The 264,055-nt window shown below is 45.1% G+C and overlaps 1 protein-coding gene and 1 long non-coding RNA gene across 4 annotated transcripts; one reads left to right on the top strand and one right to left on the bottom strand.

The window, feature by feature from the left end:
- The first annotated feature begins 24,126 nt into the window (after nt 1–24,126).
- Nucleotides 24,127–207,202, top strand: Zfp704 (zinc finger protein 704). 2 transcript variants are annotated; one of them, NM_133218.2, is made up of 9 exons: nt 24,127–24,942; nt 68,913–69,148; nt 159,610–159,713; nt 163,094–163,320; nt 181,848–181,948; nt 186,670–186,937; nt 188,148–188,252; nt 194,330–194,427; nt 195,314–207,202. In NM_133218.2, the coding sequence occupies exons 1-9, from the start codon at nt 24,493–24,495 to the stop codon at nt 195,423–195,425; spliced, it is 1,701 nt and encodes a 566-aa protein (NP_573481.1). In that variant the 5' UTR covers nt 24,127–24,492; the 3' UTR covers nt 195,426–207,202. The 2 variants fall into 2 exon arrangements, with proteins under 2 accessions (NP_573481.1, XP_006530118.2); XM_006530055.4 differs by lacking the exon at nt 24,127–24,942 and adding an exon at nt 64,365–64,545.
- On the bottom strand, nt 196,979–231,192 carry C030034L19Rik (RIKEN cDNA C030034L19 gene). 2 transcript variants are annotated; one of them, NR_160691.1, is made up of 4 exons: nt 230,973–231,192; nt 229,283–229,394; nt 223,147–223,281; nt 196,979–199,503 (listed from the first exon to the last, which is right to left on the bottom strand). It is a non-coding gene; the product is annotated as an RIKEN cDNA C030034L19 gene (long non-coding RNA). The 2 variants fall into 2 exon arrangements; NR_015499.3 differs by lacking the exons at nt 196,979–199,503; nt 229,283–229,394 and having other exon boundaries at nt 220,309–223,281.
- Between the last annotated feature and the right edge of the window lie 32,863 nt (nt 231,193–264,055).

Here is a 264,055-nt window from a genome sequence, read left to right as displayed (position 1 = left end):
ACACAGAAAGCAAGAATATAACCACAAACTGGATTCTGGAGTTTATGGGTGCATTTTGTTATTGGTAGAATGTTGCAATGGAGTGTGCAAGATACGGAATGGAGAGAGGCAGGGTACGCCTGGTTCAATGAACCATCCTAGCCCTGTTGGGTGGAAATAAGCTCACAGGTTAAGCTGAGGGGAGCTGAATAGAAGCTGTCCAAGGAAAAGAAGCAGGGGTAATACTTACACAGCTCCAATCAATCAATACCCCCACCTCTCACCCTTTCCTATCTCTGTAAATTCTGAGAGTGGTGGAGGGACCCAGTAGCCAGAGAGAGTTGGTCTCAGATGCTCTACACCCAACAGGCCTCTTTAGGGACTACCATAGGGACATCTCAGCACCCAGAACTGTACTCGGCCCCACCCTGGAGCTCAGAAGTCTCTTCTAAACGTGCAGGTGTTTCCTGTCGATCATTCCCAAGACTGCGATAGCTCTTTGAATATGTTTGCTTTGGTTAACTTCCTTTTGAATTATAGAAACACACAGGACAAGAAAATTCTGAGGACTTTAGAGAGTTCCCACCTCAAACCCACAGAACAGTTTGTCAGTCCCCTCTATCATCAGCATCAAGCACAGTCAGTCCCCTCTATCATCAGCATCAACGGCACATAAGACATAAGAGTCTCATCTTCGAGATCCTGGGCTTAGCAAGGCATAAGCAGGCTTCTCTGAGTTAAGAAACCACAGAAAAGATACTGTGTTGAGACCAATACTCCTCTGACCTCCAGGCTGTGTCACCTTCCTCTTCCTCATGTCTGCAGATGCTTTTCCAGAATGATTGACCAGTAGAATAAATTATTACACCGTGGCTAGAGAACAGAGACAGAAATAACCGAATCATCTCCACGTGCACCCTGAACCTCCACTCTTTCTTCTTTCTGGAAAGCCACAACAAAAGCAGCTCCTAGGGCAATGCAAGCAAAGCAGCCGCAGACTAGAGATGTCAGAGACATCACTACCATAGGGCAATGTCCACAATGGACTATTCCTACAAGAGGGTACTTCATTGCATTTGATCTCAATGTTTGCAGCTTTGTCTGTAGGGGGGTTAAGTGCATTTTTCATTGGTATCACAAAATAGCAGAAGCAAGGTTGAAATAGCACATCTAGCTATAGCTACACCCTATGAAAAATAGCAGAAGTGTGTTTTGGAAAAATATCACCTTTAAACACAGGAAGCTAGAAAGCCTTGGCCCAGAAACTCCCTCTTGAGGGAGCATCTCCAAAGACCTAAGGATCGCCTGAACCGACCCTGAGGGCTAAGGCTTGTCACTAGGACATGGGGCTGTTCTCAATCTATCTATCCCTTGTCTCCGCTGGTACATAGGCACTTCAGATGAACTTGACTATGTTAAAATGAATTGCTGTGTAACAAACTACTCCTAACTCCAGTGGTTTCAGTAGCAGACACCTGCCATCTCCAATGAGCTGTGGTCGTAGAACTCAGGCATGGTTCCCGTTAAGTGCCAGTCAGGACTGCAGCTCCCTCAGGGCACAGGTTGGTAGAGAGTCCACTACCCTTCACACTATGGTGGCTGGTGGCAGTCATTCATTCTTTGACAGTCATTTGTCTGCAGGTCCTGGGTCTTTCCTGGGCGCTTGTGGCTGAGGTCACTTTCCAGTTGGTTCTCACCGAAGAGTAGATGGCAGTATCATGGTTCCTAGCTTCCCTCGGCACCATGGAGACACAGCCAACCAGAATGCTCACACATACCTGACGTGTGCTTCGAAACCTGGTTTTAGGAGTTCCCTTCCATTGCTACTATCATGTCCTTATGGTCACACTTTGCTTAAAGCAAAGAGATTACAATCAGGGGCATGAATACCAGAATGCTGCCCGATATATCACATTATGTGACTTTTTATTCCAGATTTGGGGGCAAATTCACCCTTTAAAGTTCTTTAAAGCTGCATTGACCCATATGGTGGCTACCAAAATTATACAAAGCTAAAAAATCAATTTTAGAGCTAGAGAAGTGGCTTGAGAGTTATGGGCAGGCAGTTGCTGCTCTTGCAGAGGAGCAAAGTTTGGTTCCCAGCACCTACATAGGAACTACCAACTGTCTGAGATTCCAGTTCTAAGCAGATCTGAAAGAGTATTCTGACCTTCTCTGGCACCAGCCATGCATGTGGTATACACACACATATATATGTATATGCGCACAAACACACATACACATACATACATACACACACATACATAATACATACATACATGCATACATACAGGCAAAACATACATATACATACTGACCTTCTCTGGCACCAGCCATGCATGTGCTATACACACACACACACACACACACACACATACATAATACATACATACATGCATACATACAGGCAAAACATACATATACATACTGACCTTCTCTGGCACCAGCCATGCATGTGCTATACACACACACACATACATACATACACACACATACATAATACATACATACATGCATACATACAGGCAAAAATATATCTAGTTTGTTTAAGACTGGGTTTCTTAGTCAGGGCATGCCCTGAAACTCACTCTGTAGACCAGGCTGGCCTCGAACTCAGAGACCCCCTGACTCTGCCCCCCACAGTGCTGGGTATCAAAGGCATGAACCATTGCCACCTGCTATCTTTTTCTTTTTCTTTTTTCTTTTTTTTTAAATTCAATTCCTTGGTCATACTGGCCATATTTAATTCAGTTATTTCTAGTAACCCCCATTTCTGAAAATGTACTTTCAGGATAGGAGTAATTAAGCTCAAAACAGAAATATTTGACGCTAAGTTTTCAAAATCGATCTTTTCAGTCTCCTTATTTCTTCAATAGTGTTTTTACTCTAGCAAGACTGCAGGAAGGAAATCCCAGCTGGAGTGATGGTGCAGTCATTAAGGGTATGGGCTGCTCTTGCAGAAGACAGGGGTTTGGTTCCCATCACCCACCTTCCACAGTTCAAAATTCCCTTTAACTCCAGCTCATGGGGAATCTAATGCCTCTCACTTTAGCCACTCACATGTCTATTCACACAGAGACATTGACAGACTTACACATGTACAATTAAATTAAAATGGGGTTGGAGAGATGAGTGTTTAAAAGCACTGGCGGCTCTCCCAGGGGACCTGGATTCAATTCCAGCACCCATTTTCATCTCCCAAACATCTCTTACTCAAAGACTGGGAGATCTGCTGCCCTCTTCTACACACACACACACACACACACACACACACACACAGAGAGAGAGAGAGAGAGAGAGAGAGAGAGAGAGAGAGAGAGAGAGAGCACATATAAAAGAATTAAAGTTTAAAGAATTAAATTTTAACTGCAAGACTTGAGACATCCCCGCTGCTGTTACTTCAAGACTCCAAAAGTCCTTTCTGAAGTGACGAGACTCACTTCTAACCTACCTGGCTTTGGAATTCAACTATGACTTTTCTCCAAGTGGCGTGTGACTGGGTGTAAATGTGTTCCATGCATCCTGGCATTGGAAAATTAAACTAGGGCCTGTGAGGTGGCGCAGCAGGTGCAGCACTTGCTACCAAGATGCATGGGAAAGCAGAGGACAGGCTCTGGCAGGTTGTTTCACATGTGCACAGTACATAAATGCTCTTTTTCTTCCCTAAAAAAATTAAGCCAACAGCAGTGAATCTATTCATAATTAGGGTCTGCAAAGCTGGATGAACTCTTACACTAAATAATGCCAGAATTTCCCTCCTGGAATAAAGAAATCCGTGTTCTAACTTGGTCCAGGTGGAAGGTGGCCTTTGAGTCATGGATGGGAACAACTTTTCCTACTTGGATGACAAGTGTTGAAAACGCCCTAGTTGCCAGCAGCAATGTGCTTTCCACCCACACTAATGCTGTCCTGAGCATCTGTTGCACTCTGCGTTCCTTCTGGCCAGTGTCTGGTGTGGCTGGGACGCACATCCTAGTGCGGTGGCTGGGACATGGTCAGTGCTAAAGGCAGCTCACAGACAGACGCTTGCTGAGGTTCCTTCCTGCCTGCCTGGGCGGGCAGCGCGGGAACAGAGCCAGTCAAACCTTGTTTTTGCTGTGAACAAAAGCCGCACTTCCAGTTGTGGCGCCAAATTCTAGCTTGCCGTACAGAATATCTAGCAGCTCCAGGCTGGGCTGGGAAGCCAGGCTGGCTGGCTGCGCCCCGCTTATTTACTGGCTGCTCCTTGACCCGCAATCACAAGGTGCCCCCAAAACCCGGACACGGAGCGGCTGCCGGGAAAAGCTCCAGCAGAAAAGAGAAAGCAGAAAGAATCCATAATACCACCCCAGCCATCAGCCAGCCAGAAGTTGCCCTGGCAAGAGGCTCCTGACTACTTACCACCAGCTTTGATTGCAGACTGTGTTCCCTTATTTCCAGGCAGGGCCAGAGATGGCCATTAAAGTCCTCAATGCCGTATCAGGTGCTCAGAAGTCACACCAAAGGTGAAAGACATCTCTGTCAGAGGTGCCGATTATTTCCTCCAGATTCTACGAGCCAAATGTCATTAGTGAGGGCTTTTTAAACATAGAATTGTACTTGCTCTGAGTCCCCAGTACCTGAGCATAGCAAGGACAGCCCTCAAGATGCTCCCTGTAAAGTGAAAGATCAAGATGGAGCTTGTGCACACCAGACTACCAGACGCTGGCCTGGCAGAGGCAGGAACATCTAGTCTGGAGAGAGAAATTCAATGGCTTTGAGGCTGCCGGTTTTTGAGCAGGAAGCAAGAAGTCAGAGCTGCTCACCTGAACACTGTCACTGTTCCCGCATACACGGTTGTGTGACACCTCTCCAAAGTGCCCACAAATACAATACATCCAGACTCACTGGGAAGGATTAGTGTGAAAGCCCATGCAAGGTGCCTGACGTTTAGTAAGTACACAATAAACAAATGTGGTATGTCAAAAGTTGGTCAAGAACCTTCTAGAGATAATAGTATGGTGGGGAGAAGCTCAGGCTGGGGAGATAACTTGTCTATCAAGTATAGTGCTTGTCTTACAACATAATGGAATTTGATTCCCGGAACACATCTTACAATACCAGGGCTCAGAGGAAGAGACAGGTGGGAACGAGTCCCTCCAGTAAGAAACCCTCAGGAAGGGGGTGTACAGCGCTTAAGGAATGACACAGTTGGTTATCCTCTGACCGACCTTCCCCCCACCCCAGTGCGTACCTGCACACACCACTCACATGCACATGCGCACCCTGACACCCACAAACACACAGAGAGGCTCCAGGGCAGTTTGCCATGGACAGGGTGAGCATGCAATCTTGGCACTGATTTTTGTCCCTGAACACATCAAATACAGTCTCTGCTGTTTCTAGTGTTTTCTTAAATCTCTTCATGCCTTGCTCTCGTGTAAAACAAACGTCATCACGGCACCCGTCCAAAGGACCATCAAGAGCATCGGCTGTGACAACTCATGCAAAGAGACTGGCATGTGGCAGCACTCAATAAATGTCAACAACTGTTAGTATTGCTTTCAGCATCTGGTTGATGAGCCTTCAAGCATTTATGACTTGGTAAAAGAAGATGTTCTTCTAACAGCATCATTTTGGGCCAGAAGGAAAAGGACTTTCACATAGCACTTTCCTGTGTTCTCTTCTTTTGCGAGAAAGGTGGATCCTGTAAACTTGTGATGCCCTTCCACAGCCATCCAGAACTCTGCAGTCCGCTGGCAACCGGACCTGGCCTCTCTGTCGCACTTCCTTCCAGACGTGTACGTTCACTGTAGACCCTTAGGCACTTGTAAGAACACAGAGAGATCCTATATATTCTTTAGCTTCCAAAGTGCCATCCTGCATAACTCTGGACAGTACTGTAAACAGGACTTTGGCATTCATACAGATTACTTTATTAACACTTCTTCAGCTTAACCTGCAGAGAGGGAAGGGGGTAGTAATTCCACGTGGTTCTCCTGCAACGGCTGATACACGTCATCACCAAGGACACAATTCAGGACAGTGACAGGCCATGGCTTTTTTGCCTGGCATGCTTCTGAACCCATGGGGTTTACTGACATACAGCCCATTTCCTGTAAATCATTTTTCTCTTTGGTTAAAAACTTGCTAAGAACTTGCTTAGTGCATCATAAATAAATTCCAGTGAGCAGCGACTGTAGAATAGGTCAAAGAGATGTTTGCATTCTTGAGGATGGCAGCAATGCTCTCATTTGGGGGCGGGGAGGAGAGGTAACAGAAGACAAGGGGAGGAAACTGGGCTAGAATTGCCACTCCATTTTAAATGTACATAAAAAGTTGGTGTAGCTTGGAAATGATGACACACACTTTTAATACCAGCATTTGAGACATAGACAAGCAGATCTCTGTGGAGACCAGCCTGGTCCACAGAGTGAGTTCCAGGACAACCAGGGATATACAGAGAAACCCTGTCTCAGAAACACAAAAACAAACAAAACAAAAGTTTGTATAAAAAGAAGTCCTTGGCCTTGTCAGGCTTCAATGGGAGAAGAGGTCCTTGGTCCTATGAATACTCTATAGATGCTCCAGTGTAGGGGAATCGAGGGAGGGGAGGAGGGAGTGGGTGGAGGAGCACCCTCATAGAAGCAGGGGGAGGGAGGATGGGATAGGGGATTTTGGGGGGTTGTAGGGAAACCAGGAAAGGGGATAACATTTGAAATGTAAATAAAGAAAATATCCAATAAAAAAGTTATTTAATTGTAGCCCACTGAATATATTTTAGGTAAGTCAATGGACATTATGAAAGAATTCAAAAGTCATATATTGTCTTAAGAAAAAGTTTTTGAGTACTAGAGCCTAATTTCTTCATGCGATGATGACTATTAATGAAGAGAAGTCAGAGTTCACTGATTGGAATAAAGCTGAAGATATTACCAGCTACTGTTAAAAAGTATCTCATTTACTTTCGATAAAAACTAAAAACACCTGTTTTAGTTTTCTTTCTTTCTCTGGCTGTGATAAAGAACAGGATGGAAGGCAATTCAGGAGGAAGAGGTTTATGTCAGCTTCTATGTTACACTTCATCACTCAGGGAAATCAGGACAGGAGTTCCAGTTAGGAACCTGAGGTAGGAAATGAAGCAACAGCCCCGGTGGGTGACGGCTTACTGGCTCTTTCTACTTCTCCACGGCCAGCCCTTATAACAGCCCAGTCCACCTGCCCAGGAGTGGCAGCACCAAGAGTGAGCTAGCCTCTCCTCCGTCTATTCGCAGCAATCAAGTAAAAGCCTGACAGACATGCCTACAGGCCAATCTGATGGAGGCAGCTCCTCAATCGACAGTTCCTTTTCCCAGATGTGTCAAGGTGACACTGAGGTTAGTGTCATTATACCTAAAGGCCAGCAGCTTTAATAATGAAAACCCATCTAACTTTAGTTAGACAAGTGAACATGCATGGATACAGAGATATGGATAAATATTTAAATCTGAGGATTTATATGAATCTACAAATTATTCAAGAAAATATTCCCGAGAGTCTTGTTTTCATTGATTTTAGATGCTCATGAGCAAACCAATTAAGTGTACTTTTATGTGAATAATAGTAACACACTGATAAAGGAGTTAATAAAATATATATTCCAGTAAAAAAAAAAAAGAAAGAAAGTAGTCCTAAAGGAAGTGGAATTCGCTAATAAAATTTATAATGTACACACGGAGGTGCACATGCGTGCACGTGGCTTGGAGATGAGAAACCTTTCAGAACTGTCCTCTCTTCACTCAGCCATGATCCACTGTGGTAAATGAGAAGCCTCCTTTCTGTCACCGGAGCCCTGGATCTTATTTCTTCGCCCTCTAAATAGCCCAGGGCAGAAGTTCAACTTCAGTCAGTGCTCAGGCTCTCAGTTGCTGGGGGAAGCCCTGCTGACTTATCTGTGGTGAACCACAGCCCTCCAGTGAGGATGCCCTGGACATACTTTTTAAACTGCAGAAAGCACAGGCTGGAAGCCTGGCAGAATATGGGGCTATGACGCATTTTCTATACAAACCTTGGCATTATCAATCTGTGTGATATCCCAAACATTTCCCATTTTTTTGGGAGGCCAGTAACTATGGAGTATTGCAGAATGCAGGTGGCTAGAAGGGAGAAGAAACCTTGGCCCTGGATGGCTTTGTAATCATTTCTCCTGTGGGGAGGAACAGAACTAAGACTCAGGACACGGGTTTCCTTTGATGCCACTGGGAACTAGGTAAGGTAAGTCACGGTGAAGAGAGAGAGAGAGAGAGAGAGAGAGAGAGAGAGAGAGAGAAAGAGAGAGAGAGAGAGAGAGAGAGGCACAGAAACAGAAGGTGTCTTCCCTCGATGCTCTTGAGAGTCTGCCCCGGGAAGGCCACTTGTTAGAGTGGAGACTTTGCAATTCCACCCTGCATCTCACAATACAAAACTTCATGTCTATACCATTAACGTGTGTTTTCACAGACTCCCCAAATGGCTCTGATGCACGGTGTAGTCTAAGAACTAGTGGCTCTCCCAACCAAAAGATGCAAAACTTAGACTTCTATTTCAATAACACAATAGCAGTCTGGCCATGTTTTCACAACTCATCTACACCACAGTGGCTTCCTCCTCTCTCCTTTCCCTCCCCTCATGGCCTCTCAGACCCTAAATCCAGGAACCCAGGAACCCAGGAACCTGCCTATCTCTCTTCTGCCCAGATATTGGCTGTAGGCATCTTTATTCAGCAATCAGGGATAACATGGGGGGGCAAAGTTACACAGCGTCACCTGTGGATGTCACCTGAGTACATGCAGAGTCTGATCCCTGGGGGCCACCGGGTCTTGTGGGGCCAGGCAGGTTCAGGTAGAGGGTCCTGGAAGATGACAGATCAAGTTGACGTAGGACACAGGTTGGTGTGATCCTGGGAGATTGGGGTGAGGAGGGCAGCCAGAGGGGGGTGAGGAACACTTTCAGGGGCCTCTAGGCCGGGAAGAAGTTTCCGTTTTCCACGAGTGTGATAGAAAGCTACCGGAGGATCCTGGCCCGCTTTGTTTCAGGTATGCCATACAGTGTGGCCGCTGTGTAGACATTTTCCTGTGAAGGCAAAAGCTACAGCAAGGAGACTAGTGAGAGGCTTGCTGGCATCCTGGAGTCCACAGAGACGGTACAGGAAGTAGCTGTTTAATTAGATTGAAACGGCTTTTGAACAGGCGGGGAAGTAGCTCAGTTGGTAGAGTGCTTGCCAAGAAAGCACGAAACTTCCAATTCCGTCTCCAACGCCATATAAAGAAGACATGGGGGTGCACACCTGAAATCCTAGCACTTGGGAAGTGGAGGCAGGAAGATCAGAGAAGCTGGAGGTCATTTTGCTACATGGTGAGTTCCAGGCCAGTCTGTGACACAAGAAACATTATCTCAAAATAAAAGAAATAAAAACCAGCACTCGGGAGGCAGAGGCAGGCAGATTTCTGAGTTCGAGACCAGCCTGATCTACAGAGTTCCAGGACAGCCAGGGCTACACAGAGAAACCCTGTCTTGAAAAACCGAAAAAAAGAAAGAAAGAAAGAAAGAAAACAAAACAGGTGTGGGAGAAAAATAGGAGGTAGAAGCGGTTGTTAAGTTTCCATCCTCAGCTGCTGAGTTGTGTTGTCATGTGTTACAAGTCACTAAAATTGAGAACAACTCTGATTTTTTTGTTTTTTGTTTTTTTGGGTTTTTTTTTTTTTTTTGGTTTTTGGTTTTTCGAGACAGGGTTTCTCTGTATAGCCCTGGCTGTCCTGGAACTCACTCAGTAGACCAGGGTGGCCTCGAACTCAGAAATCTGCCTGCCTCTGCCTCCCGAGTGCTGGGATGAAAGGCATGTGCCACCACGCCCAGCGAGAACAACTCTGAAGAAGAAACCAATGCTTATGTGAATCCTATTAAGTTCGAGATGCCCACTGACTCTGCAGGTGTGGAATGGCCTGTTCTCAAGCCCCCGGCAGACTGAAACGCACTGTGCTGCCCTACAGGAGGTTCACCCATGTGATGGACTATCCACTAAAGAAGCTGCAGACAAGTCTTTATGAGACCAGTCACGTTTACTTCTTCTCTCCTCTGTCGTGCTCCCGGTCTGCCCAGCTCATCTTTGCGTATGGGCCTCTTCTATCAGGTCTCTTCCGGCATTCGAGTTCCTTCTCCAGGCCCCAAGCCTTCAGCACAATCAATGTTCCTGTTTGTAGCCCTCCTTAGATCTCTGTGCGTTGCCTCAGGATACTTTATCTCAATCACAGGAAATCCGTTTGCGCATGTGAAGTCTGCACCTACATTCTTCACATTTTGGCTTTTGAGATGGATTTTATTTTCTAAGTTATGTGTATGTGTGTCGGTGAGTGGGTATGTAGTCACAAGAAATGGTGCCTTGGGAAGCCAGAGAGGGTGTCAGATCGCCTGGAGCTGGAGTCACAGGCTGTTAACGAACTGCTTGATGTGGATATCTGAACTAAGATCCTCCAGAAGGGCAGGATATTTTCCTAACCACTGAGCCATCTCTCCAAGGTCTGTGTGCTGCTTTGAAAGGTTACATACACAGTCTTATTTCCACTAACATCCCGCCCTGGCTTCTAGATTGAGAGGAGTGACAATGGACTGGTGTCCTGAGGAGCACTGATCTGTGCTTGATTTCCTCTCCCAGGACTGATGATTCCCTGTGACATGCAGTGATGTCATAGTCCCTGCCACCACTGTGACTCTTCTATGGCAGCAGCTGAGCTTCAGTCCCACACAACACAATGAACTCCACAGGAAGTGCCTTAGTTAGTGTTCTATTACTGTGAAGAGACATCACGACCAAGACCACATATTAAAGAAAGCATTTAAGAGAGGGCTTCCTTACAGTTTCAAAAGGTAAGTCCATGGTCACCATGGAAGGAAGAATGGCAGCAGACAGGCATGGGAGCAAAGCAGTAGCTGAGCGCTTACATCCTGATCCACAGGCAGGAGGTGGGGAGGCTGGGGCCTGGCTTGGGTGTTTGAAACTCCAAAGCCCCACCTCCACTTCTCCAACAAGGCCACTCCTCCACATCCTTCCTAAACAGTCCACCAACTTGGAACCAAACATTCAAATACATGAACCTATTGGGCCATCCTCATTCAAGCAACCACACTACAAGTTAGGGCTAATCTTCAGATTGGAAACACCAGAAAGAACTGATATTTTACTGGTTAGTTCCTGGTTTCCACCACTGGGGTAGAGTTCCCAAGCTCTCCCTGACACCCCACACCTTTGCTCTCAAGGCTGCCTCCCCCTGCCATGTACTTCCTTATATCTCATTTTCGGCTACATCTCCAGGACCCCATTAGACAAGCATTCTCTGATTCCCTTTGGCTGTTGACATTCCACTTCTGTGATAAGTATCTTGGGGGAAAAGGAAGTGACTGGAGAGATGCTTCTGCTGGTACAGTGCCCTCTGTGAAAGTGTGGGGACTTGTGTTTGGGACTGTACCCTCTCATGGACTCTGGGCACAGTAGCATGCATTGACCACCCCGGTGCTAGAGGGGCCAGAGGAAACAGGTGGATCCCTGGAGCTTAGTGGCCAGCCAACATCACCAATCACTGAGCACCTGGTTCTGTGAGAGACCCTGTCCTAATAACTGAGGTAGAGAGTGATCAAGAAGATAGGCACTCATCATGCACATGCATGAGCACACATGTGCATGTGCACCCCAAGGACATGTACACCAACCCATATAAATATGTCCATACGTCACATAGACATACATGTGCACAAAATAAGAGAATCAAACCTTACCTGTCCATTTTGAAGCTTGCAGTCTATGGCAGGCTGGTCACACTGCCATGTACTATGGTGAGGCAGGACACCATGGGAGAGGGGTATGGTGGAGCAGAGTTGCTTGCCTCTAGGCAGCCATGAGGGAGGAGAGGGCACTAGAGAGGAAGGGGGTGAGGGAAAGGGAGAAGGAGGAAGAGGAAGAGGAAGGGGGAGAACAGTGGGAAGACTATATATCCTTTAAAGTCAGGTTGATGCCCATGAATCCATCATTGGATTAATCCATTGATTAGGCAGTACCCTCATGATCTAATCAACTGCCCCAAAGTCTTACTCATAAATAGTATCTTGGAGACTCTGATGATAATATGCATTGTCAACTTGATTGCATCTGGAGTCACCTTAGAGATACATCTCTAGACATGTCTCTGAGGGATGTCTGAAGATCTACTCTAAATGTGGGTAGCACCATTTCATGAGATGGGGTCTGGACTTAAAAAAAGGGACCAGTGTCCCAACATTCTCCTCTGTCTCTATCTCTGATTGTCTCTATCTTTCTCTGTCTCTCTCTCTCTGTCCCCTCCTGCCCCCATCTCCTTTCTAACTTTGTGACCAGCAGCTGCCTTGAGTTCCTGCAGTCATGATGCCTTCTCTGCCATGATACACTACTGAACTATTAAATCACCAAACTATGATAAAACCCTCCCTCCCTTAAGTTGCCCTTTGTCAGAGGTTTTGGTGATAGCAACAGAAATGAAGTAAAAACAGGAGCTGGACCTGCAATGAGAGCCTTCTGAGGAAACTCTTTATATCTAGATCCTTGCAGATCAAGGCTGTGTCTGTTGGAGTCTTGTGTAATGTGTTTATCATCTGTGTCTTCTGTTGGACTGGGAGGGTCTGCGCATGCTTCAGGCATCATCAGTAGCATTCTGTGTTAAAAATCACAGTGTGTTCAGAGCCAGCTCTGCAGGGGAGGTGTGCAAGGTATATCAGAATTCTCTCAAGATCTTAGGACACATGGTGGACACTCAATCTTTGCTAAAGTACATACACAGCCAAGTCTGTATTTTGTGCATTTTTAAACATAGTTTTACATTTATATGGTCCTCAAATGAAATTTAGGTTTAAATAAAGGATAAGAGGTATACATACTTAAGCAGTCTCAGCAGATGTATGGTCCATCATTATTAGCATGGCTGCCTCAGTGGATGTATGGTCCCATCATTGTTAGCATGGCTGCTTGGCTCCATTCCGTCCTGTAGGATTTTCTGAGAAGTTGTCAGGACTGTTTTTTTGGGGGAAAGGCAGCATCAGGAGGTCGCTGGTATATAAATGACCTATATACTTTGTTTGAGATCTGTCTCTACCCCTGTGTCAGCTCTCTTGCCTACTCTCATTGTTCAGAGTGTCTGTCTCTTCTTCAACAAACTGCCTCCATTTCTACTACAGTCCATATGTCCCTGGACCAATTCTTTGTTCTGGGACACAAGAATCTGGAAATCTCAGTGGGTGCTCACCAGACTCTGACCATATCTGTAACTCTTGGAGATGAGCTCCCCTATAGACTGATCCAGGCTCCTGGCCCTTTGCTTCTCCCAGCATGAGAGTCCTGGGGAAATTCTAACCCCTTGAGAATCCACTACCTCAGTAGTCTGATAGCCAAAGTCCGATAGTGCCACACCCACTCCAGTAGTGACTCCCGTGACAGGCCCAAAAGCTTGGACGCGGTCCCAAGGCGAAAAGTTCACGGAAACTTAAGTCTCCTGGAACCGTAGCATCCTGTAAAACGAATGCTCCAAATCTGTCCTTGCTTTAGTGAAAGGACGAAAGAGTCCAGTCCGTAGCACGATAGCACAAGTTATCTTCGGGGTATCTTTATTCACTCCCTGCCCTCTGTACACGCTGGAAGCTCTTTCCCCTGAAGAGACAAACAGCATGTTCTATCTGGGCTCTGGACCATGATCTACCACCTACTCCTCTCTGAGGCCTGTTGCTTCACTTAATATTAATTTCTGTTGTATCTTTTAATGATATCCAGTCTCCACAGCAGGTGGATGGAGATCAGAGGAAAATGTGTGGGCATTGTTTCTCTCCTCCCACCTTGTTGGTCCCAGGGATTGAAACTGAACTCCTGTTGTCAGGGTTGGTGGCAAGTGCCTCTCCCTGCGGAACCGTCTAAGCCTCTTACAATCTTAACTATACCAACCCTCATTGCGTGTTCATGATTTCTATGTCAGGCAACATGCGCAGAGCACAAAAACATGCTTAAAGGTATAAGGAGTTTAATCTCCATGGGTGATAGAAGAACAGGGAAACGATCAACTCAGAAACTAGCAAGGACAGGAAGCTGCTTGTCTCCTAGGAAAGATAAAAGAAGAGGTGGGGCTGCCATAGCCAATTGCTCTCCAACATGTGGGAATGAGGCCCTGGTCTAGGTGCAGTGAAGTCTGGGAGGAGATAAGGATGTGGGCGGGTACCCTAAAGCACAAAGGGAATATTTCCTGCTATCTGCATCCTCCCATCCTAGCAGCCACTGAGGAGGACCAGGGAGAAGCAACCTCCTTGGCTTGATGACAACAAGAGGCAGAACCCCATGCAATAGTCAGGGATTGAGCCCAGGGTCTTCTGCATGTTAGGCAAGTGCTCTGCCACTCAGCTGCCCTCAGATTTCTCCTTTACACACTGGAGCTACGACAAGCCTCAGCCTGGATGCTCAAAGGGATCTAGAGCTAACTATGTTCCCCACCAAACCTGCTGCTTCCTCTTTAATGATTGCTTAAACAGTCTGATGAGCTCAAGTCAGACTACTATCCTTGGTTCACTTTTTCTTGTGTTGATGATCAGGTTTATTGCTCAAGAAAGCAATCAAGAGTCTCTTTGGAGCGTCAGTTCAAGCTCTCACTATTGTCGCCTGGGGGAAGGCTGCTTTCCTGATTCTAAGGCCCTGTCTTCCTTGTCTAACTTGCACACAGCTGTCAGAAGGACCATCTAAGTCTTATGTTGAACCACAGACCTTACCTGCTCAAAATTCTAGAGTTCTTTCCACAAAATTCAAAAGCCTCCTGGGACAAGTGGCTTCTGAATCCCTATGGCTGCTGTGTGACAAGAAGCCAAGGTGGCAGCAACAACTGTCACTAGGGAGTAGTTGGAGCTGGCTACTGAAGCTATGAGAATAATGGGGCTCATATGCAGAAGCTGGGGGGACATGCACCTGATTTCAGACAACTAAGAATCATTTGTTAAAAAAAAAAAAAAAAGAATCATTTGTAAGTAACTTTTCCACTCACAGTGAAACATGGAGATCTCTAAGGCTTCTCATCCACCCTGGCACGTATGGGCCAGGAAGACATCCATCTCCCAAGGTTTCTTAAAAGCTGTAAGTGTCCTTTTGTTGTCATGCCTGTATATATGAAGGGGGGTGGGCAAGACTGAGAGGGACCTGTAACTAGTGTAAGTACTCCTCATTGCTCACAGTTCTTGGGAGCACGCGTATCTGCATGTGTACATGCCTTGTTCTCGGGAGCATGTGTATCTGCATGTGTACATGCCTTGTTCTTGGGAGCATGCTTATCTGCATGTGTGCATGCCTTGTTCTTGGGAGCATTTGTATATCTGCATGTGTACATGCCTTGTTCTTGGGAGCATGCGTATCTGCATGTGTGCATGCCTTGTTCTTGGGAGCATTTGTATATCTGCATGTGTGCATGCCTTGTTCTTGGGAGCATGTGTATTTGCATGTGTACATGCCTTGTTCTTGGGAGCATGTGTATCTGCATGTGTACATGCCTTGTTCTTGGGAACATGTGTATTTGCATGTGTACATGCCTTGTTCTTGGGAGCATGTGTATCTGCATGTGTACATGCCTTGTTCTTGGGAGCATGCGTATCTGCATGTGTACATGCCTTGTTCTTGGGAGCATGTGTATCTGCATGTGTACATGCCTTGTTCTATTTCTTGGCTTTTAAGACTCTTGTAATAGGTTACGAGATTTCATTTATGAGATCACCCCACCCCCAGCCCAACATAGCTTGAGAGTAAAGTAACAGGAACTAAGATGATGTAGAAAAAAAGTGCCATTGAGAGCACAGAGCAAAGACTGAGAGTTTCTGATATAGTAGCCATCCTCAAACTGGACAATAGCCTAACTGGGGCCTGGTGCAGGTGATAAGCGGGAATTGTTAAAAATAGGCCAAACATTAAACCAAACCAAACCAAAAACTCAAACAAACAATAACCACCCCCCAAACAAAGAAACCAAAAAAAAAAAAAAATCCTCAAAAACCATAAGCCAACCAACCCACCAACAGCTTTTCAAGAGTAGGTGGTGTGAACACCCAGTGATGGATGTTCAGACTGAGTTGCAGTAAAATACCCCGGGTCAGTCAGTCTGCTCCTTCAGTAGCCCAGCGAGAGTCACCTACAAACGGATCTGGGAAGTCTGTGCTTGCACGGAGGCCCTAGCCCCGTGTAGCTCTCCGGCTTAATGAAAAGGAAATAGATGTAAATTCAGTTGATTATTCATACTGGCCACAGTTCAAGTGCTCTACAACACCATGTGGCTGATGATTGGCCACTGGAATTGTGGGTGGCCCTGATACAGGCTAATTCCATCACTGCAAAAAGAGCTACCAGGTGAGCCATCTCTCCAACGCTTTTAAATATATCAAAGGAGCCATGTTGGAAAGCATTGCTTACTAGAGATATTATGATGATGACTACCAGGTTCTTTTTTGAGGTTTATCTTTATGAGTATGAATGTCTTACCTGTACATATGTCTGGGTACCTTGTACATGCTAACACAAAAACATGGATCCCTTCGAACTGAAGTTGCAGGCAGTTCATGTGGGCGGTGGAAATCAAGTCCGGGTCTTCTGGAAGAACAGTCAGCACGCTTAACTTAGTCCATCTCTCCGGCCCTATACTTGTTGTTATAAAAGTATAAGAATACTATGTTGTGATAGAGGGTTATTTGCTAAAATACACAGGCAGGCACGTAACCAAAAGCTAAGCGAGTAAGACCACACCTGGAACGTGTATGTAATCTGAGCATGCCTCCTGAGTGCCACATCTGGAACGTGTATGTAATCTGAGCATGCCTCCTGAGTGCCACATCTGGAACGTGTATGTAATCTGAGCACGCCTCCTGAGTGCCAGGTGCACTGGGGCACACCTGGGACCACAGTGCTCAGGGGTGGAGAATGGAGTGTGGTGGCTACAAGCCAGCCAGGAGCACTTGGTAAGACCTTGCAGTCCTCACGTAACTGCCCTCTAGGAGACGCTGTTACCCTCTCATCACTGCAACAACACGCCCCACAAACGCAGCCTAAGGGGCAAGGGCTTGCTTTGCCTCAGTTTGTTTCTCTGAATTATACTGTTTTTTTTTTTTTTCTATTTTATTTTTGAAAATGTAACTACATCATTTCTCCCTTCCCTTTCTTCCACACACCCCTCCCTGCTCTTTCAAATTCATGGCTTCTAGCTTTCACTAACTACATCATTATTTGTTACATGGATGTCCTAACTATAACTTGATCATCTGTATAATGGTGCTTGGATGTATGGATGCAGGGCTGACCACTCGGTACTGAAGAACCAACTGGGGTGCTCTCCCCGGGACAGACTCCTCCCACTGTTGGTTGCCTTCCTTCTTTGGTAAGCACCTTCTTGCTACTCCTTAGGGAGGTGGCTGGAAAGAGTCAGAGGCCTTTGGGTCCTGTATCTACTTTTCACTTCTGGGAGTGGGGGTTGGGAGAGGACAGAAGCAACAGCCTGCCTATTGTGGGAGTCTCTGTACAACCAAGGAGTCGAGGAGTCTCAGGCCTAGTGTTGTTTAAGTTTTTGTTGGGTGTTCTTGGACCCTGGGACTGGCCCGGGTTTTGAGGGTGTAGTCCATCATGGTGGAGAGATGAAGGGAGCAGGAGCTTGCGGCAGCTGTCACACTGGATCCAGAGAGGAGTGAGAAGGCTGCTGCCCAGCTCTCATGCTTTTTATGCAGTCCACAGCTCGGTGCTGCCCACCTTCAAGAGGGGCTTTCCTCCTCACTTGATCCTTTCGTGAAAAGTTCTCCCAGACACACCCACAGGTGTTTCCATGGTGATGATAAATCTATCAGGCTGACAAGATTTACCCGTCACACCGAATAACACATTCTTGTATAAGGAAATAATATTAGATCAGAATGATTGAAACATAGACTTTACTTATGAAAAAAAGAAAGAAAGGAAACAATTTAAAAGACAAGTACAGAGGATAAGCTTGCACACCACTATAAACACCGGGGAGTAAGGGCAAGAATTTTGGGGGGCATTCAGCAAAGGAAGGGGGAGGAAGGCTGGGAAGTGAGCCTAAAGACGGGGGAACATGACGACTTTTAAAGACAGGCAGCAAAGCTAGGGAAACACACAGTTAAAACAAAAGGAAAACCGAGCACCGAGCTGAACGTTTAGTGTAGAATGAGCATGCGTGCGCCTGTGGAGAAAAACCTTCACTCTGCTGGCCACGTGGACAGAGGTCAGATGGATCTGTAGACTAGGAAGTAAAAGCCGAACAAAAAAGAACTTCTCCACGGATCCCAGGAATCGGGTGAAACAAGATGGGTCTGATGGGAGTGTGTGGGAGAGTGTGAAGACCTGTGTGACTCACACACATGCAGGCACACCTCCAGTATCAGGCCATGAGTCCAGGCAGCTCTGTCAGGAATCCATGTTGGACAATCCGTGGAGCACATGTGCACACACTCATTCCACTCTGGCACTGACCACAGGAGAATCCCTGAGCAGGGTGCTGCTTCCTCTACGAAGATTGGCAGGGTAGGGTCACATGCAGCCCAACAGTGCACCCTGTGGTGAAAACTCCACTCTAAGGATCTCTGAGCTTATTAAGAACTTATTTAATACGCATGGGTCTTTTGCCTGCATGCATACAGTGCTCATGGAGGGCTGCAGTTACGGTGTGTGAGCCACCATGCAGGTTGGCTCCCCTGGGAGTGGAACCCAGGTCCTCTGAAAGAGAAGCCAATGCTCTTTAACTGCAGAGCCATCTTGCCAGGCCCTTTGTTAAACATTTGACTGGTGCCATCTGGGATAAGGCCCTAAGTTTTTGTGTTTAAGCCTTTTGCTCTGGCTTCCTGTCAGGTTTTACATGGTCATTTCTCAGAGTTTATGAAAATATATGTGTTCTCTTCCTGACAATATTTTCATGACTTTCTTTGTCATGGTACCTCTAGAATTCACTTACAGGTTACATGTCATCTGTGAGAATAAAGCTCCACCATTATAAAGTTGGTTGGAGCAAAAAGATAGTGAACAGAAAATAAAGTCAACCTGGCAAAACAGCTGTGCTGCAGTCAGCTTTGGGAGGGGAGTGACCTTTGTCCTAATTGTATGTTTCACATTATAGATAGAACTATAATGTTCATAAGAGTTAGCGGCTTGGCCTGCTCTTCATGTGCCCAGTAATCAGTACTTTCTTTACCTGGCTTGGTGAAGGGCACCCTACTGTATTCCACACGTGGCCATAAGTGTAGCCTAGGACGACGACGACGACGACGACGACGACAGAACCCATTCACGGCAGCAGACTTCCCGAAGTACTCCAGGAAGTCTGAAACTCCCCACCCCTCATCACAAGACTAAGGGTGTGGTCCCAGTGTCTGTGGACCCTGCTCCAGTGGAGCAGACAAAGGGACCTGTGCAATCTGAGCAAGGCAGCCACTGTGTCTTAGTTATTTTGTGGATTTGATTCAAGAAAGAATTATCAGGGAGGAGGGAAGGAAACTCCTCTATCAGATGGCCTGTAGACAAGTCTGCAGGGCGTTTTCTTGATAAACACTTGGTGAGGGAGGGGGCCCAGCCCACTACAGCCCACCTCCCCTAGGCAGGTGGCCCTACATTATCTCAGAAAGCAGGCTGGTCCTTGGTCCCTGCTTGAATTCCCGCCTCCAGATCCTCCAGTTCCTACCTGACTCCTCTTCATGAGGGACTACAATTTATGGTTGCTTATGGTCCTTGTGTTATCACAGCAAGAGAAAACAAAGCAGAACAGACAGAAATGCAGGGGGGCACAGGCTAGCTCCCCTCCACTTCAAGTTCTCCCCGGCTCAGCTGACCTGTGGCTGATTTCCCTGCTGTCGACCTCCTCCCTGGCCTGCCCAGGCCATGAGCAGCACTCTAGTCGCTGCATTGCACTGGGAACGCTGATGAAAACACTGACAGGACGAGGAAGACAGAAGCTTCAGGACTATGCAAGTCACTGGTAGTAAAGATCTGCCTTGCTAGACTAAGCACTGTGTGTGCGCTCTGCAGATAGGGAGACCAGTATGATCAAATGGACCAATGACTGTGCAAATCCACCAGGCATCTCGGCACTCAGCAACCAGTGAAATAAGACTATAGCCATCAAACCGTAATTGCCTAAATTCTGGGTCCCCAACCAAACAGGGAGGGCCATGAAACGAAAAGTCATTTTCCTAGACACAGAGCTAAGTGGTTGGAGTTAGAGAACACACAACCTCAAGTAAATTGATGAATGTACATTTGTGGCACATATTGGGTTTTATTTGTGACGGCTAATAGTGAAAACTGCTCCATCTGAACATGTGTCATGGTTGATACCATCCACTATGAAAATGGGGAGCACATCTTAGCCACTGCCACCCTAACTTATGAACTCCTCAGAGAAGGGGGCCTTAATGAATATCACATGCAGAGTCCAAGTTAGGTTTCTAGACTCCTGGCCAGATGTTCCTTATACTGCTGTCTAAATGGCAAACAAAGCTGCAAATCACACACACACACACACACACACACACACACACACACACAGAGCAAATGTGGAGTGGAGGGATGGGGAAAGGGAGAGTAATATAGGACTCCGCCCCCAATAACAAGTCTTCAGGGGGCGTTACTTAGAACTCAGGAAAGTACAGTGTTGTTGCAGAGTTGAATCGTTCACAGGAGACCTGTCACATCTTACTTTCATAACCTTTGTAAAGGCCAAAAACATTACTTTTCATTTAAAAATAGTTTTTAGAAGGAGCTACTTCGATCACCAGATCTAACTACTTAAGGTTGCTAAAGACCATGCTATCAGTGGTAGGTGAGGCTGCTGTGTTTCTGCATAGGTTATGCTTAGACTTTATGATTTGGGAACTATGATTTCTATTTTTCTGAATCTTAAAAATATTGAACAAAATGTGAAGTTGAGCCTTGTTTTCTTCAATCATTTTTTAAACACATCTTTTTGCATCTTTGGTACTCAAATGTCAAATGTTTAAGAATCGCTGTAGATCACAAGAAACCAGACAGGAGATGGCAGGCTGGAGTGTCCCTGTACATCGATACCATCATCACCCTGCCCAGAGCAGACTGGAGCACAGTCTATAGGACAGAGACCTGGGCCATGGCATGTTCTGATTTGAGTCTTACGTTGTGTTCCATGCCTTTCTTAAGTTTGTTTTGACATAAACATAAACACACTTCTTTCTTTCGTTGTGTTCATGCTGTGATGTGTAGAATTTTGAAGTCCAGCAGGCTGGCCTTGAACTTGTGATGCTCTGATCTACTGTAGCCTTCATGGACCAGCAAGCTGGGACCAGCATCTCTGTATGTTAAAGCACTGCCACTCTACTCCTTTCTGCCTTCTCTAGCACTCAGGACACCTTTTAGCCATGTTCACTTGTCTTTCCCGATTGTTCTCTACGTCTCTCTCCAACAAGGGCTCAGCAGCTCACCGTGCACGCCAACCTAAGCCTTCCTTCTCCTGGGGCTTGGAGGAGAGGAGCAGGAGGCTGAGTTTGATCCCTGTAGCCCTGAGGGGAAGGGTAGGTGTGGACGAGGGAGTCAGGCTATTAGGTAAAGGTGCTAGCTGAGCAAGCCTGAGCTTCCAAGTTCCATCCCAGGAACCCATGGAATGCACAAAAAAGCAGGATGTGGCTTTCTATTAAACTGATTACATATAAGACTCTAAAGATGACTGTATATATTAACTCATTAGTCTACAAAATAAGAGTTCTTTGAAACTTTCATGCAAGCTATTTTGATAATATTCACCCCCAACTCTTCCCTTGGTCTCCTTCCAGATCTCCCCACCCCAACTTTGTGACCTGTCTAAATTTAATAACCCATCAACTTTAGCTTTTGCTGTTCATAAACTTACTCCTGGGTATGGGGCTATCCATTAATTAGAGTGTGGCTGACCTGGAGTCACACCATTACAGACAACTGCCTTTTCCTCCCTTAGAAGCTATTACCCGTCCATACCTTCTCAGGGCTGCAAACTCAGCCTTTCCTGCTTCTGGAAGAAGCCCTTGCCCATATTCCTGTAAGTGATCCAGTAACACTCATTCACCAAGTTCACCAAGATGGACTTTGATGGCATCCAAACTTTAGTGTGTCATGGCTTCCCTATCTGGGGTAAGTTGATAGGTGTGTTTTCTCTCCCCAGGAGAAGTTTTGTCATGACATAGATGATGAACACAGTCCCACTAAACCCCTTAGGGAGCAGTGACTTTATTGGGCTTACTTCGAAACATGAAGGAGGACTTACAAGAACATGGGTGAGCCCAAAGCAGTTGTGCCACCAGAAAGTCTTACCCAGCATGAATGATTTACCCACAGCTGCAGAGATTGGGGGGGGGGGTGTCTCCCCTTCAGTTAACCTTCCACACTCTGTAATCCAGCATCTCTGCTGGGACAGAGACAAGTGCCACTCGGGCAAAATTCCATACAAGTGGCTGGGGGACAGGCTGAGTCTCATGGAGAGGCTTTGTGCCCACTCCTCCTAAGGACAGCCAATCAGCCCGATGGCATGCAAGGATCACAGCTGTTCTGATGACCATGACAGCTGTGCTGTTAGTTGAAACAGTCGATAAGATCTCTTCTGCACCCCTCGTACAGGTCCTTGAGCCACCTGCCCACCTCTGCCAGAGACCCATATACTTAGCTGCCTCTCTCCAAATCATCTCATGAGATCAACCAAGCCACTATCTTCAATCTGGAGGAGAGCAGCTTCGCTCCTTGCCTGGGGCTACTCTTTCTAGGCTCACGGAAACAATTCACTTGCTTCTGGGAGGGTCTAGCTACATCCAAGACACACCCATAAATTACAATGCTCCAGTTAACAAGGTTTGCTCATTCTAATTTCCTGAACAGGATATTTACAGATGAAAAGTTCACTAGAAACGGTGTGTTTTGAATGCACTTTGAGGGAGATAAATTCTGGGGTGGTATCTGAAGTGGGGCAGGGAGTGCATGTGTGCACACCTGCATGTGTGCACACCTCCTCTTCAGACTGTACGCACTTCCAATTTCACTGTGGGGAGGTGTTAGCAGAGCTTTGGGACTCGAAAGGAAGGGCTGACGGAAAGGCATTTCAGAAAGGACGGACAGGACCTGTGGGCCAGTGCCTCACAGGAAGTGAGAACAAGGTGGCTTTAAAACACACCACTATTTTTGGATGTGATTACTTAAAACAGGCATTTTCTGGACGGGTGATCAGTTTCTGGGAGGACAAAGTTCATTTTAGAATCCTTGTCCTCATCCCTCTTTAGCGGTTGGAAGGTACCCCAAATAAACATTTAATGAGCCCCATCACATGTCTAGCAAGCCACGTGATGTTCAATCTCCAAGAACAATGGGCCATGTGGACACCCTTTTACTCAATTGTTGATGAATAAGGCCCTCCTAGCCCTAGCCAAAACCTATAGAATTTAGGGGCATGATCTGGATGCAGAATGTCTGGTTTACTCCCTCCGAAAGCAGCAGTCATTCATAACATGGCAAACTGGCCTTCTGCTAGCTTACATATATAAAAAGCTGAAATAACAATCTTGACCACTTGGTGTGTTGCTTTCTCTAGACTGGGACAGTGCCAGTAGACCAAACCAAGAGCAGAAAGAACACTTTTGGAATTCGGCCCATATCATATCACCAGGTAAGGACCTCAGGTGGAAACTGGAAGAAACACATAGGAGGGCCAAACCTGCACAGAGCTGAGAACATGAGGCAAGGCCTACAACCTGGTGCTCAAAGGAACCTGGTAGAGAGGGCCAGGGAAATGTTGCAGGAATCTCCATGACTGAGGACTCAGGCTGGGAACTGACCCCAAACCTGGGGTTGGCACACCTGGTCGAACTCCACTTGAGCACCAGTGGTCGCCATCTGAGAACCACTCTTGAGCAAATCTCTTAAGCAAACACCTTCCTGCCGTCTAAACCTACGCTTTTCCCACCAGAGGGAGACATGGGCCCAGGGGCAAGGGTGGCCTCAGTGTCCCAGCCAACTGCTGGGAAGCCGGCAGATTTTCAGAGAGCGCGGGTCTGGGGAAAAAAATCCAGTCCGGGTTTTGTCTGAACGGAGACCAGGAAGGCAGCGAGGACTGGGGAAGAGGGGGAGGCGGTGAAGACACGACACAAACAGCTCGCGCCCAGGACACCGCGGTAGGCCCTGAGCGCGCGGGCGCAGGGCCCGGAGAGGCGCGCGCCGGCCCGGCCGCCGGCCGCATGGAGCGCAGCGCAGCCCGCGGCTCCCGGGAGGCGCAGGCGGAGGTAGCGGCAGCGGGAGCAGCGCGCTCGCTCACACCCACCCCCGCCCGCGGCCGGCGCGCCGCCCCGCCGTAGCCGCCGGCGTCCCCGCGGGCCCGGCCAGCGAAGGCGGCGTCCGCGCGTCTGCCAGCCAGCAGCGGCGGCCAGCCCGGGAGGCGGCCCCGCAAGCCCCGCAGCCGCGCGTCTCCGGGCCCAGCCGCAGCCCGCGAGGAGCCCGGCGCTCCGGCCCGCAAGCCCGGCGCAGGCATGCAGGCCAGGCGCCTGGCCAAGCGCCCCAGCCTGGGCAGCCGCCGCGGGGGCGCTGCGCCCGCTCCCGCCCCCGAGGCCGCCGCTCTGGGGCTCCCGCCCCCCGGCCCCAGCCCGGCCGCCGCACCGGGAAGCTGGAGGCCGCCGCTGCCGCCGCCGCGCGGGACCGGCCCCTCGCGCGCTGCCGCCGCCTCGTCGCCGGTCCTGCTGCTGCTGGGCGAGGAGGACGAGGACGAGGAGGGCGCGGGCCGAAGGCGCAGGACGCGCGGGCGGGTAACGGAGAAGCCCCGAGGGGTCGCGGAGGAGGAGGACGACGACGAGGAAGAGGACGAAGAGGTGGTTGTCGAGGTGGTGGACGGCGACGAGGACGACGAGGACGCTGAGGAGCGCTTCGTGCCCCTCGGACCCGGCCGTGCGCTTCCCAAGGGCCCCGCCCGAGGCGCGGTGAAGGTGCGTGCGAGGTGCCGGGGATCGGTGGGGGGCGCAGCGGGCTCGGCGGGGCGCCGGGGCGCCGGGGAGGCCGAGCGCAGCGGCGCGGGCCGGGAGGGGTGTGTCAGGCGGCGGTGGGCAGCGCGCGGAACTGCGGCTCAGCGGCTCAGCGGCTCAGCGGCGCCCGGCGGCCTGTCGGTGCTCAGAGGCCGGGCGGATGCGTGGTCCCGCGTGCCGGTAGGCAAGGAAGGAGCGCTTCTCTGGGCAGGGTGGGGAACTTGGGAGCTGGACGAGGTCGGAGCCCCGATCGGCCTGGCATTGATATTTTATTCTGCTCTGGGGAGGCAGGAGTCTTCCTTCTCTTGTTCAAGCTTCTGGAAACTAGCCAGCAACCTGCAACACCTCCTTTCACCTGAGAACAGTTGTTGGTCGGTTCCATCACAGGCACTTGTGAAGGAGTTGGGAGCCTGTGCAGCAACAACCTAGACCTTGGTTTCCGCGAGCTTTTTGCCCCTCCCCCATCCCCGTGTTTCTCCTCGCCCTCCTTAAACTGGACATCCTAAGCACTTACCCTCCGCCCCCTTAAGATTACAAAAGAGGAAGGCGGGGAAGGTGTTTGTGTTGTGGGGAGAGAGAGGGGTAGCATTTAAAATGAATGTGACTTTCAGCTGAAAAATTTCACCAGGTCCTCATCCGCGCTACCGCAACGAGCGATCTTTCCGTTTTTTTGTATCTTCAGAAGATAAAGGGTTTATTATTACACAACTGTCTGGCTGAGCTTCTAAGCACGCTATTGGACAAAACAAACTGCGTTGAGGTTCATGCACCGTGTATGTTGCTAAGAAGTTTTGAGGGCAGCGAGTGGCAAGCAATGGAGAGTGTTTGCTTTTTCGCCAGTGTTTTTTTTTTTTTTTTTTTTTTCTGTTTTCTGTTTTTTCGAGACAGGGTTTCTCTGTGTAGCCCTGGCTGTCCTGGAACTCACTTTGTAGCCCAGGCTGGCCTCGAACTCAGCAATCCGCCTGCCTCTGCCTCCTGAGTGCTGGGATTAAAGGCGCAGTGTTTCTTAAGATAGCAGGATAACCAGAAATTCTTGGAGTGTTCAGAAGAAAATATATGTAAACAAGTGAACTTGATAGAGGTGGTTGATGTTGTTGTTTTTGTTTAATATCTCCGTGCCCGCTCTCAAGTGTCTGGAAGCTTGTAATTATATTTACCAAGAAAAGTTAAACAGCAGTTAGCGTTGCCCCGCAGTAGATGTGGGAATGTTTCTTTCCTAGACCACCCTGAAGTATGACTGGCTCTCTCTCGGTGTGAGACTTGAGCAAATGGTCATTTAGGTGATTGTTTTTGACAGCTGCTTGTTGGAATCTGGACTGTGCCCACACTCATTACTGCTGCCTGCTGAAAAGCCCGCTTTGTGTGGCAACAGGATATAGCGGGATTTGAATTAAGTTCCATAGCATCAGTGACACTGAATAAGACAGAGTGCCCCCTGAGCAGTGTTGTTCATACACACTCAAAATGTGTCTGGGGTGATTATACAAGTTGAGACAGAAAGATTAATATGTTATGCTCTGTAATCCAAGTAGGCCCAGTGTAGGAAAGAAATCTGTTCTTTAAACTAGGAATATCTAGGGTGTGATTGTTAGCATTAGCAGAGATTTTTCACATCTCCAAATAAATTCAAATTTTTTCAAATTTCTAACACATTGCTTTGCTCACAAATTTTATAGTACATTGCATACAACTTCTTAGAAGTTACATGCTGAATATACTGTGGTATAATTTATCTTCTTTTTTTTCATCACCTTAGAGATATCCTGACACTGTATCCCAAGAGATTTTTTTTAATGGAACATAACAAATAAATTTACATTTCTATATGTCATGTGTTCGACAGATACTTATTGAGCACCTACTTTGTGCCAGGTGCTAATCTAGAACACAGTAGGGCATGACTTTGGAATTCTTACACATAATTCACTGCGTCACAGCAGCTGACAAATGGATAAAATAAGCATGACACAGGGGCCATGATTTGTGCATCTCTCACCGGCCTTCCTGAGTGGAGCCAGTGACCACACCAGAGTTGTTTAAAGCACAGAGAGTGAAGGGCAGGCTTTAGTGGCTGGTTCAGCAGGTCTCCCTCCTTTGTCCCCTCTTAGCAAGAACTGAGGCTCTTCTGACTCAAAATGGGAAGAGTCCCCCAGATTATCAGTGAGCAGATATCCTTTCTTTAAAAAAATACTAAAATCACTTTGTGTGTGTGTGTGTGTGTGTGTGTGTGTGTGTGTGTGTGTGTGAGAGAGAGAGAGAGAGAGAGAGAGAGAGAGAGAGCGAGCGAGCTCGAGCGCACGCTGGAGCCATGGAACACTTAGGGAAGTCGAAGAACTTTATATAGTGCCTGTTGTACACTCACCTTTCTGCTTTCCAGAGTTCAAACTCAGGTTGCCATGCTTGCATGACAAATGTCCCCACTTTCTGGAACATCTCAGCTGGTCCTATCTATGACCTGCAGGAAAATACCTCCAAGAATTCTGTTTCTTCTTTCCTGCCTTTTCCTGTGTTTGTCTGATGTAGGAGCTGTCACAGAAATTGTCAGGGAGCTGGTGTGTGGGACATGTGCTATGGGTGTATTGCCGTGAGAGTGTCTGAGTGTGGAGGGCAGCCAGGTGTGGAGATGGCAGCCAAGTCCGTTTGAGTCTGCCTGCTTCTTCTGTCCACTGCATCTGTCTTACAGATGTAAATCAAGTGGACTTGGTGCCTGAACTGATCTTGCTGAGGTGCTTGGAGTAAAGGAGTGGGGGATGGGAAAAAGAAAAGACAGGACCGCCTGGCAGGCCTAGGGTAACATCAGGAGGGAAATAGTGCTATTTTAGATTCTAGAAAGAAAAGAGAAGGCTTCTTGGGAGGGACCTTTGATCTTCCAGCCCAGGATCAGAATCAGGCCTGGGCCAGTAAAGGAAACCAGTAAAGGCAGCCCTTAAAGGTGGAGTCTCTGGGAGGTTTTCATCAGGAAAGCCTGCCTGCTCCTTGGTCTTTTTCAAAGCCCATACCGCGGGGGAGAACAGAGGCCAGCAGCGGGAGCTGAGAAAGCAGAGGGGACTGCAGTAGACACAGTTCTCAGGGGTGGGAGAGGTGCTCAGCAGGCAATACAGAGTGGAGCGCCTCAGGGTCCGAGATGCTGGATGACGCAAGGGAAGGGAGAGAGAGATTCAGAGGAGCTACTGGCACAGAGGATGACCTGGTGTGCCATTTGCTGAGGTTAGGGAGATGGCCAAGTTAAGGGCTCTGTTTGAACACACTAGGAATGAGTTGACTGGGCCGGCAGGCTTGGGGTGTGGATCAGAAAGGGGGAACTTGAAAACCACCAGCATGCTGAGGTCAGAGGTCATGCAGTACCAGGCTCTGAGGCACAGTGGGTTCTAGGAGAAGCTGGTGGAGATAGTTGAAGCAGCATCAAATATGTACAGATTGTAAAGGTCAGAAACCGAGAGAAGAAATAACTCCAGCAATTGAGGAATAATGAGCAGGACAAGGACTGCGGCTGTTCATTTAGTAAGAGACATCCATGTGTGCTGGACAGCAGGGGACTTAGTGCTGGTCTTTTTAACATTCATTCCTATTTTAAGTGTATGGGTGCTTTGCTTGCATGCATATGTGTGCATCGTGTGTGCAATGCCATGGAGGCCAGAAGGTGTCAGACCCCAGATGACTGGTGTTACAGGTGGTTGTGAGCTTCTGTGGCTTCTGGGAATTAAACCAGGATTTCTGAAAGAGCAGCCAGTGCTCTTAACCACTGAGCCATCTCTCCACCTCACTCCTATTATTATTGATAGAAGTTTGTGTAGTTAGTTAAGTGGACTGAACAGTGACGTGAAGGTGAGGTTGTTAGGGTCTTCCATTACAGCTCTTTTTGCTAAGTTTTGTTCAAGGGTCTATTTTGTCTTTTCCAGAGGAGATGAAATGAGCTTTGGAATAGTAACCAGCATATGAGGCCTTTTCCAAAAGAGGTCATACCTGTTAGTTTAGTTTTCTATTACTCTGTAACAGATTACCCCTCGGAGAGACAGCAAAGTCTTCTATGAGTTCAGAGTAGGGTTTTAGCCTGGACTTTTGTCTGTTGCTGAGACTCACAAAGCCGAGGGTTAGATGGGTCAATTTCTCATCTGGAGTTTGGCCGAGAAAGAGCTCTCTCCTAGGTTCAGAATGCGTGGGCGGAATTCAGTCTCCCTGGATATGGAAGACCGAGGACCTCAGCTTCTTGCTGACTGTATCTCATGAGTGCTCCAGCATGGCCTCTTGCTTTATCAAACAAACAAGGAGAATCTTGGGGCCACCAGTTGCGTAGGGCTATCTTCCATGGGCAGAAATGGACTCCAATGCCTTAGCCATACTGTCTTGGTCAGAAACAAGATTATGTGTTCCACCCAGTCTGAAAGGCAGCAATTGTACAAGGGTGGACGTGTGTGAGGGTATGAGGATCACCGGGTATTCCTGGGTGGCCTGGGAAGTACGAAAGGAACAGAGAGAAGAAGGGGTTGCCGCAGACTGCAGGTCCCGTCGTGACTGCAGCCCGGGTGGAAGAGGGCTGCTCTTTGAACTCTTTCCAGTGAATTGGCTAAGGTAGAGAAGATGGAGAAAGGGAAGCCAGCTGAGGGCCATTTTCTGTACGTATGATGTCAGGTGACATAGTGCATGCCCAATATCCTCTCTTCTCCCGTGCAGCAGAAGACCAGGCGTGGATGATGGCAGTTTGCAAGCGAGTTGAAGACCTGCCCACAGGTGTGAAGTGATTGATGTATGAGAGAGCAGGAGAGCCAGTGTGCTAGGGAGACAAAGTGGAGTTGCCAGACCATAGAGAGCCCATCTGGGGTTTGTGGTTCTGTGTTTATAGAGCAAGAAGCCTGCTCGGGTATGTGGTTTCCCGGCTTCTTGCTCTTGTCTCCGGCACAGAATGGAATTCATAAAAGGAATCCTAGTTAGTACACATGGACTGATTCCCATGGCCAGTGCAATTGCAAGGTGCACACCTGTTTTAACCTTTCCACGGCCCCCATAGCTAACTGTGACATGTATGTCAGATGTTGCCCTTAGTTTTATAGAAGGGATAAACAGTTAGCTTTTAGGACAAACAGATCATTCAGCGGCAGACCAGGGACTGGAGTTCTGGCCTGTGTCCCTGCGGAGCTCTGCCTGTGGGGAAGCAGGATTAAGCAGGGTTGGATTTCTGTGTGGAAAGGAGAGGGACTGGTTCTAGCTGGTGCTGTCTGGACTCTGGCTGCCAGGAGGGACCAGGAGACCCAGAATAATAAGGGCGGGAGAGGGTGGGGGAGAAGTAGTGAAAAAGTTGTGGAGGAAAGAACTATAAACAATCTATAAAGCCATGACAATTGGATTCCAACATTGAGTGTTCACTGCATTCATTTGAAACAGGAGTTCTAAATATTTCATCTGAAGGAGGACTTTCTGAGAATGTAAGGCTTGAATTAGTGGGGGCCCCATCTCCATCTGTGGAGGAGATCAGCTTAGGCACTGTCCTACCAGGCAAGTGAACCGGAAGCTTGGGGACCCCGAGTCCCTAGACGGGAAGTAAAGCCACACCTTCACCAGCAATGCAGGCAGCAGCAGGACCCCTACCTGCACTGCGCTGCACGTATACCTGACTTCTGATTGGAAGAAACGGACTAGGTCTCGCTCTCTTTAGCAAGTCCTTGGTAATTCCCCTTTCGGGCTTAGTTTCCAGGCAAACATGTCCTAGTATATGTACGGACGTTCTGGGCATAGGGCCCAGTCCAGTTTGAACCAGTCGGACTACATGTACAGCAAGGCAAACTATATCCCCCAAGTTAACTTTTCGGGGGGATCCCCTGTTTTTTCCACCTTATAATGATTAAAAGCAGATGCATTGTGGGAAAGGATATACACACTAAAGAAACACTTAGTATCTCAAGCCTGTTAATCAAAGCAGAAAATCACTACACTCCTCCCCTTAGCAACCTAGAACCCATAAACACTTAGTATCTCAAGCCTGTCATTCAAAACAGAAAATCACTATACTCCTCCCCTTAGCAACCTAGAACCCATAAAAGGAAGCCCAGACAATACCTGCTCTCTTGGCCACTGTGCTGAACGAGCTCCTGACTCCTCGTAGTGGACTTCTCTGTACATTCTCTGGAGTAAAACACCCTGGGAGAGTGAGAGGGCCCAGTGCGAGAAAGCCCAAAGGCCCGAGTGTGATACTCAGGATCAGGGTTTTAAAAAAGAAACAAGGTGGATGTGACATGCTTATTACTTGACAGAAGGCAAAGACTCTCCTATCAGCCAGTAGGCCAGCTAGCCCGGATCTCCTATCAGCCAATAGGCCAGCTAGCCCAGATCTCCTATAGGCCGGCTAGCCCAGATCTCCTATAGGCCAGCTAGCCCAGGTCTCCTATCAGCCAGCTAGCCCAGATCTCCTATAGGCCAGCTAGCCCAGATCTCCTATAGGCCAGCTAGCCCAGATCTCCTATAGGCCAGCTAGCCCAGATCTCCTATAGGCCAGCTAGTCCAGATCTCCTATAGGCCAGCTAGCCCAGGTCTCCTATAGGCCAGCTAGCCCAGGTCTCCTATAGGCCAGCTAGTCCAGATCTCCTATAGGCCAGCTAGCCCAGGTCTCCTATAGGCCAGCTAGCCCAGGTCTCCTATAGGCCAGCTAGTCCAGGTCTCCTATAGGCCAGCTAGCCCAGGTCTCCTATAGGCCAGCTAGCCCAGGTCTCCTATAGGCCAGCTAGCCCAGGTCTCCTATCGGCCAGCTAGCCCAGGTCTCCTATCGGCCAGCTAGCCCAGGTCTCCTATAGGCCAGCTAGCCCAGGTCTCCTATAGGCCAGCTAGCCCAGATCTCCTATAGGCCAGCTAGTCCAGGTCTCCTATAGGCCAGCTAGCCCAGGTCTCCTATAGGCCAGCTAGCCCAGATCTCCTATAGGTCAGCTAGCCCAGATCTCCTATAGGCCAGCTAGCCCAGATCTCCTATAGGCCAGCTAGCCCAGATCTCCTATAGGCCAGCTAGCCCAGAGTACACAGCATGGCGCAGACAAGAAACCTGCCACAACAAAGTGAAGAGGACCAATACCCCAAAGTTCATCTCTGACGTCCACAGGGACGCACAGTAACATGTACCTATGCGTGTGCACGTGCACACAAACACACACACACCAACACCACCACTACACATCATAATACTTTTTAAATAAATGAAGTAAGACTTCTTGCTACTTTACTACCTATGTGCATTTTTTCCAGCTATTTGAATATGATGCTAAGAACCTAGATATAGCAGGTCCAGTCAGACCACAGGGAACAGGTGTGATTAAAAGCCTGGGCTATAGCCGGGCAGTGGTGGCTCACGCCTTTAATCCCAGTACGTGGGAGGCAGAGACAGGCAGATTTCTGAGTTCAAGGCCAGCCTGGTCTACAGAGTGAGTTGCCGGACAGCCAGGGCTACCCAGAGAAACCCTATCTCAAAACAAAACAAAACAAAACAAACAAAAACCCAAAACCAACCAACCAAACAAACAAAAAACGAAAACAACCCCCCCCCCCCCAAGCCTGGGCTAAGGGTGCAAAGCCCTGCCTGCTCCTGTGTTTGCAACCATTCTGGGCCCCCTGCCCAGAACGTCCGTACATATACTAGGACATGTTTGCCTGGAAACTAAGCCCGAAAGGGGAATTACCAAGGACTTGCTAAAGAGAGCGAGACCTAGTCCGTTTCTTCCAATCAGAAGTCAGGTATACGTGCAGCGCAGTGCAGGTAGGGGTCCTGCTGCTGCCTGCATTGCTGGTGAAGGTGTGGCTTTACTTCCCGTCTAGGGACTCGGGGTCCCAAGCTTCCGGTTCACTTGGCTGTTCCAGTTGAAACCTCCTAATGTGCACCTGGACACTACAAGGATATTTTGTGCCGGATTGTTGAGAAGGCAGAGAAACTGGTGCTACTGTGTTGTAGTCCTCTAGTGCTTTAGTGCCCCTCCCCCAGTTCAGTCCTAAATTGAAAGAAGAGAAACTTTGTATGTATTACACAGTGTTTTCAATTTCCCATTGGTCAGATGCCCTTGTATATATGGAACCCTAGCAGTGCTCCTGAGAGTCTGAAAAACTACTAAGTGACACAGTGAGCAAGTCTTCAACTAGTGTTTTACTAACAAGCAGTAAAAGGGCAGTGCCAAACAGAGAAGGCTTTACTAATATCTCCATTTTTAGCAAAGACAGAACAGCTGGGAGCTTAGGTAACAAGGCCCAGGGTGGTGCTTTCTTTTTAATGCTGTGTAGAAGTTTAACCAAGCAGAACCTAGCAACCTAGAAAGATTGACAATCCACTGATTTAATACATTCAAGAGGAGCCTGGACACACAAGATGGCTGCAAGTCCACCAAGACTTTCTGTATTGAATAACTGGGGCGAGACCCGCTTTCAAATGAGGTAATGTGTACCAGCATTGCTGTTCTCAGTGGCCGTGGTGTGACTGGCTGTGGTGTGTGGCTGTGCGCCAGCTCTCCAGGGGTGGTTAGCTCATCTTGCAGCTTATCTCTTGACCTTCAGGTGATGCAAAGGGCCTTTGGCAGGGATCATGTGTCCCACCTTACTGCCTTCTCGTTTTCTAGCAACTGCATGCTTTGCAAATTGTGTTGGCTCACGCAGAAAGTGTGTGCTAAAGATACTACACAAAGTTGTCATTCACAGACTTGTAGATGGCTGGGGTTGGAAGGACATGGAGATTATCTAGTAATCTAACTCCCTGTCTTGTCTCTGGAGGATACAGATCTTGCAAGAAGAAATAGCTGTCCAACTCTGGCTTCTGCTGCAGTCCCTCGGGCTGCCCAGCCCTGCCCATTACCCTCCTTCTGGGATTGTTTCTTATGCCCAGGAATGAGGTTCACACCGCTCTGTTGGAATTGTGGCTAGAAATGTCAGTTTTCCAAAGTGTATCCAAAGTATCTAACAACATCAGACTTTGAAAAGGTCCGTCTTCTGTGCTGCTGCAGGCGGGGCCGCCTGGTTCTCCATTGGTATGAAAGGAGGAGTTCTTTGTGAATCCTGCCCGGGCCTGTCCTTGTCCCCTTAGGAGAATGATGACAAACAGAAAATGCACTGTGACTTTGTACAGTGTATGCATGGGTATGTGGGTGCAGTGTGTTTCCGGTAAGTACTTACTAGCCATGAACTCAGGTCTCTCCTTTGTTAACACTTGACCATGGTTGCAGAGAATGGCCCACAGCTCAAGTATTAACAAAAAAGGGGAAGCAACACAACCCAGGATCTCCTGAACCCACTCACCTTTTAATGGGGAGGGAGTGAGACACAGCCACTGCACGTGCCTGAACTTTTACCCAGCTCAGTCAGATGAGCATGCGCCCTGGGCTCTGAAGGTCACGAGCAGAGCAGGTCTCCCTGCCCTGCTGCTCGTGGAACATAGAACTTCAACTCTGTATGGGACAGTCTTGACCCAGTGACGCAGTACTGTTTGCCTAATTTGGATCTTCAGCTGCCTCTTGCAGCCTCTTCTTGAGACATGGTTTCTGTCTGGCTTTCTGAAGAATTTCACAGTACTTGAAACCTCTCACAACCAGCCTTATTATGGCTTAGCCAAATCTGGTTGTCAATCAGGATGATTGCTGTGCCTCTGCTGTTGATGGTTGTGCTCGTTCTCTAGTTAGGAGATGCTTGGTGTACACATGGAAAGAACAGGGCATCGGCCACCTTTACTCCCAGGGCGCCTGCAGTGCAACACACCGACCAGATGACGTGCAGGGAGGCGTGAAGCCCTCTGCTCTTTTTCTTTTCTTTTCTTTCTTTTTTTTTTTCTTCTTTTTCTTTCTAATAAGATCATGACTAGTTCTTCCAAGCCAACTTACTGAGTCACAACTTGGCATGTAATTTTGATATATACCTTAAAACAATGGCAACCAAACAATTTATGTAAAGAAAATTATATGGTCTGGCCAGGAGGTAATTCCTGGACTGAATTTGGCAAGTAGCCTCAGTTGCTCTTTAGTGGGTAAGAAGGAACAGAATATAACTTTGAGTATGGGGTAGTACAGTTAGAATGATTCACTATTTCCACTTCACCGAAGGTAATGTTTTGGAAAACCATGTTAGAATTTGATCGTAGAAGATGCATTTATGTGTGTGTGCGTATTCATGTATATGCACATGCATGTGTGTTCTGTGTATGGAGGCTAATGGTCAGGTTAGGTGTATTATTCATTATGAAATCAATTAACTTTTAAAAACGAACTTATTTATTGTGTTTTTTTTTAAATTGTGTATATTTTGGGGGAGTGCATGTATGTCTGTGTACCACATACAGGGGTCTTCGATCCCCTCCAGGACTGGAGTGACAAGCCATTATGAGCTGCCTTCTGGGTCCTGGGAAACAAACCCAGGTTGGTTCTCGGCAAGAGCAACAGCCAGTGCTACCTAGCTCCAATCCCAGCACTTTCTTTTTTTGAAACTATGTACGTTACTAAACATTGAGTCAGCTAAACTGACTGGCTGGTGAGCCCTAGAGATCCTGTCTCTGCCTCCTCAGCCCCGAGGTTACACGTATGTACTGTCATGTAGGTGCAGCAGACCTGAGTCCATGAGTGTGAAGAAGGGGCCTTCTGTGCTTGCCCTGTGAGGACTTGGTTCCGTGCGCTTTATTGACCAGGAGACTTCTGGGATGTTCCTGCTTCCCTATGGTCTTGGACAGCACTGGCTCCATTTTAGGAGACTGAGTAGCCAGTCAAAATTATGCGAATGCCAGACTTGACAGCATTTTAAGCTTATTCACCCTTCCTTCCTTCCTCCCCTCCTCCCTCTCTCTCTCTCTCTCTCTCTCTCTTTCTACAGATTGTATATGGTAACATTTTATCTGCTAAATCTTGCAGTTAGGGTAACTGCATCAGTGGCACCTTCATTGTCCTTTTCTTAGACCCTCAGGAGCAGGCTTGAGGCCATGCAGCGCACCCTGCACTACCCCCACTTTGTGGTGTTGCAGCGCACCCTGCAGTACCCCCACTGTGTGGTGTTGCAGTCTTCTGTAGACAGCTAGTGATGTCACTTCCTCTTCTAGTTGTTATGGCTGAGAGTCTCTGGACCTCACTGTCTGTTCTTTCTCTGTAAATCTGGACACAGTGCAGGACAGACTCTGGCTTCAAGTCTTGCCTTTGCTACATGCTGGGGTGTGACCTTGCCCAGTGACATTACTGCTCCGTGCTTGAGTGCTATGGTTGAACATTTGGGGCAATGTTAACGTTGTTATGGGATGTGGCTCATGAGACCTCCCCAAAGTGGGTGTGAATGGAAGTGTTATTTCTTTCATGGTGTTGCAAAGGATCAATTTGCAAGCTGTTTTTAGAGTCCCAAGTCCTGCTCCTCTGTACTGTGCTCCTCAAGGTGGTGAAGCTACTTACCCACCTGAGCAGGGTGTGGCATCTGAGCAGGGTGTGGCAGTGGGCTTGACTTTCCCTTCCAGCCCAGAAAGCAGCCAGCCATTTATCTATGGATCTCTTGTCTGTCTAAATGTATAGCTCTTAAAAAAAAAAAGATTTATTTATTTATTTATTTATTTATGTATATGAGTACACTGTAGCTGTACAGGTGGTTGTGAGCCACTATGTGGTTGCTGGGAATTGAACTCAGGACTTTCACTCACTCAGGCCCTGCTTGCTCCGGTCCAAAGATTTATTATGTGTAAGTTCACTGTACCTGTCTTCAGACACACCAGAAGAGGGAGTCAGATCTCATTACAGATGCTTGTGAGCCACAATGTGGTTGCTGGGATTTGAACTCAGGACCTTTGGAAGAGCAGTCGGTGCTCTTAACCATTGAGCTATCTTTCCAGCCCCAACGTCTAGGTCTTGTACTGCAGCTACCCAGCAGGGTGGGGATCCCCTCTATCACTGTGTGTTCTTGCAGCCTTCTGTAGACGTCAGCAATGTCACTTTCTCTTCTAGTTGTCATGGCTGAGAGTCTCTGGACTGTGGGCTTGCCCTTCCTAGGTTTCTGTGTTGGTGTCTTGGGCTTGGTAAAGGTAAAATTCTGTGTTCATGGAGAAGACAGGGAAAATTAGCCTAAAGTTTACTGGTCCTGTCTCTTTTTTTCTCTTTTGTGGGAGCTGCTCGCAGGGAAGAAAGGACTATGAGTGAATCATTTCTAGAAAATCTAGTAAAAAACAGATAATAGATTTCTTTTCCAGTTACAAAATACTTCAAAAATAATAGTGAATTAGAAGGGCAATTGAAAACTGATATGTAAACACCAATGTGCCTATAAAGGAGAAACTGAACATGTACAGGGCCCTTTTCAGTTTCTGAGGTACATACAAGGTGGGTCATTTTTATATTACACATTTTCTTTAGACTGCTTGCTCCTTCCATTCCCAGAGCACTTTTCCTTTGAATGGGTTTTGGGAAATAACTGATTTATAATTTCCCTTTTCAATTGGAAAGCCAGAAGTAAGTGCTTATTGGCTTTAGATAAAGAGCTAAACACCTGGGCCAGGGAGATGGTTCAGCAGGTAAAAAGGGATGCTGTGTTAAGTCTGATGCTCAGAGTCCAACTCCCAGAGCCCACGTTAAAAACAAAAGTCAGTGTGTTGGTGCGCATCTGTGATCCAGCTCTCTATGACAAGGTAAGAGGTAGACACAGAAAAATCACTCGGAAGCTTATGGAGCAGCTAACCTGGGGTACACACAGTGCAGTGGCAGACGCAAGAGAGACCCTGCTGTAAAACAAACCGGAAGGGGAGAATGACTTCCAGAAATTGTTCTCTGACCTCCACACATTTGCCATGGTGTATGCCTCGTCACGCAGCACTCATGCTTTATGATACACTAAACTTAAAGTTTCTTGCTGTGAGACGAGCTCTCACTATAGAAACCTGGCAGTCCTGGAACTCACTGTGTAGACCACACTTGGCTTTCAACTCACAGACATCTGACTGCCTCTACCTCCCCAGGGCTGAGATTAAAGACAATGTACCACCACACCCTGCAATTGTGTGTGTGTGTGTGTGTGTGTGTGTGTGTGTGTGTATACCACATGAATGAGGGTACCTGCAAAGGCCACAAAAGGATGTCAGATCCCCTGAAACTGGAGTCACCAGTATTTGTAAGTATCCTGACCTGGGTTTTGGAAACTGAACTCAAGTCCTCTGCAAGAGCAGTGCGTGCTTCTAACTAATGAATTCTTTCTCTGGTCCGTTTTAAAAAGAGGATGAAAACTATTATCATCATCATTATTTAGAGGCAAGGTCTCGGTCTCATATATAGCCCTAGCTAGCTAGAAACTCATAGAGATCCGCCTGCCTGTGCCTCCTGAATGGTGGGATTTAAGGTATGTACTCCTGCAACCTGCTTAAACTGTGTTATTAGGAAAATAAATTGTGATCAGGCATGGTGGCACATCTGTATACCTACCTACCCAGGAAGACTGGGGGAGGAGGCTCCCGTGAGCCTTGGCAAATATATTAAGATCCCCCTCACACATACTTAACAAGCACAAAGAAATCATTTGTTCTTAGTGGGCCTGACAGCTGATTCAGTAGAGAGTTTCTGTCTTAGTCAGGGTTTCTATTCCTGCACAAACATGACCAAGAAGCAAATTGGGGAGGAAAGGGTTTATTCAGCTTACACTTCCATCACCAAAGAAGTCAGGACTGGAATTCAAGCAGGTCAGGGAGCAGGAGCTGATGCAGAGGCCATGGAGGGATGTTCCTTACTGGCTTGCTTCCCCTGGCTTGCTCAGCCTGCTCTCTTATAGAACCCAAGACTACCAGCCCAGAGATGGTCCCACCCACAAGGGGCCTTTCCCCCTTGATCACTAATTGAGAAAATGCCTTACAGCTGGATCTCATGGAGGCATTTCCCCAACTGAAGCTCCTTTCTCTGTGATAACTCCAGCTGTGTCAAGTTGACACAAAACTAGCCAGTACAGTTTCTAAGGGAATTTCTTCATCTGGTACTTTTTGACTTTTATAACTATAACCTCCATCCTCATAACTTTCTTGGCCAGATGGGTTCAAAGATGGATCTAGGATTTGAGACAGGGAGGTTTGAAAAGTACAGTTGTAAGGGGATCTAAAATATGGAGAGCAAAACCACAGCCATTTATATCTAGCAAGGTATAATTATTAGTTTGTGTTCATATCACCAAAGAAAATGATTGAAATTCCAGGGCAGCATAAATGAAGGGACTTCTGCTCACTGAGATGCCGATTGACGCCACTCTGTCAGCACTGAGCGCTGAGCACCCTGGGTACAGACTCCTTTCCGCTCTCTGATACTCAATAGTTACAGCTCCTCGTGGCTAGCCTCAGTTGACCCTTTTGATAAATGCAGAGCTTGATAACATTTTTCTTGTTTTATGAATGTGGAAAACAAGAGAAATGGCAGCTTCTGTGGAAAGAAATACATATGAGGTAACTTCATATCAAATGACACAGATATTTGTCAAACATTTCAGAAAACAGTTGGGACCAACAGATTTAAAAAATAATTGGAATCGGTACCTAAGCAACAATGGAAATTTAAGGAGAGAGGAGACTGTTTTGGATCGACTTACAGATTAAAACAATGTGAGCTGCCTTGTTCGTAAGTTGTCAGACGTCATGTAGCAGGTGCTGTGCAAGGCAGCTCCGAGTCACTTCCTGAACACTCAGTTGCCCGTGCTCTATTAATTTGGGTCGAGATCCAAAGTGTAATTAAGAACATGTTCTTCAAATGCATGTTTTGGATAGGTTTTTCAATTAGTAGATTAATGTTCTTCCAACTCAGAGAAAATCTAACAAAATATTAGAAAACTAATAAAAAATGTGAATGACAGTCTTAAAACTTAAAAGACAGTGTGGATTGTGTCTATTAGAAAAGAAAGCAGTCTTGTTTTCCATATAGTGCGTGTCCCTGTCAGGGGCACAGGGGCAGCTATGTTGGTAGGTGCTTGCTATGCAGGTGTGATGACTATCCATCCGCAGAGCTGCTGGTGCTTATGTGGGAATCAGAGACAGGCGGATCCGAGGCTGGCGCTCAGCTGCCTTTGCCTGACCTGTGAGTACCAGGTCCTGGTAAAGAGACCCCACTGTGCCAAAAGTGAGGGGCTGGAGAAGTGAGGTGGTTGCTCACTGAATGAGAGCACCTGCAGTTCTGCTAGAAAACCCAAGTGCAATCCAGCCTTCCACATGGTTTTTTTTTTTTTTTAAAACAGGACTTAGATTTAAAACTGTGTTTGCAGGTTCCTGAGGAGGCCTGAAGAGGGCACCAGATTCACCTAGAGTTGTCCAGTATAGGTGCTGTCAACTGAATTTGAGTCCTCTGCAGTAGAAGCAAGTCTTCTACTTCTGAGCCATCTCTCCCGCACAAAGATGACTTCTGTTTTAATTACATGGACACATACATGGCTATGTAACTCACTTTCGTGCTGGTGCCTATGAAGGGGACAGTGGGTCCTCTGGAGTGGGAATACCGGGGACCTAAGAGAACTGTGGGTCCTCTGGAGTGGGAGTACCAGGGACTTAAGAGAACAGTGGGTCCTCTGGAGTGGGAGTACCAGGGACTTAAGAGAACAGTGGGTCCTCTGGAGTGGGAGTACCGGGGACCTAAGAGAACTGTGGGTCCTCTGGAGTGGGAGTACCGGGGACTTAAGTCCTGTAAAGCAGCAGTGCTTCTTGTTGTTTTGAGACATCTGCCCTGGCACTCCCAGAGATCCACCTGTCTCTGCCTCCCATGTGCTGGTATTAAAGGCATCGCATCACCTTGCCTGGCCTAGCAGTAAGCACTTTAACTGCTGAGCTGTTCGTCCAGCCCTTACATTTTTTGAGATGAAGTGGCTCACTGGGAACTGGGACCTGCAGGTTAGGTTAGGCAAGCTGGCCTTGAGTCCTTGGATCCTCCTGTCTTCCCAGCATTGGGATTGATGAATGCCACCTTGACTCACTGTTTACGTGGGTGCTAGGGATAGATCAAACTCAGGTTCTTAAACTCAATAGTCAGACCTGCACCAACTGAGCCATGTCCTCAGCCCTCAGCTGTCATGAGGATATAGTCCTGGCCTCTTAATCCGAGGTTGCAGCTCTGAAGTGTGTCACTCACTGCGCAGAAACCAGTACCCATCTGCAGTCACACGCAGGGTTCCCTGTAGCCACCATCTAGTGATTCCTTTTGTTTTCAGTGCCACTAAGTCTTTATTTGTTCATTGTGATTTCTTCCGGAGAAAGATGGAGCGAGGAGGAGAGTTAGGGTGTTAGAAAGCTTTAGGGACCAAGGGGAAAGAAGCCTGGGTAACAAAGCAAACCGTTCAGTAAGTGTGCTCAAGAGTTACGTTCACCGTGACTCAAGGGGGTGAGTGTTGAGGACCTGAGAGAAGGGTCCCCATTTTTCTTCTCAACTCAACTCTTCCTTGTAAATTCCAGACCAAGTTTTGGTGTTGAGTGGTAACTGTAGAGGTGACTTACATCAAAGCTGCATTGCTTTCTGATATTACTGTCTAGCTTTAGGCTGGCCTCAAACCCTCACTGCCTGCCTTAGTCACCAGAGTGCTGGGATGGCTTGTAAGCACCATGATGCCTGCCTGGCTTGTTGGATAATCTTGTGGCCATGGGGATATGAATTTCTTCTGTGTGGATCAGGTTTCCATGTGGACGACCGATCCATTCACTCTTCATTTTCCATCCTGGAGGATTTGGGGTAATGAGATCTAACGGACTAATGCCATGGAGACAGTCAAGAATTGACTTTCCCCAGAGGGCAATGGATTGGGAACAAGAGAAGAGAATTCTAACTTCCTGTCGGGTTTTACAGAAGAACTTTGGGCTGTAGATATATATGCAGGAGTTACATATATATGCGTACCTTGTTGCTGTTTTGGCTAAAGGAGAGGCAGGAGCTTTGTGAGGGGTGGGGACAGTCCTTCCCTGGTGAAGAGTGCACCAGCCTTATTTCAGGTGCTTTGCCATACATAGGATTTCCTGACAAAATTGGTTTTTTTTTGTTTTGTTTTTTTTTTTAAATTGGGGCTGGAGAAAAGGCGCAGTGGCTGAGGAGCACTGGAGGGAGCACTGGCTGCTCTGGCAGAGGAGCCTCAGCGTCCACGAAGTGGCTCACAACTGTCTGTAGCTCTGACTCGGGGGAGCTAGTGCATAGTTACATGTGGGCAAAACATTCCTATACACAATAAAAATAAACACATCTTTTAAAATGCTCTTTAGTTCACTGCAAGAAGAGGTTTGTAAAACCAAAGCAAACGCCCTAAAACATGAAAAAGAGCACTGTCACTATGGTACACTGACACCAACTTGACTGCATAGTGGTCACCACATCCCTTTGTGATGTAAAAGGCTCAGTTTAGGCAAATCACAAAACTACAGTACAAAAGGCAAAGTCTGGGGAGGACTGAGGCAAGGTCTGGGAGGACTGAACAATGGGATTAGTACGCAGCCGTGAGTGCATTTGGTAAATGCTTGTCCTATTTCAGCATTTGGATGTGGTCAACAAGGCATGTGTGCACTGATCAAACATAGTCACCTCTTTACTAGCCACCCAGAAAGGGGCCCTGGCATCCCAAGAAAATTGTCATTTACACTTTAAGCCACATGAAACTTAAAATTAGGTTTTGCTTGCAAAAAGAAAGTCCTAAGCAGCATGGGCATAAGGAAATTCCATTCTGAGCCGGGCGTGGTGGTGCACGCCTTTAATTCCAGCATCCCAGCACTTGGGAGGCAGAGGCAGGAGGATTTCTGAATTCCAGGCCAGCCTGGTCTACAGAGTGAGTTCTAGGACAGCCAGGGCTATACAGAGAAACCCTGTCTCGAAACACCCCCCTCCCCCCGCAAAAAAGAAAATTTCATTCTTAGACACTTGCTTTACCCATGGTTCCTTGAGATTTTTATATGAACAAGTTTATATGCATGTATGTGCATATGCTAGACTTAGTGTGACAGTGTCCCACAATTGAACTGTTTAGTAAGGAATCCTTACCATCATCTTTTAAAAACATTGATTGATTGATTGGTGAGTGTAGGCTATTGAAAGGCTTGCAAGTAAAGGTCAGAGGACAGCCTCCAAGAGCCAAGAGGATAAAAACACTAAAGATAGCAGTGAGTAAAATCAAGCTGTGTAAAACATTGCGCTATTTTATGACTGGCTTCTTTTTTTTCTCCTTTAGGAGTGTAAAGTTAGTTAAATATTTAAAAGTCAGTCAGTGAAATTTACAATATTAGCAGATTGAAAGGGAGTATAAGCATTCATCCATGCTATACAAAATACTTGGCAAATGGTAGAAGTTCTCTAAGCTGAAACATGTATTAGAAACCTGTAGCTGCCATAATACATGTGACAAAACACCATTCAGTAAATGTCAAGAGTAACTTAAAGATGTCTTATGTAACCCATTCAGCTAACATTGTCATGGAGGTCTTGAGCCATCGTGATTGATAAGAAGGAAGAAAAGAAAAAGCATGAAGATTGGAGAAGATGAAAACTTTGTTTGCTTGTGGTATATGCACAGAAAATCCTAAGGAAGTAGCAGAAACTGTTAAAATGAGATTTAAAAAAAAAGCTACACTGACAATTGATACTAACAACTTCTTAAAAAAAAAAACAACCTATGGAAACCCACCACCGTAGTAGCTTCTTAAAATACACACGTATAGAAAGTTTAAGTGGAGTTCTACTGTAACAGTGCCAGGAATGGGTTCCCTCTTTTTGAATGTTACCATGGTTCCTGGATACCCTCCAGAATTGACAGTAAGCATCTATTAGTGAAGACAGAGCACACTTCGTCATAAATATGGAGACATCGAGCAGGTCCTGACCTGGGAGGCTCTTCCCTGCTGCCTAGCTCTCACTGTGTTTGATGTGCATATTACCCTGGAGGACAAATGTTATCAGGCTCAGGCTCACCCAACCATGAACCCTAAAAGCTACACTGATGACTGACCTGGCCGGACACATCCACAGGTGCAATATGGCATGACCATTGTGGGCAGTAACTAACCACTTTATTACTGGAGGTACAGCCAACACCACAGATGGAACTTATACCTGGCACTGCTAGAGACCAAGAACTAGTTAGAGCATGGCTAGATACAGCACAGGCCCTGAGGGAGTGCAGGAGTGTTTTGCTAAATGTACAAAGTATTAAAATAACTCCTGATGACTTAACTGCTATACCCAAAGATGAGTACATTTTTCAGTGCTCATCAAGGCTGCTTTATGCAATAGATAGCAGATAACACAGAGGCCTGACACTGGTCAGCGTGCAGAGAACTCACACCCTTCTCCTCAAGTCTTAGGGATATTTAGAGGAGGGAAAAGAGATTGTAAGAGTAACAGTGCTGGGTGACACACCAGGAAACAGTGCTTTGGATAGACAGCAGATGTATGTACAAACCCACAGTGATTGACAGCAATACACACAACCTGGGTAAGCTCAAGCCAAATAAAGTCCAGCAAACAGCGGCTGGGCCTCTGTCCCACCCCTAGCTGAGGAACTCTTGGCATTTGGTTGCCTCTGGGAGAGGGAGGGTCTTTCTTTAATGGCATAATCCTTCGCATGTCAACCGCATTTCACCACTCCAGGCCCTACTCCTGAGAGTAATTGGATGATACAAACTAGACCTGACCTGGGTTGGGGAAGAAAAGAGTAAACGTCAGGTCGGGTGGGTAAGGATGGCGGGGGAGGAGCTGAGGGTGAATATGATAAAAATGTATGATAGCCACAAAAATTCATAAAACGTTTAGAAAATTTACACTCATGAATTTAATAAAGTCCTTTAAAATGTTTTATATTGCTGGACCTTCTTTACCCACTAGGTGCCTAAGTAATGACACGGAGACATTTTATTAATTATGAAAGCTTGGTCTTAGCTGGTTTGTTCCCTACTAGTTTGTATAATCTAAATTATACTCATTTACGTTCAGCTGTGTGTCCCCTTTCCATGTCTCATGCCATGCCTTTATAGATTTTCCCGTTGATATCTTTCAGGATAACTTTTTCCCTTCGTTGTGTGTGCAGTCATGTCTGACACCTATGACACCTTTCCTGGTGACTCCCAGGCCATCCCCTCATGCTGTTGACACTGACTGGTTCCTGCCCAGCAGATGTCCTTGCATAGAGAGGATCCTCACAGAGGTGGGAGGGGCAGCGTGTCCTCGTGCATTGATTGCCATTTATTACCAAGTCCTGCTTTTCTCCAGTGCTTTCCTTCCTTAGCATTTATTCTTAATTCCAGCGGTTTCCTCGGTGCCTCCCTCCCCACAGTCCTCTCCTTATTTAAGGCTGTTCTGCAGCACTGCTAAAATCATCTGGGCTTTATGTAACTTTTTCTTATTATAGAAGCAGTATTTGTAGCACACTCCAAGGTCCTGGTAAGAGTAAAGGAGCTAAGAATAATAATAAGGGATTTCGCTCCTCTTCCAGTCCTGCTCTGTCTTCCGGAGCAGTGACTTCACAGGGAGATCACTTCTTTGCTAGCCACTACTCTGTGACTCATCTTATAGCAAAGAAGGCGAGCTAACAGTAGTGCTTGAGCAACCAAAACAGAAGTCAAAGCCTGGCACTTGCCTAATTCAAATCAGGGTGCTTTTGTTTGTTGCTACGTTATGCAAAACTATAAAAATCTATAAAAAAGTGCACACTATACAGTTGTACTCGTATTTCTTGGCTTGTAGGAATTTGTATTTATTTCTGTTGCTGTGATGAAGTGATCTGACAAAGAACATAAAGGGGGAAAGGGCTTTTGGTTTACAGTTCTATAAGGATGGAGTGCATCATGGTTGAAAAGACATGCCAGCAAGGTAGGGAGGCATGGTGGCAGGAGTTGGTCAGGTTGCGTCTGCATTCCTCGAGTACAGAGACCAGTAGTCAGGCCTGGCTGTACTTCAGAGCCCAACCACTCTCACCTCTTCTAGCAAGGCTCCACCTCCCAGAAATTCATGGTTTTTCCAAACATCACCTCCATGTGTGGACCAAGCATTCAGACGCATGAGCCTACAGACAATAGTTCATATTCAAACCACATAGTAGATCTCAGCCTATTAGAAACACCAGTGCATTCTCCTGGTCTCTTACTGGGAACTCACTTCTAGCATATAATGTATGCTTTTTGGCCCATAACACATGCAAAGTTGGACATTTTCAGGGAGGAAACTAGAGTTCTTTACTTAGGATCAGCATCCTAAGAGTAACAAGCATGAAATGGGTGTTGATGGAAACTGTGCAACACACACACACACACACACACACACACACAGGTCCATTTTATGTAGCTTGCTACTTCGAGGGTTGGAGTGAGACAGGTCTCATGTAGCCATGTTGGCCCTAAACTTGCTGTGTGGCAAGACTGACTTGAACCTCATCCTTTGTCTCCTGAGTGCTGGGATGAGAGGAGGTTATGTGCTATGCTACCATATCTGGCTATGGCATTATTAAAGACTTATTTCTATTTTTATTTACTTGAGCATCATTGACATGGTCTTCTAACAGCAGCCTTAAATGTACGCTGGGCATATAATCTGGAGTACTCTTTTCAGGGGATAGATGCTGCTGGTGATGGGCCCTGCTTTCCATTCTCAATGTTGCTGTCTCTGTACGATTTCTGTCAGTGACTCTGCAAAGTTAAGTCTCACTGCTGTGTGGCTGCTGACACGTAAGATCCTGAATGAGCTCAGCTGTCCTTAGGTGTTTCTCTTGAAAGGGAAGAGGGGTCTGTTTTAGGGTGACTATGGGGGAGGAGGAACTGGTCTAGCTTTTGTTGTTGGCCTACAAGCATGAGTCACAGCTGCCATCTTTGTGAACTCTTATGAAATGTGTGCATGTTGTGCAAATGCTCTGCCATCAGATTAGACTCCGCTCCTTTTAATTCTGTATTTTGAAACAGGACCTCACTAGGTTTCCTGCGTTGGCATTGAGCTTGTCTTCCTTTACCACGGCCTCCTGAGCTGTGGGGTTATAGGTGTGCACCGCCGTGCCTGGCTACGTGTAACATTCCCCTCGGGCAGCATAGCTTCTTTGACTTCTGAGGCTCATTTGTTTATTACTATGATATGGGTATGTCGCAGTCTGTGCCACCATCCCATAAAGGACATCTGGAGTGCTTCCTGTTTGATCTTATAAAGAACTGCCCTGGGCATTCATGTTCTGTGTGAATTTAAGTTTTCATTTCTGTCAAGCAATATCCATGACTGATTGTTAGGCTTTATGGTAAGTGTAAGTGATGTGGTGGTTTGAATGTAGTTGGCCCAGGGAGTGGCACTGTTAGGAGGTGTGGCCTTGTTGGAATAGGCTTAGCCTTCTTGGAGGAAGTGTGTCATTGTGGGGGTGGGCAGTGAGATTTCCTCCTCACCATGTGGGAGCCAGTTCTCTCCTAGCAGCCTTCAGATGAAGATGTAGAACTCTTAGCTCCTCTTGCACCATGCCTGCCTCAACATTGCCATGCTCCGGCCTCGATGATAAAGGACTGAACCTCTGAACCTGTAAGCCAGCCCCAATTAAGTGTTGACCTTTTAAGAGTTGCTTTGGTCATGGTGTCTGCTCACAGCAGTAAAACTCTGACTAAGACAGCAGGTTTACATTTTGTAAGAAATTGCCACAGTTGGTAACATGGTAGCTATACATTTCATCTTCATACCAGCTGTGTGTCTTGGGTTAATTTTTATAAAACGTGTGAGGGTTATGTTCCTGTCTGTTGATGATTAGTAAGCAGTGCCACTTGGTGAACTGATGTTTTACTATCGATGAATCCCCTTCCTACCTTTGACAGAGCTCAGTTGGCTATTGCTGTGTGGCTTTGTTCTGGATCTTCTTCCATTGACCGATTCGGCCCAGGCTTTGGTATGCTCGCTTTGTAGTAAACCTCCTGTAGGGTGGAGTGACTCTGATAGCTTTATTGTCTCAGTTATTTTGCTCTTATACCTCTCCATATACATTTTAGAATAAGCTATTAAAGTGCTACAGAAATCCTTTTATTGCTTTGTTCTCGGAGACAGGGTTTCTCTGTGTAGCCCTGAGTGTCCTGGAGCTCTCTCTCTGTACAACAGGCTGGCCTCAGACTCACAGAGATCCACCTGCTATATTTTTAATCAACCTATTTTTCAATTTTTTTATTAGATATTTTCTTCATTTATATTTCAAATGCTATCCCGAAAGTCCCCTATACCCTCTCCCTGCCCTGCTCCCCTACCCACCCACTCCCACTTCTTGGCCCTGGCGTTCCCCTGTACTGGGGCATATAAAGTTTGCAAGACCAAGGGGCCTCTCTTCCCAGTGATGGCCAACTAGGTCATCTTCTGCTACATATGCAGTTAGAGACACTAGCTCTGGGGTGGGGGTACTGGTTAGTTCATATTGTTGTTTCACCTATAGGGTTGCAGACCCCTTCAGCTCCTTGGGTACTTTCTCTAGCTCCTCCATTGGGGGCCCTGTGTTTCATCCAATAGCTGACTGTGAGCATCCACTTCTGTATTTGCCAGACACTGGCATAGCCTCACAAGAGACAGCTATATCAGGGTCCTTTCAGCAAAATCTTGCTGACATATGCAATAGTGTCTGTGTTTGGTGACTGATTATGGGATGGATCCCCAGGTGGGGCAGTCTCTGCATGGTCCATAGCTCCAAACTTTGTCTCTGTAACTCCTTCCATGGGTATTTTGATCTCTATTCTCAACCTATATTTTTAATACCTGCTCAAGAACTGAATAACCACTCCAGGAAACTGCCTGGGAGATGCAATGCAAATCAGCTGCTGCAGATGGTGGAGGGGCTGGGGATGCAGCTCAGCTGACAGAATGCTTCCCTGACACAAGACCTCAGGGCCGATTTCTCCCCACACCAGTTGGACATGGCGGCCACACCTATCACCCCAGCACTTCAGGTAGAGGCAGGAGAATCACAATTGATCATCCCCGACTTCTTAAGACAATTGGAGAGCAGTGACTAGCCTGTGTAGAAATTCTTCTTAAAACAAAATAAACCCAGAGCCACTGGAAGCAAGCATCTGGAGTCAGTGGTATTTGAGTGGTCAGTATGGCCTGGACTACCTGGACAGAGATGCAGATAGTTGCAAAAGGAGAAGGCTCACATGGCCCCACGTGGCCGATGAGCAACAGTCCCTGGAAAGAAACAAGGTATTGTGCTCAGGTGTGTGGCTCGGCATGAATGAAGTTCTGGCTTTGACACACTATATCCGTAACTACATGGTCCATCATTCAAAAACTTGAACAATATACGTGGCACTCAGTAATATCATGACTAAGAAGTATTTTATTTAGTAAGTCTTGTTTGAAACTTATAAAGTTCAATAGTGATATAGCAGATATTTGGGGCATACCGCTTCTTGTAGCATTTGTACTGGCCAGTGCCGCATGCTTTCCTGACTCCTGGAGGTTAGTGAACACAGTTGCTTAGAGCACCCAATTTCACCATGCTTTAATGTCATTCTGAGCCATTCGCACCTGAATAAACTACTCCACAGAACTTCGATTCTGTTTTTCCTTTGCTTTCTTGGTTTCTAAGTTTTTCCTTTTGGAATTTTAACATTCCTAGCAAGTCTTTCTTCATGGTTCTGTGGATTGCTAGCTCCACTTTACTTATGCTGGGTTCTTCATGAGTTCTGCAGCGCTTCCAGAGCCTTGGTGGTAACTGTGTGTGGTATTCCTACCCTTAGAGGGGGATGCACTGTGCCTGCCCTCCTCTTTATGGGCTCCAAGCCAGGCAAATAGAGGGAGAGGGGAGAGGAGAGCAGAGAGCAGGCCAGAGCATCACCCCTCAGCTGGATGCTGGAGCTCCCTAAGCTGCTGAGACTTAGCAGCAAGGTCAGCTTCTGCCCTGAGAAAATCCAAGTGTGAACACAGGAAGTGGTCTGCATAGAGCTGGCCTTAGCAGAGCCCCACCAATCACCCAGTGCATTCATGAACCACTATAGAGGCAGAGTCTGTCCAGGAGTGGAGTGAGGGAATGTGGCCTAGATTCTGCAGCCTTTGGAATACCTGTTTCTCTGTGTCTTAGTGATGGTTCTATAGGAAAGGCTAACAGTTGTAGAAGGGAACAGAAATAATAAAAGCAGAATAGAATAGGTCCTCTATAATGTGCTCAGGGCTTTTCATAGTAAACATACCAAACCCTGAAGACTTGTGTGTGGTGTGTGTGTGGTGTAGTATATGTGCATTTGTATGTATGCTCTCATCACATGTACTCACAGGGCATCCTGCTAAATCACGTCTTACCTTGACACAGGCCTCACTGAATCTGGAGGAAGGTTGCTGGCCAGTGAGCCTGCAGGGTCCTCCTGCCTTGGGTCTCCCACCACTGGGGTTGCAAGTTGTCTTAGTTGGGGTTACTGTTGCTGTAACACCATGTAACATGTAACACCATGACCAAAAGTAGCTTTGGGGAAGAAAGCTCACTCACAATTCCATGTAACAGCTTATTATTAAAAGCAGAGAGAGAAGGAACTGAAGCAGGGCAGGAGCCTGTAGACAGAAGCTGAGGCCATGGAGGGGGCTGCTTACTGGCTTGCTTCCCATGGCTTGCTCAGTCTGCTTTATCTCAAGCCCACCAGCCCAGGGATGGTCCCACCCACAATGGGCTGGGCCCTAATTAATCTCTAATTTTAAAAAGTGCCCTACCAGCTCTTCTACAGTACAGGGTTTGGAGGCATTTTCCTAATCGAGACTCCCTCCTCTCCAGTGACCTCAGCTTCAAGTTGGCACAAAGCTATTCAGCACACAGGTGCAAGCCCAGTCCTATCGGGCTTTTTGTATGGGCACTACAGGTTTGAAACCAGTCTTTCTGCTTGTTTATAAAGCACCGTGCTCTTAGCCGTCATCTCAGCTGTTTTACACTTTCCAGTTTTATTCCAATTGATTGTCTGCGTGTGCACATTTAATAGCAGATTGTGTATGTATACATGCACATACTTGTGTACATGTGTGTATGCTTGTGTATGGAGGCCAGAAGTCAACCTCTGATGTCATTCCTGCCCACTTTGTTGTTGTAACAAGCACACCTGGCTTTTTACATGTATGCTTGGGATGGAGATCAAGTCTTCATGCCTGTGTGGCAAGTACGTCACTGACCAAGCTGAATCGCCAGCTCTCCATAGCAAACCTTTAAAACGTAAAATCTCCAAAATGAGATATAATGGCTAATTTTATTTGAAAAACGTGTTGGCTCTTGCCTTAGGGTTTTCAATAACGGTTGTATCCTGATACAACAGTAAATTCATTACTATCTCTGCTGGAAAGGGCTATGGGTAAATATTTATAACGCTGACAAGTTTGTATGTTGAAATGGGGGGGTGGGGAGTAGGACTTTTAACCAACACAGAGGGGAGTCTGGCAGGGGGAGAGGAGAGAAAGGGCGAAGAAGAGAGAGAGAGGGAGAAAGGGTGAGCAAAAACAATTTCTCTGAGATTGAAACATTCTATCCTATAGGGAAGCTCCTTCAGCAGGTAGATAAAGAACTCCAAATAGTTTCAGGAAGTTCCTGAAACTGACCATTTTCACTAGACCCTTCCTGCCAGAGTGAGCAATCAAAGCTGAGTCCTTCTCATAAAAGCCAAGCTGCACAGAAGACTCCGGGAAGCCAGCTGAGCTTCCTGCAGGAGGTTAGACCAGACTTATTTGGGAAGGACAGTTCAGTGTGTTGAGCTGCTTGCAGGCTGTGTGGTGTGCTCCAGGTTCCCAGCATTGAGAGCTGGAGTGGGCTTTCAGTGAGCAGCTGTCTGTGAGTTACTGCTGCTCCTGTATGTAACCCCAGTAACGCTCATTGATTCACCTAGGGCTTTGGTGGTATGCATACTTGGTCTGTCACGGGCTGCCTATCTGGAATGGGTAGATGTGTGGTGTTGTATCTCCCCAGGAAAAGTTTTGTTACACTGTTACACAACAACAACCATTATACTCTATTGCCGACAATACCCACTGAAAATACTTATTGAATGGATAACTTTTCAAGTGAACACTTTTTTCAAAGGCTTATAAAAAAATCTTTATTCTTATTATCTCTCGGAAAAGGAAACTGGTGTGTGTGTGGGTTGGAATAAATATTCAAGCTTTAGAACTTTTACCTTCTTTGAAATCTTCTTTATAATTTCATTGATGGAGAATCCATTGAAAATGATCTTTAAATAAGAAAATTGAGGGCCTGGAGAGATGGCTCACCAGGTAAGAGCACTGACTGCTCTTCCAAAGGTCCTGAGTTCAAATCCCAGCAACCACATGGTGGCTCACAACCTTCTGTAGTGAGATATGACCCCCTCTTCTGGGGTGTACACAGCTACAGTGCACTTAGATATAGTAATAAATAAAATCTTTTTAAAAACAAAAGAAAATTGAGAGTTGTTTTAGGTGTGAATGAATGTATTACTGGGAAGTCATGTGTTGCACAAAGACGCAGAAGGTGTTTATGCAGAGTCTGTCACTTGTCTGTTGACCTGGAAGAATGGACATGCTTCCGGCTGTAAATAACTTAGTTGCCTTTGAAGCCAGACAGTAAAGTGTAGCGTATGCATAGTTTACTTCTTCTAGTAGAATATCTTTCAGACAGCTAATGCATTTGTAAAAGGCTTCAACTTGTTTTAAACCAGTTTCATGGCCTTTAACATAAATAAACACATTAATCATTTGCTCTGTAGAGGATATGTGATACATATTAGGCAGGCAGCCAAGTGTCATTGAAATGCTTGCACTATCAAGAGTCCTGTGTTTCTGCTTTTGAGTAGAGTGCTGCTGTAGAAAGTCTGTACAGTTACCCAAGAACTCCCATTTCCAGCAACTTCGGAAGGAACCGGAGCCCTCCTGGACTCTTAGTGCTTTCTGCGCTACTTAGAGATTGCCACAGATGGATCGCGTGCAGTGAAATGAAATGTATTTCTTTTATCTCTGAGAAGCACATGTCTGAGGGACACATGTGGCGAGAGCCTCTTGCTGTGTCATAGTGTGGGTGGCAGTGACAAAACCAACCAGTTCCAGAGAGAGGGGCTTTCCTCACCCACAATCCGGTCATTCACTACACAGTACCGTCACAGGGACCATCAAGTTAGAGGAACATTCAACCATAGCCTGATGCTATGTTTTTAAAAACTACATGTCGAGTCACATGATAGGTCAAACATACGAGCAGTACCTGGGAAATCAACTCTGCATTGTCTGTGGATGCACGGGGGAAGGTGTATTTCTGAGGCTCTGGCATCCAAAGGTCTTTGTTTTTTTGTTTTTTTGTTTTTTGTTTTTGTTTTGTTTTGTTTTTCAAGACAGGGTTTCTCTGTATAGCCCTGGCTGTCCTGGAACTCACTTTGTAGACCAGGCTGGCCAGAATCCACGCCCGGCAGGTCTTTGGTTCTTGAGTTGAGATGAAAGCAGGACTTCACCCGTGCAAACGGAAACACTGCTTTCGAGCTGGTTGTTTGTCCTCTCTGGAGAACACCGACATGTGGGCCCAGGGATTTGATGGTGGTGATAAACATAGGGGCAGGGGAACAAGCTTTCTCCTGGTTCTGCTCAGATCCGTTCCCACTGTAGAGCCTGGTTCCTGAGTGTAGCTAGAACTCGGGCAGTCGCTAGAACTCGGGCAGTCGGGGGATGAATGGTGGCCGAGACCCCTGTGGCCTCTGTTGGGTTTCCTCTAGGCAAAAGCGTTTATGACAGTGAGGTGAGTTCTTTTCTCTCATCTGTGTGAGTTCTCATTCATCTTCCTCTCTCTCCCCTACAAGCCAAATGCTACTCTTCTTTCGTTTTGTTTTGGTTTTGTTTGTTTTATTTTGTTTTTTTTTTTGTTTGTTTGTTTTGTTTTTTGTTTTTTGTTTTTTTTTTCCAGACAGGATCTCACTCTGTAGCTTTGGCTTTTATTACTGTTTCTGCCCAGTCAGGGCTCATTCCCAGGTTCTCGGAGGCCTTACCTACCGTTAGCTACTACTGATGGTGTACACTGTGTATGTCTTCTAAGCTGAGCCCTTGCTCTGTGTGAGATTCTTGTGACCTTTGAGCCTGTGTGAAATTGTACCCTCCCTTCTTCACTAGTCCTCATTGTCACAGAGTCATTCTTGGTAATTTATTGAGTGTTCCTGCTTACTGAGTGCCATTCCGTCCTTTAGCTTATTTACCATGCCTGTGGAGTCCAGAGATAATAAAACAACAGAGGAACCCTTCCAGGTCCAGCCAGGATTTGACTCCAGCCCTTATATGCAGCAAATAGACTCCTTTCCCTGAGATATTTATTGCTTAGCCAGGCTGCTGGGTTAATGGTATAATACCACCACTGAAGTTTCTGGAGTCATCCTAGACCATGGGGTATATAGTTCTCCTTAGGCTCTTTCCATTACCTTACATTCTTATCAGGGGTCTCATGCCACAACTTAAATTGTGTGTTTAAGAGTTTTAGTACTTATAACCAAGAACAATAGTTTTGAGCAACAATATTCACTTCAGTATCTAAAAAGTCCTTTTTCTTTGATTGTCTCAGTAGCATTTGGCTTGTTGGGATTGAAGTGGGTGGATTAGCCAGGGGCTCTAGCAACAGGTGGAGTAGGAGAGTCTGATGGCAACAGACGTGAGCCATCGGGAGAGGTGGGAAAGTGCACAGACGAAAATCAGTCCAGATCAGATACAGCCGCTTGGTCACTCAGCACTGCTCTTGGTTGCCTCTTCTGTAGTACATTCCCTCATTGCTGTGGCTAGAATTTCCTAGCATACCTTGCAGCTAGAATTGTTTGGTAACTTAGGTTCTCCCAAGGTGGTGTACTTCATGAAGCCTGGGACAGGATGCACAGGGAAGGCAGTGAAGGCTTAGTGGTGTGCAGAGGAAATCTGCTTCTGTCCCTGTCTAAGTCTTAGCTTTTGGTTCCTGTTGTCATGGGAACTGAGTGGCAGGAGGTTTAGATTTGTGGTGGGTCCAGACTTTGCTCCTGGTTGGTGCAGTTCTGTTGAGCACCCATGACACGCTCTCTCAGTTTCTAGTAGGAGCTAGCTGCCAGGGCTCTTTATGGTTAAACTGGAGAGGTGATTGTGTTGTCTGCAAACAGGAATTGGAACGGGCATTGCTATTACAGAGCCAAGGAAATGACGCTTCATGGAAGCTAACTGTGTTTAATACTGACGAGAACAGAGACTGAGGTGTTTACTATTAAGCTATTAATAATGAAAGTATTACTATAAGTGACTCATGACTCTAGCAAAAATACACTTGGTGGTGTGTTATTTTGCTTTGGAAGAAGCAGGAATTGAAGTATTTCAAAGAGGAAATAGTGGAGAAAAGACAGCTTGAGATGACGACTCTGAATAGCTTGATCATGACGGGGACTGGGGGGCCAGTACCTGATCAGAACCAAGTCAAAGAAGTCTTAATAAACTGTGGGCACATGTTTGTTTGCTTGCCGATGAGAAGAGTCCAAAAGGCAGACCCTAAAGAGAGCACAAGGTGACAGATCTGAAACCCGAGCTTCTGTCACCAAGCTGCCTTGTACCTTGAAGGTCTCCTTAGTGGTGGCATTTGTGGAGAATGCACCTCTTAGGAATTCTGGGACTGCTGTTAATGATGTGTGGAAGCAAACTTTAATGCAGTGTCTTTGACTTAAAGACTTCGTCACAGTAGCCAGACAACTGTCCTACCCTCCGAGTTCTTCAGGGCACTGTAAATGTAGGCTTGTAATCACTCTTAACCTGCTTTTAACAGGTCTTTCTTTTTAGCCCCGTTGTTATAGTACTGTAATTTAGTGACATTAAGCCAATGTTTCCAAACTAGTGTGTGCTAGATAAAAATAGATGATAAGCCTCGGATGTAGCTCTGAGGAAAACTTATTCTCTTGTCACCAAGTTTTTAGGACACTGAGGGAAGAAAGGGAAAAATAAATACATCTTTATCTCGGCTTTCTTATGGTACCAGTCAGATTACAGACAGTGGAGCAGAGCTGTAGAGAGCTGTGTGTTGGTTTGTATTCGTTCATTTACACCTCCATGCACACACATATGGACACACACATTTGCATATTTACTATGGTTTAGCACCTCAAGGTCCACAGGAGGAGGAGGGCAAAACCTCGCTTGCATTTTTCTCTTTTCTTTCCTTTGGCCCAGTTAGGGATTGCAGCAGGCTCTCCTGAGTTAGGGATCGCAGCATACTCTCCTTTATGCCCAGCCTCTGGCCTACCACAGAGCTCTGCTTTTGTCCTGAGGCCTGTGTCCACCCAGTCAGCCCAGAGGAGGTGGGCTGTTCAGGTTTTAGGTCTTTCTCTTCATGAAGTCTGTGTTAACAAGATGTTTCCTGCTCAGTTTCCTATCCGTTCTGTTCTACTCGGTCAGACCCATCCATATCAGAGCATTATACCCATCATGATCAGACATACAAATTTATTCTAATGTGTATTGTTCAATTCTCTGAGTACTCTAGCTGCATTGATTAACAGGTTTTATTTAGTCATCTGTGCAGTGAGTAAAGCACTCAACGAACTGGGAATTAAGCACACTCTAAGCTGAAATGTGAATTCATTAATTTTCAATTTGTTTTAAATTTCATTTGCTGTTTACTGCCCAAAGAGATGATAAGTTTTATTTAAAATGAAGTGTGTATTGAAAGAGGAAACTTTAGAAACCCACATTCTCTTTTACTTAATTTTGCTTCTAATGTGGTTTTAAACTGGTTTAAACAGGTTTTAAACTGGTATGTGACGGGCTGAGACTTATGGATGTATCTGAGTCTATTTCTAGTTCTGTGTGGGAATGGAGATCGAAGCCAGAGTACATGGGTACTAGGGAAATTACTACTGAACAGGGTGGCCTGTTCTCTTAATTTTGATTGATTGATTGATTGATTGGGATAGGGGCTCACTGTGTAGGCTGACAGGTATGGAATACTCTGTAGACCGGATGGGACCAAACTGGCTGGGATCAGGCAGCCTCTACATTTTGAGTGCTAAGGTCAGAGATGTGACATCTAGATACTCGGGCCTCTTTAAAAATAAAACAAGCAGACAAACAAAAAACTTATTTTGAGAAATGGTCTTCTGAAGTTACTCAGGAAGGTCTTGAACATCCAGTTTTCCTTTCTAAGCCTGGGATTTACGGACCTGTGCCACCAGGCCCATCTTATTACCAATTAGGCAACCTCCTCCAAATCGACACAGCTGTCAGGTCACCTGGAGTCACCTGGGAAGAGGAAACCTCAGTTAAATTATTGCCAAGGTCATATTGACCTGTGGCCATCTCTGTCAGGAATTTTCTTAGTTGCTAATTAATACAGGAGGGTGTGTTCTATTGTGGGCAGTGCCTTCCTTAAGCAGGCAGGCTGGGCTGTGTAAGAGAGGTACCTGGGCGATCCAGTAAAAAGTGTTTCTCCATTGTGTGGCGTCTTTCAGTTCCTGTCCTGGGCTCCTGCCTTGGTTTCCCTCCATGATGGATGATGACCTAAATGTGTGAGCCGAGCAAACCCTTTCTTCCCTTCCTTGCTTTGGTCCTGGTGTTCCTCACCAGCAGAAAGCAAGCTAGGACGCCTTCGTCCTTCAAAGCCCCTCCTGCCGCCTCCTTTTCCTGACACTCTGTTTTGCTGGGGAGTTTTGGTCTGTCTTCCATTTGTATGTAATTAAGATTGGAGTCTGGATCTCTCCTTTCCCTTGGAGCTGTTTGTAACCAGAAAAACTTTACTGTGTTCTTAGCAAGCCTGAGGCCCCAGGTGAGGGCTTGGTTTGACCTTTTATTTATATGAATCAGAAGTAGATTTGTCCCAGGTGAGGTGGTGCATTTAATCCCAGCACTTGGGAGCCAGAGACAAGGGGATCTCTCTGAGTTTGAGGCCAGCCTGGTCTACAGAGCTAGTTCAAGGACAGCCACAACTACACAGAGAAACCTTGACTCATGTGGTGCCCCCCACCCCCCAAAAAAGCAAAAAATAAAAATAAAACCCAAACAAAACAAAAGAAGTAGTATATTTGTCAGCGTGTAGTCTAACCGCTGCTCTGAAATGTGCGTTTTGGTTAGGAAAAGCTCATGTCTAAAGGTGAGTCTTGTTCTATGCTCAGCTGCAAGTGCTTTTGGCTTTTGAAACTGGCTCCTCCCTCAGTTCTCACACATTTTCTCTCTGTCTGTATTCATGGCCAGGATTGAACTGACCCCACAGAGGAGTTCAGAGACTGGCAGCCAGTGAGTAGAAAGTACCCTGGGGAGACAGTGATTCTCCCAGGGGCTGTGTAAGCTTGTGGTCCACAGATAGTTCTGCAGGCTCTGAGAGAAGAAATGACTGGGTCCCAGCTCCTTAGAAATGGCCTGTCTGCCAGCAAAGCTCTATATAGTCTGTGGACAGTTCTTTGTAGACTAGCTGCCCCTCAGTAAAACAGTGGCCTCTCTTTCTTCAGAAAGACATCTACACAAAATCTAAACCTTCAGGTAGGGCATAAAGTAGCCCTATCTTACAAATATAAACATACAGGTGGCTTTCATTATCATTAACTTTATTGATTGCAAATGTTGGAACACATTTGGGGAATGGATGGGTCCGATTTACTGTTAACCCCAGACAGGTGGGCAGAAGAGGCGGGGATCAGACCTGTGACCCAGCTGGTCCTTGTGCATCTGAGCATCGCACACTGGACGGTGGGATCATTACCTCCAGGGCTTTGAAGTTTTTATTATCTTAACTGTGACTCGTTCTGAAATTCTGCCTTAATAATTCCCTAAAGGTTTGTTCTGGACTAACCTGCTGGGACTTGTGGAAAGAAGGTTGAGAATACTGTAGTTTAACAACCAAAAACCTGTACTTTATATAGCTCTTATTTTAAAAAAGGGCTGCAGCCCCAAAGATGAGCCCTCCATAAAATGAAGCTACAGAAGATGGTGGCCATCTGACTCTCATGTGATGCACAGAGCGCACTCTTTCACACTAGGCAGCCTCGGATGTTGCTTTGAGATGGAAGAGTTCTGGGACCTTACACTTGTCAGCTGCATGAACTCGGAATCTGCCTGTTGTGGCCTTTTATAGGTGGGCTTCTGTGTGACACTGCAGTCACCCGGAACCCTGTGTGCTTATCCCGTAGCAACGATGGCCCTGCTTCAGACATTCTTCTAGTTCTAGGATAGCATCCGCCCCTAAAGCTAAGTATACCTACTGTCCTCCGCACAGAGCTAGTGTTCTGACAGCAGCAGCTCAGACCCCAGGCTGCTACCTGTGAAACCACGATAGTCCACAGGACAGAGCGGAATTGGGTATGTAACTGAGAACGGAGGATTGCAATTTTAAACAGGCATCAGGGCTGATATCCCCTGGGGAGATGTAAGGACAGAGGACCAGGAAGCAGCCTGCCGTAAGTTCCAAGTCCACGCAGTTCTGTGGCTTTGTGGTCAGGCTGGTGGCGATGGCACAGTCTGTTGGCCAACTTACCATTACTGTAACAGAGCGCCTCAAGAGAGTCAGGCTCCTTTCTTTAAAACAGCTCTCTTGCTGTGTTATCCAGCTTTGCCTAGAACTCGAGTTTTCCTGCCATAGCCTCCAGGCTGCGAGCTTTCCGGGCTGAGGGAGGAGATTTGCTTCCAGCTGTGGTGATATCATCAGTCCATCCTCTTGTTTGAAACACTGTGGCATGTATGGCAGAGGAGCCTTTTCATATCAGGCAGGAATGGGCAAGAGGCAGCAGGAAACAGACCCAGGGACCAGTTTGACCATCAGAGGCTTGCCTCCAGTGAAGGCCTTTCATGACACCCCATCTCCGCAGCGCCTTTTAGGTATGGGCCTTTGTGTGACCGTATAGCTCCTAACTACAGCAGCGGTGGGGGTGGGGAGATGGAAGGTTGGATAAGTTAGTTTCACAGGACTGAAACTGGGATAGGCGTGGAGGGAGGGAGGTGGTAGCAGCGAGTGCTCTGAGCAAGGAGAACGGTGACAGGGGACAGCATGTGTAACCAGGCAGGACACTGGCTGCAGGACTGAGTGCTGACTGCGGCAGTGATGGGAGGTAACTACATTCTAGACCTGTTCTGAAGGCCAAGTGCATAAGGCTACCACACGAGTGCCTGTGGCTGGTCCATTTAAACAGCACGTTAAGGCAAGCAGAACATCTGTTTAATGTGGCAAAGTCAAATTTGTGCATTCTAGAGTCAAACAGGGTTGGCCTCTAAGACCAATTTCTCCTTTGTCCTTACAGTTGCCTGGGAAAGTGAAACAGATCAAGGTGGCTGAGCTTGAATGGACTTTACTGAATTAATTCATTCTTTCTTTCTTTCTTTCTTTCTTTCTTCCTTTCTTCCTTTCTTCCTTTCTTCCTTTCTTCCTTTCTTCCTTCAAGGCTTTTCTAAAAGGAACTTAAAAAAAAAAAAACCCAAAAAACCAAGTTGTGTGTTTTCACTTACATAATGTTAATAGAAGGCCTGAAACTTAGCCAAGAATTCTGCACTAGAAAGCGGTGTGATAGCTTCCCGTCCTAAGTATGTTGCTGACTAATCTCTGAGAGAGCAAGCCAAGTCATGCTTTGCTGGGTAGTAAACTGTCGGGATAGTAAAGTGAGCCCACGTGATAGGAAACTGGGAACTTGCAACACTAATTAAGGAGAGAGTGGAGTATATGACTCCAGACCAGACCAGGCTTCCGGCCCCACCCCTCAATTTGATTTCTAACCCTGTGGACGCTGGACCAAACCAGACTGGTTGTCATAAGTCAGTTATGCTGTCTCCATGTGCAGCACACAACAGAATTCAGAGGGCCAAACAATTACTTGAAGTAAGAGCTAGTTTGGAAGCAGTTGGTTTTAAAGTGGTTTTTCTGCAGATATTCATTAGAACTGGGTAGATTTGCAATCTGACTTATTTTTCTGTGTATGCAGCATAAAATTAAAAGAATTTAAAGTAAGAGAATAGAGGACTGTTAACTATTTTTAGAAGTAGCTTTTATCCATTCTTTCAAGACTGATAACTTGAGCTGGGAAGATGGCTTAGCGGTTAAAAGCACTGACTGCATTTCTGAAGGTCCTGAGTTCAAATCCCAGCAACCACATGGTGGCTCACAACCACCGATAATGAGAGATCTGACACCCTGCCCTCCTCTTCTGGTGCATCTGAAGTCAGCTACAGTGTACTTACATATAATAAATAAATCTTAAAAAAAAAGACTGATAAGTCTTAGAGTCTTATGTGTTTTCCTCCCCCTCCCTCTCCGCTCCCCCCCCCCCCCCTCGTGTGTATGAGTGTTTTTGCTTGAATGTTGTATGATGAATGTCTGGAGCCTGTGAAGAACAGAAGGAGGAAGTGGAGTTAAAGACAGTTGTTAACTTCTATGCTGGCATGGGGCTCCAAGCCTGGGTCTACTGCAGGAGCAGTTAAGTGCTCTTAACTGCTGAGCCATCTCCCTGGCCAGGCAGTAATATTTTTAAAACAACAGACTCCACTGTTCCTATTGTTAGTGGAAGCCTTTTGTGACACATTTTTCAATCTTTAGGCTGATAACGGCTGCCACACAGTGTGTGATATATCATCTTTAGATACCAAACATATAAACTGCGTGTGTTAGGAAAGAAAGTTTTAGAAATAAATCCAAATGTATAACCTGTAATTGGAGATAGGCAGAGCTCTCTGTAAGAAGTTTGAAAGAGTCCTTGTGGCGTTCTGGAGCAAGATGAGGACCTAAAGGCTTGCTAGGGGACCCACTCAGGTGCCTTCATTGCCTGGTCTCAGCCGTGTTTTCCTTGTGGCCTATCCTGCATGCCATGTATCAGAATTCCTGTAATACATTTTATTATTCAGAAAGCCTCAGAAGGCAACTAGCTTTCTTCAAATTATTCCTGGAAATCACTTGCTCTCGAGCCAGCGCCTCCCATCTGACTGGGTGGGTGAGTAATATCACTTCAAGGCAGTGTTGACACACACTTCTTGCCTTCTCAGTTCTATAAATTTCGGGGGAACGTGTCTCAGAATGGGTGGGTCAAGGACGTGGGCAATGTTGGCAGCGTCCTCCTTGGTGACTCGTGTGGGTATCATTGCTCCAGAATCCAGGTGTTTTTTTTTTTTTTTTTAAATTAAGGAAGACTGATGTGCCAACCTGAGGACATTATTATAGGCATCTAACACTTAAACAGATGCTGTGAAGTTTTGTTTAAAAAGTTGCGATTTCTCCAAATGCATTCTATTATACATGTGCTGATTATTTTCTTTAGAACAACAGAAGCTGCTCATTGGAGTAAAGAGCCTGAGTTTTATTTGTCAGTTGGTAATTGGTAATTGGCAGTATTTTCATAGAACTGAAGCTTTGTTCCCTTGCAAGAAATTACCCTGGGTAATATGTGTGATGTGTATGGAGGAACTCAGGAAGGAGGGGCCGGAGGACCAGATAACTAAGGGATGCTAATGGCCAGTGGGCCTCACACTGCCAGTGGGCTCATTATTTGAAGTAATTTATTGTTCCTTTAAGAAGTACATATACATTAATCATGGAAAACTAGTAGAAAAAAGATATTGTGTAAATGTTAGAGTCTTAGTAAATATAAAAATGTGTTTTTTTCATTGTAGGTTAGTACAAGTTTTAAAATACCACATTGTGTGTTGATACTGAAAACTGTAAACAAGATAGAAAACTTGGCCTGTACAAGCATGTTACCAATGAGCACATTGTTAACATTTAAAGAGTCCTTTCAAAATGATTTCCATCGCTGCCTATACACACTCCTCTCCTCTAAGCATACATAAAATCACCTGTAATCCTTTTCATGGTCGGTATATTGTTTTTCTCCCTGCATTTACTTGTCATGTTTGACTGATAATCTATTGATAACTATTTACATAACTTTTAAAAAGATTATAAGCATTTCTGTGGTTAACATTTTTGTGTGTTTTTATTTGTTTACTTAAATGTAGACTTGCTGTATTTATTATACACAGATTTTGCTTCATGATTCCAGGTTAACCTTCTAAACTTTGCTCCTATCAATGGTATTTAAGAATTCTACTTAACCTCTCATGTTAGAAAGCATAAAGAAGAGCTGGGGATGTGGCTTGGGTGGTAGTGTGCTCAGTCTTCCACACTCAAGGCCATGGGTTCGAGTCCTAGCAGCACAGAAACTAGGTGTGGTGGTGCAGACACGAAGTTCTAGCACTTGGGAGGTGGGGGCAGGGAAATGGGAGGTGGGGGCAGGGAAATGGGAGGTAAGGGCAGGGAAATGGGAGGTGGGGGCAGGGAAATGGGAGGTGGGGGCAGGGAAATGGGAGGTGGGGGCAGGGAAATGGGAGGTGGGGGCAGGGAAATGGGAGGTGGGGGCAGGGAAATGGGAAGTTCAAGGTCATCCCGAGTGACATTACAAGCTCTAGGCCAGCCTGGGCCAAATGTTAGACACCTTATCTCAAAATACCAAGCCACACAAACTAAAACCAACGTGCCACCCGCAGACCAAAGTGAAACAATCCAAAGAGCAGAAAGAATTACTATCATTTTTGTGAATCGCATAAGCAAAAAAGCCAACTTTATTATTTGAATTTTCCTGTTTTTAAAGTAAAAAAAAACTTATGATATTATTACTTAAATTGTATGTGTCTCTTTGTATATGTGTGTACTTTGTTATATATGAAATAAATGAGCCCTCTAGGCCCATGCATCTTCGAGCTTTGGACATACTGTTTTGATCTTTAAAGTCGTAGGACTGATGCCCATGGAGGGCCGTACAGTACCCTACATGTGTCTGACTAGGAGGAGAGCAAATGTGTTCCTTTTATTAAGAGTGTGATACATGGTGATGCCCACAGTGTGAGGATATTCTCTGCTTGTCCACTGCCAAAACTAGGTTGTTTGATTCAGCAATTCTCTTCAGAAAATTTTCCTATAAAATTTATAAATACATAAAGATACTTGCACAGCCATGCTCTTTACTTTTAATAATGAAAGAAAAAAGTACATGGACAGTCTGGAATTAATAAGGGGCCTTGGGGGGGGAGGGGGAAGGGAAAACCCACACCCCACCAGAGGTTTACCTATTCTCTGGTCTGTCAGGTGTGGGAGGGCTGCTATTTACCTTCCACTCATCCCTGGGTGGGCATTCAAGCCTCTGACCCACTCAGGGGGTGGCCAAGGGGCAGCCCTATCTGCTAAAGCCCCCGGGGTTATAGGAGAGAGGGAGAGGGAAGAGGTTCCCAACACTGACCAGAGTGTGCAGCGGATCTTGATGAGCAGAGACTCTCTATGGTTTTAGAGCTTTATTATAGAAAGGCAGGGGGAAAGAGAGAAGGTAGGGGGGAGAGAGAGAGAGAGAGAGAGAGAGAGAGAGAGAGAGAGAGAGAAGACTAGAGAGAAAGAGTAAGAGGGAGAGAGGAGAGGAGAGAAGACAAAGGGGAGAGAGAGGGCGAGAGTGAGGAGTAAGAGGTAAGAGCAGTGAGAAGTGAGAGAGTGAGGTGGGGCTGAACAGCCCTTTTTATGATGTTCACTGTTGCTAGGTAACTGCGGAGGAGTTTAGCCTGAAGGTCAGAAGCTTGGGCCATTGCTTATGTGACTTCTAGCCATGCTTCTCTTGTGGGGGTTGTGGGAGTGGTAACTTAGGCAGGAGTCAGAGTTCGGAGCATGAGGGAGCGCCTACCATGTCATGTAGGTGAATTATTACCCTTCAGGGTTCAGACCTCAGCTCAACTGGAGACCAGCCTGCAATTCCCCACAACAGACAAAAAGGTATTGTATGAAATATGATGTTGAAAATACAGAGATATAATGGATCCGTTACTTGTGCAGAAATACCCACAATAGCTTGCGCAGCTGGCCCGTCTGCCGAATACATGTAGCCTGACTGTGCTCACGTCTCAGTTCTTCTGTAGCCTGACTGTGTTCACGTCTCAGTTGTCCATGTGATGAGGTGGACACACAGGTAGATAAGCACTCTAAGCAGATTCCGTTTTGTGGGCAATGTGAGGAGGACTGAAGCTTGAGAACCGCCCCCTTCTGCATTGCAGTGGAAACCTTTATAAGTGTGTGTGTGTGTGTGTGTGTGAAACAGTCAATGGAAGGTGCACTTCAGTGCTATGGAAACTTTGGGAAGTAAAATGTTTCAGTGTGGCAAGAGGCTGCTGGCATTCCCTCTGCTTAATAAGCTTAGGCCTTCCTAAAACTGCAGTTGAATGCCAAGATTTACTGTAAATACAGAATGCTTTATTCACGATGTGAAAATACAGTAGGAAGAGGAAAAAATAAGGAGGAAGCAGTTGTCAAGAGGGGGAGGCTCAGGTGGGCATCACAGATCCTGGCTCGCTCTGAAGGAACCAGGGTGCTGCAGTCAAGCCGCCCAGGCCACCTGTTCTCACCACTATCCGGTACCTGCCTTCCAGGCAGGCCCTTTGCCAGACTGTCTCCTCCTTTTCCAGTTCATTAGTGACATTTTAAGATGGTGCAGCCTGAATCCAATACTCCAGGTCGGTTGTCACTCGTCTGAAAGGAAGGCTCGGGGCTACAGGAGTTTCAGATTTGGACTGTGAGGGGTTTCTAGTATTTGTATATACATAATGAGCTATTACAAGCAGCTCTCAAGTCCAGACACATAGCTCATTTACAGTTTATGCCTGTTTTTTTGTGCACGTAGCCCGAGGGTGAACAGCTTCTACCTGTAACACCATGCCAGTGCTGAACGACTTTGAGAAGTGGAACTTTTTGGGTTGGATTCTAGGCTGCAGACACTGTCTGTTCTTCTCTGCTCCCACCTCCTCCCTGTGCAGCAGCCTGGAGCCTTCTTTTGTGCAGGAGAAACTGTCCTTAAATTCTGCATGACAGTTTCCCACAAGTCTCTGCTCTGGCTGGCCGTTTCCCCACACTTCCTGTCTCGCCACAGGGTCTCAGCTTGGCAGCTTTACCTGAAGGTCTCTCCCTTCATCCTCAGATGCTGAGTTAATACTGTGGTTGCAGGTCAGCGATGGCTTGCCAGGGAAGTTCTTGCCCATCTCGCACGGTTTCTGCTGCAAGCAGTGTATCTGTCTGAGTAGCTAGTCAGATTGCCCGTGTTGCCAGTCGGAGCACATGACACCTTCCTTTGCCTTTCAACTTTTCATATGCTAAAGGGAAGAAAGAAATAATGCTGACAGCTTAGTTTTTCCTGGATGAGTATTTAAGGCTACTCGGGTGATTGTTAATGCATTTCCTGTAGTTATCCATTCAGAGATGGTGGTGGTGCGGAACCAGGAGGCTTGGGGAATCTTAGGCTCAGCAAGATAGACAGGCACATGCCTTTGAGGGGCTACAGCTGGATCCTGCTAATTAGCACCCTTTCGGGAAGCAGCTGCCCTTTCTACCCATTGTGGTCACTACTGGATATGTAAGAGACTCTTCTAGCCCACCATTCTTCGTCACATGCATGTGGACTCACATACAAGCATGCACACGTGCGCGTACACACCCCCACACCCACACACACCATTGATGCTCTTCTGGTTTCTCTGCACTCACATTCTTAGTTACTATTGTTTCTAGCTGTTGTCTGCCAAATATTTGCCTGTTTAGAGCCATAGCATACAGTAATCTCTCAGACGGTGCCATTGAGAGAATACTGGCTTGTATTTATGAGTTACTTAACTGACCATAAATACATCAGCTTCGAAGAATGGAACAGCCTAGACCTTGCAGGTCTCCAGGAACACTAGGCTGAGAAAACACAATGGGGAAATGTGCCTTTGAACAGATGAAGTACAAAAAGTTCCTTTCTGGGTGAATGAACTGGAAAAACGGTCTTCGTGCCCACAAGAGGACGCTTGGGGACGTGGTTTTAATGGGGACTAGATCTTAGCCCTATTTTACCTATGCAGGACCAACCATGCCACTGTTTGGAGCAGTGTTTTAAAATATGCATAGCAGATGCCTGTATTAAATTTATGCCTACATCTTGGCCTCACAATTTCGAAACCTGGTCTAGGAGTTCTTGGGCGTGTCCTGCACAACAGGTCATTGCTGGTTTGTTCTCCATGGCACCTTCGAGTCAGATTGATACCATTGTAAGAGTACAGTGGATTTCGATACATTTACTGCTGAGCAGATGCTGACGTCGGCTGTGGTAGAACGTTCCCACCAGCTCCTGGCGGTCCCTCACCCACTCCAGCTCCCGGTGGTCCCTCACCCACTTGCAGTCAGCAAGTGCCCACTCCAAGCCCCACACAGCTATCACTTGTCCCCTGGCCATTGCCGGTTTACTCCACGGGCACCTTATGAATGGGATCCATCTTTTTGCTTCTTGTCTTAGCAGAAAGACCTGTCAGTGTTCCTGTGCAGTAGCTGAGAGTGACAGTGCCTCTTCCAATCAGTGATTCAACATCTCTTACTCACTCTTGTGGTTAAGTTTGGTCTTTTGATCATTTCTAGTCATTTTAAAACGAGGACTCAGCTGTCCCTGAGGTTGATTCCATTGCTGAAATGTCTGTGTACAGTGAGTGTTGAGTTTCTGTTGAGGAAATGTTTTAGCTCCTGATCTTGTGTTGTAGCTTTATTACCCTCTGTTTCACTATGTGTGCTTCATCAAGAGCACAGCACATGGCTATTTCATCATTTCCTTAGCAGACTTACTCCATTTGTACCTTATTTGCCCCAGGTGTGTCTCTAAATGTGTGCAGCCCAAACTGCATTTCTTCAGCTTTAACATTTCAATGGGAGCTGTTTAAACGGTCCGGTTGGCCCAGGGAGGCATGATCATCAATTACTGTTTCAACTCAATACTGTTGACTACAGACTTCCTTAATATTTAGTTCATGTAGTACCTACTATGCGTTTAGGAGACACCACACCAAGGCCTCTGCTTCATTTTCATTGCCTGGAGTCTAAAGTCTCCTGTTGCAAGTTGGAAACAGGCCTCACAGAGTGAAAATAGCACCTTCTTGTCACCGCTTCATGGTGAAGCAAAAAGAGTTATATGGAGTATTAGCTAGTGACATCTTTTTAGAGAGTGTCTTCCCTTTGGAAATGTGTTCATTCTGTCTCCTGCTGTATGAGAATGTCTTCAGAACTTTAAATCAACACTCTAGGACCCTTGCTAAACATCACTAAATCATGTGAAAACCTGTGGTGACTTGTTGCAAGTAGACCAGAAGTGACTGGCCTGCTCCTCTGGAGCTGGGTGTGGACCTGCGCAGATCCAGTCTTTATCAGTGGGAAGGCTGAGGAGAGGATGGAGCCCTTTGGAGCTCTGCTGATCCCATGAGATCTGGAAAGGCCCTGAGACTGTAATATATACATTTAGCTGAGGTTTCATTTGGCCTGGGAACCAACATATTTTTATTTTCTATGAAATGTGTTATGCTCATGGCTTTCAATTCTATAAATAGAAATTTTGACTAAATTCTTTTTAATTTTTGTCTAAACCTGATAGAAATGAGCAAGCAAGGCTTGCATTTCAGGTAAAAACTGCTAACCACTCACTGAAGCCACAGAGAGGACGACTTAGTTTATGTGTCTGCGAAATGTTTTCCTGGTGAAGTTATTTTAAAATGTGCTCTATTGAGTGGTGAAATTCCGGATTACTGGATAGTCTGACCCTTCTTGCTGTACTCTAGACCTAAGTTAATTTGCTACTGAGTTGATTTGTAAATAGTAATTACCTTATAGAATTTTTCTTTACTTTTTCCAGTGTCTCCAGAGTTGGGGATAATGGGATTTACTTCGCTGAGCTTTGGCTTCATATCTGTCTTATACCTTATTCATTAAATCTAAGATCAGCATTAATAGTCAAAAATAGTGTGCCTTTGTATGTTAGCTCTCTTCTATTAAACGTGCTCATGGCTTTAAAATATAAAACTACAGAGACCTAATGCTTTCAAGTGTTGAAAAAAAATTTCTTGAGTTGGTGATATTTTTACTGTTTTGAGACAGGGTCTTTCTATGTAACCGTTGCTGTCCTGGAACATTCCATGTAGACCAGGCTGGCCTTGAACTAGCTTTGCAATGCTACTGTTTATTTCTGGGTTACATCTCTCCCAGTTAAACAATAAGAACATGAACAGGAGGAGTGAGTAGTCTCTCTTCACCACAGCCCTGCAGAAAGAAACGTAAGATTTTTGTGTTGTACTTTGCAGGTGGGGAGTTTTAAGCGGGAGATGACCTTCACGTTTCAATCAGAGGACTTCAGACGTGACTCCAGTAAGAAGCCGTCTCATCACCTGTTCCCACTGGCCATGGAGGAAGACGTGAGAACAGCAGACACCAAAAAAACCAGTCGGGTCCTTGACCAAGAAAAAGAAACTCGGTCTGTTTGTCTTCTTGAGCAGAAGCGGAAAGTAGTTTCTTCCAATATCGATGTCCCTCCTGCAAGGTAAGGGGGTATCGCATTTGTAGGAGACAGGTAGAGAGCAGGCCCGCTCTATCCTGTCTGTTTCACAGGGTCTAGACTTAGCAAGAGCTGTCTGTCAAGTTTTCTCCGTTCCTTCTGTGAAGTAGAACCAATTTTGGAGCTGCTGTGGTTAAAACTGTTGTAGCTGTAGAAAAAAAATGCCTGGATCTTTGACAGAAGAAAATGTGAAAATACGAACAGAGCAGACCATTCTGTTTAAGGTTGATGGTGCTTGAAGGTAGCTATGCTCATATCCTAGGTTGGCAAATTACAACTCGAGGCTGATTTAGCCTCGGCCTCTTACGTGTGGACTATGAGATGAATTTACCAATTCAAATGATATAGAAAGAAAGTGATTGTGACACAGCCCATTGGTGACCTGTAAAGCCTTCAGTGTGTAAAAGTGTTTGGTGATGTCTAGTTGATGTCATTCATAAGGTGATGTCATTTTTAAGGCTTATCTGGACAAGGGAGATGGCTGAGTGGGATAGAGTGCTTGCCCTGAAAGCATAAGAACCTGCGTTCAAATCCTAGAGGCCAATAAAGTTGGATGCAGTGCTGTGCACATCTGTGATGCTGGCTCTCTTACAGTGCAGTTGAGAACATGTGTAAAGTTGGATGCAGTGCTGTGCACATCTGTGATGCTGGCTCTCTTACAGTGCAGTTGAGAACAGGTGTAAAGTTGGATGCAGTGCTGTGCACATCTGTAATGATGGCTCTCTTACAGTGCAATTGAGAACATGTGTAAAGTTGGATGCAGTGCTGTGCACATCTGTAATGATGGCTCTCTTACAGTGCAATTGAGAACATGTGTAAAGTTGGATGCAGTGCTGTGCATATCTGTGATGCTGGCTCTCTTACAGTGCAGTTGAGAACAGGTGTAAAGTTGGATGCAGTGCTGTGCACATCTGTAATGATGGCTCTCTTACAGTGCAATTGAGAACAGGTGTAAAGTTGGATGCAGTGCTGTGCACATCTGTTATGATGGCTCTCTTACAGTGTTGTACACATCCACTCTGTGGCACACACATGTACACGTACACTTACATGATAGATTTATATTAGAACACAATGGAGAGAGTTTATCATGTAATTCTCTTTCAGCATTTTTAAAATTGTTCTCTCATACAGTACATCCTAACCTCAGTTTCTTGTCCTGGTCTCCTACTCCCTTTATTTCAACTCTTATCTAGCACTACTGGAGGGTATTGTCATGGCGCAGCGGAAGCAGAGCAGACACAAACATTGCTCGTCCTCCATCCGGCCCTCCTGCTCCAGCCTCCGCGCCCTTGTTCACACTCTGTCTCCAGCCTAGAACAATGCCCTGTGCCCTTCCTGAGGGTCTGTGAGCACATGTCAGCTGAGGAGGGAATGGGGGGCTCTGTCTGCACGACAGCTTGATTATTTTATGTGTACTCCATTTTAATGCCAGAAATGATTATCATGAGACTTTATAAGCAGTTGATTGAGAAGTCTTGCATTTATTCAAGTGTTTCTGACGGCTCATGAAGACATGTCCTATAGGCCAGGAAGGAACCCTTCTACACCTGCTCACCGTTAGTAAATCAGCATTTTCATTGTTTTCTCTTCTAAATAGAGGGACTATCTTCTTCAGAAAATTACATGTTACTCTATCCGGCTGCCAAATTGTCAGGCTTTCTACAATTATAGGCCTCTGTTTTCTTTAACCTCTAGCTGCCAATTTTGTATATCTTTTATTTCTGTTCAACTATTTGTCACTATTTGCTCTTCTATGATTTCTGTATTAAATACTTAGTTAAATTATTAAGGATTAGTTTTTACTGTGGCCTCATTGTGAAATGTTTTAAAGTGCCCTGAAGCAGACAGACACATCCGTTCATATGTGTAGTTTGGCTGACTCATAGGTCGAGTGTCACGCTTGCGACTTGGAATGAGAAGAGCTGTGCTGTTATGTTCTTCCTGGGCCTGTCAGATGGACTCTGTCTGAGACAGCAGAGCCGGCTTGGAGTTCTGTGGGACCTACTGGACACACCATTTCCATGGAGTCTTTCGTGTGTAACAGAAGTCCTGCAATTACGTCATACTCTAAGTTGTTGCAGGTTGTATCTTTGGTTTGGTTTTACCCAGGCTGGCCTAAAGCTCACTGAGTATCCAAACATGAACTTGAGCTTTGATCATCCTGCCTTCCCTCCTGCGCATAGATTATAGGTCTGCGCCACCATGCCCAGCTTACGCCATGGTGGGAGTAGAACCTAGGCTCTGTGTGTACTGACAAGCACACTACACACTGGGCTTTGTATCAGCTCTGTATATTCTGTTCTTTAGCATGACTTCACCTCCGAAAACAGTGAAAATGAAGGGCAGGAAAATATCTTTGCTTTTTTTTTCCTGATGCTGGTCTAAAGAATGAAAATTCTTTGCAATCGTTAGGTATACACGGAAGCACACTGCTCAAGCTGGTATTATTGTGAGCTTTTAAATGGTAGAGAGAAATTAATTGGGTTTGAAATCATCAATATGTAGAAGAAAATTCCCTACTGACGAGGTATAATTTAGATGAATTAACGTGCTATGAGTGGGGCTACCTAAAGTGCCATTGTTAGGCTCTGCACTAACACACTCATCGTCATTGTCACAGTTAAAATGTAATCATCATAAACATGCTATCACTTGGAGAAACAAATTGCTTTTTTAATTAAATAGACACGAAGGAATCAAGTGATGCAGAATGATCTAATTTCTAACATTTTCTTCTGTTTGCAGTCGTTAGGTTATTTAGTAAATGCCAACTTTTGACTATCTAAGTCGATTGAGATTCTGTTGTAAGGAAACTTTCAATCGCGTGATAGGAAGGAACACGATTTTTCTTTCTGCTTACTAAAAAGAAATATAATTATAGCTGTCATCAAAAACTGCTGTTGATGTCTGAGTAAATCTGGAGTGTAGTGAAATGTATTAGAATAAAGAAGTCTAGATATGTTATTAAGTATGACCTATAATTAAAGCGTCTATGTGTGTGTAATCTACACATGAACATCTATCCACACCGTTTCCTGTAACTTACTCTAATTCCAGACTTGGTACTTTGGGTACTCCTCAGAGGCAGGAGGGTGCTTTAGGCTGGCATTGTCAGTGTGCAGAGCTCCTGGGCAAGTTAAATGCCCCCAGGACTTCTTAGTTACCCTTCCCCTTACTCTGTCGTTTGTGAAGCCTGCCGTTCATTTCCGAGAGTTCATACAGTAAAGAAGTGTGTGTGTTAGCCGCTTTCCCATGTCTGCCCTGTCTGATCCCTCTGATCCACTGTTGGCTTTCCTGACGTCGTACCTTCTCCATCACCAGGTGTCTATTGGGTGCTTGCTGCTGGTGACCTTGAGCTTGTTAAAAAACACCAGTGGGAGGTGCTCCCCTCCACGAGCTTGCATGCAGCCAGACAGATGGATGCGTAAGTGGCTAAGTCCAAGAAACTACTTAGTATTGCTCGCCTTCTCATCAGGGCTCGGTGAGTCTGTAACTAAAGGAAAGGCTTAAATATTAGGAGAGTGGTCAGTTTGATGCACCTACTTAAAGGCCTGCTTTCCTGTTATTAGTGTCGCATTGAAGGTACAGAAGCATGGAATAGGGAAGGAAAATTTTCAAACCTGAGGGTCTATTTTAAAAACTTTTACAAAATGCCAGTTTTCTGGGGCCTGTTTGAAAGTTGCTGGTTTCAGGAAGGGTCATTGTATTACCCAAGATGTGCTAAGCTTGACCATCTCAGAAGCAAGAGCCAAGACAGAATTAAGCATACAAGCAATTTATTGGGGAAATTCCTTGTGCAAAGGTAGGAGCCCAGTGCAGTACAAGGAAGAGGAGTGAACCAGGGAAGGAAGGAAAATGAGAGGGTGGATGAAGTGTGCCAGCAGTCTCATAGCCCATGAGGAGGACCACCTCATGTCCATGAGGAGGACTGCCTTATGTCCATGAGGAGGACTGCCTTATGTCCATGAGGAGGATCACCTTATACCCATGAGGAGGACTGCCTTATGTCCATGAGGAGGACCGCCTTATGTCCATGAGGAGGACTGCCTTGGACTGCCTATGTCCATGAGGAGGACCGCCTTATGTTCATGAGGAGGACCGCCTTATGTCCATGAGGAGGACCGCCTTATGTCCATGAGGAGGACCGCCTTATGTCCATGAGGAGGACCGCCTTATGCCCATGAGGAGGACTGCCTTATGTCCATGAGGAGGACTGCCTTACGCCTCTGTTGTGTGCTGATCTTGGCTGGGAGAAGCTTGTGAGACTTGGGATCTAGGCAAGTATGGTAGATGCTCTTGAGTCCTAGCTCTGGTTCTGGTCAGCACTTTTCTTATGGACGCCTCTCCTGCCTGGAACACAGCTCTGAGTGTTTTCTGCCGTGAGGCTGGAGCAGGGGCTGGACTCTGTTAGCAGGCCCCTTATGTTAGAGAACCAAGCTTCCTATGGCTGTTGCTTCAAGCATCCCAAGAACCATGCTTTTGAGTCATTAGATGAAAGGCCTTTTGAGCCCCCTGCATGGGAAAAGGTGATGTTGGTTTAGGAGAGTTCCCTTACTGTGGAACCTTACCAGTGTGGCTGATTGGTCTCGGGAGGAAGCTGTGTTTCTTTGGGAGGACTTGGAGGGTTAGACCCTCGGAGTATTTGTTAGTATTTTTCAGTCCTGAGACCGTGAGGGTAGGTGGAGCACATGCTTAGTATGATGGCTTGCATCAAGAGCGTCATGTAATGTGGTAAGGCAGCTTGTGCAGAGGTCAGGCAGCCTCTGAGGGACTAATGTCTGTAACGCTCCCGTCAGTGCGTGCGTTCTCATTACAAACACAAGACCAGGCCTCTTCTAGAGCAGTGACATGACAACAGCGATTAGCTAAGTGTGCACTCTTAGATGGCTTAAGGTGTCTCGAAGGGAAAGGACAAGCTTCATTGATCTTTATGGAGAGTTGAAGAAAACAAGGGGCGGGAGAGATGGCTCAGTGGTTAAGAGCACTGACTTCTCATCCAGAGGTCCTGAGTTCAGTTCCCAACAACCACATAGTGACTTACAACCATCTGTAATGAGATCTCACGCCCTCTTCTGGTGTGTCTGAAGACAGGTACAGTATACTCAATATACATGAAATGAATACATCTTAAAAAAATTGCAGCCGGGTGTGGTGGCGCACGCCTTTAGTCCTAGCACTCGGGAGGCAGAGGCAGAGGCAGAGGCAGAGGCAGGCAGATATCTGAGATCGAGGCCAGCCTGGTCTGCATAGTGAGAGTTCCAGGACAGCCAGGGTACACAGAGAAACCCTGTCTTGAAAAACCAAAAAAAAAAAAAAAAAAAAAAAGCAAAAATAATTAGACTATAGACAGGACTTTAGCCATGCTTTTGGATTTAATCTATACTGTAGCTGTGGCAATGCTTTATATTTTGAGCATGAGGTGACTTTCTGTCCAATGGATGTAGTCCATTTTCTTTGGTCCTCAGCAGTTGATGAATACTTGAGGCTGGAGAGTCAGGAACTAGGTCATATTGGGTTATAGTAGTTGTGCTACATTTTAAACATATATTTTTAAGTGTTCAAAAAGATTTTATAGTGGGCATTGTTAGGCACTCTTTAGCAAAGGGCACTTTAGTTGTGTAGGATAGGTTAGGGGGGACAAGAACAGACAGGAGGCCTGGTCAGGACAGTGTTGCTTAGGACAGTAGGCAGCTGGGAATTAGAACTGAAATGGAAAGAGAGTTGACATGATGCAGGAGGAAGGCCTCTGGGCTGCGAGCTGGAGAACATGGCTCTGGCCCAGTCTACTAGAATGGGCCTTATTTTATTTTTCTTTTAAAAACTACCAGTTCATTTTCAGAGTCACAGAGGGGACTGGAGATTAGACAGTAGACAATAGACAGCTAAGTCAGCGGAGCAGCATCCACAAAGCAGGCTCCGGGGCTTCTAAAGTGAGAAATGCATGTAAGACGTATGTCTGTCTGTAAGATGATGTCTGTCTGTCTGTAAGATGATGTCTGTCTGTCTGTAAGATGTCTGTCTGTCTGTAAGATGATGTCTGTCTGTCTGTCTGTAAGATGATGTCTGTCTGTATGTATGTCTGTGGACACAGGCGCAAACCCAGCCACTTGCTTAAGAGTGAAATGACCGATGCTGTGCTTAGTCACCGTGATTGCCACTTCATAAATGAGTGGAAAGACACAGGATGTCAGACAACATGTAGGAGGAGCATGTTGGAAAATACATGGAAGGTTCTGGCCAATGGAGATGTTGTTCTTTATCATTGTCACCAGTGTTTATGGGAGAATATTAATAATTTATTGTCCTTGTCAACTGTGATGCCATAAAACACATAATAGCAGTAGCTCCGTCACCTGCAACCCCAATGTCTGTCAGGCAGACACTGTTTGATCGTTTAGACCAGTGGTTCTCAACCTTCCTAACACTGCGGCCATGTAATAGTTCTTCATGTTGTGGTAACTCATCCATAAAATTATTCCATAACTAATTTTCTACTGTTAGAATAATAATGTGAATATCTGCTGTGCAGGAAGTCTGACATTCAGCCCCTGTGAAATGGTCCTTCAACCCCCAAAGGGGTCATGACCCCCAGGTTTGGAACCTCTGATCTAGATTGTTGGAACATGGGTGTTTGTTATTCTGTTCTTTGTCAGAAATTGCTTTTTCTGAGGTACTGTTGGACTTCACCCAAACAGCAATTACAATTTGCTTATGCAGAGTAATAGCTAACTTCTTATTATAACTCCAATGCCAAAGAACTTGATTTCCAAGCCAGTTAGTTATACTAAGGAAAGGAGAAATAACTGACCCCAAATACTGGTAGACCTAAAGGCCGTGCTTCAGCATGCGACAGATAATTAGCTGCCGTTGTGGTAGTGATTGCTCTGTGGAGTTCTAAAAGCCAGCTATTTAACACTTGCTGGATAAAATGAAGTAACGACCAGATGCCAGTCTGAAAACCGTCTGCAGAAACTCATTAGCCTTTGAAGATATAGTTCAGTATTTGACAAGTGCCGTGTGTGTGTGTGTGTGTGTGTGTGTGTGTGTGTGTGTATCTATCTATCAGTCTGTGTGTCTGTTTCTGTGACAGTGTGTGAATGTATGTGTTTGTGTATGTTTGTCTCTGTGTGTGTGCATGTGTGTGCATGTTGTCCTTCTCTGAGTGTGTGTGTGTATGTGTGTATCTCTGTGTATGAATATGAGTGTGTGTGTTTGTGTATGTTTGTCTCTCTGTGTGCATGTTGTCCTTCTCTGAGTGTGTGTTTGTCTGTGTGTTGTTTGTGTCTGTCTCTGAGAGTGTGTGTGTATGTATGTATGTATGTGTGTGTGTATGTATGTATGTATGTGTGTGTGCATGTATGTATGTGTGTGTGCATGTATGTATATCCTTCTAAAAGTGTCTCATTATGTGGACCAGGGTGGCCTCAGACTCCAGAGAGCTTTCTGCTTCTGCCTCAGGAAAAGATGCATCAAAGGCATGGACTGTCATATCCATCTTCTGGAACCCTTGAGTTCTAAGTCGGAAAGTAACCTCATCTGTAAACCACATTCCATGCGCACAGTAAAAACCCAGTGCTACTTTGGCTACTTCCTATCCAGTGTCCCTTAGAGCATGGTCCCCTGTGGCAAGCTTGGAAGTAAATGAAGTAAAACGTTCCGTCACATATTTATTATTTGAGATATGGTCTTGCTCTGCAGCCCAGGCTGGTCTTGAAAGTGGACTGTTCCTTCCACCACAGCGTCCCCAGTACTCACGCGAGCCATAATACCTGCCTTCAAAATTGCTGTCTTTTATTTCCTGAAGCTCAGTTAAGCCCACCAGCTCCTGGGTAAAAGATGTAATATTTCATACACATCAGGAGCTTCTCAGGTTCCCAGCTTGGTAGCCAATACGAGACCACTGAGAAAGGCCGCTTTGACATTTTAAATTGTTTTTAAACACATTTTCTTTAAAACACATACATAAGAATAATACAAATATACTCACTCATGTTAGAGAAACACTAAGACTATGATTTGTGGCTCTCCTAGGTCATTGACAGAATGTCAATAAAGAGAAAACTATCTTTTCTAAGAAACTCCTTCCTGCCTACTCTCTTGTCCTACTGTCTCAGAAACTCTAGTCTGTGAGTACCTGCTGCCTCTCTAAGCTGCACAAAGTCAGAAAGCTCCTGGAATCTGCACACACCTGCCTCTTTGTGCTGAGATTTGTTTTTTGGTTGGACACAGGGTTTCTCTGTATAGCCCTGGCTGTCCTGGAACTCACTTTGTAGACCAGGCTGGCCTCGAACTCAGAAATCCACCTGCCTCTGCCTCCTGAGTGCTGGGATTAAAGGCATGGTGCTGAGATTTGTACTCTAAAGCCAGTGAGCAGGTCAAGCACAGAGAGGCACATGTGCTTTCTAAGTGTCTTCAGTCACCCGGAGTCAACCTTCCAGGGAACTAGAGATCTGAAACCACCCTGCGAAGGGAAGTCATTCACTGCTCTCTTCTTCAGCAGGAACAAATCCAGGAACTAGAATGCTGGGCTTTCTGTTTGTTTTAAGTATCTCTTCCTGTCAGATGCTCGTAGGTGATTTCTGAGATTTAAGTGTAGACCTGCTGCCCTCTCTCAGCTCCTCCCACGCTCCCAGCAGAGCCATGGAAGCTGAGGCAGAGGCAGAGGAACCGTCCTGCTCGCACTGCCCTTTGTCTTACTAACAGTGATGGTACTGATATGGCCTTCATTTCGTAATGTAAGAAAGCCTGTGCTTTGTGACCCAAATTGCCTTATGAATTTTTGGGCAAGAGGAAAGAGTGGGTAGATACTAGTGGGTGTGTTTTAAAAAGAGCTTTATACTGTCCTTATTGCTGATTTTAAATAATAACTATTTGCCAATAGCTGTATACTGTAACCATTTACTCTTGAATACAGATTGCTACCACATTAAAATTTGCACCTGCTGAGAATTGCGCTTTGAATGGAGAGCATTAGGCTCTTCTCTCTGGATCAAACTGAATAGTTATGAAGCAAAATTCTGAGGGATGGAACTCTTGCAGGCATCGTTTCTATCATGTGTAACTAGTGGAGCCTTCTGTGGGATGTCCTTGGCAGTAACTTTAACCATCCAAGCCTAGTGGATGAAGAACACGGGGACAAGGTGGGGCCTTGGCCTTTACCTTGGCGCTCATACTCCCTCTCCCTCCCTCCTCCTCCTCTCCCTCCCCCTCCCCTCCTCCTCCTCTCCTGCCCCTCCCCTCCCCCTTCCCCTCCTTCTTCTCTCCTCTCCCTCCTTCCTCCCTCGGTCCTGCTCCTGCTCTCATACACACACACACACACACACACACACACACACACACACACTCACTCACTCACTCACTCACTCACTCTTAGTTTTTTTCCTCACACTTGAAGAACTGGTGCTATAACTGAGTGGTATCATGGTTGCCCTGGTATCAGCCTCTCAAAAAGGAAAACATAGGACTCAGTAACGCTGGCCAGAAGAAATCTCACTGTCAGACACAGTCTGTAGTCACAACATAAACACAGGGAGAAAAGATCAGCTAAAATAAATATAAGTACTAAATTTAGTAAAACATATCTCAAGAGCTGGAGAGATGGCTCAGTGGTTAAGAGCACTGACTGTTCTTCCAGAGGTCCTGAGTTCAATTCCCAGCAACCACATGGTGGCTCACAACCATCTGTAATGGGATCTGATGCCCTCTTCTGGTGTGTCTGAAGACAGCTACAGTGTACTCATATACATAAAGTAAATAAATAAATCATAAAAAATATCTCAAGTAGTTTCTCACCAGGTAATGAGGTTCTCAGTGGTGTTTTGTACTGTCGGTTGCGTGCTGTGCCTTAAGAAGCTGCCCTGTGTCTTACAGGAGGCATCAGCTATTGGGCATGGGTATGGCTGCTGGTGACTGGCAGCAGTCAGCCTGACGGGCAGCGTGGGCAAGATTGGCATCACAGCCTGTCTTATCTTGTCAAGGCACCAGTTTCTCTCTTCATTTCTTCTCCTTTCTCATACATGAAGAAAACGTCTCACCTACTATTAGGAGTAGACTTCTCTCTTGGTGTCAGTGTGTGAGGCCTGGTAGGTACGGAGAACAAGTGTGTAGGGTTAGGGGGTGAGGGCACATACAATTAAATAGCTTCTGTTGGAAATCTTCAGCTGGCTCTGGTGTGGCCCCTAACAGGTTATATTTTGTATCTTGTTACAAGGCTGTTTAAATTCCATCCGAGTCAGATGGTTAAGCAGGTGTCAGTCCCAATTTTAGTTCTTTAAAAACACAGAAACAGCTTCCTTTCCAGGGCTTGAGAGAACTTACCTCAGTTACCATGCACCCTGCTGTCCCCACAGTGGTGACCCTTACAGAAGGAGTTATACTTCCCGTTAAATTTAAGGCACACACCATGTGTATATTTATGCTTTTTCTTCATGTACTGCATGCAGTAAGAAGAGTTAGTTACTGCGTATAACTTTAGAGCTGGGAAATGCAACCAATATATCATATATTTTCTTAAGGACCTGAGCTCAGGGTTTCATTTGGTTACTGGCTTCAGTTGTTACTGTACCTTTAAATGTTAGCTCTCCCCTTAATTAGGGAGGCTCCTTTCCTCTAGCATTCTGGGGAATTAAGGGACACAAGGCTGGAGAATTAACATTAACTTGGGATACTTAGAGAATTTGATTATCTTTAGGTAGTGACACACTTTAGGGGATATGTTTGATTGGTGTCTTGTAGGGATGAGAAGGTAGGAGGAAGAACAAGTGTATATTGACCTGAAAACTATGTCAGTTCTTAAATAGTTGGGAAACACTGATAGAAATCCAGGAGACATAATTATGAAACTCAAGAGGAAGGTGGGACGAAGCTGGTACCCAGGGTGCCCTGTGAGGATGCTGCGGTGCTCAGAATGGCTCTAGGAACTCTAGCTCAAGCATCTCGTGGGAAAAAGAAATCTGCTAGCAGCCCAGAAGAAAGTAGGTGTGGCAGATTGCAACAAGGCTTAGGGATATGTAGTGTTTCAGTGTCTCTTAACAAAAACAGAATTCGGTGATAGGTTTTCCACCAAGGCTTAAGGACTTTCTGTAAAAATCAAATGGGCAGTTGGTGTGTTTACAGAGAACAGTATGCAGACCACCTTAAGTAGTCAAATCGTAATGTATGTAATGTAAATGATTGTACTTAGAAGAGCTTGCTATTGTAATGTATTTTGTTGTACGGTAAATATCTACCTGTCTGGAGGTCCGAGTTCATGTGTTTGCTTGTCTTCAAGTGAGCTTACACTTCTACCGCCATCTCTACACAGTGAGAAGATATGCCTTGTTCCTTCACACAGGGTTTGGTTTTAACTGTGTTGGGCAAACATTTGCATCCTGAATGGAGATTGTGACATCATCTTTTAAAATTTCCCCACCTCAAATAAAATTCACCTCATAATAGATTTGGTTTGTTCTGCTGCCCCTTTCTAAGAAAGCACAGCTTGTAAGATCATATGCTTTTTCCTACATCCGTTTTGCTGTTGTATTTAAAACACAGAAAGAGTAGCTTTGTCTGCGGAATGTGAGAGTCCATCAGGTGCCTCTGGAAACTTGTATCTGGGGCATACTGCACCAGGATCTTCAGTGGTACTGAGTACTGTCATGTTTACCTGAGTTCTTCTGAGGTTGCTGGATAAAACACAGACTGGATTCTACATCCTGGTAATTGCACCCTGTTCTTTCTGGCCCTGGTTGGTAAGCACATTAACTCCACGGCTGTCAAGATGTCACACACGCACACACGCGCGCGCGCGCACACACACACACACACACACACACACGTTCCCTGTACATGCGTATAGTTTCACAGGGCAAGTGGTGATAATGATCCTCAGAATCTCTCTAGGCTGAGAGTGCTAGGCAGCTCCGCACATCCATCAGGATGGACAGGCCTAGGTGCATATGGCGAGCCCCTGCTGTCTCCTGACGTAATGAGCAGCAGCATCGCCCACTGTCCTTAAGAACCTGTCCTCCCTCCTGCTTATCTCTCAAGTTTACATGGTTTTCCTTTTGGTTCACTCCTGACAAACAGTGCAGTTGTATTTTCCACATGCCTGCAGATGTTCCAACCTGAAAGAGTCATATTTGGAATTCATCCTACTATGTTTCCATTGCTCTGATAAATAGAGTGACCAAAAGCAGCCGAGAGGAGGGGATTCCTTTGGCTTGCACATCTGTCATTGAGGAAAGCCAGGTAGGAGCTCAAGCAGGGTAGGAACTGATGCAGAAGCCATAGAGACTGCTGCCTAATCACTGGCTTGCCACTGCTTGTCCTGCCGGCTGTCTTGTATAACCCCGAACTGTCTGTCCAAGGATGGCACCACCCAGAGTGGGCTGGACCCTCCACTTCAGTCATTGATCAAGACGTTGCTTCACTGAGCTGTGCAGACCAGTCTGATGGAGGCTTTCTCTCCACCGAGATGACTCCAGCTTGGGTCAAGTTAACAGGAAGCTGATACAGAGCTGAAGGGAGCGAGCGCTGCTGTCCATCAGGAAGAGCTGCACTTGCAGTTCAGCACCAGTGGGTTGGACCTCAGAGCTGCCTCCTGTCCAGTTAATGGCTGTGCCTTCCTCTGCATACAGTGTAAACAAAGTACAGCCCACAGTGGAGACGTCTACTTGCAGTTGCAGAGGGACGCCATTGCAAAGCGGAAGAGCATGTGAAGTGTGTCTACCCCTGAGAAAAGGTAGCATAGGAAACAGAACCCATGGTCAGGAGAGGCTCAGTGCCTGGCTCTGCTGCTCTCTGGCCTCGGAGTCTGCCTTTGTGTCAGCTCACACCTGTATGAGCAAGCAAGGCCCTTCTCATGTCCTACAGTGTGAAAACAATGTCAGCTACGCCTATCTGTGCTCTAGGTCACTACCAAGCCTTCTTTCCCACAGTTCTGTGACACTAAAGCCAGTGGTTTCCCTCTCAGAATCAGGCTCGAGCTTAAAAAAAGATTAAAAGGCAAAAGGGAGGTGAGGGGCCACACACGGGAGATGACTCAGTGACTAAGGACACACTCCACAAGTGTGAGCCACCAAGAGTTTGAATCTTAGCACTTGGATAAAGGCTGGATACATATACAGATACGCCCCTCTGACCTTAGCTGGTGAGAGAGGGAGGTAGGAAGATCACTGTAGAGTGCTGTCTGCCAGCCTAGCTTCAGGTTCAGTGAGAGACCCCTTTGTAAGGGAGCAGAGTATAGAGAACTGATGGATACCTAACAGCTTCCTCTGCCCTCCACATGTGTATGCAGGTGTGTGCACACTGTGCAATACACCACACCCTCACATGCAGACAGGCAGACAGGCAGGCAGGCAGGCAGACAGACAGACACAAAAGCAAAAGCCTTTTTTGTTTTTAAAAACATTCACCTGTTTTCTTGGTGTTTGCTCCTTAAATTACAAAGTTAGTATATATGGTTAGTACCTCTACGTAGGAGACATAAGAAGAGGTTGTCTCTCATCAGTAATTAGGAGTGTTGTACTTCAGCTACTCTGAGAATGAAAATACACAAATCAGGACTGACCGCTTATAGCTAAACTAGCTCATGTATTTTCTGCTCTAAATGTTGGTGTATCAGCAGGCCAGGTCTTTTTATTGCATGATTAATTGGAGATATAGAAGTAACAGTTGTACTGGGCTGCCCATGGCCTCTATATTTAAAATCTGTGTTTCCTTCTCATTGTTTTGTTTGTTTGTTTGTTTGTTTTTAATAAAGTAAAACCTGGCATCCCTCACTGGAGAAGTGTTGCCTTACATGATGAACCAAGTTCTTGGCTGACACAAGAGACTTTGAGGGATTTCTGTCTCATTCATCTTTTGTATGACAAACCACACAGCACTGGCAAACTAGTTGATAAACCACCAGAGTGTGACACCTGGGTTGTCCTCTGCTCTCTGGGCAGGAGGAAACCAGGCCAATGCATCACTAAGGAACGGGTTTCATGGCTTGTCACTGGCATGTGTAGTGTCTTGGGCTCAGAGCTCAGCACTAGTCTCCCTTGTGTTGCCATCTCTGAGAGTGGAGGAATGTTTCTATGTTGGCATTCCAGTGCTTGCTGTGTGGATGAGCCCAGTTGGGCTGAGCAGATATGACTTCCTTTGCTCTCGAGTGAAACATACCAGTTTGAAAGTGTGCTTGATTGCTTAGCAAAGCTGTAGCATTCGGTTTCTCAGTTCTTGATGTTCGGGGACCTGTGCAAAGCTGAGAAACCATTGCTTTGTGTATACACGGTGTCCAACAGATGCCACACCTACAGTGACCCAGTATCTGCAGTGAAGGATGTTCCTGTCAGCCCTATTCTGTATCAGGCCAGTCAGCGTCAGGCAGAGTCCTTTCCTTCTCCTGTGTTGGTAGTTGGGCATGGGGTTTTCTCTTCACATTATTAAAACTCCCATCTGCTTTTACTTAGCCTCGGAAGACCCAGTCTTCCTGGGAGAGGGAAGGGTGCATTTTCCTAAAAACAGAAGTGGTAAACATTTGATGTTCAAATGTTTGTTGTCTTTTTACTTCCCAAGCCCTGAGCTATTTAACGATATTAATCTTATTGCTTGTAATTAACCTACATAAGAAAACAACACAAATGTTCTCAGTTCCTCTGCAGTAGGCTTCAAGAACAGTAGGACTCTTCAGTTTCTCTGATGCCTACGAGGTGCATCCTGGAGATGCTGTGTGCCCTGGCAGAGCTAAGTGTGCTGCTTGCAGTACTGACCAAAGTCAACCCTAGATCCCAGAGAAAAGAGCTTTTTGAGCATATTAAATGTCATCTTCTTCATCCCCTTTATTTAAAAGATGGGAAAACCTGGTGTGAATGAAGGCTAAATTTAGATTAGAATAATAGACTCAAATGTTTTTTCAAATGTTACCACACTGTGCATGACTTCCTGTGCTGATATGCACAGAGCTTCCCTTCTTGTTAGGACGGAAAAGCTGCTGCTCTGTGCCTCTGCCCAGGAAACCTGCCACCTATCACCTAACTTGTGGTCTTTCTCCACTGAGGAGGACACTTCTCTGTAGTCAGAATGCAACAGTGCTGTTTGATGGTGGCAGTGATGATGGCAAAGTCAAGCAAAGGTGGACGGAGTCACAGGCTGAAGCCTAGTGTGGTAAGCGGCCACATGTAGGTGCCTGCGAGCTGGGTGAATCCTCTGGCAGGGCTGAACAGTTACAAATGAAAGCAAGCCTGTTGCCATGTCTGTCTGGCCGTGAGGAAAACCCAGCACTGTTGCTCTTGTCAGATTTAAATTTGTGTTTTGGAATGTGTGATGCTTAATCTAAAGAATGACCTCCTCACCCCCGGAAAAACAGGAAGTTTGATGTAAGATTGCATCTCCTTAAAGTGTCTGAGATGCTGCTATACCCATGAAGTCTCTCTGACATGGCCGTCTAAACATGAATTGAACAAGACACTACCACTAGACATGCTAACGTAAGTGGGGAAGGGGTCGCTCTTGAGGCCTCGAAAGGACTATGGGCAACTAAGGAAACTGTGAGTGGGGGAAATGGTCTGACTCAGGGACGAGCACTCCGGTCCATACCAAACGGTCATCCCTGAGCACACATGTACAAGTGATGTTATACGGACTGAGCAAGTTGAGCTTATATATTTAAAACATGGACACATATATGTGTAATTAACAAAGAAAAAGACTCCACGAGCATTCAGGAAAAAACAAAACAGTGAGAAAGATGGGGTCAAGTCTTGACTCTCCAGGACTTGTTTTTTTTTCTGTAAAGTCAAATCTCTACAGATAATGTTTCCCATGACTTACATCGTGTCAGGCTTGGCGTCTCTGTGACGGCCTCAGTGCCTTGGCACCTGCAGCGGAATTGTGGCAGGGGGCTCCTGACTGCTGAAGGCTGCAGTGCAGTATCATTGGGAGCGGGCCCTTTGTCACTCCGCCTTACATTGCTTCATAACTTTCTGGTATGTTGAGGGCCTTGAAACCCTAACAGTTAGACATTAGAGGCAAAGACAGACCCTCCAATAAAAAGATGGGTTAAGCTCTACTTATTATATATTATTGGTAAAACCAGAAAGACATCCTCCATTTCTGTTCCTTATTTTGTGTTTATCACTTAGAACAGTTAGGCTTGTGTACAAATGAGACACCAGAATTTGTCCCTAGCTCCAGTCTGGAGAGAAAGCAGCATTCATTTGAAAGTCTAGATTTGTAAAGTAAATTTAGCTCTGAAATGGCTCAGCATTTAAAACTGCAGCATAGCACAGTGTTGAAATTATTTCTTGTGCTAGGCGTGGTGGTGCACGCCTTTAATCCCAGCACTTGGGAGGCAGAGGCAGGAGGATTTCTGAGTTCGAGGCCAGCCTGGTCTACAAAGTGAGCTCCAGGACAGCCAGGGCTACACAGAGAAACCCTGTCTCGGGAGGGGGAAAAAAAAAGAAATTATTCCTTGAAACTTTTTGATAGGAATTACTAGATAGCATCTGACAATTGGAAAGGTCCCAGCATACACTAATTAGCTTTCTCATTGTTGTGACAAAATACTCGGAATGAATAATCTTGGCGAGAAAAGAAGTGACTTAACTCGTGCTTTGGGATGGCTCAGTCCCACTGCACACTGGGACAGAGCTTGCTGGTGGAAGACGAGTGTCTTCGTCGTGGCTTGACGCAGATGGAAAGGGGGAGGAGGAGCCGGGACAAGGCAGGGTTTCCAAGCCCCTCTGTATAGTGACTCACTCACGACAGGCTCCCATCTCCAAATGTTTCCAGGATGTCCCAAAGTAATACCATTAGTTAGTAGGCCATTCAATAAACCCTGTCTCGACCCCCCCTCCCAAAAAAAAAGATTTCAAGCTGCAGTCTTTTTTCAAGGAGCGTGGTGATGCAGCTTTCCACTTAAAGAGCACACATTGTAGAGCAGCCACAATGAATTGTTCTCAGTGAATACTAAGTGTTGACACGACCACTACACCCTGCCCGTCCATAACAGGCATTTGGAAGTGTTTGGGGGCCACATGCTTCCACTCAAGTCCAGGGTACCCTCACTGAGAACAACTGGCTAACTTCCTGTTTGTTTTTAAGTAGTGGGGTAGCCATTGGATATTAACTGCAGACATTTATCTTAGAGCTCGCAGGCAGCATGGTTCTTCTCGATGGCCCTAACTGTGAAGCAGACATCCATCTGTGGCGGTGCATTTCATCTGTAGGATAGCTTGATATAACGTTGTATTTCAACGTTCCAGTCAGTGCTAGATGTATGTGACTAGTACCTCGAAGACAAAACCCTCCTGCAGGCTCCAGTGATTAACGTTGAACCAGCCACCCACTCATCTTACTGTAGTCTGCCCAGTGTTTCTGAGTGTCAGTCTAAGTATTTTAATTGAGATCCAGCTGATTTATAACCCCTTGTTTTATGTTTCTCTTTTATATCTAAAATTTACAAGCTATGGTGGCATTTTTATCCAGTGCCACTAACGCAGTACAGACAGCACTTGAAACAAAACCAGGCTCTGTTCAGAAACGCGTTCAGTCGTGTGGTGTGCTTACTGTTAGATGCCAGGATGTCTTGTCTGTCCTTCAGAGGCTTTTCATGTAAGCTCTCTTTGGAGTGCAGTAGAGTATGGTGGGGGAGTATCAGGAAGCAGCCTGTCACTCATCTCCTGTCTGGAACAGAGTCCTATTATCGTGTCCTTTGACCCCCATCGAGTGATGTAACTTGAATGTGATGTGCTTGCTGTTGACGTACAGGTTGAAGGCTTAGTCCGGAGAGTTGATGCTTTGCTTCTGTGAAAAAGTTTTCCACGGTTCCACTCATGGGACCCTAGAAAGAAGATGAGGAAAAGAATTCTTGGTTTTCTCTCCAGCACGCACTTCAGCTCAAGTCTGGTTGCATGTTCATCTTTTTACATTCCACCATGGCTTGCTTTCTTCCCGGGCATTTGGGCGTGTCTAAACAAACTGAACAGCAGTGAGCTGGCTTGTATGCAAAGGCCTGTTACTGTTGGGTGCTCTCCTCAGAGGGGCTGTAATCACGCCACACAACTTCCTCCCTGGAGACAAGTCAGCCCCGCGGAGCAGCTGAGACCACTCTTTAGCTTGCTGCCCACAAGGGGTTTGAGGGTTCTTCTTCTAAAGAGTTGTGTACAGGGGGAGGGGAGGGGAGGGAAGGGGAAGGAAGGGGAGGGGAGGGGCTGTATTTGATTCCAGGAGAGGAATCTGACATGTTAGCTACAGGATGAGCTGCAGTTTCTCTGGTCATCCATTGATCAATTGTTCTGTTCACCCAACCGTCACTAAAGCCAAACTGTAAATGATCAGTCCAGGGTTGTGTTTCCACACAGAGCCAGAGAGCTCAAGTCTGGACTCTTTTCTTCTTTTCCTTTTTGTGTGTATATGATGTGTATGCATATATTTGCATGTGGATAGGCACAGGTGTGTGCACATGCTTGCATGTGTATGCACGAGCCATTGTAAACTTTAGGTGTGGTCTGTAAGTATTTGCTACAGTGTCTTAAAACAGTCTGTTTATTTATATCGGATGTGATCTGATACTTTTTTTGCAGGTAGGAACAAATCACCCCCCCTTGGATCCCAGCCCCCCACCCCACACCCCCACCCCCATGAAGAGACAGTGTGCTGTGTTAGGTAACCAGTGACTCTTCCTGATAGATCACTTCAGGTATCTCTTCCTGTCTTTTCTTTCTCTCCCCCAGCACACAGGAGGCGAGCAAGAACTGGCAGGAGTAAGATTTGCTTAACCTGTGCTGCCACTCTGTGCTGTGGGCATCCCACTCTTTGTTTCCATCATGCATTTAATTTTTCACCAAAATGGACTACTCTTACTTTAAACAATTGGTGAATTCTGATAAGCAAATGAACAGTAACAAAATGAGCCAGATCATGACAGTTGCCATAATGCCACAATCTCAATTATTCATTTATATTTGCATGTACAGAGCATTCTTAATCCAAATGATCAGTTACATGGCATATGCTTTGAGATTTTAAAAGTGAAATCAGTGTATTATGAGTGTATGCTGTGTTTATTCAAACTCTAGGATATAATTTAATGTATAAAGATTTATATCATATGTGTGTATCACTGTGTATGTAACAAATATCCCAGAAGACTTTTCTATTTCTGTTCCTATTGTTACTACATATAGCACTCTGGCTATATGTAATATAAAGTAAGTCATGTGTGTGTGTGTGAGTGTGTGTGAGTGTGTGTGTGTGAGTGTGTGTGTGTGTGTGTGTGTGTGTGTGTGAGTGTGTGTGTGTGTGTGTGTGTGTGTGTGTGTGTGTGTGAATGCCTCCATACCTATTGCATTAAAGCAATCATATCAGTGTCTGATGGAGTAGTCTGGGTATGGCGTCATCTGGTGCTGTGCGGTTCAGGACGTCTCTCAAGTGTATGATTGCAGGGCTGACCGGGTTAAGTTCTTCATCAGAGAGCCCAGCTAGGAATGGATCTGCTTCTAAACTTGTGCTTGCTACAGAATCTTCTACCTAAAGAGTTGCTAAATGTGCGGCCTCCGTTTAGAGGATGTTGGCTTCAGGTAGCTCTCAGTGCCTTGCCATTTGGCCTTTCAGTGTGCCATTTTGTTTCAGCAAAGCCAGCAAGGAATCTTCTAGAGTTGATGTGTTTATGCTGCCAAGGAAAAAGTATACTAGGTAGATGGAAATTACATTCCTCTGTATCATGGGCAGGTCCCCACTCACGTGTGTGTGTGTGTGTGTGTGTGTGTGTGTGTGTGTGTGTAGGGGGGCGCGGGGGCGGCACTATGCCTGCCAGGAAGCAGGAGCCACTGAGAGTCCTTCTCAATGCACTGTCCCTGGAACATGTTGTAGCTGACACTCACGAACATCCTTTTCTATTTCCAGAACTTAAGTCTACATTTGCATTACTTAGACTGCCCCGCAGTTCAGAGAAACTGCTGCGTTTCCCTTTGTTGTGGTTTAAAGTCCTTAATCTAATAGGTGAAGTGAGACCACCCGAGTCTGTCCCTTTCATGGCGCTGATCCCGTTATTTTCAGGGTCTTTGTTCCCACTGGAGATGCGGTCCGGATGTCTGCCTACTATTTTCTTTCTCACCATGAGCTTGCAGGCTCTTAAGGGTCAGCCATTTAAGGATGTCTGAGAGCTGATTGCCAAGATTTACCTGGCATGGCATCTGTCTGTAGGCTCACCACAGTCCAGCCACCTGTACGTGTCTGGGGAGGAGTCTTAGAATCTCGCCAGTTTCTTGTTTCTCTTTATATGTGTGTACACACATATGTGTGCATGTGCATGTGTGTACATGTATGTTTCAGAGTATCCTCCAGTCTTTCAGCCTATCCTCTACTCTGCCTAGTGTGGCTGCCTCCAGACCATGTCCTTCACTTCTGCCAGGACAGCTACCATGTACCTTTGAGGTAACATCCTATTTTTAACCTTCTGGACTCCTCACATGGGCTTCTGCATGTCTACATTCCCCGGTTGGTGGTGTCTTAAGCCAGAGGTGATGATGCAGCACCTACTATCCCAGGACTCAGAAGAACCATAACTTTGAGACCCTATCTCTAGAATAAAAACAGGATTGGCGAGATAGCTTAGTCAGCACTTAGCATGAACAATGAAGTGAGTTTGATCCTAAAAACTCAAATAATAAAAGAAAAGCTGGGTGCAGTGGTATACACTTGCAGTCGAGTGCTGGGGAAGAGGAGGTCAGATCTCCAGGGCCTCCTGACCGAGAAACCTGGCCTATATCTATCCAAACATTTCACAGTACCTGAAAGGCTGAGTTGAGTTTCAGGACAGGCAGATCTACAGAGTGAGCTCCTGTCTCAGAAAGTTAAATAAAAATAACAGCAGCAACATGGCATACTTCTATTCCAGAGCTGGAGAAGGGGAGACAGGAGTATCGCTGGGGCTCAGGCCAGCCAGGTTAGCTAATCGGTGAGCCAAGGCTTCAATGAGGGCACTTGTCTCAAAAACTACGGTGGGGCCAGTGAGCTGGCTCACTTCTGTAATCTCTCCCCTTAGGAGGCAGAAGCAGGTGGCTCTCTGAGATTGAGGTTAGCCTGGTCTATTAACGACTTCCATGGGGGAAAGGGTTAGTGGACTTCCATGCTGGTCAACAGCGAAGGAAGTTAGGACAGGAACCTGGAGCGAGGAGCGACGCTCACTTGATGATCCCCATGGCTTGCTCTCACCCTGCTCTCTTAAAATACCCAGGACACCAGCCCAGGAGTGTCACCAGCACAGTGAGCTGAGCCCTCTCTCATCTCTAATTAGGAAGATGCTGGACAGACTTGCGTACAGCCAGATTTTATAAGCGTTTTCTCAATTGAGGCTCCCTCCCCTCAGAAGACTAGAACATATTGTCAAGTTGTCATAAAATCAGCCAGCACAGAGCCACCCAGCCTACGTGTGAGAGTGCCTCAAAAATAAAGCAGAGCAGAGCAGAGCAAAACCAAACCCATAGCAGCAGCAGCAGCAGCAGCAGCAGTAGCAACAGCTGCTGCTAGAACAAAGCATTAAGGCGGGCAGTGACAGAGGAGAAAACCCAATATGGCCCTCTGCCCTCCACACACTGGAAGGTACACATGTAGTCTCTCACCATGGAGACGTACACACACATGCAGAGTTTAAAATTCCTAATGATTTCATCCTGCATAGTCTGTAAACTCCAGGTGCAGGTCGAAAATGCAGTCCCATACTCATGACGAACAACTGTGCATGGTTTTAGAAAGCAATGTTTTATTATGTGCACATAGGTGTATTTGTTGGGTGGATATCAGTGTTCATGTGGAGATCAGAGGACAGCTTTATACTCTCCACCATATAAGGTTCTCATGGATTGAACTCTGGGGGATTGTCAGGTTTACGTAGCCAACGCCTTTACTGGTGAGCCAGTGGGTCAGTGACCAGCCCTGCTTATACATTGTAGATAGTACAGGTGGCCCTCTTACTTTATATTTATGGTGAGGTTTGTGCAGTTTTCTGAGTAAGGACCCCATGACCTGAGTGGGCCACATGTTGGGGTGGAGTGGAGCGCAGATGGGTACAGTTATGCTTGGACACTCATGGATACTCCCTGTGTGCAGAGCTCATGTGCTGCTTCTGTGCACAAGATTGGAGGTCAGTGGGAGGTGCCAGAAAGCTTTACTCTGCCTGCAGTTGTTACAGTGATTCAAATATTTGCCATAATTTTAGCACCTAGGGTGTACATTATTCACCTCACCTCCAGTCAACACTTTCACTAAAACCAAGCGTCTTCTGTTCCTGGCTATGTTTTATTCTTGTATTTTATTACTTGTGGTGGCTTTCTGAAGACGTGCTCTTTTTCTACGATAATAATCAGGAGTCTTACTCATTTCTTGGTAACAAATCCTGCCCCATAGGGCTGTGTGCATATTTACAAAGTGACAACTGTTACAGGCCAGGACCATGGCTTAGACATTACTGGAATAAGAGAGTCCAGTGTGCTAATTTGTATCACAACCCAGGCTGGGCAGGTAGCAGTCCCATCTCTGTGTGTACTTGCTGATTAGATAGAGCTTATTGTGAGTGTTACAGACCACCCCATTCTTTTTTTCTAATAAAGTTCTGATTTTTAGTTATTTTTCTTTAACTTCAAATCATCTTGCTGGTTCAACTTACTCAGGTGTTCAAGTGCAACTGTCATATAGTTCCTGAATGTCCTCTTCAGCCTGCGCATCCCTGGGAAGCTGAAGAAATGAGGAACAGTGTGTGAGTGTGTGCAGCAGGTCGTGGGCTGCAGGAAGACATCAAAGGTTGCTCAGGGGGAGCTGTGTGCACATTGACCCGCAGGAGTTTGCATTCAAAAGGGATTTCAATGCAGATCACTGACCTCCAGTGCATGTGCAACATGGAGTGTCCCATGGTGCTTTGCTCGTCACTCTTTAATCTTCAAAACATGGTTTTCACTCATTTCTGGGTACTTGTTCCAGGCAGTGCTTAGAGCTCCAGGTCCTGTAGATAATCTTGGTAGAACTCATGTTCCTTTTTTTTCTTTTTTCTTTCTTTTCTTTTTTTTTTTTTTTTGTTTTGTTTTGTTTTTCCGAGACAGGGTTTCTCTGTATAGCCCTGGCTGTCCTGGAACTCACTTTGTAGACCAGGCTGGCCTCAAACTCAGAAATCCGCCTGCCCCTGCCTCCCAAGTGCTGGGATTAAAGGCGTGCGCCACCACGTCCGGCTAGAACTCATGTTCCCAGTGGAGCATAGTGCACAGGTGACTCAGGAAACAGACAGGAGGATCTCAAGTTCACATGCTGCCTGGGCCACCTAGTGAGATGCCATCTCAAAACTAAAACGAACCGGTATGGTGCCATCCGCCTGAAAGCAGCATTCTGGGAAGGCAGAGACGAGGATCCCAATGGCCTGAACCAGTGAACTTAGGCAGTTGAGTGAGAAACCTTGTCTCAAACGATAAAGTAGGGTATAATGGAAGAACACTCGTGACGTCTACGGCTGGCCTCCACGTGCACCCCTTCCACGTGTGTGTATATGAACAAGAGCAGAGCGTGTTCCCACACACTAAGGTAAACAGCGCCTGGCTGAGCTCACTAGTGGATTACTTGCCTAGCATGCAGAGGCTCTGGGTTCAGTTTCCTGTACCTTTCCTCAGCCCCTCAGGAAGGAAAACTTTTTGGGTTCTTTCTTACCCTGATTTTTCCCTACTCTCCACCCCATAAACAACAACAACAACAACAAAGTGAACAATTCTTTTCTAGCCTCTTTTTTACTGACCCTCCTCTTCCACCTACATTCTCACTAGAAAGTACCATTTGTGTGTCTTACTTTAACAACATAATGCCCAGGCTTGTGTATACAGCTTTCCTGGAAAAGAATGCTATGGATTGTGGCCGGTGCAATGGTGTCGAAGTTCTTCCTGGGCTTCTGCTCCCCAGCAGAGTGGAGCCTGCAGCCGAGGCTCCCCGAGGCCTTCAGTCTGTGACCTGCTGCCTCTCACATGCAGCTGCCAGAGAAGCCTCCTATGCTTCCCACTTGTGAGTTTAGTCTGTCTCTTTGAATGTAAATGCAGACAATACATTTGCCCTATAAAATTTCATCGCCATTTTGAGCCTTCCAGCTTGTTGCCATCTTTCTGTTGTGGCCTTCTGTGGTTGCCCACGTGGAAGTGTCTTCATGCCAGAGGAGGCTGTTAAGGACATATTGATTGAATTGGAAACTACAGCTGTCACTCCTCTCTTCTGCGTCAGAAAAGGCTGTGACTCATCTGGACCAGAAGCTTATTAATATGTGTGCCCCTTGCTGTCCTTGGTTTGCTGTAAGTGTACAGTGTGCCCAGAGAGCCCCGCTCACTTCAGTGAAACCCTCAGTGTGCTGGGCAGGTGCGCTGGGCAGGTGTGCTGGGCAGGTGTGCTGGGCAGGTGCGCTGGGCAGGTGAGCTGGGCAGGTGCGCTGGGCAGGTGAGCTGGGCAGGTGCGCTGGGCAGGTGTGCTGGGCAGGTGTGCTGGGCAGGTGTACTGGGCAGGTGCGCTGGGCAGGTGCACTGGGCAGGTGCGCTGGGCAGGTGCGCTGGAGGTTATCCTGAGCCTCAGCTGCTTGCTTCCTTCTTACTCTTTCTTCTGCTGGCTCATACACACCACTGGTGTAAAAAAAGCCTACTTCTCCATTGGAAGCTGTGATTTGTAAGCAGCATCTCAAGTTGACAAACTGGCCTGTGGCCCAAAGCTGGCTTTATCCCCTATTTTCTAAATTGTTTGTGTTTGGCTTTGAGACAGTCTCACTATGTAGATATAGCCCTGGCTGGCCTGGAACTCTCAGTGTAGGCCAGGCTGGCCTTGAATTTAGAGAGATTCCCTGCCTCTTCCTCCTGACTGATGAGATTAAAGATGATTATCACCATGCTTAGCTCTCTTAATTGTTGAAAGCCTGGGAGGGGGCAGGGGGGTAAGAATCAACAAAAGATGACTACTACTGGTATATGAAAAATATATGAAATTCAAATTTTAGAGTGTGTCAATAAAATGCCATTGAAACCAAGCCTTTCCCTTCCTGTGGTGTCAAGGCCAGTAGCCCTAAGAAATACTTCCTGCCTAAGTTTTTAGAGAAAGAGCTGGCCTGTTGGAGCATCACCTACTGAAGCATGTGTGGGCACCCCTGGGTTCCTGAACCCTACCCTAAAGTACACATTTCTAGTTTCTTTGGAGACTCAGTTGTGTCATGTGATTTTTTTTTCTTTTCTTTTAAGATTTATTTATTATTATATGTAAGTACACTGTAGCTGTCTTCAGACACACTAGAAGAGGGCATCAGATCTCATTATGGATGGTTGTGAGCCACCATGTGGTTGCTGGGATTTGAACTCAGGACCTCTAGAAGAGCAGTCACTGCTCTTAACTGCTGAGCCATCTCTCCAGCCCCTGATGGTTTTCTGGAAACTGTCAGGAGAGGATTTTTTGCTGAGAGCAGACACATGGTAGTTTTCTGGAAGCTGTCTTGGGAGACAGCATGTAACACTTTGCTGAAACAGACACTTGAGGGCGTGCGATGTTTAGGAAGAGTGACCCCACCGTGAGGGGATGCTCTTGTATTGGTTGCCGTTGGTCTTCTTCATTGTTGCCGTTGGCTGACAACAAACACTCAATGGTTGATTTGCCTTGCTAAGCTTGGCTGATCTCTCCTAATGATGCTCTTGCAAGCTGGTCTTCACTGGTCTTTGTCGTGACTCTATGGAGAAAAACAAGGCAGAGAACTTCTTGTATTCTGTTTGCTTCTTGCCGCTTCCGTGGACACATGCTAATTCGGTGGAGCCTTGTGGTTTCTTCTGGAACAAGCCAGGGCTACTGATTCATGTTAATATTTTAAACTGGGCTGTTGATATTCTGACGATGAAGATTAGAATTGCCCCAAAGAACTATTTCTAAACATGTCTACACCCCACCTTGTCCTATTAACCATCTTTCTCCCCTACCTTTGGTCGGTGGGCTAGAAGGGAAGTTAAAGTGTTTAAGAATCCAATTAGAGTAGGTTTTGAAAAAATCTAAGCCAGATGGTACTGTCAGAATCTTTGAAACTATGCTTCAAGAATACGCAGACTCTTGAAACTCACACCCAGATGCGCACTAAGGATCCACCTTGGTGACCCAAGGACCTGTGAAAGGCAAAGCTGCTCTATATGTCCCCGCCACCTGCTTGCCTCTTAACTCGTACATGTAGTAACTTGTCTACCCACTGTATGGTTGGTCAGATTCTAAGCTCTGTTCTGCATATTGTGGGGAGAAGGCCACATTAGTTTCTTTGGCCCACTGTTAACATAATATGAAATACTGTCAGGATAAACAGGGATTTGTTCTTCTACAATTCTGAAATCAGGAGTCCAAAGTCCTCCAGGGCTGTTTACCTTCCTGCCCAGGCATGCCTCCAGCACTCTGACTCTGTCTCAGCAACATACTGTAGCCCCATGCCTCTTATACCTCTTTAAGGATGCTTCTCACTAGGTTAATAATCCAAGATGACTTCCTCAAGAAGCTTAAGAGTTACAACAGCAGAAACCCTTTTCCAAATAAGGTTATTACAGGTGTGGGGATTAGGATGTGCCCATAGCTTTGGGGCCACCATTCAGCTTGAAACTAATGCCATTAATCTTTATCCCAATAACCCGCCTAGTTCCAAGTTGTAAGGATTCTCTGTCTCCATCTCTAGGCCCGCTTGTGCCATTTTGGTTTCATTCTGCCATGAAAATCCCTTATTTACACATTTATGATGGTTTCCCACTTGGGAAGCTTTAGAGTGTGTGTCTATGTCAGGAATTGTGCTCTCTGCAGTAATGTCGCCTCCACACTGTCATTTCCAGCCCCTCTTCGTCCCTCTGGCCACACTGCTGTATGTGTCCTTACAGCTCTGGCCGTCCGCCTGAGCCTGCAAACACCACCCTTCCTTCTGGAAGACAGGCTGTGCCTACATCTTCATTTCCTGCTCCTACGAGTGCAGTCTCCTGACGCATACATACTTGTCAGAGCTGGTTTAACAATGACCTTCCCATGAGACCTCTGATGCTTCTTTGTGTTGTGTGTGAGTCTCTGTGCTTTCTGCATACTCTTCTGTCTCTGAATGCATTATTCTGGCTCCAAGTGCCCGACATCTGTAAGTCAGGGACTGAGAGAGACAGTGTCAGATTAAGAGCCTCTAAATCCAACCCCAGGACTTTAAGTGACACTAAGTAAATGTGTGTATTTACTATACTAACTTGTAACTACCTATACTGTATTTATTTATTTCAAACCTGAGACCACAAAGTGGCCACAAAGAATTTTTCTGTTCCGATACTGTATTTAGAAGTTCCAATACTTAAGTCACCAGTAAGCATGGATGTAAATCAACCAACCTTTCTCATGGATGTCGGTATTGTTAGCAATCCAGTTTTGTTGGTTTTGATTATATTCCTTTTCATCAAGCAATGAATTGATGATTATGAACTGGCTCTATATTTACTGCTTACTGTCATACAAGTTAGCTACAGCCAAAGAGTCACCTACCTGAGGTCACCACTGAGTGCAGACTTTCTGAAGCCCATTAAGGGGAGCAGACCAGTGCTCCTGCCGGATGATAGTAGTATTTACCCAGGAGATTTACCCTGTGATAAATGCCTTATGAAGGATCATTTCCTGTGACTTGTGTTCTAACAAGTGCTGCTGTGGGGTTGGCGTTTCTGAACACATAGATGGCTTGCCATGATGAAAGCATGTGCGCAGTTCCGTAAGGCTCAGGATGGAGCAGCTGAGGAGGTGGGTACCCTTGGGATGCTAAGCCAGTGTTTCTAAAGATGATTTGGAATGCATCTTTCAAAACATGTGATCCTAGGCTTCATGGAGGGAAGTCACATGTTATGTGAGCTTTCAAGTCATCGGGTCTACGTATCCTGAAAGAGTCAGTGAGCAGAGCTCAGGACGAGAATCAGTCTGGGATCCTCTCAGGAGCTGCTGCCCTGTGTCACGAAGCAAGGACTGGCTCTAGTGCTGAGACCACGCTGCTGATAATCTCATTCTGGCTTTCTCCCTTGAGGTGCAGGCTGTGTTTTAAATGTCCGTTGGCATTTTTAATATGCACAAACCCACAGCTAACACGTGACTTCTGTTTGTTCTTCACTTTCTACCTTGGCTCCCATGTGCGCTGTCCCATGATGTTAGCCTCCAAGGAGTTTAGCTTGTAATATAGTCCACCCCCACACACTGCATTATCAATAAAAACAATTTTAAAGACACAGTTGTCTTTAAAATTAGTCTTGTTTCATCCCAGCTATCCACTGCCTCACAAAAACTGGGGTTTGCTGAGTAGATTGTTTTCCTGTCTCCCTAACCTTCCGTCTGCTGCAGGCTCTGAGGACCTGCTGGCTGAAAGCCGCTGCTGTCTGGATTTAGGGACTATGTGATGGAGACTTCTTTAGAAGTGGCCAAAGCTGTGTCCCAGTGTCTGGTATATGACATTGTTTGTTCATCTGATATGGGACCACCCATGCTGAAACAACAACAGCTAACTCTATGTTGCCACATGCACATTTCCAATTGAGCTTGTTCCCTGCCTCTGTTTCTCTGACTCTCTTTCTTACCTGTTATAAGCTAGTAATTGTTTTGCTTTTTATTTTAAGTTTAAACAAGACTTTCCCCTTTACCATTTGTGGTCATCTTACTAAACACTGGAATTACTTCTGTTGGTTCCTGTCATTTTCTTAATTCCTCTAGGTAGGTGTTACAGTCAGCTGAACATAACAATGTCTATACAGAGTTTTTGCTCCTCTTTTTTTTTTTTTTTTTTTTTTTTTTGGTTTTTCTAGACAGGGTTTCTCTGTATAGTCCTGGCTGTCCTGGAACTCACTTTGTAGACCAGGCTGGCCTCGAACTCAGAAATCCGCCTGCCTCTGCCTCCCGAGTGCTGGGATTAAAGGCGTGCGCCACCACGTCCGGCTTTTGCTCCTCTTTTTAAAAGGAGCCAGCTCTGTGTTCCTTGTCTTGACTGCAGCTCTAGCATTAGGACAGCCGCTCCTGCTGGTGCCATGTGGTTCTAACCGGGCCATAGGCCCAGGAGTTTATACTTCTTGTTTGTATATAATTTCCAGAGATACTCTTTCTGAGTCTGGCTAATGACTGTGAGGAAATGCTGCTGCTACTACGTGATTCAAAGGAAAGATAGTTTTGATGTATTTTTATTATTTTAAATTTTCTATCCATCTATCTTATTTGGTTTTTCTTTAAAAGTTTAATTATATATTTATCCATTCATTTGTTTGTTATATAAGGATGTATTGAGACAAGGTCTTGCTACATAACCCAGGAAGCATTCAATCTTGTCACCCCCTGACGTAGCTCTGGATTACAGACTCTGGAATATACCACCCCAGTTTTCTTTGCCTGAACTGTGCCTCTGCAGTACTTCTGTTTTAGCCACTGCATGTGTAATGCAAACTCCTATGTGCTGTGATATAGATCAGGGCGCTGGGGAACATCTGTGGGGTGGGGGATTGAAAGGGAGGAGCTAGGGCTTGGGAAACATCAGGGCAAAAGGAGCCGCCCTGTGAAGGGTGACAGTTACATCAGGTTCCAATTTGAGCTAGGGCCACACAAAGACCAGTAATAGACTAAGCAATGGAATGGCAGGTGATACCCAGCCCGAGAAGGGGATACATGTACAGCTTTGTTTCCTAAAGATAAAAATATGGCATATAGGAGTCACCCACAGGAAAGAATGAATGACTGGGGCTACACAGCTTGGTTTGAACCCTGGCTCCTGCTTGCTTACTACCTGTCATAGATGCTTTACTGTTTTGACTGCTTTATCTACAGATGACACATTCAATTAGTGATTCCCAATTAGTTCTTTTTTTTAAAGCTAGGAAGTGAATGTTGGGAATCTAAATGTTGCTACTGATTTGGATGGTAGTATAGAATATGATGATGCTATCACAGTCAGGGGAAAAAAAGGCCTAGAAAATATAAAAAGAAAAAAAAAACAGAATCAAGGCTTTGATGAATTATTTCATGAGATTATGGTAAGTTAAACAGACCACAAAAAAATCAAAGTATTTAACCATATAAAATTATAACATATTATTAGCAGATATTAATATACTGATTTGGAATCAATTTTCTGAAAATCCCCACATCCCAGAGAGGAAGTGGGCAACAGTCAAGAGCAGGCAACTCATCAGAGAAATAGAGAAATGTGGGTAAAGCCTCTGCAAATTACCAGTGCTGATTTGCTCCCGAGCTCAGGCTTCAGCTGTGGGAGGCTTAAAGAGTGTAACACGTCTAAGGATACATCATAGTGATCACTGACTCTAGCACTCTGCCTTATAGACTGAGCTCCAAGTAGGTGTAGGTGAAAAATGTTGTACTAAAGACTTGACAATTATGTTATTAATGAGAGAGAAACATTGTAATAATGGGCTACTTAGAAAATTGTGACATGATGACCCTTCCAAAGGACTGTCATGCACCCATTAATGATGATGATGACCCTGGAGATAGAAAATCTAGGAAAGAGATCAGGAGTCATAGACGCAAGCATAGCCAACAGAATACAAGAGATAGAAGAGAGAATTTCAGATGCAGAAGATACCATAGAAAACATTGACACAACAGTCAAAGAAAATGCAAAAGGTAAAAAGCTTCTAGCCCAAAACATCCAGGAATTCCAGGACACAATGAGAAGACCAAACCTAAGGATAATAGGTATAGAGGAGAATATTCCCAACTTAAAGGGCCAGTAAATATCTTCAACAAAATTATAGAAGAAAACTTCCCTAACCTAAAGAAAGAGATGCCAATGAACATACAAGAAGCCTACAGAACTCCAAATGGACTGTCCCAGAAAAGAAAGTACTCCCGTTACATAATAATCAAAACACCAAATGCACAAAACTAAGAAAGAATATTAAGAGCAGGAAGGGAAAAAGGTCAGATAACATATAAAGGCAGACCTATCAGAATTACACCAGACTTCTCACCAGAGACTATGAAAACCAGAAGATCCTGGACAGATGTTATACAGACACTTAAGAGACCACAAATGCCAGCCCAGGCTACTAAACCCAGAAAAGCTCTCAATTATCATAGATGGAAAAAACAAGATATTCCATGACAAAACCAAATTTACACAATATCTTTCCGTAAATCCAGCTCTACAAAGGATAATAGATGGAAAACACTAACACAAAGAGGGGAACAACATCCTAGAAAAAGCAAGAGAGTAATCTTTCAGCAAACCTAAGGGAAGATAGCCATACAAACATAATTCCACCTCCAACAACAAAAATAACAGGAAGCAACAATCACTTTTCCTTAATATCAATGGACTCAATTCCCCAATAAAAAGACATAGACTAACAGACTGGACATGTAAACAGGACCCGACATTTTGCTGCTTGCAGGAAACCCACCTCAGTGACAAAGACAGACACTACCTCAGAGTAAAAGGCTGGAAAACAATTTTCCAAGCAAATGGTCCCAAGAAACAAGCTGGAGTAGCCATTCTAATATTGAATAAATTCAACTTTCAACCAAAAGTTATCAAAAAGATAAGGAAAGATACTCATACTGGTCAAAGGAAAAATCTACCAAGATGAACTCTCAATTCTGAATATCTATGCTCCAAAAACCGCACATTCATAAAAGAAACTTTACTAAAGCTCAAAGCATACATCGCACCCCACACATTAATAGTGGGAGACTTCAACACCCCACTCTCAGCAATGGACAGATCCTGGAAACAGAAACTAAGCAGAGACCCAGTGAAACTAAGAGAGGTTATGAAGCAAATGGATCTAAGATATTTATAGACCATTTCACCCTAAAGCAAAAGGATATACCTTCTTCTCAGCATCTAATGGAACCTTCTCCAAAATTGACCGTTGACAAAACAGGCCTCAACAGATACAAGAAGATTGAAATAATCCTGTGCACCCTATCAGATCACCACGGACTAAGGTTGGTTTTAAATACCAACAAAAACAGTGGAAAACACAACACACTACTCAATGATAACTTGGTCAAGAAAGAAAGAAAGAGAGAGAGAGAGAGAGAGAGAGAGAGAGAGAGAGAGAGAGAGAGAGAGAGAGGAAGGGGAAAGGAAAAGAAGAAAAAAAAGAAAGAAGAGAAAAGAGAGAGAGAGAGAGAGAGAGAGAAAAGAAAGAAAAGCAAGAAATTAAAGGCTTTTTAGAATTTAATGAAAATGAAGGCACATCATACCAAAATGGGACACAATGAAAGCAGTGGTAAGAGGAAAACTCATAGCTCTGAGTCCCTCCAAAAGGAAACAGGCAGTTACTTCACTGGCAGCTTAACAGCACACCGGAAAGCTCTTGAACAAAAAGAAGCAAATACACCCAAGAGGAGTAGACGGTAGAAAATAATCAAACTCAAGGCTATAATCCACCAAGTAGAAACAAAAAGAACTATATGAAGAATCAACCAAACTAGGAGCTGGTTCTTTGAGAAAATCAATAAGATAGAGAATCCCTTAGCTAGACTAACCAGAGGGCACAGAGACAGTGTCCAAATTAATAAAATCAGAAATGAAAAGGGAGATATAACAACAAAATATATCTTAAAATAATTACTCTGTTTGTTGAATATTAACAATTGAAAATATTAAATTCATGTTCTACAAGCATCAAAAAAAGAAAAAATATGGAAAATAAATGCATATAATAATACAAATGATAAAGATTTTTAAAAACTTTTTCCTTTTTTTTTTTTTTTTTTTTTTTGGTTTTTGGAGATAGGGTTTCTCTGTATAGCCCTGGCTGTCCTGGAACTCACTTTGTAAACCAGGCTGGCCTCGAATTCAGAAATCCACCTGCCTCTGCCTCCCAATTTTTTATTAGATATTTTCTTTCTTTACATTTCAAATGCTATCCCGAAAGTCCCCTATACCCCCCCTCCCCTACCCACCCACTCCCACTTCTTGGCCCTGGCGTTACCCTGTACTGAGGCATATAAAGTTTGCAAGATCAATGCAATGGGCCTCTTTTCCCACTGATGGACGACTAGGCCATCTTCTGATACATATGCAGCTAGAGACAAGAGCTCCGGGGTACTGGTTAGTTCATATTATTGTTCCACCTATAGGATTGCAGATCCCTTTAGCTCCTTGAGTACTTTCTCTAGCTCCTCCATTAGGGGCCCTGTGACCTATCCAATAGCTGACTGTGATCATCCACTTCTGTGTTTGCCAGGCACTGGCATAGCCTCACAAGAGATAGCTATATCAGTGTTCTGTCAGCAAAATCTTGCTGACATATGCAATAGTGCCTGGGTTTGGTGGCTCAAAACTTAGAATACTCAAGATACAATTTGCAAAACACATGATAAAGATTTTAAAACCAAAGTTTCAAATTACTCTTTGTCATCTACTCAGATTCCCCCCCTCCCCCATTTGTTGATTTGCGCCTGTTATCGTCTTGAGAAGCTGGCGCAGAAGATTGCTGTACATGTAAGGGGCTGGCCTGTGCTACTTATACTCAGCAAGCCACTGTTTCAAGTTAACAATAGTTTCAGTTTAATGAATAGTCAAGTAATAAATGCAGTATCTTTAATACTCTTTCAGCTTGCTGAAGTCCACCTTCTGTATTATGTTCCCAAGTCCAGGAGGAAAGATGGTTAGCTGCAGCTTCCCTTCTTAGGCAGTACCTGTGAATTCTGCATTTCTCTGTAGAGTTGTTCACAAAGTCGAAAGAGTGTTTCTTGTTTTTGTGAAAGCAGTCTTCTTTCCTCATGTTTCCACTTTGTCATTATTACCACACTCTGAGCACACCTCGAAGACAGTGACAGGAAGCAACTTCATTCGGGATATTTGGTGGCTGCTCTGAAATTGTTGCCTACCTTAATATGCCCCCTTTTAATTACAGTGTGCACAGGTTTGCAAGTCTCAGTTCAGTGAAGAGTAGCTTGCTGACAGTACTTTACTCTGCGCTTGGCCTTCAAGCCCTCTGCAGAGTTCTCAATGCTCACCATTACAGATACAGCCGGTCTGGCCAGTGAGATGGACAGCCATTAGCATCCGTGCTGCTACCCAGCTGCGTGTGGAAAGCTATTGCATATCTTCATGTAACTAGAAAAGGAATCAAAAATCACAAAATTCACAATCTTACTTATATACTTTCTCAAAATTCTTTGCTGTTGATGTAGGCTGAATTTTTTTTAAAGCAAGATATTTTATGCTTCATAACTATAGCAAGAATATAAACTGCTGTTTTTTCCTCCCTCCCTCCCTCCCTCCCTCCCTCCCTCCCTCCTTCCCTCCCTCCCTCCCTCCCCTCCCTCCCTCCCCTCTTCCTTTTCTTTTTTTCTTCCTTGTTATCTCTCAGATGACAAGACCATTCCATTCGGGGAGACTGTGTAGAGCAGTGTTCTCTATAGTTCTACTAATCTAGCGCTAAAGTCTCTAGAGAGTGTGCATAACCATGCTAATGAGGTGTGGAGAAGACAAAAGACTGGCCAGAATTCTTGGGTCACAAGTTTCCTTTCGGAATGGTAAATTCCTGGGTGTTCATTTTGTTATGTCGTCTAAGCTGAAGAAGCTTGCCAGCTGAAACTGCCAAGCTCCAGGAAAGTCTGTCTTTGCCAGAGGTGAATCCTAGCGAGGCAAACTCTTACACGGCATCTACTATGTTGAACAGCACAGAGTATGTGTGGGTCCATCCTGCCTGTGCCAGAAGAAAGTGTGGGAGCCTAGATGTCTGCTCTCTGAAGCCATGAGGAAACCTTCCAGCACTCCAGAAGTAAAGCTTCGTGTTTCCTCCCTGCTGGGAAGTACGGATTCCATGGACCTCACATAAAACTCAAGTCGGCCTCCCTGCCTACTGTTGGCAAGCCTAAGGGGACCTGGGCTTGTGCCCAACCTGGCAGCTACAAGGCAGTATTCTCCACTCCCAAGACAGCTAGTTCCCATTCCTGCCTTACTTTTCTATTGCTGTGATAAGGTAGATTGCCACAGCCAAGGCAACTTAGGGAAGAAAGAGCTTATTTGGAGTTTACAGTTTCAGAGGGTTGTGGTCTATACCATCACGGCAGCAGGCTGGCAGGCATGGTACTGGAGCACTAGCTGACAGCTCACATCTTGATCTGTGTGCACAGGCAGAGAGTGATAACTGGGAATGGCATGGGCTTTTGACACCTCACAGCCCCTTCCCACCCCTATCCCAACAAGGCCACACCTCCTAATCTTTCCCAAACAGTTCCACCCACAGGGAAGCAAGTATTTAAAAATATGACTCTGAATATATCAATCACCGCAGTGCCCATCAAAAGATAAACGGTGGTGTGTGTATACACAGTGAAATTGTCAAAGAAGAATAAAATCATGTAATTTGTAGGAAAGTGGATTAAGCAAAATAAAACAACCAGAAAGACAAATACATGTTTTCTCTCATATATAGAATCTAAATTAAGGGAAAAATAGTGAGAGAATGGTGAGCCATTTGGGAACAAAAAGTAGACCAGTGGGAAGGAGAGGGGAGGCGAGAGATGAGGAAATATGTACAAAAGCACACATATATATGAAAACTTATGAAACTCATGATCTTGTACAATTAAGAGGCACTAGTGAAAAGCCCAAATAAAGAGTTTTCAATAACATTTAGTCTCACAACTTTGTGCAAAAAATGGCTTTAAATAAAAATCACTCATAATACAAAAAGCCAGGATGATCTCAGACTGCACAGTTTTGATCAGGCAAACCAACACTAAAGTGTCAGAGATATGTGAATTATCCAGTGTGTTTTAAAGGTGCTAGAAGGGTTTCTGTTAACAACTAGGAACATACTTGAAGCAAAGGAAAGATGGCTCAGCAAGAAAATAACTTCTACTGAGAAACCTCAGAGTCAGGAAAGAGCAAACTATTTCTCATGTGCTCAAAGAAGTGTCAATCTGTCCTCCATAGCCAGAGAGCATGCGCTTCAGTAATAAGTCGCAAGTCAGAGCATCCTCAGATGGAGGAATGTGTCCCACTAGATCTATCTGAAGGTAACGTCTGAAAGCTATCCTAGAAGAAACGTTGGCATGTCAGGAAAGATAGGTTGTGTGGCATGCAAAAAAAAATGTGTGTAAATAAAATAGGTCTCCTTCTCTTAAATGTACTAAATTATGTTTGGTTGAAACAGAAGATATGGTATCTGGTATACTAGGCTGCATGGGGAAAACATCTTAAATAATTGAAGAAAAGGAAAGAAAGATGTAAGCCAAGACTTCATATTTCATTTGAACTAGGAGTAAGACCCAGGTTCTAATAAGGTAGCATACAGTTAATGTAATATCCACATCAGCAAAAATCTGTACAAACTATGGATAACTAACAATAAGATTCATAGCTAGAAGGTGAAGGCACAGACCTTTAATCCCAGCCCTTGAGAGGCAGAGGCAGGTGGATTTCCAAGTTCCACACCAGCTTGTTCTACAGATCAAGTTTCATGACAGCCAGAAACAAAAAACCAAAATGAAAAAACAGTAGTAGTAGTAGTAGCAGTAGCAGTAGCAGTAGCAGCAGCAGCAGCAGCAGCAGCAGTAGCAGCAGCAGCAGCAGCAGCAGCAGCAGCAGCAGCAGTAGCAGCAGCAGCAGTAGCAGTAGCAGTAGCAGCAGCAGCAGTAGCAGTAGCAGTAGCAGTAGCAGCAGCAGCAGTAGCAGTAGCAGTAGCAGCAGCAGCAGTAGCAGTAGCAGCAGCAGCAGTAGCAGTAGCAGTAGCAGCAGCAGCAGTAGCAGCAGCAGCAGTAGTAGTAGCAGTAGCAGTAGCAGTAGCAGTAGCAGCAGCAGCAGTAGCAGTAGCAGTAGCAGCAGCAGCAGTAGCAGTAGCAGCAGCAGCAGTAGTAGTAGCAGTAGCAGTAGCAGTAGCAGCAGCAGCAGTAGCAGTAGCAGTAGCAGTAGCAGTAGCAGCAGCAGCAGTAGCAGTAGCAGTAGCAGCAGTAGCAGTAGCAGTAGCAGCAGCAGCAGTAGCAGTAGCAGCAGCAGCAGTAGTAGTAGCAGTAGCAGTAGCAGTAGCAGCAGCAGCAGTAGCAGTAGCAGCAGCAGCAGTAGCAGCAGCAGCAGTAGCAGTAGCAGTAGTAGCAGTAGCAGTAGCAGCAGCAGCAGCAGCAGTAGCAGCAGCAGCAGTAGCAGTAGCAGCAGTAGCAGTAGCAGCAGCAGCAGCAGCAGCAGCAGCAGCAGTAGCAGCAGCAGCAGTAGCAGTAGCAGCAGTAGCAGTAGCAGTAGCAGTAGCAGCAGCAGCAGCAGCAGCAGCAGCAGCAGTAGCAGCAGTAGCAGTAGCAGTAGTAGTAGTACACTATATTCTAATTCATAAAGCAAACCTCAAAATATTCTAAAGACTAAAATCATATAAAGTATGTTTCATGACCATAGTAAAAATTGATTATAAAAAAAGCTAGTGTGTGCTGCTGGGGTCAGGGTGGGGCTCTAGCACACAAGCCTAGCGTGTGGTTAGCATGTAGAGACTATGCATTTCAATCTCCAACAAAATAAAAACAAGAAGTTCCACTTATTTGATTTCACAGAACTTGCTGGAATCTCTTAAGGTTTCTAGTTTCATCACAGGCATCTTATCTTGCTGGGAAAGAAATAGATTCAAGGTGGTTGATTGGCTCACATGTTTTAGAGAACTGATTTTTTTTTTTTTAACATGGACTGTATGTTGTTCATGTAGTTGTAGGGCTTATCATAACATCCAGCTAGTAGATGTTAGATTTTGATAGACTTTAGGTGGTAGCATGAATGGATGGGATAGTCGTGTCGTGTGCCCATGTGGAAATGGGTAGATGTTTAACAGCTCATTACCCAGAAGAAAACCCGAAACCGCCCGTTGGATACACTGTATGTGTCTCTTAGCCAATTAGCCCACTATGCAGTTGGAATGAGGTGGTAGCAATTGCCTGGGAGGAGCCAGCATGAGCTGGTCGCCATCAGCTGAGGATGGAACTGATTTAAGTAGTCATTAGCTCAAGTCTTTATTTTCTGATGCCAGACTTGTGTAGTCTATTTCAAACTACAATGAAAACGTGGGCCTTGGGTTACTGCTCAGTCCCTTTCGCGTTATATCAGTGCAGAGATCTGGTGAGAATCAGGAGTTGGCATAAAATAAGCTCACAGCTTTACTAGAAAGGAAACTAACGACTAATATGGTTTATTGCTGTGCAATGGCATAGATGACAGTAGCTTACTGCTGTCTGACTCAGGGTAAGCTGGTTGACTTTCCTTGATCAGTTGTTTTCTTTCCTCTTGATGATGATTGCTTTTGAGAGATGTACTCCAAAGGCCACCATGTCTAAAGGAAGCCTTACTTTTGTAAGGAATGGGGGAAAGTTGCCAGGGTTTTTGCACCATGGCCTTATTTCTCAATGTAGCCATGTCATTTGGTCCTGAGGACACAGAAAGCATTTTTCCCTCACTCTGTCTACAGCTGCTACAAAACCAGCCCCAAAGCGGTGCCTCAGTGCGTGCCCTCGGGCCGCAGTCTCCTCTTGCTTTGGCAGGGTTTATTCCATCCAAGGATTGCTGTGCAGTTTTGTTGCCATAGAGACTTCAGGTGAGCTAACCTGTACAAGAAAACCTCAGGGGATCCAGTCTAGTGTCTTCTAAAGCTGCCCATGATCAGGCGTTCCACATATCCTTACACTCTGCTCAGTGTGTCGAGGAGACCTGGCAGTGGTGGCCTGATGTGCCTGGCTCCAGAGTATCTTGAGACCATAGTGTAGAAAACAGGTCGAGGGCTGCATGGAGGAGGTAGCCGGTCTGGAACATTAGTTAACCCACGAAGGATTGTTTACTTTGGGGCATTCAATCGTAACTGCTCAGTGACACTAACAAGTTTACAAAAAGCAGACGACAAATTGCTAAATGAGGGCGTCATTGACTCCCGTCTCAGACATGAAGGATGACCGCTTTCCGTCTCCGGGTTCCGTCGAGTCTTTGGAATGCAATGTCACTTTCACGACTAGGAGTCACACAGGAGTGGGGAAAATGAAGCAGTTTTGTAGATTTAAAAAAAAATTTTTTTTAATTTAATCACTTTTATATGTATAGCAAATACTGTGTAGTCTAGAACTTACATTGAACCACAGTACAATAGTGTCAGTAAATAAACACAGCCCCCATAAATGAAACTCACCTAACAGTGGTGACCATGTGTTTTAGTGTGGCAATGTTGAGAGCAGACAGACATTTCTATGTGTTAAATTAACTAGGCTTAACTACTATGAATTATTAGTCAACCAAGTTAATTACAGGTCTTTGAGAAATGAAAGGTTTGTGAGAAATCTTAAAATAGTGGTCAAATTCTCTAAGCCTCTGGGATGTTCTGGAACCTCAGGGTACCAGTATATTACAGTGGTCACTGGAAGGAATCTGAAAGGCCAGGTTTCAGGGAATCCTGGTGTCAATCTTCGTCCTGGAAAAGGACTTCCCTCTGTGGTACAGTTCCCTCACAAGTGACATTCAGGCCTCACCATCCAGGCCTCACCATCCCTGGGCTCTGAGTTTCAGCAGTCAGCTGAAGGTGGTATAATTTAGTAATTAAATGGTCATTTAAAAATAAAGGGCCTAGACAGGGTTTCTCTGTATAGCCCTGGCTGTCCTGGAATTCACTTTGTAGACCAGGCTGGCCTCGAACTCAGAAATCCACCTGCCTCTGCCTCCCCAGTGCTGGGATTAAAGGAGTGCGCCACCACGCCCGGCTAAGTTTCTTTCTTCAATTCCAAAGGTAAGACATAGCAAGGCTGTATGACCCCATAGTTGTGCCCTTGAATGGGGGCATATGGAAATTCCACAACACATCAAAAATCTGTAAGGCTGAGAACCACTCCTCGGTATGTACCTGAGAACTCCAGGTTAGCACGCACCAATTTCCTTGCTTCCTAGGTAGTCAGCCCTGGAGTCCATCAGTGGAGGGGTCAGTGAAGCAGACTAGTCTATGTACATACAGGAGTGTTATTGGGCCAGAAGAACAAAACCGGAACTTTTGCACGAATGTGGTCTGGAGTGTAGACTATGTTGGGTAAAGTAAGCAAAATTTATATAGCAAAATTTATATAGACAAACATCACGTTTCCCCTCATGTGAAAATCTGCGCTTAAAGGAGAACAGACCAGTGGGAAGAAGGAAACTAGAGAATAATGACAGGTCTGGGGCAGGAAGTATGATCAAAGTAAAGAAATACATGGAAGAAAGTATAGCAGTTGCTTTATACAATTACTGTATATCAATAAAAGCTGAAGAAAGTCAGCACAGCTGAGCATCTGGTTTCTTGGGTACCCAAGGCCCCTAGTGAGCTGGTTCTAACGTCTTTGATGCCCAGCATGCCAGGTTGTGATGACTCGCTGTTAATGGATGCCAAGTACTGGATGGATGAGAGCTTGTCTGTCTCGTTAAACTGTATCAGACCATCTTCTAGCCAGAGGAATGCAGAGTCACACACTTGCTGGGGGCTTGGACCTGTGTTAACCATGACTAAGGCTAAGGCACCATTGCATTACAATGGCACTGTTGTCCATTGACTCACAGAGAGGAACTAGCTGATAAACGTGCAGGAAGTTGATTGGTTATAAGATGTGCCTGATTTTAAGCAGATCAAGACTGTGCCTTGTGTGATGGGGAATAGATGACGTCTGAGGATGACCTGCCTAGCTGATTTTTATTTGAAATCCAAGTGAGATGGCATTCCCACGGTATTCGGTACACAGTACCTTTCACACAACAAGAACCGAGAAAAGACGAGCTATGTTGTGATTGTCAGTTAATAGATGTCATCCTCAAGTTCCTAAAATGAGCTATAATGTTTTGGGGTTTTTATTTTTTGTTTCTGTTTTGTTTTGGTTTTGTTTTTTTGATATTTGAAACTGGATTTGTGGAATGGATGTACAAGGCTACTGTCAGTCTTTGTAAAGGACTGGGTTATCAGCAAAATGACTGTATCAAGCATGATATATAATGACCTGCAGTTCTATCTGAAATGCTTGATGAGTGTGACACTTGACAAAGGCCCTTTGGTGGAACATGGCTTCCCACTCTCCATCTCTCAAGTGAAGGTAGAATAAAGGCACAAATTATGCTTAGTGGTCGGGCAGGTTCAGAGGCGCTTTGAATACAGCTCTGTTCAGCTTGCCTGTGCCTGTGATAACTGATAATTTGGTGACTGGCTGACAATTTCTCTGCAGCGAACTGAAGGAAGGCCTTTATTCATGAGCATGAGGCTGGCAATACTTCAAAGGGCAGAGAAGAAGTATTTGAAGCAACATGATACCAATGCAGTTGCTGCTGTAAAACTCGGTTAGAATAGAGCACTGTAGTAAGCCAGAGCCTGGCCAGCGAGGATAGCTGCTAACCGGCTGCAAAGCCTGGTGCGCCTCAGCGTAAGCAAGGCCAGCTGGCCACTCATGGAGACCTGAGGGCTGTGAAAACACCATCCTGTCTTCCTCATCGCACACCCACCCTTACTGCAGTGTTGTTGTGTAGGCAGCCTTGTGACTCAGAAACTAGTGCTTGAGAAGGAAGTCCCGGACTCCTCACTGATCAGCTAGATGAATACTGTTTAACCTTTGACAGAGCAGTAGAGCACTGCCAAACTCGAAATGTTTTAGCAAAAATTAACCTGTTTTGCACTTGTCAAAACTAAGCCCCATGGTCCATTATGAATACGGCAGGTTCTTCTGGGTGGTTGAGTTGATTTCCAGGTCCGGTGGCATACGTTACTAGAGACAGGGAAGTTGTCCGAGCTAGGTGTCTTAGTTTTGCTTCACACCTGGGGCAGGGTGGGGCTTCTTTACTCTTAGCTCTTTCACATGCATAAGCACGGGAAGGAGGCCAGCCTATTACCCAGCCTGTAAAGTGGAGACAGCAGCAATGCTTCCTGGTGAAATTGGTGCTCGGCTAAGAGGAGACTGTATCTTTGCAATACCTCATGATGTTCCGGTGCCTAATGACTGGTAATAGTGCCGTTAATGAGAAATTCATGGGTTCATCTGCCACGGTGCAGAGAGACATGATGTGATGCTCTTAGGTGTGATGTTCACTGTCAATGAACCTTTCTTTCTGGTACATGAAAGATTTGCGTTTCTGATACAGGTTGTGTGTCCTTCAAGGGGCCCCCAGGGCACTGTAGATATTCAGCTACGTTTTGCTACATGGCCTTGCTGATTAAGGATACTGTTATGCGTGCATTTCTTCTTTGCCTAAGATATTTTATGTTCTGGGACAGCATTTTGAAAGAAAGTAACCCCATTATATGAAGGCATGGTTCTCAGAGCTGCACACTGACTGCATCACTGAGGGGGACAGGAAGCAGCTGGACACCTGCGTTCCTCTGTCAGAGTCGGACTGTGTGAACACTCGGTGTCAAGAGCCACAGGCTTGGAGAAGTTAGCTGTGTGTCTCTCGTCTCTTGGCAGTCTTGTCTGTCCTTCCTCAGACCTGTTCTGTTCTGGGTTAGTCTGAAGTGGTCTGTGTGACCTGAGTTTCAGGAGAGGTGCTGAGAAGAATTGTCTGTGGAAGTCGAGTAGATGAAAATCTCAGACCTGCAGTGACTCACCCAAACTTCTGATGGAATACTTATGGTTTGCTAATTATTACTAATTGATTTTATTTTTAATTAACATTCAATCTCGGCAGCTTATACTGAGTTTGCATGCTTGAACAACAGAGGTGTGCTCCTGCCATTTGCTTTGTATCCACTGAGAGCTCGGGACAGTGAGGGAAGATAAGTTAGCACCAACAACAGAGAGCGAGCAGTTTCCCCTCACACCTCACGGACTGCTGCGCACCGTCTGGCCATAACTGACTTTAGCAGAGCTCAGTTGACAGTCCTACCTTAGATCTGGGTGCCAGTTTCTGTTGCTCTAACACAATAACCCGAGTTAATTTGTAAAGAAAAAAGGTCAGTGCAGGGTCAGCTGGCTCCATGCTTTGGGCTGTGGGTGGAGGGTGGGGTGGAGCAGCTCAGATCACCAGCCAGGAAGCAGAAAGGGAAAAGGCAAGATAGATAGATAGATAGATAGATAGATAGATAGATAGATAGATAGATAGATAGGGTCAGCATCTCATAATTCTGTCTGGGGCAGTCTGTGAAGCGGTCTAGCACTCATCCATGGGCTCTGTGTGGGCGGCACCTCCCAGTAGTGCCACCCCGAGCAACCAAGGACTGAAGGCCTCTGTGCATGGATTCCAGGAACAGTTACACCAGAGCAGCCATGAGGGAGGGAACCTGTGAGCAGTTTTAAGTCTGGAGCACCAAGGATATTTTTATTAAGTGCTTTTGTATTGGTCAATGTACAAAATCCAATGCAGGAAAGAAGTATTGTACAGACTTCCCTGGAGCTCTCAGAGTTCATATTTCATGTCAGATGAAGTCACTTCACATTTATACATACTAGTTAGTATTTTCAAGTTTAAGAAGATTTTTAAAAATAAGTAGTCAAGTTAATTTTTTGTTACAATCTTATCATGGAAAGCATGACAGCAGCGCTGTAGATCCATTTGTTCTTTCCTTTTGCGTATTTCTTACACTGGTTAAAGTGACTCTGCCTTAGTGTGGAGGAAGTGCCCAGATCACTAACTACCCACCCTGCTTGGTCCCACCTTCATGGGCAGCCTCACCTGGGCAGACGTTGGGTGGGGAGTGGTCAGGAGACATTTGATTTGTTTGTTTCTGATAATACAGTGTGGTGTTGGAGTGTTTGGAGCCGGCAAGGGAGACCTGCAGCAGTTTGCTCTAGGCTGCATGCCTCTGTGCCTTTGTATGCCATTTCTCTTCCTTGTGGTGGACCTGCATCATGCTGGAGAGCAAGGGCCTGCCCTGGGAGGGGTGCAGAGGCTCTGCGGGTCTTCACAGCTTTTCCCATCAGCTCTGTAGCAAGTTTGGGGCTTAACTGTTCTCTGGGGTTACTCTGCCTGGGAAAGTTGACAGCCCTAGCATGAATTGTATTTTTTTGTTTGTTTGTTTTTTCAAGACAGGGTTTCTCTGTGTAGTCCTGGCTGTCCTGGAACTTACCAGGCTGGCCTCGAACTCAGAAATTCGCCTGCCTCTGCCTCCCAAGTGCTGGGATTAAAGGCGTGCGCCACAGCTGGTGTTATTTTTTAAAATTCTAAAACATTGTGGCCTCTGTTTCATTGCTTCCTTCTTTAGCAAATGCTCCCTTAGAGAGTGAAATATATTTTCCTCTTTAGAGTGGGGGAGGGAAAACCTTCTTCATAGCTACATCCGTCCCTGCTGCTTTTGCGGAAAGATTGATATTTGACACAGAAAGGCATCAACAATGAAAGCTACATTTAACTTCGGTTGTTTGGACTGAGCCCTGGAACAAGACCAAACCGGTTTCTCTGTCAGTGTGTGTGTGTGTGTGTGTGTGTGTGTGTTGTCTGAGTGGCACTAAGCCCAGAAACATGTTTGCATTGCCAAGAGATGGCTCTCAATACAGTGTGTGGTGGGGAAGACTGCTTCCTCGCGCCGGCAGTTGGTGTGCTCTGTGCTCTGTGCTCGCCGCCCTCCAGGAGGAGGTTTGGCTGGGCTGCAGGCTGCACTGAGGAAAGTAGAAACAGGAGCCCGGGCAGGTTGGCTTTGCACACGCGGCGGCTCCAGCCAAAGAATGCAGATCAACCTTGCTGGCTGTTTTGATTTTTTCAGATTTAGGAGTGTAATTAAACACACAGCAGTGGCCAGCTTTGAGGGACTGGGAAAGAAGCACTGTACGGGTGGTGTTTAAACACAGACTGTTTATAAAGGTGTGAAAACACCCCTGCGATGCTTTGTGTTAGCTCGCCTCCCAGCCAGCTGTGAAATCTGAGCCCGTCTCACCTGTCCTGCAGACAGCGGCCTGCTCTTTACCAGTTTAAATCTTCTCCAAGTTGAACAGCAAGGGGCCGGTGGGGCCTGTGGGGCCTGTTTGAGAGCACTGAATTTAAAGATTGCTTTCGCCAGAAGCAGAGCCGGGAGCCACAAAGAAGGAGGTTCAAACCCCCTGCTGTGCTCTTGCCTTTAGCAATTAAGTAAAGTAGACTCTGAAACCTCAGCTCCTAAACCCGACTGCCCCGAGGGGAGGGACGGAGGGAGCTGCTTTGATTGTTGTTTTGGTCGAGGTTTTTGGTATAGGTTTGCCTTATCTCAGTTTGTTTCTTCTTTTTATCTTTTTTCCTTGGCAGTGAAAGTAAAGTGACACGTTTGCAGATTAATGTTGTTTTGATTTTTATGATAAAAGCTTCCTATGCCTCAGAAAATACTGCAAAGTAGCCAGGCCACATTCCATAATGAAATCATCTGTGCTGGATGTATTACTGAGGAGCAGTTAAACTCAGCATGGAGTTGGTTCTAAACCTCCAGGCTTCATAACAAGAGACTATAACTTAGGAACAAAGCTGCATTGCAGTCCAGAAACAAACAGTGACGTGTGATGGTTGAGCAAAAACTTACAGTTCTGACCTCAAAGGGAGAAAGCTTATTCTGTAGACAAATATGAATGAGCGTGGCCCGAGGACACATTTAGGTTACCTCAAATTACTTGTTCTCACACGGAAGCAGTTTAACAAAGCCTTTGTACTAACAGAACAAAGCCATAAATCAAGACACCTTTCACAGACATTGCTGGGGACATTAGGTGGGCAGGTTGAAGCAGAGTGGAGGTACTTCTGCTGGAGGCCTCCCACCTTACGTAATGACACTGTTAGCCTTTTGGTTGGTGTCTTAGTTGGGGTTTCTAGTGCTGTGAAGAGACACCATGACCACAGCAACTCTTATAAAGGAAACCATTTACTTGGGTCTGGCTCACAGTTCAGAGTTAGCCCATTATCATCACAGGGGTAAGCACGGTGGCGCCAAGGCACACATGGTGTTGGAGAAATAGATAGCCGAAGATACACCTGGATCAGCAGGCAGCAAGAAAGCCCACCCTGGTGTCATACTTCCTCTAACAAGGCCACACCTACTCCAGAGAGAGCACACCTCCTAACAGGACCACGCCCTGTGAGTCTTTGGGGCCATTTTCATCCAGTTAACTCTCTTTGCAGCATGTTTCGTGGAGATGCAGCTTCTTTTCGAGAACCTTCTTTCACATGCTGCATGAAGCAGCATATTTGAGCATCAGTGTCAGGGGTCTTCATGTATACTACTACTATCTTCAAGACATACTTCGAAAACAATAGAAATACATTAAAGGCCCTTTCTCCATAATGATTGTGTGATTTATTTTATTTGTTCTTTGGATCTATGGATATACTTATATTGACAAGTCATCCTGTATCCTTTTAATGTTTTAAATTCAGTTTGTAAATATTTTTATTGGTGTGTGTGTGTGTGTGTGTGTGTGTGCGTGCACGCGTGTAGCTCACAGGACAATTTGGGGGAGTGGTTTCTTGGAGAATGAGCATATTGGGGATCAAGTTCAAGCCATTAGATGTTTGATAGTAAGCGCCTTTAGCCCCTGTACTGGCCCTACCTACAGTCCCTCAGTTTGCTAGTGAGTGCCTTTAGCCCCTGTACTGGCCCTGCAGTCCCTCAGTTTGATAGTAAACGCCTTTAACCCCTGTACTGGCCCTACAATCCCTTGGTTTGCTCACATTTGTTGAGGACTTTTGTATTTGAGTGCATCAAGGAAATTGAACTATTAATTTCCATACTGGTTTTCATGTTAGTGTAACACTGGCTTTGGAAAGAGAGTGTCTAAGCCTTCCTGTTTGATAAAGCATTTTAAGAACTATGTCTTCCAGTTTTTAATCTAGAGTCTGTATTACTTTCATGCCTCTTGACATGGGCTGAATAATACTCCCTTCTGTTCCTAACTTTGTCTTCCAGAAGATTCTGGGGAGCTGGAAAAGATGTTTTCAAACTCCCCAGCCTCCTTCCTTCCTCCTCTCTTTTCTTCCTTCCAGAGTTCCACGTCTTTCCCAACTAACACATGTTGCCCTTGGGACTCAGTGTTTATCTGGAACTTTCTCCAGCTCTTTCTCTAGCCAAGCAAGCTTGTTTCCTCCCTTGCTGCTTCTGACAGTCACTCTCCATGCCCTAGCCATTTCCAGTCGTCCAAAGATGTACATTTTACACAGCGGTTTCAAATATTGCTGATGAAGTGGTGTGCATGCACTGGACCTCAGGAAAACCTTCCAGAGCCCAGTTAGCACTCCGAAGTCAAATGGCCCGCTGCTTACATTGGTGCCGGGGTTGAAGACACCAGTGCCTTGTTGATCTGTCTGTTCAGGGAATCCAAAAGCCCATTGATCTCTTTTCACTAGACATTTCCTTGCACAGACGGGGCTACTGGGTGTGTATGTGAGTTTCCACTCTGCCCTACAAGGGGTCACGTTTATACAGCTGTGACCTTGTCCTAAGGACAGACACATTGTGATTTTGGGAAGGGTCATCTCTCTATTATATCCTGCTTTCTGACAATCCAGGAAATACCACTGGCATCTTGCTGTAACTGGGATGCTTCTGAAAATGGAAAGTGAGATTCACATAAGCTTTTGCAGTTTATAGGCGTGCTCTATTGACCACTTAGACAGCCCCTACAAGTGATGAAAGCTTTAAACATCCTCTCCCACCGCCAAGTTATTCTGATCTGGGACAAGGTCTGGAAGAGCTCTTGCTGTTGAAGGATTTCCATCAGCCTGAGTAGTTCTCCAATGACATCTGGATCTCTGTTCATTTTAATGACATATATGGGAAAAGTCATTTTTAACCCTTTGCCTACTCCACACTTGTTCTACTCCACACTTAGACTGTGTCAGAAGTCTTAAGGCATGTAAAATAAAATGGCAGGGTCCCGCCGGGTAGCTCAGCAGGCAAAGGTGCTTGTTACCAACAAGATGCCAGCTTGATAAACTTGAGCTTCAGCCTCAGAGGCTACGTAAGTGCAGAAAGAGAAAGTTTATCCACAGAGTTGTCCTCTGACCTCTACATACCTGCTATGTATGATATCCATATTGTGAGGGTTGAGTACACACACACACCAAACCTTTTAACAAATTCTAATTAATGTGAACTGAGTTATTTTACATGCTATTTGTACTAGAATCTCTATTTAAGTCTCACAAATAGAACTTTTCAATTAAACTGAAGACAAAATATTATGAAGGCTTTGGCGTGACCCAGAGTAGCAGACATCTTGGTTCCTTTGGGAGGTCTGGTTCGTGCTCTGAGGCCAGTGTGGCCTACCACGGGGCTAGGCCATAAAATGGATTTAGCAAGCCCCAAAACTTGACTAGACGTCAGAATTGGCCCCAGGTGACTAAAAGCAATTCAGTCAATTACCCGATTTCTTCAGGCAGAACCTTGGAAGGACTGGCATCGAGGAAACAGATGTGGAAAGCCCAAAGCGAGCATATGTGTTAGGAAGTCAGCATATTGTCAAATAGTGTAAACTAGATCTAAGATTTCACAACAGTTTTCCAACTTAACTTGCTTGCCCCTAAAGTGAAGCAAGCACTGCTTCATGGCACAGAAGCCTCCATGGGCTGCAGGCTACCTTCTCAGCAATAGTCTCACTTCCCAGTCCCAGGGATGTGGATTCTGGTACACTGATTCCTGTGCCAGATGCAGCGCCAAGCTCTTCCTTCAGGAAGCCCTCCCTCCCTCCCTCCCTCCCTCCCTCCCTCCCTCCCTCCCTCCCTCCCTCCCTCCCTCCCTCCCTCCCTCCCTCCCTCCCTCCCTCCCTCCCTCCCGTGACCATCCCTGCTACCTTGGACATGAGAGCAGTGTGTACCCAGTGTTACTCAGAGTGTGTCACAAGTGCAGAGCTGAATAGAGTGGCACAGGCAGAGCCAGGTTCTGAGTCTTCAGCATCTTGCTAAAGGCTCTAAACTGCTCAAGAGTGAAGATGGGGTGCTCAAACCCAGCGCAGCATTTCCAGCGTTAGAAGAGTGCTTAGCTCAGCAGAGCTTTCAGAAAGGTTGACTCGGGAAGGAGTAATGAGAGTTTACTGTAGAGTCAGGACATAAACCAGGACTCACCTGGGCGATGGCTCACTGGTAAAGTGCTCGCCATGCAACTATGGTGTCCCAAGAGTTTGGGGAATTTTGTAAGAAAAAACTGGGTGTGGCAGCTCAGTGCCTTGGGGGAATAAACAGGGTGGTCCCTGGGACCTGCTGGTCAGCCAGTCTAGCAGAAACGGTAAATCCTAGGTTCAGTGACTCTGTCTCAAAATACTGAGGTAGAGATTAATTAAGGAAAATAACTAATGCCTACCTGTTGTACACACAGTTGTGTGCTTGTGTACACACACCGACACCCCACCATGTATGTACTTTTGAAATCCCGTGGTCTATCATGCTTTACTTAACATGAAAGACAATCACATTTCACTTCCCTCTTCCTGAGTGCACAGCTCCTGCAAGCCACTGTCATGTTCCAGGATCCTGCTGAATCATCATGACCATCGTGGAGCACACGTATGGGTTACATTCCTCCTGAGTGAAAGCCTAAGAGTGTAGGGTCGGTCGGTCTTCTCGGAGTGATAAGAGGCTGCCAAGCTGTGTATCCCAGCGTTCCTGCCCCATGTACACCAGGCCTAAGAAAGCTCAAGTTAGGAAAGTGAGCTATAAAGAGATTAAATCTGCTTTCCCTCTGCATTTGATCAGCTAAGAGTCCTTGAGAAGATTTTGCTGTTTTCTGTCTCTTTCCAGAGGGCTCGCTGAGTGCTCGTCAGTGGGGAGCCTCTCTTGAAGCACAGTGGGACTGCAGTCTCAGCACTTGAACTTGCCCATGTTCTTGCATGTTGACCAGAATCCAGGTGCAAAAGCACAAGTTACAGAAAGAGATCTGCAGAGTGGGTTTTTTGGTGGGCACGCTCTCATTTAGGTTCCCATGTGACCTGCACACTTGCTGACAAAATTAATTATGAAGTTTATGTGTGTTTTTTTTAAAAACAGTCTTATGATAGATCCTTTATTTAAAACATTATTGGAGATAGACGGCCAATCTGTTGATCCTGGATGTTCTCAGCCTCTAAAATTACTTCAGCAAGACTCCAAGTCTCTCTACAGAGTTCTTTCTAGAGCTAGGGTTCAGCTGTGTGATTGGCCTAGTGCCTCTAATCCAAACTAAGGAGTTTTTCTCTGTGCCTGGCATTTCTCTTTCTTACCACCCCCCCCCCCCATATCTTGACTGTCTTTATACAGTAGAAAATAACACAAGAGAAGCAGGAGCTGCCATCAAAACTATATTTTAACATGGCTTGAAAACCTAGCACTCAGGAGAACAAGGCAAGAGGATTATGAGTTCAAGGCCAGCCTGGGTTATATACCAAGACCCCTGTCTCAAAGAAACAAAAGTATATAATAAAGTTTAAGATTACATTTAAAAAAATAGAGCTAACTCCATACAAGTCCCAAAATGTAAAACTAATTTAGTTCCTAACTTGTAAAATTTGGAATATCAAGCTTTTATGTCATGTATATTGGATTTTGCTATACATATTACAGCTATATGTATATATATGTATACACACACACACACACACACACACACATATACACAAATACGTCAAAGTAAGAGTAGAAAAGGAATGTGACAGAAATGAAAAAGAGTGCCCTCTTAACACTGAAGTTTATCAGCACATGCAACTGTTTATTTTCATTTATTTGTTTGTTTATTCAGTTTGTTTGAAATAGGGTTTCTCTGTAAAAGAACCCTGGCTATCTTGGCACTTGCTCTATAGGCCTGGGCAGCCTTAAACTCATAGATCCACCAGCCTCTGCCTCTCTGCCTCTGCCTCGATTCATACTGGGAATAAAAGGCATGGGCTTTTTACTTATTTTTTTATAATTTAGATTTTTTTTTAAAGTAGAAATTTGCTATTGCTATGTAATAAATGGAAATTTAGAAGCTACCAGCTCAGAAGACTGTAAGGAACTAAGGAAACATCTGTGTGTCTCCCAGTTTAAACAAAACATCTAATTAGCTACTTGAGTATTCAGTACTGGTTAGTTAGTTTCTGGGTGTCTCCTCGTTGCTGTTGAACTTGCCCCTGGCCAGTGGGATAATCCATTAGTTAAGCACACTGGGAGTTAAGATTGCTCTTTTCCCCAGCGCTGTGAATAAGTAAGGGCATTTGTGCCAGCTGACTGCATTCTTGAATTGTGAGAGAAACACCAAGCATTACACTGCACCCAGATTAGATCATGACAGATTTGGCAGGGATGAGAAGATTCCTTGAATGGTGTTTGCAGTTTACCCAAAGTCCTTGGGCCCTTTGCTTTCATAAAGGATTACAATCGACATCCAGGGAGACCGTCCTTAATGATGCGATTAGCAGTTTGCAACATGTTTTCCTTTGTGTTCTCATGTGATTGAATACTCCCAGTAGCACCTTGGGGAAATACGTTAGCTCTCACAGAGCCCGGAGACGGAATTCAGTGAAGTAATTGTCTTCCACTTCAGCACTCTACAAAAGTAAAGTCTCAAAAATATCGTGAGACTCACATAACTACATTTCCTAGTAGCCATACTTTAAAGAGCAAAAGCACACTGGTAATGCTGATTTCCTGTATATGGTACTGGGGACTAAACTAAGGGTGTCCTACATGCTTGCTAATGCTCGCCGTTGAGGTGCACCCCCAGCCCTGGTAGTAGTAACAGTTTATTTAACTCATTTCTGAAAAAATCATTTCAGAATGATCAGTATTTTAAAATACTAATGATTTATTTTATATTCCCTTTTAAATAAATCTTGCAAATCTCTAAAACCTACCCTTCAGAACATCTCAGTTTCTATTCAGATACAGAAAGAGCCTCTTGGTGACATTCTGGAAGTCACGCACTGGGCTGGGGAAGCTTGGTTATGGAGGCCAGCACTCCCTGACCACCTCATGTGACTTTCTCACATGTGAGCAGAGCTGGCTGGCAGACTGAGCTGAAGATCTCATGGGTGGCAAATGACACATGACACTAAACCCAAGTTTGCTGGACACACCCAGCATGCTCAGTGAAACATGTCTTTACTCAGAGTTAGACACTTTTTAAAAACTTTTGAGTCTTTGTGAATTTCATATCGTGAGCCCCAATCCCTTCATCTCTGCTCTCCACCCTTGCAACTCCCTCCTTCAAAAGAAAACAAAAAACAAAAATGAAAGATGAAAAAAAAAAAAGCTCTCACAGCATGTCGTGGTGTGTGTATCACACAGTAGGGCCTCTGCCTGAACAGCTTGACTTGTAAATGTTCACTGCACTGAGATCAGTTCCAGGCCTCTGGCTGTCTGCTGCAGTGTCAATACTGGCTCCTCACTAGACTCCTCTGAGATATCCTGTTGTTGCCCTGTGTCACGGAGACCCTGCAGCTTTGGATCCAGAGGACTGGCCCATTAACACGCCCCAGCAGGTCATGGATGGGGAAGATGCTGGAGTGGACCTGGATCTTGGGCATCAACATGGCCTCAGGTGTTAGTCCAGACCATGGACTTCCCCATGGCCTTTGCTGTAGGGTCGCAGACCCAGACATGGCCCTAGATGGCAGCATGGACAGAACATCCCCATGACCTCAGATGGCACAGGCCTCTCACGTCAGACGGTCGTCACCACCCTCGACTCTTAGGTCTGCCTCTCTTCATAGAGCTCAAGCCATTCTGCTTCTCTTTTTCCCCTGTCTCTCCACCACACACTCCTAGTGGTCCACCCACGAGATTCTGGCTTTCTTCTGCCAGCCATCACTGCAGAGCGGCAGGTGGGCCTCCCTCGACACAAGTGTGTGCGCGAGCATGCGTGTGCAGGTGTGCCCCTGTGTGCCCAAGTGTATGTGTGGTTTGTGAGGAAACTCTGAAGGTGTGGCTAGCCTAGCAGTATGAGGCATTGTGGCTAAGGGAGGAGTACTGTAGAATGCTCTGAGGCTTTGTGGCTAAGGGAAGAGTACTGTAGAATGCTCTGTGGACTTGGAGTAAACTTAAACGTTAAGAAACGAGTGACTTCCAACTCAATTCTTCATAGACTTAGAAATATCAACTCTCAAATTCATTAGGAATAACAAACCCAAGATATCAAAAACTATTCTCAATAATAAAAGAAATTCTGGAGGAATCACCATCCCTGACCTCAAGCTACACTTTAGAGCAATTGTGACAAAAACAAAACAAAACAAAACAAAACAAAACAAAACAAAACAAAACTGCATGGTATTGGTACAGAGACAGGCAAGTATGTCAATGGAATAGAATTGAAGACCCAAAAATGAATCCACACACCTATGGTCACTTGATCTTTAATAAAGGAGCTGAAACCATCCAGTGGAAAAAAGACAGCATTTTCAACAAATGGTGCTGGTTCAACTGGCGGTCAACATATAGAAGAATGCAAATTGATCCATTCTTATCTCCCTGTACAAAGCTCAAGACCAAGTGAATCAAGGACTGCCACATAAAACCAGATACACTGAATCTAGTAGAAGAGAAAATGGGGAAGAGCCTCGAGCACATGGGCACAGGGGAAAATTTATGCTCTAAGATCAGGAATTGACAAATGGGACCTCATAAAATTGCAAAGCTTCTGTAAGGCAAAGGACACTGTCAATAGAACAAAAAGGCCACCAACAGATTGGGAAAAGATCTTTACCAATCCTACATCCGATAGAGGGCTAGTATCCAATATATACAAAGAACTCAGGAAGTTAGACTCCAGAAAACCAAACCCTATTCAAAAATGGGATACAGAATTAAACAACGACTTCTCAACTGAGGAAACTAGAATGACTGAGAAGCACCTAAAGAAACATTCAACATCCTTAGTCATCAGGGAAATGCAAATCAAAGTGAACCTGAGTTTCCACCTCACAGCAGTAAGAATGGCTAAGATCAAAAATTCAGGTGACAGCAGATGCTGGCAAGGATGTGGAGAAGGAGGAACACTCCTCCATTGTTGGTGGGATTGCAAGCTTGTACAACCACTCTGGAAGTCAGTTTGGCAGTTCCTCAGAAAATTGGACATAATACTACCAGAAGATCCAGCAATACCTGTCCTGGGCATATACCCAGAAGATGCTCCAACATGTAATAGGGATACATGCTCCATTATGTTCATAGCAGCCTTATTTATAATAGCCAGAAGATGGAAAGAACCCAGATGTCCCTCAACAGAGGAATGTATACAGAAAATGTGGTACATTTACACAATGGAATACTACTCAGCATTAAAAACAATGAATTCATGAAATTCTTAGGCAAATGGATGGAAGTAGAAAATATCATCCTGAGTGAGGTAGCCCAATCACAAAGAACACACACCCAATGATAAGTGGATATTAGCCCAAAAGTTCAGAATACCCAAGATACAATTCACAGGCCATATGAAGCTCAAGAAGAAGGAAGACCAAAGTGTGGATGCTTCAGTGCTTCTTAGAAGGGGGAACAAAATACAGGAGGAAATATGGAGACAAAGTGTGGAATTCAGACACTGCCCCACCTATGGATCCATCCTATATACAGTTGCCAAACCAGGATGCTATTGTGAATGCTGGGAAGTGTTTGCTGATGGAAACCTGATATGGCTGTCTCTTGAGAGACTCTGCCAGAGCCTATCAAATACAGAGGGGGATGCTCACAGCCAACCATTGGACTGAAGGAGCTGAGGGGGTTTGCAGCTTCATGGGAGAAGCAACAGTGTCAACCAGCCAGATCCCCTAGAGCTCCCAGGGACTGGACCACCAACCAAAGAGTCCAATGGAGGGACCCATGACTCAGGCTGCATATGTGGCGGAGGACAGCTTTGTTGGAATCAGTGGGAGGAGAGGCCCTTGAGCATGAGCGGATTCAATGCCCCACTGGAGGGTGATGCCAAGGCTGGAAGGTGGGAGTGAGTGGATGGGCGGGTGAGCACCCTCATAGAAGCAGGGGGAGGGAGCATGGGATGGGGGTTTCCAGAGGGGAGACCTGGAAAGTGTATAACATTTGAAATGTAAGAAAACATCCAATAAAGGGGGGGAGGGGGAAGGAGTAACAAGCATGAATCAGAGGAGATGTGATAGTGGTCATAGTGTGTGGTCATTTGCCCTTAACAATTGAGTTCTTGTATAACTTGGTTAGGTAAGCAGAAAGAAATCCATGGAAGCCAGGAGGGAACCAAAACCTGGATGTGAAAAGCAGCTGTGCTCGTGCTGTGACTGAGTGACGTGAAGTGAGGCGCTTTGAGGACCAATGGAAAGGGACGCTAGGACCAGGTACCTTGAAAGCCAGGGGAAAAACCCCTCGCCATCGAAAATTATCAAGCAAACCAAGATGGCTGCTGTTTGTTGAGGGGAGGATGGGAGGAACGCACTGCTTTCAGGGTGGTTTGGAAAGAGGAGACGTTGACGTTGGAGAAATGGACAAATCTACGACATGCAGGGAAACTCAGAAAAATAGACACCCCTGCCATGCCCATAGCTTAGCTGAGGGCCACTCTGGGTGGGGTGGTGGTGCACATACAACCAGGACATAACTAATTTTAAATATTTACACCCCCAAATTGAAAAATAAAAAATTTTAAAATGAACGATAATTTCTGTAAAATCTATGCTTTGAATAGAGTACATAAGAAAACCTACCAAGGCATTGTGACAAATTGCTCATTTTCCTAACTTAGATGATCTACCCACATTGCCATGGGACTAAAGTGTTTGTGACACATTTAAAATATTCACTTTAAAACCATGCTGTCAAATTGAGTGACTTGTTTCCTTCATTTTTAAAAACATGTAATCATTTTTATCTTATGTGTGTAAGTGGCATTTTTGCCCATGTATATGTTTGTGTACCATGTGAATGCAGTGCCTGTTGAGGTCGTGAGAGGGTACCGTATCCCCTGGAGCTGGAGATGATTCTGAGCCTGTGTCAGTGCTGTGAACTTGGTTCCGCTGGAAGAATGGCACGTGCTCTTAACTGCCGAGCCATCTCTCCAGCCCTGATTGCTTCATTTTGTAATTTAAGATACCTGGAAGCTTGAATTCTAGCTAATTTTGTTCAGTATTACACTATACATTTAGATTTTATTACTCATCTTTATTATTACTAACTCCAAGGTAACATTTCCTGATCTGTATGAAATCTCTCTCCCATTCTTCTGGCTGAGTAACTAGCCTTTGAGTTGGTGTTTGGGAGTAATGGTAGTATTAGTGAGTTCAGGAAGTGTTGGAAAATATTCTCCGTGACCTGCGCACCTTTCTATAGGATATGTTTGAGTGCCCTCACAACATAGAATCTAGTTTCCCACGGAGCTAAGCCCCACCTGTTTTCTAAAGTCTGACGATGAGAAGCAGCACTCTGACATGGTGGGCTTGCAAATTCGACATTCTCCGTAGAAAGTATTTGTTTCTGCACATACAGGGTTTTGACATTCTGCTGTGAGAAGCTAAAGTAATGATATTTTGAGTAGATTGGCCGATCTTTGTTACTTCATTTTAAAAATAAAGGTTTCTACCTGGGTATGGTGGCACGCACCTGTAATACAAGGACTTAGGAGCAGAAGGATCAGGAGTTCAAGGCCATCCTAAGCTACATACTGAGTTTAAGGCCATCCTGAACTATATGAGACCCTGGCTTTATAAATAGACACCAAACAAATAAAAATATTGATCATTCCTCTATTATGGGAGTGGTTTTGTAGTAACAATGAGATCAGACTCTTAGCAGATGGTCTTCTGTATTTATTCTCTGAGGTGACTAATTCCACATTAGCTAATAAAACAATAGGACTTCTTGGAAAGGTCACAGGTTAGACCAAACGTCCCACCAGGAATATTAAAGACTGGATGAAGTATGAGGCTTAAAGGCATTAGATAGCAATACAACCACATTATGCGACACATGGGCCACTTCCCTTAGAATATGTAATACCTAGGCCAAGGAACTTGATAGGACTTTCAACAGCCCTGGGAACCAAGAGAAACCAACTTACAGCCCCAAATACAGCAGAGTCAGGGAGAAGACAGCAAACAGTCCACACTGTGGCTGAGGTGATGCTGGATGGCTACCGTGGCTGAGGTGATGCTGGTGGTTACCGTGGCTGAGGTGATGCTGGGTGGCTACCGTGGCTGAGGTGATGCTGGGTGGCTACCATGGCTGAGGTGATGCTGGGTGGCTGCTGTGGCTGAGGTGATGCTGGTGGTTACTGTGGCTGAGGTGATGCTGGGTGGCTGCTGTGGCTGAGGTGATGCTGGGTGGCTACCGTGGCTGAGGTGATGCTGGTGGTTACTGTGGCTGAGGTGATGCTGGTGGTTACTGTGGCTGAGGTGATGCTGGGTGGCTACCGTGGCTGAGGTGATGCTGGGTGGCTACCATGGCTGAGGTGATGCTGGGTGGCTGCTGTGGCTGAGGTGATGCTGGTGGCTACAGTGGCTGAGGTGATGCTGGGTGGCTACAGTGGCTGAGGTGATGCTGGGTGGCTGCTGTGGCAGAGATGATGCTGGGTGCCTATCACCGGTGAGAGAATGAGCTCTTGCCACGGACAGGCCTCAGTTGGGCCTCTCTCAATCTGCGGGAGAACTCTGGGTTCTGGACAGGTGGGCAGTGGAGTTGGTGATGAAAAGGGGGTGACAAACAGACACGACACAAAGGAGTGTGGATCTGAATGTAATTTGTCTCAAAGCTAGCACCAGTCTTATAAGTGACTTTTTTACAAAACCGAGGAATGCATACTAAAAGCTAACAGGAATCAACTGGGATAAAAATCAATGTTAACAACTGGGATTAAAGCAGCCCCACCTAAGGTCAGTTTAATCTTAGAAGTCAGGGGCAAGGGCATTATGCCCTTGCTATAGTTCCAATTCTAGTCTATCTAGTCCACCTTCCCCCTAGGCCATTGTAAATTCCTGTGTCTGGGTATAACTCTGCTATCTATAGTTCAAATATCTGCTCTGGTTCCTTCTTAGACCACAACAATTCTTCTTCTTAGATAATGGTAAATTCCTGCGTATGGGAGTAGCTTGCCCTGAGATTTCTGACTCTTAATGGTAGATGGTAATGCCTGATTTCTTTAACTATCTCTCTTACAATACTAGAGGCAAATCTGAATGTCACTGAATAGGCAACATTCTTACTGAATTCAAAGCCCATGGTCAGCTCAAGGACTGCCTAGGACTGCTGAGGAATGTAACTTAGCCATATGTCAAAATCAATCCCTTAGAGGCATTTATAATAAAGCAATATTAAGGGAAAGCACACAGATCCATTTACCAACTAAAACAAGGACAGATTTGGAGCATTCATTATTACAGGATGCCACAGTTCCAGGAGACTAAGTTTCTGTGAACTTTTTGCCTCGGGACCACGTCCAGGCTTTTCAGCCTGTCACACGGGTCACTACTGGAGTAGATGTAGCAAGCTCTCAGTAGCCATGGTAGCCTGGAGTTCAACTTCAAGTCATCTTTAACACACAGTAGCCATCTAGCATCATCTCAGCCATATTAAAACCCTGGACCACTGGATTTTAAACCTGTCAGTTCAAGAAAGAGCAAGTCATCAGAATTTCAATTTTTTGTTTCTTTTTGAGATTAAAATGTAATTACATCATTTTTCCCATCCCTTTCCTACCTCCAGACCCTCCCACCCAACCCTCCTTACTCTCTTTCAAGTCCATAGCCTCTCCTCTTTAATTAATTGTTGTTACATGCATATATCTCAATCTATAAGTTACCTATATGTATCTTTTCAAGGCTAACCATTTGGTGTGCTTTTCCCTGGGAAGCCTAGTTCTTCTCTCTCAGAATTCCTAGTTGCCTGGAGTTTTTGTTAGTATTGAGGCATTGTGGGCATAATTATTTTAAAGATTTCCACATTCATGATCTATACCCAGCTAATAACCAAGATCACGAAGAAAACAGAATAAAATGGAAGGGGGTGTTGGGAATTATAGGTAATAGGAATATAACTTTCTATATTAGAAAAATTGAGTTTCATATCATATATGAGGCAGATGTTTTAAAAATTAGTACTTACTCTAAGATATTTTGGAAGACTGGACATTTACAAGTGAATTGGCAGCTGTTAGAATGAGCTCCCTAGAAGCTAAAGAACAGAGAGGAAACCTTACTGGGAGAGGCAGGGCGCTGCATCTTCCTGTGGCAGATGACCCGCCACAGTTACCATCCCACACACCCATGTCCCCTTGAGTCAGGAAATCACATGTTTGGTGTGTTTCGTTCCTTCTGGAGGTCTCTCTAAGCTTCAGTCACAGCTGAGCAGAAGACAGCTAGCAAAAGGAAGCCCCTGCATGGATGTCAGGCTGGTTCCTGGCAGTGGCAGCTTCTCAGGGACGCTGGCACAGGCTTGCATCCTGGTGCCACCTCAGCACAGGCCCAGTGTAATGAGGCTAAGCAACATGAGCTGCAGCCTTCCACAGAGATGTTTGCTCTCTATGAGCTGATTGTCGTCAGGATTGTATTGTAATGACTCAAAGACTAACTGGCCTCGTGAAAATATTTTAAGGGTCTTAAAAGTCCCTTCTAGTCGTCAAATTATGGTGCTTTTTGTTTCTTCAGAGTTTACTCAGAACTTGAGCATGTGAGATACTGATGTCACACTTTGTTTCCCAATCTGTAACAAATGTTACAGATTTGCTGGAGTCGGCATCAATGGCCTTTGGAGGATGTGCAGCCTGGTAAAGTGGAGAAGGAGCTATTCTCACTGTTAGAGGAACTCAGCCGTGTCACTGCTGGTGGTGGTCTCTGTTGCATCCCAGGCACTAAGTCCATGGCCATTTGCTAAGATTGTTCAGCTTAGCAGCATGAGGGGAGACGGAGCTGTGCGGCTTACAAACCACATTTTCTGGATGCTCATCTGCCTCTGCCTTTAACAATAAGAAGAAATCATTTCACAGGAATTATACCTTTTAATCTAGTTCCTTGCCATGTGACTGGAGTTTGGCACTTCTTTCTTGGTACCACTATAGCCTATCTTCTGGTGTAGTCTGCACCTAACCTAGCATTTGTGTCTTGTCAGTTTGTTTGGTGCGTGTGAGAACTGGGTATGTAAGCTGGACATGGGGACATGCTATAATCTCAGCACTCTAGCTCAAGGGCAGCCAGACCTTTGTGACAGGACTCTCTTGAAAAACACGGAGAGCTGGATGGGATCAAGATGTTTCCTAGGTTAAGAGCCATACTATCCTTACAGAAAAACTGAGGCCGGTCCCCAGCACCTGTATCAAGTGGCTCAGAATCACCCATAACTCCAAAGCCACAGGATTCAATGTGTCTATGGGTACCTAAATGCCCCATACACATAAAGACACATAATTTAAAAAATTCTCAAAAATGGTTAGAAAAAGGAAAACAATTGAGACTGAGAATATAGCTTAGCCATAGGGCATTTGCCTACCGTGTGACTCTCTGGACTTGATCGCCATTATTGAAAATATATAAACTGAACCTTTTATTGAGAGATAGCAAGCACTGGAACTATAATGATTCTATTCTCCTGCATGTTCCCATCACAGGATGAGAAGTAAGAGAACCAAGCAATCTTGGACTACATATCTAGCCTCAGCCTGTCCCTGTCTGGGGGCTTCTCTGTGGTGAGGCCAATCAAAAATCTGGTCTTGACTGGGCGCCAGCCTTTGTGGCGCACGCCTTTAATCCCAGCACTCGGGAGGCAAAGGCAGGTGGATCTCTGAGAGTATGAGGCCAACCTGTTCTACAAAGTGAGTTCCAGGACAGCCAGAGCTACACAGAGAAACCCTGTCTCAATGAATGAGTGAATGAATGATGAGGTCTGTCCCTGGTTCATGAGGGTTCCAGAAGCAATCAAATACTATTCTCCATGGGTAAGATTTTATTATACCAGACACCTTTAATGAAATCTCACATGTGGAGGACAGTCTGTCTCCAAATGGTATTCCTCAGAGCCTGGATCATGCACTTCTGACCATAAACACCAGAGCTGAGTCGTTGGAAAGGGCTCAGCTGCTTATACCACACTGTACACCCCTAGCTTGTTACCAGGACTGTATCTAACATGCTCCAGAGAGAGGCTCAGGAGAGCGCGGCTGTGCTGGGCAGTCTTCAGGATAAACAGAGCGTTGGCTCCTACTGGCTACAGTGAGTCTGCTGTATCCTGTGTGAGTTGGGGGTGCTAGGTTCAGAGGCAGGCAAGAGTTTGAGGCCCCAGTTCCTGCTCCATCCAGGCTCCCCATGCAGCACACACTAGGTCAGAACTGTTCACTCTCTGAAGTGTCTCGGGGTGTCATGAGGATGTATCATCCATCACCCATTTGCCTGAAGCTGCCCGACTTCTGAGCTTGTGCCCACTACTTACTTGTGTCCATCCTTTCTTTCCCTTTGTTCAGTCTCTCTCTCCTTTTCGTAAAAGCCCTGGTCCCAGAGCTGAGTTTGACAAAGGCCATTTGAAACTATAGGGCGAGAATGTTGGAAACTGCGGGCAGTTCATTTTGGCCCCTTGTCTTTCTTCAAGTGTATCACAAGGTGGTTTCTGTTCATGCAAAGGAGGATGAAGGAAGGTCTTACTCCGTAGTGGGCCGTGGGCCTGCTATGTTTGTATGCTCTCATTGACTAATGTCTGTATCCCTTTGTTATTTCTACTTCTTTGATGAGAACGCTGAGATTCCAGATGATTAATACCATCTCCAACATTATAAAGTAGTCATAGGGCTAAGCAGGTATAGTGGCACATGCCTGTATCAGCCATGGGGTGGATCTGGAGGCAAAGTTCAGCTAAATAGTGAGATGCTGTTTCAAAAAACCAGGGCTGAGGATATAGGTCACTAACATAACATTTGTCTGGTATTTGTAGAACCCTCAGTTCATTGCCCAGTATCAAAAGAAAAAAAATACCCTAAACTTAGAAACATGACAACTCCAGACCTGTTGTTTCCCAAAGCTCTGCATACTTTACCACAGCAAGCTGCTTCAGAGATAAGCTGCCTTGGGGGCAGACCGGACTCCCCAGGCAGCCTGGGCCTTTTAGGCAGTTACTTCTTTGATTTTTGTTTTGTTTTAAGACAAGGTCCCACTATGTATTCTGTTCTGATATGGAACTCAAAGAGATCCACCTGCCTCTGACTCCCAATAGTGGAGTTAAAACTGTATACCACCATGCTCAGCTTGGTTGATTCTGTCTGTAAGCTAGGGTAATTGGTAACTACATTTATCCTGTCAAATGGTTGCAGCGTACAGCATCCCTGGCTCATAGTCAGCCTTAGGAACTGTGCTCTCACCCTTACGCACCCATTCTCCCTGGCACGGGGAGACACACCAGGCGCAAAGTGTTCTCACTTTCATGATCAGATGGCTCTTTTTTGTATTTTATTTGTGAGACAGGATCTTCTTACTCTATAGCCAAGATGGCCTCCAATTTGAAGCAATGCTCCTGCCTCAAGCTCCTCCAATGTTGGAATAACTGACAAATGCCACTATATCTAGCTTCATTCCTGTTATTTGGGTTGTCAATAAACAGAGCCATGTGGCCCACAGAAGACTGTGATATACTGGTCCACAGCTGTGAGCTGTCAGCAAGGGAGACTGGCTTTGTGCTAGTGTCCCGTCTGTAAGGTATGGGCAGGTATGGAAAGGCCCGCGCTACAGTGTCCCGTCTGTAAGATATGGGCAGGTATGGAAAGACCCGTGCTACAGTGTCCCGTCTGTAAGGTATGGGCAGGTATGGAAAGGCCCGTGCTACAGTGTCCCGTCTGTAAGGTATGGGCAGGTATGGAAAGACCCGTGCTACAGTGTCCTGTCTGTAAGGTATGGGCAGTTATGGAAAGGCCCGTGCTACAGTGTCCCGTCTGTAAGGTATGGGCAGGTATGGAAAGGCCCGTGCTACAGTGTCCCGTCTGTAAGGTATGGGCAGGTATGGAAAGACCCGTGCTACAGTGTCCTGTCTGTAAGGTATGGGCAGTTATGGAAAGGCCCGTGCTACAGTGTCCCGTCTGTAAGGTATGGGCAGGTATGGAAAGGCCCGTGCTACAGTGTCCCGTCTGTAAGGTATGGGCAGGTATGGAAAGACCCGTGCTACAGTGTCCCGTCTGTAAGGTATGGGCAGTTATGGAAAGACCCGTGCTACAGTGTCCCGTCTGTAAGGTATGGGCAGGTATGGAAAGACCCGTGCTACAGTGTCCTGTCTGTAAGGTATGGGCAGTTATGGAAAGGCCCGTGCTACAGTGTCCCGTCTGTAAGGTATGGGCAGGTATGGAAAGGCCCGTGCTACAGTGTCCCGTCTGTAAGGTATGGGCAGGTATGGAAAGACCCGTGCTACAGTGTCCCGTCTGTAAGGTATGGGCAGTTATGGAAAGACCCGTGCTACAGTGTCCCGTCTGTAAGGTATGGGCAGGTATGGAAAGACCCGTGCTACAGTGTCCTGTCTGTAAGGTATGGGCAGGTATGGAAAGGCCCGTGCTACAGTGTCCCGTCTGTAAGGTATGGGCAGGTATGGAAAGGCCCGTGCTACAGTGTCCCGTCTGTAAGGTATGGGCAGGTATGGAAAGGCCCGTGCTACAGTGTCCCATCTGTAAGGTATGGGCAGGTATGGAAAGGCCCGTGCTACAGTGTCCCGTCTGTAAGGTATGGGCAGTTATGGAAAGGCCCGTGCTACAGTGTCCCGTCTGTAAGGTATGGGCAGTTATGGAAAGGCCCGTGCTACAGTGTCCCGTCTGTAAGGTATGGACAGGTATGGAAAGGCCCGTTCTCCTTCTTTGCCTAAGCAAAGGATTAAGTTAGATAATAGATGTTTAGCATTTCGCACAGCTCCCAGCTTAAAGCAAATGCTACATGAGCGCCATGGACGACTTCCGTCCCCAGAACACTAGAAACTGGGAACACTAAAGAGGTGGAGGCAGGAGGATTTCAAGGTCATCTGCTGCCACATAGAAAGTTTGAAGCCGGCATTGGGTTCACAGAGACCCCTGTCCCCACACAGAGGAGATGTACGTAAATAATGATCAGTACTGGTTCTTGATACTATGGTGTGGTAATGTTTTATACTCTTGGCATAAAAGTCTTTGAAGAACACTGTACTTGGACTTTTTAGCCTGTAAGTACAGCATTTGTGAGTTGCTTACTGATAGGCTGGGAGCTGATAGTAAGGCAGGCGATGTATTATGCATCCCACAGCACACTGAAATAAAATGCCATTTCCTTAGGAACAGCTAGAAATACTGGTGCTAATTTTTCCTGTGCTCAGGAAAAGCAAGCACGCTGTGCGCAGCTGCAGTAGGCTAGAGAGCCCTCCAGAAACATGATGTCATCCTAATCTGTGCCGCCAAGGGATGAGCTCATCCAGGCGGGGCCTCTCGGGGCTGCAGCTGTGCCAGCTCCTGACTTGTGATGCTCCTCTTACAGGCTTGCTCACCCTCCCTCCCCTACCCTCCCCTACACCACCCCTGCCTGCTGTGCCAAAGAGACACTGAAGGATGAATTATTTAAGACCCAAGGTGAACTCCTGCCAAAGATAACCAGGCTTCAGAAAGCACTCAAAAAGGAAAATAGAACTGCATGGGCTTTTTTTTTTAATTAGATATTTTCTTTATTTACATTTCAAATGTTATCCCCTTTCCTAGTTTCCCCTCTGAAAATCCCGTTCCCCCCTCCCCCTTCTCCCCAACCCACCCACTCGGTTCCTGGTCCTGGCATTCCCCTATATTGGGGTATAGAGCCTTCGCAGGACAAAGGGCCACTCACTCCTCTCATTGATGGTCTTATAAAGGAAAGAACTAAGCAGTTTGTAGAACTGTCGTCAGTGAGAGGACAATGGTGTTGGTTCTCTCTGCCTCTGCTTGCTCTAGGAGCAGTCTGTCCCTCTTCTACTTAAATAATGGCTGAATCTGTGACCGAGTTCAGTGCTGGAACTGAGCCCGCACAGACCTGACCCTGAGCCCCATGGCTGTGGCAGTGACAGCCAAGCAGCTTCCTACACTTTTCCCATTGTACACTGCGGTGACCTTGATTTATGCGCCAGTCGTCCTACATGTCAGCAGTGTAGGTCACCATGGGAGCAGGTACTCTATGTGACCATGGAAACTGTCACCTCTGCAGACCTTAGTTTCTCTATCTATAAAGTAGGGTAATGCAGCCAAGCCTAGATCTGGAGGTGACTGAGCAGGAAGTGAAGACTGGGTGGCTGTCACTGAGCATGGTGCCCGGCCCACACCCTGTCCTGAAGCAACCAGTGCTCATTAATCCAATACCCATATTCTCAACTGCTGGGGGCGGGTGGGGGAGGGCATTAAAAGGAGTGTGTAAAGCTGTCATATTGTATATTTCTGAGAAAATTATTTACACATAATGTTGAATGTTTAGGATGGCGTCATATCATTCTGTGGCACACAGGGTCATTCAGAAGCCAGCCTTTCTGATAGAGCTTTCTGGTTCCTCTCCTGACAGTGTCTCCTGTAACAACAGTTCCCCCTCCCCATAAAAAAGTCTGTTTTGTTTTAGATTTCGTGGAAATGTTGAGTAGCCGCAGAGGGAACTCCCACACCTACCGTCCCTCTGCAGCAGCAGCAGCAGCTTCTGGCAGATTTTCATCTGCTTCCCTTTTTTAAGTGCAGTATTTTAAGAGCAGATTCCAGACATTATATCATTGTTCTCATAATACTTGAGTGTGTTCTACCAAAGGAAAAGCAGGCTTAGCCACGGCTGTGATGATCCCCCCTGCACTGGAATAGGTGCCTAGTTTTTGGTTTTTTTGTTTTGTTTTGCTTTCATTTTTATTTCTGTACTTTTCCAAGACAGGGTTTCTCTGTTTAGCCCTGGCTGTCCCAGAGCTCCCTTGTATACCAGGCTGGCCTCAAACTTACAGAAATCCTCCTGTCTTTGCCTCTGCCCTCTGCCCTCCGCACCCCCGAGTGCCGAGATTGAAGGTGTGGACTACCATTGCCTGCTCAGTATTTTCTGTTCTGATGATTCTCTAGCACCGAAATGAATCTACACTGTCACCTTTTATGATAAGCCATTGAAATGGGTTCCTACTATCATCCAATAACTCCACAGATACTAAAATGGGGTCAAATTATTATCTACTGTTTTCTTCCATCTTCAAACATTTCCAGTTGCTCGAACTGTCTTTTAATGACTTTTTTCAAAATAATCACAGAAAATATTCCTCGGTGCTTAAACTTTTATCATTTGAATTTTTGTTTTTTTCAGAGCTGATTGTCAAACTGATTAAAATATGCTTTTATTTATATAAAATTGCTAATTTGCTTTTGTCATTGCTTATTTGAATGATTGTTTTAAAGCAAAAAGCTTGAATAAGCAATAATGATGTTCATTTTTAACCAGTAGTTTTATATCTATACTTTAGACGGCTGGTATTTAATGTTCTTTTTGTACGAACATAAGTTTAAAATCTTATTTAAATCAACAGATTTTATATAAACAAGATGATAATTCATTGACTTGTTTCTTGGTATATTTGTTAACTTATTTTTATCTTACACTTACAGATTGAAAAATCACAATTTTGGAACTTTTTCTAGAAAAAATGATTACTATGTCATTGCCAAGAGTTATCTTTGTTTAAGTGTAAACACTTAATTTAATTTTTAGAAATATATTTCTTTATTCTTAAAGGGATACTTCTGTAAGGCTCCAGATGTAGCCACAACTGCTATGATCAGAATTAACAGCAAGCTCCCAGAAAGACAGGTGTTAGTGCTATGAAACTGTATTCACACCCTCTGCAAATGACACTGCCTCTTTAATTGTTGAATGTTTAGGATGGCGTCATAGCATTGTGTGGCACACAGGGTCATTCAGAAGGCAGCCTTTCTGATAGAGCTTTCTGGTTCCTCTCCTGACAGTGTCTCCTGTAACGACAGCCCCCTCCCCATGCACCTGCCCCTTCTGCCCCTTGGCGCCTTGTTCTTGTCTTCCAGCTGTTCTGTACACTTAAAGTGCTGTTGCTAAATTTGTAAATAAAATTGCAGAAGGCATCCAGGCATGGCGCCACATATCTCTAATCTCGGGGCTTGGGAGGTAGAGGGAGGGGCATCAGGAGCTCAGCACACCTGTGCATATGTGTGCACATACACACACACACACACACACACACACACACACACACACATGACAGGGTTATGTATGAATTTCCCATAAACAGTGACTCTGACTTGGCTCAATGGTTATCTTTAAAGCCCTTGGCTTTCTTCCCACCATTCCTGTAAAAACGGTATATGAACTGCATGGACTATCACGTAAGCTCTGCGTCCATCAACCCCAGGTCTTTCCATTTCAGGTAAGTTACGTGATGTCCTGAGGTTATACCGTTAGTTATGTGAGACCAGACCACAGATGGCGAGCAGATGCAGGTTGGAGTGGACCCTCTTCTTTCTCATTGCTTAGTAACTTGCCAGCCACAACTCCCAACTCGTCTCCTAAGAACCCATTGACAAACCCTGTTAAACAACAACTAAGTAGCTGAGATCCGCGGTAGCAACGCAGAAAATACTCTTTAGAAAGATAGGTGGGAACAGGAATCCCCCGACCCTGCGTGACAAGCCCCAACCCTGCTGTTCACCAGAAGAAAACACTTTTGTCCTAGCTCCTTTTGGTTAATTGACCTGTGTCACATTTGAAAAGCATAGCCTGCCATTATCAGCCTAGTGACTAATAGTTATTTGCGCAGTACTCCATGGTTATTGTTACTTTGATTTTCCTGGAAGCTTTTCAGGAAGCTTGTCAGCCCACGTCGAGGCCCTGGCAGGAAGCACAGGAAGTAGACGTGGATAATCATGCCATCACTGACTAATGACTCCCACTGGGGATTTTACACCTCAGTCAATTATTACCTAATTACAACCAGCAAAAATACATACTGTGTTCATGCCATGCAAGAAGGTACTGAGTTACTGCAGGACAAAGATGTAAACAGTGTGTCTCTACCCACCAGTAACTTACAGTTGGCGAAGCAAACTAGTCATGTGCAAGGGAAGCCCTGGAAGCTCCAGCACAAAACTGCACGAGCTTCCACTGGTTAGCCGTGTGCACAGTAGTGCTCGGACTCAACGCCCCAAACTTAGTGAATTAAAACAAGACTTGTGTGTCCCCTTCATTCTCATGCAGGCTAGCTATAGGTCAGCTGATCTAGGCTGGACCTGGCAGGTCTATAGGAGGCTGGGTTCAGGTTTCTGTCATATGAGTGGCATGTGCCTGGGATCAAGTGAGTGTGTGTTCTCTCATAATGGTACAGAAATGCAGGACAGACAAACACAACTGCTGTGTTCCCCACGGCCTGAACTGAACACAGAACAGCTGCTGCCTGGTGGCAGATACCTAGGTTCAGTGATTAGATCAATTTAAACTGTCAAGGGCAATGGCTGCATGGTAAGAATGATCCTCAGACGCTGAAATTCCAACTGATGATGGTCATGGACACAGAGCGAGACGCTAGTGATATCACCAGACCTCCAAGTGTTGGGAGGTGTAATATAGACATTCATCCTTTCTGATGGGACAATCTGGTAGCTTGTGGGGAACATGGGATTTGAGATAACCTTGAATGACCAAAATAAAACAAGCTGAGGTTTTGTTTCCATTAGAGCAAATGGTACTTTCATGAGGTAATGGAAGGTCCCCTTAGGGTTTGAGTGACTGAGGGCCTCAAACTAGGGATCTTTGGAAGATGAAAGCAAAGGCCAGGAAGGACCATGCTAGCAGTTTGAGAGTTTGTCCAATGCTTTGACACTATCATAGAAAATGTACATACACACAAAACCCCACTGGCAAATGAGAGGAAACAGTTTGTGAACACCTTTGTATGCTACACTCAGGGTTAGACTTCATTTCTTTGGTAATATAGAGTCATCGAAGACTTCTGGCTTAGAAATGATGAAAATGGAGTCTTAGCACTGTCTCAGAAGAGACAGCTTGAAGGGTTAAGAGGTAAAACATTAGGAAGCAAAAAGGTGTCTAGGCAACCATTAGCTATTGCAGTAGGAAGGCCTCACTGAAAAAAGGACCACAGGAAGCAGGGAAAATGTAAAAGACAGTTCAGGTTAGCAAAGAGGAAAGAGGAGAGCACAGGGAAACTGAGTACGTTGTCAGGCGATGATGGCCAAAGAAGTGGGCATCCCTGTTTTCAGTTATAGTTGATAAAGTTGAGTTATAGCACAAGTGGGAAGCCTAAACCTTACTCCAGCCTTGTGCAGTGTGAACATTCTGTTCCCTTCACCCTGCTCAGGAGAACTCTCACAAGTGGGACCCTGTTCACTGTGCCCTTGGTGCCTAGGAGAAATCTTTCACACTAGACATAAATGTGTAGAGAAATCTTGTGAGACTTGCACGTGTGTGTGTGTGTGTATTCCTCCTGTGTCATAAAGCAGCCTTGCAGAGCTGAGCGAGTTCTCGCAACAACTGCAGAATGGTACATAGATGTCATTGAACTCTAAACAGTTCCGGCACAGGCTTCCCTGCTAAGAACCTTCTCCATTAGCTAATGTGTCAGAAAGGCTTTAAATACCGGCACGATTTTAGGAGTCCAGAGTGTCCTTGCAGTTCAGAAACGGAGTACTTTGTGTGATAACGTTTAAGCAGTATATTCATTGGCCTTTCTTAGTTTTCACTAAGGCAGATGAACCAAATGAGCAGATGCTGCTGATGGAGAGCTAGTAACTGATCTTGCCAGTTGTCACTTAGGGACAGTTCTGCCGTCACACATCTTCCATGTGGAAGCTAAAATTAAGCCACTCTGGTACATTAAGGCTGATAAACACAGCGTGAACAGATTCCTGAGTTGTTATTTCAGACTCTGGGAATATTCTGTATCCCAAGGATAGAAAATAGAGACCAGTGCCCCAAATCTGGCTGTTTGGTTTGAAATTGCTAGACTATGAATAAATGAGCAAATATCTCCAATCACTTTGGAAGATGTCTCTGGGGCATATGTTTGACATGTATGCAAACACTCTGCCCATTGGTCGTATCTGAACCTGAGACCATAGGTTCCTGGGCACTCTGCTGTAAGTTTTAGGAAAGAAGGGGGTCTTCCTGGATGTTGCCTGCACTATGTGCAGCTCAAGGAAGATGTCTTTTTGAGTGACTAAGGTTCCTTTCCTAGGCATCCATTTCTTTGCATGGTTCCTGCTGCCTTGAACCCTCATAATGAGAAAAAGGTGCATTTGAGCACAGGCACTTGAGAGAGAGAGAGGGAGAGCGAGAGGAAGAGCGAGAGCGAGAGGGAGAGCGATCTCTGCTCAGGAGAGCACCAGGACCTTAAAGCCCTTCTTTCTGTACTTAGACTTACACCAGGTGGCATGACATGGCCTAATACTCCTCACCACAGCAGCAATAGTGAAGCATGGAAGTGGACCTCACAGAGAGCCCCTTCCCAGTCTGGTCAGGGTCACTTAGAGTAGTTCCAGTCAGAAACTCTGGGGAGCTTTTAAAACCTCAATGACCCAGCTCAGTCCCAAAGACTCATACTTAACGGGTCTCACCTGGTAGGTGTCTTGCCATACAGATGATAGCTTTGACTAGTGATAAAGACTCAACAATCTTACAGGCCAGACACTGGATGGTAGATCTGGGAGCACCTGGTCCCACACTTCTGTGGGCCTCACTCCCCTCTGTTACTCCATGTCATTAAAGCAGAAATGGCAAAGTACAGTCCGGGGAGGTTCAAAGCACGCACTCAGATTCTAACAGCAAGTTAACCCGTGTGTGCAGTCATTGCTGAGAATGCTGCCTCAGAACATCTCATTCGAAGGCTCCTGTCTTAGTCAGGGTTTCTATTCCTGCACAAACATCATGACCAAGAAGCAAGTTGGGGAGGAAAGGGTTTATTCAGCTTACACTTCCATACTGCTGTTCATCACCAAGGAAGGAAGTCAGGACTGGAACTCAAGCAGGTCAGAAAGCAGGAGCTGATGCAGAGGCCATGGAGGGATGTTCTTTACTGGCTTGCTTCCCCTGGCTTGCTCAGCCTGCTCTCTTATAGAATCCAAGACTACCAGCCCAGGGATGGTCCCACCCACAAGGGGCCTTTCCGCCTTGATCACTAATTGAGAAAATGCCTTACAGCTGTATCTCATGGAGGCATTTCCCCAACTGAAGCTCCTTTCTCTGTGATAACTCCAGCTGTGTCAAGTTGACACAAAACTAGGCAGTACAGCTCCCATCACAAGTCAGTCTTGAGTGAGAAAAAGAATAAGATGGTGACTTTCGGGAACTGTGAAAACATCCACCCCAGGTCCTCTAGCTGGGAACAAGGGAGAGAAGAGTGTTAATACTCATCTTGTGTAGGCTTAAGACATTACTAGTGATCCCAGAGTGTGTGAGCTGATTCAGTAGTAAGGTACTTGTTGCTCAGCCTGATGACCTGAGTTTGAGTCCCAGAACCCACATGGTCAAAGGAGAGAACAGACAATCTGTATTGAGCTCCATACGCATGGCTTCTCTCTTAAAAACGAGTGATCCTAGCTATATCTGCTGCTTCTGCCCAGTGGGGTGGCACAGGGATCGAATGATCTCTTTGCAACATCACCTCATCTCTGTCTGGCAGCCTCAGTACCTGAATGCAGAGTACAGTTGTTTCACTTAGATCTTAATGAGTAATTTAATTTGGTGAGTCAGAGTTTTGATTTTTACAGCCATGAAATAAAACCAGTGTTCATCCATTATTCTTTTCATTTTAGAAATCACTATTGTTTCTGTGGAATCCGTTCAGCTGATGAATATTAAGCCTGACTTCTGTGGGAGGCAACTAGCAGAATAGAAAGGCAATTATAATAGATTTTTGTTGTTGTTGAGCAAAATATTTATACTGAAATCCCAGAGTCCAGGCACGCTCCCCCTTCTCCGCCACGTCCCGCCATAACCTAAAGTGGGCCAGTGTGCTGCCAGTGCACTCACAAGAGAATCTGTCAATCAGGTGGAATGTAATGATCACAAGGAAAACTTAAAGTTTTGGAGGAATGGGTTTTTTGAAGACTACTCCACATGTGAATATGTGAAGTTAGGAAAAGCTCAGTGGACACGCAGTGAGCTGGCTAGAGGGGCTCCTTAGGGCAGCTGTGAATCAGGTTTGTGCAGAGGTACCCCAAAGTCATAGCACTTATTAATGTTACCTGAGAGCCTTAGTCAGTGACTTATTGAGAATGAAAGAATTACAGCAAGATCAAACAACAACCACAAAAACCTCAGCTTGGTACCTCAGGATATCATGCCTTCTGGATAACTCACACTCTGTCTCTCTGCCTCTGTCTGTCTGTCTGCCTATCTATCTCCCCCCTTCTCTCTCTCTCTCTCTCTCTCTCTCTCTCTCTCTCTCTCACACACACACACACACACACACACACACACACATCCTATAAGAGAAATAAGGTTGTAGAGAGTGTGGAATTTGCATCCATTTGCCTGTTCATTACCCAAACTCTTATTGGATCCCCATGTCAGCCACTGGTTTGGGCTCTAGAGACAGGACTGTTCTCGTCCACATAAATGTGTTTTCTTCTTGGGTGATACAGGTTCAAGGAAAGAATTTTCTTCTGGAACATTCAAATAATCAAACATTTACCTCATCTGGCTGATCGAACATTCTGCAGACATTGATTCTTAAAGAGGGAACAAGCTGGATATAACTGGCTGCTCTTGAACACTGTGGTCCCACACTCTGAGATGTGGTCCCATGCTCTGACAGTGTCCCACACTCCAGCAGCTAGCATTAGTTACATGGGGGAAAGTCACAGCAACGTTAGGCGGTCCTCTTTTTAACCTGTGTTCTTATCTGAGTCTTAGAGAATTTTGCACATTGTGTTATGTTCATATTTATCCATAACTCCTCCAGGCTCACCCTGCTACTGGTATTCTTTTAAAAGAATGACTCATTGAGCCCTATTTGTGCTGCCTTTGACTGGCAGCAGGCCTCATTAGTGTAACAAATGGTCAGTTGGAGTTTGTCATGTGTCTTAGCCTGTGTTTTGTTGCCGTGTAGAGACGTGACCACAGCAACTCTTATAAAGAAAAGCATTTCATTGGGCCTGGCTTACAGTTTCACAATGTTCGTCCATTTTCATCATGGCAGATGGTAGCTGAGAGTTCTACATCATGATCCACAGACTGCAAGAGAGAAAGAGAGAGTCACCATGCCTGGCTTGGGCTTCTGAAACCTAAAGCCACTTCCCTAATGACACTCTTCCTCCAACAAGGCCACACTTCCTAATCCTTCTAAATAATGCCACACCCTGATGACTAAGCATTCAAATATGTGAGTCTATGGGGAACATTTTTATGCAGACTGCTACTTCATGCCTTTCCCTAAAGCCCCAGAACCAGACAGCTATTGGGTGAGACCCACAGACATCACAGAGTACATCCCTCTCAGCAGGACTAAAGGAGTGACCTCCTTGCTGTCAGTATCAGATTTAAGGAGGGCGCCTGGAGTACAGGCCTCACTGAAGTAAATCTTACACAGCGATATGTAGACATGGCCCTTATCTAAGGCGATGGTGAAGACATAAATCCATGAAGACATGTTATGGGAATGGTACTTTAACGGGACTCCTGATGCCTGGCAGTTTGAAATCATCTTGCCCATGGCTTGACTTCTGTATTATCTGTCATCTCTATGTCTGCCTCACAATGGCAGGCATGTGACCTAATTCACCAGTTTCTACTTCCATAGTCTGATACAAAGTTGACTTGTATCCTGTGACTGATTGTAGTAACCGAGAATACAGATGATGGAGTCTTGGAATGCTGTACTAAATAAACACTTCTGTACTTTACACCTTCCGAAATGACCAGACGAAATTCTGCCGCAATTACCATCTGTACAAGGGCAGAATGGATGGAAACCTGTTTAACAGTGACACCTGTGAGTCACTTAAGGGACCTAGGGGGACCAAACAAACTCAGCACGAGTCAACAGCTCAGAAAGCAAATGTCTAAATTGTTACTAGGAATGGGTCCCCTGTCACAGTTCATTTCAACAAGGAACTGTCCCTTAACAGGTGCTGTGCAGGCCGTTGGAGAGCTATAAACAAATGAACAAGGTCTCCTGTATGGAACTGTACATGGATGTAACTCAAAATATATCAAATGCCGAAATGTAAAGGATAAAACTATCCAGCTCTTAGAGCAAAAGGGGAGTAAATTTAATGACCTTGGATTTACTTGTGGTCTCTTAAATATGGTCTTAGAAGCTTAAGCAACAATGGGAAGACAACTGAAACTTTACTTTATTAAAGCTTAAAATTCAATGCAGAAAAGGACACTACCAAGAAAATAAAGAAAATAAAGACACAAAGAGTATGTATAACATCCAGAATATTTACGACTTATTAATTAAAAAACAATGTAATTTTAAGGAATGAGCAAAGGACTTGAGTAACTTTTCTGTTAAAGATAAGCAATCAGAAATGGGACTGCTGTGAAGACGCTCAGCATCGTTAGTCATCAGGTCAGAGCTGTGACTGATGGAGGAATGATGGTGTGACTCAAAAGATGGACCCTAACAAACGTTGGAAAGACGGGGTGCGGGACTGGGCAGTTGGTAAGAGGTACAGCTGCTGTGGGCAGTAGTTGAACTCAGAATTACTGTGTGTCCCAGCAGTTCGACTTACATTTGCCCCCACACAAATTTCTACATGTTCATAAAGTACAAGTAGACATAGCTCAGATGCTCCCCACCAACTCATAAGTGGGCAAATAAAATGTGGCTTGCATATGGTGCAGCTCTGTATGTCCATAATACAAGTGAGGTACTTGCTTCAGCACAGTGAACACCAGAAACACTGTGTTACACGTCAGAAGCTGATCACAGATTATCTCATGGTAAAACTGCATTCATGTGAAGCGACCAGGCTAGGCAAATCTGTAGAGACCGTGAGTGGATGGTATCAGCAGAGGCTGGAGGATGGACGCTCTTTCTGGGATGATGGCAATGTCTTAGAAGAGGTGACAGTTGCAGAACACCGTTAGTATGCTACAAGCCACTGACTTCTAAAGTCATTCATGTTTGTCTGTATAAATTTTACATAGCTCTCAATCAATCTGTTGTTAAAAACTTACACCCCCCATGCACACACACCTTGAATAGAGTCTCCTTCACAGTGCCTAGGTCCCGTCAGATTAGTAATCCTGGGTTCCATTCTGCATAGAAGACAGAAGTAGTTTACTTCACCCATAGAAGTCCAGCACAAGTTTAGACATTTAGACTGTTGAGGTGAAACAGTCAAAGCACATGGGGTGGTTAGCCCATTTGAAAAAGGAAAGGGCTTACAGGCATTCTGGTCTGTCATTTCAGATTGGTGCTTGCTATGGAAAAGGGGTCCAAACTGGTCTCTGTCTTCCTAGAATATAAGGAAGAGACTGGCATGGTGTTTTAATGCAGAGAACTTTCTTTTCTGCCCCCCCCCCAAACAGGGTTTCTCTGTGTAGTTTTGGCTGTCCTGGAACTCACTCTGTAGACCAGGCTGACCTGCCTCTGCCTCCCGAGTGCTGGGATTAAAGGCGTGCGCCACCACTGCCGGCTTGCAGAGAACTTTCTAAACTGGATCATCTAAGAAAGGAGGTGCCTTTCAGGGAATAGTGATGATAAAGACTCCGTGAGGCTGGTGACAGAGAGTGGAAGGCTCCGGTGGCTTTGGAGCCAGGCCAATCTTGATGACCCTCTCATTCATCTCTCACACATGCCTAGACCTTCAAGACACCTGTCTTTCATGACATCGAGCTTTCCAGCAGTAAACTACATCCGGATTTTTGTCACTTAGGAAGTGGCTATCACAGGGAAGAGTTGCTGATAGGACCATTACTTTCACTGTCTCCTCATAATCTGCATGCATGTTTATCCGAAATGGCTATCACACACGAGGCCAGCCCATTTACTTTAGCAGAAGTCACCGAGTTTACATCATGCTCTAGGGCCTTGCCCTTTTAGTTTGTCCTACTAAGAATGGTAGTGAGTCTGCTGTGTCTGCTGTTGCTATATGGCTGGCCATGACCATCAGAGCCATCAGAATTGTCATCAGCATCTAGTCTCCCACTTCCTACTTAGCTGTGGTCTCTGATGTCTTTCACTAGGAGGCTAGAACACCGAACAGCTAGTGATTTGAATTGAGATCAGAAATGTACTAGGAGCCACTACTAGGTGATGTCAGAGAGTGATAGCCTCTGCTGAGGACTGGACACCTGTCACAGAGCTGTCTGAACTCACGGGCACGAGAGGCATCCTTTCCTGATGCACACCTTGATCCAGCTTGCTAAGGGCATGACACTGGTATCCAGCTTGCATATGCCAGTCTCTGGAAAGAAGGTGCTCTATGCTCAGGGGTCACTCACATCGTGTCTAACAGCCACACACTTACCTAACTTGTTAACCTCCTTCCCTACCATTCTGGTAAAAGCATTGTCTTACAGTCTTGTGCTGTTGTAACAAAATACCACAAGCTGGTGGCTTAAACAGTAGACAGTCACTCTCACAGTTCTGCAGGCTAAAGTCTAAGATCAAAGTGTTGCTGGGCTTGGTTCTTGGTGGGATCCCTCTCTTGTTGGCTTGCAGAGGGCAGCTCTGCAGAGCAGAAGGCAGAGTCTGCATAGATTCTATATCATATAGGGGGCTCTGCTCTCATGACCTCACCACAGACGGCTTGGCTTCTAAACACCACCTCCATCTACGAGAGCTAACTCATGAGTCCTGAAGAGGTTAATATATTCACTCTATCACAAACAGACCCTGGTGTCAAATTGCCTGGATGGAATCCCTTGCTCACTATTCCTCTCTGGGCTCAGTTTCCTCCACTTTAAAAATGAGGCCAATACTACTGTTGGCCTCATGGGTTCTCAACACTGATCAAGTTCATGACCCGTTGGTCTCCAAGGCTAGCTCTTCAACTTACCTAACCAGGCTGGAGCAGCTCAGGAAAGAGAATTCTGATTGCCCTTTGCAGTGGCCCTCAGAGTGGTTTGGAGTTAGAGTGAGAGTCCTTGCAAGCATGTGTATGAGTAGCAAGGAAACGATGAATGACACCTTCAGCACAACTTTACCTTGACCTGGGTCAAAAACTTCTGGAGTCTCACCAAGTGGTTTAGCTTTCTTACACATTTAAACACAGTAAAACTTCGGGGAAAAAACAAAGTTATTACAACAAAGCTTTAGGCATGGCCACATCAAAATTACTTCCTAAAGTAGATCTCTTTAGCAAAGCACCTGTGACATTTCCTCCAAGAGTGTGTTCTCATTGATAGAGAAGCAGTGTTCGGGATAAGGGCCTAGGGAGGAAGAGTTTGAAAGAAGCTTAAGAAGAGTTCTGTTGACTGAGAATGCAAAGTACTTGGGACCTCTTCTATTGACTGAGAGACAAAGCTCAGAATCAGACCCTAAACAATGCCCAGGACCGTGGGGGGTTCTGGTGAACGCCTGCTTCCTAGACTAGCAGATCACCAGGTTGTTGGGCAGCATCCAACGCAGGCATCACTTTCTTCCCTGGGGGAAAAAGAGCTGAGTGTTCAACAGTTCTGATTTCTGTAGTGCCTCCTGTGAGCTGTGTCATCTACAATAGACAAGTAGATGACTTTTCTCTACCATGAAACATGGGAAACTTAGGTGTCTAAATAGGGTTTCTATGCTGTGATAAAACACCATGTCCAAAACCAACTTGAGGAGAAAAGGGCTTATTTCATTTAACATATCCTGACTCATAATCCATCAAGAGACGTCAAGGCAGGAACACAAACCAGGAAGAAACTTGAAGGCAGGATGTGATGCCAAAGCCATGAAGCCAGCTGCTCACGGGCTTAATCTCCATGCCTTACTTATCTTGCTTTCTTACAGCACCCAGGACTACCACATCCCAGGGATGGTGCTAGCCACCATGGGCTGGGTCTTCCCATGTCACTAATTATGAAAATGGCCCACAGGCTGGCTATATCTTGATCTTATGGAGGCATTTTCTCAACTGAAGTTCCCTCCTTTCATATGACCATAGCTTGTGTCAACTTGACGTAAAAAACTAGTCATCACACTAGGCCTGGTTAGAAGAAAAACAGGCCAAAACAAAACAAACAGAACTGGTCCTCGGTGTGTTTCTCAGAAAACCCGAGGCACTGTCCCATGTGGGAATTTTTTGAGCTAAGGTCCCAAGATGAAACTGACCAGCAGAAAGAATGGCCCTTTTAGAGGACATGGAAGTGCCAGCCGACATCTCTTGAATTCATAGCCACTGTACCTTCATGCTTTCTTTGTGCTTCTGGCTTCAAGGACTTGGCTAAGAAGGACTGCTAGAGCTAGCCCATTCTGGACACTGCAGGGCTCCTCTAACTGACAGGTCTTGCTCAGTACCCCATCTGTGTGCTCAGAGATTGAACTACTCAGTATGTTCTCCTTCCCCCAGCCTTTCTCCCTGTCTTAGGTAGGGTTTCCATTGCTGTGAAGAGACACCATGACCAAGGCAACTCTTATAAGAAAAACGTATAATTGGGGCTGGCTTATAGTTTCAGAGGTTCAGTCCATTATCATCATGGTAGAAAGCATGGTTGTGTGCAGGCAGGCATGGTGCTGGAGAAGGGGCTGAAAGTTCTACATCTTGATCCAAAGGCAGCCAGGAGATTCCCTTCTGGAGGCATCTAGGAGGAGGCTCTCTTCTGCTCTAGGCAGAGCTTGTGTAGTAAGAGACCTCAAAGCCTGCCTACTCAGTGATGCCCTTCCCCCAACAAGGCCACACCTGCCAATAGTGCTACTTCCCACGGGCCAAGCATATTCAAACCACCGCACTCCCTATCGGTGCTTTGTTTTGCTCCCAACCCCTCTGTCTTTGATGGGCATTTTTTTTTTCTCATTGAACTGAGTTCATCTTGGTACTTACTTCTTGGAGAAGTCAAACTGACATGCACTTTTCTACTGTTAGACATGTCATCTGTGTACCTAAGAAAGCAGGTGTGCTTCCCATCTATGTAGATGAACCTGCATAGCAATAGCACAGCAAGTGGGAAATGCAAATGGAGTTAGTGAGAGGTCACATTCAAAGCTTTGATTCTTCATGGTGTAGGATCATCTGAAGTAGCTCATTTCCCAGTCAAGTTTCAGATAAAGTGGATTCTACAATTTGATGCCATATCATGAGGTGACAGGGACACTGGAAGCATGTGGAAAGCCTTTGAAAGGATTGAAAAGCAGAAGACTGGCAAGCACCGAGCTCCATACTGATAGAGACCTGTTTGCATTTCAGATACCTGGAACTTTCTAATGGCATAGAATGGAAAGATACATGGAGTGGGTAAGCTCGGCATAGTTCAGGCAACATTACTCCAGCAAGTGCTTCTAAACTCTGCCTCTGCAGTGGTGTGAGGGTCTACATGAGGGAAGATATCAGCATAAGTGCAAACTGTGGTACCTGTGAGCCATCAGCTCTTCATAGTGATGCCTTTTACATTAGATCAGTGGTGCCCCGGCGCCTTCAGCTTACAAGCCACATCTGTTGTTCTCAGAGGAAATAGGACACAGCAGCAGTGGTGCTTTCCTCTCCCTCGGCTGTCCTTCCCCTGGCTTTAGCCTGAACCCTGTCTGTTTAGCATTACTAACCTGTATTCATCTACCTCTTACTACAGGGAACTGGATATGGTCTGGCCCAGGGCCACTGGGCCATGTTACTGATCTACTGTGTGTCCAGCCATAACCTTTCTGTTTTGTTTCTGATGGCATTAGATCCTTCTGCAACCATGTGCTCTGGGAAGTCTTGCTTGGTAGGCACAGCTAGATGTGCAATGGCTCTGTCTTTGGTGGGGTGATTTCATAGCATTCAAGTGGTGCTGTTCTGATCAAATATATAGAATTGCCACTTTCATTGACTGGGGCACATATATTTACCATCAAATCGATTAGCTTTCAAAAATGGCTGTATGAATTAGTGTAAATGTATGTTAGTAACATGGTTAAAATAAAAATGGAAACCCCAGAAACTAGACCCAGCATGAGAATCCTGCAGAGCCAAGCAGGACGTTCTAGTGCCATATGAGAAACACTGATAACTGCATGAGTTGCTAACACAGGACTTTGCATATTTGCAGTGCAGGCAAAATGAGGCCTTGGGATTTGCTAATAGCAGCTTATCTTCAAATAAAAGCCATAAATAAGATAACTCAAACTTCAAACCTGAGACAAGAGGACCACTTTTTGCACTGTTTGGCTATGCCTCAGTCAGGGTTTTAATTTCTATGATAAAATATCATGACCCAAATGCAACATGGGGTGGAAGAGATTCATTTCAGCTTCCAGCTCCTAGGTTACACTTCATCACTAAGGGAAGTCAGGACTCAAGGTAGGAAGCTGGAGGCAAAGGCCATGGTGTGTGCTGCTTACCGGTTTTGCTCAGTCGTCTTCCTCATAGTCCAGTCCTGCCTCAGTGAGCTGGACCTTCCTTCATCAGTCATCAAGCCAGAAGGCGCCTCACAGGCTTGCACAGGAACCATCTGGTGAAGGCATTTTTTTCACCTGAGGTTCCCTTTGTCAAATGACTCTAGCTTACGGCATGTTGACATAAAACTACTCAGCACAGACTCCTTGGTCTCAAACTAAAGACAAACGTTTCAAGAGCTGGAAAGAGGTTCACTCAGTAGGGTGCTCGCCTTGTAAGCATGAGTTTGATTCCTAGGACCATGTAAAGCAATGCCAGCTGTGGTAGCCTTCACACGAAGGCCGGTTGCTGGGGCAGAGGGGCGAGCATAGACGAAGGCCGGTTGCTGGGGCAGAGGGGAGAGCGTAGAGCTTGAAAGCCCACGGCTGAGACACTTGAGCGTGTATGGGCTGTGGTCCCGGGGCTTGCTGGCCAGCCACCATAGCCTGCCAGCAAGCTCCAGGCCAGCGTGAGACTATGCCTCAAGATAAGGCCTGTGGCTCCTGAGGAGAGGCCCAGCAAAGATTCTCCTCCTGCCTCCAAACGTACATAGAATACACATGTGTGCTCTCGCAGACATGTGCTTGTACACACAAAAAGCACATGAGAATAATCAGGTTCAGCCTCATGAATCAACATAGAACTGTGTAGAGATTATTAAATTCTGGCAGTTTCATAGGGTTCAACCAGATAGCATAAATGAAACATCAGTGGCAGGGTATGTGAGCACAGGAGGTGGGCTGAGAGTCCATCATGCAAGCATGCTTTAGTGTCCTTTGGCTTTCACACCGCTGTTTGTCATCTGATTTGACCTTCTCTGGGTCTCCTCTCCAAATGTTTCCACCTTATGCAGGTATACCTAGTAGACCAGGATCTATCTGCATAGGAGGGGTGTTCCGATTCGGGTGTCTGGGTGCTGACGTGTCAGGAAGCATGTTTGTGCTCGTAGCCCACATGTGGCATTCCACTGAGGCAGACTGTGGAAGGTAGTTAGGCTTTCTTCTCAACTCCACTGACAGACAGACAGTGCACTAAGAAGCAGACAGGACTAGCCACTGAGTGTATTTGCTACCTTGGCCCATTTAGAAAAGGAGATTTAAAACTTGGTTTTGAGGGAAGGGTTTTATAGTTTGAAAGGTTCCCCCTTTTCTTCTGTCTGAAGCTCTATTAAGCCATTCTATTATGGTGTTATTTAACAGGTAAGCTCTATTACGTTCCCCAAAATAAAATGTGGCTTTAAAGAATAAAAACATGTGTAAATACATTATGAGAATACTATTGAAAATTATTTTAAAAGTAAATACTAGCTGGCCACCACCTTTAACCCTGGAACTTGGGAGGAGAAGGCAGAGGAACAGCTGTGAGTTTGAGGCCAGTCTGGTCTGCCGGGGCTACATAGTGACAGCGTGTCTCAGACAAAGGGGGAACACTTAATAATGGGTAGCCAGCCTATAACTTACTCTGTTTGTTGTTGACTTCTTTGTTTACTTAAGTTTTATTTTGTTTTTTGTTTTGTTTTTTTGAGACAGAGTTTCTCTGTGTATCCCTGGTTGTCCTGAAACCCTCCTAGGACCAGGCTGGCATCAAACTCACTGCCTCTGTCTTCTGAGTTCTGGGGTTAAAGGCGTGGACTCCAGCTTGACTCCAACTTTTAAGTACTATGCTCTCACTAATGTAGACCAAGCCACATATATATATAATAAAAAGAAATTCTTTTCATTGTAACATAAGTTTAAATTGATACCAAAATTAAAAATAGAATCTGAAATAAATTCTATTTTAGTTCACATAAGTATTTTAATCACAGAAAATTCTGTCTATACCTCTAGTTGAACCAAGTTGTAGGCAAGGTGAGATGACGCGTGCCTGTAATTCTGGTGCTCAGAGGTAGAAGCAGATCTTTGAGCTCAGAGCAAGCCTGGGCTGCAGAGAGTGCCCAGGTCTGCCAGAGCCACGTAGTGAGCTCCTGTCCTCAGAGAGAAGGTCCAAAGCAGGTGAAGAGGAAGGAGTACCAGTGTCATGCCTAGCATCACGCTGGGTCACTTCCTGGACAGGCCTGGCTAGCTGGCTGAGTTCCCCTTAAAAAAGTCCCCAAGTCCGTTTCTTAGTAGAATATGGGAATGTGGCAGTGACATCGTTGGTACACGCTTGTCAATTTAAAGTAGTACATATAGAAATCTAGCATTCTTAATTTACAACAGATATTTTCTATGTCTTTTTTGAAGACACAAATATTTTTTTTATTTTACTTATTTACTTGTTTGTTTATTTATTTATTTATTTGGTTTTTCGAGACAGGGTTTCTCTGTATAGCCCTGGCTGTCCTGGAACTCACTTCGTAGACCAGGCTGGCCCTGAACTCAGAAATCCTCCTGCCTCTGCCTCTGCCTCTGCCTCCCAAGTGCTGGGATTAAAGGCGTGCGCCACCACGCCCGGCTGACACAAACATTTTTTAAAGAGTATACTTTTCCTTTTTGAAGCCAGGTATGGAAGTTATGTGCCTTGGGAGGGATTGACTCTGGCACCCCAGACCCCTGGGTGTGTGAAGGAGTGTGCCCACTTGAGTGCAGCCTTTACCCAGTTCTCCCCAGCTCAGGTTGGTCACTCTGAAGGGCAGTGCCTCTGCAACAGAGTCCAGTCCCAGTCCCTTCCTGACACGTGGACAGCCATGGCTGCAGAATGGCCTTTGGAATGGCGTGGGCGGCCCACTCAGGCTCCCCTGATGCTCATTGACATGGCAGAGTCAGGACAATGATTGGTCTTTTTACATAGTCAGAAAGGGAAATGGCTGTTAACCGTGACTAGGAGGGGCTCTCAGTTTGTTGTCTGCAGAGTAGTTACTGTTACAGGTAGGGAAGCAGCAGAAATAAGAAAAGCTGTATTGGTAAACCTATGTGGGTATTGTTTGCTTATTTTTGTCTAGCAGACAGTGACTTTATCCATAGTTCTTAAGTTGGCAAACCAGCAAACACTAGACTTGTTTTCTCCCAATTTCCTGCATAAAATAACTATGGCCATAAACTGTGGCTAGCAGCTCTATACATTATTTGAGCACACACGAAGTTGAGGCCTCCAGGTACTAACATAATGAGCTGCACAGTAAGTACATCGGGGATGACCCACCATGAACATGAGATAGAGGTGCAACTTGGATGACAGTTTCCTCCTTGAGGGTGACTGGGATGTTGTTGAGCAAGCAGACTGATAACTTCAGGCTTCCTGAATGACATAGGGCTCTGCCTTCCCATTACAGTGGACCCTGCTGTTCTTGAATGAGTGGCAGGCCCTGCTGACAAGGCAGGACTGTGGGACAGCTGGCTGACGGCCCAAGCAGACGGCAGCCCAGCCAAGAGGTTCCTGGAGAGTGGTGGCCTTTTTCGGACTTTTGAGGATATCGGGCACGCCCTCAATGGGATGGAGAGAAACTAGAATGGAAGGAAAAGGCTGGCTGCTCCTGGAAGCAGAGCCAGGGACAATAATGTCCCAATAGAACAGACTAGAAGTGCAGACTCACATACATAAAGGATTCAAGCAGGTATACACACCCAGATAGTCAACACAGACATATGCACAAGTACACACAGGACCCAGATACATATACCCAGAGACCTACAAAGTACAGCTGCCAAAATAAATTCCGCAACTTGTCACATTCTTTCTGGCCTTTTTTGTCACCACATGATGTGTAAGTGGTGGCCACCGGTTGTGATTGCATGTTCAGAGAGAACACGGTTTAGGACTGCCTGTGACTCCTGAAGACCCATGTTGGCTGTAGTCAGAAAGCTTCAGACCCACACAGTGAAAGAGGCTCTGAGGAATGTTGGAGACACTTCTCCGAGCTTTGCTCTCTGAGGCTCCTCATCTCATCAAGAAGGCCAGCTAAGAACACGGATTGTTTTCAGGGAATTTCAGGGAGATTCTAAAGTTTACCAGGAATCCATGAGGCTTTGTAAATATAGAAAATTTATCACAGACATTGGAGAAAAATCAATTTTGCCTAGATAGACTAGCTTGGTTTGTTTGTTTGCTTGCTTGTTTGTTAGGGCCAGTAGAAAACCATTTGCAGGGATCACCTGTTTAAAAGCTAAAATCTTTGATTTTCACAAGACAGAAGTAAAGAACCCCCAAGTCCAACAAGATGACAGTGTAAATGTGGATAACCACAGAGCTTCTGAGATGTTTTGGTCTCTGTGCCTGTCCACCCTTAGTGACAGTACTGACTGGTTTTGTGTGTCAACTTGACACAGCTGGAGTTATCACAGAGAAAGGAGCTTCAGTTGAGGAAATGCCTCCATGAGATCCAGCTGTAAGGCATTTTCTCAATTAGTGATCAAGGGGGAAAGGCCCCTTGTGGGTTGTGCCATCTCTGGGCTGGTAGTCTTGGGTTCTATAAGAGAGCAGGCTGAGCAAGCCAGGGAAAGCAAGCCAGTAAGGAACATCCTTCCATGGCCTCTGCATCAGCTCCTGCTTCCTGACCTGCTTGAGTCCCAGTCCTGACATCCTTTGGTGATCAACAGCAATGTGGAAACTGTAAGCTGAATAAACCCTTTCCTCCCCAACTGCTTCTTGGTCATGATGTTTGTGCAGGAATAGAAACCCCGACTAAGACAGTGACTGTCACTAACACTGTCCCCTAAACTTTCATGAAGAACTTACCTAAGCCAGGGTTTTGGGGGATGTCGAGAGCTGGAGAGATGCAAGTCGGGGTGAGCCCTGGCCTTTGCTGGGGCAGAGAGCAAATTCTAGAAATGAGACAAGCTTTCTAAGCACCATGAAGTCACTGGCGCAGCACCGAGCAGAACCGAGCATCTGGGAAGAGGAAGCTTCTATCAGTAGTGCTGAACTGAGTCCTGAGGGCAGGTGGACAGGAAGAGGGGTGTCGAGGTCTAGGGAAGAGGGAGCCTGACTACTTAGGGGGGACTCCTGACTACTTAGGGAGGACTGTCAAACCCTTGGAAAAACATCATGCATGGCACTGTGACTGATTCAGGTCACAGGGACCAAGGTCTGTCATGTGGGACTTTGGACTCCATCCTGAAAGCAAGAGAGACTCCCAAGGCGGAGTTACTCTGTCCCCAGGACTGATTGTTCATTATTTTCAGTAATTTGAATTTGGGTCTCTCAACTTCCAGCTCAGAGACTCTATCTCAGAAAAATCTAGGTGGACAGTGCCTATGTTGGAGATGTTAACATCTTTCGTAGAAAGGTGCACGTGTGTGGCTCCACAGGTTCCAGCAGTGGGCGTGGCAGAACGAATGAGCAGGAAGCTCCACCCCTGAGCAAGCAGGTTTCAGGCTGGGGGAGGGGAGACTACACTCAAGAAGGTGGACTCCAGAAAATCAAATAACCCCATTAAAAAATGGGGCTCAGAACTGAACAAAGAATTCTCACCTGAGGAATACTGAATGGCTGAGAAGCACCTGAAAAAATGTTCAACATCCTTAATCATCAGGGAAATGCAAATCAAAACAACCCTGAGAGTCCACCTCACACCAGTCAGAATGTCTAAGATCAAAAATTCAGATGACAGCAGATACTGGTGAGGATGTGGAGAAAGAGGAACACTCCTCCATTGTTGGTGGGATTGCAAGCTTATACAACCACTCTGGAAATCAGTCTTGGCAGTTCCTTAGGACATAGTACTATCGGAGGATCCCTCAATACCTCTCCTGGGCATATATCCAGAAGATGTTCCAACTGGTAAGAAGGACACATGCTCCACTATGTTCATACCAGCCTCATTTATAATAGCCAGAAGCTGGAAAGAACCCAGATGTCCCTCAACAGAGGAATGGATACAGAAAATGTGGTACATTTACACAGTGGAGTACTACTCAGCTATTAAAAAGAATGAATTTATGAAATTCCTAGGTAAATGGATGGACCTGGAGGGCATCATCCTGAGTGAGGTAACCCAATCACAAAAGAACCCACAGCAACTTTTATAAAAAGCATATAATTGGAGCTTGTGTAAAGTTCCTGAGGTTTAGTTCATTATTATCGTGGAAGAGGAACATGGCGGGAGGAAGGCAGACATGACTCTGGAGAAGTACCTGTGAGTTCTATATCCAGATCCATACGCTGCAGCAGGAAGAGAGCCTGTTGTGGGCTTTTGAAACATTACAGCCCATGCCTGTGGCACACTTCACCAAGGCCACACCTACTCCAGCAAGGCCACACCTCCTGGTCCTTGTCAAGTAGAGCTAGTCCCTGATTAGTTAGCACTCAGATATATGCACCCAAGGGGCGAAGCTTATTCAAACCAGCACACCACCTATTACTTTTCTTAGAAGATTCCTATAGAAAAGGGAGCGTCTGTGCCTAATCACATGAATGGTTACCAAATCTGATTTCCCAAACTCTTAGTTAATCCTTCCTGGATTCCAAGGCTGGCTGTGGGTTTTAGTTCTAGGCCTTGTTTTTAGGTACTCACAAGCCTCTGCAGTGGCTGAACTCTTTTGTCACGTGTACAGGCTCTGGGTTTGAGCCCAGCACTGTAAGCAAAGAAGTGATTGACTTCAGTCTAGACAACAGATTTTAGTAGTTGACAGGAACTAGATTTGTACTAATTTAAGAAAGGTATTATTCATCTTTATTTCTAGTTCTTACTACAGCATTTTAATTGTAGATAAATGTAGTTTGTGACACCCTAGGGTGTAACGCCTTCTTCCCTTGGCCAAGATGATGTATAAAATGTCAACGAAGATTATTCTTCTTTAACAATAATTCTAAGTATTACCAAGTTCCATAAACCTCAAATTGAGTGTGGAGGAGAAATATCTTTTAGTTAGGTCTGTGTCTTTAGCAAATATGGGATTGGTGTGGCTTGTAATAGCCCATGCCATTTCAAGTATTTATTATGACCCCAGGTGCCCTTCCCCGCCACTCTTAAGTCTACCAGAAGTTTTTTCAGCCATTTTCTCCAAGTGTAGCGGATCCTACTTCTTGTATCATCTCTCAGTGTTAATTATAAGGCTTTGATCTGCCGCACTAATTAATCAGTAATTAGATAGTACAGTACGAAAAGAAATTAACAAAGATAAAAACAAAAGCAGCTCTCCACGCAGGCTGCAGCATCTGGTAACTTGATCCCAAATCTTGTTGAGGAATCTGGGTTAAGTGCTCTTTACCCATGAACTCCTTTGATTTTGGTGGTGGTGGTGACCTCAAGTAACTAATGGAATATACAGGTAAATAAACACTCTGGTTAGCTAGGGGCAATAGCACCTATGAGCCCTGCACTCTGGAGGCAGAGGCAGGAGAATTGCTGCAACGTTCAAGGCCAGCCCATCTAAACAGTAAGTTTCAAGCTGGCAAGGAAAACAGTGTGACTCCCTGTGTCCAAAATCTGTAAAAGCTAAACAAACAAAAAATACTTGCTTACACTGATTTGTCATTGTCACCTTCTCCTCCTCTCTCTTCTCCTCCTCTCCCTTCTCTTCCTCTTCCTTCTCCTCCTCTTCATCTTCCTCCTTTTCCTCCTCCTCTTCTTCCTCCTCCTCATCAGAAATCTGCTTTATGTATGAAGATCAATAATTACTTTGAAATGTACTAGTATTTTTGGAAATGTAAAATATAAATGCACAGTTTAAAGTGATGTGTAAAATAAATTCATAGTTTATAGTGGTATGTAAAATAAATTCATAGTTTATAGTGTTGTCCTCACTATTGTTTTTCATTTTAAAATTCACATAAACCAGCTTTTAATTTTTTTGATTTTTAATGTTTTATTAGCACTTAGTAGTTGCACAGGATAACAGATTTCATTACATTTTCATACATGTATATAATGTATTTGGATCATGGTTACACCACATTGCCTTCTCCATCCCCCTCTCTTTGATACATTCTTCCCAGAAAGTTCCACTTCTCCTTTAATGACTTTTTGTCCTTTTCTAGATTTAAATTTTCCTATGTATTTATTTTGCTGAGGCAATCATTGGGGGAACTTAAGAGACATGAGCGAGAGGTTAGTGACAGGAACATGAGTATCTTGCCAGGGGTTTAACACAAGGAAAACTTCTCTTCTTCCAGCAACCGTTGGGTCCTTGGAGGAGGTGGGCCTTGCCAGCTCTCCCCTCTCCTATCTGTTATGCAGGAACTCATGGCTGCTTTTGATTTCAGTCTACCACACCTCACCCATCCACCAGCTCTTGTCCTCTCTTTCCACGGTGTTCCCTGAGCCTTGCAGGGAGTGACAGAGATGTCCCATTTGTGACTGAGCATTCAGCAGGCACTCATTTCCAGCCCTTTCCTGGTAGGTTCTCTACAGTTCCTGCTGTCCACCACCAAGGGCGCTGGCAGAGACAGTGTCCTAGAGACAGTGCCAGCTCAGGTGCCTCCCCACTGGTGCCTCTGACCTCCTCAGCCACAGGATTTCAGCCAGGATTACAGGACCAGAGGTGGGGTCCTTACAGTGGAGAGGATCCCCATTCTAACAGAAAGTGCTTGGTTGCTCCCATAAGACTGTAATCCTGTACCGTGTACACACCCTGCCCTGCCAGGCAGCAGTGTAGATTGCAGTCTACACAGGGATGAGGCTGCTCACAGTTCTCCCTGGCATCTTCCAGCACAGTGGGGAGCTAGCTGGCAAGAAAGAAGCTTCCAGCCTGGACTCACCAACCTGGTCTATAACTGTGGTGTGGCACATGCCTGACCAGGACACATCAGAGCCATTGATTATTTGAATTGTCAGCTAGACCTCTAAAACAAAATGTTTACCTTACGTTAAAAAGTACAAACACACCTCTCAAAATGATGCAAGGAGAATTAGTGGGAAGGGACTCTGAAACCCAGATGGATGTGGGCAGATGTCTAACAAGTATTGTTGGGAACCTTCAAGTGTTGCGGGCACCTTCGCATCCTCAGGTGCCTGCTCCTCTCTGGTCCTGGATTTAGAACTTTTTTGATGTATTAGTTGTGTATTTTCTCATTGCTATGATCTGCTATGACCTGACAGAAACCATACAAGAATCCATTTTGTCTCATGATTTTTGAGCGTCCAGGAGCTAGACTCAGTATGACAGACAGGTAAGGAGAGGGGCCATGGCTAGATATCCAGGATGGCTGGTTCCTTCCTTAGCCTCCTGACATAAGACAAAACCCTGGCAGCTCCTGTGTCCCGCCAGCAGGCCCCTGCCGGTGGACTGGCTCGGCAGGTTCAAGGCCTGACCAGGACATGTTGCACCACATGTGATTACACCACAGTTGCAGACCAGTCAGGCACCATGCCTGTCTTCAAAGTGACCAATCAGGGGGTAGGAAAGAAGACCTCCACAGCTCTCAAAACCCCTTTCTCCTTACTCCTACCCTCTGTAATCATGACCGCATAGGGAGTCTGAGCCTGCACCACACTCGGGGCGCATGAAGGTACCTCACCCTCTTCCCTGGTGCTGCGTCTCTGTAGTAAACAGCGTCACCTTTTGCTGGCTGTAGGGATCCTGTCCACTGTGATGGGTATAAAGCTTGTGGGTTTGTGCCATTGTCTTGTAAGTTCCCACGGAAGCAATTTTATGGTCCGGGCTCCTGCTTGCTTATACAAGTGTTTTTATTTGCCAGGCACTGAAAGAAATAATTTACCTCTTGATGGAACAGTTTAGGGTGTAAGGACATAGATCCTTGGAGAAGGATTTTACAGGAGTGTTTCAGACGTTCTTTCAATCCAAGTGTACCAGACGATGGAAACCCGTAATAACTTAGTATCAGTGTAGATATCCGGAAGTCAGACTCATTTTCTGTAACTTCACGGTGAAACGATTACCGGTGTGTTAGTTGCTTATCTTGCTGCTATGACAAAAGTACGTGAGGAAAACAGCCAAGAGGAGCGTTTATTTTGGCCCCAGTTTGAGAGTACAGCCGTCTGCGGAGAAGTCGTGCAGAGGAGCTTCACCTCAAGAGTTGCTCCTCAGAGACATTTACAGCCTGTGGTATCCACTGCTGATGCCCTTCATAGCACTTGCCATAGCCAGAGAGGCTTCTGTCCCTGCTGGTTGGTCTGTCTTATTCAGCATCAGTGGCACCCGCAGCAGCATCTTCTGGCTCATCAGCACACTCAATAGGTAGTTGTTGGATGAACAATGAATAAAGGTACCCTCTTCTTCCTGGTGCATATGGCTTCAATTGGATCCTGTGACCTCTTATCCGTAAAACAACTGGCAGAACATTGGCTTTTCCTGAGGATTCATTAGAAAGTAACGATAGCATGAGCCCAGACAGACAGCACTTCTTCCTGTTTTACAGAAAATCTTCAGAGGAACTGGACATGGACAAGGTGACTGCAGCCATGGTATTGACCAGCTTGTCAACCAGCCCTTTGGTCCGAAGCCCTCCTGTGCGGCCTAATGGTGAGTCTAGAGTATGGAACGTGCCCATTAGCTCCAAGAGCAAGGCCTCTCTCTCCTAGGAATCTCATTCCTCCCAATAAACAGTTGGCTTCAAATTGAAGACTATGTGGGAAGTAGAGACCCAGGGCCGTCAGCCTCCCCCTCCTCCTCTCCCTTACACCCCAGGATACTGATGTGCTCACCTACACAGCTCACAGACACTGAGTTCTACCACTTGATTACTCTGTTTCAGGACATACCTATGCAGTACTTATGTGCCTTTTTCCTCAGGTAGCCGGAGAATGGTCTAACAAACTTGTCTTCCCAGCATCATTTCCTTTTGATTGTACCAGTGAGCACACTGAAGGTTGAGTAGTTTGTAGAAGCATTATCATACACTTCATAACCAAAGAGAATTACTTAGTCCATTCACGAACTCACTGTATACTTATTCGATGCCACCTAGAAGATTTGAACATATCAACAGAATATAACTAGTGGCCATACTTCTAGGGACTGCGCAGTCTCCTGGGGAGAAGACTGTCATGGCCTTGTTAATAGCTAGCACATTGAGTATGCTGTCTGTGCTGCTTGCTCTATGTCATCGTATGTCTACCAACAAGCGTATGCAATACTGTTACCACTGCTTTACAGAGGAGGGAGCCAGGGCATGTGTGGCTTGATGAATAAATGACCGGACTACATTTCTCGGTCCTATCTTCTTCATTCCAGATCTGCCTTTCTAGTCATGCTTCATTTAATCTGCACGATAAATCAGGAAAGCAGACAGCGGGAGTTGGAGTTGAATGGATGATACTAGGCACTTTATCATGACAGGTCCTGGATGCCTAAGGTGGTCCACACAGAGAGGGGAAAGTTTGGATTAGGACAGCAGGCAGCATGCACACATGTATGTGTGTAAGTGTGTGCATTTAAATACAGACATACACAGATGAACTTACATGCACTGCATAGGCACAGGCATTGAGATGAAGTGGCCATTCTTGCTTAGTGGCCTTTGGGAGCCTCTTGGCAAATACCCAGATTTGCCTTTCTCATCTAGACAGCATGGCTGGAGGTAAAACTGGGGTAGCCCCCAAACCATTCTAGGAATGAGATTGAATACTTAGAGGGAAAAAGATATTTTAAAATTAATCATTATTTTTACCATACAATTCTTTTTTTAAAAATTGAGAACATTTCTATTGATACTTTGTACTTAAAGGTTAAAATTAAAGTAAACCTTTTGATTCTTCAATTGCAATTTTCTGTTCACTCAGCAATAAGAGTATGCCAGTGCTCATTTGTGGTTAAAACAAAACAAAACAAAACAAACAAAAAAACAGCTATTTACCTAGGCATGATGGCACACACCACTAATCTCAGCACTGAAGGGGCAGTCTCTCTGAATTGATGAGGCCAGCCTGGTCTACACAGAGACCCTGCCTCAAAATAAACAAATAAGTATATAAATAAAAACTTTAAAAAATAACTACCTCAGTGCTAAATTTGATGTCTCCCACTGGTTTTCAAAAGGAAGCAAAATTTTAAAGCAAGGGAAGCAATTTATAATAAGAAAATCACTAGTTTGGGTGGGAGGATGGTCGTTCTCCAGAATTGTGGTGTATCAGTGAGTAGGGGAACGTGTTGTGATCTTCTCCTGTGCCTGCCTGAGACGGGTTGCTCCATTAGGAGGTAGCTTTGCAAACAGGTGAGAGCCCAGCTGGGCCCATCTGCGTCTGTGGCTTATGCTCACTTGGGTGCTGTATCCCAGGGAACACTCTGAAATGACCCTTTCTGAGTCACTTGGGCTTCACAAGCTGGTAAGCCGACGCGACGCGATGCTGTAGTGCACTGTGAGAATTGCTAGTTTTCAAAAGCAGTTCAGCCGCTCCGTTGTGATGTGGTAGCATGTGTATCCAGCACTGCCACTTTGATTTTATTGTACAAATGTGCGGTAGGGTATGTGAGGAAGTCATTGGTTTTCACGCCTTGTGCTAGTTTTAGGAGGTCACCACATCTAGCCATCTCTCCCATCAGTCTGCAGGAAGGAGACTCGAAGTCACTTTGTGATCCTTGCAAGGTGCAGGTATGCAGAAATGAGCATTTAATTCTGGCAGAGGTTCATCCCCACGAAATGGCAGCTTCTGTAGAACTTCATCTCTAAACCTAGTGACTTCTACTCAACTTTCAGCTTTGTGTAGTTGAGGAATTTGCTGGAAATCTATAATTAATTAGGTAAGGGTAATGATTTCCCACAAATGCCTAGTCTACTAGTCATCTTTGCTGCATTAGTAATTACACAGACATTAATAGTATTTTTTAATGAGGCATTTTGGGATGTTTTTTTCTTCCTCCCCCCTCATAATTAGTTTTAATATATTCATGGTGCACATAAATATGGAAGAGAAACTACCCAGAAAAAAGTAGTTTATGTAAATACTAATTAAGTTTGAGCATCTTGAAAGATAAAGTAAGTCTATAGTGACTAAAGCCCCCTCCTCTGACATTAGCAGGAAGTAATCTCTGTCAGACTACCTATAGTTCGTTTGGGCACCAGCCTAGTCAGTAAACCCTGATGCCATCCAGTTCTGCCACAGAGATAAAAGGATGTTCACAGTGAAGGACCTACATGCGCTGCAAGACCAAGGGCCACTATCAGACCAATTCTAGCCTTGGCCAGCCAGGTTCATTTCCTAGGTAGAGAGCAGGCAGATGAGTGCCCTAAGGTCTAGGGGGATTGGAACTCAGGGTGTGTAAGCAGAAAAGGGGACTGATAAGTGTGAAGGAGGAGACTAGTAATTGGGGGCCAGAGGGAAAGGGGAAATTAGAGTGAGGGGTCATGACCCTGATATATGACAATGCCATCACGAAGCTCTGTATTCTGACTTTGACAATTAAGTTTAAAGGGATATAAAAGCAGTCAGAATCTAAGGCCCAATTATTTGTTTGCATCGGTAGCGGTGGACTTGCTTTAGATGCCTATCGAGAAATGACCATTGCTCACAGAGTCTTTGTCTACTTTCTTATGCGTATATCCCAAGAACCGTAGTCGTATGAGTAATGCCATTTTTAAATTGGGATGGGGAGGAGCAGGGTGGAGGCTTGCCGGCCAGATAGTTTGGGTAGCTACCATGGGCAGTCTCCCACTCAGAAGCACTTCAGCCAGCAAACCAGAGGCCGCACAGTTGGTGAACAAGAAGTAATGATTATTTTCTTGTTCTTGTATGATCTCCACCAATTCCAAGGAAGGAGCCGGACACTAGAATGCTCACTGAGAGCACAGACAGTGTGTTGCAGTGTGGCTAGAACAGCTGCTTAGAAAGAACCGTGTGACTGGGGTGGGTGAAGACAGAGCCCCTTTCCCGGAGGCTCTCACTTGCTGTCCCCTGTGCTCACAGAGGGTCTCAGCGGGTCCTGGAAGGAAGGTGCACCATCCAGCAGCAGCAGCAGTGGCTACTGGAGCTGGAGCGCTCCGAGTGACCAGTCCAACCCATCCACACCCTCTCCACCACTGTCAGCTGACAGCTTCAAGCCCTTCCGCAGCCCCGCCCCACCTGACGATGGCATTGACGAGGCAGACGCCAGCAACCTGCTCTTCGATGAGCCCATTCCGAGGAAGAGAAAGGTAGGTTCGCGGTGCACTGTGTTGTGCACCCAAGGTCCTGGTATGCACTCTCACCCACCCCATGCCTGGTCTTAGTGCTCTCTGACATTGCAGATTCCCCAATTAAAGACAAAAGTGACTGAAGCCTCCATGTCTGTGTCCCATCCGACATGTATGCTCCATCTGTGTATACATTGTCTAACACCCTTACCTTTCTTAGAAGCTGAAATACTGAACTGAGGCTTCCTGTGCGTGCATGCTCTTAAAATATAGTATTTTTTTTCTTTTCTGCTTCCGTTAGCCCAAAAGGGTTTGTTCATTTTATACAGATAGATAGGAAAGATACATAAAAGCTGACATATATACAAGTCTACTTCATCCCAAAAATTACGTTTACCAAACAGAAATGTAAAGAATAGCTAAATAGATGAATAGATTAGAGCTCATTAGACTTACTGACCATACATGTGTTGGTCCTCACAGTAGAGCTCTGTAGAGACCAAGGTCCCAGGATACATTTGTTCCATAGCCCTGCAGTCCACCAGAGCCACCATGCAAATCCACAGCCTCTTCATTCTCTTCAGGAGTCTTTCATTTATTGTCACCATTTTCTGGGTTTCCAGTGTTTTAACATTTACTTATTTATGCCGTGTGTCGTGTGTTTGTTTGTGTATATAGAAGTTAGACAACAGCCTGTGGGAGTTGGTCTCTCTTTCACTATGTGGGTTCTAAGAATTGAACTCAGACTTGGCAGCAAGTGCTTTTTCCCACCTACATCATTCTCACGGACCTGTCACCCTCTGTTTTATAGAAGCATTTTTATTTCATAGACTGCAACACTGCTACTAAATCTAGGGAACACTTTAGCATTGTTTGAAAGTTATGTGAAGCTGTGATTTTTTTATGCTAGTTTTTAATTTTATATGGGTGTCATCATTCTTAAATATGACTCATAAACAAGGCAAACTGCAGCCCCAAGGATGTAGTCAGCCTTGTCCTCCCCTGAATGTGGTCCAGCATCCTCTCTGCTTCCCTTGGCATCACTCACAGTGCGCAGCAGTGAGCACTACCATGGCTCTCTCTGGGTATGCCCCTAGGATAGGGCCATCCACCAGAAAGGAGGGCCTTTGTGCAGCATCCCGCTGTTCCCAGAAGCAGGGTCCTGCCTGAAGAGTCCATCTTATGCAAGGGCACTCTGCGAGACACTTGGACCCGTGGATAGAATACACAGAGAGAATATACAGCAGCGTGGAGCTGAACTCTTGCTTAGCCTGCCATTCCCAGGGAATCTAAGCAAGCAGTCCTGAGTATGGCCAGTGTTGTGGCAAGACCTCATACATAGAGCAGGGGCCCTCTAGTGCTTCCAAAGTGCATTAATGAATTAATTGATCGATCACCTATCAGAGATCAGTTTGTATGTTTTATAGAACTGAAAGTCATTTTCCTCCCTGGTCAGGCTGCATTGGACTGGCTCGGGTAGGCTATCCACATACCTCAGCAAAATTAGCAAACAGTTGCATCACCAGAGGAAAGAGTGGGAGCTTCCCCATGGGTACAGGACTTGACACGCAGTGTGTGGACTGGAGTTCAGATCGTCAGAATCCTTAGAAGATGGACACAGTACTGTGCTTCCAGAGCCTCAGTGCTCTATGATGGAGATGAGAGACTCCCCGAGACCTCACAAGCCCGATACACAGAACTGACACCTAGCGCGCACACACACACCACTTATTTGAAGACCATAGGCTTCATTTACAAAATGCTAAGTGTGGACACAAACAGGTTGGTTAGAACTAGGTATTATCTTCTAGACTCAGCCTTCCCCACAGTGATAAAGGAACTGATGGCGCCATGTTGTGCGGCCTTGGCCATTTGTATCTAAACTTACTTTGAGTAGTTTAAAAAGAAAATAGGACAGCTGCTCTTCACCCTGCTGTTTACTTAGTGAACTAATATTTATTGAGCACCATAGGCAAAACACTGAACAGCCTGGAAGCAGGGCACAAGAGCTGGTCCATTCATTCACTGAGAGCTGGGTGGGCACAGGTTGGTGTGTGAAGGGGCTGGAGTAGCTTCAAACGCTGTCTTCAGATGTTGCAGGATGCAAGCTCTGCCATTACAGTTACTGTACATTTCAAACCGTATCTCAAACGGTCTCTACAGAACTCATTGTAGGACTTGCAATGCCAACTTCTGTCTCAGTCTCTCAGACCCTTCCTATCTGGGCTGAATGGCTCCCACCAAAGAGTATAAAAATATACAGCAGCATTTGCACATTCACCCAGGGAGCTTCAAGAAATGTACCTCTCGGACATCAAAGAAATCTCAGAATTTGCCATAAGAAGTGGGAACTCCAGCTGTACACACTGACAACCAGGGTAGCCACACCACCCAGGAGAAGAGAAACAGGAATGTTCCGTGGCATGTCTGCGTCGGAGGATGCACTTTAGTGACCTTCGTGCATTAGGTCGGCAATCGTGAGGGATGAGAACTGACTACCAAGGGAAAAGATATAAACCTAAGAAATAACTAATTTGTCTGGGCAGACAGTCTGTTTTTGTTGATGGAGCTTCCTAATTTCTTACCTGTTCTTTTAGATCCTTACTGTCCATTTGAAATCAACAGTCATTTGCAGGGGAGGTTGTTATCTAGTGGAGGTTGTTTGAGAACCTTCTACTTCCAGATTGACTGGGAGGCTGTGAGTCACTGTAATGAGAGGTGAGCGGGAGTGAGGATCCGCTGAAGGTGTGGGGTCAGCACTGCCCTCTGTTGGGGTTTTTATCTCAACAGTGTGCTGACACGTGAGTGGGTCCTGTACTGTGGCCTGTCACTCAGAACGTTTGGAAGCACCTAGACCATGTCAAATGATCCCCAGTCCATCCCCTCAGCCACTGCTCTGGGACCCTAAGAAAGCCAGCTTGACCCTCGAGATGGCACCTTTTTGTAAACCTGGTAATGCACCCTCACACCTTGAGGGACAGTTGTGAAGTTATTAAATGTGATTCCACGTACGAGAGCATGCACTCTTTTAACAGACATCCATTCCCTAGACTGTAAACACAGCGAGAGAAGTGTTCACTGCACGTAGGTATGGGTCATGATTGCGGACACCCTCCGCTCTGTCTGACCTGCTAACACTCGAATAAGGAAGTTCAAAGTGTGAAGTGCTATGCACAGACACGTATTATCTGATGAGCACTGCATTTACACGTTTTGTCACAGTTTATCAGATGTGTATACATGCAGCTTTTCATTTCATTGGACCCACAGTTTTCGGTAGAGCCTGATTCCCACTTTGCAGAAGCAAGTGATTAAATTTGTACGGCTTGCCCAAGGTTGTTTATATTGTGACAGAAAAACAGTGAGCTGAGCATAAATAATAGAGGCTGCTTGTGAGCAAGATGAGTAAAAGAATCCACAGAGGAGAATGGCAGCCTAGTCTATGGGCCGGTGGGAGCTGAGGCACAAGAGGGACACTACTCCTTCCTCAGCCACAGCGGTGAAATGTGAGAGAGGCACCAAGCTGTCCTGGCTCTGCACGTCACTTGGCCAGCTTTGGGAGGGCAGAATCTAGCAGACTTTTTTCCTCTGGTTTCTTTCTTTCTTTTTCTTTATTAGATATTTTCTTTATATACATTTCAAATGCTATTCCGAAAGTTCCCTACCCCTACCCCTGCCCTGCTCCCCTACCCACCCACTCCCACTTCTTGGCCCTGTCGTTCCCCTGTACTGGGGCATATAAAGTTTGCAAGACCAAGGGGCCTCTCTTTCCAGTGATGGCCGACTAGGCCATTTTCTGATACATATGCAGCTAGAGTCAAGAGCTCCGGGGGTTACTGGTTAGTTCATATTGTTGTTCCACCTATAGGGTTGCAGACCCCTTCAGCTCCTTGGGTGCTTTCTCTAGCTTCTCCATTGGGGGCCCTGTGTTCCATATTATAGATGACTGTGAGCATCCACTTCTATATTTGCCAGGTACTGGCATACGAGACAGCTATATCAGGGTCCCTTCCTCAAAATCTTTCTGGCATATGCAATAGTGTGTGGGGTTTGGTGGCTGATTATGGGATAGATCCCCGGATGGGGTAGTCTCTGGATAGTCCATCCTTTTGTCTTAGCTCCAAACTTTAGTGAGGTAACCCAATCACAAAGGAAGTCATTAGATATGCACTCACTGATAAGTGGATATTAGCCCAGAAACATAGAACACCCAAGATACAATTTGCAAAACACAAGAAAATCAAGAAGAGGGAAGACCAATAGGTGGATACTTCATTCCTCCTTAGAATAGGGAACAAAATACCCATGAAAGGAGTTTCCTCTGGTTTCAAATAGATTGTTTCCGAACTACTATGGAATGTGACTGGGACTCTGAGAAGATGCAGTTCCTGTCATGACCACGAGGTGATGCAATGACCCAAAGTATGGGCACTATGGTACTCTCCAGAGAAAACCAATTCTGTAGAAGGGTAAAAGTTAACTACCAATTCCACAAGACCTTCTGGAAAGTCAGATTCCTGGTTCTGTCATATCTAGGTGTGATGTTCTGTGTATTCTGAAGTTGGGGTGTGTCACTGCTGTGCTGTGTGTGCTGTGCTGTGTGTGCTTTCGCCCTTGGATGCTGAGTGGGTTGGGAGCTTAGGAACCCTAGGCATAGAGACAAGATGCCATGGGCCTGATCCTGTATTGATAGATCAGTGCTGAATGGCTCACGGTGACTGTGAACCCCTCAGTCACCCAGTGCACTTTTGGGGTTAATGTGAGAAAACTCGCTGCAATGTTGTGAGTTTGGGTAGCTCTGGCAGAAATTGGGAATACACAGGAAACCTGACTCAGGAGTCTGTCTACTGGACCAGCAACAGTACCCCAGAGGCGCTTATAAACCTGGTTTTCATCACTTTCCCTTGGTTCGTAGGTGTGGTGACCATGGACAGTTTTACTGGGGGTTGGTTGGAGGGGAGCTTGAATCAAAACAGGAAGCTGTAAGCTAACACAGGAGTTTCGGTAGCTGTGTGGTCTTCAACCACGAGTTAAGCATTTGCTGCACTCTGCATTTTTTATCTTTGGGCTTATACTTATCCCCCAAAACACACAGATCTACAAAACTCATAAGTATGATGTGTTGTTTTAAACAAAATCCCAATTGTTCAATTTTACCAATGAAAACTTGGGAGCCAGATGCTGCAGATGCTGGAGTTAAAGCCTGCTAGCTCAGACAGGCAGAGAAAGCACCAACTGACCTTCCTCCTTAGTGGACCTCCCAAAACCGAATGTCCCTCCCTTCTACTTCCTGTGCATCTGCCTATCAGGTCCTCCTGACTCCCTCTTACTATGTCTTTTTGTTAATAATCACATATTCGCTCCCTGTCAAATGCCTCTTGACCTATGGTTGATTTTACTTAAATCTTGTTTACAGTATTCAAGCAAAAAGTTCCTGGATTAAAAGTGTGTGTTAGGGCTGAGCTACACCACAACTGGAAATAAGTTTTTCCAATAAATAACACAATCTCGGGGTCCACAGTGTGGTTACATATCCTGCAACAGTGGTGCCCACCTGCATCGTGAACTCTACAGCGTTCATTCCGAATCTGCTTCTCAGGAGCAGGAAGGTCTCCCAAGGGAGTGCTGTGCAGAAGCGGTCCCAATGAGGATAGTGCGTGAGCACACCAACCCCAAAGGTACACTGGGTGATGGAGAGGCTCACCACCCTGAGCCACTCGGCACTGACGGATCAATACGTATCAGGATGGAGGCAAGTGTTCTCTTGTTTCCATACCTAGGGTTCCCTAGCCCCCCACCTGCCCAGCATCCAAGGCACAGCACAGCACAGCAAGCATTAGCAGCATTCATGGCTCTTCCATCTTTTCATCCGTGTGTGTTTCTCTGGAATGACACATCATCAGGAAGAGCAGCAAGCAGTTAACCAGGAGAGGAAGAGCACAGATCAGAGCCCTGGGCTCCCAGAGTCCAGGGTGGGCCAGCCATGTGGTCCCTAGGTTGAGGGTGCTGGAGCACCGAGGAACTCAGACAGCATCTACAGTCGTCCTAACCATCCAATCTCACCTAGGAGTCAACAGGACAAAATGCACTTCTAGAATCCATGGATTAAGAAAATAATTGACTAGGGATTCTTATTAACTCAGGAACCCTCAGGCCACACGTTTACCTCTATAGTAAATTCCTATCACTGCAGTGCCGGCCATGGTGGGACTGGCTGAGGGGAAGTGGAAGGATGCAGGGTTCGTACAAGGTCCTAAGTTCTGGCAACAGGAATGAATGCTCACTCGCATTGCCAGTAGAAATGCAAAATGTGGTATAACTACTTTGAAAACTAGTTTGGCAATTTCCTACAAGTTAAATATGTGCTAAGCATACGACCCAGGAACTCTACTGTTGCATCTGTATTTACCTAAGAGAAAAGAAAATGCGTGTCCACAAAAAGACTCCTAGACAAAGGTTCATTGCCGCTTTATTTATTATCACCCCAACCGGAAGCAACGCAGATGTCTGCCAGCGGGCATGTGAAAAAGGAGACTGGTGTATTCATAGTAGAATACCACACTACCAAAAAAGAGAAAAGCTACCAATGCACAGAGCAACGGGCCACTGTCAGAATGTCAGCGTGTGGTGGGGATTCAGCCACAGGAGACTGCATTGTGTGTATGCTGTGCACAGGGACGTCTTGATTGTTCGTCGTTTTTAAGACAGCCTTACTTCAAGACCAAGCTAGCCTCGAGCTCACTGTGGAGCCGAGGATGGCCTTGACTGACTTTGTCTACCTCCCAAGTGTGCCTATGTGTTTATACAATGCTGGAGATGGAGCCCACGGCCCCTTGGTACCTGCTAGCAAGCATTACCAGCTGAGCCACACCCTTTGAATTTACTCAGCACTGCTCGGGACCAAGCTGTACACATGGGTGGCTTTACCTAATCTGTGCTTGGCATATTTGAATTCATTCACTTTGTGTTTACATCACTAGTACTAATCTCATTTAATCTGTTTGTTTTACAAATAAAGGGGCAAGAGAACCCCATAAGCGTAAGATCACATTTATAAAGCTGGAGCTCCATACAGTAGCTATTTCTTTAGCTTTTGTCCCTTGATAAGGATCTTAGTGAACCTGCTTACCAGAGACACCAAGACAGGCTGAAAGGGATACATGGTGAGGGGCACTTGACTTTGCACAGGAACCTGATCCACAGTTCAGCAATTTGGACATCAAGTATCTCCCCTCCACTGCAGTATAAACACACACACACACACACACACACACACACACACACACACACACACACACACACACGAGGTGATTGTATCCACTGCAGTATAAACACATACACACACACATGAGGTGATTGTATCCACTGCAGTATAAACACACACACACATGAGGTGACTGTATCCACTGCAGTATAAACACACACACACACACACACACACACGAGGTGATTGTATCCACTGCAGTATAAACACACACACACACATACACACACACATGAGGTGATTGTATCCACTGCAGTATAAACACACACACACACACACACACACACACACACGCGCGAGGTGATTGTATCCACTGCAGTATAAACACACACATACACACATGAGGTGATTGTATCCACTGCAGTATAAACACACACACACACACATGAGGTGATTGTATCCACTGCAGTATAAACACACACACACACATAAGGTGATTGTATAGACCTCACAACAACCATATTGAATAATAATACATCCCTGAGGGTCTCCAGTGCATACAAAACAAAACAAAACACCAATATGATCCTCTAGGCTGTAACCATGGGCCTTCTATGCCTACCCCATGGAGGCTTATCTTTATTTACAGTGGTTTGGCCTTAGTTTATTCTTGCTTTCCAACTAACTCTTAACTTATATTATTGCAGTTATGCTATTCTGTGTCTGCCACATGGCTGGTTACCTCTTCTCAGCTTCATATGTCAGACTTCCTCCAAGTCTGGGTAGGGAATCTGCCATGCCTCCTCTCCCAGAGTCCTCTCTGTCTGGAAGTCCCACCTTACTCTTCTGCCTTCATTTTAACCAATCAGAATGTGCCTTAGGCAGGCAAGGGAGGACAGAGCCACATCTTCACACAGTGCACAAAACCATCACCTCACCACTAGGCCACTGTGCTACAGTGGTGCTCTTATGGCCTCTGGAGTATTAATTCAGTGTAAGCTAAGCATGTCAAAATCAAAGCCATGCCCCTCCACCTGGAGTGGAAAGCTACCGCTGCCAGCCACCCTGTTTGCCTTGTGCATCAGTCTAGGCTTTATCGGGAAAATAGAAGGCACTCCATATATCCCAAGTATGAAACCATTTTAAAATAGCACTGTGGCCGGGTGTGGTGCTCAGGCCTTTAATCTCAGCACAGTCTGGGGAGGTGGCATATAGGCAGACATATCTCTGTGAGAGCCTGGTCGACACAGTAAGTTTCAGGACAGGCAGAGCTGCATAGCGAGACCCTATCTTGGGGTGGAAAATAGGATTGTGAGTCAGGCTTTGTGGCACGGACCTGTGGTTCCAGTACTCAATAGGCTGAGGCAGGAGGGTCTCAAGTTCAAGACCAGCCTGGGCTACACAGCAAAGTACTAACTCAAAAAGATAAATAAATAAATAAATAAATAAATAAGGAAAAATAATTGAGACCTGAGGTCAAAGGGGGTGCCACCAGCACTGGGGCACTTAGTCTTCAAACCAGCCATACAGTTAAGGAATCTCCAGAATTTCTCTTTAACCCACGAGCAGATAACGAAGAGCCTGCCAGGAAACATCTACACACCTCACATGGGACTAAAATTCCGAGTCTGCAACTGTCTGGAGTGCCCAGCTCTCCTGGAAGTGTTGTAGTATTAGCTGAGGTAGGAGGTGCAAGTTCCCGCTAATAGGGGCCTCCTCTGCCCTTCCTCTGTCCTTCAGCTGCTCCCTGTGAAGAGGGCCTGTCTGTGAGGCTTCAGGTCAGCTGACAGGACTTTGATGTTCAACAAAATCACTTTGGACTGGGGGTGAATTTTCAGCTGTTGCCCATGCCTTTGTGGGCAGCACATCTGTTGGCGCCCTAAGGAGGGGCCAGCACTGAGCACAGATAGGCCGTTCACACTTGGTTGCTGTGACTTGGCCAGGAGCTGCTTGGTTTGGCTTCCTCCAGACAGCTTGGCCCACGCAGCATTTTGGCCGTTGTTTATTTAGCTATTTTTTCCTCCTCCTGTGGCTTGCTTTGCTCTGCCAGAGCAGCAAGTAGTCAGTCTGTGGACAGAGGTTGATTTCAACTGGATAGAGTGAATATATTGAAAAGAATTAAGCTTCCATTAAGTGGCTCTGGCCTAGGGAAGCGGACCCTTGGCTTGTGTAGAGCAAAGCTGCCGGAGCCCATTGAAGCTGCGACACACCTCCTCTCCTGTTTGCTTGTCTCCAGTTTTAGGCAGGCTCTATTAGTCAAGTCAGGGTCAGTTTGCTTTGGTTTTGTTGGCAGGATCTCACCATATAGTCCTGCCTGGTCTGGAACTCCCTGTGTGGACCAACACGGCTTCAAACTCACAAGAGATTCACATACCTCTGCCTTCTGAGTGCTGGGAATAAGAAAGTGTGCCAGGTTGCCCAGACGAGACATAATTTGTGTAAGTTAAGAATAGATAGCAGTGGGTCTCAATATAGATTGTTCACCAAGCTCAGGGCCCTCAGTTCAAACCCTCAGCACCAGTGAAGGCCAAGAAACATACCAGCAAACAAGCCAAAAATAGGGTACTTTTTAAATGTTGAAATTAACATAAAATATAATTTTTCCCAGTTTTTTGATTGGTTGGGGTTTGTTTGTTTGTTTGTTTGTTTGTTTGAGACATAGTCTCTCTACATAGCTCTAGCTGTCCTGGGCTCACTATGTAGACCAGGCTGGCCTCTTGGGTGCTGGGATTAAAGGCCCAGTATTTGCTTTATAAAGTTTTAGTATCAGTTTTGCTTTATGCTTGGTTGCTTTCACCCTCACTAGCAAATCCATTCCTTCATTGGCATTAGAGCCCAGGATTCCAGGTTCTAGTGAAGACCCGTTGTAACATGTAGCCTTTTAAACGGAGAAACTTATGGATTCTTATTAGACTTTCTGTTCGTAGCCAACCATTACCGATTAGCTGGACCCCACAGCCTGTTTATTTATTTTTGTGTATGACTGTTTCGTCTGCATGTACGTACATAAACCATGTGTACACTTATTCTTGGCAGAGGTAAGAAGCGGGTGTCAGGTCCCCTGGAACTACAGTTACACACGGTTCTGAGACACCATATGGATACTGGGAATCAAGCCTGGGTGGTCTGCAAGAACAAGCATTCTTAACTACCCAGATACAGAAGTGTTGCAACTGGTTCTCTACACCCATACTTCACCTGCCCTCTTTCTTCCACGTCTAGGAAGACTCTGCTAAGATGGATGGGGAGATGTTTTTGAGAAACTCTGGGACTGGACCAAGCTTATTCCGATATTCTGCAGGTCCTCCCGTTTCACTCCACTCCCTCTTCTCAGTTCCTTTTTATTGTGTAATCTAAAACTGTGTCTGCTTAAATCTACCTTAAAACCTTGCTCGTCCATCCAGTCTGGGCTGGGTGCCCTGAGCAGACCTTGAGCACGAACTCCACAGCCAGTCCCACAACACCCAGAGGAAGCTCCACTTCCAGGAGCTCTAACACGCCCAGGATCAGAGGATCCCAGGATCCCAGAATTGTAGGATCCCAGAGACAGCTGAACTCTGAGGAGTTCTGACACAAGCAGGATCACAGGAAGGACAGGCTCCAGTTACTTGGCATCATCAGAACCCAATTCTGTCACCATAGCAAGTCCTGAATACACTATCACACCAGAAAAGCAAGATTTGAATCTAAAATCACTTCTCATGATGATGATAGAGGACTTTAAGAAGAACATAAATAACTCCCTTAAAGAAATACAGGAGAACACAGGTAAACAGCTAGAAGCCGTTAAAGAAGAAACACAAATGCCCCTTACAGAATTACAAGAAAGTACAATCAAACAGGCAAAGGAAATGAACAAAATCATTCAAAATCTAAACATGGAAATAGAAAAATAAAGAAATCACAAAGGGAGACAACCCTGGAGTTAGAAAACATAGATGCAAGCATCACCAACAGAATACAAGAGATAGAAGAAAGAATCTCAGGTGCAGAAGATACCATAGAAAACATTGACACAACAGTCAAAGAAAATGCCAAATGCAAAAGGCTCCTAACTGAAAATATCCAGGAAATCTAGGACACAATGAGAAGAACAAACCTAAGGATAATAGGTATAAAAGAGAGAGAGAAGATTCACAACTTAAAGGGCCAGTAAATATCTTCAACAGAATTATAGAAGAAAACTTGCCTAACCTAAAGAAAGAGATGCCCATGAACATACAAGAAGCCTACTAATAAAACTCCAAATAGACTGGACCAGAATAATAATCTCATCACATAATAATCAAAACACTGAATGTACTAAACAAAGAATATTAAAAGCAGTAAGGGAAAAAGGTCAAGTAACATATAAAGGCAGGCCTATCAGAATTACACCAGACTTCTCACCAGAGACTATGAAAGCCAGAAGAGCCTGGACAGATGTTATACAGACACTAAGAGAACACAAATGCCAGCCCAGGCTACTATACCCGGCCAAACTCTCAATTACCATAGACGGAGAAACCAAAGTATTCCATGACAAAACCAAATTTACACAAATCCAGCCCTACAAAGGATAACAGGTGGAAAACAACACAAGGAGGGACATTATACCCTAGAAAAAGCAAGAAAGTAATCTTTCAACAAACCCAAAAGAAAATAGCCACACAAACATAATTCCACCTCTAACAATAAAAGTAACAGGAAGCAACAATCTCTTTTCCAAAATATCTCTTAACATCAATGGGCTCAATTCCCCAATAAAAAGACATAGGCTAACAGACTGGACATGTAAACAGGACCCAGTATTCTGCTGCATACAGGAAACACCTCAGTAACAAAGATGGGACACTGCCTTAGAGTAAAAGGCTGGAAAACAATTTTGTAAGCAAATGGTCCCAAGAAACAAGCTGGAGTAGCCGTTCTAGTATCAAAGAAAATCAACTTTCAACCAAAAATTATCAAAAAGATAAGGAAGGACACTTCATACTGGTCAAAGGAAAAATCTACCAAGATGAACTCTCAATTCTGAACACCTATGCTCCAAAAACCCCACATTCATAAAAGAAACTTTAGTAAAGCTCAAATCATACACTCCACACATTAATAGTGGGAGACTTCAACACCCCACTCTCAGCAATGGACAGATCCTGGAAACAGAAACTAATCAGAGACCCAGTGAAACTAAGAGAGGTTATGAAGCAAATGAATCTAAGATATTTATAGACCATTTCACCCTAAAGCAGAAGGATATACCTTCTTCTCAGCATCTCTTGGAACCTTCTCCAAAATTGACCATTGACAAAACAGGCCTCAACAGATACAAGAAGATTGAAATAATCCTGTGCACCCTATAAGACCACCATGGACTAAATATCAACAAAAACAACGAACAGAAAGCCCACATACACATGGAAGCTGAGCAATGCTCTACTCAATGATAACTTGGCCAAGGAAGACATAAAGAAAAAATTTAAAGACTTTTTAGAATTTAATGAAAATGAAGACAACATACCAAAACTTATGGGATACAATAAAAGCAGTGGTAAGAGGAAAACTCATAGCTCTGAGTGCCTCCAAAAAGAAACTAGAGAGAGCACACACTAGCAGCTTGACAGCACACCTAGAAGCTCTAGAACAAAAAGAGGCAAATTCACCCAAGAGGACTAGAAAGCAGGAAATAATCAAACTCAGGACTGAAATCAACCAATTGGAAACAAAAAGAACTATTCGAAGAATCAACCAAACCAGGAGGTGGTTCTTTGAGAAAATCAACAAGATAGATAAACCCTTAGCTAAACTAACTAGAGGGCACAGGGACAGCATCCTAATTAACAAAATCAAAAATGAAAAGGGAGATATAACAATGAAATACATGTTAAAATAATTTTTCTGTTTGATGAACATTAACAGTTGAAAATATAATCATGTTCTATAAATATGGAAACATTATTGATACTTTTTCTCACTGCTTGAAATTATTATTTTCTTAATGTTTTTAACTTCAAAGAATTTTTGCTATTTTGAAATTTTTAAAATTTATTACTGATAAAATCTCTCCTAGAAATGCTGGTAATCTTTTTTAAGTAAACTGATTGTTAGACAATATACACAGAAATATAATGTATTTTAAATACTCTCTCACTATGTCAGGGGTATCATATAAGGGCTTTTGAATGTATTTCTTTCTTATTTTTTTTAAAAAAAGATTTATTTATTTATTATATGTAAGTACACTGTAGCTGTCTTCAGACACTCCAGAAGAGGGCGTCAGATTTCGTTACAGATGGTTGTGAGCCACCATGTGGTTGCTGGGATTTGAACTCGGGACCTTCAGAAGAGCAGTTGGCGCTCTTAACCACTGAGCCATCTCGCCAGCCCCATTGAATGTATTTCTTAATGATTCATTTTTAATATTTTATGCTCCTTTACTATGCTTAATTTCCAAAGGATATCTTGTATGTTTTGAAACAATTTAGTATTCCACATTAGATATAGGATCCTCAGTTATGGATAGTATTACATATTCATTAATGATATTTTTAGGGTATGAAAGGATATGAATTTTTGTAAAAGTTGAACAAAGTTTATGTGTATTATTTGATTCTCAAAATACTCAATATTATTAATATGTTTGATGTATAAAATTCATTTAATTAATAAAAAATTTAAAAAATAAATTTTAGTATTTAAAAAAACTTACAAATAACTATAAACATCACATTTTCACTTCCTCTCTCCCACAGAAATATTATTTATGTTCTTTGATAATATGTGTTCTTAATTGTTCAAGTTCTGGCAGAGGGCCATGGTACACTCAGGTAGCCTTAAAGTTTAGTCTTACAAAGGGAGTGAGCAGGCATGGTGGGAGAACCCAGAATCTAAGCCCATCCCCCCCACCACAGCCTGAGGAAGCGCCGGACCAGAGGGACTCCCAGAACCTTGGAATAACCAGAGCTCTAGAAGAAATGCAGCTCTAGAAGAAAACAATAACCACACACAGGTGTGGCCAGGAGAAGGGAATCGGGATTTTCTCCACCCTTCTGCATTCTGACATCACCTCCCATTGGCCACACCCACCACAAGCCGGTGGGCCTGAGCCCTTGATTGTACCCTGGGCCTCACGTGGGCACCGAGTGGGATAAGAGGTCAGAGCAGGATGGCCTGCAGAGCCAAGCAGGGCAAATTCTCTTCAGCCGTGTAAGCTTATGAACTGATGAGGTCGCCTGCTCAGTCCCACAAAGTAAAGTTAATTGGAAAAAAAAAGAAAGTACTGGGCCAGAGAGGTGACCCTGCAGTCACGAGCACTAAGTGCTGGGTTCTGTTCTAAGCACCAGAATCAGAGCGCACAGCTGCAGCTGCTGCGGCTGCAGGAGATCAGTGCATTCTGGCTTCATCGGGCCCTGCACAGCCATAGCACACACAGACAAGTCCACGTGGATAAAGAAGAATAGATTATTTTCAAAAAGAAATTAAAGAATGAAAAATATATTGTAGCTTCATTTTTAGCATGCTCAGTGTATAGGAATGGTATCAGCTGCTTTTTAGCATACTCAGTGTATATGGGATGGTGTCAGCTGCTTTTCTCTTGCTGTGATGAAACACCATGACTAAGGCAGCTTACTGCAGAGTTGGGTCCATGATAGTGAATATAAAGGGAGGGGCAAGAAACTGCGAGCTCACATTTTCAATCACAGCACAAAACAGAGAGAGAGAGAGCACCAGGCTTTGAAGACTCAACCCCCCCCCTCCCACTGGCATACTTCCTCCACTGGGACTATACCTCCTATCTTAGGGTTTACTGCTGTCAACAGACACTATGACCAAGGCAACTCTTCTTTGTTTGTTTGTTCATTATTAATAATTATATTATTATTTATTAATTATTTTATTTACATCCCAAATGTTGCCCCCTCCCAGAGTTCTTCCCCCCAACCCCTCCTCTTCGCCTATGAGAGGATGCCCCCCTCCAGTGTCCCTCCTCCCTGGGTCATCAGGTCTCTACAGGATTAAGCACATCTCTTCTACTGACAAGGCAACTCTTCCAAGAACAGCATTTAATTGGGCCTGCTTACGGGTTCAGAGGCTCAGTCCATTATCATCAAGGCAGGAGCGTGGTAACATCCAGGCAGGCACGGTGCAGGAGGAGCCAACAGTTCTACATCTTGATCGGAAAGCAGTTGGGAGACTGAGTCTTCTGCACTGGGCAGAGCTTCAGAGCCCACCCCCACAGTGATGCACTTCCTCCAGCAAGGCCACCCCTCCTAATAATGCCACTTCCCATGAGCCAACGGATTTAAACCACCACACCTCCTCAGCCTATCCTAACAGCTCAATCAACTGAGAAACCAAGTATTCAAACACCTGACCCAATGGGGGCCATTTTCACTCTTAAACAGCCACAGGGATTAACTTAGCTAAGCCCCATTACCAACCTAAAGATTGGTATGATGACTATCTTTTTGCATGTATGCTACAGCTTGAGTGTGATGTTCTCACCCTGTCTACACACACCCTTTTCCAAGAAGCTTATGTGTGAAGACTTGGTCTGCGGCTTGTAGTCATTCAGAATTTTTTTTAACCCATTGAGTCTAATTAGCTTTGCCCAAATTTGCATGGGTGTGGGGCCATCTACTCTTGTGTGGTTGCACCAGCCAGCAGCCACAGACTCCCCCTCGTCCAGCAGCCTGCCACTCTCAGTAGCTTCTCTGCTAGAGACAGGATCCCACTCACTTGGCAGTGCTGACTGGCTTGAGCTTGGGCACATCCTCTACAGCAGCCTCACAGCTCTAACTTGGTGAGCGCACAGTGTTGTCACGATCAGAAGACACTGTTTAGCTGTGGTCCTCCCCAGCCTCTGGCTGTACAGCCTTTCCCCCTCCCACCTCAGAGATGGTCCCTGAGCGTCATGGAGGAGGGGTGTAAAATCGATGCCTGACTTTTGGCTGAGCAAAGCACAGACACTTTGGCCCATTATCAGTGCCTGTATTAACTGCCATCAGCTGATAAGACCTGAGAGCCGCAGTCGTCAAATGCTTTGGCATAGTATAATCAAAAGACACAGGATTTGATACTTACATGCTGAGGAATGAGAATAAGAAAATTTTGTTTTATATAATTAAGCCATGTATGTTTCTATAAGAGCAGAAAACTTTCTATGTACTGTAAAACACTGCAATTATAACATATAGTAGGCTTCAAAGCTGAATCCAGATGTTCAGGGGTATAGGCATTGGGTGGCGTAACAACATGTGCTATACAGAGTGTGTATGTGTCTGGTGTGTGTGTGTGAGAGTGAGAGAGAGATGTATGTATGTATGTGTGGTGTGTGTGTGTGTGTGTGTGTGTGTGTATGGTGTATATCTGTGTGTGATGTATATGTTGTGTATGTGTGTGTGTGGTGTGTATGTATGGTATGTGTGTCTGGTGTGTATGTATGTGGTGTGTGTGTGTATGTGTGGTATGTGTGTATGGTGTGTATGGTGTGTATGTGTGTGTGGTGTATGTGTGTGTGTGTGTGTGTGTGTGTGTGTGTAGTGTATATGTGGGGTGTTTATGTGTATGTTGAGAACAAAGCCTACAGTGAAGTTAGGCAATACCCCATGGGTAAGGGTTCCCAGAGACACTTCAGAATTACTCTGCTTTTAGTATTGAATTAATTGTGATCATTGTTGTTTGGAAACTGTTTGCTGGGCAGAGAAGGTAGCTCAGCTGGTGATGTGCTTAGGAGGACTTTAGCTTAGTCCCCATGTGTAAACAGTGTATAAAAGCTAGGCTCAACTGCATACACTTGTAACCCCAGTGCTGAGGTGGGTACCAGCAGCTCCTGGGGGGCTTGCTGGCCGACCAGCCTAGTATTCATGGAAAGTTCTAAGTACTGAAAGACCTTGCATCAAACAATCAGGTGGGTGATGCCTGAGAAGCAGCCCCCAAGGCTGTGCTCTGTCCTCTGCTCGCATGTCTTCCTGTGCACATACCCATGTCCCCTCACACAGTAATACAGCCACAAAAAGGAAAACTATTGCTGAGTTATTCCAGATTGAGTTATCTTGCGTGTTGCATGACTGCAGCAAAGGCTATAAATTAATCAAGTGTTTTAATGTTATGATACTTTAGTCTACAGGCAGTAGACACAGCTCAGCAGGTAAGGTAACTTGCCCACCTGGGCCTGAAGACAAGCGTTTGATTCCCAGGACCCACATGGTAAAACAAGACTCCTGCCTTCCACATGCAAGCAAACCATGGCATAGGTACTACCTCTGTCTCAGTCACCGTTCTATGCTGTGAAGAGCCACCATGGCCAAGGCAACTCTTCGAAGAGAAGGCATTTAATTGGGGGCTTGCTTATAGTTTCAGACGTTATTTTATCATCATCATGGCAGAGAGAATGGCAGCATGCAGACAGACATGGTGCTGCAGAAGTAGCTGAGTCCTAAATCTTCATTCATAAACAGAGATAGACTGGGCCTGATGTGGGCTTTTGAAACCTCAGTTCCTAGTCTCAGTGGCGGCCACATTTCCTAAGTGACGAAGTATTCAAATCTGTGACGCTAAGGGAGGCATTCTCATTCAAACCACTACACCCCTCACACACATGCACACATGTAAACATACAAACTGAACACAATTTCATTCCAGGGGAACTGCTTGCTTAGCTTGTCCAAGCCGCTGAGACCCATCTGAGCACTGCAAAAATGTAAAAGTGCAGACCAGGGCACGATGACAGTAATTCAATGACAGCTGCTCTAGGGGGTGATCACCCCAGATGCCGTTCTGCTGGTTCCTGCCCATGGCATCATGGAGGCTTTACGCTCATCTGTAGGACGTTGTATTACAGTTCCTGTTTTGTGATCAATAGCACTGTGGTGGGGGGAAAAAAAAAGAACACCGTGGTGGTCAGAACAGGCCCATGTGGTGGCCTCGTGAAGCCCGTGGTGGGCTCAGTCACTGTGCTAGGAGGCATTTGGAAAATGCTAAACCCTCACTGAGGAGCGTTGTGTAATTGTGTGCTGGGTAAAGTTTGGCTTCTGCAGCAGATCCCAGGTTTGCTCCTTGAGTCTCTGAAACTCTTTAGCATGGAGGCCACTAGCAGCATCGGTCTCTGGGGATCAACTGCTTAGAACAGCACTCCCCCCACTAATCACTTAGTTTAAGTACTTTCAGGGTGTCCCCAGTGGTTCTTAGGAAGAAATGGAAGTTGTCTGGGTTCACCCAGCTCTTTGCCCACTGGGAAAGCCCAGAGCGGAGATTCCGGTTGTCAGGAAGATGGAGAGCGAGCAAAGGATATAGCACGCAGTGGGGACGAGAGGGAGACTGGATGGACTTGCTTGCATGGTGATGTTGTCCTTACCTCTTCCTGTAGAACTCCATGAAGGTGATGTTCAAATGCCTTTGGAAAAGCTGTGGCAAGGTGCTGAACACAGCTGCCGGCATCCAGAAGCACATCCGGGCTGTCCACCTCGGGTAAGGCAGCGCGCCCTCTGTCCACCTCGGGTAAGGCAAGACAGCGCGCCCTCTGCCACCTTGGGTAAGGCAGCGCGCCCTCTGTCCACCTCGGGTAAGGCAAGGCAGCGCGCCCTCTGTCCACCTCGGGTAAGGTAAGGCAGCGCGCCCTCTGCCATCTCGGGTAAGGCAAGGCAGCACGCCCTCTGTCCACCTCGGGTAAGGCAAGGCAGCGTGCCCTCTGTCCACCTCGGGTAAGGCAAGGCAGCGCGCCCTCTGTCCACCTCGGGTAAGGCAAGGCAGCGCGCCCTCTGTCCACCTCGGGTAAGGCAAGGCAGCGCGCCCTCTGTCCACCTCGGGTAAGGCAAGGCAGCGCGCCCTCTGTCCACCTCGGGTAAGGCAAGGCAGCGCGCCCTCTGTCCACCTCGGGTAAGGCAAGGCAGCGCGCCCTCTGCCATCTCGGGTAAGGCAAGGCAGCGCGCCCTCTGTCCACCTCGGGTAAGGCAAGGCAGCGTGCCCTCTGCCATCTCGGGTAAGGCAGCGCGCCCTCTGCCACCTCGGGTAAGGCAAGGCAGCGCGCCCTCTGCCACCTCGGGTAAGGCAAGGCAGCGCGCCCTCTGTCCACCTCGGGTAAGGCAAGGCAGCGCGCCCTCTGTCCACCTCGGGTAAGGTAAGGCAGCGCGCCCTCTGCCATCTCGGGTAAGGCAAGGCAGCACGCCCTCTGTCCACCTCGGGTAAGGCAAGGCAGCGTGCCCTCTGTCCACCTCGGGTAAGGCAAGGCAGCGCGCCCTCTGCCACCTTGGGTAAGGCAGCGCGCCCTCTGCCACCTCGGGTAAGGCAAGGCAGCGCGCCCTCTGTCCACCTCGGGTAAGGCAAGGCAGCGCGCCCTCTGTCCACCTCGGGTAAGGCAAGGCAGCGCGCCCTCTGTCCACCTCGGGTAAGGCAAGGCAGCGCGCCCTCTGTCCACCTCGGGTAAGGCAAGGCAGCGCGCCCTCTGTCCACCTCGGGTAAGGCAAGGCAGCGCGCCCTCTGCCATCTCGGGTAAGGCAAGGCAGCGCGCCCTCTGTCCACCTCGGGTAAGGCAAGGCAGCGTGCCCTCTGCCATCTCGGGTAAGGCAGCGCGCCCTCTGCCACCTCGGGTAAGGCAAGGCAGCGCGCCCTCTGCCACCTCGGGTAAGGCAAGGCAGCGCGCCCTCTGTCCACCTCGGGTAAGGCAAGGCAGCGCGCCCTCTGTCCACCTCGGGTAAGGTAAGGCAGCGCGCCCTCTGCCATCTCGGGTAAGGCAAGGCAGCACGCCCTCTGTCCACCTCGGGTAAGGCAAGGCAGCGCGCCCTCTGTCCACCTCGGGTAAGGCAAGGCAGCTCGCCTCTGCCATCTCGGGTAAGGCAAGGCAGCGCGCCCTCTGTCCACCTCGGGTAAGGCAAGGCAGCGAGCCCTCTGCCATCTCGGGTAAGGCAAGGCAGCGCGCGTCTGCCATCTCGGGTAAGGTAGCATGCTGCCCCTCTCCCCTTTGGAGCTGGTGGAAGTCTCTCAGTACAGCCCCACACATGTGTACCTGGCCTCTGGCTCTTCCTGGTTCCTCCAGTAGGGGTGATCCTGCTGATAGTCAGCCACCAAGTCACCAGGCCGCAGAGCCTCCCTAAACTAGTGTGAGTCACCTTAGTATAATCCTTACTCTGAGCCCTGGGTCCATTTAAAATGAAATGTCGGCTGTGAGGGTCAGAGTTAAACTCTGTGCAAGAGACACTATGTATAAACCACACCACGAGGGCATCACCCTGCGAGCTGTGAATGTACTTCAAAGACACCTCATGTGTCTGTAACATGAAATGTGTATTTACTTTTGCAATAATTGATATCATGACTTAGAACCTCTCAGAATGAGCACCACCACCCCACCCGACCCCCGAGACAAGAAGAAACCGTCCTCACACCTTCGATGACAGAGTCTAATGTGATGGTCTGGCTCAGCCTGTTTCTAAGATGACTGTTTTCTTCCGAGGCTTTAACAACCTTCCTATAGACAGACGAGTTGTGATTAGGACCATACAGCTGGACTTACAGCCAGGGGCAGTAGGGGGCTAACTGTCCCTGCCTTAGTCCCCACTCTGTCTTGTCCATGTAGCTGGGGTTTAGAAGAGATCCTGTGTGACCATAGTTATCACCAATGTGCATAAAGCAAGCATCACTGCCTTAGTAGCTCTGCGTGCTCGACACAGAAGGGTCCTTTTTGACAAAATGGCTATGGATGATTCGGCCCTGGGGCCACCTTAGCCAGAAAGAAGCACGCTACTCTGAAAACTGGTATAGGCGAGCCACAAGAAAGTGTGCAGGCAGCCAGAAGAGAGTGTCAGATCCAGAATGTATGGTCTCAGCCACCAGGCCACACCTGCCTCTGTTGTCTCTCAGTCATACTGTGCTTGGTAGGAGCCTGCTCAGTGCCACACATGCTGATTACGTGTGCAGTGGTACAGAGAGCGGCAAAAGACACAGCCCTGGAGAATCAGTCATGAGAAGACAAAGAGGCTTTCAGAGCTACAGAAGCAGGCTGCAGAGATGGCTCAGTGGTGAGGGCTTTCAGCACCAGCACTGATACCCAGGCAATCAAGGTCCTCTCTTGTGTTCCATGTCTCATTATTAAGATCATTTAAAAACAGACTCCCATGGAAACTTGGGGACAATTTCATTAGAATTTAAAAGGACCCCAGGACAGGCAAGCTATAAACCTCAGCAGCTGCCTAGAGAAAGAATAGAGATAAGAGGGATTAAAAAACAAACAGAAACCATGTTGAGTCAGCATGGAGGACAGCCACAGGGCCTTAGGCAGTGCCTAGTGGGGACTGGGCTCTCGAGGAGGAGGGGAGGCCCGAGTGTGGGCAAAAGCATGCTTATCTCTGCAGCTAAAGGAAGAGGCAGAAAAAAGAGTAAAAGCCGGACTCAGAAAAGTGGGCAGAGCCACCTGAGCTCTCAGTGGGCTGTGAGAATTCTGGGAAGGAGAACTGGAGTGCTTGCTAAAAGGTTGGATGTGGTGGGGCAGGCTTTTAATTCCAGCACTCAGGGAGCAGAGGGAACTCTGATTGTTGAGGTGAATTCCAGGACAGACAGAGCTAAAGACAGACACCCTGTTGTAAATAAAATTAGCCATTCTGTCCACCCATAGAAAAAACAAACAATCCAGGTTGGTATTTTATTTGCAAGCTGGAAGCCTAGGTTGGGCAGGTTTGGAGCTATTCTAACTTATTTCCCAGCCATAATTCCCTTGTTCCTTGCTGTTTCTCCTGGCTGGGTGCTCATGGCCTGTCTCCTCTCATGGCTGCCTCCTCCACCTCCTTCCTCTCCCCCCCCCCCCTCTCTCTCTCTTTCACTCGATCCTCAAGTCCCACTTTTCTAACCTTTTATTGACCAGTTAAATTGGGGAGCAAGGTACACGTAGCATCACTTGATGCACATGTACTGGAGAGAAAAGCGTGATAGCAGGTGGTAGAAGCAAGCAGGAAGAGGTTAAGGCTGTAAGCACTCACAGCAAGGCTAGACTTCCTAAAAGTTACATAACCTCTCCAAACAGCACCACCTGCTGGGGAGCAAGTGTTCAGGTACAGGATCCTGTGAGGGACATTTCTCAGCAAAAGCACCATCCGCACCACCTGCGGGTTCTGCTTTCTTCCTAAGCCTCAGCATGCAGGTAGATGCTTACCTGTCACTTCTTCTAAACATCCTATGTAAAAACCAGTACTACTCCCAACCGTGGACCCCTCTCCTAAGGGCTCGCAGATATTGCTTAATCTTTTCTTACTAAGACTTAACAAAGCCTCATATATTAAATAGCCGTTTACTAGGGATATCTTGTCTGCCTCTAGACTATAAAAGTTCCATCAAGCTGGGTGGTAGTGTCACACTCAGGAGGCAGAGGCAAATGGATTTCTGAGTTTGAGGCCAGCCTGGTGTACAGAGCAAGTTCCAAGACAGCCAGGGCTACACAGAGAAACCCTGTCTCAAAAAAAAAAAAAAATCAAATAACAAAAACAAAAATAAACCCATAAAAACAAAAGCTATCATCAAAACATAGTCTTTGTTTTGTTCCTGTTAGGAAGTAGAATGTTTTATATGTAATGTATTCTCCATAAATCATTCTCAGATTAGTAAATGAATGACCAGGTAGGTAGGTAGATGGGTAGGTGGAAGATAGACTGCTTTAAGAAGTCTTACTCTAGTTTTTGTTGCTGTGGTGTAATACTGGATGCCATGGGAGTTAAAGGCATGCATGGTAGTTTATTTGGCTCATGGTTCTGGATACTGGGTCATGCTGCACTATGACCATAGTCAAGGGTGAGGGTGTCCTTACTACATCTGGTTTTCCTTTCAGAACCACTTGGGCCAGTGTACCAGCCCATCTTCTTGTCATCGTGCCCTGCCCCCATCTTCATACCATGGTGCTTGCCTCACTTCCCCAGTCCTCTTGACCTCTCCTAATTCTGATTGCTTTTCAAAGACTCTCTTCCCAAACACCATTAACGCAAGGATTTGGAAAGTAAGTTACTAACAGACAGTGCTGGTGGGGGGCACATTTAAACCAGAGCAGAAGCTGATGAGAACCTTCTTCAGTAGGATGGTTGAGTGTCACCGCGTAGTGTAGGGTTGCCAGGCCGACAGAGAGGAGATCATTCCGAGAGGAGAGAATGGTCTGCACAGGTCGCAAGCACGAGGACAGGCTGCTGAGCTTCGCTCTGCTCTCTCCTGCCTAGGCGAGTTGGGGAGTCTGACTGCAGTGATGGGGAAGAAGACTTCTACTACACGGAGATCAAGCTCAACACGGATGCCACGGCTGAAGGCCTCAACACTGTGGCCCCGGTTTCACCCTCCCAGTCTCTGGCTTCAGCCCCTGCGTTTCCCATCCCAGACTCCAGCCGAACAGAAACTCCTTGTGCCAAAACAGACACTAAGCTGGTGACGCCACTGAGCCGCTCAGCCCCCACCACCCTCTACCTCGTGCACACTGACCATGCTTACCAGGTGCGTGCTAAGGACCTTGTGCAAAAGCAGTAGCTAAGTTAACACACACACACAAACCACAGCAACACACGTGGCAGCAACTCCGTTGGTTTTTCTATTTTCCCTCTTAGCCAGGATCTCAAGCCATAAGTGGTGGCTTGTGATCCCAGCACTCAAGAGGCTGAGGCAAAAGGATCATGAATTTGAGGCCAGGGATGGGCTATAGAGTTTTTTCGACAGGGTTTCTCTGTATAGCCCTGGCTGTCCTGGAACTCACTTTGTAGACCAGGCTGGCCTTGAACTCAGTAATCCGCCTGTCTCTGCCTCCCAAGTGCTGGGACTAAAGGCATGTGCTACCACCGCCTGGGCTATAGAGTTTTAAGGGCAGCCTGGGCTACATAGTTATGACCAAGTCTCTGAAGCCAAACCAACAACAAAAAGGGTCTGGTAGTCCAGGGCTGTATGTACTCTTGGTCAGTCTAGAGGCCGGGTACAAAACCACTGTAACTAGCTGAAAGATTTGTAATTAAAAACAAAACCAAAAACCTAAGCCTGGAGAAAAAAAATACTTTGCAGACTTGAGTCCTGGCATCTCAGCTATGTTTATTTGTTCAATTTTAAGGTTTTAAATTTTTTCTTGCATTTTTATTTTGTGTGTATCTACTTGTGTATGCACGCATACACCCGACACATTGCACTTGTAAAGGTAGAGAACAAAACCCTCTCTGGTCCTAAGGATTGAACTGGGATCTTCAGGCCTGGCCCCTTTCCCTGCTAAGCTATCTCATTGGCCAAGTCTTTAAGCATGTTCAAAATACATGCTGTGCAGTGACCATCATTGTATCCATTTTCTTAGGAACAACCTTAGATGTGAGATGTCTAATGACCAAAACAATTGCACTCCTAAAATATTTACATCTTAGATGTGCCCATTTCCAAATTTATTGTTTAAGTTATTTCCTAATATGGTAGTCATATTTATGTCCAAAAGCAGGTATATGTGATTTTCAGACACTGACATCCAATCTCCCATATTTCTCCTATACCTCAGGTAGACTGCTTATATGAAAAGCTTCTTTCTGGCTACTCTCTGACCCTGTTCAGTCTCTACCTGTTAGCATATGTTACCAGAGTAGCCCTGTGTGTTCCTACAGCCCAGCTTAGAAATGAGAACTCAGATGCTGTGGACAGTCGCTCTTTCAAACAGCTTTCTCTGCTCCCTGCCTCTCAGGCCACACCCCCGGTGACGATTCCTGGATCCGCTAAGTTCACCCCCAATGGCAGCAGCTTCAGCATTTCCTGGCAGTCTCCCCCAGTCACTTTCACTGGCGTTCCGGTAAGTACGCAGAGCATAGCAAGGTGAGCCAAGGCAAATGTACACTTAGAGAACAAACTTTGAAACAGCCATGAAAAAGATGGGAGTCCATGCCCAAAAGCGCTACTACATTTTGATTCTTCTCTTTCTTGAGGTTGTATCTCAAGGCTAGCCTTGAACTCTATATAGTCTAGGATGACCTTTGAACTGCTGACCCTCCACTGCCCAAATGCTGACAGTACAGGTGTTTACCATCATACTCACATTCCAAAGGCGTTTGCTTCTATCTTTTTTTTTTAAGATTTTTAAAAATTTTATGTGTATAAGTATTTTGCTTGCTTGTATTTCTGTGCGCCACATGCATAAACTGCCCATGGAAACCAGAGGAGGATATTAGATCGCCTGGAACTGGAGTTACGGATAGTTGTGAGCCGCCCGCCGTGTGGGTGCTGGAAGTCTGGAAGAGCAGGCCTTCCTGGCTCAGCTAGCTCTCCAGTCCCACATGTATATTTCCTAAGCGACTCACATTTACCTGCAAAGGCCGCTGGTGAGTTAGGTGGCTGCAGCTAGGGAAGATGTTCTGACTGATAGAAGAAGCTGTCAGCTGTTGGTGTTGGAAATGTAGTTTGTGTTGGTGTTGGAAATGTAGTTTGTGTTGGTGTTATAGTTATGTGCCCAAAAGATGATTGAATTCGTAGCTTGATTCACTCTTCTTACAGAAAAGCTGGTGTTTATCATTATAAAATGCTCATAAACTTTGTTAGTTTGATATAATGTCTTAAAGATATGCTACTTGAAAATCCAAAAATTAAATAAATTGAAATCACAGTTTTTTTCAAAGCCCAAGCAACCCATCTTTGATGGATAATTTGAAAGTAAATGAATGCTAAAATATGCAGCAGTGGTTTATGTAGGAAATAAAAATTAACTCAATATATTAAGTGATTCTGATAAATCACCTTGAATTAATGTGGTTCCTAACAGTTCATTTTAAAACTTACTGGGCCTTACATAGCTTCTCACAGAGTACCAAGAGACCTCCCTGCACAACAGCCATGCTCACAGGGTGTGACTCCTGAGAAGGGTCAGAACTAGGCTCCCAAGAGCAGATGGTAGCTTGTCCCTGGCCAGTTCCGGAGGTTCCCAGCGAGTCTAGAAGCCTCCCTCGGAGGTTCTGAGTAACTGGATAAACTCTGTCTGCTCTGCCCATGCGTGTCTACCAAACTCCATAAAAGGAGTCAGTGAGCAGCCCCCTGCTGACAGGGCTAGGCGAGGAAGGCTTTCCAGAACATACTCTGGGGTTGTGGTTTTTAAGCACTGTCATAAATAAGGAATAACTTTAAAAGCCACTGAACAGTGGTGGCCCCTGTTAATGCTCAAATGGTGACCTTCTACATTTTTTTGTTAGTTTTACTTGTGGCACAAACATTGCTCTGCCCATGTGGCCACCAGATAACTGTGAAGCATTTCCTCTGGGAGACGTTTTCCTTGGTGGACAAAAGCCTAGAGTGATTTGCCATTTGACACTACCTGTCTGTGACGGTTAGTGTTGTCAATTTGACAAAAATCTAAAATTACCTGGGAGACAGGCCTCTGGACATGCCTCTGGGAAATTATCTAATTATCTTGTGTTAATAGAAATGGAACGATGGAGCCACCATGGTTGGCATTAACTCTAGACAATACAGATGGAGAACAGGAACTGGAGAAAAGAGGAGCCTGCGTTCATCATTCCTGTGTCCTGAATGTGGACACATCGTGTCCCGTGCTCCAGGTTCCTGCTGCACTGGCTTCCCGGCGTGGATTGTACCCTTGAACCAGAGTATGTTATCACAGCAGCAGAGGAAGAGGCTAAGATGCCTTCTGTGATGGCCTGGTGTATTCACTCTCCCCATGGCTGTCAGTGCCTGACAGTAGGAACTGAAGGAAGAGGGCTTATTAGGGCTACTGGCCCGCCATGGTGGGGAAGGCATGGCAGTAGGTGTATCCATGGCCTGGAGCAGAAAGGTGAATGGTGGTGCTCCAGTTGGTGCTCCACTTGGCTCCATCTTTTTTTTTTTTTTTTTCCAACCAGGCCCAGGCCACAGAATGGTGCCACCCATACTCAGCATAGATCTTTCCTTCCTCCTGGGAAAGCTATCCCAGAAACTCCCAGAGGTGTGTATGCTAAATCTTGTCAAGTTCACAATGAAGATTAGCCACCATCACACCTAAAGTGAAAGCTATAGTTCCAATTTCAGCTACAGGCTGAGAGTGCAGCAGTTTCTCAGCTCCTCACAGCATTCCAAACACATAGGCCACACGGCTGGCTCATCAGTGTGAGAAGAGCTTGTCCTGGCCACCACGCTCCACTTGGTGTTCACAACTGAATGCAAGGCCTCTGGCTAGGCACCTGCATATCTCTCTCCTTCCCCCTCCTCCTCCCCCTCTCCCTCTCCCTCTCTCCCCCTCCCTCTCTCCCTCTTCCTCTCTCTCTCTCCCTCTCTCTCTCCCTCTCCCTCTCTCCCTCTCCCTCTCCCTCTCCCTTTACCTCTCTCCCTCTCTCCCTCTCTCCCTCTCCCTCTCCCACTTAAACTCACTCTACAGCCCAGGCATACCCTGAGTGTGCTATCCTGTCTCCAGATCCACCGTGCCTGGCTTATGCTGTGCTGGGGTTTGGGAGAAGGGGGAGTTGTTGTTGTTTGTTGTATTTTGTTTTGAGAGGCCTGGGTTTTGAGACAGGGTTTTTTTTTTTTTTTTAAGATTTATTTATTATTATATGTAAGCACACTGTAGCTGTCTCTAGACACCAGAAGAGGGTGACAGATCTTATTAAAGATGGTTGTGAGCCACCATGTGGTTGCTGGGACCTTCAGAAGAGCAATCAGTGCTCTTAACCACTGAGCCATCTCTCCAGCCCCGAGACAGGGTTTCTCTGTGTAGCCCTGGCTGTCCTGGAACTCTGTAGACCAGGCTGGCATCGAACTCACAGATCTGCCTGCCTCTGCCTCCCACGTGCTGGGATTAAAGGCGTGTGCCACCACCCAGCTCTACTCTGCTCTTTTTAATTAGACCATTCTAGAGACATGGTTCTGGTTTGTACCGGCTGTCTCTTTTCCCAGTTCCTAAAAGTGTCTTTAGCATGCCAGCCAGGATTCCTTGTGTTGTTTGTTTTCCAACAATGAAATTTTAGAACTCTTCCATGGACTTTATAGCTGTTGATAGCCTCAGTCTCGATGCAACCCCCCCCCCTTTTTCATTTCTGCTTTAGTTTCCAGGGGCATCCTAGCAGGGAGATTGCACAGAAGATAGATGTAGTATCTGGGTCAACTGGAAAGTCTACCTTCTGTGGCTGTTTCTCATTTATTCTTTTCATTTTGTTTTGTGATGGGTGGTACTTTTATGGGTATGTGTGTGTAGACCGGAAGTTGACACAGATTGCCTTCCTCAGCTGCTGCCCCGTATTGTGGCAGGGTCTCTGAACCCAGAGCACACGTTAGGTAAACCGACTGGCTGGCTAGTGAGGGCCCTGGGATTGGCCGGGCTCCCACGGCGACTCCAGAGTTACAGATGCACTGCGTGTAGCTTGTCCATTCTGCATGGTACTGTGTTCCACACTCAGGGCCTCATCAGTACGCAGCGGGAGCTATAACAACTGAGCCTTCCCCCAGCCTCTGCCTCCCATGTCTAATTTATTCTTAGAGTCTCTGGTTTGTAATCTGCTTCGGCCAAGACTCGAGATAAACACTTCAGCAGTCAAGCTTGCTGCTCCTATTTTAAGGTTGTGGGTATATTTTTAAATGCTTAGTTTGACTCTAGAAAGACTGGAATGTAGCTCTAAAATTATTCCTTATACTCCTGAACGCCTGGCAGTGCTTTCAAAGAACACAAGGTTGGGTGCCTCCCGTCCTGTGCCCTTGCTGGTGGGCTCACTTTCCTAACTGCATCGAGGCTTCAGGATCGGCTTGAAAATCTCTTCTGTCTTTGTATTCCCAAACGAATGCCCTGAGGTTGCTCTCCTAGGTCCACCCCTGAGATCTAGTGCTGAAGAGAAGCCTTGGGGGACTTCCTATGGGAAGCCCCTTCTGAGCTGTCCCGGGTCTCCTGACTTTTGCTTTATTCACTTCTGTGCGAGATTTCTTGAGTACTTGCTTTAGTGAACCCCAGCATCAAAGCCCTTCCCAACGTGTAGCCGTGCAGACTTGCGTCTGTAGACACCACTGCCCTGCCGCGCACACGTGCTTCTCTAGCCTGAGGCCTAGGAGTGAGCAGGAGAGTTACTACAGCAGCATAGACTGAGCGGTGTGAGTGGCAGTAGTGTATTTCCTGGAAGCTACAAGCCCAGAATCGAGGTGTCGGCTGTTTTACATGTGGTGAGGGCTCTCTCCTGGTTTGTAGTTGTCCGCCTTTAGAGCTGTGCCTTCACCTGGCTTTTTCTGGTGTGTACGGTCAATAGTAAGAGATGGAAGTGGGGGCTGAGAGAGGTAAGCATGCATACCGGCCCTCTACAGTCTCTGGTTGAAGTGTGTGCACTCAAGTGCACTGTCTGGTATCTCTTCTTATAACACTAATCCTATTGTTGCAGGGCCCTACTCTTATAACCTCATCTAACTTTAATTCCTTGAAGGGCTTATTTTTTAATATAGCCAGGCTCAGGATTTAAATTTTCCACATAACGTTTTAGGGGAAGCAGGGAGGCCAGGCCTGGTGGTATTTGCCTCTAGTCCCAGCACTTGAGAGGAAAAGACAGAAAGATCAAGAGTTCAAGACCCACCTCCACCACATAGGAAAAAAAAATAGGAGGTGGGGTCTAGCTGGAGGAAGTGGGTTGCTGTGGTTGTGTCTCAGAGTTCATGTCTGCTTCCAGCCTGAGCTGCTTTGCAAACTCAAAAGTTGATCAGGCTGTACCCCAGCTCCTACCATACCCTCTCCCACCATAGTAGAGAACATTTCCTTGAACTGTGAACCAGGATAAACATCTCCTGTGAGCCATGCTGTCATATACTCTGTCTTGACCACAAGAACAATAACTCTGAAGATGCTGGGGTTTTATTTTTTCATTGCCTAGAAGCAGGGTCTAAAATGCTACTGAAAGATTCCTTCAGTCAAAAATCGTTCCTAGTCCATATGACAGGAGATCACAAGGAACATTCTCTAGAACATATATAGAAGTGCATTGCAAATCCGAATCCTGTGCTATAGCACCCATCAACTCTGACCTCGAGGCACTCATACGACCTTTCTTAAGCAATTGCTTCCATTCCAAAACAGCCCTGTAGAGTTGTACTGCTCAGCACAGCAGCTGGCAGTCAGCTCGTGTTGCAGGATGCCCACTGTTCCTGCTGTCAGAGTGGGAAACGACAAAGTCAAATCTTCCTATGTAAAAACATGTGTTCCAGATACCTCATGTGACTCACTATCTGAACAGATTAGCCATGATGGAAAAACTACAAGTTAGAGTCCTTTAAACTCACTGGAAGTCATACGTACTGAGTAAGCATGGTGTGGGCACATAGCATAATAATTGTATTTATTTATAAATAATAGCATATGGTACTATCCGTAGTGATACAAAGTGTACTTTATATTTAGTAAAGTTGACTTCAAGGTAGACTTTTGGACACGTTTGAGATACAAGACAAAAACTAGAATGTAGAGAGCAGGCCAGTGAGATGGCTCCATGGGTAAACAGTTGATAAGACTGAGTTCTGTCCCTGAGCCCACACAGAGGTGGCACAAGACAGTGGGCTGTGGCTGGAGTAGACCTGGCCATATTGGTTTTCAGAGTATGACTGTGGAAGTGTTTGGAACTTGGAGCTGGAAAGGCCGTTGTTTGCTTAGAGATAATGGGCTTTTCTGTGGGAGTTTGGAAGATAATGACAATGAGAGAAATGTTGGCAGCACTCCCCCACTCTCTGGGCTCTGAGGTGAGTTAAAGAGCAGTTATCAGGTCAGCATAGCTGTCTCGTACCAGCTGCAATCCCAGAGTTCCTAACCTTGGCAGTTTAACCCTGACGTTCATTTTACTCTGCAGTTGAGAACAAAACCTTTCTGCTTTGGGAAACACGCAAGGGAAGGGGGAGGATCTGTCCGTCAACCTGCCTGTCCTTGTTTCCCAGGTGTCTCCTCCACATCATCCCACAGCAGGCTCAGGAGAGCAGAGACAGCACGCCCACACAGCCCTGTCCTCCCCGCCCAGAGGGACAGTCACCCTAAGGTATGACCGCTTGATGCTACTTCACCTCAAAGGGATTTATTTCCTAAGAAATGGAGAACTAGCAAAAGGGAAGGAAATATGACCCACTGTAAAATGTCTTCCCAGGCCATGAGCGCGCTTCCCTCCCTTCCCGTGGTTTCCTAACCAGTAACTAGTTAAGGGCACTTGTAGTGTGTAGGCTGGAGAGCTGTACTCACTGTCCTCGATTAACTTCTCTATGATAGGAACAGTTAGTTAGTTTTAGTCTACATCTAGGAGAGTCTCCTAGGAAGCCTCAGCCAGAATTCTGAACACTGGAAAGACACTGAAAATTTGGAAGAGCACTGTTGTTCTCTGATGTTATGTGTTTTGTGTATATTTGTTGTTGTTTGTGTGTTTGCTTGTTTTGTAGTAGGCAGGGTACTAGGGGGTGGAGACAGAAGATGCATATGGTGCATATGTGGGGTTTGTCTTGGTGGGGTGTCTCACTCACCCACTGCAGTCAAGCTGGTCCAAGAGCTTGCAGGGATCTCTGTCAGCATCTCTCACCTTGCTCTATAAACACTGGGATTACAGGCAATTGCATGCACGCGCTATCACATCAAGCTCCATATAGGTTCCAAATGTCCTCCTCGTGCTTGGTGAGCAGGGCTGCCCCAGGTCCCCCTCCACAGTCCCCACCTCTTGTGTCTACCCCTTACGCTTACACCATGGCCAAGGAAACATTTCCATGAATGGGATTTAGAAACAGTGTAATCACAGTGGCCAGAGAAGTCCCCAGCCCTACGGGAAGTCCTACTCCATGCTGGGCTTTTTGTCTTCTGTTCCCCCTTATTCTTTGCAACTCTCCCCAGAAGGCCGCCCCGTTCCTGTCCCTAAGGCTGTCTGTGTGCCGTCTTTCTTACAGGAAGCCCAGAGGAGAAGGCAAAAAGTGCCGCAAGGTTTATGGGATGGAAAACAGGGACATGTGGTGCACCGCCTGCCGCTGGAAGAAGGCCTGCCAGCGGTTCATTGACTGAGCCATTCCTGCCTCTCCTTCCAAAGGAAGCTACTCAAGGCCCAGGGAAGGCCCTGCCTGGAATCCCAGGAATATAATTCCTTGGTGGAATTAAAGCAAAACAAAAACAAAAACAAAAACAAAAACACAGCAAAAAATCAGCACTGCACTGCTCTGAGAACCAGGCGAGAGCGCCAAGGAGGACCTTCCTTCGAAGGAAAAGCCCGCTTCCTTAGCTCTCAGTCTGGTCTTAAAGCTGGTCTTCTGTAGCAGCTTAGCCAACCAGGCCCATTTCACCTAGAGAGAAGGCACATTTTGATAAGCTTTCTGAACTCTGGCATTTTCGAGGGTTTTTGACACTGAAAACAATATGCCCATAAGCTACACAATATACCCATAAGCTACACAGTCTGAGGTAGCATTTGTATAAAGGATAGTACCTACCTTGTGAATAGGCATCTCTCTGTTTTTCCGTGCGACTCCTTGGATCAGTCTGATCATGATGTATTTCAAAAAAGAGTTTTTCTATGTCTGTTTTGTTTTCAAGAAGGACCCCAAGTGGAACCATTGTAAAGATGTTAGCTTGGAGGCCCTGAGTAACTTACATAAGGCCAAAAGTGATTGACAGTGAGTGCGAGTCACCTCAGCCATCACCTGAGGTCAGGACACCAAGAGGCACTGCAGAAAGCATCTGAAAATCGTCCTTGGATCCCATGTGAGTGGTGGCACCACTAAGTCTCTGCCTGCCATGGCTCAGACGAGAGCTGGCGCTAGTAGCAATCTGGTAAACCTTGATGCTGCTTTCAGGGATATCACACACACTGCAGCCTGGATAGTGTGTCCTGCTTGGTTCTGCCAAGACCATAGCCAGGACTCTGGGTTAGCATTCTGCTCTCCAACCCCGCCCAGGTAGAAAACTCCAGACTGGCCTGCAGGTTTGCTTCCAGCAGAGCATAGCTGTGGGAAAGATCCACTAGGGCATCAAGCCAACTTCCATTGTGAGTGCACTTTTCTAGATGGCGAGGGGATGGCTAGGGGATGAGTTAGTGGACTCGGTGACGTATATGGATAATGGAACGCTAAACTTTGTTGTCTTATAGGAATATTGAAACTATGAATTAAGAATTTGCTCAGAAACTAACTTACAGGATGCCCAAAGGCAGATGCATCTTGGTATAGGACTCTCTCCATTGAGTAGGGCCAAGGCTTAGGCTGGGTTCCAGCCATTGGAACCTGATGTACTTGGCTGTTGGAAGGGTGGAGCTTGGAGCAGCTATCAAGCCTTGTAAGGACTTATTCTGTCTGCCCTGCTTAAGAGAGGAGTGTCCTGTACCTATGCATGGTAAGAGCACCTTATAGGAGCCACTAGGTAGGGATGGGGAACATGGTGTCAGCAATATGAATGTTAAATGAACTTGCACAGAGGAAAACTTAATATATGTTTAAAGATTGTACATAGTGCTTTTTTACAGAGTAGAGAAGGCATGTAGGCGTCTGAGACACCTCTTTGTATATAAGGGGTGTATATGGAGGCTCTACAGCGGAACACCCTTAACTGGTGCGTTCATGTATTTTGGCAATTTTATTTTTTAAATTCATGTGGCTTTTTTACCACGGAAATCAAGGAAAACGGGAAAGAGATGCTGATCTTTTCCTTTGGATACTTAAAAGGAAAACAAAACACTTACTTCAAGAGAAAAGAGAAAGCTTTCTCTGATTTCCCTGTAGGTTGATAACCAACATCAGCTATACCACCTGTTCCAGATGCTTTTACCTGCAACCAGGAAACAACTTTTTGCTTTTAAAGTCCAGAGCTAGATTTCTTTCCCCTGGGCATGTCCTCTCCTTATCTCCTGTAGCCTCACTCCCTGAAATGGTGTTCTAGCTGCTCCAAGAGGCCCTGAGCAACGTGGAGATTGAGACATCAACTGTTTGGTCAAGTTCACCATGTGCTTAAATAACAGATGGATCCTAGGCTAGAGGGTTTTCTCCTCAGCAAAGCTCCCTTAATTTTTAAAATCTCAGATGAAGACTTTAATCAAAACATTAAAGTGATGTGAAATTCAATCCACCTTCTCTTGAAGAACTTGGAGGTGAAGGAATGCTGTCGTCTGTGTGAGAGAGAGCAGTCCTTAGGTGCTGAGCTGTCGCCCCCAGAAACACAGCCTAAGGGCAGGTCTGAGCCCGCTTAGCTGCATATTGTCAGCACAATCGTGACACCAAATGCACCTGACCTGAGTCCCTCGTTTTCTCAGAAACCTCCATCGTGCCAGCTCGTGTGCATCCCCAGCCCACCTAGGGCCCTCATCTCCAGGCCAGCCTTAGGCACTGAACATTTCCTTATCTGGCTTCCAAGGTGCAGGCAAATCCTGAGTGCAGCTCTGGACACATGCCCATTCCCTGTGTGGAAGGGTGTAATGCCAGGGACCGGAAGCTCTGAATTGCAACATACAGTTAACTGATTATATGAGTTACTTTTTGTGTGAGTTACATTTCTTAAGTAGTTATTTTGTTATTTGGGGACCCAAACAAAGTGCCAAATGAAGCCTGACTTTTCATTTCATGCCATGTCCATGAAACTAAGTTCTTTTTGTGTCTTCATTTTGTGGAGAAACAGAAAGCATGAGAGTTGGTGAGCTGGCTGCTAGCCTGAGGCTCTGTGCACCCCAGGGCTTCCAGCCCTGTCTGTCAAAGGAGCAGTGATGTAATGAATTCTTGTCCATGGAAATGTCTAGTTCTTCTTCTTCCATGATGAAAAAGGTTTCTCATTTCTCCCGGAAAAAGCATGTCACAGTGACTAGCAGGACATTCTCCAGCCAGCTAGGAAGCAATGTGTGCAACAGGCAATAGTTTCCAGCCTTAGCCTTCCTGGAATATGGACACTTATTTTGTGAAAATCTGTGAGATAACGTGGAGAAACCCCCAGGTAGCATATGTGTCAAGGGGGCAGTGCGGGAGACCTGCACACCCCTATCTTCTGCTCATGTTCTTGGGCTGCTCAGCTAGGACTCCTCCATGTCTGCTGTAGATGTCTGACACAAGACAGGAGCTGCTTCGGCCAGGAACTATCCATCAGGCTCACCTGCCACCTTATGTCTGGGAAGTTAGGTTCTCTGGATTAGCAAAAGCTAGCGCCAGGAAGAAGACAGTGGGTTTCCAAACCAGAGTGGACCTCTCGTGCACGTTGATAGTACCATGTCCAGGAGGCTCCCTTATGAACCTCCCATGACCAAGCTATAAAGGACGATCATCTCTAGAGAAAAGCATTACTGTTGAGCTCTCCAAAAATTCCTTCAGACTTCATGTATGTTGGAAAAATTATTTGAAGCCAAATTGTTCCCCATTGCAATTGAAGATGACAAGATTTGGAGTCTGCCATCTCTGGTATCCAAGAACAAGTACGTCACACTTTGCCAGAAGCCCTGGGCTTAAAGTGAGTAGTGAGCCCCTATAAAAGAGTCTGTTTCATCTCTCACTTCAGCTGCCCTGCAAGACAAAGGTGGCATTCACCGGAGAAGGTTCTGAGAAAAGAGGTGAGAACTGTACATACAAGAATCTGTTGAGCATAGCAGCAGAATACTGTAAATACTACTCATTTCCTCAGGGAGACAAGGATGCTGTGGGAAGAGATCTGGAGAACCCCGAGACCAGGAGGATTTTTATCTCCTCAAGTCTTTTCTTGTCAGAACAAGTTTTTCTTTATGTAACTCTCCGTGTCATTTCAAAACAAATCCGTGTTCAGCTGGACAGGCAGACGACTTCCATGAGGTGTGGCAGAGGGACTGTCTGTTCGTAGCTGCCCTAAAGCTGATTGAGGTTTGAGCCACAGGTGAAGAGCCTGCTGGGCATCCATAGACATGGTGAGGCTTCCTCTGAATGTAATTGGGAACAAAAAGCCTTGCTGTTCCTTGTTGTAGTTCCTCAGTCTGGATGCTGTTTATTATACACAGCATCCTCTAAGGGAGGGAAAGCTGGCCACGACGTGTGGTTTGCTTTAGTGGCATGTTCAGGAGCACACTGCCATGGACTCTGGTGGACAAGGTGCTGTCTTTGCTCTTGTCCGTAGGATTTCCACCACCCACATCAGCTGTGGCATTGACCTGTGTGAATATGTGCGGATGAGTGGAGCCAGCATGGCCCGTCAGTATGACAGCGTTGGGAGCGTGGGTCATTTTGAAGGGCATGTTAGGCATATGAGTCAACTGACAATTCTATTTCTGTAAGAAAGAAACCTACCAGCAGCACACAGGTGCCACCAATCCTCCCACGTGGAGGGATTTCTCCATGTTACGATTTCATCCTGTATTTTCTGCATTGTAAGTAGCCACAGGGGAAGTTAGTAAATAAGATGAGGTTAGCACTTTTAGGTACCAGTTGTCCTGAGTAACTGTACTCCAACAGAGCAAGGACATATGAAATGTACTCAAGACTTGCTTCTGGTGACAGACTTGGAAAAGGCCCATTTCCAATGACACACATGCTTTAAAGAGTGTACCTATCACAGGACCAGGAATCAAAACGGGAATTTTATCTCCTGTCCTGTTTTGTAAGTAGCTTTTTTTTCCTAAGACAATCTCATGTTTTATAACTTGTTGTGTGTGTCTGAGAATCATAATGGTAATGTGTTATGGTAAATGTAATCTTAAATACAATAATAATTACAACTTAAATTTCCAAATGAAAGAAATACACTGCTTAGGCTTCTGCAAGAGACATGACACTTTTATAATAAGCATTAGTACTTCTCAAGTTTAACAGAACTGGAAATATTTTACAAGATACCGCGTTTTGTAATCACAGAGAACATGAACACTTTGTGGGAAATGACCTTGGTTTTATACATTGTAGCTTATTTTTTAAAATGCAGTATTTTAACCGGCAGGAAGTGTAGATATGGCACACAGTTCCTGTCCCTCAATCCAAGGGCTATGCCTCTTTTAAGCAAGTGTTTTGATGCGTATCTTTTCAATTAACCCTCTGAGCAAGGGTAGAAATGGAGACCAGATAGCAAGGTCATTTGCAAGAGAATCAATGAAGCAGCAACTATTCCCTCATGACCAGTGTGTATTCAAAGCATCTTTGTGGGGGCAGGGGGCATGTCACATGAAGATTCACCTTCTATATTTTAAACCCAAGAAAAGATGCTAGCACATAGGCTTCTAGGCCAAGGAAGAAATATCCCTTTAGTGTGGTATGAGTTTTCTTATGAGTTTTCACCTATCAGAACTACATGCCTGCATTTTATAAGCAAGCGTCATTTGGTGGCACTGTCTAAAACTGTAGTATATATGCCCAAAGAACCTTTAAACGGTCAGCAGTGTTTGTGATTTTGTTGTTCTTACCACCGCCAACTGAGAAACTTCCTCATCAGGACCGTTTGACTTTTGTTTGTTTTTCACTATGGAAAACTCACAGGCACAGAAGGTTGTGAGCAGAAAAATGACAGAATTCCCATGGGACGTAAGAAATGGGAGCCACATACACAGTGTGAGCACTGCCAAGGCTATTTTAAGCTGTCCCACATCAACAAGCCCACTCGCTGTTAAGAAAACATCTTCCCAAGAGTTTATTGACTCAAAAAGCTAGGCCAGTTAGCCACGTATGCGACAGTTTCAGAGTAGAAGCTGAGGTGGGGCAGCTGTGTACCTGCCAGGTAACTGTACCAGTTACTGAGAGGCCATTCTAGCTTTTCTAGCCGTATCTTCCATGTACGGCTGACAGTCTGTTAGACGGGAACTATAAAGGCATTGTATGAGGGAACAGGGGGTTGTGCAGCCTTGCACCCAGTGCCTGAGTGGGCTGGCTTGCAGCTAGCTCGCCATTGCCATCCCCTAGGATAGTACCACTGATGGATGGCATTCGGGTGCCCAGCAGGTTTTCACTGCCACATGGTTTTGAACTATGTGCGACTTACTCCACCTGTGCGTGGAGGCTTCCTTCCAGAGACTGTGTGCGCATTTAGACACTTTAGAACAGCTGGAAAAGGACTGCAGATGTTCAGGGCGTGTCAGGACCAACAACGGTGTTGGACTAGACAACTGACATCTACCGAACAGGAAGGACCCTCACTCAGCTTTTGACAATCAGGCCAGGTTGCCAGATCCAAACTGGAGACATGGCACCACCCGACAATTCAGTGTTGACCACTAACATACGTTCTCAGCCAATCCTGCAGACCAAGAAAAGCTGTGTGGGGGCAGAGGCATCCTGTGGCCACAGTATCAGCTATGGCAAACTTCCACACTTGTGAGCTAACAGGCCCAGATTCCTCCATGAGCATCTTAGACTCATGTGCTGCCACGATCTGAACAGCAGACATTTCAAAAGAGGGAAGACACTATTCCTCCCTAGAGGATATCCTCATGGAAGACAAAAATAGAAATGTCATCTCTTCAGCTTAGCATTGCTCCTGATCAGAATGCACTAAGTTGTCACCCGGCTCTTGCAAGAGCTGCCTCCTGCCATACCCAGGCCACACCCCAAAGTACTGAATAGCTGTAACCCTGATACTGTGTCTGCTACCGTGACCACTGTGATGAAGGGCAGAGGGAGGGAGGAAGGAAGGGAAAGAGGGAGGCAGGAAGGAAGGAAGGAAGGGAGGAAGGAAGGAAGGAAGGGAGGAAGGGGGACAAAGTAATCGGGAGCCTTTGATTTGGCAGCCGGGTACCCTGGTGCTTTACAGTAGCACATGGCCCCTCCCATGCCAGCGCCCTCTGCCTACGCTTTGTGCTCCCTAGCTTCCTAGGCCATCTCTCTCCTTGTCCCACTATAAATGTATATATAATTTCACCTCTGATCTGGTAAGGCCCCTGCTTCAGAACTAGCAGGCACTTAGGTGTTTTCAGGAGTCCATTCACCTTAAAGGAAGTTTTTCCACACAGGCAACCTCAGTCTCTTTCTCGCAGGGTGAAATAAAACTGAGAATAACTTTGTCACATGAGTGGAGGGCTACACACATTAGACTTTCATTGTTCTGAGAAAGTACATTATTTTAAACTCTTGTCTTCTATTGAAGTCTATTGAAGTTCTGATGTCACAGGGAGAGTTCTGTATGGTAAAGTATGTGTCATTCAGACATTACTTCCTTTGATCTTCATATGAATCTAGTATAGAAAACAAGTCCTAAGGCCACTAATAGCTATGCCAAGACACTGGCTCAAACCTATGAGTCAGCACCGTCATTACCTGCAGAGAGAGACCTGGCCCAGCTGGCCTCCGCTGTGACTCAGCCGTGGATTCCCTGGGCCCACCATGTTCTCAGCCCAGAAGTAAAGAGCACCCTCATTCATGTCACTAAGTGCAAGTTTAATCATCCCCAAGTTCCGTCCAGTGAAATGGTAAAGTGTAGGAGGAGTTTGTTAGCTAAAGCAATATTCTGATAAAAATGTTGACTCCTTAGGAAAAAATAGCTTGCTTCTGGCCTCTGGCCTTTCAGACTCTAACTTTAAGCTGATGCTGGATGGTGGTTAACAACCAGCTCAGAATTACCATGTGTAGAGACGACTCAAAACGACCTGCAAGCATGCTGCAGTGCCTAGGTCAGTTAAGTTGTATGTGTCTGAATGCAGTTTCTGCTGGCAAGCTTTGACATTGCTCCCACTGTGGATGATGATAAGGCTGTCCAGTATATGAATACACTCCATCCAAGGCTTCCAGGGTGTCAGGTGAGCATCCTGAGTTCAGAGGAAAGCTCTCACAAGAAATCCTGTCATAAGACCAGAAGGAACCCCCAGACAGCTAGACTGGCCAGTTCCCTAGCTGATGAGCAGGGAGGCAGTTAGTTTGCCCCTTTCTCCTCTGACAAAAGGCAGTGGGCTGTATGGTTTGGCTGCCTGTGCTTGGCTGGCAGTGCACAGAAAGGGCCTAGTGTTAGCAAGGGAAAAAACAAAGCGCATACCAGATACTGAAGGATTGGGTTAGAGTCAAATAGTAGTTGGTTCTTTTTAAAAATGTTCCTTTTCAGTGGGGATTGCTGCACTGTGACCCTCCGAGGAGAACACCCTTTGATGTGACAAGGCCACCTGAGCGATCCCTAAGACTGATTAACTACTTCACTTTCTATTACAATCAGTCTTCCCAAAATGTTCATTCAGAAAATAGCCAAAGCAGAGCATGGCAGCCCCTAGAAAGGACAAGAAAGGGATTACTAAAGAACGGAATCGAGCCGGACGTGATGACGCACGCCTTTAATCCCAACACTTGGGAAGCAGAGGCCAGCCTGGTCTACAAAGTGAGTTCCAGGACAGCCAGGGCTACACAGAGAAACCCTGTCTCAAAAAACCAAAAAAAAAAAAGAAAAAAAAGAACAGAACTGTTGGGGAAACACAGCTGTCTCCTGTTTTGTCTCTATCTGTGACTGGAAACAGAAACCAACACTCTGGAGAAGACATAACTTTAAGTGAGGGTCTGAAAGAAGACTCCACATCTAGTGCCATCTGAGCAGATAGTTGGGTAGACACTTTCTCTCCCTTCTTGATCCTCATCTCCTAACCCAGAAGCCAAATGTGTTTGTTGCCAGATCCAGAGACAGCCATTATTGTTACTTGGTTACTGAATGCTTGCTCTGAAGTCAACACCCCAGTACATGGATGCTTCCCTCTAGACACTCATTCTGCTCAGTGAGTGGCTACCCTCCCTGCAAGAGAAAGCCGTTCTCTGTCTGAGCAGATGTAGTCTCTGGGCTATGAGGACAGGGTCTGCATTGGCACCACCCTGCCACACTCAGCCCACGGCAAAGCAGCAGCTACTCCCGTCCATGTGCCTTAAGACACTCAGTGTGGTCACCTAGCCAGAGCTAGAGTCAGCAAGACAGGATGCTGTGTTAGGGTGGAAGAGAATCCAAGAGGGCTCAGACTAAATCCTTCCAGGCTCAAGGATTCAAGGGGATGGGATTGGCCTTCTCCACGTGGCGATGGAGTTTAGTTGCTCCTGTTATATATCTCTGGAAAGCAAACACTGCTTCCATTTGCTTACCTGTCAAACATTCATTCCTTGGCCCAGGACAGGCTCATCCCTCATTTCAGGCACAGACAGCAAGACAGAGTGGACAGAGGGCTCCCTGAGGGCTTGTGATTGTTTGTGGGTTTGAGCTGCCCCTCAGGGATCTGTCCCTGCATGGGGGAAGGATGCCTAATGTGGCAGATTGCACTCAGAGAGAGGGATAACTTTTAGGCCCTTACTCTATATCCTTACTGGAAGTATGTGGCTGTGACATGGCATAACAGCAGGAGCTGATCACAGGGAGAAAGCTTCAGGTGAAACCTAGATGTTTGAGAAAACACGTCACACTCCTAAAGCATGCTATTTCCATGGCTTCCAAAACTAAAAGCACCTGTGGCTCAGCTAGCGCATGAACATGCCAGTAGTCACGGTTTCCTATCGTGCACCCTGAAATCCCTATTTTTGTAATTTATGATTAGACTGTGGTCAGTCACTTAAATAAACACTCTTATGAATTAACTAGTATACCCTAGTATAGTTTCCAAAATATATCATACTGTATAGCCCTATGTGCATGAAGATCTCAGGGGGAGGAAGTACACGCTAGGTCCCAAAGGGTCCAGACTATCATCAAAAGCGCATGCCAAGTGGCCTGAGGCCACTGCTCATACACGAGGGGGCGGGGGAGGGGATATGGGCTGCAGCCCCTCAGCTGCCCTTAGTGGTGGGAATCAGCATGGTCGCTGTTAAAGGAAAGCCATCTTTTGAATTTTTCAACACCAAATCTTAAAGTATCAAAAAAAGTTACCGAATGTTAAAAGTGGGGTCGTTAGTGGAAATGTTGTCTGTAGGAAGTTTTTCTCATAGTGTTTGATAAAAACAACAAAAGCCAAACTGAAGCCCAAGAAGTGTCCTCTGGGGGACACTGGCATTAGGGTGGTCGATGACTGAAGGATACAGCAGTGCTGTCCTGTACACAGAGCTCTTTTGAGGTACAATCTTTCCATCGTTTCAGGGGTAAGTACTTCCTTACAAAGTCTTTAATAATGAATGAATGTATAAATTTATAAACTATGCATTTTCAGAGAGAAACATGTATTTTGTATCAAATCCGAGTACTTTTTTTTTTCATAGAGATTTATCACAACTACAGATTATTCAAAATAAATGAGAATGCCAATCCTCATAAGGGTGTGGGGTGCCTTTGTTTTTCACTCTGATGGTTTCAAGACCATGCATCCAGACTTTGATCTGAAAAGCTAGCCAGTACAGTAGGCGAAGGATGATTCGCCTTCTCCTGGAGGGGACCACTCGCACACCACCCAGTTCTTAGGGATGGATAATTTAGTAACACTGGGTTAGCGGATAGAAGGGCCAGGGTGTGGCTTACAGATAGAGCCCTGGCCTCACGTGTGTGAAGGCCTGGGTTCAGTCTCCAGTACCCAAGTAGTAACAATAAGCAGGCAGGCAACGCTGTTACCATAGTAACATTACATTACCATTGTTACCATTGCATCGGCTAAAGATGACCCAGCTTAGGTAGTTGTGGCTAATTGTCGATCCAACTGTGGGTGAGGAAGAGTTTAGGTTATAGTTTTCAAAGAACAAAATATAAAGTTATTGTCTGACAAGGCAAATAATTGTTTTTTTTTTTTTCAAAATTACTTGGAGGTGATCTCTTATAGAAAATGTAGACTATACCCAGATTTCTCCAGCCTTGTGCTGATAGGCCTTTTCACGGAGCCTTTCCCACTGGTAATTGTTCTTTCCTCCTTGGTCAGTACTCACCTCATCACTCCAGCAGCCTCCCCGCTATCTGACAAGGAGGAAGTGAACCCCATTTCTTTGCTGTTCCGGTTCTCTTTCTGTATCTGTCGAGGAGGTTTCTAGGCTGTCTATAAAATATGGGGAAACACATTTCTAACCCTGGTACTTATGGTCATACAAGATATGTTTGCTCCCTAAGTAGGAGCTAGAGGGGAGGGCAATGTGTCTTTTTACATGATTTTTAGCCAAATCCAGCTGTTCTGATACTATGTTTCTGAATCCTTTTCTGACTGTAAATACTGCCTGCAGAGGTCCCGGTTGACAGCCTTTTCTGAGACTGGTCCTCAGCCATGCTCCTTGCCAGCTGTTGGCACATTGTACATAGATGCGTCGAGTGTTTCAATGATGTTGGTTTTCTAAATGCTATTCTCTAACACATTTTTTGAAAAAAAAAATGTCTTTGTTGTTCTGGACTTTGTGTGTTCGTTTTACAAAAACATTTCCTAAGATTTAACACCAGGAAAAAATATTTTAAAATACACTGGTGCTAATTGGAAAAGAAGAAAATTTTTAACTTCAAGATTTACAAAAGAAAATGATCACAGCAGTTAACTGCACTTTCCCACGGGGATGGCTGCTGTCCACTTACAATGGGCATCAAGAGGACCAGCAAAAGTTTACAGTAGTGATGACCCATTGATGTGTCATAGAGCAAGGAGTCCTTGTCCCCCAGAGAGGAGGATTTGCTGGGTAGTCCTCAAAGCATGTAGTAGAGAAGGGATATAGAGTTAACTCTTTAGAAATAGTCTTCTGGTCCTTGGACTTTCATGTTCTGTAATGCTTAGCTGTAACAATGAATATGGTGTTGCCAATCTAGTCTGACTTCATTGTCAACCTGTACTGACTCTGTGTATGGCTCTGTCCTTGGCTTGCACTGGCACAAACCAAGCCAGAACACAAGTCTTTCAGAAAGACCATTCTGATTTCTATGATGTTCACACACATGAATTTAGATGCACTTGTAACTGGTTAATTACCATGAAGTAAGTCTAACTTCCACTTAATAAAAGTTTTTTTGTGTATCTGCTTCTATCTGGGAGCCATTCATTTATGTAAAGCTTAACATTCATATCAAGGGTTGTTGTATTGGTGATTTGTTTAGTTTTCCAGAAGAATGTCTAAAACAGCCTGAGGGGGGGGGGGTTATTTGGCTCATAGTTCATACAAATGCACACTCCCTGTGCTCAGCCTGCTGTCCCACTGAACCACTGCCTGTGACCCTGTGCTAGGAAAACAATATCTAGTGTGCATTCTGGTTCTAAGCCAGCTGGTCTTCCTCTGCAGAGACCTGCTATCCACTAGAACTCACTATGTCCACCTTCAAAATCACAGATGCTCTTCCACTTCTGTTCAGCTGTTAGGTCTCCTGTTACACATAGACACACACCAAACCACACCAGGAAAGCTTGGTGCTACTTTGGTAGCCAACAAGTAGAGGTTTCTTTGTTCTGAGCCATAGCATAGTGCAGGCCCACTTTGATGCCAGCTCTCCTTTGTCATTCATGCTCAGGCCTCATGCTCCTGGCCTTTGACTTAGTGCCTGTGTTTTAGCCACAAGGATACATAAGAACATTGGTGTTGGTGAACAGTGCTCAAACTACCTATATGGCCTCCAGGGCCTCCCAGGGCTCCAGGATGCTCTCCAGGGCAGATGGCGGCTGCAGGAGGCTGGAAAGCCTTAATGTACAGGAAGCAGGAAAAACTAGGGAGGGTCTAAGCTACAAGTAAACACCTACAAAGTGGTATGAAATCATACATCCAGCCCTTTATAGCTAGGGGTTCTGCACAAGAATTCAACCAACCACAAGTTGGAAATTTCTGAAGTGGGGGAGTCATTTTGGTACTGAGCATACAAATTTTTCTTGTTATTTCTCCTTATAAACTGAATAACTATTCAGATACCATCTACATTAGATACTGTAGATAATCTTGAGGTGGTTGGAAGTATTCCAGGAGATGTGTGTAGGTCACGTGAAATACTACATGACTTAATGAAAGGACATAAGGATAAGGATCTGTGTGCTCAGGGGGTCCCTAGAACCAGCCCCCCCCCCAGTGAGTCAGAGGAGCAGTTGTATTTGCTGTCTCCGTGGGTACTGTAGGGAACTCATAGGAACATAACAAATTCTGCTAATGCAGACTTTAAAGCAGCTGAGCGTCAAGAAGGCCCATGCCAGCCTTTTCTCGGGGGTGCAGGCTAACTCCTCGCTGTGGCCACCATGTTGCTGCATTACTAAGTGAGCTGCACAATTTTAAATGAATAAACAGGTTGCATATTCTTTCAATCTGCCATTCCCTGGCCCAAGCCAAACGCACAGAAGTGGGCATTTGAAGACTGACACAGACATCTGTTGGCTCTCAGGACTTTGACTGTTCTTTAGAATATGTACATTCTCAGAATCACCAAGTACCAATGACTATCACTTACATAGCAATTATCTAACACATGAGACAAAACGTAGAATTACATACACCATTTTTATGTAGAAATGTTTTGTACATAGAAAGGATTTAATAAGTGGGGAAAATGAATGCTTCTAAATGAAATAAATTTCAGCATTGGTCATCTGTGCTATTAAAAGAGAGTAGAGAGGCTAGGCTGGCTTTAGGATATAACACACTTTCAAGAGTGGAGTCTGGGTGTCCTGGTAAATGGTCCTCCAGCTCTAGCTGCACAGCATGTAGCTATAGTTTTAAAGCTGAAGGAGAGTGAGTGAGATGCTGAGAGTAAAAGCAGGCCCTTCTACCTTGACCCCATCACCCTGTCAGCCTGCTGGTGCTTTCAACCCGTGTAACTGCTGCTTGAGTAGATGGCATCACTTTCAATTTAATTCCAGGTAAGTATTGCTGGGCCAGCAAACAGCAGCCCCTAAGAACCTAACAGTATCAAGTATGGGGCCCACAGGCACAGGTAGAATTGGTGAATGCCCTCTGTGAGAAAGGGACCATCTGCTGCTCTGAACAGCATAGAGTGCTTTCCAGGCATCAAGACACTGGCCTAATGGCTGACTCCTGAGTCTGTTCCCCCAAAGGATGCTACTACACCCTGGGACCTGAAAACAACCAGCTGTTCTCACCACCAAGTAAAATCCCACACTAGCCACAAAACCTAGATCAAATCCTTCAAGCAGCCGCAGTCAGCGGGTCTGGCCTTAACTCTTAATGCCACTACAGCCTGTGGGGTGCAGTCCATTCATTTCCCTGGCCGACTGCACTGTCATGCCAAGGCCATCACAAGGAAACATGCCAAGTCAAGTATTGTAATACAGCTCATTTCAGGCCTCGTTAGCAGTGGTTAGAGATGTGGGGAGCCTACTGCACGCATGCAGCTGGCAGTGTGGAATAACCCTGCTCAGATACAATTAAGCACACACAACTAGTGCGTTGGCCAGAAGGATGAATGACTTTGGAGGAACCAAAGTCAGGCACATGCCTGGAACCAAGGGTAAGATGCCTTGGGAAACAGATGGGCTTTCAGCACTATCTTCCATGACTTTGGGCTTTCCAACCTTATAGGCCTTCAGATCAGGACACCATAATGCCAAGAGACACGCTAAAGATCTCCTGAACTCCAAATGTCTTTTTTTTTTTTTTCACCTCATCTGGAGATGCAGACCAATTTTCCGCAGTGATGAGGGCCAATGCCCTGCCGTACTTCTTTCTTAGCCTGTTGACTCTAGGGACCAAGGTGGCCAGGGTGACGTCTTAGCTTCCAAACCAGTTGGATGTTTATTGTGTCTCTTGCCAGAAACACTTCCTGCTCTGAGTCAAGGCTTCTAAGCCAGCCACAAGTCCATAAGACAGGAAGCCAAAATTTTTGCTTATGGGAACTGGGCATAGTAGCATTTAATTCCACACTCAGGAGGCAGAAGCAGGCCTCTTGAGTTTGAGGCCAGCCTGATCTGCATAGTTCCAGGACAGCCTGAGCTGCACAGAGAAACTCTGTCTTAAAAAACTTATATTAACAACAACAGTAATAATAGCAGCTAATGGGTCACTAGAAGTGATAGTGAATGGTACCATTCTCCTCTTGATTCCTAAACCTTCAAATCCTGGCTACCAGAGAAGCCATATTCTACATTGATTCAGAGCACATCTAGCCTTCTGCAGAGCTCTGCCCTAGCCTGCAGGCTGTTGCCACCTAGTTGGCATAGAAACTGCATTATAAAAAGGTCACTCGACTGTTCTGTCAAACCAACTGCTTCAGGCTGGTGGGAACGTGGCAAGACCAGTGAATCCATGAGCGTGAACTCACTGCTGTCCTTCCCTGGCTGAGCGGTGAGTTCCTTTGTCAGAAGCAATGCCGTGTAGATTACCATAGTGATGGAAAAGACATTTAATGAGTTCATCGATGGCAGTCCTGGTGGAAGCATTGGGTCAGAAAAGCAAATCTATAACCAAAATAAGTGTTCCAGTAAGGACAAAGCATTGACCTTTCCACGATGGAAAGAATCTGATGTGTTCAGTTTACCATGAGTCACTGGCTGGTGGCTCCATAGATAATGATGTATTAGGAGCTCTGTGTTGGTATTTGCCATTGGCAGATCTGGTACTCAGCAACCACAACAGCCAGCCCAGCCTTGTGCGGAAGTCATTTATTTCCTTTTCTCAGATAAACAAATGTTTTAACAAAGAGGTCTGTGATGGATGCTACATCCTCATTTGGTCCAATCATCATAATATAATCAGACCTGTGTTATACCTTGTGGAAGAAGCAGGTGATCAAGACCCCTGAGGACTAAGTTATGATACTGTAGTAGAGAAATAATAGATGTCTTAGGTAGGTCAGTAGAGTAATGTGTCTACACCACATCCACCCTCCATGCCCAGCCTGGCCAGCACACTCTGCTCTGGCCCAGCTTGGTGAGTCCACCCTGGGAGCGATAAGCCTGCTCCCTCCTTCATCCTAACGCTCAGATGGAGCCCGAACCCCACACCCAGGGCTGGCTCAGTCTGAAGGCCTTTGCCTGTGGTTTCCCAACCTCCATGATACAAACAGGCTAAAAGAATTCATATCCACCAAGCCAGTCCTACAGAGAAAATTAGAAACGATACATCAGACAGAAGAGAGAAGTGAACATGGCCAAGAGACTCTAGAAAGAAAATGAGTGGAACTATAATTACTAAACCATAGGATGCAAACACCAACACTCTACACACACTTGTCAATAATAACAAATATTAGAGGCCCCAATTGTCCAATCAAAAGTCAAAGGCAGATTAAACATTAACTTTATCTTACTGTTGTCTACAAGAAACTCGGCTTTAAAGATTGGCAGCGTCTTAATTTGGCAGCTCTTAACCTGTGGGTCATGATTCCTTTGGAAGTTGAATGATGTTTTCACAGGAATCGCCTAAGACCATTAGAAAGCACAGATATTTCCATTACAATTCATAACAGAAGCAAAATTACAGCTATATAGTAGCAACAAAAATAATTTCACGGTTGGAGGTGTTAGGGGATTGTAGCATTAGGAAGGTTAAGAAACACTGTCTTAAGAAAAGACATGCAAAAAAGTATTCTAAGCAAATAGGAACATGAAACAAGCAGGCACTGCTATCCTAACAATGACAAGACAGACTTCAAACTAAAACTAAGATATACATAGGACACTTCATTCTAATCGAGGGAACAATTAACTATGAAGACATTATAATCCTAGGTGTGTGTGTGTGTGTACATATGTGTCCAATTTTATAAAAGTACACTACTGGAACTAATGATACAGATGTGCATCAACCCAATAACATTAAATGGATCTGGCAGATAGGAACAGAATATCCATTCAAACACCAAAAATTATCGATTCTACCAATGGCCTAGGGAAATGTCTCTGAAAACAGACTACATCCTGGAACACAAAACAAATCTTGCCAAATTCATAAAATTACAGTGATTCCATGTGATCACACAGATCCTTACCTCCAAATTGCCTTCCTCCCATTCCTCCCTATCCCAGCCCCCAACTCTGTCTGGCATCCCCTGGGAGCCCACAGCACAAGGCAGGGAAACGGAGGCTGACTTCTCCCTTTACTCCCTCCTCTTTCCTAACTTAATCCTCTGCATCATCCCCAGCTCTGGGCCTGGCTGGGCCTCGCCTCATTCTCTGCCCCCATCCCCAGGGGACTAAGCAGATCTCGGTAGAACACCCTGCTTTCCTTCCCCCTGTGGAGTCCTTCAGTCACCCAGACTCCTAGCCCTTCCCCATTACTGCATGTCAGCTCCCACTATCTAGAATCATATTTTACCCAGAACTCCTTTGGCCACACATATCAGAATCCTAGAATTTCCTACCAGGCCACATACACATCATTCCCTCCTAAGAAGCAGAGAGAGCAACAGAAACCTAGGACCCAAACATCCACTTACCCAACAAAGACAAGACCAGACATCAGCACCAGGAATTACAGTCTTCCCAAACCCAGATGACTAGATACCACTGTAAACATGCAATCAATATAAGCCAGGACAGTATATCTCCACTAGAGCCTAACAACCCTACCAGAGAGTTGCAACATAGCTGAAACACAAAGCAAAGACCTTAAAGTAGCCTTTATGAATAGCAGAGGAGTCCTTAAAGAAAAAAAAAATCGCTCAAAGAAATCTATGAAAACACAAACATTGGAAGAAAATGAATGAACCGGTTCAAGTCCTAAAAGTAAAAATAGATTCAATAATGAAAACCTAAACAGATGGAAATCTGGAAATGAAAATTTGAGGAACTTAAACAGGGACCTCAGAGACAAGCCTCACCAACAGATTATAAGAGACAAAAGAGAGACTCTCAGACGTTAAAGACGTGATAGAAGATTTTGACCAAAAATGGATACTTTGGACAAAGAAAATACAAAATCTGAAAAAAAAAATCTGCCCCAAAACATCCAGGAAATCTGGACATGATAAAAAAAAAAACAACAAAATATAAGCACATGAGACACCCAAGAAGGAAGAGAAACCTGTGTCCAACACAGAAAATATTTTTAAGTAAAAATGGCCTGGGTGGCCAGGTGTGGTGGCTCACGCCTGTAATTACAGCACTTGGGAGGCAGAGGCAGGTGAATTTCTGATTTCAAGGCCAGCCTGTTCTACAGAGTGAGTTCCAGAACAACCAATACTACACAGAAACCCTGTTTCAGAAATGAATGAATGAATGAATGAATGAATGAATGAATGAATGAATAAATAAATAAATAAATAAATGGCCTAAAGAAGATAACTATCAAGATGCAAGCACTATACTTAACAGCAAACAGACTAGATCAGAAAAATTTCCCTTGGAACATAATAATCAAAATACTAAGCATAGAAATCTAAAACACCATCAGATCCTTCTACAAAAGGCTATACTCAACAAAACTGGAAAACCTGGACGACATGGACAAATTTCTAGACAGATACCAGGTACCAAAGTTAAACCAGGATCAAGTTAACGATATAAACAGTCCCATATACCCTAAAGAAATAGAAGCAGTCATTAATAGTCTCCCAACCAAAATAAGCTCAGGACCAGATAGGTTTAGTGCAGAGTTCTATCAGACCTTCAAAGAATATCTAATTCCAGTTCTGCACAAACTATTCCACAAAATAGAAGTAGAAGGTACTCTACCCAACTCATTCTATGAAGCCACAATTACTCTGATACCTAAACCACAGAAAGATCCAACAAAGATAGAGAACTTCAGACCAATTTCCCTTATGAATATCGATGCAAAAATACTGAATAAAATTCTCACTATCCGAATCCAAGAACATATTAAAACAATCATCCATCCTGACCAAGTAGGTTTTATCCCAGGGATGCAGGGATGGTTCAATATACGGAAATCCATCAACGTAATCCAGTATATAAACAAACTCAAAGTCAAAAACCACATGATCATCTCGTTAGATGCGGAGAAAGCATTGCACAAAATCCAACACCCATTCATGATAAAAGTCTTGGAAAGATCAGGAATTCAAGGCCCATACCTAAACATGATAAAAGCAATCTACAGTAAACCAGTAGCCAACATCAAAGTATATGGTGAGAAGCTGGAAGCAATCCCCCTAAAATCAGGGACTAGACAAGGCTGCCCACTTTCTCCCTACCTATTCAACATTGTACTTGAAGTCCTAGCCAGAGCAATTTGACAACAAAAGGAGATCAAGGGGATACAAATTGGAAAGGAAGAAGTCAAAATATCACTTTTTGAAGATGATATGATAGTATATATAAGTGACCCTAAAAATTCCACCAGAGAACTCCTAAACCTGATAAACAGCTTCGGTGAAGTAGCTGGATATAAAATTAACTCAAACAAGTCAATGGCCTTTCTCTACACAAAGGATAAACAGGCTGAGAAAGAAATTAGGGAAACAACACCCTTCTCAATAGTCACAAATAATATAAAATACCTTGGCATGACTCTAACTAAGGAAGTGAAAGATCTGTGTGATAAGAACTTCAAGTCTCTGAAGAAAGAAATTAAAGAAGATCTCAGAAGATGGAAAGATCTCCCATGCTCATGGGTTGGCAGGATCAACATTGTAAAAATGGCTATCTTGCCCAAAGCAATCTACAGATTCAATGCAATCCCCATCAAAATTCCAACTCAATTCTTCAACGAATTAAAAAGAACAATCTGCAAATTCATCTGGAATAACAAAAAACCTAGGATAGCAAAAACTCTTCTCAGGGATAAAAGAACCTTTGGTGGAATCACCATGCCTGATCTAAAGCTTTACTACAGAGCAATTGTGATAAAAACGGCATGGTACTGGTATAACGACAGACAAGTAGGCCAATGGAATAGAATTGAAGACCCAGAGATGAACCCACACATGAAACTTATAGAGGAGAACTTAGGGAAAAGCCTCGAAGATATTGGCACAGGGGGAAAATTCCTGAATAGAACAGCAATGGCTTGTGCTGTAAGATCGAGAATTGACAAATGGGAACTCATGAAACTGCAAAGCTTCTGTAAGGCAAAAGACACCGTCAATAAGACAAAAAGGCCACCAACAGATTCGGAAAGGATCTTTACCTATCCTAAATCATATAGAGGGCTAATATTCAATATATATAAAGAACTCAAGAAGGTGGACTCCAGAAAATCAAATAACCCCATTAAAAAATGGGGCTCAGAGCTAAACAAAGAATTCTCACTTGAGGATTACTGAATGGCTGAGAAACACCTGGAAAAATGTTCAGCATCCTTAATCATCAGGGAAATGCAAATCAAAACAACGCTGAGATTCCATCTCACACCAGTCAGAATGGCTAAGATTAAAAATTCAGGTGACAGCAGATGCTGGCGAGGATGTGGAGAAAGAGGAACACTCCTCCACTGTTGGTGGGATTGCAAGCTTGTACAACCATTCTGGAAATCAGTCTGGCAGTTTCTCAGAAAATTGGACATGGTACTACTGGAGGATCCCGCAATACTTCTCCTGGGCATATATCCAGAAGATGTTCCAACTAGTAAGAAAGAAACATGCTCCATGTACTGGCTAGTTTTGTGTCAACTTGACACAGCTGGAGTTATCACAGAGAAAGGAGCTTCAGTTGAGGAAATGCCTCCATGAGATCCAACTGTAAGGCATTTCCTCAATTAGTGATCAAGAGGGAAAGGCCCCTTGTGGGTGGTACCATCTCTGGGCTGGTAGTCTTGGGTTCTATAAGAGAGCAGGCTGAGCAAGCCAGGGGAAGCAAGCCAGTAAAGAACATCCCTCCATGGCCTCTGCATCAGCTCCTGCTTCCTGACTTGCTTGAGTTCCAGTCCTGACTTCTTTGGTGATGAACAGCAATATGGAAGTGTAAGCCAAATAAACCCTTTCCTCCCCAACTTGCTTCTTGGTCATGATGTTTGTGCAGGAATAGAAACCCTGACTAAGACAAATTGGAACCAGGAGTGGGGTATTCCTGTGACAACCTGACCATGTTTTGGGGAGGACTGTGGAAGGACTTTGGAACTTTGGGCTTGAAGATCCATTCGCTGTTAAGAGCTCTGTCAGATGTTGTGTAGGAGCTTAGAAGATAATGTTGAAAACAGTGCAGAAGATGGAGGCCTGGCTTGTGAAATTTCAGAGGGAAGATTAAAGACTTTTCAGGGCCATTGCTGTTTTGATTGTGAAGATTCTGTGGTTCTGGTTAGCTGGGGCTGAAGAATCAGCTGTGATTAACAAGATACCAGAACTACTAAAGCAAAAACTTGGCATTACTGGGACGATTGATGCTGGTTAGCTGGAGCTAAGGAATTAGTGGTGATTAAGAAGAGACCAGCATCATTGAGGTGACACCTTCCAGGAAGTGTTTTCTGAAAGCACAGAGGCTGTGTCCCAGAGATAGCCAACGTTGTACCTTGTGCTGTGGCTGGACTTGGTAATATGTAAGAGTCACCCAGGTGGTACTGGTTTTGAAGGCATGAAGGGGTCACGCAGAGCAGCTGAGGCTTTGGCACTGTGAGAGGCCATGGAAGGCCATTGGTGAAGGTGCAGCCTCAGTTGAAATTGACAGCCCAGGACTGAAGGGGTCATGCAGTGTTTTGGAGATGCCAGTACCATGAGATGATCACCAAGAGCAGCAGCAGTGGAGTACAGGCATCTGGAGCCTAGAGGATGACGTGTGTGCTACAAAGGGCATGGCTGGAGAAGCAACCCAAACCCTTGGAGGAGCCCAGAAGATCATAATTTGGATCCCAGGCATTGGACTGTTGGAGATTGATTTTTGCTTTTGATTGTGACTGTGCCCTGATATTTTCCCTCTTGAAGGAAGAAACTATTTTAGTGGAGCCCACAGTTAAGAGACTTTTAATTGTAAAAAAGACTTTGGATTTTAAAAGAGATGGACATTTTAAAGAGATTGAAATTTTAAGAATATGTAAAGACTGTGGGACGTTTAAAGTTATTTATATCTTGGGAATGAATAAGAATGCAAGGGCTGAGGCTTACTAGTGATGAGTTTGTGTGTCAAGTTGACAAGGGGTCAATTGTACTGGCTAGTTTTGTGTCAACTTGACATAGCTGGAGTTATCACAGAAAAAGGAGCTTCAGTTGAGGAAATGCCTCCATGAGATCCAACTGTAAGGCATTTCCTCAATTAGTGATCAAGGGGGAAAGGCCCCTTGTGGGTAGGACCATCTCTGGGCTGGTAGTCTTGGGTTCTATAAGAGAGCAGGCTGAGCAAGCCAGGGGAAGCAAGCCAGTAAAGAACATCCCTTCATGGCTTCTGCATCAGCTCCTGCTTTCTGACCTGCTTGAGTTCCAGTCCTGACTTCCTTTGGTGATGAACAGCAGTATGGAAGTGTAAGCCGAATAAACCCAACTTGCTTCTTGGTCATGATGTTTGTACAGGAATAGAAACCCTGACTAAGACATGGACCAAACACAAGAGCACCCAAGGAGAAAAAAAAAAAAACAGTATTATAGTTCAAATCCTATATTGATCCTTGCACACAGATACATTAATACCCCACTCTTCCAAATAGACAGGCCATCCAGACAAAAACTAAACAGAAATGCCATTGCCGACGTACATTACAAACCAAATGGACCTAACAGATATTTACAGAACATTTCATACACACACATACATGCACACACACACACACACACACACACACACACACACACAATCTCATTCTCAGCACCTGATGAAATCTCCAAAATTGACCACATACTTGGAGAAAAAGCAAGTCTCAACTGATATAGGAAAAGTGAAATAACCCCCTGCATCCTATCAGAACACCACAGACAAAAGCAAAATGCCAGTAACAACAGGAAGCATACACTTACAGAATCCAAACAACTCACTACGAAATGAAAAATGGGTCAAGGCAGAAACTAAGAGAAATGAAAGACTTTCTAGATATGAGTGAAGATGAATACACAGCATACCCAAACCTATGGGACACAATGAAAATGGTTCTAAGAGGCAACTTCATAGCACCAAGTGCCTACATAAGATAGATAGATAGATAGATAGATAGATAGATAGATAGATAGATGATAGATAGATAGATAGATAGATAGATAGATAGATAGATAGATAGATAGACAGAAAGACAAACAAATGATAAATACATGGATGGATAGACAGAAGATAGATACATGGATGGATAGATTGATAGGTAGACAGAAAGACAAACAGATGATAGATACATGGATGGATGGATAGATAGATAGATAGATAGATAGATAGATAGATAGATAGATAGATAGATAGATGAAATGGAGCGATTCCATACTAGTGACTTAATAGCACAAAAAGTACAGATCACACCCAGAAAGAATAGATAATAAATAATCAAACTGAGGGATGAAATCAATAAAGAGAACGATACAAACAATAAAACAAAAAGTTTGCAATTTGAGAAAATGAAAGAGATTGGCGACCTCTTATTCATATTAACAGAAGGCAGGGGGTGTGCACATGAGCAGTTTGGAATGAGTCAGGGTGACTGACAGCAGGCACTGAGGAAATGCAGACAATCCTTACACCATACTTTAACAGCCTGTTCTCCACCAATCTGGAGAATCTAAAAGAAATGGATAATTTTCTCACTTGCCAAAATTAAATCAAGAACAGATAAGCACTTTGAACAGACCTTTACTCCTAGTGAAATAGAGGCAGTCATTAAGTCTTTGGACAAAAAGCCCGGGGTGAGAGAGATGGCTTTAGTACAGATTTCTACCAGACTCCAATACTTCTCAAATTATTCGATAGTTACTCTGATACCCAAACCACATAAAGCCCCCCCCCCCAAAAAAGAGACTTACAGACCTAATTCTAGATACAAAAATTTTAAATAAATTACTTGGAAACCAAGTCCAAGAACACATCAGAAAAGATCATGCACCTTGATCAAGTGCGCTTTGTCTCAGAGATTCAGAGATGGTTCAACACACAACAATCAGTAAACAAACTGAGTGACAAAACCCAGTCTCATTAGATGCAGAAAAGGCTTTACCAAAATCCAACCCCTTTGTAACAAAAGTCCTGAGGAGATTAGGGATACCAGGGGATACCTGAGCACAATGAATGTACTTTACATCAAGCCTGTAGCCAACCTCAACTTAATTGGAGAGAAATTCAAAGAATTCCAGTAAAATCAGAAGTAAGACAAAGTTGGCCACTCTCTTCATAGCTGGAGCAATAAGACAACTGACTGAAGGAGATCCAGGGAATTCTAATTAGAAAGGAAGGAGTCAGAGTGTCTTTATCTACAGATGATATCATAATTTACATAAATGGCCCTAAAAGCTCCACCAGGAAACCTCTGCAGCTGGTGAAACCCACACAGCTCCTGGCCTTCCAGTAAAGAGACTGGAGAAAACATTGACCAAAGCGCGTAGCCCTCGGACATACAAATGGCAAGCAGACTGGAAGACATCAGGGGTCGTCTTCTTTCACTATAGTTTCAAATAATATAAAATATCTGGGATCACTCTCACCAAGCAAGTGAAACACTTGTATGATGAAAACTTTAAAGCATTAAAAAAAGAAATTGAAAAAAGATCTCAAAAGATGGAAAGATCACCTATGCTCATGGATCACTAGGATTAATATAGTAAAATGGCCATCCTACCTAAAGCAATCTACAGGCTTATTGTAATCCCATAAACATTCCAACACAGTTCTTCACAGATCTTGAAAGGACAATATCAGCTTCATATGGAAACACAGAAAACCAATGATAATTAAAACAGTCCTAAACAATAAAGGAGCTGTGAGAGGTCTCACCATCCCTGGTTTCAAGTTGTACTACAGAGCTATAGTATTTAAAACAAACAAACAAACAAACAAACAAACAAAAACACGTGGTATTGGTACAAAAACAGATCCATTGATCAACGGAGTAGAATTGAAGGCCGAGAGATTCCTGAGTGTGTGAACAAATGTGCCTCTGCCTCAGCCTCTGTTACATACGCCTTTCCCTGACTCCCTCCCTTCTGTTTGTTTCCTTAGTCCTAGTCTAAGATGTTAGGGTTTCTTTGTTTTGTTTTGCTTTCTCATATTATTTTGTTGTTATGCTGATTGTTGTCTAATGAGAGGCAGAAAAGGAGTGGAACTGGGCGGTAGGGAAGGGAGAGGATCTGGGAGCAGCGGAGGAAGGGGAGACCATAATCATGATATGTTACATGAGGGAAAATATATTTTCAATTAAAAAAAGAATAAACATTAGGGTTATTTTATTGAAGAAGCAGAACTCTAAGTATCCTATCGACCATACATAATTTGACAAAACTTAGATTGACAGCAAACAAATCTCTTAAATATACATGCTCATGGAAATTAAACAACTCATTGATGAATGGCTCCTTTAGATCAGGAATGTGACAGGCTTGCCCATCTCTGGCAAAGAAGTCAAAGCATCCCTCTTTACATATGGTGTCTTAGTCCGGGTTTCTATTCCTGCACAAAACATCATGACCTAGAAGCAAGTCGGGGAGGAAAGGGTTTATTCGGCTTACACTTCCATGTTGCTGATCATCACCAAAGGAAGTCAGGACAGGAACACGCACAGGGCAGGAAGTTGGAGGCAGGAACTGATGCAGAGACATGGAGGGTGCTGCTTACTGGACTGCGTCCCCTGGCCTGCTCAGCCTGCTTTCTTATAGAGCCCAGGGATGGCACCACCCCCTAGTTTCTCCATCCAAACTCCCCTGGCCCCCAGATCCACTGCCCACCTCTGTGTCCCCTTAGAAAAGAGCAAGCCTCCCAGGAGTATTAATGAAAACAGCATAACAAGCTACAGTAAGACTAGACACACACCATCACAGACATACTTACATGCAAATGGGTATCTGCTCTAAAGCAAAGGAATCATGCTGCAGTCCAGGATCCTTGAGAGGCTAAGTAACAATGAAAGCTTAATGGTGGGAAAGGATCTCCCTGGGGAGGGAGCTAGAAGAGATTTTTCAGGTGGACTGAGGTTGGTGGGGTTAGGAACAGGAGGAATCAGATGGAGAGCTAGAGAAATTACTGGGAGAAATGACTGGGAGAAATGACTGGAATTTGGGGGAGTCATTTTGGGAGTGAGGTGGAAAACTAGTGCAATGGAAACTCCATAGAATCTATGAGCATAGCCCTAGCAAAGACTCCTAGTAGTGGGGAGAGGGACCCTGAATCAGCTGTCTTCTATTACCAGGCAAGGCCTCAAGTGGAGGGATTGGGACACCAACCCAGACATAAAACTTTCAACCTACAGTATGACCTGCCTAGTGTACCAGGACTGGGGCCTAGCAGAATTGTCATCAGAAACCAGAGAGGCTTTATCTGGCAACCACTGGGAGCAAATGCAGTGTCCCACAGCCAAACGTTAGGTGGCGGTCAGGGAGACTTGCAGAGGAAGGGGAGCACAGACTGGAGGAACCAGAGGGATCCGGGACACCAGGAATACATGACCCACAGAATCAAGTGACTGGGACTCATGGGGACTCGGAGATCAGGGATCCTGGAGGGCTCTGACCTAGGTCCTCTGCATATACGTTATGGCTGTGTAACTTGGCATTCTTGTAGGAATCCTAACAGTGAGAGCGAGGGCTCTTCCTGATCCTTTTTGCCTACTGTAGGGCCCTTTCTTCTTCTACTGGGTTGCCTGATTCAGATGCAGGCTTGTAAACAAATGAAACAAAATAGAAGACCCAAACATGAATAAGTGTAACTACAGCCACTTGATATTTGACAAAAATGCCAAAGATGATAGATAGATAGATAGATAGATAGATAGATAGATAGATAGATAGATAGATAGATAGGTAGGTAGGTAGGTAGATAGAAAATTAATAAATAAAATAAACTGCCTGGAGAAAAGATGGCTTCTGGCTTCTTCGATCTTTAATGAATGAGGCTGGGAGAGCTGGGTGTCTGCATATAGAGAAATGAAAGTAGACTTGCATCTACCACTCTGCACAGACTCACCTCCAGAAGAGGCCTCATGTGAAACCTGAAACACTTTGCAAAACACAAGAAAATCAAGAGAGATAGGCGTGGACTTCTGAAATCTCAAAGCTCACCCCAAGTGACACACCTCCTTCAACAAAGACACACCTACTAATCCTTCCAGAAACAGCTCCATCAGCTGGGAACCAAACATTCAAACATATGAGCCTATGAGGTTCCAACCACCAGAGGTTCATTTGAAGAATAGTTGTACAGTGGTTAACAGTAAAACATGTGTGGGTTCTTCCTGAAGGAGACCTGGTCTCCCCTTTATCTGAGGGACACTGGCTTTGTAAGCTGGGTCAAGCCCAGACGTTGTTTGAAGGGCTGTGATCCTGTATTTATGATTCCAGGTAGGCTCTTGTTCATTAGCCTACACGGATCAAGTGAGAGTTTAGTAAACTTCTGCAAACATAGCAAGGAAGTACCAAAGAAAGTCAGAGCATTGTGACCATTGCTTTGTCTATTCTGTCCATTAAAAATAAATATTCTCTCCTTGTCTGTCTCTTGCTACTCTGAGATCCCAATCACACATACTATATTTAAGGTACCCAATTGAGAAGCTGTCACACTGCCGTGAGGTCTGGCATATAAAAGACAGTGACCAGGCTCTTCAAGTGTGCTGGTTGTTGGAAAACCCAGGCCTTTCAGGTCATGAGTCTCTAACAGATAGGGCTGTGATGGGGTAGGAACACAGCCAGCCACACTAGCACCCAGGTCCAAGGCAGCTTTGTTACAGTCACACATTAACTAAAATCCTCCCCTACGAAGCATCTCTGTGAACCCTGTCACAAGTGCCTGTCTGTCTTGCGTGTGGCCTGTAGCACAGCTCACATAATGACTAAGCCTGTGTTCCTGTAAGGCAGAATATCCTGCGCCTTTGTGAATTTCTAAGAGTCGACTCCATTTTTCACTTGCTTACCTGAAGACTCTGCCGCTTATGTTTCTTTTATGCCTCCCTTATCTCTCCCCTCCTCCAGACCTCATGTGAGTATCCTCTCACAGCTCTATGTCTCCTGATATTAGGGAAGGGCATCTCTTCTGTACTCTTACACAGTGCACGAATAAGTTTGATGGCAAAAGCACTCCGGTGTTCCATCTTCTTTTTGGGTGTCTTCATCAACGTTAAGCCAGCCTGGTCTACAGAGTGAGTTCCAGGACAGCCAGGACTGCACAGAGAAACCCTATCTTGAAAAACAAAACAAAACAAAACAAAACAAAACAAAACAAAACAAAACCATTAAGTACAGGGATATTACGCAGCTCCAGCTTCACGGCAGCCCATCGTCTGACCTGTATGCACTTTGGTTAATCACTCAGGTAAGCATTCAATGCAGGAGCCCTATCTATATGCTCAGCCTAGCCTAGTTATGTGCCGTCCGGCATCATCCCACCCCATGAACTCATTCCGTGTGTATCCACGTCTATGAATGAGAAAGTCAAGACGTTTTTAGGCTAGCATGTGCCTCTGTGAACTTCACTTCTAACTGCTGAGACCTGAGGCTGGCTATATGGTCTCTAGGCAAAGTTCAGTGGTAACGGCAGGTCCTGGGGTGTTATCTTTTTTAATCTCTTAGGAAAGGTCCTTGCTGGTTTCATAGATGATATAAAATTGGTTCCTTCTGGCAGGGGAAGAGAGGAGTGAGTTTAGGGATACATCCGGCACCCCTAAGGTGAGCAAAGTTTTTCTCAGGTGAAATAAACCCATCAGAATCCATCAAGGCCCTCCAGAATATCTCCATGTCTTATAGAATCACACTCGTCCTGATCCATGTCTCACTTTAACTCCAGACAGCCTTAAAGGCAGAGACTTAGACTTATTTTTAAGTCATACGATGAGTTTTGTGTCAGCAACTTCAGCCATATGGCTGCAGGAGTCACTCTATCTGAAGGCACACTCAGAAGCCATGATGGTACTATGGGTATCTGAGACTGAATCTCTGGACTCATACTTTTCCTTGTTGCTTTTATCTAGAGATGCTAAGAAGCAACCATCCTGATCGTTATGTGCATTCGTTTTCCAGAAATGATCAAAGGCCTAAATGCTTTGCCTCTCACAGTGGTGTTCTCTTCTTTAATGGGTTAGTACATGCACAGTGCTCACTATGTTGTATGGCACTTACTGGGGGCCACCAAGATCCTTATGAGTCAGCACCAGTATTGTTATTTAAATAGCTTAATGAAAGTACCTTAAGCATTGGAGCAGAAGCCATTAGCTAAGTTGTAGAGAGCTAAGTATATATTCCTTACAAAATTGTTTTATTTCCCAATTTTGTACTAGAGAAGTAATTAAAAGTAAAACAAAAACAAAATCACTAATAATTACAACATACAAACATATTCACTGATGATAGGTATATTATTTTTAACTATTGCCACGCGTATTTATCACATAGCTGTGATCACACTGTATATATAATTCAGCATATTGCTTTTAGTCACTTAACATGATAGCATATGCATTTTGCCATATCATTAAATATCTTCTAATGCCTACATGTGAATAGCTGTGTACGGCACACTGTGTAGTGGTTTCTTTAAGTATTGTATTTGGAAAATGTATGTGATTTCCAAGTTTAATAAAGATGACAAATAGCCAATTGCTGGGTGAAAATGAGGAGGCAGGAGGCGGGAGGCGGGAGGCAGGTTTTCCGGGCAATACAGGAAGAGGCGGGGAGGAGGAGGAACTGAAGAGACTACGGGAGAAGGACAGAGAGAGAGAAGTTGGAAGATGGAGCAGAAGCGCATGACCTGGAGAAACTGCAAGTAGCAGGGATTTCATAGCTGGGGAAGAAAGTGGTGTAGAGGCGCGTCTGCCCAATACAGGCACGCAGTTTATAAATACATTACTGAGTTGTGTCTCTCTTGCCTGGGCTTATTGGGGTTGGAGATTTACCACAACACCTCACAGAGCTATTCTGGAGCCAAGATGGCCCCTCTTCTGGTGTGCACTCTGAATCCTGGGCCTGTGCTCCTCTGCTTCTGCGGGGTTCCTACTTCCAAGCCTGGTAACCCCCATGGTAAGACCTCAGGGGTGCTTGGCTTGGGGCTTGGCCTCCTGCATCTCTAGAATTCTTCTTCTTCTCGGTCTCCCGACTAGACTCTTAAAGAACCACAAACTGTGCAAGATGTGACACCTTTGATGCCACCCTCTGCTTCACACCTAGTGCCACATTTACAGGGTTCTACCCACTAAAGCCTCTAAAATAAACCAGTGCTTCTGGCAAGCAGAAAATGGTGGGTCTACAGTGGCACCTACCAGGACTCCCCCAATTCCTGCAGTTGCTCTCCTGGGGCAGGAAATAGCAAAGCCTTTCCCTGAAGACTGAGTGACAGGAGAGTCAGTGTCAGAGCTGGTTTACAAAGAACTTCACCAATAAATGTGGCTTTATGTCCTTTTTGCTTGCTGGGCAAGTACTTCTTGCTGTTTAACGCCTCCTTGCTATATTTGTATTCACAATCAAACTGGGGAGGAGCCGGGTAAGCAGTAAACAGTTACTTAGGAGCCTTTCCTATGCATTCTTCATGCAGAGACTGCAGAGCCTTCAAGAGCACTAGTCTGCTTTGGGCCCTCAGCAAATTCCCTTCGCGTTTAGATTAAGACCCCAAATCCCGCTGAGACCATCTTCTGGAGGTCTGGCCCACACGCTATGCTGATGATGTAACTCCCCTTTTTCTAACTGGGGGCCTCCAGTTCTCATGCACGTCCTGTCTCCTGTCAGCACTTCTGCCCTGATTCCAGCACGCACCTTCTGCTTATCTTAGTCCCTTTCCTCTGCTCCCTTCCACCTAAACTTCTCATCGGCCAGCTCATGCTTCCAGTCTCCTTGCTGCACTCCTGCCCTCAAAGTCCCGCCACCATAACTTCCCCACAAGGATGGGCAGTGCACTTGAACTGTGAGCCAAGCTCAAACCGTCCTCCCTTAAGTTGTCTCATCGGGTGTTGTAAGAGCAGGAAAAGGAATTGATGCGGGTGCTGTCTTACTCCAGACACAAAAGGAATCAATTCTAAACAAATGTGCAGAGCAAAGACCCAGCAGGGCAAATATAGCAAAGCATGTGTGGCGGCGTTATTAAGTGAGTGAGCTGATTGTGCAGTGACAGCCCGCTTTAGTCACGTGACTCTCGAGCAGGGCACACGTGGGGCTAGGACTGGGAGAAGCCCCTGCTCTGGTAGCTTCCTGTCGTAGCAGCAGCACACCGTTTCCCCTGTTTGTTTTTAGGTTTTTGTTCTTGAGAAAACCCCAGGAATAAATGTCTGAGAGACAGGCTTCAGCCACAGGATTTCTACAGCCTAATGTTTGACCAGAAATCCTGGATTATGAACACAGAACTTGTCATTATTTGCACAAGACGGCCTCTTCTTAAGGGCAAGCATTTATCAACATCTGCATACACCTAAGTTTGAGCATCTTCACGACACAGAGCTGTATGTGGCAAGAACCACGGATCTCAGCACGCAGTTGTTTCTTTGTAATCATAGGTAAAGGGGGTTCTCGGTTTTATTATTTAATTTTATGTAGATGTTGCCTGCACGTATGTCTGTACACCCAGTTCGGTGCCTGGGGAAACCAGCAGAAGGCCTCCGAACCCTGGAACTGGAGTTACAGATGGTCGGGAGTAGGAACAGAATCTAGGTCCTCTGTGGGAGTTGCAAGTGCTCTTGACAGCGGAACCGTCTTTCCAGCCATGGAGATAATTTATGTTTTGAGTAAAGGAACCACACATCTGGCCGGAATGCCTCTGTTCACTTGTTTGGATGGCTGCCTGGCAAACTGTTCTACACAGGCTGCCGACTGTTCTTCAGTGCAGGTCAAATACTTTCTATTTAAAAGTTGATGTTATGCCTAAGGCTGAGCTGTAGCTCCTTTAGACTTTTCTTCCCTTTGCTTTTTATAGCCAAATAAACAAGGAAGTTGACTCAGAACTTCTTGTACTTCGTTATCTGCCACATGGTGATGAGGCCATCAAACTGCTTCCACGGGCCACATTCGAAACCTAGTGTCTCAATTTTAGAGAAACATGGACAGACTTTGGGTCCTTTGTCTTTGAGGAGCAAGAGAACACTCTTCAAGGAAGATGGGCTTTTGGTTTTTAGGAAAACATCAAAGAATGTTCCCAGTTCTCTTTTTATGGAAGGGATGGAGACTTCAGGTACTGCCTGAAGAGCTAGGCTTTTGCATGATAAACTGATGGAATCTGGACTGTGTTTGCATGCACATGTGAGTTTATGGTATGCATGTGGTGTGTGTGTGTCTGTGTGTGTGTATGCTATGTGGTGTATATGTGTGTGTTTGTGCACACACGCATGAGGACGGGGCTAGTGACTAGGAAGGAAACAGGGAGACTTGAAGAGATTATAATGCCATCCCATAGAACTTTCTACAATGCTGAAGCATTCTCCACCTGTCCTGGCCAGTACAGTGGCCACTAGGCATTTGTGGCTATTCAGTGGTTGAAATGTGGCTAAAATAACTGATAAATTGAAATTTCAAGTTTATTCATTTTAATCACACATAGCTAGTGGCTACTCTACTGGACAGTGTAGAACAATAGTAGATCTTTCACAGCAACCCTGTATCCTCACCCCAGACTGGAGCACAGATATAGAATAGGGAAAGCCTCCAGAGGGACACTCTCTGCTCTGTGAAGACTATGAAGGTCAATGGTAGGGGCTGGGGAGCCAGCCCACTTGGTAAAGTGCTTGCCTTGCAAGTATGAGGGTCAGAATCTAACCACTAGAACCCATGTGAGCAAAATCCAAGCATGGCAGCACACACTTGTAATCACAGGGTGGAGACAGGAGGATTCCTGTGTTCACTGCTCAGCCAGCTCAGCCTATTTAACAGTTCCAGGCCAGTGAGACCTTATCTCAACAAAACGGCTATCTATGCCTCCCATCTTCACCCTATGGCATGAAAGAACGACCCCAGAACACATCCTAATGCTATGGTGTGCAAAGTAAATGTCCACACAAAGAAAGATAAATATTTATTTTAAAAGTGGCCAGGCATGAGAACATACACCTTTAATTCCAGGCTTGGGAGGCAAAAGCAGATAGATCTCTGCGAGTTCAAATCTAGGCTGTGAGCTCCAGGACAGGAAGGGCTACATAGCAAGGCTGATCTCAGGGCGGGGGTGGGGTGGGGATGGGAATATCCAAAGTCTTCCACACATACATATGAAAATATACATGAGTGTGTGTGTGTGTGTGTGTGTGTGTGTGTGTGTGTTCCACACATACAAATCAAGTTGTTTTTGTTTTTTGTTTTTTGTTTTTTTTTTAAAGCTGTGGTCAACTCCATGTTTCCCTTCCAGTAACTTCCAGTAAAAGTCTCATTGCATGACCTTCAGCTCAGCTTGCTGACACTGTCATTCTGCCAGCTGTCCTGAAATAATTACTAAAAGTCCCTGCTTTGCTCCGAAGAATGTCCCATAGGACAAAATAGCACATGGCCCGCCTGCCTAAGCACCCTACCTCTTATTGAAGGTGAGTGTGAAGCGGGACAGGGACATGAAGCCAAGCTCAGCCACCGCCCTCCCATGCCCTTCTCGTAGCAGAGGGAATGGAAGAGCGAAACTGTGCGGCCCACACAGGTGACTGCCAAAACAGATGAGCAATGGGTGGTGCCCTGGGAGCAAGTCAGACGACAGTGTCAGCTGCAGAGGACCAGGACAGCCCCAAGACCAGAAATAAGCTTCCTTGGAATCTTGGGACAATTCCAAGCAAAACTGGACGGCTTAAATAGCTTTCTGCTTTCCTGTGCTTCATAAAATTCAGTGTTTTTAAAAATCTGCAGAACATTCTCTTTTAAGACGTAAAGTTCAAAATAAAATTTCTAAGATTTTTCCAAAAGAATGAAATAAAATTAAGCTTGCACACATTCACTGAAGTTAAAAGAAGTCCCATTTGCAGAGTCTTAACAGGAATATGTTAGATATTAATTTCTAAACTTGGATCTAGTAGTCTGTTTATTAATGTGCATCTTTAAAGTCCTGTGCAGGAAAGAACATTTTGTAACTTCTATATAGCCCATTTCCAAGTGAGACATATATTTGTACAACATCTGACCTAAATCCACAGTGTATATAAAACATTTGAAGAATTCATCTTATGTCCAGGCAGATACAGGACTCAGTTCATTAACTTTTTATGGCTCAGGCATATAAAACCCACAGGGCACCTCACCTCCACGCAAATGTCACCAGAGTGGCAGGAGGAAGCAGAGCAGTGCAAAGAGTGCATGCTGGAGGCAGCCACCAAGGTTTGAATCCTATTGGTCCAAACTCGGCATTTGCATCTGCAGAATGGGGGCAATTTTGGTAATTTAGTAAGATTATCTAAATAAAGTGTTTATGACAGTTCCCAGAAAATACTGTAAACTATGATAATATTGACCACGATGATAATGGAAGTGATGGCGATGATGATAATTACAGAGTAGGCAGAAGATGAGCTGATTGGAGCATTCGGGCATGAGCTTGTGGAAAAACAAATGGACACTTTATCTAAAGTGGCCCCCAACAGAAGGCTTACTTCTGCTACTCTAAGAGTAACTATCCATTCACCATTCCCCTCCCTTACAAAATGACAAAGTCCTAAGGGGTCTCCGTCAAAGCAGATGCAGATTGCTTGAGGGAAGGGTTAGACTGATGTGTATCTGCCCGGATAACTCACACGAGGCTTGAAATAAGGTAACTGAGTATTGATATCAGCTTCCCAATAGTTCTTGACTAAGCATAACACACCATCAGACACTGGCTGTCCTGGATGCTAAGGGCATATGTTGGCTTATTGGTGGGGTCATCACATCACACCAGGATATTGCTGTCTTTAACAAGGACAAAGAAATCTTCACATTTTTGTTGGTTTGTTTGTTTGATCTCTTGCCTACAATAGAGAAATAATCCCAGTATTTTTCTTCTTACCATATATACTCTTAACAGGCTTAGTCTCAGCTAGAAAGATCTTTCAGAATCCAAGACACCTTGCCCAGTGATAGCTCCCCTGGACAATGTAGAGGAAATAGCAGAAAGAGTCCCAGAGACCAAGGACTCGTTTTCAGAGCTAAGTCAAAGGTCAAGGGTGAGGACTGTAGCATCAGACTCCTCCTGCCACTAGGATCCCACAGCCAGAACTCCCTGGCCTCATCCAGGGAAGTGCCCAGTGGCAAGTCACTGCACTGAGAAAGCTCGGGGTTATCATATCAGTTATGTTTCTTCATGGCCTCCCTCAGTTCCTATGAGGCTGGCCAGTCAGTCATAGGTCATTCTCTCTATAAGCCCTGTTGCCTGGCAACACAGCTCACATCTATTTCTATCAGGTTTCCAGGCAAACAGGCTAGTATACTAAGCCAAGGTCCTTTCATTTGTTTTCTTTAAGAAGGAAACACATTTTGTTCCCCCTTTCCTGACATATCCCTGGTACATCTTAAAGTCAGTACCCATGAGACTTCATGGTAGCCAGTTCCTTTCTCACTGCCCAGCCACCATATGTTGCCTGCCTTGTTATCATGGTCATTCTCACAAGTTTTTGCACAGCTTCTATCCCCAGCTCCAGAGCATGACAATTGGATAACTGTCAGAGTTTATACACAGTTTGCCTCCAATCTCTCCTAAACACATCTGCTTTGCAGACCCAGATAATTGCTCATCATTGTTTGTTCAGCCCCGGAGCATCCTTCTAATGATGGTATCTAACCAACCACAGGCCTGGAACTTAAAAGGCAAAACAGAGCAAAACCACCTTTGGATCTCACTTCTGAGAAATTACATATTAACCCCTAGAATTAACTGATGGGTCCCTCTGTTTAATGCCGTGGTGCCGTTGAGGATCCTGCTGAACCTCGAGCTGCCCCATGCCCACAGTGCCTACTTACCATGAGCTGCCTGCCGCAGAGAAGCAACAATGTCCTATCCCAGCTGTTTCTCCAGAGCCAGAGATATCCATCTTAGTTGGCAATTAGACCCCCAGTTGCCAGCTCAAACACCAATGATTGTACTGGGCTGAGTTTCAAGACCCTAGCATCACTGAGGGAAACAAAGGGGAAGGCTCGGAGGCGGTTGCTGGGGACTCAGCTTTTGCTGACACACGAGTGCCTGGAGGAAGTGGCTATTGCAGGTTTTCTGTGATCTAGTTCCAGCATAAGGCACTGCCTTCCTGCAGCAGGAAATGGTAATAGCCCACTGTGGAAACCAGCCAAAGACTCAAAGAGAGTTTGACTGAATCAAGTCCAGGCTCCAAAACGTTCTAAGTGATAAAATGCATGAATCTTTGGGAAACCAAAAGGATTTCTCAAATCAAGGCTATAAAAGCTAAACCAAAGAGTTTAATGTAAAAAATACAATTTTTCCATAGGATTTCTATGTGCAATTTCAACTATACTGATCCACAGTTGGGCACTTGTTTGGAGATTATTCTATTTGATTTTCCGCTGATGGTATAAAACCCTGACTAAACCCATGTGGATGGGGCGAGTGTTTCAGCTTACAGTTTTATATTCCATCAAGAGGGACTCAAGGTGGCTGCCTGGAGGCAGGACGGAAGCAAAACCCACAAAGGAGTACTCATTACTGACTTGCTCTCCTGGGCTTGTTCTGCTAAAGTTCTTACAGCTCAGGTCCTCCTGCCTAGGGATGGCACCACCCACAGTGCGCTAGGCCCTCCCATATCAATAGAAATGATAATATGTTTCACAGACATGATACTCTGGTGGAGAGGGTTAGTCAACAATAACTAGCCAGCAGAGAGGGCCAAGCACAGCTATTCGTATACCCTTGAAGAGCAGACTTATGCTGGGGAAGGCTATCAAGCACACAGCTTCAGAAGAGGTGAACATGGAGCAGCAAGGGAAGGGCTAGACCCCTGCCTAGCCAGCCAGATCAGTCAAATCAACCCTGCGATCAGTGAGGTGACAGATGTCACAGCCAGATAACTCAGAGCCAAACACTACACATGCTTTTAAATGGCGGGGAGCCACCAGAGACTTGCAGTATAAAAGTTCTGGACCCGTGTCAACCCCTCTGTGCTCTGAGGAGGCCTTGCTCTCCTGTCTTCCCTGAGATGTCGGGCATTTGTAATGAGATCATAAAGAACTGACCGGTCCAAGGGTCCAGAAGGACAGTGAAAGGAGCGGGGCCGTTTAGTTAGACACCCACTGCTGTGACAAATGACTGAGAAAAGCTACTTAGAGCCCAAGAGATTTCCTTTGTAGCATGATTTCAGAGGGTTCAGCCTGGGCCCCACTGCCTCCTGGCCTGTGGTAAGGCAGCAGGATGGGGTAGACGAGGAGGGTCAGATTATCTGACTGCAGCCTGTAGGGTGACACTGCCTTCACTTATGTATTGTCCCGTGTAGCAGGCCCTGTGGCAGACACAGCCAGAAGCAGGCTTTACTGGGGCATCTTTTAGTCCAGTCAAGATTACCCATCAGGCCAGGCAGTGGTGCATACCTTTAATCCCAGGAAGAGGCAGGTGGAGCAGAGCTAGATGCCAGCCTGTCTACACGATGAGTTCTAAGACAGCCAGGAGTACCTGGAGAAACCCTGTCTTACCTGTCTCAAAACAAAACAAACAAGACTTAAACATCACCGGGGACAACTTACAGACCAAAACCGTGAGAGCATTTGAAGCTCAGAAAACATTAGCTGATATCCAGTATGCTCTTTCCAGTTCTCATTTCTCTGCAGCAAAATAAACAAATAAACAAGCCAATAAACATCCAAATCAATATTTTACAACATAATAGCTCCCCTTTCCTTCTCTGTTTTGTGTCAGAGCAGCCTGACACCCATAGAAACCCCGGTTAGGGTCCCTGGAATGAAGCCATGTTTCTCTGAGAAAATTAAATGGAAAAAGCTAAGCAATGAGACAGAAAGATTCCCAGGATGCGATATTGCACATGTATGTACACACACACAAAGACACACAGACACACCAAAGTATGCACAATGTCCATGTATGTGAATATATATACCAAGGATAGACATGGCTATAGGTCAGGCTTCTGCCTGAGTTCTGAAGAGCAAACAGGAAGTCTTGGCTCTGTCTTCACCTGGAGGCAGCCCCAAGTGTGTTTATCACATGACATCACGTGCCAACTTGTAGTGTTTGCTTACCACAAGCGTGTGCTGCTTCTTTTCCTAATTGTAAACACAGGAGAGAAAAGTTAAACCCCACCACCAGGAAGCAGCTACCTGGCCTGAGGATAAAAGAAGTTACCGTTGACTTATTGAGGATCTGGGCCGATGCCCAGCCCCCTCCAGCCAGGACTGCCCCACGGGTGTGACAGTGATTCTCCTGGCCCCTGGAGAACTGAAACCCCTCTCTGCCTCCCTCAAGCCTACAGTTGGCTCTGGCTCTGGTCTTTTTCTAGCATATGGAATGCAGCCAAATTGGGATGTTTCCCAGGAAGGGCAAACAGCGCTTTGGAGATTGAATTAGAACAACTGAGCTTTTTTTTGGTGAGCCAATGGGCTCTATCCAGGCTATAAAGTGCCATGTAACAACTCTGAGTTCCTTTGCTTCTTCTTATATCTTAAAAGCTATAAAACAAACATTTTTTTAAAAAATCTCAAGATGCACTGCATAAAGAACTATTTATGCCCTGTAGGAACAAGGCATGCTCAGGTTCCCTCTCTGAAACTGTATGGATGGAAGGAAACTCTTTCTACTAACCACATTGTTGATACAATAAATGAAGCATATATAATTTCTATGAGTGATGTTTGTTATCAAACCTTTGTCAAATACTGCCCTCTGGTGGACCACTCAATTTTATTTTCTGCTAATTTTCTTTTTCTTTTTCTTTTCTTTTTTTTTTTTTTTTTAAGTCAGGGTTCAGTTATCTCAGGCTGGTCTCTCTGCAGAGTTAAGGACAACCTTGAACTCCTGACCACCTGCCCTTCACCTCCAAAATGCTGACATTACAGAGATGCACCACCGCCTTTCTATGACCTAGGGCTTCACAGATGCTAAGCAAGCACTTTATCGGATGAGGTATATCCCCAGGCCTGATATAGATTTTTTTAAAACACGAGTTGGGGACTGACAGACAACTTGGAGGTTAAGGACATTCTGCTCTTCCAGAGGGCCTTGGTGCCCACTTTGCACAGCTCACAATTCCCAAACTAGGGAATTCTATACCTTTTTTAAGCCCTCACTGGCATCTACATATGAAGCCTGTGTATACACATAAAACAAAAATACCAGCCGGGGGTGGGGGGGTGGGGGGCACCTTTTATCCCAGCACCCTGGAGGCAGAGGCAGGCAGAGCTCTGAGTTTGAGGCCAGCCTGGCCTACAGAGCAAGTGTCCAGACAGTCAGGGGAACACAGAAAAACCCTATCTTGGGGGGCCAGGGGTGGGGTTGGAGTTGTCAGACTAAGGCTGAAAGATTAAGTCTTGTGTTTTGGAAGTAAATAAACCTACATATAAGTTTTCAGATCAAAGATTCAGCATCCAGTGCTTTCTGGTTACTTTTTACATAAAACTGTGACATTTTACTCTTCCTTTAATATTTTAAATAACTGTCTCACTGGAACTTGTACATGAAGCACTTTCAAGGCAAACAAGTTAACTTCACAAACATTACCATATATTTTTTTCAAATTTCATAGAAGTTACTCCTGCAAGTATTTGGACAGGCACATTCAATTTAAAATCATTTCCCTGGCCCATGAGATGGATTGTCAGATAAAGGAGCCCGGTGGCCTGAGTCTGATGCCCAGGGCTTGCGTGGTGGATGGAGGGAAGCACTGTTGTCCTCTGACCTTCACATGTGCACACGCCCTGCCCCACCCCACCTCACACAAAATAAATGCTTTTTAAAAAGCTTAAATAATTTCCTACTTAACTGCTTTGAAACAGCTTACAACATAAGGGCATCTTAGCAGGACAGAAGCCTGAGGCCTGGATTCCAGAGCTTGGCTCTAGACAGTTCCCAACCTTGGGCCAAGATCTCTTTGGGGTCACAAATCAGACATCCTGTATATCCTATATTTACATCATGATTTGTCACTATCAGAACTAGAGTTGTGAAATAGCATCCAAAAGACTTTATGGTTGGGGTCACACCCTGAGGAGCTGAATTGGAGGGTCACAGCAAGGGAGGCTGCGAGTCTAGACATACAGGCCGCTGCTTTGAGACTCACTTGGGCCGCTTTGCCTGTCTACCTAGAAGTCATTCATCACTTGGTGTGATGTAACTGGTGAGCCCCCAAGTTTTCCAAGCTTTAAAATATGCTTTCCGGCCAGCTCAGTTTGGGGTTACAGGAGACTTGGTTTTTCTCCCTAGGAAGAGCAGGATGTTCTACCCAGAGCTTCATGGGGTGAATCTGAACCCCATCTTCCTTATGTCCTGTGAATGGGGACCTTGAATACACAGGAAGGCCCAGGCACCTCTGTCTTTAGCTCCACTTCCCATTCAGAGCCTCACAGCATTGCCCCGGTGCTCATTCAAAGACAGGGAGGAGAAAAGGACGTCCTTAGCAGGCTCTGCTCTCCTGTCCAGGACACAATGCCCCTGGGGGACTGCCTCTGTGTGCCCCTGGGGGACTGCCTCTGTGCACTGACAGAGGTGGGTGAGGAAATGGATCTTTCCTTCCAGAGCAGGCCACACCCTCCCCAGGCATGCCCTCCTGGTCCCTGGGGACGCTTCTTCCCCCTTGCAGGGTACAGTCATGATGACTAAGTGACAGACATGGTAATACAACTAAGCTCAGCCAGCTTCCCAAGGTGACATTGACAAGCTTGTGACTAGCTCTGTCTCATGCTCCGCGCACTGGTCTATACCTCCTGCCTTCCACGGTTACAATGACCAAAGCATAAGTGTGTCCCCAAGAAGACTTTTGCTGGTTTTGTCTGAATGGAGGTCTAGTAGTCCATGCTAGCCTGGAACTCACTGTAGGAGGAACTGTGACTCAGGAATGGGATCACAGGCCAGAGTCACCAAGCAGGCTCTCTAAACTCACCTTGTGGAAGAGGCATGATTTTAACACCCAGGAGGGAGGGAGGAACAGTTCGGAGGAGAGAATTAAAACCTTGAGAAAGGTTCCTCCAAGCGTTGCTCCCAGGCTGCCCTGCCCACCCTTTCTTGGCCACCAGGCACCCTTCGATGTCACTCTGCTCTGTGTCAGCTAAGTGCCTGGCAATTAGTCCCTTGGTCTTCACTGAGGTGACCTCCCTGGCTGTCCCGAAAGCCCCCTCTCGGCCACACTTCCTTAAGCACAGCCAACACTATTCCTGTTTGCTCTTTGTGAGTGGAGAAATACTTTCTTTGAACAGGTCTTTAAAAAAAAATTTTTTTAATGACCACCTGTGATTACCTTTCAAAAAATGTAACAGAGAAAGCATCGTCTTGTGCAAGTTTAGCCGAAGCCAGTGGGAAAGAAAGAGAGAAAGGAAAGAGAAAAGAAGAAAGAGGAAGAAGGAAGAAAGCTATCTCTTGTTAAGTCATGTAAAAGGAAACCAGAATTTCCCACATGATTTGTGAACTGACTGCATAAAACACAGAACCTGCTACTCTGTAACTGTGCACATGAGGGGACTTTTGTCCAAAATTCGCTAAGGGTTTCAAGTGATGACAGAGACCAAATACCCAAGTCTGGCCTCCATCAGAATACAGGGTCATGTGAGCATTTGACACTAGTCCACACCACGACTGTTGTCACACAGAATGGCAATGATAAGCCAAAGCCAGGTGGTAGCACATGTCTATAAACCAGCATTCGAGGCTGAGGCAGGTTTGGGAGTCCAAGGTCAGGCTTGGCCGCATATCAGGAGCCTGCCTCAAAAACAGAACAGCCACCAGGACTTGGTGGCACATACCTTTAATCTAGCACTCGGGGGAGGAGGGGTTGGGAGAGGAGGGTGTGCAGAGACACTCAGATCTCTGAGTTCAGGGCCAGCCTGGTCTACAGATTGGGTGCTAGAACAGGCAATGCTACACAGGGAGATCCTGTCTAGAAAAAGAAAATGAGAGGGGGAGTGGGAAGGGAGGGGAGGAAAGATGGGGGAGGAAAGAATACTGCGATTCGGCTTTGTACGTCACACATCTTCCAGTCCTTGTATACTGATACTCTAGAGATCGTGTGATGAGCTCACTGAGCAGCTTAGTCGTAGAGCATGTGCACAATATGGGTGAGAGGCAGTGTCAACCTCAGCACCAAAACTAAATCACTACTAAAAATCACCTAGGTACACTATCTACCTATGAAACAAGTGTGAAGGGGCTTGCGCGCAGGCAGGTGTACATCCAAGCAAGTGCTCTGCCACCAAGCAGGACCTGCATCCTGACAACGGCTGCTTTCCTCCTCCCTCCAGATGCACTCCCTCTCTGTCTGTCATGAGAAAAGCGCAGGTTGTTATCTCTAGAAAACAACCAAACCTGACAAAATAGAATACAGTAAGACGAAGGAAAAGCTGTCAGTAGTACAACTTGGAATTGGAGATACCGATGCCTTTGACAGCTCTCTCACAGTACAGGAGTGTTTCAGCTACCCTGAAGTTTTGCTTTGTTCTGTTTTTCCATGTGAAGTTGAGAAGCCTTCAAGGCTTGCAAAGAATTGTGTTGAACTTTTTATAGTGATTACATTAAATTGTAGATTGCTTTTGGTGGGATGGCTAATTGTACTATATGAATCCTACTGAGCATGGGAGATCTTTTCATCTTCTGATTGTTATGAAATCTAATATAGCGGTGGGCAGGGGTACCTGGTTGGTCCATGTCAAGGTATCCCCCTAAGAAATCACGCCATGTGACAGACCTGGTATATGGAGGTTTATTTGGGAGAAAGGAAGAGAAGAGGCAGACAGAAACAGATCCATGAGGGCAGAGAAGGGGACAGAGGACAGAAAGGACAGAGAGAGATGGCAGCCAGGAACACATGGCCACAGAGAGAAAGAGAGAGCTGGGGTAGCAAGCAAGACTCCTTATACACTGCCGCACCTGGCTCTCACCCGGTGGTGCCAGACAATGGCACAGATGATGTAAGTGGTTGCTAGATTCCTGGGGGAGTCTGGCAGAATCGTTTGTAAGCCAACACTGATATCTACTTCAATTTATTTCTTCAAACACTTGAAGTTTTTCTCATGCAGATCTTTCACTTGCTTGGTTAGAGACAGCCCAGATATTTTATATTCTTTGGGGCTATTGTGGAAGGTCTTGTTTTCCTGATTTATTTCCCAGTTTGTCATTTGTGTATTGGAGGGCGACAGATTCTCGTGAGTTAAGTCTTGCACCCTGCCCCTTCACCTGAAGCTGTTTATCAGCTGTAGGAGTTTCCAGTAGAATTTTTATCATTATTTATGTATACTATCATATCATCAGCAAATAATGGTATTTTGACTTTTTCTGTCTGCTTTGAATCCCTTTGATCTCCTTTGGTTTTCTTATTGCTCTAGCTACAAGTTCAACTAATATATTGAATAGATATGGAGAAAGTGGACAATCTTGTCTTGTTTCTAAATTTAGTGGAATTTCTTTGAGTTTCTCTCCATTCAATTTGATATTGGCTTTAGGTTTGCTGCATATTACTGTATTTGTTAGGGTTTTACTGCTGTGAACAGGCACTATGACCAAGACAAGTCTTAAAAGGACAACATTTAATTGGGTTGGCTTACAGGTTCAGAAGTTCAATCTGTCATCATGAAGGTGGGAGCAGGGCAGCATCTAGGCAGACATGATGCAGGCAGAGCTGAGAGTTCTACATCTTCATCTGAAGGCTGCTAGAAGAGTGACTTCCACACAGCTAGGGCAAGGGTCTTAAACCCATGCCTACAGTGACACACCTACTCCTACAAGGCCACACCACCTTCCCTGGGCAAAGCATAAACAAACCATCACAATTACCTTTACTATGTTTAGGTATGTACCTTATATCTCTAATCTCTCCAAGACTCTTTTGTTGTTTTGTTTGTTTGTGTCTGCACAAAAGGATGTTGGATTTTTGTCAAAGCCTTTCCTGGATCTAATGAGATGATCACATGGATATTTTTCTTTTGGTTTGTTTATAAGATGGATCACATTTATTAATTTTAGCACATTGAATCAGCCCTGTATCTCTGGGATGAAGCCTACTTGATCATGGCAGATCATCTTTTTGACGTGTTCTTGGATTCAGTTTGCAAATATTTGAGTATTTTTGCATAAATATTCATAAGAAAGTTGATTTAGAGTTCTCTTTCTGTGTCAGGCCTTTATGTGGTTTGGTATCAGGGTAACTGTGGCCTCATAACATGAACTGGACAATGTCCCTTCTTTCTATACCAAGCTGAGCATTGGCACTAACTCTTCTTTGAGAGTCTGGTAGAATTCTGGACTAAAACCAGACTTTGGCTTTTTTGAGTTGGGAGACTTTCAATAACTGTTTCTATTTTATTAGAAATAGAAGTGGTTCCAACCTTCCTAATGCTGTGGCCTTGTGGCCCTTTAATACAGTTCCACATGTAGTGGTGACCCCCAACATTATTTTCATGTTACTACTTTATAACTGTAAATTTTGCTACTGTTATGAATTGTACGGTAAATATCTGTGTTTTATGATGGTCTTAGATGACCCATGTGAAAGGGGTCATGACCCACATTTGAGAACCACTGCTTTAGGGGTTACTGTTCTACTTAAATTGCTTATATGATCTGAGCTTCAATTTGGTAGTTGTTATCTGTCAAGAAAATTATCCATTTCATTTAGGTTTCAAAATTTTGGGGAGTCCAGGTTTTTAAAGGTGTGTCCTTACGACGCTTTGGATTTCCTTGGTGTCTGTTGTTATGTCCCCTTTTCATTTCCAGTTTATAAAATTTGGATTTCTCTCTCTGCCTTTTATTTTGTTTGGATAAAGGTTTATCTATCTTACTGATTTTCTCAAACAATCAACTTTCTGTTTTATTGATTCTTTATATTCTTCTAATTGTTTCTATTTATTGATTTCAGCCCTCAGTTTGATTATATCTTGCCATCAAATCTTCTTGGGTGTGATTACTTCCTTTTGTTCTTTTTGTTTCAGGTATGCTACTGAGCTGCTAGTATGAAATCTCTCCAATTTGTTATGAAGTCACTTAGTGCTATGAACTTGACTCTTTGCACCACTTTCATTGTGTACCTTTGTCCCGCGTGCTATCATCTCGCCAGCAAGAACACAATCGGACAACTGGATCCTTCTGCAGCAATGCTTTATTACGCTAGCTTCAGCATGAAGAGGAAGACCCCGAGCCCCAAAAAGGCGCTGCTTATATACACCTCAGTGTGGCGTGTCCACACCTGATTGGCTGCTCTCTCAGCACGCCCAAGGATGGGCAGTGACTTGGTGCGAACAAACTCTTGCACATGTGCATATTGCTTGTTTACCAATTAGGCCATGCAGGCACAGCGGAAACTGCTTCCCACATCTCCCTCTTTTTGTTTTATTAAGACGAGGCTGGTCTAGGCCTCTGCAGTTACGTCCATCTGCTGTGGCTCCTGTTTTAGGTCGTTCCTCTAATGTCACAGCCTTACCCATCATAGGGTAGCCCTATCACCACTGGGCCCCATGTCTTACTTAGGTTGGTCTGTGCACGAGGAAAGTTGCCCGTCTCTGGATACCACAGTGCTGTGTGACAATAACTGCTAGATGGCCTAGGGTGAACTCTACAAGCGAGGCCAGCCAAGTTTTAAAAATGAATTAGTGGGGAAATCATGATCACCCTATCACGTGCAATGAGGAAACCTCAGCGATGTGCAAGGGCTGATCAATGATCGTTGAGTCTCTCTCATCCCAGTGCAATGGATCCATAAATCCATGGGGTGCAAGAGCAGAGAACTCAGATGCCGACTAATTCTTGAGCATAGATAACCAAATTTCAGGGGAAGCCCCTTGTTCAATGGCCACAAGTGCTTGAGTGATCATGACCTTGTCATGTTTCTGTTGAGATCTGAGTTTGCAAACCAACCATAGCATAAACACTATCCCACAACATAAGGCTGTGCCAAACAATATAACCCCCACCCACTCCTTAAAATAAGAAACTGCAGAGGTAAGCCAAGAGATAAAATCTCCAAGGGTCACTGGTTCCACTCTGGTCCCATTAAGGTTCAGGATCTGTATCTGCAGCCTCATCTGCAAACTTTCCAGCTCCTGCGACCAGTTCCCCTTCAGATAATTCCATAGATCTGTACTTCTAATAAAAGAATCATTAGTATACCTAACAGGAGTAATGCACACATACGGAGTGGATGCCACACAACTCATTTGTATGACATCCATCATCTGTTCCATGTTATGTTGTAAAATATCCACTCTCTGATTCACTAACATTAACCCTGAGGCAATATGAGAATCCACCCTTTGCAGGGTAATCAATGCCTCAGACGTTTTTTTTTCTGCTATCTGACTTATAGTGTCAGCAGTATTAATTTGATCTGCCCAATTAGAGATAATCTTTTTCTTTAAAAAAATATACAGGGTGTAAAAGGTTTATCCACATTATGCACAAAGCATAGTGTATAATTTAAATGAAAACTAGTACTCTTATACACCCGTGGCTCTTGAGGAGTTTGTCGTGCATAAGGCACATCCAAAAAACATTCCTTTGCAAAAAACAAAGACAAAGTAGAAGAATTGAAATGTACCAGTAAAGGTACTGGCCATGATCTTACTATGGCCCACAAAGGTATACTTATCCTGGTCTCAATCATCAGGAGCAAGAGGATCATCTTGGGGTTCATCTTGCTCTTTCACGGTCCTTGTCAGTCGCGTCGGGACCCAAAGTGGATTTTCTTCATCCTGTGAAAAAACACAAATAGCTCCCCAGGATCTGATTAAGATAGGATCTGGGCCATACCATTTATTATCAAGGACATTTTTCCATTTGACCATTTCCTTTGGCCTATCGGGCTCCGAACTATGACGATCAGCTGCAGAGTGACCATGCTCATCAAGATTTAAAAAATTAATAGTAAAGAGTGCCATGGAAACAGCTACTCTTGGTACTGGGGATATCGCATCTTCCACAATTCCCCTTCTTTGTTTTATTAAATAAGCTTTTATAGTGCGATGAGCACGTTCCACAATGCCTTGTCCCTGAGGGTTATAGGGAAGGCCTGTCAAATGTGTCACATTCATTTGATGACAAAACTGTTTTATTAGAGGTATATGCTGGTCCATTGTCAGTCTTTAAAATAGTGGGTTTACCCCAAGCACTCCATGCCTCCAGACAATGTTGGATCACATGTGAGGCTTTCTCTCCTGTCAGAGACGTGGCAAACATGATTCCAGAGCAAGTATCAATTGACACATGTAGATACTGACTTCTTCCAAAAGAAGGGATATGTGTAACATCCATCTGCCAGACCTGTAATGGCCTTATACCACGTGGGTTTATTCCCACATAAGGGGTAGGTAAGAATTCACAGCAATTTTGGCATTGAGTAACAATTTCTCTAGCTTCTTTTCTAGTTAATGCTAAGTGGCAGCGTAAAGTTTCAGCCGTCACATGAAAGCGCTTGTGAAATTCTTTTGCAGCTCCTGCCTGGGAAGACAGAGCAACGGCCACAATCTTAGTGGCTTTATTCGCCAAATCATTTCCTAGAGACATAGGACCAAGGAGGCCCGAATGCGCTCTGACATGGGTGATGTAAACGGGGAACCTTCTATTTAATAAGGCAAACTGTATTTGTTGAAAAATGTTGGTGACTCTATTGGAGGGTTTTATTACCCCAGCTGTCTCAAGAAGATTAACTGCATTAACTACATAGGAAGAATCAGACACAATATTAAGCGGTCCTTGGAAGGCCTCAAGAACCTCCAGTACCACTAAACATTCCACACCTTGAGGTGAGGTTTCATTATATTGCTTAGATACTACCTTACCATTAACCACATAAGCACCTATACCAGTTTTTGATCCATCAATGTACACTACAATCCCATCTGTGAGTGGATTCTTGGCTGTTACTTGCGGAAACACTATAGCCTGACTCAGGGCAAACTGTAAGATTGGATGCTTTGGGTAATGATTGTCAATCTGTCCTGAAAAGGAGGTGACTAAAATTGCCCAATAATTAGATGTAGCTGCCAAGGTCTGAACTTGTACAGAGGTATATGGTACAATCAAAAGATAAGGTTCTCTTCCAAAATAAATAATAGCTGCTTTTAACCCTCAAAGTGCAAGTTGTGCAACTGCATTAGGGTACCAGTCTATTATTTTAGTGGGAGATGCATTTGGATGAACCCATAATAAGGGCCCATTTTGCCACAAAACTGCTGTCGGCAATTGGGCTGTCTTAAAGACACACAAGTCAAAAGGCTGTGACTCATCAATGCGTTGCAATTGAGCCTCCTGCAAGGCATTTTCTACAATTTGTAAAGCCTGACCAGCAGCGGGGGTAAGTGCCCTGGGGGAGGAGATGTGAGGGTCTCCTTCCAGGATATCAAATAAAGGCTTTAATTCTGCAGATGAGATTTTCAAAAATGGTCTCAACCAATTTATATCCCCTAATAATTTCTGAAAATCATTTAAGGTATGAAGACAATCTCTGCGAATTTCTACTTTCTGCAGAACAATCTTTTCAGGATAAATGACTGACCCCAAAAATGTTCCCATCTTGACAATTTGCACCTTTTCTGTGGCTACATGCAATCCCCATTGTTCCAATGTTCTAACCAAAATGGGGAATGCTTCTTGTAATATATTCAAATCTTTATTACACATTAAAATATCATCCATGTAATGCACCAAAAGCAAGGAGGGAAACTGTTCTCTAATTGAACTTAAGGCTAGCTGTACATATAATTGACACATAGTGGGACTATTTGCCATCCCCTGAGGTAAAACTTTCCATTGATATCTCTTATCAGGTTCTAAATGATTAATTGCCGGGATGGTAAAAGCAAATCGTTGTCTATCCTGAGGACACAAGGGGATGGAAAAGAAACAATCTTTAATATCTATCACTATAATTTCCCAATGTTTAGGTAAGGCTGAAAGCAATGGCAACCCTCGTTGAACTGAGCAAAACAAATGCATTTGAGCGTTAATAGCTCTTAAATCATGCAAGAGTCTCCGTCTTCCGGATTTCTTTTTAATCACGAAGATAGGAGTATTCCAAGGTGAATAAGAGGGTTCCAAATGTCCGAGTTGTAATTGCTCATTGACCAAATCTACAGCTGCTTCTAATTTTTCAGAGGAAAGTGGCCATTGAGGAACCCACACAGCTTCCTCTGTGAGCCATGGTATGGGTATTGTACCCTTAATGGCCCCTAGAAAAAACCCAGGCCTCTTCTTCCTATATTACCTTCTTGAGGGATTGGCTCCAATCTACCCTGTTCTTTCTTTCCCAGCCCTTTTCCTTCTTTACAACCCACCTTCATCATCATTTGTGTGGCCGGCAAAGAATATTCATTAGCCAAGACCAGTCCTAAAGCTTGTAAGATATCTCTTCCCCAAAGATTGACAGGGAGAGGTAAAACATAAGGAACAAATTGTCCTGATCGACCTTCAGGAGTCTGCCACCTTAAGGAGTGTGAACTAATAGTGGGGCTGGCCTCATACCCTAAACCTTGTAAAGAGTGAGATGACTGTGTGACAGGCCAAGATTTCAGCCACCAGTGAGAGGAGATAATACTCTTATCAGCTCCTGTATCTAAAATGCCTTTAAAGGTTTTTCCTTCTATTAATAATTCTAGGGAGGGTCTGGACTCAAGATTCATGATCAAATAAGCTGAGTCATTTCCAGAGGAGCCAAACTTTCTGGTTCCTCGAGGGAGGCCAGAAGAGGGAAATTGGTCATGCAGACTTGGCAGAACTACCAATTGAGCAATCCTGTCTCCTGGTGAAATGGAGAAAACACCCTGAGGGCTAGAGCAGAGAACTTTAAGTTCCCCCTCATAATCTTGATCTACAACTCCAGGGTGAACAGTAAGTCCTTTTAAAGTTAGGGAAGAGTGACCCAATATCAGCCCCACACTTCCTCTTAGAGTTCCTTTAAAGTTTGTGGGGACAGGCTGTACACCCATTTGTGGCATTAACATGATTCGGGAGGCGGAATGGAGGTACAATCCTGCCGAGTCTTCTGTTGCCCTACGGACAGTGGGGTCCGTCTGTTGATCACTGGAGTCCCACATGTTTTGGGGCCCTGAGACCTGGGACCCTGATACCCGTTTTTTGACTCGTCCTCACGTTCTTTCCTCTGAATAGGCTGTCCTCTAATGTTCCTAACTGAATGGCACTCATTGGACCAATGATAACCTTTTCTACATGTTGTGCACAGCCCTAGTGCCCACCACCGGGCGGGGGCACGACAATCCTTCTTTAAATGTCCTGGCTTACCACAGTTATAACAAACTCTGTGCTCTGCTATATTCGAGTGCTTTTGCCCTTGCAGAATGGCGGCCGCCGAACCTGCATTAGAGAGCGGTCCTCCAAGCTCTCGGCAAATCCTTAGCCAGTCCTGCAATCCTTTGCTCTTTCTAGGTGTAATTGCTGTCCTACACTCCTGTGTAGCCTGTTCAAAGACCAGCTGCTCTATTAGGGGCATTGCCTGCTCTGGATCCCCAAAGATTCTTCCTGCAGTGTCCATCATCCTGGCTACAAATTCTGAAAATGGCTCTTGAGGTCCTTGTATAGTTTTTGTCAGATGTCCTCCTGCCTTTCCTTTCCTTGAAACTGCTTTCCACGCCTTAATGGCAGCAGCTGAAACCTGAGCGTATGCTCCCCAATTATAATTTGTCTGGTTGGCAGCATATTGTCCCTGACCTGTCAGTAGATCAAACGTCCAATTCCTCTGATCTCCTTCAGTAGCGGCATTAGCCCTTGCTTGCATTTGAGAGACATCATACCATAAGGCTTTCCATTCTAAATACTGTCCCATATTAGTGAGCACAGCCTTTGCCACCATTTGCCAGTCTCCCGGAGTCATGGCCAAAGTAGCAAGTCTTTCGACTTGAGATAAAGTAAAATTGGCACTAACTCCATAATTACGGACTGACTCGGCAAGTTCTTTGATCTGTATGTGCTCCATAGACGCATGAACACGTCCTCCATCCACTGCCTCAAAGACAGGAAACATCTGCTGTAATTTTTGCCGCTTGTCTCGAGGGATAAAAGTATCTGAGCGAAAATTTTCCACATAAGGTGGAGGGGCACTAGGGCCTGAAGACCAAACAACGACCTGACCCTTGCTTCCATTCCTTTTGGACTTCCTCTCTGATTCGCTAGGCCGTCTTTCATCAGGATGATATCTCTCTTCCTCATAACGAGCTGCTTCCTCCTCCAAATCTTCCTCATCAGTGGGACTAAGCTCCTCACTTGAATCCGAACTATCAAGTCCCAGAGTCTCAAGTTACTTTACTGGATAACAGCTCTTCTTTTTGGGGGCCTCTTTTCCCCGCTCCTCTCTCTTCTCTCCCGGGGCATTCTTTCCCCATTCTCTCACTTCCTTGGATCCAGGGTCTGTGGAAGGGCCGTTTTTCTTAGGTATACCCTTTTTTCTTTGAGCTCCTAATCTTTTACCCTGCTCTGTTTCTGACATGCTGTCTTGAACCTCCTCCAGCACTCCCTGTCCTACTTTCACTAGGAAAAGGATAAGTGCCACAAGAATAATTACGAAGGCTTCCACTGCCCCTTCTAGTTGTGGAGAAAGACCAGAACCAAACATGCCTCTCAGAGCTTACCTTGAAAAACTAACCTGGCTGCAGTTCTGAATCTGCCCCGCGAACAGAGGGTCTCCTCGGCGCCGGCGATAGTAAAGCGTTCCCGGGTTTCGGCGCCACTTGTCCCGAGCGCTATTGTCTCGCCAGCAAGAACACACACAGACAACCGGATCCTTCTGCAGCAATGCTTTATTACGCTAGCTTCAGCATGAAGAGGAAGACCCTGAGCCACAAAAAGGTGCTGCTTATATACACCTCAGTGCCTGTGTCCACACCTGATTGGCTGCTCTCTTAGCACGCCCCAGGATGGACAGTGACTTGGCATGAACATACTCTTGCACATGCGCATATTGCTTGTTTACCAATTAGGCCATGCAGGCACAGCGGAAACCGCTTCCCACATACCTTAAGTGTGAATATGATTTGTACTCATCTTCATTGAATTTTAGAAAGTCTTTAATTTCTTAATTTCTGTCTTGACCCTTTTTGTTGTTGTTGTTGTTGTTGTTGCTGTTATTGTTGTTGTTGTTGTTCTGTTTCCATATTTTTAAGCTTTCTGCTGTTCTTGATTCCACCTTTAATCTGTGGTGGTCTGAGAGAATACATGGGATATTTCAATTTTGTTGTGTCTGTTGAGATTCACATAAAGTGAGTCTCAACAGACACAACAAAATTAGCATGTGGCCAATTTTGGAAAAAGTTCCACAAGGTGCTGTGAAGGCCTAGGGTGTGTGTGCATGTGTGTGTGTGTGTTTGGATAAAATGTTCTATAAATATCTGTTAGGTGCATTTAGTTTGTAATGTATGTTAGCTCTAGCATTTTTCTGTTTAGTTTTTGTCTGGATGACCTGCCCATTGGTGAGAGTGGGGTATTAATGTCTTCTACTCTCAGTATATAAAGACCAATATGTGATCTAAGCTGTGGGGTAGTGTTTCTTTTGCAAACTTGGGTGCCCATGTGTTTGGAATATAGATGTTAAGAATTGAAATGCTGTCTCTGTACCCAAATCCCACCTGGAGACAGCTGGTCTCCCAAGAGTGCTGTTATGTCTAGGTTCACAGGTGAGACCACCACTATTGCTCTAATAACTGGCCAATGTGAGACCTGCCAGGAGCCCACCCGGCACAGGAACCAAGGAGCAGCCTGGGATAGGATCTTTCCAGTTTCCATCTGCACAGCTCTCCACAACCAAATCCCACCTGGTGAGAACTGGTCTCCCAGGAGTGCTGACTCACCTAAGATAACAGGCTCACAGGCTCAAAGGACAGACAAGCTCTAGTCAGAGACAGGAAGACCAAAGATGACGAGATGGCAAGAGGCAAGCTCAAGAACCTAAGCAACAGAAACAAAGGCTATTTGGCATCATCAGAACCCAGTTCTCCAACCACAGCAAGCCCTGGATAGCCGAACACACTGGAAAAGCAAGACTCTGACTTAAAATAGCATCTCATGATGATGATAGAGGACTTTAAGAAGGACATAAATAGCTTCCTTAAAGAAATACAGGAGAAGACAGGTAAACAGGTAAAGCCCTTAAGAGGAAACACAAAAATCCCTTAAAGAATTACAGGAAGACGTAATAACGAAAACCGTGGAAATCCAAAAAAAAAAAAAAAAAAAAAAAAAAATCATCAGATCCTACTGTAAGCCATTAAAGAGGAAACACATAAATCTCTTAAAAAGTTACAGGAAAACACAACCAAACAGGTGAAGGAATTGAACAAAAACCATCCAGAATCTAAAAATGGAAATAGAAACAATAAACAAATCACAAAGGGAGATAGAATCCCTGGAGATAGAAACCCTAGAATCAGGAGTCATAGATACAAGCATCACCAACAAAAATACAATAGATAGAAAAGAGAATTTCAGGTGCAGAAGATACCATAGAAAACACTGACACAACAGTCAAAGAAAATGCAAAACACATAAAGCTCCTAACCCAAAACATCCAGGAAATTCAGGATGCAATGAGAAGATAAAACCTAAGGATAATACGTATAGAAGAGAATGAAGATTCTGAACTTAAAAGGCTAGTAAATATTGTCAACAAATTTATAGAGAAAAACTTCCCATCCTAAAGAAAGAGATATCTATAAACATACAAGAAGCCTACAGAACTCCAAATAGATTGTACCACAAAGAAATTCCTCCTGTCACATAATAATCAAAACACCAAATGCACTAAACAAAGAAAGAATATTAAAAGCAGTAAGGGCCAAAGGTCAAGTAACATATAAAGGCAGACCTATTACACCAGAATTCTCACCAGAGTCTATGAAAGCTAGAAGATCCTGGGTAGATCTCATATAGACCCTAAGAGAAAACAAATGCCAGCCCAAGCTACTATACCCAGCAAAACTCTCAATTACCATAGATGGAGAAACCAAGATATTCCATGACAAAACCAAATTTACACAATATCTTTCCACAAATCCAGCCCTACAAAGGAAAATAGATGGAAAACTCCAACACAAGGAGGGAAACTACACCCTAGAAAAAGCAAGAAAGTAGTCTTCTTTCAACAAACCCTAAAGAAGATAGCCACACAAACATAATTCCACCTCTAACAACAAAAATGACAGGAAGCAACAACCACTTTTCCTTAATATCTATTAACATCAATGGACTCATTTCCCCAATAAAAAGACATAGACTAAAAGACTGGATATGCAAACAAGACCCAGAATTTTGCTGCAAGCAGGAAAAGCACTTCAGTGATAAAGACAGACTCTACCTCAGAGTAAAAGACTAGAAAACAATTTTCCAAGCAAATGGTCCCAAGAAACAAGCTGGAGTAGACATTCTAATATAGAATAAAATCGACTTTCAACCAAAAAAAATATTCTATGACATCAAAAAAGATAAAGAAGGACACTTCATACTCATCAAAGGAAAAATCTACCATGAAGAACTCTCAATTGTGAATATTTATTCATAAAAAAAGTTTTACTAAAGCTCAAAGCACACATTGTACCTCACACAATAATAGTGGAAGACTTCAACACTCCAATCTCACCAGTTGGACAGATCATTGAAACAGAAAGTAAACAGAGACACAGTGAAACTAACAGAAGTTATGAACCAAATGGATTCAACATGTATCTATAGAACATTCTAAAACAAAAGATTATACCTTCTTTTCAGCACCTCGTGGTACCTTCTCCAAAATTGACCATATAATCGGTAACAAAGCAAGCCTCAACAGATAAAAGAAGATTGAAATAATCCCATGGATCCTATCAGATTATCACAGACTAAGGCTGATCTTCAATAATAACAAAAACAGCAGAAAGCCCACATACACATGAAGGCCGAACAACTCTCTACTCAATGATAACTTGGCCAGGGAAGAAATAAAGATAGAAATTAAAGACTGTTTAGAAATTAATGAAAATGAAGCCACAACATACCCAAACTTATGGGACACAATGAAAGCAGTGCTAAAAGGAAAACTCAACTGTGAGTGCCTCCAAAAAGAAACTGGAGAGAGCACACACTAGCAGCTTGACAGCACATCAGAAAGCTCTAAAACAAAAGGAAGCAAATACACCCAAGAGGAGTAAACAGCAGGAAATAATCAAACTGAGGGCTGAAATCAACCAAGTAGAAACAAAAAGAACTATACAAAGAATCAACAAAACCAGGAACTGGTTCTTTGAGAAAATCAACAAGATAGATGAACCCTTAGCCAGACTAACCAGAGGGCACAGAGATAGCATCCAATTAACAAAATCAGAAATGAAAAGGAAGACATAACAATGGAAATCGTGGAAATCCAAAAAATTCATCAGATCCTACTACAAAAGTTTATACTCAACTAAATTGGAAATCTGGATGAAATGGACAATTTTCTGGACACACTCAAGATTCCAAAGTTAAAACAGGATCAGATAAATGATCTAAACAGTCCCATAACCCCCAAAGAAATAGAAGCAGTCATTAATAGTCTTCCAACCAATAAAAGCCCAAGATCAGATGGGTTTAGTGGAGAATTCTATCAGACCTTTAAAGAAGACCTAACACCAATACTCTTCAAACTATTCCACAAAATAGAGACAGAAGGAACACTACCCAATTCATTCTATGAAGCCACAATTATGTTTATACCTAAACCACACAAAGACTAAACAAAGAAAGAGAGAACTTCAGACCAATCTCCCTTAGGAACATTGATGCAAAAATACTCAATAAAATTCTTGCCAATCAAATCCAAGAACACATCAAAACAATCATTCATCATGATCAAATAGGCTTCATCCCAGGGATACAGAGTTGGTTCAGTATACGGAAATCAATCAATGTAATCCACTACATAAACAAACTCGAAGAAAAAAAACCACATGATCATTTCATTAGATGCTGAAAAAGCATTTGACAAAATTCAACACCCATTCATGTTAAAAGTCTTGGAAAGATCATAATTCAAGGCTCGTCCCTAAACATAGTAAAAGCAATATACAGCAAACCAGTAGCCAACATCAAACTAAATGGAGAGAAACTTGAAGCAATCCCACTAAAATCAGGGACTAGACAATGCTGCCCACTCTCTCTCTCTACCTATTCATATAGTACTTGAAGTCCTAGCCAGAGAAATTAGACAACAAAAGGAAGTCAAAGGGAAACAAATTGGAAAGGAAGAAGTAAAAATATCACTATTTGCAGATGATATGATAGTATACTTAAGTGACCCCAAAAATTCCACTGGGGAACTCCTAAACCTGATAACTTCAGCAAAGTGGCTGGATATAAAATTAACTCAAACAAATCAGTAGCCTTCCTCTACTCAAAGGATAAACAGGCTTAGAAAGAAATTAGGGAAATGACACCCTTCTCAATAGTCACAAATAATATAAAATACCTTGGTGTGACTCTAACCAAGCATGTGAAAGATCTGTATGACAAGAACTTCAAGTCTCTGAAGACAGAAATTGAAGAAGATCTCAGACAATGAAAGATCTCCCATGCTTGTGGATTGGCAGGATTAATATAATAAAAATGGCCATCTTGTTGAAAGCAATCTACAGATTCAATGTAATCTCCATCAAAATTTCAACTCAATTCTTCATAGAGTTAGAAAGAGCAATTTGCAAGTTAATCTGGAATTTAAAAACCTAGGACAGTGAAAACTTTTCTCAACAATAAAAGAAATTCTGGGGGAATCACCATCCCTGACCTCAAGCTGTACTACAGAACAATAGTGATAAAAACTGCATGGTATTGGTACAGAGACAGACAGGCAAATCAATGGAATAGAATTGAAGACCTAGAAATGAATCCATACACCTATGGTCACTTGATCTTTGACAAAGAGGCTAAAACTATCCAGTGGAAAAAAGACAGCATTTTCAACAAACAGTGGTGGTTCAACTATTGGTCAGCATGTAGAAGAATGTGAATTGATCCATTCTTATCTCCCTGTGCAAAGTTCAAGCCCAAGTGGATCAAGGACCGCCACATAAAACCAGATACACTGAAACTTATAGAGGAGAAAGTGGGGAAGAGCCTCAACACACGGGCACAGGGAAATTTTCCTGAACAGAACACCAATGGCTTATGCTCTACAATCAAGAATTGACAAATGGGACCTCATAAAATTGCAAAGCTTCTGTAAGGCAAAGGACACTGTCAATAGCAGAAAATGGCAACCAACAAACTTGGAAAAGATCTTTACCAATCCTACATCCAATAGAGGGATAATACCCAATATACACAAAGAACTCAAGAAGTTAGACTCCAGAGAACCAAATAACCCAATTAAAAAATGGGATACAGAGCTAAACAAAGAATTCTCAACTGAGAATCACCTAAAGAAATGTTCAACATCCTTAGTCATCAGGGAAATGCAAATCAAGACAACACTGAGATTCTACCTCACACCAGTCAGAATGGCTAAGATCAAAAAGTCAGGTGACAGCAGATGTTGGTGAGAATGTGGAAAAAGAGGAACGCTCCTTCATTTTTGGTGGGTTACAAGATGGTACAACCACTCTGGATATCAGTCTGGCGGTTCCTTAGAAAGTTGGACTTAGTGCTACCCAAGGACCCAACTATACCACTCCTGGACATATACCCAAAAGATACTCCAACATATAACAAGGACACATGCTCCACTATGTTCATAGCAGCCTTATTTATAATAGCCAGAAGCTGAAAACAACCCAGATGTCCTTCAACAGAGGAATGGATACAGAAAATGTGGTACATTTACACAATAGAGTACTACTCAGCTATTAAAAACAATGAATTTATTAAATTCTTAGGCAAATGGATGGAACTAGAAAATATAATTCTGAGTGAGGTAACTCACAAAGGAACATACATGGTATGCACTCACTGATAATAGGATATTAGCCTAAAAGCTCAGAATACCCAAGATACAATTCACAGACCACATGAAGAAAGAAGACCAAAGTTTGATACTTCGGCCCTTCTTAGAAGGGGGAACAAAATACTCACGGGAGGAAATATGGAGACAAAGTGTGGAGTAGAGACTCAAGGAAAGGCCCCGCCTGGGGATCCATCCCATCTGCAGATTCCAAACCCAGACACTATTGCTGATGCCAAGATGTGCACTCTGACAGGAGCCTGATATAGCTGTCTCCTGAGAGACTCTGCCAGAGCCTGATAAGTTAAGATGGATGCTCACAGCCAAGAATTGGACTGACTAGGGCACCCCAATGGAGGAGTTAGAGAAAGTACTGAAGGAGCTGAAGGGAGTTTCAACCCCATAGGAAGAACAACAATATCAACCAACCAGAGCTCCCAGGGACTAAACCACCAACCAGAGTACTCATGGAGGGACCCATTACTCCAACCGCATATGTAGTAGAGGATGGCCATATCTGGCATCAATGGGAGGAGAGGCTCTTGGTCTGTGAAGGTGAGATGCCCCAATGTAGGGGAATGCCAGGGAGGTGAGGTACAGGAGGAGGGGGGAATCCCATGGGGGGCTTGAGAAAGGGAAACCAGGATAGGGGATAACATTTGAAATAAATAAAATATTCAATAAAATAAATAAGTAAAAGAATTTAAATGTCATCTTGGTTGAGTTTTCCTTTGATGAATATGAAGTGTCCTTCCCTATCTCTTCTGATTCATTTTTGCATTGGAGTTTATTTTGTTAGATAATAAAATGGCTACATAAGCTTGCTTCTTAGGTCCATTTGTTTGGAATATGTTTTTCTAACCCAGAAGTAACATCTGACTTTGATGTTAAGGTGTTTTTCTTAAATGCAGCAAAAGCATGGATCCTATGCTCCCATCCATTCTGTTAGTCTGTGGTTTTATTGCAGAATTGAGACAACTGATATTGAGCGATATCAATGACCAATGACTGTTGATACCTGTTATTTAGTTGTTGCTGCTATTGGTGGTGGTTGTATGTGTAGGCTTCCCTTCAGTTGATTTTTCTGGTGTAAGATTATTTATTTCCTGAGTTTTCAAGGGTATAGTTAACATCCATAGGTTGGAGTTTTCCTTCTAGCACCTTCTGTGGGTTGGATTTGTAGATAGATATTATTCAAATTTGGCTTTATCGTGGTTATCTTATTTTCTCTATCTACAGTAATTAAAAGTTTTGTTGGTTATAGTAGACTAGGTGGGCATTTGTGGTCTCTTAGAGTCTGCATCACATTTGTTCGTAATCTTCGGACTTTTAGAGTCATCACTGAGAAATCAGGTGTAATTATAACAGGTCTGCTTTTATATATTAGTTCTGTCTCTTGCAGCTTTTAATACTCTCTTTGTTCTGTATGTTTAGTGTTTTGATTATTATGTGCTGGCTTAGGATTTCTATTGCTGTGAAGAGACACCATGGCCCCAGCATCTCTTATAGAGGAAAACATTTAACTGGGACTGGCTTACAGTTCAAAGGTTCAATCCATTGTCATGGCGGGAAGCATGGCAGCACACAATCGGATATAGTGCTGGAGAGGTAGCTGAGAATTCTACATCCAGATTGGCAAGCAGCAAGAAGAGAGAGCAACACTGGGCCTAGACTGGGCTTCTGAAACCTCAAAACCCATCCCCAGTGCAGCAAGGCCACACCTTCTAATAGTGCCACTCGTTGGAGACTGGGGGGGGGGGGCATTTTCATTCAAACCACCACATGTTCAGAGGGGATTTTCTTTCCTGGTCCAATCTATATGGTGTTCTGTATGTATCTTGTACCTTTATAGGCATCTCCTTCTTTAGGTTAGGAAAGTTTTCTTTTATAATTTCATTGAAAATATTTTCTGGGCCTTTGGACTGGGATTCATCTCCTTCCTCTACTCCTATTATTCTTGGGTTTGGTCTTTTCATAATGTCCCAGATTTCCCAGACGCTTTGTGTTAAAACATTTTTGTTTGTTGTTTTTTTTTTTGTCTGTTTGTTTGTTTGTTTGTTTTGACAGGGTTTCTCTGCGTAGCCCTGGCTGTCCTGGAACTCACTCTGTAGACCAGGCTGGCCTTGAATTCAGAAATCTGCCTGCCTTTGCCTCCCGAGTGCTGGGATTAAAGGCGTGCACCACCGTGGTCCTGTTTAGATTCCTAAATCTTTCATTTCCAGAATTCCCTTATTTTGAGTTTTCTTTATTGATTCCATTTCCATTTTTAGGTCTTGAACAGTTTTATTCATTTCCTTGCACCATTTGTATTTCTCTGGATTTCTTTAAGAGATGTATTCATTTCCTCTTTGAAGACTTCTATCATCTTTATATAGTTGGCTTTAAGATCTTTTTCTTGTGTTTCAGCTATCTTGGAATATTCATGGCCTGCTGTGGTAAGATAGCTTGGCTCTTGTAGAGACATATTTCCTTGGCTGTAATTGATTGTGTTTTTATGTTAGTGTCTCGACATCTGAGATTGGGATGATTTTAGGTCTTGGTGCTGATTTCTAGAATTGTCTTTATTGGGTGGTGTCTTGTTGCCTAATTTCTGTTTCCTCTCTGGATTGTCAGAGATTGTGATTAGCTGTGTTGTATGTTTTGCTGGCCTGCTCAGCTATTGTCTTCACAGGGAGATGCCTGCTGGTGTTGGAGTCTTCAACACTTGGATGAGTTGAGGAAAGGAAGGCGGGAGGAGAAAGTCTTTGTGATCCATTGGGGATGAGGTCAGAGAGGAAAGAGACACAGCAGGTTTCCTGATACAGAGCTAGGATGAAAATGACGGGTTGGATCTCAGGAGCAGTAGGAGAGGTGTGGGTTTGCCTTCAGCCTACTTGTGGTCTTAGGAGAAGCAGCCCTTGTGTTGGCAGTGAGTGCCTGCTGGGGCTGGGGGCTGGGACAAGGCAATGAGTGGGGGGGAGGGGGTTAGAAAGGAAGATCTGTGGGCTCCACAGGAGACGGAGCAGCAGCAGCAGAACAGGCAGGACCGTCATGAGTTCTGCTGCAGAGATGAGGATGAGACTTGACAAATATTCTTTAATGAATTAAATGAGAATGTGTGTGTGTGAAAACTGATGATGTGTGTGTGTTTTGCTCTAGGGAACAGTTTAAGCCAGACATTGAAACTCACACACTTATGTAGTGTTATATGTGAGCAGGGCACTCTGCAGCAGGTTGCTCTGTGAACTTTCAGACAGACCCTGAACTGCTCCGGGTGTTTAGATGCTCTCAGTAATGTGCTGATACCAAGATTAGAGTGCTAACTGCCGAGGGACCCAGCTGTGCTGGCAGCATTTCCCCATTCCCATCCTTCCCTCACAGCTGACAATGAACGTTTCTTGTAATGTTCCTGTGGATTCCTCTCTAAGAAACTAGGAGCCACTGGACAGGTGTTTCTGCTTCCTCCTCAGATCAAATGAAACAACCTCTGCTGGTCCCCTTCCTGAAAGCCACTGTGCTATGGTCCCCAAGAGCCCTACCCTCCTCAGATGGTCTGCAGAATATCCACTTTTGGCTCCTCAAAGACCTGTCTTCTACAGCTACTGCTTAGAGGAAAAGAGACCATCTTTGCAATCACTCTACATTATTTTGGTTTATTTTAAGGCAGGGTCTCTTTGTGCACCTAGAATTCACCTAGATTTGGCTAGTCTGACTGATCAAAGCCCTAAGGACTTTCTTGTCTCTGTGTCTCCAGCACTGAGATTACAGGTACACAACCTGTCAACCTGCTTGACATGGGTGCTGGGGGCTCAAACTCAAGCTTGCACCTCAAGCATTTACCAGTGAGGTACTATGCTTACGTGTACTTTTTCCTGCCTCATTCTCCTTCTAATAAAATGCTTGCCAAAGTGTGGAGCTTGGACGATGAGCATCAGCATACCACCTGAGACTTGCTAGAAATGCCTGTACTTGGGGCTCACCCACACATGCTAAGTCTGAAATCCTGGAGATGGTGCCCAGCAATGCAAGGGAACAAGCCTTCCAGGTAGTCCCAAGTGGCGGTAAAGCTTGAGACCCACTGATCTCTAGCAAACACTCTTTCAGCTCTCCGCAGCAACCCTGCCTGGTCCAAAACCACAGTGGATAGATTCTACTGCATGAATGAGTACTCTTTGGAGAAGGCTGGAGGCTGCTGTGTGGCGCCTTTCAGACCCTATGTCTATTCATGGCTTGCATGGAAACACAGACAACATACTGATTTCATTAACAAATGGCAAAGGGCTGGATGGAGAGGAGAGATGTTGAATGATGACATCAGGACCCACAGGCACAAATTAATGGTCCAAATTCATCAAGATGGAACTTAATGGGACATAAAAATGAAGATCAGATTCAGCTTTGTGGGACAGAAAGCCCAAAATAGCACTGGCTCCATAAGAGAGAGTTTCATTTCCCAGTGATATAAATGAAGTATGACCAAGTAAGAGGCCGAGTGATGGTGACCCTGTTCCCTGGAGCTCTGTAACTCACTGCTGTACCATTCCTAACACCAAAGGTAGCCATGCCTATGTTCAGATGCAGAAAAGCCATCACTCTTGTTGCCAAGATGCCAGGTGCTACCTCTTGTTTCTGCTTATATCCTCTTGGCCATAAGATACATCTATCTGCAAAGGACACTGGGACTTGTAGTCTTTTTAGGGACAGCCTATTACTGTACAGCAGCCTCACACTGACACCTCAGCCTCTCAAGTGTTGAGATTACAGGAATATACCACACACACACACACACACACACACACACACACACACACACGCACACTGGTTAAGGTTTTATTGCTGTGAAGAGACACCATGACCAAGGGAACTCTGATAAAGGACAGCATTTACTTGGGGTGGCTTACAGTTTCAAAGGTTCAGTCCATTATGATCATGTTGGAAGACATAGCAGCATCCAGGGAGACAAGGTTCTGGAGAAGGAGCTAAGAGTTCTAAATCTTGATCTGCAGGCAGCAGAAGGGGATTGTGTTCCACACTAGGTGTAACTTCAGCATATATGGAGACAAAGCCTGCCCTCACAATGATAGCTTTTCACCTACACCAACAAAGCCACACCTCCAAATAGTACCACTCCCTATGGGCCAAGCATTCAAACACATGAGTCTTTGGGAAGCCATGCTTATTCAAACCACCACACATGTGTGCACATGCATGTGTGTGTGTGTGTGTGTGTGTGTGTGTGTGTATCACATATAGATGAAAGAGAGTAGAGATATCAAAATAGAATGAGAATTCTGGCAAACAAAGCCATAATAAAGTCCTTCATCTAAGACCTAAAGTGAAAATGGTTCTTCAGGACTTAGGTTTAGAGACGGGAAAGAAGGTGAGCCATGCAAGAAACCCTCAGCTGTCTTTTGGCAAAAGTGGACGAGCCAAGCTATGCTGAATCGAGAAGAGAAGTGTGGCATCTATAACTGACTTTACCTGTTAGTCTCTGGAAGATTTCAAATAATGTGATCACGAGTTTGCCCTTCTGGGGTCTGGGGAGATGGTTCAGCAGATCAGAGGATGTGCTGTCCTTGCTGATCTCAAATGCTGGGCAGCTCACAACTGTCTGTAAGTCCACCTCTCAGGGATCTGACATTCTTCTGCCCTCTAAGAGCAGCTACACTCATGTGCACATACCTACACTGCTCTACAGCTACAGAGAATTAAACATAAAAATAAGTATTTTTAAAAGTATTTTCCAGTGCTCAGCATGTAGCTCAATGGTAGAGTACTTGATTGTAGTGCATAAAGCCCTAGATTTGATTCCTGGCACTAAGACGCTAACATGGTAGTGCACGTCTGTAATCCCAGAATTGACAACTAGAGGAAGAAGAATCTGAAGTTCAAGTCATTTTTGGCTATTTAGCAAGTATAAGACCAGACTAGGATACAAAAGACCCTGCTTTAAAAGGACAGGGAGCAGGGTACAGCTGGAGAGATGGCTCCACAGTTAAGAGCATTTGTTGTTTTAGCAGAGGATGTGGGTTCAGTTCTCAGTATCCACAAAGGGTCTCACAACCACTTGTTAACTCCAGTTCTAGAGGATCTAGCCCCTTCTCCTGACCCTTATGGACACCAGGCACAATAAGGTATGCATACATACATACATACATACATACATACATACATACATACACACTAGCAAAACACTCACAAAATAAAATAAATACATCTAAATAGTTGGTAAGAACTTGTCTTTCACTCTCTCTTTCATGTCTGCCTTGTTGAACTCACGTCCACATGAGCATGGTGAGAACCAATGCCTGCAGGCGGCTACTTCTCTGCCCCCACCCCTGTGGCAGTCAAGGAGACGCTCCATCTCTGCCTCCCTCACACTTATTTCTGCTGGCTTCTCAACCAGCTCCTTCTACAAAATGATTCTCATCTCTAGCTACATATTGTAATAATCTCGGCAGCTTTTTAAAACTTCTGAAGCCTGGGGCTTCCTCTTCAGATCTGGTTTTGCTGTTCCATGGTGGGGTGATGCATTTTAGAAGCCAAAATGGTGATTCTCTGGCACATTCAGAGCAGAGAGCCCCTGCTGAGAGCAGGTACAAGTAACAATATGGGCATAGAAGTTCCATCTGACTGGATTCATCTTCCCACAGGGCATCTGTGGGTGTCACATCACTGGCTTTACTGTGAGCCTTTCATTGTTCTGCTAGTGACTGCCTGGTATCCTCCTCCTGCTCCCCACTTCTCTTTCTGGACCCCAAGGGCCAGGGGGCTGAGAAAGCAAGCTGGGCTGCCCGACCCTCCTAGCTCCCCAACTGTCAATGTTGATTGCTTTTACTGAAAAACTTTCAAAAAAGAAACACTAGTGATAATTTCAAAATTAAAGTTTTGAAACTTTATAATCAGCTCATAAACAATCATGGAAAATCAAGCATCAAGCCATGCATATTGTCAGTAATTCAGAACATCAGGGCCATATCTAAGCAGCCACTCCAAGTGGGGAGAGCCCACCATCCCACCTGCTCCTGCCTCAAAACCCTAGTCAAGCTGCTACCTGGCAAGAGCCCAGTAACACCTCCCCCGTGCCACTGGCCTTGAGTCATCCCAGCCTCTCCAGTCTCAGATCAGAAGACTGCACTCTAAGCCCCTCCACCTGATCCAAAGCCAGCATGTTAGGTAACAGCAAAGGCTGAGCCAATGTCTCACTGGATAGCAGTGCTCTAGAAAGTTATCAGAGACAAATATAACCAACCACCTAACCTGCAGATGCCCAGGTCCCATCACAAACACACAAGCAATATGAAAAAGTAAGACAGTATGTCCCACAGAGACCATGTTTTCTATAGTAAAGATTCCTAACAAGAATGACTTAGATTTTTATGTTGGGCTAAATGGGCCTGGAGGGATGGTTTAGAAGTTAAGAGCACCAGCTTCTCTTCCAGAGGGCCCAGGTTTTGTTCCTAGCACAAAGATGGTAGCTCACAACCCTCTGTAACTTCAGTTCCAGTAGATATAATGCCCTCATCTGACCTCCTGTGACATTGCAGGTATACAGTACACAGGCACACATGCAGGCCAAACACTGACACACATAAAATAAAAACAAAATAGAGAGAGAGAAAAAAAAAGAGAGATCAACTTAGATAAAACTCAAGACACAGCTATTCAAAGAGCAGTTGGAATGTTTGAGAAAGACACAAACAAATAAACTTAAAGATGACAGGAATAAACTCCAGAATGAAGTCCAGGACATATAAAAGGCTGCCTGACATAAGCTGGACAATTCAGGACATGTGAAGTATATCCAATAAAGGAACAAAAAATGATGGGCACCCATCTTAGTTAGGGTTTTATTGCTGTGAAGAGACACCACAGCTAAGGCAACTCTTATAAAGGAAAACATTTAATTGGGGCTGGCTTACAGTTTCAGAGGCTTAGCCCATTATCATAATAGTGGGGAGCATGGCAGCATCTAGGCAGGCATGGTGCTGGAAAGTGTACCAAGAGTTCTATGTCTTGATCCAAAGGCAGCCAGGAGGAGACTGGATGTTTCACACGAGGCATAGCTTGAGCATAGGAGACCTCAAAGCCCACCCTCACAGTGACACACTTCCTCCAACAAGACCACATATACTCCACCAGGGCCACACCTACTCCACCAGGGCCACACCTACTCCACCAGGGCCATATCTCCTAATAGTGCCACTCCCCATGGGTCAGGCATTCAAACACATGAGTCTATGGAGGTCAAACCTATTCAGACCACCACATTCCACTCCCTGGCCCTCATAGGCTTGTAGCCAGAACATAATGCAAAATGCATTTGGTTCAACATCAAAAGTCCCCATAGTCTCAACAATGTTTAAAAATCCAAAGTTGAAAGTCTCTTTTGAGATTCATATAATCTCTTATCTGTAATCCCCTATAAAATCAAAATTAAAAAGTTTATCACATACTTCTAACATATCATGGCACAGGATATACATTAGCATTCCAAAATGTAAGGAAGGGTGCACAGTGAGGAAATATTGGACTGAAAACCAGCTGAGCAAACTCCAAACTCTGCATCTTAATGCTTGGTGTCAAAGCACTCTTTAGATCTCCAATTCCTCTCATTTTTGTTGACTGCAACACACCTCTTTCTCCTAGGATGGTTCCACTCCCTGTGAGCAACTTTCCTTGGCAGGTATCCCATGGCTCTGTCATTTCTAACCTTTTGGCATCTCCAAGGCAATCTAGGCTTCACCTCCTGGCTTCTGGAACTTAGCTTCTACTGAGGCTGTTCTTGGTGATCTTTCCATGGTACTGGCATTTCCAGAACAATGGTGTCTTATGCTGCAACTGGGCAACACTCTCACCAGTAACTTATCATAGACTCTCTTTATGGTGCCAAGCCTCAACTTCTTTGCATGACCCCTTCAGTCCTGGGCCTTCAACTGACACTAAAGCTGCACCTTCACCAATGGCCTCTCACAGTGCCAAGCCTCAGTTGCTTTCCATGATCCCTTCATGCATTCAAAACCAGTACCATCTGGGTAACTCTTACACACTACCAAGTTTGGCTTCCAGCACAAGGTACAACCCTGTCTGCCTCACACATGGCCTTTCTGGGACTCCATGCAGGAATACTCCTGATAGATTCATGACTTCAGCGGCTTTCCTCAGTCACAGAGGGAAAATTCATCCTTGATTCTAAAGCCAGAACCACATGGCCAAATCTGCCAAGTTCTGTGGCTTGCTAGGGCTGGACCATGGCCCTCTTGTTCAATTACATCTTCACCAGCTTTCTGTTTTCACTGATTTCCTTCATTCCTAAGCTTGGCTGTTCTTGAACTTGCTCAGTAGACCAGGCTGGCCTTAGCCTCTGTCTCCTAAGTGTTGGGATTGAAGGTGTGCACCACTGCACCTGGACCTAAGCTACTCTTTAATTCCTTTTGATTGTGGATCTTTATAAGCGTGGCCACTACGCCCCAGGTTCTAGATTACAGGCATGTTCCAATCCAGATCAGATCAAAAGCTTGCGTCTTCCAGTCTTAAGGTCTGGATTGGGTGTTCTCTCCATTTCTAGATTGTAGTTCTTTCCAGATATAGTCAAGTTGACAACTGAGAATAGTCATCACAAACAACCCCTTGTCAACTTGACAAACAAATATATCTCCTTATGTCCAAATGAAAACAATAACCAGGTCCTAATAACACCCAGCATGACAGAACTATCCCTCTTACCACTGCAAATGCATTATAAATTTAGAATAGGTAGCAATGTCCCTTGGGGAACATCTTTTTAACAAGATTAGTGAGGTAGAATCTTGCCCAAGGTTACCACTCTCTTGATTCCACTTAATATCTTTAATTTGTTTATCTCCGTCGACACAGGGTTTAGTTTCATTCCACTTTCTGGTGTCCTTTTAACCCTTAATATATTTTGTATGTTTCCTTTCTCAGTTTGTTATGTTTCAACAAATTGTTCTTCATAAGACTGAACCACAGGACAGAGTCTATGTTAGGCTAATTTGAGATTTCCTTTGTCAACACAATTAATCTAAATCTTATCACTTTAGCCTCAAGCAGACTATTTAGACAAGGACAAAAAGCATTCTTCACCAAAATATCACAAAAATGATTTCTAGGCAGCATACTAAAATTCTTCTCCTCTGAATGCTCTTGAACTGGACCCCACAGTTCAACTCACCCTCAGCAACACTGTCTTCCATGTTTCTACTAGGGTGGTCCATTAAGCCCCACTGAAAGCATTCCACTGTTTTCCTAATCCAAAGTTCCAAAATCCACATTCCTCCCAACAAAAGCATGGTCAGGCCTCTCACAGCAATAACCACAGTCCCTGGTACCAACTTGTGAAAAGACACTATAGCTAAGGCAATTGTTTTAAAGGCTAACATTAATTGGGTCTGGCTTACAGTTTTAGAGGTTTAGGACATCATCATCATGGTGGGAAGCATGGCAGCTGCAGGCAGACATGGTGATGGAGGAGGTGAGAGTTCTACATCTTGATCTGAAGGCAGCCAGGAGGAGACTAGAGTCCATACTGGGCAAAGCTTGAGCATGGGAGACTTCAAAGCCTTCCCTCACAGAGACATACTTCCACCAACAAGGCCACACCTACTCCAAAAGCCCACACCTCCTAATATTACCACTCCCTATGGGCAAGCATTCAAACACATGAATCTATGTGGGCCAAACCTATTCAAACCATCACAACACCCAACTAAAATTAAGTTGATAAAAATCCAGTAAGTCAAACAAACAAATACTCAATAGAGGGCTGGAGAGATGACTCTGAAGTTAAGAGTACTTGTTGCTCTTACAGAAGCCCAGGTTCCAATTCACACCTCTACGTGGCTCACAGCCATTTGTAACTCCAGTTTCTGGGATTCTGCTACCCTCTTCTGGCCTTCATAGGCACTGCATGCATGCACTATACAGATATACATACAGGCAAAACACTCATACCCATAAAAAATAAACAAACAAATAACTCTCAAAAAAAAGGAAAAGAAAAAGAAAAAAAAA

The sequence above is a fragment of the Mus musculus genome, chromosome 3 (assembly GCF_000001635.26).
Source record: "Mus musculus strain C57BL/6J chromosome 3, GRCm38.p6 C57BL/6J".
Taxonomy (NCBI): Eukaryota; Metazoa; Chordata; class Mammalia; order Rodentia; family Muridae; genus Mus; species Mus musculus.
Note: the sequence above shows the minus strand (reverse complement) of the source record. Positions and strands in the feature narration are given on the sequence as shown.

Excerpts from the sequence above, each read along its gene's own strand:
- Zfp704 (NM_133218.2), top strand. The coding sequence starts at position 24,493 with ATGCAGGCCAGGCGCCTGGCCAAGCGCCCCAGCCTGGGCAGCCGCCGC. Across the intron at positions 159,714-163,093 it reads CCCTCCTGTGCGGCCTAATG|AGGGTCTCAGCGGGTCCTGG; the intron begins GTGAGTCTAGAG and ends CTGTGCTCACAG. Across the intron at positions 188,253-194,329 it reads TCACTTTCACTGGCGTTCCG|GTGTCTCCTCCACATCATCC; the intron begins GTAAGTACGCAG and ends CTTGTTTCCCAG.